The sequence below is a fragment of the Felis catus genome, chromosome B2 (assembly GCF_018350175.1).
Source record: "Felis catus isolate Fca126 chromosome B2, F.catus_Fca126_mat1.0, whole genome shotgun sequence".
Classification (NCBI taxonomy): Eukaryota; Metazoa; Chordata; class Mammalia; order Carnivora; family Felidae; genus Felis; species Felis catus.
The window spans coordinates 99,676,729-99,910,859 of NC_058372.1; the positions used below are offsets into that span (position 1 = coordinate 99,676,729).

General features: G+C 40.4%; 2 protein-coding genes, 1 long non-coding RNA gene and 1 other non-coding gene across 5 annotated transcripts; 2 read left to right on the forward strand and 2 right to left on the reverse strand.

Moving 5' to 3' along the window:
- Positions 1-38,363: 38,363 nt before the first annotated feature.
- Positions 38,364-38,493, reverse strand: LOC111560698. The gene has a single exon (XR_002742693.1). It is a non-coding gene; the product is annotated as a small nucleolar RNA SNORA42/SNORA80 family (small nucleolar RNA).
- A 24,793-nt stretch (positions 38,494-63,286) lies between these two features.
- SLC16A10 (solute carrier family 16 member 10) lies at positions 63,287-177,712 on the forward strand. 2 transcript variants are annotated; one of them, XM_011282525.4, is made up of 6 exons: positions 63,610-64,252; positions 136,626-136,770; positions 138,953-139,418; positions 165,900-166,043; positions 174,041-174,269; positions 177,057-177,712. In XM_011282525.4, the coding sequence occupies exons 1-6, from the start codon at positions 63,916-63,918 to the stop codon at positions 177,287-177,289; spliced, it is 1,554 nt and encodes a 517-aa protein (XP_011280827.2). In that variant the 5' UTR covers positions 63,610-63,915; the 3' UTR covers positions 177,290-177,712. The 2 variants fall into 2 exon arrangements, with proteins under 2 accessions (XP_044913855.1, XP_011280827.2); XM_045057920.1 differs by lacking the exon at positions 165,900-166,043 and having other exon boundaries at positions 63,287-64,252.
- LOC109499837 lies at positions 146,614-206,492 on the reverse strand. The gene is made up of 7 exons (XR_006598168.1): positions 206,323-206,492; positions 183,313-183,472; positions 172,660-172,734; positions 172,304-172,529; positions 165,864-166,017; positions 165,446-165,509; positions 146,614-148,768 (listed from the first exon to the last, which is right to left on the reverse strand). It is a non-coding gene; the product is annotated as an uncharacterized LOC109499837 (long non-coding RNA).
- Positions 206,493-206,645: 153 nt separating this feature from the next.
- MFSD4B (major facilitator superfamily domain containing 4B) lies at positions 206,646-216,093 on the forward strand. The gene is given in 5 exon segments (XM_003986474.6): positions 206,646-206,980; positions 208,594-208,762; positions 210,297-210,413; positions 211,615-212,822; positions 212,824-216,093. Coding segments are annotated over 5 exon segments (1,581 nt in total). The 5' UTR covers positions 206,646-206,929; the 3' UTR covers positions 212,860-216,093.
- Positions 216,094-234,131: the final 18,038 nt, after the last annotated feature.

The window sequence follows — 234,131 nt, forward strand, 5'->3', positions numbered from 1 at the left end:
CGGGAGAAATGGCTGGCACCACAAGCTCCTGCTGAGCAGGGTTGGGGCTTGTATGAAAGATGGCAGATCATGGGGAAACGACAAAGCTTGTAGAACTCAGCAGTTAGCATTTTTGCCAAGCAAAGATGAAAGCCCCTGAACTTTACTGGGGTTGGATTGGTTCTTCAAACTGAAAGCCAGGGTCCTGAGGGCTCGGAGTGGCTGGTGTTGGCTCTGGGAGGCACACCCTCCCACTCAGCTGCAAAGGCACCACGTCTGGGTGCCTGATCAGGGTAAGGGGCTTGAAGCCAGGCCTTGTTCAGGTAACCCCTCTGTCCATCTCAGAATGCTGGAAGTGAGCGCAGGGGTTCTTGGAAGCAAAGTGCAAACTAGTAGGTGCATTTGAAATAGATTGGAAGATTCACGTTCATCAACTTGAGGAATTTACTACCTCAGTCCCTTAGCTAGTTCCCCAGAGTCCTCTGACAGAGCAGATGGCAAGGGGACCTAACAGACCTCACTTTAGATGACGACCTGTGACAGCATGTCTGGTTCAGCCTCTCAGAGGCAGCTTTCAGGTTTATGACCCTGGAGGAAAGAGCATGAGAATTCATTGTCCCCATTAGGCCCCATTTCCATCCATTTAGCTCATCACTTAAAGCTAGTCCAGGTCACAAATGTGTTTTGAGTTTTACCCCCAGCACCTTTCTCCATATAAGGGGACCTTAGGGAAGGATTAGATGGAATCTTGGAAAATCAATAAAGCACAAATGGCAGGGGAGCTCCTTAAAAGAAATTCTGACTGGAATACATGGGAGGGAGGCAGTGCAGTGTGGGGTTTGGGGAAAGTTGTGGCATTAAAAGAAACTGACTCCTGATGCTGAGAGCTCAGCTGAGATTTAAAAGGTCAGGAATCTGGGGTGCCTGGGTGCCTCAGTCAAGCGTCTGACTCTTGATTTCTGTTCACGTCACAACCTCATGGTTTGTGAGTTTGAGCCCTGTGTTGGGAGAGCCTGCTTGGTATTCTCACTCTCCTCTCTCTGCCCCTTCCCTGTTCGTTCTCTCTCTTGCTCCCAAAATAAATAAACTTTAAAAAATGAAAAGGACAAGGATCCAATTAAAGAGAGCATAAAATGATGGGCAGCAACATTTAGTAGTATGGTTTTCTAAGAGTAATGTTGGAGTGGTTAGTTCCCAGCATTTTCCCCAGAAATACAAAGGAAACAAATGAGGTTTTGTTTTGTTGTGGTGGTAGTATGAAAGAATTCTTAAGTGCCTAATAAGGCAGGTGGTATGATACTAGCTGACAGAATTCTTACGTTATTTCCATGCTTGAATATGAGAGGAGTAAAGCCATCATGGTTGAGAGGCAGAGTTCCAGAGAGTAATCCTTGTGACATCAAGGGGGGTTAAGCATGGTATGGAAAGCTCTTGGCTGATTGAAATGATTTGGAATCTCAATCCCAGACAGGGACAATCAGTTAATCTCAGAGGAATTGTGGGGCGTTGTGGTGGTGGGTAGAGGTAGTTATCTTCTAGAACTGGCCTTGGTAACATTTGGGGAAGAATCATGTAGGTGGCTTGTGAGCTCTTATGCAGAAATGGAGATAGTCAATGCTGGGAGCCAGGCTGGGTTCCGTGGGGACTAAGAGTGTCAACCGTTCCCCCCAACCTTTTTAAAAAATGTTTATTTTTGAGAGTGCAAGCAGGGGAGGGGCAGAGAGAGGGAGACAGAGGATCTTGAAGCGGGATCTGCACTGACAGCAACGAGCCCAACGTGGGGCTCAAAGTCACCAAATGCAAGATTATGACCTGAGCTGAAGTCAGAAGCTCAACCGACTGAGCCACCCTGGGGCCCAATCCCCTTTATTTTTGGAAAAGAGTTGACTCTTGAACAACACAGGGGTTAGGGGAATCCCCCTCCTGTGCAGTAAGAAATCCATGTCTAGCATTTGACCTCCCCAAACCTTAGCTACTGATAGCTACTGTTGACCAGAAGGCTTACTGGTAACAGTCAATTAACACATATTTTGTATGTTATATGTATTAAATGCCATGTTCTTATAATAAAGTGGGAAAAAGAAAACATTATTAAGAAAATCATAAGAGAAAATACATTTATAGCACTGTCCTGTGTTTATAAAAAAAAAAATCCATGTGTGGGGCGCCTGGGCGGCTCAGTCGGTTGAGCATCCGACTTTGGCTCAGGTCATGATCTCACAGTTTGTGAGTTTGAGCCCCGCGTCAAGCTCTGTGCTGACAGCTCAGAGCCAGGAGCCTGCTTCAGATTCTGTGTCTCCCTCTCTCTACCCCTTCCCTGCTCATGCTCTGTCTCTCTCTGTCTCTCAAAGATGAATAAACGTTAAAAAAATTTTTAAAAAAATCCATGCATAAGTGGACCCGAGCAGTTCAGAACTGTGATGTTCAAGGGTCAACTGACCTTGCCTGGTAGATAGGGGAGTAATCATTCACTCCACATTTACCAAGTATGATTATTTTGCAGCTGCCTTCATTATATATAGTTAGAATTTAAAAAGCATTTTTCTTAAAATACAGGTTTGATTTTTTTCCCTAATTATAAAAAAGAAAAACCAAGTCATTTTTCTAATTACCAAAGAGAAAGCTGTCTTCTAATTTCTAGTCTAGTGGATCCTCAACAAAACATTTAAATCTCTCCAAGTATTCTTGTGAATCAAATGGTGAAATGTGATATAACTAACACATTTAGGCTGCTTCATAGCAATTTGAAGGGCTACTGCACACAAAAAATATTGATGAATGATGAATAAGTCTGTGGCATCTGCAAAGGAAATCTTTATTGGCAAGCCACAGGGCTCTGTCCTTGGCCTTTGTCTCCTAAACAGTTTTACTTTCCACTTGAATGATGACAAAATGACACACTTACTAAATTTGCGGATGACATAAAGCAAGGAGAATATTAGATGACATAATTGTAACGTATCTTGGGCTAGAAAATATATTGGCTAAAAAATATATTTTGACTGAAGCCAAAAGGAGAAATTTAGTAAGATAAGTGAGAAATTCCATACCAAGGGGGGAAAATATAAATATAGTTAGGATAGGGGTGCCTGCCTGGCTTGGTTGGTAGAGCATGCAACTTTTTTTTTTTAACTTTTAAAAATGTTTTATTTATTTGTTTTTGAGAGAGGGCCTGTGCCAGCAAGGGAGGGGCAAAGAGAGAAAGAATCCTAAGTGCAGAGCCCAACTGATGTGGGGCTAGAACTCATGAACTGCGAGATCATGATCTGAGTGGAAGTTGGACGCTTAACTGACTGAGCCATCCAGGGTCCCCATCAACTCCTGATCTTGGGGTCATGAGTTCCAATCCCATGTTGGGCATAGAGATTACTTAAGTTAAAAAAAAATAAATGAGGGGCACCTGGGTGGCTCAGTCGGTTAAGCGTCCGACTTCGGCTCAGGTCGTGATCTCGCGGCCCGTGAGTTCGAGCCCTGCATCGGGCTCTGTGCTGACCGCTCAGAGCCTGGAGCCTGTTTCAGATTCTGTGTCTCCCTCTCTCTCTGACCCTCCCCCCGTTCATACTCTCTCTCTGTCTCAAAAATAAATAAACGTTAAAAAAAATGAAAAAAAAAATAAATGAGAAAACATAAGGGAGATGTGGTTCTATAGTTGAGAAACAACCCAGGAAACAAACTCCTTGTCAGTCATCAGTGTTAAGTAGACTTCCAGAAAGTTCCACAAAAATGTAAGTTGCATTGACAGAAGTAGAACATTTAGGCTGACTGAAATAGTACACATGAGATAGAAAAGCAAGTCTGAAAATAGCACTGGCTGATATGAATACATAGTAAAAAGGTAGAGGTAACAGAGACCCAGTATCTCTAATTTGCCCAAACCACATCTACAGTATTGGTTCAGTTCTGGGGACCACCTTTGGAGGAACTTGAGCTACCTGGAGTGTGTTCAGAAGATGATGATGAAGGCAATGAGAATCTCCAAACCTTGCCAGATGAGGCCGAAATAATTTCCCAGGGGAAAAAAGCATTCACTGAACAAAATTTGTTTTTATCAGCTTAGGTGGAATATAATTTACATATAAAAGGGTACATCCATTTATTTTTTTAAATTTATTTTGAGGGGCAGAGAGGGAGAGAGAGAGAATTCCAAGCAGGTTCCATGCTGTCAGTACAGGGCCTGATGCAGGACTTGAACCCATGAACCATGAGATCATGACCTGAGCTGAAACCAGGAGTCAGACACTCAACCAACTGAGCCACCCAGGCACCCTGTATAATAAAGTGCATCCACTTAAAGTATATAATTTGGTGAGTTTTGACGTTTGTATATATCCACGAAAGCACTGGCACGTTAAAGACGGGAACATTTTCATTACCCCAGAAAGATTTTTCACTCTTCTTTGTAGTCCATTATCCCTTTATCCCAAGGCCAGGCAATCACTGATCTGCTTCCTGTCACTACAGATTAATGAAGATTTTCTAGAATTGCATATAGTAAATGGAATAGAAAAGGACATCTCCTGTGACTGGCTTCTTTAACTCAGCATGAAGATTTTGAGGTTCACACATCTTGCTGCATCTATCAGTAGTTCATTGTTGAGTAGCATTCCCTTGTATGGATGTACCACCTGATTTGCTTCTCGTTCATCTGTTTGGGAACATGTGGGTTTCCAGTTTGGGGCTATTATGAAAAAAGCTGCTATGAACACAGATGTTACAAGTTTCTGTTGATAGATGTTTTCATTTCTTTTGGTTAAATACCTAGGAGTGGAATGGTTGGGTTATTTTGCACATACAGTTCCATTAGAAACTGAGTGAATGACAGAGAGGCTCCCAGATGCCATGAAGCTCACATTCTAGTTGAGGGAAGGAGGCAGTAAAACACATGAACAAACAGGATAAGTTTAGAAAATGGTAAGTGATAAAAGGACAATAATGCAAAATAGGTAAAGAGTGACTAAGAAGAGTCTACTTTAACTTGAATGACAAGGAAAGATCTCTCTGTAAAGGTGACACAGGAGTTGAACTGAGTTCTGAGTTGAGAAGGAAGCAGTGTATGGAGATTTGGGGGTGCGCATTCCAGGAACTGGGAACTGCTGGTGCAAAGTGTTTGTGAAATGAAAGATGGATGAATTAGGGGTGTAATAGTTATCTCCAGGTACCTGAAAAGTAATCAGGAAGAAAAGGGATTACACTTGTTCTGGGAAATGTCAGAGTCATAAATATGACCTCCGAGTTTGGAAGTTAGATGAAGACAAGTTTTGGTTTAGTCCAACCTTTTAATAGTGGGACATGCAGGGATAGGAAAATGACCAAGTTCTAAGTTCTTTTTTGTTGCTATTGAGGTTTTGCTTTCTCTCTTTTTTCTGTTTTATTTTTTAAAAATTTTTTGAAGTTTATTCATTTTTGAGAGACTGAGAGAGACAGAGCATAAGTGGGGAAGGGGCAGACAGAGAGGGAGACACAGAATCCAAAGCAGGCTCCAGGCTCTGAGCTGTCTGCACAGAGCCCGATGTGGGGCTCAAACTCACTGACCACGAGATCATAACCTGAGCTGAAGTCGGACACTTAACCAACTAAGCCATCCAGGCGCCTCAGTTTTTTTCTTTTTTAAAAACCACATTTCCTACTAATGTGAATAACAACTATGACTAGAAAGACCTGAAACTAAACTTGTGACTTTGGTCCCTCAACGTGAATTATAGAGCAAATAGAAATCTAGCTTATAAACCAACTGCAGTAATTTGCACTACTTCTTAAGGCCACTGATAGAAGAAATATTTCTTTTTCTTACTAAGTCTGTGTTTAACAATAGACCGTTAGAAAACATTCAAGTGTGCCCTGAAAGCCTGGGAAAGGAAGGATGTGTTGTCTTCCTTCAGTCAAATGACATCTTCTGTGGTTGGTGTATAGGAAGTGTGAGCACATGTTAATAATAAACTTGAGGGGGATTCTTTAGCATTTAACTACATCTGTCCATTTATTTTTAACTTTTTTAACGTTGATTTATTTTTGAGAGATGGAGAGAGGCAGAGCACAAGTTGGGGAGGGGCAGAGAGAGAAGGCAACACAGAATCCAAAGCAGGCTCCAGGCTCTGAGCTGTCAGCACAGAGCCCAACATGGGGCCCGAACTCGCAAACCGCAAGTTCATGACCTGAGCCAAAGTCAGACACTTAACCTACTGAGCCACCCAGGTGTCCCTATATCTGTCCATTAAAAGTAATAATATATCTGTCCATTAAAAAGTGTTGTACCTGGGTGGTTCAGTCGGTTGAGCATCCAACTCTTGATTTTGGCTCAGGTCATGATCTCACAGTTCAAAGTTGAACCCTGTGTGGGGCTCTGTGTTGACACTGAGAAGCCTGTTTGGGACTCTCTCTCCCTGTCTCTCTGCCCCTCCCTCACTCTCTCTCATTCTCAAAATAAGTAAATAAACTTTCAAAAAAATAAATAAAAGTAAAAATAATGATTTCTAATGATATCTACCAAGGTTTTAACCCAGACAAAAGATGTAATTATATAATTGGAAAATGTATTAGAGGACAAAGTTATATAATTATTATTGTGCAAACTTAAGAACAATAAAGGAACAGAAGAAGGGAGAGGAGGAGGAGGAAATGGAAGAGGAGGAGAGAGAGAGAAGGAAAAGGGGAAAATAGCCCTGTCAAGAAACCACTGCTTCCATTCTTCCGTGATCTCCTTCAGTCCTTGCCTATATGCTTCTGGAATCGTCAGGAAAGAGTACAGGCATAATTTTAGGACTATATTACTTTGTGAATTTTAATTCAATGAAGTAGATCATTAATTATCAATTTCTTATATAAAAGAACAGTATATTTAGAGTCTTTTGCCAGAGAAACTTATTGGTAGTTTCTCTGGATGGGAGGGGTGCATAATGGATAGTAGTAAGATAAAACTCCCCAAGCGGGGCTCCTCAAGCTATGGTCTGTGGCTCCTTGTCACCTCCAGAGAATGTGATAAGGGCTGCTTTCTAGCCCTAGTCATCCTCAGGGTCCTCAGTTTGTACAGAAAGATCATTTACTAGTGGCAGAGAATGGCTGTTCTCCATGAACTTATCAGGGAGTATAATCTTTATTGAGATGTCATTCATATACCATAAAATTCACCCTTTCAAGGTATACAATTTGATGGTTTTAGTATATTCACAGAGTTGTGAAACTATCACCACCATCTGGTTCCAGAACAATTGAATTACCCAAGAAGAAATCCCGTACTCATCAACAGTCACTGCTCATTCTCTATTTCTTGGACTAATCTACTCCTGTCTCTATGGATTTGCTTATTTGGGAAATTTCACATATGTGGAGTGATACAGTATGTGGTCTTTGGTGTTTGGTCTTTCACTTAGCATAATGTTTTCAAGGTTCATCCGTGTTGTAGCATGTGTCAGTACTTTGCTCCTTTTTTTTTTTTTTTTTTTCCCCAAGTAGGTTTCACAGCCTGCACAGAACGCAGCGTGGAGGGTTGAACTCACCACTGTGAGATCAAGACCTGAGCTGAGGGCTGCTTGGGTGGATCAGTCAGTTAAATGTCTGATTCTTGGTTTTGGCTCAGGTCATGATTTCATGGTTCATGTGCTGACAGCACAGAGCCTGCTTGGCATTTTCTCTAGGCTTCTTTCTCTCTCTCTCTGTCCCTTCCCCACTTCGGCTTTCTCTCTCCCTGAAAATAAATTTAAAAACGTTAGGGTAGCATGGGTGGCTCGATCAGTTAAATGTCTGACTTCAGCTTAGGTCATGATCTTGCGGGTTTGTGAGTTTGAGTCACGCATCGGGCTCTGTGCTAACAGCTCAGAGCCTGGAACCTGCTTCAGATTCGGTGTCTCCCTCTCTCTCTGTGCCCCTCCCCTGCTCATGTTCTGTCTGTCTGTCTGTCTCTCTCTCAAAAATAAATAAACATTAAAAAAAAAACATTAAAAAAAAAAAGACCTGAGCTGAAATCAAGAGTCGGGCACCTAACTGACTGAGCCACCCATGTGCCCCAATACTTTACTCCTCTTTATGGCTGAATAATATTCCATTGTATGGATATACCAGTGAGTGTAATCTTGAACTCACTGTCACTCTGTATTTAGCAAAGATAAGCCAGGCCCTTGGAAAATGGACATAATTCTCAAATATATTTATAAAAACAACATTGTTTATGAAATTGTACTGCAAAGGTCAAACAATGAAATGAAGACTGTCCAACCAGGCTATTAAACAAATATAGTCATAAAGTCACACATTTCTTTTTTTTTTTTTCTTTTTTTTCTTTTTTTTTTTTAAAAGGATTCACTCTTTTTTTTTTTTAATTTTTTTTTTCAACGTTTATTTATTTTTGGGACAGAGAGAGACAGAGCATGAACAGGGGAAGGGCAGAGAGAGAGGGAGACACAGAATCGGAAACAGGCTCCAGGCTCTGAGCCATCAGCCCAGAGCCTGACGCGGGGCTCGAACTCACGGACCGCAAGATCGTGACCTGGCTGAAGTCGGACGCTTAACCGACTGCGCCAGCCAGGCGCCCCGAGTCACACATTTCTTAAAAGTTTGATTCACTCACACTTGCAAAAACAATATAAATTGTGTACATTTTCATAAATTTTAGTTTTATTTTTCCAGGTAGAATCCAAATCAAACCTTCTCCTCCCTACCCCAAACACTATTCACTATGTAATATTGATTCTTGTTTTAAGTGGATTTCCTTTCAACAACTTTTTTCTGTAATTTTTCTTTTAATGTTTATTTATTTTTGAAAGAGACAGAGACAGAGCATGAGCAGGGGAAAGGCAGAGAGAGGGAGATACAGAATCTGAAGCAGGTTCCAGGCTCTGAGCTGTCAGCACAGAGCTGGACGTGGGGCTTGAACTCGTGAACCACAATATCATGGCCTGAGCTGAAGTCGGATGCTTAACCGACTGAGCCACCCAGGCACCCCTCAACAACTTTTTTCCAATACTACTTATCTCCAACTTCAAGGATCAGAATGCTAACAGTGATCATTTCTAGGTGATGAGATTATGAGTGATTTTCATTTCCTTCCCTCAACAAGCATGCTTTATATTTGTAAATAAGAGGAGGAGGAAAGAAAAAGAAATAGGCTGAGAGAAACAGTTACGGAAGTTCTGTAAGATGTGCAGTCTGTCCATTTCCCTAGAGTCCAGAGTGCATTCTTTGGTGAAGCCAGAGGTGGGTTGCATTTACTTTGGTGCCCTAACCTGTGTTAAAGAGTATTCTACGAATATCTTCATTTCAGTTGTTGCTGCATTTATTGAAGGATCTCGATGGGACTGTCTTACTACATTTCACAGGATCCTCTTTATAAACATCTGTAGAAGAAACATCTTTGACCTCAGTACCAGGAATAGTATTAGCGTTTCCCCCAAGGAAGTAGTTTGCTTTGTTGTTGTTTTTTAAGTGTTACTGTTAATTTTTTAAGTAGCTTTATTGAGATCTAACTCATATACCATACAATTCACACATTTAAAATGTATCATTCAATGGCTTTTAGAATATTCACAGAGTTGTGTAACTATAACTACAATCAATTTTATAACGTTTTTATTATCCCAAAAGAAAGCACCTCCCCTGAGCCACCATCCTTCGGTTTCTCCTTCGCCAGTTCAAGACAACTACTAATCAATTTGCTCTCTGTGAATTTGCCTAAGCTGACATTTCATATAACAGAGTGATACAATGTGATCCTTTGTGACTGCCTCTTTCACTTAGCATGTTCGTTTGTTTGTTTTTAATTTAAATTCAAGTTGGTCAACATACAGTGTAGTGTTGGTTCCAGGAGTAACACCCAGTGATTCATCACTTACACACAACACCCAGTGCTCATCCCAACAAGTACCCTTCCTAATACCCACCACTCACCTCACCCATCCCCCCACCCCTCGCCCTTCCAGCAAACTCCAGTCCATTTTCTGTATTTAAGAGTCTCTAATGGTTTGCCTCCTTCTTTGATTTTATCTTATTTTTCCTTCCCTTCCCATATGTTTATCTGTTGTGGTTCTTAAATTCCACATGAGTGAAATAACATATTTGTCTTTCTCTGCCTGACTTATTTCGCTTAGCATAATGCACTCTAGTTCCATTCACGTTGTTACAAATGGCAAGAATTCATACTTTTTTCAAAAAAAAATTTTTTTTTAATGTTTATTTATTTTTGAGAGACAGAGCATGAGGAGGGGAGGGGCAGAGAGAGAGGGGGACACAGAATTCGAAGCAGGCTCGAGGCTCTGCGCTGTCAGCACTGAGCCTGACACAGGGCTCTAACTCATGAGCTGTGAGATCATGACCTGAGCTGAAGTTGGACACTTAAGCAACTGAGCCACCCAGGCACCGCAAGATTTCATACTTTTTGATTGCCGAGTAGTATTCCATCACACACACACACACACACACACACACACACGCCACATTTTCTTTATCCATTCATCAGTCAATGGACATTTGGGCTCTTTCCATAATTTGGCTATTGTTGATAGTGCTGCTATAAACATTGGGGTGCATGTGCCCCTTCAAATCAGCATTTTTGTATCCTTTGGATAAATACCTGGTAGTGCAATTGCTGGATCATAGGGTAGTTCTAGTTTTAATTTTTTGAGGAAACTCCATACTGTTTTCCAGAGTGGCTACACCAGTTGCATTCCCACTGACAGTGCAGTGCGGTTCCCCTTTCTCCGCATCCTTGCCAACATCTGTTGTTTCCTGTGTTGTTAATTTTAGTCATTCTGACAGGTGTGAGGTGGTATCTCATTGTCTTTTGATTTGTATTTCTCTTTTTTTTTTTTTTTTAATTTTTTTTTAACGTTTATTTATTTTTGAGACAGAGAGAGACAGAGCATGAACGGGGGAGGAGCAGAGAGAGAGGGAGACACAGAATCGGAAGCAGGCTCCAGGCTCTGGGCCATCAGCCCAGAGCCTGATGCGGGGCTTGAACTCACGGACCGTGAGATCGTGACCCGAGCTGAAGTCGGACACTCAACCGACTGAGCCACCCAGGCGCCCCTGTATTTCTCTTTTGATGAGTGATGTTGAGCATCTTTTCATGTGTCTGTTAGCCATCTGGATGTCTTCTTTGGAAAAGTGTCTATTCAGGTCTTCTGCCCATTTCATCATTGGATTATTTGTTTTTTGGGTGTTGAGTTTAGTAAGTTCTTTATGGATTTTGGATACTAACCCATTATCTGATATGTCATTTGCAGATGTCTTCTCCCATTCCATCGGTTGCCTTTTAGATTTGTTGTTTCCTTCACTGTGCAGATGATTTTTATCTTGATGAGGTCTCGTAGTTCATTTTTGCTTTTATTTCCTTTGCCTCCTGAGACAAGTCTAGTAAGAAGTTGCTGCGGCTGAGGTCAAAGTGGTTGCTGCCTGTGTTTTCCTTAGGATTTTGATCATTTTCTGTCTTACATTTAGGTCTTCCTTCCATTTTTAACTTAGTTGTTTTTTCTTTAATTTTTTTTTTTAACATTTATTTAGGTTTGAGAGATAGAGACAGAGTGAAAGCAGGGAAGACGCAGAGAGAGAGAGTGAGATAAGAATCCAAAGCAGGCTCCAGGCTCTGAGCTGTCAGCACAGAGCCCACTGAGGGGCTTGAACCCACGAACTGTGAGATCATAACCTAGGCTGAAGTTGGATGTTCAACTGACTGAGTCCCCCAGGCACCCCTTGAACTTAGTTTTGTAAAAATATGGAATGCTTCATGAATTTGTATGCCATCCTTGCACAGGGGCCCTAGCATAATGTTTTTGAAGCTCATCCATTCTGTGCAATGTATCAGCACTTCATTCATGTTTATTGCCAAATAATATTCCATTGTATGGATTTACCCCATTTTATTTATCTATTCATCTGTTGATGAATATTTGAATTGTTTTCACCACTCAGCTATTGGGAACAACGTGGCTATGAATACTCATGTACGTGTATTTGTTTGAATACCTGTTTTTAATTCTTCTGAGTATATAACTAGGAGTGGGACAAATGAATCCTTTATCGTGTGGTTAATTCTGTTTAACTTTTTGAGACATCTCCACACTATTGCCACAGCCATTGTACTATTTTATTTTACATTCTCACCAGCAATGTACCAGGGTTTCAATTTCCCACCTTCTCACCAACACTTGTTGTCTTACTTTTTTGTTATAGCCATCCTAACAGATGTGAAATGCTGTTTCATTGTGTGTTTTCTGGATGCCTTTTATTTCATCTGCCAACTAAAAGGGATACTTCTTTGTCAGTAAATAACAGGTTGTCATATGCTGTTTTCAGGCAGATTTGCTTTTCGTTGTTGTTCCGATTAGCATTTCCCTGATGACCAGTGATGTTAAGCATCTTTTCATGCACATATTGGCTATTTGTATATCTTCCTTAGAGAAATGTCTATTGTGTGGGGTTTTTTTGGATGCTTTTTATTTTATACACTTTAAATTGGGTTATTTGTCTTTTTTTACTGAGTTGTAAAGTTTTTAAAAATATATCCTAGATACACAAGTCCTTTATGAGATATATGACTTGCAAATATTTTCTCATATTCTGTGAGTTGTCTTTTCAGTTTCTTGATGATATCCTTTGAAGTACGAAAAATTTACATTTTGATGAAGTCCAATTTATCAGTTTTTTCTTTTGCTGTGTTTTGGTGTCAAATCTAAGAGACCGTTGCCTATTCCAATGTCACAAAGACCTACTCCTATGTTTTCTTTGAAGACTTGTAGAGTTTTAACTCTTACATTTAGGTCTTTGATCCATTTGAGTTAATTTTTGTATGGTGTGAGGTAGGGGTTCTAACTTCATTATTTTGCATGTGGATATCCAGTATCCCAGCATCATTTGTTGAAAAGATTATTCCTTTCCAATTGAATGGTCTTTCACCCTAGTAAAAAAATCAATTGGCAGTTAGTATGAGGGTTTATCTCTAGAGTCTTGATTCTTTTCCATTGGCCTCTATGTCTTTCCTTATGCCAGTACCACAAATGTCTTGACTACTATAGCTTTGTAGTAAGTTTTGAAATGGAGAAATGTGAGTCTTCCAACCTTGTTCTTCTTCAGGGTTATTTTGGTTATTCTGGGTCTTTTGAATTTTTACATGAATTTTAGTAGCTTGCCAATTTCTGAAAAGAACTCAGCTGTGATTTTGATAGGGTCTGTGCTGAATCTGTAGATGAGTTTGAAGTGTATTTCCATCTTAACAATTTTAAGGTTTTTTTGTCTGCCTGTTTGTTTCTCCAAGATTTGGTTTAAGTTCCAGGTAGTTAACATACAGTGTAATATTAGTTTCAGATGCAGAATTTAGTGATTCAGTACTTACATACAACACCGGACACTTATCACAGTAAGTGCCCTCTTTAATCCTCATCACCTATTTAACACTGCCCTCCCCCCAACCCCACCTTTTGTCTGGTAACCATCACTTTGTTTTCTATAGTTAAGAGTCTGTTTCCTGGGGAATCCTGGGTGGCTCAGTCAGTTAAACATTCAACTCTTGATTTCGGCTCACAGTTGTGAGACTGCATCAGGCTTTGCGCTGGGCATGGAGCCTGCTTAAGATTCTCTCTCCCTCTTTCTCTGCCCCTCCCTGCCTCAAAAAAATAAAAATAAAATAAAGTTAAAAAAAAAGTCTGTTTCTTGGTTTTCCTCTCTTTTTTGTCCCCCTATGTTCATTTATTTTGTTCCTTAAAGTCCACATGAGTGAAATCATATAGTATTTTGTTTTTTTCTGACTGACTTATTTTCCTTAGCAAGATTTCAACAATTTTAAGTTTTAAATTCATGAACATATGATGTCTCTCCATTTATGTAAGTCTTCTTTTTTAAAAATTAAAAAATTTATTTTTATTTTATTTGTTTATTTAATATTTGTTTATTTTTGAGAGAAAGAGAGACAGAATGAGAGCAGGGGAGTGGCAGAGAGAGAGGGAGACACAGAATCTGAAGCAGGCTCTAGGCTCTGAGCCCTCAGCGCAGAGCCTGTCACAGGGCTCGCACCCACGAACCATGAGATCATGACCTGAGCCTAAGTTAGATGCTCAACAGACTGAGCCATCCAGGCACTGCATTATAAGTAGAATTCTTTATTTCATTTTTTTGGTTGTTCACTGTAACTATTGTGTAGAAATACAATTTATATTTGTATATTAATCTTGTATTCTGCAAACTTGCTGAACCTGATTATTAGTTCTAGTAGGTTTTTCGTGGCCTCCTTTTTTTTTTTTTAATGTTTATTTATTTTGAGAGAGAGAGAGAGAGCATGGGTGTGTGAGCAGGGGAGGGGCAGAGAGAGGGAGAGAGAGAAAATCCCAAGCAGGCTCCATGCTGTCAGCACAGAGTCTGATGTGGGGCTTGAAATTGCAAACTGTGATATCATGACCTGAGCCAAAATCAAGAGTTGGAAGTTTAACCAACTAAGCAACCCAGGTGCCCCTTCCTTAGGATTTCTTTTTTTTTTTTTTTCTTTTTTAGGATTTCTTTATGCAAAATCACATCATCAGTTAATAGGATAGTTTTACTTCTTCCTTTTTAATCTGGATGCCTTCTTTTCTTATTCTAGTCTGCTTGCCTTGGCTATAATGTCCTGCACAATGTCGAATAGAAGTGGAGTCTAGTTCCTCATCTTAGGGGAAAGGCAACCAATCTCTCACTTTAAGTATGATGTTAGCTGTGGGTTTTTTGTAGATGCCCTCTATATGGTTGAGTAATTTTCCTTCTATTCCTAGTTTGTTGAGTGTTTTTATCATGAAGGGGTCTTGAATTTTGTCATGTGCTATTCTGCATCTACTAAAGGATCCTGTGGGGTTTTGACCTTTATTCTATTAATGTGATGTATTTTGGATGTTTTGTGTTAAGCCAATCTTGCATTCATGGGATAAATACTATTCCTACAAGACAAATCTGAGCCTCTAGATTCTGCTTTTCAAAGATGGAAGAATTAAAAAGTGAGTATTTTCATTACAAACTTAGTCAATATTAATATTAATATTTCAAGCAAAATTCACTATAAGGATCTCTAAAATAGTTGGCATCTTTAGGTATTACATGATTCTGTTTCCAAAAATATTATTTGCACATAACCTTCCAGGAGCACAATGGTCCTTTCAAATAAGGTACACCTATGGTTATAAAATGAGAAAAATGGGAAAACTAATATTTGGATTTCTTTTAGAGGTAAAACCCTGATCTAATTATTGACGATTGGCCAACTCTGTCCATATTTTATTCATTGCATAAAGATGCAAAAGTAATATTTTTGTTTCCCTCAAACATGTTCCGAGGCCCAGAAACCTTTGGGCCAGAAACTATAAACACCTTTTGAAATAAATTTTATTAATGGAACTCCAGTGACTTTTATTAGATCCTTATTTTTGGTTAGTTAGTCCTTTTGCTTTTTGCACCAAACTGAGGTGTTTTGAAATAATATTGCTTTGTCCCAACAATCTGGCAGGCATGGAGTTTTCAGACAAGAAGATATTTATGGTCAGCTGAGGCAGGGCAATCACTGTTCTAAATCTTGAGGTTTCAAGTTAGATGTAGAGACTATAACAGACTCTTTTTACTCCTGTCTCATTGCTAAAGACTTGGAGCAGATTCCAGTTTCCACTGGTAGTCTTTGTTGAACAGTTCAACCTTTGTAATATGTGATGGTTGGAATAATCTTCCCTTCTACAAAACTTAAAATAGCTTGGGTTTTGTTTTTTGTTGCTAGATTGTTGCAAAGGGAGCACATAAGGGTTTGAATATATATATATATATATATATATATATATATATATATATATATATATATATATATATATATTTGATGTTTATTTATTTTTGAAAGAGAGAGAGAGAGAGAGAGAGAGAGAGCGAGCACAAGTGGGGGAGGGGCAAAGAAAGAGAGGGAGACACAGAATCAGTCTCCAGGCTCTGAGCTGTCAGTCAGCACAGAGCCCGATATGGGGTTTTAACTCATGAACTGCAAGATCATGACCTGAGCTGAAGTCAGATGCTTAACTGACTGAGCCACTCAGGCATCCCAGGGCCTGAATGTATTTGGAAGCATTCATTTAATGAGTTAGGTAGAGTTTAGAGAAGAGTTGGAGGAGAATTTGCTACAGTTCATGAAATTCGGACCAATTTTAAGTCATACAATTACTTCCAAACTTCTTCTTCACCAAGCTGTTACTAGTATCACTAAGCAACGTTTTTGGAAGATCAGCTTCACCCCATGCCAATGAAGTCAGTAAAAAGCATTAAATGGCTCAAAGGAAGCAGGAGGCAGGAGAGTGTTATCCCCCAAACCCCAAGGGCATATCTGTGGGTGGTGATTATATCCAACTGCTACCCATCTTCCATTTAGAAAGGCCAGCCTGGCTCTTCCTCCTCTCATTCAGACATAGTTAAAAATAAATTTAACCAACAGGAAATATCAGATAACATACATCCTGTTCACTCTTTCAGAAATTACTTATTGGAGGTATAGGATGGGCTAGGCCACAGGGACACATCTATGAACTAGACCTGTTCCTGCCCTGATGGAGTTTGAGGTATTTTACTGGAAAAGACAAATAAAAGACACGATGACAAAAGTAAACAAATGAAGTTATTACAAATCACAGTAATCTTTCATAAGATCTATGAAGAAAGAAATATACCATGGTCTGGGATAGAGAATATCAACGAACCACCTTCATTAGACAAGGTGGTCAAGGAGGCATCTCTGAGGAAGTGATATGTTAGCTGAAATCTGTGGGACAAGGAGTTAGTCACTTAAAAAGCAGGGTGAACAGAGTCCTAGAGAAAAGGAATAGTACATGCAAAGGCTCAGAGCCTGGAACAAGTCTCACCTGTTCTGGTAACTAGAGAAGGCTAGCCTGGCTGGAAGGCAGCAAGCAAGGGAGAATGGCATCAGAGGGAGCCCAAGGTTAGTGGGAATCCAGGCTATACTCAGCTCTTTTAAGCAACTGTATTAGTTTGCTAGGGCTATAGGATATATGTTTTGTTCCCCACACACTAAGCAATTAACCCAGTTCTGACACTATTTATCTGGTGGCAGCATCAGATCCTACAGGTTAAGGGCTTGGTCTTAAAAGACTGCCCCATCCCTTCACCCTCCAGATGCCAACGGCCAATTCCAAGTTGTCACCTGTGCTCTGACCAACTTGGCTATAGATTGGAGGTTCCAACAACCCTTTCCTTAGGTTTGATTAACTTCGAGTGGCTCATAGAACTCAGAGAAACATTTTACTTGCTAGATCACTGGTTTACTATAAAAGAATACAACCCAGGAAGAGCCATATGGAAGAGATGCATAGGGAAGTTATGGGGAAAGGGCACGGAGATTCCATGCTGTCTGGATGCACCACTCTTCCCAAATCTCCACGTGTTCAATCACCTGGAAGCTCTCTGAACCTGGTCCCTTTGAGGTTTTATGTAGGCTTCATTACTTTGGCATGATTGATGGAATCCCTGGCCACTGGCATCATTTTCACTTAATGACCTCTTTAAAGGGCCATCTCCAAATACAGTTACATTCTGAAATATTGGGGTCTTAAAACCAAGACACAGGCCCCAAATGGAATTGCTGGTGCTAAGCCTCCCATCACCAAACTAAGACTTAAGACAGTTTCATTTCTCCCAGAAATGGAAACTTACACCAATTGGGAATCGCCTGATCAGTGCTAGTTAGGGGATCTGTCCGATAGGCAACCCCCCCCATCCCCTAAAAGAAAGTAATCTTATAACAAACAACTGCCTTTTTGCTTAGTAGAACTTCCTTGCTCCTGTTCCCTTCTGGCTATGAAAGTCTTTGATTTTGTACAGCTCCTTAGAGTCCCTTTCTGTCTGCTAGATTGGGTGCTGCCCAATTGGAGTTGACTTTTGCTTAAATAAACCCTTAAAATTTTGAATATACCTCAGTTTATCTTTTCACAGGGGGATAGGGCTTCCACATATGAATTTTCAGGGGCATAATTCAGTCCATAACAGCATAATTTTAAGGATTTCAGATTTGCTCTTAAGAGTGGTGGAAAACCATTGAAGAGTTTGAGGAAGGGGTATGAGGAAGAATATGTTGAAGGAGATGTAGCAAATGCTTTTAGATACTAACTTTTTGCCAACCAAACCTTGTTTTTTGCTCAAGGCATTGATGTGTTCAGCCAAAAATGCAAATCGACTGGTTCTTTTGGCACAAGAGGTGGTCATGTGACAGTGTTACAAGTGCCTAATGGATACAATTTGGAGGTCTACTGAGTGGAATTCAGTAGTCTCAGGAAAGGCTTGTTTTACTGATGTAAAGGCATGCATGTCCCTTTGGCCTTCACTGTTCCTTCTTTTTCCTACCTGGGTAAAGCTTACAATGCCTGGAGACACAGCAGCCATCTTGCACCCGTCAAGATGAAGGTTTTATGCCAGGGATATAGAGCTGGCACATAAAAGGAGCTTGGTTTTCAGATGACACCTTCGTGCAGCTATATAAGCTCTGGTTAGCTTACACCCACACTTTGCTCCCTACTTGTTTAAGCCACTGAAGCAGGGATTCCTGTTACAGCTGAACACATTCCTAACTGATACAGAGGTCTGGACCAGAAGAAGGCATGCCAGTTTGGAGGCCTTTGCCAAAGTCCAGACCAGAGGTAATAAGGGCCTGGATTAGAATGGCAGTAATGGAGTTGGAGCAGAGTGGACGAATTCCAGAAACAAGGTACATTGCCTGAGCAGCACCTATGTGAACACCAAGAATTTTCCCTTACTTATCCAGGACCATTGAGCCCAAACTTGCTTTATTTGGCCTTTTCTTAAAGTCTTGTAGCATGTACAGCCTCAATAAACATTTTGGTATACCTACTCTGTGCTAGCTCTTGTAGTTTTGAGGAATTCTTCCCTGGCTACTCAAAGGTACACTGATCATTTCTTCCTGTGAAGTCAGTTGTTTTCACTTTATTCTATAATCCACAGTAATAAATATATTTTGTATCATGGCCAGAACACATGTAACTGAAAAAAAAGATATATACAGATATAGGTAGATAGATAGATAGATAGATAGATAGATAGATAGATAGAGGCAGATATATAGATATATGCACACATATACATACATACAGATATATAGCTGAAAAAGAAGTATTACAAAGCAGTAATCAAAATATGTGCCACTCATTCTATTCTACTCCATTAACTGAAAAGATTCTGGTCACATACACCACCCACTAAATTTGCTTTTATGATCCAGTGAGGAATTAAGAACCATCGTTTGAAAATTTGATCTAAATTATTGTTTTGGGGCACCAGGGTGGCTTAGTTGGTTAAGCGTCCGACTTTGGCTCAGGTCACGATACCCTTACAGGTCATGAGTTCAAGCCCTTCATCAAGCTCTCTGCTGTCAGCTCATAGCCTGCTTCCAATCCTCCATCACCCTCTCTCTCTGTCCCTCCCTGCTCTCACTCACTCGCTGTCTCTCTCTTTCAGAAAAATAAACGTTTTAAAAAATAAGTTATTGGGAATGCAAGCTGGTGCAGCCGCTCTGGAAAACAGTATGGAGGTTCCTCAAAAAACTAAAAATAGAACTACCCTACGACCCATCAATTGCACTACTAGGCATTTATCCAAGGGATACAGGCATGCTGTTTCGAAGGGACACATGCACCCCCGTGTTTATAGGAGTACTATCAACAATAGCCAAAGTATGGAAAGAGGCCAAATGTCCATTGATGGATGAATGGATAAATAAGATGTGGAATACACACACACACACACACACACACACACACACACACACACACACAATGGAGTATTACTCGGCGATCAAAAAGAATGAAATCTTGCCATTTGCAACTATGTGGATGGAACTGGAGGGTATTATGCTAAGTGAAATTAGTCAGTCAGAGAAAGACAAAAATCATATGACTTCACTCATATGAGGACTTTAAGAGACAAAACAGATGAACATAAGGGAAGGGAAACAAAAAATAATATAAAAACAGGGAGGGGGACAAAACAGAAGAGACTCATAAATATGGAGAACAAACTGAGGGTTACTGGAGGGGTTGTGGGAGGGGGGATGGGATAAATGGGTAAGGGGCACTAAGAAATCTAATCCTGAAATCATTGTTGCACCATATGCTAACTGATTTGGATGTAAATTAAACAAAATAAAAAATTAAATAAAAAAAATAAGTAATTGTTTTGACACTTATTTTTACCACCCAGTGGTATCTCTTGCACTGATATTTGACTTTTCATGACTATGTCTTGTCTTACCATCTGGACCATGATCTTCTCCTTACCTTGTTTTTGTATCTGTCCATAATGCCTAGCACAGTGCTTGGCATATAGTGGATTATATACTCTTTGAGATCAAGAGCCATGTAATATGGAATTTGGGGTCTCCTTGTTACTGTAAACATGATAAACCATTCTTTCCATTTGTCTGTGGTTGGGTAGGTCATAGAAGTTCAGGAAAATGGGAACAGCTGCTTCAGGCTGCCGTCCACTTCTCTTAAGTAATGTCTTTCTTTTTAGGACTCGATATTATTATTATTATTATTATTATTATTATTATTATTATTATTATTTTGGTTTTTAGCCTTTTTTAAATTTTCTTAACTTACAACCAAATTAGTTAGCATATAGTGCAACAATGATTTCAGGAGTAGATTCCTTAATTCCCCTTACCCATTCAGCCCATCCTCCCTCCCACAACCCCTCCAGTAACCCTCTGTTTGTTCTCTATATTTAAGATTCTCTTATGTTTTGTACCCCTCTCTGTTTTTATATTATTTTTGCTTCCATTCCCTTATGTTCATCTATTTTGTATCTTAAAGTCCTCATATGAGTGAAGTCATAAGATATTTGTCTTTCTCTGACTAATTTCACTTAACATAATACCCTCTAGTTCCATTCATATCGTTGGAAATGGCAAGATTTCATTCTTTTTGATTGCCGAGTAATACTCCATTGTATATGTATACCACATCTTCTTTATCCATTCATCCATCGATGGACATTTGGGCTCTTTCCATACTTTGGCTATTGTTGATAGTGCTGCTATAAACATTGGGGTGTGTGTATCCCTTCGAAACAGTATACCTATATCCCTTGTATAAATACCTAGTAGTGCAATTATTGGGTCATACGGTAGTTCTATTATTAGTTTTTTGAGGAATCTCCATACTGTTTTCCAGGGTGGCTGCACGAGCTTGCATTCCTGCCAGCAATGCAAAGAGATCCTCTTTTTCCGCAACCTCGCCAACATCTGTTGTTGTATGAGTTGTTAATATTAGCCATTCTGACGGGTGTGAGGTGATATCTCATTGGGGTTTTGATTTGTATTTCCCTGATGATGAATGATGTTGAGCATTTTTTCATGTGTTGGTTGGCCATCTGGATGTCTTCTTCTTTTTTTTAATATGAAATTTATTGTCAAATTGGTTTCCATACAACACTCAGTGCTCATCCCAACAGGTGCCCTCCTCAATGCCCATCACCCACTTCCCCTCCCACCCACTCCCCCATCAACCCTCAGTTTATTCTCAGTTTTTAAGAGTCTCTTCTGGTTTTCCCCCTTCCCTCTCTGTAACGTTTTATCCCCCTTTCCCCTCCCCCATGGTCTTCTGTTAAGTTTCTCAGGATCCACATAAGAGTGAAAACATATGGTATCTGTCTTTTTCTGCCTGAATTATTTCACTTAGCATAATACCCTCCAGTTCCATCCACATTGCTAGAAGAGGCCAGGTTTCATTCTTTCTCATTGCCAAGTAGTATTCCATTATATATATAAACCACAATTTATTTATCCATTCATCAATTGATGGACATTTAGGCTCTTTCCATAATTTGGCTATTGTTGAAAGCGCTGCTACAAACATTAGGGTATAAGTGACCCTATGCATCAGCACTCCTGTATCCCTTGGGTAAATTCCTAGCCTTGCTATTGCTGGGTCATAGGGTAGGTCTATTTTTAATTTTTTGAGGAACCTCCACACTGTTTTCCAGAGTGGCTGCTCCAGTTTGCATTCCCACCAACAGTGCAAGAGGGTTCCCGTTTCTCCACATCCTCTCCAGCATCTATAGTCTCCTGATTTGTTCATTTTGGCCACTCTGGCATGAGGTGATATCACAGTGTGGTTTTGATTTGTATTTCTCTGATGAGGAGTGACGTTGAGCATCTTTTCATGTGCCTGTTGGCCATCTGGATGTCTTCTTTAGAGAAGTGTCTATTCATGTTTTCTGCCCATTTCTTCACTGGATTATTTGTTTTTCGGGTGTGGAGTTTGGTGAGCTCTTTATAGATTTTGGATACTAGCCCTTTGTCTGATATGTCATTTGCAAATATCTTTTCCCATTCCATTGGTTGCCTTTTAGTTTTGTTGATTGTTTCCTTTGCAGTGCAGAAGCTTTTTATCTTCATAAGGTCCCAATAGTTCATTTTTGCTTTTAATTCTCTTGCCTTTGGAGATGTGTCAAGTAAGAAATTGCTGTGGCTGAGGTCAGAGTTTTTTTTCCTGCTTTCTCCTCTAGGGTTTTGATGGTTTCCTGTCTCACATTAAGGTCCTTCATCCATTTTGAGTTTATTTTTATGAGTGGTATAAGAAAGTGGTCTAGTTTCATTCTTTTGCATGGTGCTGTCCAGTTCTCCCAGCACCATTTGTTAAAGAGACTGTCTTTTTTCGATTGGATATTCTTTCCTGCTTTGTCAAAGATTAGTTGGCCATACATTTATGGGTCCAATTCTGGAGTCTGTATTCCATTGGTCTATGTGTCTGTTTTTGTGCCAATACCATGCTGTCTTAATGATTACAGCTTTGTAGTAGAGGCTAAAGTCTGGGATTGTGATGCCTCCAACTTTGGTCTTCTTCTTCAATATTACTTTAGCTATTTGGGGTCTTTTGTGGTTCCATACAAATTTTAGGATTGCTTGTTCTAGCTTTGAGAAGAATGCTAGTGCAATTTTGATTGGGATTGCATTGAATGTGTAGATTGCTTTGGGTAATATTGACATCTTAACAATATGTATTCTTCCAATCCATGAGCACGGAATGTTTTTCCATTTCTTTATATCTTCTTCAATTTCCTTCATAAGCTTTCTATAGTTTTCAGCATACATATCTTTTACACCTTTGGTTAGGTTTATTCCTAGGTATTTTATACTTCTTGGTGCATTGTGAATGGGATCAGTTTCTTTATTTGTCTTTCTGTTGCTTCATTATTAGTGTATAAGAATGCAACTGATTTCTGTACATTGATTTTGTATCCTGCAACTTTGCTGAATTCACGTATCAGTTCTAGCAGACTTTTGGTGGAGTCTATGGGGTTTTCCATATATAGTATCATGTCATCTGCAAAAAGTGAAAGCTTGACTTCATCTTTGCCAATTTTGATGCCTTTGATTTCCTTTTGTTGTCTGATTGCTGACGCTAGAACTTCCAACACTATGTTAAACAACAGCGGTGAGAGTGGGCATCCCTGTGTGTTCCTGATCTCAGGGGGAAAGCTCTCAGTTTTTCCCCACTGAGGATGATATTAGCTGTGGGCTTTTCATAAATGGCTTTTATGATTGGATGTCTTCTTTGGAGAAGTGTTTATTCATGTCTTTTGCCCATTTCTTTACTGGATTATTTTTTTGGGGGGTGTTGAATTTGATAAGTTCTTTATAGATTTTGGATACTAACCCTTTGTCTGATATGTTGTTTGCAAATATCTTCTCCCATTCCGTCACTTGCCTTTTAGTTTTGCTGATTGTTTCCTTCGCTGTGCTGATTGTTTCCTTCGCTTTTTATTTTGATGAGGTCCCAGTAGTTCATTTTTTCTTTTGTTTCCCTTGCCTCTGGAGACGTGTTGAGTAAGAAGTTACTGCAGGCAAGATCAAAGGGGTTTTTGCCTGCTTTCTCCTGGAGGATTTTGATGGCTTCCTGTCTTACATTTAAGTCTTTCACCCATTTTGAGTTTATTTATGTGTATGGTGTAAGAAAGTGGTCCAGGTTCATTTTTCTGCATGTCACTGTCCAGTTTTCCCAGCACCACTTGCTGAAGAGACTGTCTTTATTCCATTGGACATTCTTTCTTGCTTTGTCAAAGATTAGTTGGCCATATGTTTGTGGGTCCATTTCTGGGTTCTCTATTCTGTTCCATTGATCTGAGTGTCTGTTTTTGTGCCATTGATATTATTATTATGATGATGATGATGATGATGATGATGATGATTATAACAAACCTTAGATTTTTGTTGTCTTTCTGAGTATTTAATGCATAGACTAGTTGATTTGGTAAGGTAGTAACACACCCTAAAATGCTAGCAGGATAAAGCTAGGAGAGAAGGCTGTTCCTCTAACTGGGAGATTTCAAGAAAACTAAGAGAAAAGAGCCATGGTAAGGAGATGGGGGGACGTTTGTGGGCCAGATTATCACACCAGTCTTGGAGCAGCCCATCTGTGTTTGAAGCATTGGAGAGGTTGAAGGCTGGGGAGGTCTGGGGAGGTTTCCTGGAACATGTGTACTTGCACAAGCTAGTGAATGAGAGACAGAAAACAACCTTATTTCTTGAGCAAAGTTCACTCTTCCTGTCTTGTTTTCTCTGTATTTGCTGTCTTCATTTATTAACAGGAGACACTACTGTCTCCTTGGCTTCTGAGTGCCACCACTCTGTGGGTGGGAAATGGAAATCTCAGACTTGACATTCCTGGCTCACATGAGCAAACCTGGCAGGCAGGCTCCTGTCACTTGGGCTCAAGGGAGGGTCTGGTGGCTCTTGGGAGAGCCACCATTTGTTGCCGGCTAAGAAAATGCTTTTTGAATGAAAAGAAGAAGGCAGCTTTAATTTGGCAATCTGGAATAGGCTCCAAGATACACTGAGAAGTGAAAAAACTAAGTGTAGACAGTGTGTATGTGAGCTACCCTCAGAGGGAGAAGCTAGAAGGATATTTATTTGTAAATGCATATTTGTATATATGTAGAATATCTCTGGAAGAACACACAACAGAGTAGAACTGTTACTATGTTTGAGGATGGCTGGGTGGCTGGGAGATAGGGATGGGAGAGAGACTTATTTTTCACATGTATCCTTTCTGCATTTTGAATATTTTACCACATACATGTTTTACCCTGTTGAAATAAATTATTATTTCCAATCAAAGCAATCTATGCAGCCCCTAAAAGTGATATTTATGAAATATGTATGAGAACACAGCTTAAAATATTATTTTAAATGAACCATTATAGTATATATAATACAAACAAAAATAACAATAAGCAAAATCCCTGTGTATGTAGAAAAAGACTTTGAAAGTGATACACCATAAGTTTAAAAGGTGGTTTCTGAAAGTAGAGGCATTCTTTTTTTCATTATTTCCAAATTTTCTTTTACTGTATCTTATTTAATCATGGTGAAAAAATAAACAAACCTTATAACCGAGAAGATAAACTGCTTTTCCTTCCCAGGTTGCAGCAACCAAGCTGTCACCGGGCTGACCTGTCCACATGGTCTTGATTCCGCTTGTGGCAAATGGGTTAGATTGCGACTAGAGAGGAGGGTGAGGTGAGAGGCAGCGTCAAACAAAGGAAAAGATAGGAAGATTTCAGCTGCCTTCCACCTGAGGAATTTTCTTCACCTTCACCACGGATGTTTGTCAAATGTGGGAGAGTCAGGTGTTCCGGGCTAGATACATCTACTCATTAAAGCTCTCGCCATCTGCTAGGCTTTCACCCCTTGGATCACTGGTTCTTCTGAGTTCCTTGTTATTTTAAATGTTTATTTATTTTTGAGAGATAAAGCATGAGGGGGGGGGGTGCCGCGAGAGAGGGGGGGACAGAGTGTCTGAAGCAGGCTCCAGGCTCCATGCTGACAGCAGCAGACCCAATGTGGGGGCTCAAACTCATGAACTGTGAGATCATGCCCTGAACCAAAGTTGGATGCTCAACTGACTGAGCCAGCCAGGTGGCCCTCACAGTCTCATATTATTAACTGCCTCCAAGATATCTTCTCCTGGGGAACATCTAGCGCATTCAGTAGGTATGAAGGGCATGTGTGGCTCCCTCTGACAAACCTGCTGCCTGCCATATAATCTCTTTGTCTGTTAATAGCACTCTCATCCCCCCAGGGGTCTCCTGGCTCACCAGCCGTTAAGTCCCCCAGCCTTTAGTCCAAGCCATCATTTAATTATTAATTTTTAAGTAAGCTGTATGCCCAGAATGGGGCTTGAACTCACAACCCCTAGATCAAGAGTTGCATGTTCTACCCACTGAGACAGCCCGGCATCCCACCTAACCTGTCATTTTATTTTTATTTCTTTATTTAAATTGTAGTTAGCCAAAATACAGTGCAAGATTGGTTTTAGGAGGAGAATTCAGTGATTTATCACTTACATACAATACCCAGTGCTCATCACAAGTGCCCTCCTTAATACTCATCACCCATCTAGCTCATCCCTTACCCACCGACCTCCATCAACTCTCAGCTTGTTCTCCACAGTTAAGAGTCTCTTGTCACTTGTTTCCCTCTCTCCTCTCCATTGTCCCTTCCCGTATGTTCATCTGTTTTGTTTCTTAAATTCCACATGAGTGAAATCATACGATATTTGTCTTTCTGTGTTTGACTTACCTTGCTTAGCATAATACACTCTAGCTCCATCCACGTCATTGCAAATAGCAAGATTTCATTCTTTTCGATGGCTGAGTAACATTCCATCGTATATGTGTACCACATCTTCTTTATCCATTCATCAGTTGATGGACATTTGGGTTCTCTCCATAGTTTGGCTATGGTCAATAGTGCTACGATAAACATTGGTATGCATGTACCTCTTCAAATCTGTATTTTTGCATTCTTTGAGGAATCACCTAATAGTGCAGTGGCTGGATTGTCAGGTAGTTCTATTTTTAGTTTTTTGAGAAACCTCCACACTGTTCTCCAGAGTGGCTACACCAGTTTGCATTCCCACCAACAGTGGAAGGGTGTTGCCCTGTCTCCACATCCTTGCCAACACCTGTTGTTTTGGGGTTGTTCATTTTAGCCATTCTGACAGGTGTGGGGTGGCATCTCATTGCAGTTTTGATTTCTCTTTCCCTGATGATGAGTGATGTTGAGCATTTTTTCATGTGTCTGTTAGCCGTCTGGATATCTTCTGTGAAAAAGTGTCTATTCATGTCTTCTGCTCATTTCTTCACTGGGTTATTTGTTTTTTCGGTGTTGAGTTTGGTAAGTTCTTTATAGATTTTGGATATTAGCCCTTTATCGGATATGTCATTTGCAAATATCTTCTACCACTCCGTTGGCTGCCTTTTAGTTTTGTTGATTGTTTGCTTCACTGTGCAGAAGATTTTTTTCTTGATGAGGTCCCAGTAGTTTCTATTTGCTTTTGTTTCCCTTGCCTCTGGAGATGTGTCTAGTAAGAAGTCGCTGCAGCCAAGCTCAGAGAGGTTGCTGCCTGTGTTCTCTTCTAGGATTTTGATGGTTTCCTGTCTCACATTTAGTTCTTTCATACATTTTCATTTTATTTTTGTGTATGGTGTAAGACAGTGGCTCAGTTTCATTCTCCTGCATGTTGCTGCCCAGTTTTCCATTTGTTGAAGAGGTTTTTTTTTCCATTGGATATTCCTTCCTGCTTTGAATGTTAGTTGCCCATGTAGTTGTGGGTCCATTTCTGGGTTTTCTATTCTACTCCACTGACCTATGTGTCTGTTTTTGTGCCAGTACCATTCTGTCTTGATGATTACAGCTTTGCAATATGGCTTGAAATCTGGAGTCGTGATGCCTCCAGTTTTGTTTTACTTTTTCAGGATTGCTTTGGCTATTCGGGGTCTTTTGTGGTTCCATACAAATTTTAGGATTGTTTATTCTAGCTTTGAGAGAAATGCTGGTGGCATTTTGATAGGGATTGCATTAAATGTATAGATTGCTTTGGGTAGTATAGACATTTTACAATGTTTGTTCTTCTGATCCATGAGCATGGGATGCTTTTCCATTTATTTGTGACCTCTTCAATTTCTTTCATAAGTGTTCTGTGGTTTTCAGAATACAGATCTCTTACCTCTTTAGTTAGGTTTATTTTTAGGTATCTCATTGCTTTTGGTCAATCTATCATTTTAAAATGAAATTCTCACCAAGCAGCTTTCCTACTTAAATACTCTCGGCAGAACTCCATTCACATAAAATCCACATTTCTTGTGTAGTAGAATGGGTTCCTCACAGGATGTTCCTAGCTTGCCTCTCTGGCCACATCCCCTACCATTGCCTTCAGCTTCTTCTTCTTCTTCTTTTTTTTTTTTTTTTAATGTTTATTTATTTTTAGACAGAGTGCAAGTCAGGGAGCGGCAGAGGGAGAGGGAGACACAGAATCCGAAATGGGCTCCAGGCTCCCAGCTGTCAGCACAGAGCCCGATGTGGGGCTCAAACCCATGAACCGTGAGATTATGACTTGAGCCGAAGTTGGAAGCTTAACCGCCTGAGCCACCCAGGTGCCCCTGCCTTCAGCTTCTTAATGTTCCTTGAACAAAATATATTCTCCATAACTCTGTACTTTAGTATATGCTGTTTCTAATTTAGCTAATCTCCTACTCATCCTCACAGAATTGCCTGAATTATCACCTTCTCCCTGAAGCCTTCCCAACTTCCCTAAGCGGTATCGGCAACTCCCTTTTTGTGTGTGTTGTCTAGGCCTTAATCCCTAATCCTTGCCACTACACAAGACCAAGGATTGTTATATCCCCTGAGTATTCCCTGCACAATGCCTAGCACACAGTAGGTGCTCAAAACCTTGAATGAACTAATCAAAGGTTTGCATTTCTTCCGTGTTTCTATGATGTTATTCTGGCCCTCAAATATTGTCAAATGTTGTCCTATCACTGGGTCACACAGAGCTGTGGCCTAGAGGAGCCATTCATAAAGAAAACTTTCCTTTACCAATTTCCCTGGCTCTTCCCCTTTAGCCCTTTCCCCCTTATCTCTCAATCAGCAGACTCAGTGTGGGTGGTGGTATGCATAATAAAACACCTATGCCTTTGATTTGATTCTGTTCTTAATTTTCATCCTTCTCAACTCTGTTCTTTGTCAAGTTTTAATAAATAAGTGTGAATTCCCCTTGGCATCGGACTGTAAGTGGAGCAAGAGAACTATATTCCGGTGAAGAATCATCTGAGCAAACAGAGGAAAGGGGTGCACGAAAATTGAAAATTGCACTGGAAGGGAGATGCCTATCAGGCTTTTGGAAGAGAGCTGCCCACCCCCGTCCTCTGGCTTTGATCTCCAGGGCTCCATTAGAACAAGGTATTAGCTTTAACCAGCTCTTTGTTTCTGTGCCAGGAATGGATGCCAAGGGGTCTTACTTAGAAGCAATAAAGAGTAACAACAACAAATTGCTGTCAGAGTCAGACATATAATAACCTTAGGAGATGGGCCCTTATCTAGCAGAAATACAAGCAGAAGATACCTGAGCTGTGATCTAGAAACAGGGGAGGAGGTAATTTCCAAGCTTCCCCTGAGCCACAGCCCCTGCTGACCAGGAGACCCAGGACTTTTTTTTTTTTTTTAATTTACTTATTTTTGAGAGAGAGAGAAAGAGAGGGCGCAAGCATGAGCAATGGAGGTGCATAGAGAGGGAGAGAGAGAATCCCAAGCAGGCTTTGCACCATCAACGCAGAGCCTGATGGGGGGCTCGAACCCATGAACCCTGAGATCATGACCTGAACTGAAATCAAGAGTCATACACTTAACCCACTGAGCTACCCAGGCACCCCTGGCACAGAACTTCTTAAAGGCAGCCACTATCCCCACTCCTCCAGAGGGAGACCACCACGTAGGTAGAGTGGGGACAGTGGGGGTGGGAGCCACCATCTCAGAAGAGAACAACACCAATGTACCAAAGGGCACTGTCTCTCATCACTCCCTGTGTCCTCGATCTCTACCTGCTGACAACACGGTCACTAGCATGCATTCTTTGAGTCTCCTTCTAATTGTGTTTCATCATCTGTGACTGACTCAAGTACAAGGTTGTATAGACTGGGACTATGATGCAGAGATGTGGTCCGGTTTAACATGTATTCTATATCTATGCATATGTATGGGGTGGGAGAGAAAAATGAGAGCAATATTAATTTTTCTTAGCCCAAGATAACCCTTTAGCAGACAAACCACACCGATGTCTGAAGAACATATCTTTTCTAGCCCAGGAAGCTACTTGAGCTTCCTCTTTCATTCCTGAACATCTGCCAACTTCATCCCTTCTAACCACTTCCATTTCCTCGTCACAAACTTCCTCATCCCTTTGTAGTGCGGCCCCCTCCTCCACTTCTTTCCCGAGGTGACACCAAGACTCCTGAATCTTCTCAGACCATATCCTATTTTTCTCTGGGAGAAGAGTAGTGCTATTCACAGAACAAGATCAGGGGAAAGTGGTATCTCATTTATTGGCTGTGAAACCTTGGTCACCTTTGCCCCTTTTGTGCACATCCTGTCCCCCTCCCCTGCCCATCATCTAAGGAGTTGCCAAGGTCACCAAGTTCACCTCTGCAGGATCTCTCTAGCACCTACCAATCCTCTTCATCCTCACTGCCATGACAGAGTGCAAGAGTGGGAGTGGGGATGCTGATATCTGTCAATTCCAACTTTCACACCATGACCTTCTTCCCGTCTGTATTAATGTCCTAGAGTTGCTGTAGCAAATAGCACAGACATTTATTGTCTTAAAACAGAAATTTATTGTCTCATAGTTCGGACGGCTAGAAGTCCAAAATCAAGGTGTGGGCAGGGTAGTTTCCTTCTAGAGTCTCTTCAGGAGGGTCTGTTTCATGTTGTTCTATCTTCTGGGAGTTGCCAGCAATCCTGGGCATTCCTTGGTTTGTGGATGCAACACTCCAGTCTCCGCCTCTGTTTTTCTAGGGCATTCTCCTCTGTGTGTGTGTATAGCTCTGTGTTTCTGTTTTCTCATAAAGACAACAGTTACTGGACTTAGGACCCACCTTTATGTTAACTAATTACATATGCAAAGATTGTATTTCCAAATAAGGTCACGTTCTGAGGTTCTAGTGGACATGGACTTTTGGAAGACGCTGTTCAACCCCGGACACAGTTTTTCCAACTCTCAGAATCTCCCTACACCGACCTTTCTCTTTCTCCTCATAGGGTCCTCCAGTTTCATGGTCTCCCTACTTTGTCCCAGTGTGTCTGTCTTCTGTTGACGTCTGATTTTCTATCCAGATTGGACCACACAGTTAATGACTTGCCCCTTCTTCCAACTTTCTGTTGCTCCCTCTGTAGGCTGCCTACTTGGGGACACACAGGCTTTTCTCATTTGTTAAAGGAAACTGCGCACCTGTGAGGACTATGGTCTCAGGGAAATCTGTCTCCAGCTGCAGCTGGGCCTTCCAGGCCAATTAGCAGTCTTCAGTGACTCTTGCCTCACCTCTCTCCCCAAGCCCCACTTGACCGACCCTGCTTTAGTCTCAGGAATTAACTCTACTTCACTGAGAAAATTGAGCCACGAAGCTTCCAGGACCTAAACAACCTGTCCCTTCTCTGTTTTACCAACATTTACAACTAATCTCCTCTCCTCTCCTCTCCTCATGTCACAAGGTAAGCTGCCCTCTCTGCTCAGGCCAGTCCAAGCCCCTCACAGCCCTCTGGGAGCTTCCTCCTTCAGCCATCCTGGCTCCCTCCCTCAGCCTACACCCACGCTCAAGCCATGTGGGTCTAAGAACACACTCCCTCGGGGCACCTGGTGGCTCAACTGGTTGGGTGTCCTGACTCTTGATTTTGGCTCAGGTCCTGATCTCACAGTTTGTGAGATCCAGCCCATGTCGGGCTCTGTGCTAACGGGCTGAGGCTACTTTGGGATTCTCTCTCCCTCTCTCTGCCCCTCTCTCCCTTGAGCTCTCTCTCTCTCACAAAATAAACATTAAAAAAAAAAGAACACACACCTTTCCTCTCTCTGATCTTCTTTCTTCCTAGTTAATGACTTCTCTCTCTTCTCTGTATACCTTCCCCCATGCCCCAGGGCTTCTCTCTCTCTCTCTCTCTCCTTCTCTCTCTCTCATTAGCTAAGATGCTTGAATAATTGTGTCTGTGATCTACACACACCCTCCCTTTCCATTCCCACAGAAGCCATTTGTTTCATGGAGCATCCCAGGCCCCTCAGTGGGATGTAGTCCCTCCTCCCTCCCTCCTTCCTCTAAACCCCAAAGTTCTGTTTGTGCCTGTCCTGTTTGGTGTCATCCTGTCTTCCAGATTCAGAGCAGGGTGAATGTTACAGGCATCATGTAACTCTATATGGTACATGTAAAGGCTATGAAGGCAGCTGGTTCTGGGCCACATTGTGTTTGTTTTCCTCCTTGTGGCTGGATGAATGGAGTGGGCCTCATGGGCTGAGGGAGACAGAAACTTAACAGAACATGTAAACAGTTTCCGTTTCCCAAGGTCTCTTCCCTGTGGCTGCTGCTGCTGCTGCCTTCCATGAACAGTGGTGACTTGGGCAAGGAAAGAGGGAAGGGGACTGAGAAGGCAGCCCTCCCATTGGTGCCAATACCCTGCTTATCTCTCTTCTGACCTGAGTTTACGTGTGCACAAGGTGGCCTAGGAGGCATGCATTTCCCATCATGTGTGGCTTTGTGGGCCCAGTCCTTGCCAGCCCATCACACGGTACAGCCATGGGACAACCTCTCCTCTCCACATCCAGGTCTCTGCTATATTATCCAAGGCAATATTAGTCACCGATTATTAAACACGCACACGTGAGGCTCTGAGGTAGGTGTTTCCTATACCATTTTACCACTTCCTCTAGTCCTTACAGCAATCCAGTGAGGTAGGTACTATTGTTTCCCATTTTCCAGGTGAGAAATAAAGACGTAAAGAGGTTAAGTAACTTGCATAGAGTCCTGCTATTAGTGGCAGACCACTCCCCAAGCCCTGGCCTGGATGATGCCAGAGTCCATGCTTGTGGCAACTCCACCAGCCTGTCTTCTTTTCTCCAAAGGCCAACCTTGATCTCAATTTTCACCTGATCTCAGGCCTAATGTTTCGGTGGTGCATTTACAAGGTGTGAGCTGCCTGAGGGACACAATTCTCCCTCTTCCCCTGTGGCTTGTCCAGGAGCCCTGTTCTGTTACCCATCATGGAAATGCATGAGGGGTGTAGGTGGACAGGGGAGCAATGAAAAGGAGGGCAACAGACCTGAGCTCTTACTAGATCCTCTCCTTCTTAGGACAGGATCTGGCTTATGTTTTCCCCCTTGCATATCTTTAGTGCCCATAACTATGTGCTGAGTGAGGAAATAAACATTTGCTCCTGATCAAAATCTACAAGCAGATGTATTTGCCCTGGTGGTGAAAGTTACTGCAGAAGCAGATCCTCATCTGGACTCTCTTCCCCTGCCTTATTGGAATATCATGCCAACAAGGCATAGCCCAGTAGGTACTCCAGGATGGGGAAGTCTTAGAAAGCTGTTGTCAAAGAGTGGCGGGTGGTTTTGACATAAAGCAAGTGTTCATGAAGATTTAATGTGATAATTTGGATAAAACCTGGCACAATCTTTATTAAAAAGGGAAGTGTTTTGGGGCGCCTGGGTGGCGCAGTCGGTTAAGCGTCCGGCTTCAGCCAGGTCACGATCTTGCGGTCCGTGAGTTCGAGCCCCGCGTCAGGCTCTGGGCTGATGGCTCGGAGCCTGGAGCCTGTTTCCGATTCTGTGTCTCCCTCTCTCTCTGCCCCTCCCCCGTTCATGCTCTGTCTCTCTCTGTCCCAAAAATAAATAAACGTTGGAAAAAAAAAATTAAAAAAAAAATAAGGGAAGTGTTTTGTAAAGTAACAAAACATATTGACATAGCCAATCCTCTAAAGTGGCATCCAAATAAATGAGGCAAAGGGATAGTCAAAAACTTCTGTGCCCCTTTGGATGGCCATTTTACCTTAAAGGTCTTGCCACTGAATGTGGTACAAATAAAAACACATCACAGCCTGCCACTTCTCTTCTCTTAGGGCTCTCCATCGTACTCAGAATAAAACTGAGCTGCCTCCTCTGACTTCAGGCCCTTCTTCATCTGCCTCCATTATAGATCTTGTCTCGTACCCTCTCCTTTCCTGGTCTCTGGCTGGGGGAACAGGCCAGAACCTTTTGCATGTGCTTCAGGGATGAATTGAAGTGTCATTTCTTTCCCTGACCACCCAGAAGGGTCCTTATTTGTCTGTTGTTTTGTTTTGTTTTGTTTTGTTTTGTTTTAAACACTATGTCCCTAAGAAAATAGATGTTCAATAGATTGTTGTTGAAAAGTGCACAAAGGAACTGGACCGTTGCTACTTTGTTTTTTGATTATTTTTAACTTTTATTTATTTTTAAAATTTCCAGTATAATTAACACAGTGTTATATTAGTGTCCGGTATACCATATAGTGATTCAATAATTCTGTACATCACCCAGTGCTCATTCCCTTAAGTGTACTCTTAATCTCCTTCAAGTATTTCACTCATCCCCCACCCACCTCCCCTCTGGTAACCATCAGTTTGTTCTCTATAGTGGAGAGTCTTTTTCTTCCTCTTTTTTTCTTTATTTGTTTTGGTTTTTAAATTCCACATATGAATGAAATATATATTTGTCTTTGTTTGACTTATTTCACTTAGCATTATATGCTCTAGATCCATCCATGTTGTTGCAAATGCCAAGATATCATTCTTTTTTTATGGCTGATTAATACTCCATTGAATGAATATATATATATATATATATATATATATATATATATATATACAGCTAGGCACTTGGCCTGGCTGCAAGCCTGCCCCCCCCAATATATATGTATATATCACATCTTTATCCAGTCATCTATCGATGAACACTTGGGTTGCTTTCATAACTTGCCTATTGTAAATAATACTGCAATAAACATAGGGGTACACATAAGTTTTCAAATTAGTGTTTTTGTATTCTCTGGGTAAATTCCCAGTAGTGGAATTACTAAGTCATATGGTAATTCTATTTTTAATTTTTTGAGGAACCTCCATATTGTTTTCCATGGTGGCTGCACCAGTTTCCCAACAACAGTTGGAAGTTGCATGAAGGTTCCTTTTTCTCCATATCCTCGTCAACACTTACTGTTTCTTGTGTTGTGGATTTTAGCCATTCTGACAAGTGTGAGGTGGTTATTTCATTATAGTTTTGATTTGCATTTCCCTGATGATGAGTGTGTTGAGCATCTTTTCATGTGTCTGTTAGCCATCTGGATGTCTTCTTTGGAGAAATGCCTATTCATGTATTCTGCCCATTTTTTTCTTAAATGTTTATTCATTTATTTTGAGAGAGAGAGAGAGAACTGGGGAGGGGCAGAGAGAGAGAGGAATAGAGAGAATCCTAAGCTTGCTCTGTGCTGCCAGTGCAGAGCCCGACGTGGGGCTCAATCCCATGAACAGTGAGATAATGACCCCAGCCAAAATCAAGAGTCAGATGTTCAACCGACTAAACCATCCAGGTGCCCCTCTTCTGCTCATTTTTAAAACTGGATTGTTTGTAGCACTGCTAGGAATTTACCCAAGGGATACAGGAGTACTGATGCATAGGGGCACTTGTACCCCAATGTTTATAGCAGCACTCTCAACAATAGCCAAATTGCGGAAAAAGCCTAAATGTCCATCAACTGATGAATGGATAAAGAAATTGTGGTTTATATACACAATGGAGTACTACGTGGCAATGAGAAAGAATGAAATATGGCCCTTTGTAGCAACATGGATGGAACTGGAGAGTGTTATGCTAAGTGAAATAAGCCATACAGAGGAAGACAGATACCATATGTTTTCACTCTTATGTGGATCCTGAGATACTTAACAGAAACCCATGGGAGAGGGGAAGGAAAAAAAAAAAAAAAAAAAAGAGGTTAGAGTGGAAGAGAGCCAAAGCATAAGAGACTCTTAAAAACTGAGAACAAACTGAGGGTTGATGGGGGGTGGGAGGGAGGGGAGGGTGAGTGATGGGTATTGAGGAGGGCACCTTTTGGGATGAGCACTGGGTGTTGTATGGAAACCAATTTGACAATAAACTTCATATATTGAAAAAAAAAAGAAAAATTGGGTTGTTTGGTTTTATTGGTGTTGAGTTGTAAAAGTTCTGCATATATTTTGGATATTAACCCTTTATTAGAAATGTCATTTGCAAATATCTTCTCCCCATTCACTAGGTTTTTTTTTTTTTTCCTGTTATTGTTTTCTTTCCTGTGCATAAACTTTTCTTTTGATGTAGTTCTAATAGTTTATTTTTGCTTTTATTTCCCTTGCCTCAGGAGACATATCTAGAGAAATGTTGCTACAGCTGATGTCAGAGAAATTACTGCCTGGGCTCTCTTCTAAGATTTTTACTGTTTCAGGCCTCACATTTAGATCTTTAATCCATTTTGAGTTTATTTTGTATAAGGTATAAGAAAGTGGTCCAATTTCATTATTTTGTATGTAGCTGTCCGGTTTTCCCAGCACCATTTGTTGAAGAGACTGTCCTTTTCTCATTGCATAGTCTTGCCTCCTTTGCTGAAGATTAATTGACCATATGATCAAGGATTTATTTCTGGGCTCTCTATTCTGTTCTATTGGTCTATATGTCTATTTTTGTGCTAGTACCATATTGTCTTGATTACTATAGCTTTGTAGTATGTCTGGGAAGATGGCATTGTGAGACCTCCAGGTTTTTCTTAAAATCTTTGTTTGTTTTAAGTAAACTCTATGCCCAACATGGGGGCAGAACTCACAACCCCATGATCAAGAGTTGCATGATCTACCGACTGAGCTAGCCAGGTGCCTCTGTGATACCTCCAGTTTTTACCTTCTTTTTCAAGATTGCTTTGGCTATGTGGAGTCTTGTGGTTCCATTCAAATTTTAGGATTATTTGTTCCAGTTCTGTGAAAGAACACTGTTGGTATTTTGATTGGGATTGCATTAAATCTGTAGATTGCTTTGAGTAATATGGGCATTTTAATAATATTTGTTCTTCCAGTCCATGAGCATGGAATATCTTTCCATTTGTTTGTGTCATCTTCAATTTCTTTCATCAGAGTTTTATAGTTTTTCAGAGTGCAGTCTTTCATCTCTTTGATTAAATATATTCCTGGTAACTTATTATTTTTGGTGAAACTGTAAATGGGATTTTTTTTCAATTTCTCTTTCTGCGCTTTAATTATTAGTGTATAGAAATGCAATAGATTTCTGTAAATTGATTTTGTATCCTGCAACTTTACTGAATTCATTTATCAGTTCCAGTAGTTTTTTGGTGGAGTCTTTAGGGTTTTCTATATACAGTATCATATCATCTACATATAATGAAAATTTTACTTCTTTTACCAGTTTGGATGCCTTTTATTTCTTTTTCTTGTCTGATTGCTATAGCTAGGACTTCCAGTAGTATGCTGAATAAAAGTGGTAAGAGTGGATGTCCTTGTCTTATTCCTGATCTTATGGCAAAAGCTCTCAGTTTGTCACCATTGAGTATGATGTTAGCTGTGGGTTTTTCATATGTGGCCTTTATTATGTTGAGATATGTTCTGTCTAAAACTACTATGTTGAGGGAGTTTTAAATTTTTTTTTTTTTCAACGTGTATTTATTTTTGGGACAGAGAGAGACAGAGCATGAACGGGGGAGGGGCAGAGAGAGAGGGAGACACAGAATCGGAAACAGGCTCCAGGCTCCGAGCCATCAGCCCAGAGCCCGACGTGGGGCTCGAACTCACGGACCGCGAGATCGTGACCTGGCTGAAGTTGGACGCTTAACCGACTGCGCCACCCAGGCGCCCCGAGGGAGTTTTATTATGAATAGATGTTGTACTTTGTCAAATGCTTTTCCTGCATCTATTGAATGATCATATGGTTTTTATCCTTTTTCTTGCTAAATTAAGAAAAATTTTTTTAAAGTTTATTTATTGTAGGAGTGACCAAGAGAGTGTAAGCTGGGGAGGGGCACAGAGAGAGGGAGAATCCCAGGCAGGCTCCATGCCATCAGCACAGAGCCCTATGAAGGGCTCAAACCCATGAACTGTGAGACCATGACCTGAGTTGAAATCAAGAATTGGACTTTCAATTGACTGAGCCACTCAAGTGCCCCTGTCCTTTCTCTTTTTGATATGATGTATCATGTTGATCGATTTGTGAATATTGAACCACCCTTGGGTCCCAGGAATAAATATATCTCACTTGATCATAGTGGATTATTTTTAATGTATTGTTGGATTTGGTTTGCTAATACTTCAGTGAGGATTTTTTAATTATGTTCATCAGAGATATTGGCCTGTAGTTGTCTTTTTTTGGTAGTGTCTTTATCTGGTTTCAGTATCAGGGTAATGCTTGTCTCATAGAATGAACTTGGAAGGTTTCTTTCCTCTTCTATTTTTTGGAATAGTTTAAGAAGAATACATATTAATTCTATGTTTTATTTTTGTTGTCATTTTTTCACACTGTACAGCTCCCTTCAGTGCTCACAGCCTACTGGTGAGAAGGCTGGGCAATGGTTTGCATGCATCTCTGGCACCGGCACACAATGAAAGGCCCACAGAGAAGGGCTGTCATCAGTCCATCACCGTGCACTTAATTATTCTGTAAATGTTTGATAGAGTTCACCAAATGGTGAAGCCATCTGATCCCAGACTCTTGTTTGTTGGGAGTTTTTTTGATCACTGCTTCAATTTCATTGCTTATAATTGATATGTTAAAATTTTCTATTTCTTTCTGATTCAGTTTTGGGAGCTTTCATGTTTCTAGGGATTTATCCATTTCTTCTAGGTTGTCCAATTTGTTGGCATATAATTTTTTCATATATTCTCTTTTAATCCTTTGTATTTCTGTGGTGTTGGTTGTTATTTCTCCTCTCTCATTTTTTATTTTGTTTATTTGAGTCCTCTCTCTCTCTTTTTTTATGAGTCTGGCTAAAGGTTTATCAATTTTGTAGATCTTGTCAAAGAACCAGCCCTTGTTTTCATTGATCTGTTCTATTTTTTTTTGTTGATGTTGTTTTTTGATTTCTATTTAATTTATTTCTACTCTAATCTTTATTATTTCCTTCTTTCTACTGTTCTTGGGTTTTGTTTGTTCTTCTTTTTCTAACTCCTTTAGGTGTAAGGTTAGGTTATTTATTTGAGATTTTTCTTGCTTCTTGGGGTAGGCTTGTATTGTCATAAACTTCCCTCTTAGAGCAGCTTTTGCTGCATCCTAATGATTTTGAAACATTGTGTTTTCATTTTCATTTTTCTCCATGTATTTTTTGATTTTCACTTTGATTTCTTGGCTGACCCATCTATTGTTTACTAGCATGTTATTTAACCTCCATATATTTGTGTTATTTCCAGATTTTTTCTTGTGGTTGATTTCTAGTTTCATAGTATTGTGGTTAGACATGATAGATGCTATGAATTCAATCTTTTTGAATATGTTGAAACTTTTTTTGTGGCCTAACATGTGATGTATCCTGGAGAATATTCCATGTGCACTCGAAAGAATGTGTATTCTGCTGTTTTAGGATGGAATGTTCTGAAATACATATTTATTGGATCCAATGTGTCATTATTAGATCCAATGTGTCATTCAAAACCACTGTTTCCTTATTGATTTTCTGTTTGGATGATCTATCCACTGATGTAAGTGGGGTGTTAAAGTCTGCTATTATTGTATTACTATCAGTTACTTTCTTTATGTTTGTCATTAGTTGCTTTAAGTATTTTGGTGCTTTCATGTTGGGTGCATAAATATTTATAATTGTTATATATTCTTGTTAGGTTGTTCCCTTTATGATTATAATAGTGTCTTTATTTGTCTCTTTTTATCAGTGTTTGTTTTAAATTCTATTTTGTCCAAGGGGTGCCTGGGTCTCTCAGTTGGTTGAGTGTCTGACTCTTGATTTTGACCTAGGTCACGATCCCAGGATTGTGGGATTGAGTCCTGTGTTGGGCTCTGTGCTGAGTGTGGAGCCTGTGTAAGATTCTCTCTCTGCCCCTCTCCCCCACTCACTCTCTCTATTTCTCTGAAATTAAAAAAAAATCCTATCTAAATAGAACAAAGTCTATTTTGTCTGATATAAGTATTGTTACCCCATCTTTCTTTTTATTGCCATTTGCATAAATGCCTTTCCATCCCTTCACCTTCAATCTGCATGTGTCTTTAGGTTTGAAATGAGTCTCTTGTAGGCAAAAAATAGATAGGTTTTGTTTTTTATTCATTCCATCCCCCTATGTCTTTTGATTTGAGTGCTTAGTCCATTTACACCCAAAGTAATTACTGACAGGTCTGTACTTATTGCCATTTTGTCATTTGTTTTATGGTTGTTTTTGTAGTTCCTCTATATTCCTATCTTCTCTTGCTCTCTTTTCTCACAGTTTGTTGGCTTTCTTTAATAATATACGTGGATTTCTTTCTCTCTCTCTCTCTCTCTCTCTTTTTGCATGTCTGGTTTTTTTATTTGTGGTTACCATTAGATTTATATATATCATCTTATGCATATATATCATAACAGTGTATCTTAAGTTGATGGTTACTTAAGTGTGAACCCATTCTGAAAGCACTAAATTTTTACTCCTCCCCCACCATGTTTAAGTATATGGTGTCATATTTTATATCTTTCAATTTGTGAATCCCTTGACTGATTTTTATAGATATACTTAATTTTATTGCTTTTGTGCTTCTTGCTTTTCTTACTCTTGCTTTTAGTCTTTCCTTTCTGCTCAAAGAATCCCCTTTAACATTTCTTGTAGATCTGATTTAGTGATGATGAATTCCTTTAACTTTAGTTTGTCTGGGAAACTCTTTATCTCTTTTCTATTCTGAGTGTCAGAGTATTCTTGCTGGATAGAGTATTCTTGGTTGCAGGGATTTTTTCTTTCAGCAGTTTGTATATACCATTCCCCTCCCTTCTGGCCTGCAAAGTTTCTGCTGAAAAATAAGCTGATGACCTTAAGGGGTTTCCCTTGTATGTAACTGTTTTATTCTCTCTTAATGCTTTAAAAATTCTCTTTATTACTACTTTTTGTCATTTCAGTTACTATGTGTCTTGGTGTGGACCTCCTTGGATTGATTTTGTTGGGAACTCTCTGTGCTTCCTGGATCTGGATATCTGTTTTCTTCCCCAGATTCAGGAAGCTTTCAGCTACTATTTCTTCAAATAAATTTGCAGCTCCCCTTTCTTTCTCTTCTCCTTCTGGGATCCTTATATGCAAATATTATCACTCTCTTTTTTTAATGTTTATTTATTTATTTTGAGAGAAAGAGAGTGCAGAGTGGAGGAGGGGGCAGAGAAAGAGAGAGAGAGAGAGAGAGAGGGAGAGAGAGAATCCCAAGCAGGCTTTGCACTGTGAGTGAAGAGCCTGATGTGGGACTCAAACTCACAAACTGTGAGATCATGACTTGAACCAACATCAAGAGTTGGACGCTGAACCAGCTAAGCTACCCAGATGCCTCACAAATGTTATTACTCTAGATGGTGTCACTGAGTTTTCTTTGTCTATTTTCATTTTTTATTATTGTTTTTTCTCTCTCTTAGTCAACCTGATTACTTTCCATTAATGTATCCTCCAGGTTGCTGATCCATTCTTCTACTTCCTCTAGTCTACTATTTATTCCCACTAGTGTATTTTTTTTTTTTTTTTTTGATGGGTAGGGGGAGGAGTGGCAGAGAGAGAGAGAAAGAGAATCCCAAGTAGGCTCCATGCTTAGTGAGGAGCCTGATGTGGGGCTTGATCCCACAAGCCTGGGATCATGACAAAAACTGAAATCAAGAGTTGGAAGTTCAACCAACTGAGCCACCCAGGTGCACCCTCCCTCTAGTGTATTTTTAATTTCAGTTATTGAGTTCTTCCTCTTTGATTGTTTCTTTTTTTATGTTTTCCATCTCTTTGTTCAGAATCTCACTGAGGTCCTCCACTCTTTTCTGAAGTTCCATGACTAAGTTTATGACCATTGGTATCTTACATATCTTCCTTTCCTTTAGCTCTCTTTCTGTGATTTTGCCCTGTTCTTTCATTTGAGACATGTTTCTCTGCCTCCTCATTTTGTTTAACTTTCTGTGTCTGTTTCTCTGTTTTAGGAAAGTCAGCTGTGCCTTCTGCTCTTGAATGTAGTTGCCTATGAAGAAGAGGTCTTATAGTAACCAGAACCTGGTGCTTAAGGAGAGTCTTCTATGTGTGTAGTGTGCATCCTATTATTGTGGCTGAGCTGCATTTGCCTTCAGTCCAGTCACCTGCAATGGCTCTCTTTGCCTATTGTGGGCAGGGTTTGGTCCCTGTGTTGTTAGCGTGCCAGTCTCGGGCCACCTTGTGCTTGAGTTGGGTCAGATAAGGCTTTTGCCAGAACTGTGGCAGCACTGAACCATAGGGTGCTCTCTCTGTTTTGTCTCCTGAGAAGCTATTATTGGTTGCTGAGGTCTGCGGTCAGACCAGTTGTCTGTCCCCAGCCCGCTGCTGGGACCACAGTCAAACTGGTATGTGTGGTTCTCTTCCTCTCTCCCTGGGTAGGAGGAGTCAGTTTGGGGTGATGCTGATCCCTGGTGGGGCTGCTTGCTGACAGCTGTGGTGCAAACTTTGGATGGACTCCTACCAAGGGTGTATTGGAGGGAACAAGTCCACAAGAGAATGCAGGGGCGAGACTGCAGTGTTAGCAAAGTTTGCATGTCTGCTATGTGAGGAGGTTGGCTGGAGGGAGCCAGTCCTCTTCCAGGGGGTGGGACACACTGTTAGGAAGCTAGGTGGAAAGTGTTGGCACTGTGATCTGTTGATTCTCACAGGTGTCCGTGTATCTAAGCTGGATGTGAGGAGGGAAATGATGCCTGCCAACTCTTGTGTTCTTGGAGAAGTCTCCCAAAGATCCCTGCCCCTTCCCCACAGGCCTCTAGATTAGGAAATAAATCTCCCTCCCATACACCCGAGGAATCTTTCAAACTGCTGCTTCTGTGCTGTATCTCAGCAGAGCTGTTTGTTGTCCTGTCTCTTTAAGGGTGGGGACTTGGTTTCCTGTTGCCCTCTGGCTCTCCCAGAGCTGAGCCCACTGATTTTTAAATTTCCAAGTGTTAAGCCCCACTGATTGTAAGAATTCATGAAGTTAGGCCTCTCTGGTTTTCAAAGCCAAATGTTATGGCAATTTCTCTTCCCAGTGTGGGTGCCCCCTACTTGGGATGGGTTCTACTCTCCCCTCTCCATGACCAGTGGATCCCTCCCTCGTGTGGACAGTCCTGTGGGTCTGTTTGGCTCCTGACCATGTCTTCCCCCTTCCTACCCTCTTCAGTGTGACCTTTTCTCTCCATTTAGCTGTGGAGACTGTGTTCTTCCAGTCTGTGAGTCATTTTATGGGTTATTTACATTGATGTGGGTGTTATCTAGGTGAATCCATGGGATGAGGTGAGCCTCGGATCCTCCTACTCTGCCATCTTCCCTGGAAGTTGACCATTGCCACTTTAGATGGGAAAGGTGCACTTGGTTTTCTTGGGGTCTTACCTGTCTTCAGGGCTTTTTTCAAGATGATGCCCTGAGAAGTTTTTAAATGTTGGGGTGATCTGGAAAGTATGTCAAAAACATAGGGAAAAAAAGGCTGTCTATTAGTGAGACTAGTAGATAATTGCTTGAACTCTTTTTAGCAATCCCTGGGCACAATCCACTTCCTGATTCTGTCTGTTGACCTCACCCTGAGCACTAACTGCACATCAGCTTAGCTTGTGGTTTCTACCATTGCTTTCTCTTTCTTTCTTTCTTTCTTTCTTTCTTTCTTTCTTTCTTTCTTTCTTTCTAAGTTTATTTGTTCATTTTGGGAGAGATAGAGGCAGCACAGGTAGGGAAGAGGCAGAGAGAGAGGGAAAGAGAGAATCCCAAGCAGGCTCCACATTGTCAGCACAGAACCCAATGTGGGGCTCGAACTCACAAACCATGAGATCATGACCTGCACCCAAATCAAGAGCCAGGTGCTCAACTGACTGAGCCACCCAGGCACCCCCACCATTGCTTTCTAGGTTTCTTGACTTGTTGCTTTCCAGGTTTCTAAATCTTACAAGGAAAATCTAGTTACACAGGTTTTTATCCCAATTAACATAATTCTACAGTAGGAAGACAAGTGACAAGAATTTGTATTATAATCCAATTGCCAAGCTCTTTATAGAAGTTGGTCAATTTTAAAAACAAACTAGAAGGTGCTTAGGTGGCACAGTCAGTTAAGTGTCTGACTCCTGATTTTGGCTCAGCTCGTGATCTCACGGTTCATGAGTTCGAGCCCCCCATCGGGCTCTGCACTGACAGTGCTGAGCCTGCTTAGGATTCTCTCTCTCTCCCTCTCTCTGCTCCTCCCCTACTCATGCTTTCTCTCTCTCTCAAAATAAATAAAGTTAAAAAAAAAACAGGCTAGAGGGGCATCTGGGTGGCTCAGTTGGTTGAGCTTCCGACTTGGCTCAGGTCATGATCTCGAGGTTTGTGGGTTTGAGCCTCATACTGGGCTCACTGCTGTCAGCACAGAGCCTATTTTGGATCCTCTGTCCCCTTCTCTCTGCCCCTCCCCTGCTTGCTCTCACTCTTAAAAATAAATAAACATTAAAAAATTTTAAAAATAAAAGAAAAATAAATTTATTTTTTATTTTAAATAAAATAAAAACAGACTAGAGTGGGTGTCCTCTCAACCAGAGATTTATAGCAGCTAATGGCAAGGGTCCTGGCCAAGGGACAAAGGTAGGAGTTTTAGGGACTTCTGGGGGCCTGGGGTTTGCCTCTGAGCATGATTAGGAGGTGTTGCTCTACAGGAGAGAAAGAAATGGATAGGAAAGAAAAAGCTTTTCCAAAGGAAGAAAGATTAAGGAGAAAAGTTAATGTTTGCCCATCCTATGAAAACAAAAAATGTTATAGGCCAGAGATATGAGGCCTTCTATATTCAGTCACTCCTTCATGGTCTCCTGCATTTATTCATCTATTCAGTGAATGTTCGGTACATTGTGCAGACAGTGAACTAAGTCCCAGATGATAGAAGGATGAGTGAGTCTTGGTTCTTGACTTTGGATAGGTCAAATTACATGACCAAATGTTATGGTGTTTGTGAAAGTGTCTTGTAAACAGCACAACACTATAATGTGTTGGTTATCCTATCAGTGCTTAATACAGTGACTGGTATGGAGCAGGTGCTCAAAATGGCTGTTGACTGAAGGAATAAGGTGAGGGGCTGAAACAACAAGCTGTGATATGTGAGAACCGGAGACTGTTGTGGTTGGAACCTAAAACGGGAATTGCGTGATTCAATAAAACACGAAACAGGTCTCCTTGATTATTCCGGAGACTGGGAACTCAATGTTCTTTTTTTTTTTTTAAATGTTTATTTATTTTTGAAGGAGAGAGAGACAGAGCATGAGCAGGGGAGGGGCAGAGAGAGAGGGAGACACAGAATCAGAAGCAGGCTCCAGGCTTCGAGCTGTCAGCACACAGCCCGATGTGGGGCTCGAACTCACAAGCTGTGAGATCATGACCTGAGCTGAAGTTGGACACTTAACCAACTGAGCCACCCAGGCGCCCCGGGAACTCAATGTTCTAATCCCTCCTCTTCTCATAACTATGTGACCTTGGGTGACTTAATCTTTCTGGGGTTGAGTCAAGGAGTACAATCAAAGTTCGGACTACCACCTTTGATGTGCTTTATTTGTGAATTGAGCTCCATCCTGAAGTTTGTTGAAGAAAGTAGCTGGAGTTAGAATAATACGTTACTGATTCTCAGTTGTAAATCCCTTCAAATCCCATGGAAGAAAACAGATAAAACTGTTGAACAAACATTTCCTTTTCTGTGTAGGAATGTGGTCATCTCAAACGGGAGCCACTGGTTAAATTATAACCTTACGCTGGTGCTTACGTTAGCTTCTGTCTTTCACCTGTTGACCTTCAGGAAGCTGCAATGAGGATTTAGTATCTAATTTGGAAATTAATTAGCTGGGCAAGTTTTGAGAGATTTATAATTTGTGCCAAATTAATTCCCTCAATTTCTTATATCATTAAATGACCATTAGCACATATAAATATAATAAATAGAAAGCTTTCAAAGGCTGTTTGACCATCAAAGCCTGTATCATTCTTCATTTGTGCCAGGTTAGAGAAGAATGCCCAGAGTGAAATGTGGCCAGAAACCACAGTGCAGAGAAATTTAACAGTTCTCCGAGTTCCAGAATGAGTCAGGGAGAGGAGCCAAAATTTAATCTTACAATCTCATAAGTGCTTTATGACTACAATTATTACTTGAAGCTATCAGGTGGCATAGACACGCACTAACTACTATTGTGGAAATTGAGTAGTACTTCTAAGTTTTCCAACAGAGATCATTTTGACAGTAGGTTTATCATAAGTGGTAAGGATCTATTTTCTATTAAAACATTATGATGTATTTCATTATATGATTAATAAATGTTCACTACTGAAAAGTTAGAAAGTGTGGATAAACAAAACAGGGGGGAAAACCCTCAAATTCCTATCCTGAAGGGAAAAACACACACATACTTTTTTAAAAAAAATGTTTATTTATTTTTAAGAGAGAGGGAGGGAGAGGGAGAGCGCAAGGGGGGAGGGGCAAAGAGAAGGGGAGACAGAGAATCCCAATCAAGCTACCTGCTGTCAGCGCAGAGCATGATGTGGGGCTCAAACCCATGAACTGTGAGATCATGACCTGAGCGGAAACCAAGAGGCAGACGCTCAACCTACTGAGCCAGCCAGGCGCCCTCACACATACTTCTTGAAATAAAAAAAATGGGATTATACTATTTGTAACTGGAAAAATACTCAGAACCTAAGATCAAAAGTCTACACTCATATTTCTGTACTAGGAGAAGCAGCACCTGGAAAGGAGTGAAGGTGGAGGCTGACTTAAAAATAAATTGTAGATACAAAGGAAAATGAAAACTTCGGGGAAAAAACACTAATCTCGAGGCATGTTTAATATATTGCTTCATATTATATTTGTATGGTATTACTTGAGGTCAGAGAACTTGAGTTCCTGATTTCCTGTGCTTTGTCCTCATAAGTGTTTTTTGAATTGTTTGCTGAGTAGTAATGTTCAAGTGTTCCATTTACTCTATTAGGTTATAGTAGTCTTTATTATAATCAAGAACCAAGTTTGTTGGGAGTCAGCCTGGCACAGTGCTTTGCAGTACTCAGCGTGCTCAATGAATATTTGTGGTTTTTTTTTTAATGTTTTTTATTTATTTCTGAGACAGAGACAGAGCATGAGTGGGGGAGGGGCAGAGAGAGAGGGAGACACAGAATTCGAAGCAGGCTCCAGGCTCAGAGCTGTCAGCACAGAGTCCGGTGCGGGGCTCGAACTCACGAACTGCGAGATCATGACCTGAGCCGAAGTCGGATGCTCAACTGACTCAGCCGCCCAGGCGCCCCTCAATGAATATTTGTTAAAGTGAATGTATGTGTTTAAATAATAGTTTCAATCGCTGTTTGAGAGGACAAGTCTAGGATGCTGAATTCACATGGAATTCATAGGTTTCACCTTTTTCTTTTTTAAAACATTTTTTAATGTTTATTTATTTTTGAGAGACAGAGCGCGAGAAGGGGAAGGGCAAAGAGAAAGGGAGACACAGAATCTGAAGCAGGTTCCAGGCTTTCAGCTGTCAGCACAGAACCCAACATGGGGCTCGAACCCATGAACTGGGAGATCATGACCTGAGCTGAAGTTGGACGCTTAACAACTGAGCCACCCAGGTGCCCCTCACAGGTCTTATCTTAACAAACTTCAGAATATTGATTTCTTAAGAGACTTAATTGACACACACAATGTACAAATTGACACTATGGCAGAGACTAAGTGCCACACTTCATAAAGCGTGCTAGAGTTTGTCTAGAATCCCAGACCATTTGGTTACTAAGAGAAAAATTTGCTTTATGGCGACAATGAATGAACTGATAACTTTTAGGAAAGATTTATGTCCTTTTACACAATGAAGAAAAAAAAAATAGGCCAAGAATACTAATTTGACAATTCCCCAGAAGAGAATGATAGTTTATTTCATAGGTAAGGGGAATTCCAGAGAAAAGGGAGTGACTTTTCATAGAGTCACTGAGCTAGCTAATGGTAGAGGTAGGACTAGAACCCGGGACCCCTGAATCCTGATTCATTGCATTTTCCACTACCATGCTCCCTAATAGCATATGTCCTACAAATACTGGATCAGTGACCTTAATTTGGAATACTTTCATATAATATTTTTAACTAAGAAATGCAAATGCTTACCACCCTTATGGTAGACGGAATGATGGCCTTCCATGGAGTCCACATCCTGATCTTAAGAACCTTGGGGATATGTTACCTTACATGGTAGAAAGGTTTTTTTGCAAATGTGATTAAGTATTTTGAGATGGAAGATTAGATTATCCTAAATTATCTGGAAGATCCAAAGTAATCACAAGAGTCCTTACAAGAGGAGTCAGGAATGTCAGTGTTAGAAAAGGAGATATGATCACAGAAGCCAAGGATTGGAGTGATGTCACCATGAGCCAAGGAATGCAGGCATCTTCTAGAAGTTGGAAGAGGAAAGGGACAGATTTTTTCCTGGAGGCTCCAGAAGGAGCCAGCCCTGATACCTTGATTTTAGGTCAGTAAGATTCATTTCCGATTTCTGATCTCCAAAGCTGTGAGAGAATCAATTTGTTTAAATCACTGGTATTTTAAGCCACCAAATTTGCGATAATTTGTTGTAGCAGTAATAGAAAACGAATACAGTCTTCATTTCACAATAGTTGTATTATTATTATTTTTTTCAATATATGAAGTTTATTGTCAAATTGGTTTCCATACAACACCCAGTGCTCATCCCAAAAGGTACCCTCCTCGATACCCATCACCCAGCCTCCCCTCCCTCCCTCCTCCCATCAACCCCCAGTTTGTTCTCAGTTTTTAAGAGTCTCTTATGCATTTTTTTTTATCATATTCTTGAAGAGCTGGAGGGTGGATAGGTAGCAGTGGAAGAAATCCTTTTGGCTCTGTGGGGTGGTTAAGTATTTTCCACTTCAGGGTTTCAAAAGGTAGTGTTTTGTATTATATTTATCTGTTTTTGTCCTTCCCGTTATCATATTCTTTCTACTGCTATCTAAGCAAACTTATTAGGTCACTTACTGAGTCAGGGAGAGTCAAAATTGAAGCTTCTATTTGTGTCTTTTATCACAGACCTCTTACAAATATCTCATTCTTTCACCCCATCCCAATTCTTTCTTTTTCTTTTTCTCACAATCCCCTTTTCCTCATGCACTTTCTTTTCTGTCCCCCTATTCCATTTAATTGAAGTTAAATTGCTTACTCATCCCCCTTCTTCCTCTCGGTTTCTCTGGAGCCTTCTGTCACCGTCATATTCCTTTTTTTTTTTTTTTTTTTTTAAGCCCAATGTGTGTCTCAAACTCATGACCCTGAGATCAAGAGTTGCATGCTCTATTGACTGAGCCAGCCAGGCACCCCTCACTGTATTATATGCTTGAGTTTCTACCTGATTTTGCTCAAAATAGTCTAGACACTCCCTACTTTACCTGGGCTTTCCAGAATTTCTCACCCATAGGCTGAAAACCAATCAGAGGAGTCAGAGATTCTCAGAGTTTAAGGAGGTTTCAAAGATCATCAATTCCAACTACCCACTTATGTTTAAATTCATACCTTCTCCCTGATGTGCATGACAAATAACTTCCTTTCTTCCATCAGTTTTTTTTTTTTTAATATCTGTGTGGCAGGCATATGCTCAACCTTTGCTTGAACACCCCCAGGATGGAGAGCTCACTCCTCTATGAGGCAGTCCATTCTGTCTTTGGGATGGACTGACAGGGAAGCTCTGGCACGGAGGAAGTTTCTCCTTCTGTTGAGCCAGAATCTTTTCTCCTCTAACTCTGACCCATGGGTTTAATTCTATTCCTCAAGTCATGGAACAATATTAATTTTTTTATATAACAGTCCTTCAATATTTAAAGATAATCTTCACATTTACACTGGGTTTTCCTCTTGTCAGACTAAACTTCTCTGTTTCTTTGAATTCCTTGCCAAATGATGTCTTTTAGCTTTGTGGTTATGTTCTGTTTTTTTCTTTTCCCTCTTTGTCTGTGTTTGATTTGAAAAGGAATGCCCAGGACTGACTGAAAGAATCAGAGAGGAACGGTACTATCACCATGCTCATCAGATCAGTGCTGCCCAGCAGAAGTTTCTGTTATGATGGAAAAAATGTTCTATTTCTCTGCTGTCCAATATGGTAGTCACTAGCCACATGTAGTTATTGGGCATCTGAACTGTGATTAATGAGCATGAGGAACTGAATTTTAAATTTTATTTAGCTTTAATTATTTAAAGTTTAAATGGCTCTTAAAATAGAGGAAATTTGTCTCTATACATAAGACAGGAGAAGTAATAGGAAGTTCTGAGGGAGGGCCGTGATGAGAATCACAAGGGCTGGAGTCTTGTCACTATCATGACTTTGATGTATGTGTGTTCATGGAAGAGTCAAAACACAGTCATTTTCCTTTTTCCTAGCATCAGTTTTTCACTTGTAAGGTGAGAGCATTGGATTGGATCAGTGTTTTTCAAACCTCAAATCTGAATTCATTAGTAGGTTTTAAAATCAATTTAGAATTTTCACTGGCAGATTGTGAAAATTAATAAAGGGAAACCTTATTTAAAATGGAATCAGGAGGGGTGCCTGGGTGGCTCAGTTGGTTGAGCGTCTGACTGCGGCTCTGGTCATGGTCTCGCAGTTTGTGAGTTCGAGCCCCATGTCGGGCTCTGTGCTGACAGCTCGGAGCCTGGAACCTGCTTCAGATTCGGTGTCTCCCCCTCTCTCTGCTCCCCCTCCACTCATACTGTCTCCCTCTCTCTCTCTCTCTCTCTCTCTCAAAAACAAATAAACATTAAAAAAAATTTTTAAATAATAAAAATAAATAAATAAAATGGAGTCAGGAGACCAGCAGAAGTTCTCCCACCCTACCACTCCTCCTCAGCTCCTTGGGTCAGCAGACCCAAGAAGAAGAAACCTGTGCTTAACTACCCCAGCAGGTGGGAAGCAGTTTTTCCCTTGCCCAACCAATGAGAGATTGCCTCACCTCAGCCAGTGAAAAGCCACCACGCTTCAAAATCCCAGTTTACTCCAATGGACTCTTTGTTTATAATAGCCCCTCCCAACTCCCCCCTTTCCTCTCTAAAAGTGTCTCTCTTCTTTGTTCCCTGGACTTGCCAATGGTTTTGCCATAGCTTGTATGTCCCAAATTGCAAATTCTCTCCTATCCCTGAGTAAGGCCATTTGCTGGTAAAAATAACTGGCTGTTTTATTTTTAAGATTAGCAAAGCTTTTTAAAAGATGAAATAAAAGAGATCAGAATGTGCTGTTGTACTTTGTAAAGTAAATATTGTTTTGTTAAACTTTTGTTCCAATTTGTGTGTGCGTGTGTGTGTGTGTGTGTGTGTGTGTACTATTACATTAAACGTGTTTCTAACTGGATCACAGTAAAAAATGTTTTAAAAACATAGGAATTCATGACTGCTGAGGTTCCTTTAGCCTGGTATTTTTGGTTTCTCTGTGTCTGCAAAAAGTATTCCTTGGGGCTTTACCTTCATGGTGAGGTCGGAGAATACGTTTCCATGATGTCATCCCACACCCTCAACCCAAGCAAGCAAGTCTCTGTACTGAGACTGTGACAGACACAGGCAACTCAGAAGGTGAGAAGAGGCTGAGGTATAACTGGGAGCCATATTGTTAAACAATGCCGATTCCATGACATCTTGAGGGTTTTAATATACATGGACAGGATTTCTTGCACATTGTAGCCCCTTTGGTTTCACTATAATGCTTAGAAGAGATTCTTTCTTGGGGTGCGTGGATGGTTCAGTCGGTTAGGCTTCCGACTCTTGTTTTTGGCTCAGGTCACGATCTCACAGTTCATGAGTTTGAGCCCCACTTCAGGCTCTGCTCTGACAGAGCAGAGCCTGCTTGGGATTCTCTGTCTCCCTCTCTCTCTCTGCCCCTTCTCTGCTTGCTCTCTCTCTCTCTCTCTCTCTCTCTCTCTCTCTAAATAAATAAATAAATAAATAAATAAAACATTAAAAAAAAGATATTCTTGCTTTAAGCAGGAAGTTGTACAAAATAATAGGATCCCCTCTCTAGAGGATTACCTCTAGATAATCCTCTAGATTATGTATGATTCCATGAATACAAAATTTCAATAAATACTCATAACTAAGGACACTCCTCTAATATCAATAATGACATCAGTCCCTCTGCAATGAGGCATAGGTCACAGAGCTTATTATCCCACTCCATCTCAACAGTCCTGGGGTCTTAGGTTGGCAGCTTTTGAGAGGGCAAGCCTGGGCTTGAGTTCAAATCTCTTTCCTCCAAAACTGTCTAGAATTCTACTGTACCACATGCAGAGGGATTATTGTTATCAAATTTAAGTGATCAAATATGTTTTTTCTTCTCATGTCAGTAAATGTAATTCTACTGAGTACAATTCAACAAACATTAGCAGGGCCTGTGCTAAAGGTGGGATGCTGCACTCAAGAGATTTTTGTTGAGCACCCATACTTTGGGGACACTTGGTATAGATGAACTAGGCATGGGAGAACAGGCCACCACTAGGGCACACTCCTAAATTTAGGAAAGAAGGAAAGAAAGAAAGAAAGAAAGAAAGAAAGAAAGAAAGAAAGAAAGAAAGAAAGAAAGAAAGAAAGAAAAGAAAGAAGAAAGAAAAGAAAGAAAGAAAGAAAAGAAAGAAAGAAAGAAAGAAAGAAAGAAAGAAAGAAAGAAAGAAAGAAAGAAAGAAAGAAAGAAAGAAAGAAAAAGTAAAAGGAAGGAAGGAAGGAAGGAAGGAAGGAAGGAAGGAAAAGGGGGGGAAGAATGGGTTTCCCCAATCATCTTTTATGATACTAAAATATACCTATGATAAGCTGTCGCATGACTGAGGTAATGCTGTCATACTGGAAGGATGGAATATGTTAGGTGAGTGAATCGGGTTAGATGCTGAGGGATTGTATTTGGGTCTCCAGCACTGACCTGCAGGTAAGCTCTTGAAAGCAAATGACCAGAACAAGGTCATTCAGATGGTGAAGTGACAGAAGCTCATTTTCTAATTCCAAGTGTTCTTGCTATGATAGCCTGTGTGTTCTGTAGTGGAGTTAGGGGGCATAAGGGTAGCATAGGCTTGAACATTTTCTCTGAAGATTATTCAACCTTCTTAACCTGGCGTAGGATCTCCTAACAGCCTTTGGGTAGTAATAGGTTTTGTCATGCAGATTTTTCCCTCTGGGAAAACAAGACGCTGTGCAAAACCATTAGAATATCCAAGTTGGCCTGAAAGTATATGAAATTACATTTAAAAACTATATCCTAGGTTCTTAATTAGTTTTACTGTGGATTTAGTTAGACTGACTCACTCTCTAAAAGACAAATGACCCCGGTGAGGGGAAATAATTGAATTCTGGAACACAGAGTTGAAGACCAGACTCTGGACCTACATTGCACCCCCAAGGTACAGGTGTTCAGACTCTAGCCTGAGCAGTGTCCAGTGAACCCCAGGCCAGTCTCTGTCCTGTCCTGTAGAACACCATAGCACAGAGTTTGAGAAGCCTGTTGGAACAGTTAACAGTATAAACATTGATGCAAAATATTTTGCTTTATAAAATATACATAAAACCCAAAAATATCTGGAGACAAATCATGGTGTTAAAAGTTGTTACATTAGGGACACCTGGGTGGCTCAGTCGGTTGAGCAGCCTACTCTTGGTTTTGGCTCAGGTTATCATCTCATGGTTTGTGGGATCGAGCCCCTCGTGGGGCTCCACACTTACAGCATGGAGCCTGCTTGGGATTCTCTTTGTCTCCCTCCCTCTCTCTCTCTGCCCCTCCCCCACTCATACTCACTAACTCTCTCTCAATAAACAAACAAATAAACAAACAAACAAACAGAGTGTCTGGGTGGCTCAGTCGGTTAAGCATTCCACTTCGGCTCAGGTCATGATGTCACAATTTGTGGGTTTGAGCCCCGCATTGGGTTCTGTGCTGACAGCTCAGAGCCTGGAGCCTGCTTTGGATTCTGTGACTCCCTTTCTCTCTGCCCCGCCCCAGCTTGCACTCTGTCTCTCTCTTTCAAAAATAAATAAACATTAAAAACATGTTTTTAAATCTTTAATAAATAAACAAAAAAGATGTATTAGAAAAAAAGGAAATGTTAGTTATTTTCAATTAGAAATGTAAAATGGGTAAATGAAAACCACAGTTAAAACTTATCCACTTTAAGCAAATGGTTCTCTATCAGAAATAAAAAAAAGAAACTTATCCACTTAAGTTGCAGAATTAGGATCACAAGGGCTGGAGTCTTGTCACTATCATGGCTTTGATGTATGTGTGTTCATGGAATAGTCAAAACACAGTCATTTTCCTTTTTCCTAGCATCAGTTTTTCACTTGTAAGGTGAGGGGCCATAGGACGGCAGGCATAGAGCTGTTTATTTTTTTTTTTTAATTTTTTTTCAACGTTTATTTATTTTTGGGACAGAGAGAGACAGAGCATGAACGGGGGAGGGGCAGAGAGAGAGGGAGACACAGAATCGGAAACAGGCTCCAGGCTCTGAGCCATCAGCCCAGAGCCTGACGCGGGGCTCGAACTCACGGACCGCGAGATCGTGACCTGGCTGAAGTCGGACGCTTAATCGACTGCGCCACCCAGGCGCCCCCATAGAGCTGTTTATACCTGTTCTTGAAATACGGAGCAGGTCTTAAGCCTGGAGAGTAGAAATTGGGCAGAGATAGGGTAGAGGATGAATTGGTGGAGGCAGAGATTTTTGGCAACAAGACTAATTAGAAGGTCACTGTGATGGTCCACGTGAAATGAGAAGGAGTCATTAGGGAGCCAGCAGCTAGATGGAAGGCAGGGGGCCAGTCAGAAGACCTTCTGGAGTTGGAATTGGCTGGATTATATTTGAGGGAACTAGGTGTTCTTCCAGCTGGAGTAAGAATCCAATTTACATGAGATTTATTAATAGGGGGAAAAAAAGCTAAGTTTTATTATGTGCACATGGAGGCCCAGTAATGAAAATGAGACCCAAAGAAATGACCGGGTCAGGTAGTTGTTTTTTTGTTTTTTTTTTTTTTTTTGCGAGGAATTTACAGGATAAAGAAAACAGGTGTTTGGGATCTTTAATTAGTAAGGAATTCTAAGTGGAATTTGGGCTGAGGCAGTGGATTAGTAACAAGGTTTGCTTCTCTGGCTTCTGAACTTTAAAGTACCTGTCTCTGGTGATACGGATTTTTTTTGTTGTTGTTTTTTACTTCTTAGTATAGGGAGGGGATTTTTCTTTTTTTAAGTTTTTTTATTAAAAATTTTTTTAATGCTTATTTATTTTTGCGAGAGAGACAGAGCGTGAGTGGGGGAGGGACAAAGAGAACAGGAAATGCAGAATCCAAAGAAGGCTCCAGGCTCTGACCTGCCAGCACAGAGCTTGACGCAGGGCTCGAACCCATGAACTGAGAGATCATGACCTGAGCGGAAGTCGGACGCTTAACCGACTGAGCCACCCAGGTGCCCCAGGGAGAGTATTTTTCATATGGGAGATTTATTTCCTGCTTTCAGAGAGAGAGAGAGAGAGAGAAAGGGATAGGAGGGTCTAAGTGTTCTTACTCCGGCTATTTCCCAAGTAGTTCCAATTCAAAATAATCAATATGTCACAGGGGTACATTTGGGGACAGCCTGCCCTGGGCCCCTACCTAGGGAAAAGGGATATAAAGGAGGAGCCCCAGCTAATTAGCCGGTTTGGAGAAGATTAGGGGGATTCTAGGGGAAGAGCAGATTGAAGGGATTTTTAAAAGAGGTGAGGAAGTGGAAGTCAGAGAGTTAATCCATTGTCACTTATAAAGTGCAGTTTTAAGCATCAAAATCCTCATTTATCACTTGTGCAAGTCAATATTGAAGAATCTCTATGCATATGTTTTTAATCAAAACATTCACAATAAAATGTCTAGGTTGTGTGTGTGTGTGTGTGTGTGTGTGTGTGTGTGTGTGTGGGTGTGTTTAAATTTGATTTTATTGTAGCAGTTCACTAATACTCCATCTTCTCCCAAATAATCACCATGATAGTACTATTCCTATTTTGTGATTTGGAGAATAGACACTTAGAAAGATTAGGCATTAGAATTTGTCCATAGCCACAAAAGCGGTAGAAAGCTACTGTTGGCCACTAGATTTAAAACAGTAATTAAAATGGTATCAAAGCAGGTATTATGTACTGGATTACATAGAACATAGCTGGAAATCCATGACCGCATAACTTAGTAATTTAGTATTTAGTATATTCAGTTCAACTCAGATGTTTAAAGAGTATTTATGCTGAACTGGACTAGATGGAGAACATTTCTTGGAGAGTGGAAAGTGTTAATGTTTAGCTAAAAAATGAGACTCTCCTAAATAGGAAAGAATGGCATCTCAGGATACAGTGAGGAGTCAAGTAAGGATACTTTAATAAGTAGTTTATAAATAATAAGTCTGGGGCGCCTGGGTGGCTCAGCCAGTTGAGCGTCCGACTTCGGCTCAGGTCATGATCTCGTGGTCTGTGAGTTCAAGCCCCGCGTCGGGCTCTGTGCTGACAGCTCGGAGCCTGGAGCCCACTTCGGATTCTGTGTCTCCCTCTCTCTCTGCCCCTCCCCTGCTCATGCTCTGTCTCTCTCTCTGTCTCTGTCAGAAATAAATAAAAATTTAAAAAGTTTTTATAAATAATAGGTTTAATACAAACTACAGGTGAAAAGGCCTTACTGTGAAGTTACTGCTGGCATTTAGAGTTAAAGAACATATTGTTCTTTATATGTTGTTCAAATATATTTTATCGGTTATATATATATATTTTACTGAGAGAGAGAGTGTGAGCAGGGGAGTGAAGCAGGGGGAGAGAGAAAGAATCTTAAGCAGGCTCCACACTCAGCACAGAGCCTGACACGGGGCTCTATGCCATGACTCTGGGATCAAGACATGAGCCAAAATCAACAGTCAGATGTTCAACCAACTGAGCCACCAGGTACCCTGTGTTTTATGTTTTATAAATCCTTCTATCTCATGATCACAAAGTGCTTAATAAATAGGAACCCATTAAGGAATATACCATTATTATGAAGTAGTTATATATAAACAGTTTCATATTTTCAGATGGAGAAGGTGAGGCAAGAAGTCAACGTATACAATGTAAGTTAGTGGCAGGTTTGGATGTAGAAATAGAACATAGTTTCTCTTCACACCCAAAACTTTGCTTCAGTAGGTGGCTTATTGGCATTTATAAGTTAAAAGCTTTCTTGTAAAAAACATTCAAATAAGAAAATCTGATTTAAGTTTCCCCCTTTGATATAGCAAAACAAAATGCTAAACACAAACTTGCCTGATTTAATACGATTTCAGCCCAGAATCCAATTTGGGGTCTAGAATATCTTTTTTTTTTTTTTTTTTTTAATTTTTTTTTTCAACATTTATTTGTTTTTGGGACAGAGAGAGACAGAGCATGAACGGGGGAGCGGCAGAGAGAGAGGGAGACACAGAATCGGAAACAGGCTCCAGGCTCTGAGCCATCAGCCCAGAGCCTGACGCGGGGCTCGAACTCACGGACCGCGAGATCGTGACCTGGCTGAAGTCGGACGCTTAACCGACTGCGCCTGGGGTCTAGAATATCTTTTCCAAAGAGCATGGAAACCTAAAATAACTCTTGATTTTTAATGTTTAAGGCACCTTATTATTTTTAAAGTGTTTTATTTTTTCATTTCACATCATGACATCTTTTCTTTCACCAACTTAGAAATTTGAGAAAGGCAAAGGAAAGCCGTGAAGGTGAAGGCAAAGCCAACTTGTGGCTTAACTAGAATGGAACTTCTGTTTTTATTGGTAAACTTCAGTATACGCCCTTCACTCAGACCATAGTCTAGAAGAATACTTTGCCCTGAGTAAATGAACCAATTGTTCCAAACAGATCTAGTTAGTAATGGGAGAGAGAGATTTTGTATCAGATTATTATTAAAAAAAAATTTTTTTTAATGTTTATTTTTGAAAGGGAGAGAGACAGAGTGTGAGCAGGGAAGGGGCAGAGAGAGAGGGAGACACAATCTGAAGCAGGCTTCAGACTCTGAGCTGTCAGCACAGAACCTGATGTGGGGCTCGAACTCATGAACCATATCCTGACCTGCGCCGAAGTTGCACACTTACCCAACTGAGTCACCCAGGCACCCCGTATCAGATTATTATTATTTTTTTATATTAAAAATTTTTTTAATGTTTTTATTTATTTCTGAGACAGAGAGAGACAGAGCATGAGCAGGGAAGGGGCAGAGAGAGAGGCAGACACAGAATCGGAAGCAGGCTCTAGGCTCTGAGCCATCAGCCCAGAGCCCGACGCGGGGCTTGAACTCACAGACTGCGAGATCATGCCCTGAGCCGAAGTCGGATGCTCAACTGACTGAGCCACCCAGGCGCCCCTTAATTATTTTTTTAATTGAAGTATAATTGACATACTATATCCTATTGGTTCCAGGTGTGCATTATAATGATTCAATATTATTATACATTATGAATGACCTACACCATAAGTCTTGTTACCATCTGTCACCATGCAGTTATTATAACATTACTATCTTCCCTATGCTATACATTACATCATCATGACTTACTTGTATTATAACTGGAAGTTTGTACCTCTTAATTCCCTTCACCTATTTCTGCCATTCTCCAACCCCCAACTGCTCCCCACCCTGATAATAACAATTTGTTTCTCCCATCTACAAGTGTGTTTCTGTTTTGTTTTGTTTGTTCACTTATTTTTAGGTTTCACATATACGTGAAATAATATAGTATTTTTATTTCTCTGTATGGCTTATTTCACCTAGCATAGTACCCTCTAGGTCCATTTATGTTGTTGCAAATGGTAAGATTCATTTTTTTTCGTGGCTGAGTAATATTCCATTACATCGATATATTACAACTTTTTTACCCATTCAGCTATTGATGGACATTTAGGTTGCTTCCATCACATAGGGATGCATATATCTTTTTGAATCGATGTTTTTGTTTTCTTTGGATAAATATTTAGAAGTGGAGTTGCTAGATTGTATGGTAGTTCTATTTTTAATTTTTTGAGGAATCTCCATACTGTTTTCCATAGTGGCTGTACCAATTTACATTCTAACCAACAGTGTATGACGGTTCCCTTTTCTCCACATCGTTGCCAACACTTATTGTCTTTTTGATAATAGACAGTCTGATAGATGTGAGGTGATATCTCATTGTGGTTTTGATTTGCATTTCCTTGATTAGTGATTAGTGATGTTGACCATCTTTTCATGTGTCTGTTGGCCACCTGTGTATCTTCACTGGAAAAATGTATATTCAAGTCCTCTGCCCATTTTTAAATTGGGTTATGTGTTTTTTTGGTATTAACTTGTACAAATTCTTTATATATTTTGGATATTAACTCCTTAGTGGATGTATGATTTACAAATATCTTGTAATAGGGTTCCCTTTTCATTTTGTTGATGGTTTACTTCATTGTGCAAAAGGTTTTCAGTTTGATGTAACAATTTTATCTTTCTTTTTCTTTTTCATTTGAGAGAGAGAGAGAGAAAGAGTGTGGGAGAGGGGGAGAGAGAGAGAGAGAGAGAGAGAGAGAGAGAGAGAGAGAGAGAGAGAGAGAGAGAGAGAGAATCTTAAGCAGGCTCTATGCTCAGTGCAGAGCCCCACATGGGTCTTGATCCCGTGACTCTGGGATCATGACCTGAGCTGAAATCAAGAGTTGGATGCTCAACTGACTGAGCCACACAGTTGCCCCAGTTTGAGGTAATTCTATTTGTTTATTTTAGCTTTCGTTGCCCTGCCTGAGGAGATGGGTCCAAAATATATTGCTAAACTAATGTCAAAGAACATTTTCTTCTAGGACTTTTATGATTTCAGGTCCTATACTTAGATCTTTAATCCACACTGAGCTTATTTTTATATATGGTGTAAGATAGGGTCCAGTTTTTTTCTTTTGTATGTAACTGTTCAGTTTTCCTAACACCATTAATTGAAGAGACTGTTTTTTCCCTATTGTATATTCTTGCCTCATTTATCATAGATTAATTGAACTTTATGTGACCTTTCTGGGCTTTCTATTCTATTCTATTAATCTATGTGTCTGTTTTTGTGCCAGTATCCTACTGTTTTGATTACTATAGCTTTGTAGTATAGTTTGAAATGAGAGAGCTTTGTGCTTCTTTCTCATGATTGCTTTGGCTATTCAGCATGTTTTTAGTTCCATACTAAGTATGGAGTATTTGTTCTAGTTCTATGAAAAATGCCATTGGTATTTTGATGGAGATTGCATTGAATCTGTAGATTGTTTTGGGTAGTATGTACATTTTAACAATATTCTTTCATTCTACGAGCATGGAATATCTTCCCATTTATTTGTGTTGTAGACTTTGTATTGGATTTTGTAAGGGGTGCATTTTGTGAGTTAGGGAAACAGTGAGTGGTGGAAAATAAATTTCTCTTTAAGGAATAGACAACATAATAGTTGAGGACAAGGATGTCTAAGCTCCTAAATTCAAATATTTTCATATTTTAATTTCCTAACCTGATATATTTGTGATTAAATAAAGGTTGTGTTTATAAAAATGTAAACATCCATTTAAATCGCTCGATTCTGAGTCCCTAGACAGAAACAATGATGTCATCAATAGTAATAATAATGGTAGTAACTGCTAACATTTCCTAAGAACTTGCTGTGCACCAGTCACCATGCTAAGTGGTCTGTGGGCATTAACTTTTTAATCCCTTAAGTCAGAGCTATTCCTAAATCAATCTGCATGAAAAATGTCAAACTTTAATCTGAAAATAAAGTACACTATATAATGCTTAGAAATAATGTTATGTATATGGTATGTGTAACAATTATATATAAAGTAAAACTTAAACTGTATCATATTTAATACATTGCTATGTACTCATGTATGTATTTTTACAAGAATGGGTTCATGATACATAAACTTTTAAAAAACTTTAGGGGTGCCTGGCTGGCTCAGCCGGTATAGCATATGACTCTTTTTTTTTTTCTGAATGTTTATTTATTTTTGAGACAGAGAGAGAGAGAGCATGAATGGGGGAGGGTCAGAGAGAGAGGGAGACACAGAATCTGAAGCAGACTCCAGGCTCTGAGCTGTCAGCACAGAGCCCGACATGGGGCTTGAACTCACAGACCGTGAGGTCATGACCTGAGCTGAAGTTGGACGCTTAACCGACTGAGCCACCCAGGCGCCCCTTTCTTTCTTTCTTTCTTTCTTTCTTTCTTTCTTTCTTTCTTTCTTTCTTTCTTTCTTTCTTTCTTTCTCTTTCTTTCTTTCTTTCTTTTTTAGCATATGACTCTTGATCTCAGGGTCATGAAATCAAGCTCCACACTGAGTCTAGAGCTTAAAGATTTTTTTAAAATACATTTTATATTTAGAAGTGTTTTAGAGTTATAGAAAAATTGCAAAGATAGTACAGAGTTCCCATCCCTTTTCACCCTCTTCACCCATTTTCTCCTATTATTAACATCTTAATTCACATTCCACACTCATTACAATTAATAAGCCAATATTAATAATTAACTGAAGTCTGTATTTTATTCAGATTTCCTTATTTATTATTTATTTATTTATTTATTTATTTATTTATTTATTTATTTAGAGGGAGAGAGAACAAGGGCGCCTGAGTGGGGTAGGGGCAGAGGGAGAGGGAGAGAGAGAATCCCAAGCAGACTCTATGTGCAGCATGGAGCCAGATGTGGGGTGCAATCTCATGAATTGTGAGATCATGACCTGAGGTGAAATCAAGAGTCGGACACTCAACCAACTGAGCCATCCTTCCCCTAGATTTCCTTAGTTTTTTCCTAATGTCCTTTTGCTGTTCCAGGATCCCATCTAGGATGCCACATTACATTTAGTTATTCAGCTGCCTTCAGTTCCTCTTGGATGTGACAGTTTCGCAGACTTTCCTTGTTTTTCATGACCTTAACAGTATTGACAAGTACTTGTCAGTTGTTTTATAGAATGTCCCTCAGTTGGGATTTGTTTAGTATTTAAAAAAATTTTTTTTAAAGTTTATTTATTTACTTTGAGAGAGACAGAGAGAGTGAGTGGGGGAGGGACAGAGAGAGGAGGTGGGGCAGAGGATCTGAAGTAGGTTTTGCGCTGACAGCAGAGACCCAGGGTCTCAAATCAGGAATCATGACCTGAGCCACAGTCAGACTCTTCACTGACTGAGCCATCCAGGCACTGCTGTCTGGTTGTTTTTTTTTTTTTTTTTTTTTAATGATTAGACTGGGATTATGGGTCTTGAGAGGAAGACTTAATATACTTAATCATTTGCTTATATCGATATTGACTCATGGATATTTACTTTATATTTTGCATTCTAATCCATGCCTTTTTAAAAATGTACTTTCATGGCTAAGTAAAATGTGGATAGCTTTCGAAGTCAACAGAGGTGAACAACATTTAGAGGTTATGCAGTATGTATTTAATCAACCCGCCACTTTTTCCTTATTTCCAACAATGCTGAAATAACATCCTTGTGCGTTCATTTTTGTGCACTTGTGTGACTATTTTTAGTGTATTATTCTAACCCCATCTCTAAGACACATTCATTATACCTGAGCTATGTTCCCTTTCTTCAACTATACACTGCGTTCTGTAGCTTAGGCGGTTTTCTCTACCGAGAATGCTCTTCTGCTATCTTTGCCCACTCAATTTCCCTATTTGATTCAGGGCTCAGCTCCAAGGCATCTTGCTGTAGAAGCTCTTCTGTAGTGTTTTGAAGAGAATTTTATGGTTCCATCCCACTTCTCTTTGTTGTGTATGTATTATAATACTCACCATCTGAGCCTCCTGTTTTATCCCAGGGCAGTTTATTAATGGGCAGAAGAAGAAGTGAGATAATCACACTCATCTGTGTACTCCATTGCAGTGATGAGCCCATAAAATAACTAGTATATTTTGACTTTGAAGCGAAGAAACTGAGTAACTGACAAATTTAACTGTGCTCAATTTCATGGCTATTCTTCCCTTCTTTCGCATATATTGTTGTTGCTACATGCTTCAGGGAGTTGAATATAGGTGCTAGTTTTTGTTTAAAGTGCAAATAACTGTGCTGTAGTTTAAATGTAATGTTTTCCAGCTGTCTGTCAAAAATGTTACTGGAAGGCTTTGGTATTACAGTGTCTTACAAAATGGGCATTTTAATGTGCCAAGTATTTATAGGAAATCGTATATGAAAGCAGGAGAAATGAAACGATTACATAAGGCCCCTTATACTTCTGACTTTCTTTTAAGTAAGCAGGGGGCGTTATGTACCCTAAATATTACGGTTAGTAATAAGAGGTGCATGTCAAAAAGCAAAACAAAAACAAAGCAAAGAGACAATGTTAGTTTGGTTGTGACGCTGTCAGCTGAGGCTAAAGATCTCATACTGCTTTGTGATGACACACCCAGACTGCACTTAGGAAGATTCGCGCCCCTTCCTTTAATACTTGGAGACGAGGTAACCCACACATCCGTGACCCCCTAACTAGGTTGGAGGAGGCCTTGCCGCAGGCGCGCGCGCACAGACCGCCACCCGCGGACACCTGGCTCCGGGCTCAGCCAGGCGGGGGGCCCCGCCTCCGATCTACCGAAGCCCAATCATCTGGAGAGTCTGGGGTACGTCCCGCGCCGGCCACGCCCCCAGCCTGCGGGGCGGGGGGCGTCTTTAAGAGCCGGCCGGCGGGCCCCCGACGCAGTAGGGGGTGCGGGGCTGTGGGCAGGAGGCCTGAGTGCTGTGCTCTGGGGTGCCGGCTCGCCTCCGCCTTCCTCCTCGCGGCAGCCTCCGTGCCCTGCGCCGCCGTCCCACCGGGGGCTCCACCGCCCTCTCCTCGGCCTCACCAGCCCGCCGGCCGGGCGCTCGGCGGCTCCTCCGTGAGCCCGCCGGGAACTCGCACCCCTCGCGCTCCCCTGGCTCCTGAGGGGGCCGCCTCGGGCCATGGTGCCCTTCCCCGAGGAGCCCGCCGCCGCCGCGCGGGGGACGAGCGAGGCGCAGCCGCCGGGCCCCGCGCCCACTGGGGCAGCTCCGCTGCCGGGCCCGGGACCCTCGGACGGCCCCGAGGCGGTCGTCGAGAAGGTGGAGGTAGAGCTGGCGGGACCGGCGGGCGCTGAGCCCCCTCAGCCTCCCGAGGGCGGCTGGGGCTGGCTGGTGATGCTGGCGGCCATGTGGTGCAACGGGTCGGTGTTCGGCATCCAGAACGCCTGCGGGGTGCTCTTCGTGTCCATGCTGAAGACCTTTGGGTCCACGGACGATGACAAGATGGTCTTCAAGACAGGTGAGGCGCGGAGCCGGCCGGGGCCAGCCCGGGGTAGGGGGAGACCGGGCATGGGGCCCCTGAGCGCATCCCGCGTGCGGAGTGTGCCCGCGCCGGCTTGTGCGCCTCGGTGGGTCCCTGTGTGTGGGAGAGCGTGAGAGAGGTGGGTCTGTCCCATCGCAAATGCAGCCTATCGCTCCAGGGGCCTCGGTGTGCCTGGCTTTGTAGTGAATACAGATTTGGGCACAGTGTGTTTGGAAACAAGCCGCAGAACTTATTTCCCAATAAGCAAGAGTAGGGTTTAAGAGTCTACGTATACTTTCCTCTTAATTGTCGAGAGCAAACAGAACCTTCCAAACCCAACGACACCGCACTGTGATTTTTGCAGTCTCTCATGCGACCGTGACCGTTGGGTTTTCGTTCCTGTGCCTCCGGGGCTGCAGAGGGGCGTGTGTGCTGAGGGGAGGCACGGTTGGCGAGATTAAAGAGATTTATTCCAAGGTCAAGGGGAGTTCCCCAAGGGAGCTCTGCCAAGAGCCCTGGTTTCGTGGTTTGTTTGTTTGTTTGCTTGTTTTGGGGGGGGGGGCACTGTGTGCTAAATATAGAAAGCATAGGAGGCAGCCAGATCAGGGACTGGGAGGAGGAAGGTGAAGGGTTGCCCTTTCCTGCTGTGTTGTCATATTTAACCATATACTAGACTAGATGAAAAAGTGCAGACTCAACATTTTTTTTTTCCCTGTAGAGACTTATAATGTGATCTCTTGACAGGCAAAAAACAAGTCCAAGACCTTTTGTATATAACTCTTTTACATACATTATTGTACTTCAACCTGCAAGGCAGGTGTTATCAGCCTTATTTAGGAGAGAAAACTGAAGCTTGGTAAAATAGTGTCTTCGTGAGTAGCAGAATGGAGATAGAACACACATCTTATGACTTAAAGGGCTAAGGGATTTCCATGACTAAATAAGGCTCCTCCCTGCCATTTGAGGAACTTTATATGATTAATAGTCTTTTTTTAAACCTTAATTTTCTATTTTTAGTGACTGTTCCTTAGGACTTTAGTGTGCATACAAAGAACATGCAAGAGACTGTTGTAACAAATTCTAAGGCAGAGGTAATGTTGGGAGTTTTAAAACCTTTTATAAATACTATTGTACTGTATGTATCATTCTGCAGTGTGCTTTTCTTCTACTCTGCATTGTTTGCAATTTATCCACATAATATCTCAACTTGAACTGGTAGCTTAAATTCTTTACATTTTAGCTCCAGGTTTTCCATTGTATGAATATATTATACTTTACTAATGCATTCTCCCTTTAATAAACGTTTAGATTACTTCCAAACTTAATATAAACAATGCTGCAATGAATATTCTTGTACACTGTCTCTTTGCATATGTGATAATGCACCATATTTAATCTGGAATTTCTGTTCCTTAAACAGTAGCTCTTGAACTACTGTGTTACGCAGGTCACAGGGCTAGTAATAGGCTAATGTAATATCCTATACTTATTTTTATGGAAGGCAACTGTTGAAAGTCTAGCAGGATTGATATGCATGTGCAATATTGAACAAAAAAAATTTTTTTTTTAATTTTTTATTTATTTTTGAGACAGAGAGAGACAGAGCATGAGCATGGAAGGGGCAGAGAGAGAGGGAGACACAGAATCCAAAGCAGGCTCCAGGCTCTGAGCTGTCAGCACAGAGCCTGACGCGGGGCTCGAACTCACGGACCGCGAGATCGTGACCTGGCTGAAGTCGGACGCTTAACCGACTGCGCCACCCAGGCGCCCCCCCAAAACATTTTTTTTATATGAGCATGGGTATCTGGTAGGGAGAAGCTCAAGGAGGCAGATGGAATTGGTAGAGTCAACATTTTAAGACTGGTTCCTTTAGCATTTAGCATATTCTTGACTAGGATTACAGATTTTTAATGCAGTCAAGATAGCAAGACAACAGTCTTTTGTTTACCAGTGTTTCTGCCAACTCAGGTGAGTAGGTCCTTTCTATCTGTGGATTTTTTCTCCTTCCTTTTATGAGAGTGAGAGTGTGTGAGTGAGCAACTATGGGGGAAAAACCATAGGAGGGCCAGAGTTTTACTGTGTCGCAGCCTTGACCTATCTTCCATCCCCAAAGTTCCTGTTGGCTACAATGTTCCAACACAGGCCACCTGAGGGGGGACGGAGGGGACAGGAACCTGCTCTCTTGAGCTTTTTGAAGCTATTTTCAGCTTTGATGAATATCCTTCTCCATTTACTCAGTTGAATCCTTGACGATTTTCAGTCATGTTTGTGTATATGTGGGTGTATATTGTATATATAGTTATACAAATATGCCAGCTAAATACTGAAAATCTTTTTACTTCTGCACATGACTCCCATGTATGGTTGTGCCCTTGCACAAAGGTGCCCAACTCAGGGTAAGTGGTGCCTGAAAACCAGCCTGTGCTCTGGGTGCCCGCATATATACTTGTAATGGCCCCGTATGACATAGCAGCTACGTTGAATCTTTACTTGGATACTATGTGATACCGAGCTGATAACTGATAAAATTTAAGGTCTAAGGAAGAACAAAGATTTAACCTCATCTGTGAAAAAATGGTAACAAGATACTCTTTTAGCCGGTTAATACTGAGACCTACCCACCCCCTGCGCCAGCCCAACACACACACACACACACACACACACACACACACACACACACACACGCAGGTGTTTCATAGTCCATCCTTCACAGCAGGTATTAAAGTATTTGAGAACACCTGAAGTTTGACTGTTCAGGCTTCTTTATTTTGATATTCTAATGCTGAGTCATCTGTGATCAAACAGATGCAAGCTTCAAGTACAATACAAAAAATATCTGAATTGTTTAAGGCTTTTATTTTTCAAACATTTGGTCCATTTTTTATTACTGTTATTCATGATTGATAATCTCAGCATTAGAGAGCATTTAATTCTGTCTCCATGTTTTCATTGGTTTCTTCATAGTGATGAGCCCTAGGGCACATAGGGAGGTAGTGATGGAATGCAAATTGAGGTTTCTAAATGATAGTTCACTTTTCTTGAGAACTATGTGCCAGGCCCAGTGCCTGCATTCCTATTTAAACATTACAACAAGTCCAGGATATTGGCTTAATTAAATATCTTTCTTTTCAGATTTGGAAACTCAGGCTTACAGAGTTTAAGTAAGCAGTGGAGCCAGGATTCAGCCTCAGGCTTATGTCTCTAGAAATGGGGTTTTTAATGATTGATCATATTGCATTGAGTAGATAACTTTTGCTAATTCAGTGTTCTTAAAATTTTTTTAAATATTTATTTATTAAAAATTTTTTTTAAACATTTACTCATTTTTGAGAGTGAGAGAGACAGAGCATGAGGGGGGGGCGCAGAGAGAGGGGAGACACAGAATCTGAAGCAGGCTCCAGGCTTTGAGCCATCAGCACAGGGCCCGATGTGGGCTTGAACTCACAGAGTGCGAGATCGTGACCTGAGTCGAAGTTGGATGCTTAACTTACTGAGCCACCCAGGCACCCCAACGTTTATTTATTTTTGAGAGAGAGAGAGAGAGAGACAGAGAGAGAGAGAGAGAGAGAGAATGCAAGCAAGGGAGGGGCAGAGAGAGAGACAGACAGACAGACAGACAGACACAAGATCTGAATGAAGCAGGCTCTGAGCTGTCAGCACAGAGCCCGATTCAGGGGTCGAACTTGTGAACCATGAGATTATGATCTGAGCAGAAGTCAGACGCTTAACTGACTGAGCCACCCAGGCGCCCCTGCTAATTCAGTATTCTTTATGTTGTATATCAATTCAAGCATTAATTGACTGAGCACTATTCCAGGCATTCTAGGGTTGGAAAAGAAGTCTGAAAGGTCATGATCTCACAGTTTGTGAGTTGGAGCCCCAAGTCGGGCTCCTTGCTGACAGCACAGGGCCTGCTTGGGATTCTGTCTGTCTCTACCCCTCTCCTGTGTGTGCACTGGAGCAATTTCTCACTCTCTGTCTCTTTCAAAATAAAGAAAAGGCTTAAAAAGTCTGAAAGATTAGGGTGCCTGTTTCTTGATCTTACTTTGCTATCAATAAATGATTGCCAATTGTTAATGTCTCATTGAAATAGATTTTTGTAGAGGGACTTCTGTGGAGAAACAAGATAATTTCATATGGCATTTAAGCAAAAATCTGGGGTTTCCTTTGAAGAACCATGTTCCTTTAGATTGATCCACGGTAGGATGATGTTTCCAGACAGAACTGAAAATGAGCCTTTCTCAGGCTTACTTCTTTTCAGGCTATCTTAACTCTTCCTATGCAAAACAAAAACAAAAAAACCCAACAACAACAACAACAAAAAACAACCAAAAAACCTCTTCCTATGCAACTGATGATCCACCCAAAATTTCTCAGGAAAGGCCCTGAAGAAATTCATTCACACGAAGATATAGGTTAGTTTATACGTCTTCATGTTACTCCTTATTCATTCTACAACTGTTTACCAAGTTTCTGACACTCTGTGCTGGGCCCTAGAGATGGTAATTGAGAGAAACAAGGTCAGCTGTTCCCAAGGATTTTTTTGATCTTCTGTGGGATACAAATGACTAAACAGAATACTTCCCTGAGGCATTTGCAATATATCCGTGCTCAATCTTATTTTAAAAAGCTGAAATTCTAAGGAAATTCCAGTGAATGGTGAGGGCTGAGAAAGGCATTTGATGGCCTCTTTCTCTATGGTAATAAATCTTACTTTATTAATTTGAGACTTTGGAAAGGGCAAGCAAGCTGAACTGCAAGTTAGGCAGTAGAACTAATGGAAAGTGTTGAGTGTATCCCGGCCCCACTGTGTTATCCTGGCTGCTGATGACATGGTATTCAGAGGTCTGCCTCACACCTCCTGCTGCATCAGAGGAAACAAGCCGGGCTCGAGTGGTCTCTTTTCAGTTGAACTTTTACCGGTTCACATGTGCCCAGGTAAATCTGATGCTTTTGGGAACACGAAAATAATCACTACCACTAACTGGAACATTATTTTCCCTTAGAAATCACTACTTGGCTGGATATTGGAAAACCCATTTTTGGTTCCTTCATGGAATTGATAAAGAGTCAAGGGCACTTTTCATACGCAGTGCTGTGGACACTCTGGGATCTTACGAGGGTATTAATCTAGTTTACTTCCCTGCTTTCTTCCTGGAGAAAGAAATATTTTAATGGCATATTCACTTTATTTAAAACAAGTATGTTTTCAGAATCAGTATTCAGAGCAGTTAATGATATTCTTTTGGAGATAGGATATCTTTGTGGTCCAGAGGCTTGGTCAAGTAAATTCCGAAGGCTTCTTTGGGAATTCCAGAGGCTTCTTTCAGTAATTCCCAAAATGTGTTCTTTAATAACCTTCTTCAAAGTGGAGGTCTGTGGTTAAAGAAGTTTGGGAAACACGGCGCATTATCCTCCTTTCTTGGATATTTAAAGTAGAAATCAAGGTATTAAAAATTCAGTAGTTTTAAAGAGAAGTAGATTATTAAAAAGGTTCCAAAAGGGAGGCTCTTTGTCTACAATCTTTAATGCAACTCTGCCTTCTCTGTGTGGAGGTAGATCACTTTTTAGACAGTTAAAAATCACAAAGTAGGATTTTCAATAGCACTTAAGGAGCAATACATCTTGTTAGATCTTTCAGTATAATCCTACTAGCACCTCTCAAACTTCAAGTCAGTTCATGTTCCTGAAGGTTTAAAAAAAAAAAAAAGTTTTCCAGGCACCCGGGTGGCTCAGTCGGTTAAGCGACTGACTTCAGCTCAGGTCATGATATCTCAGGGTTTGTGAGTTTGAGCCACCCCCGTCCCCGCCACGCTCACCCCCCCCCCCAACTTGTGTGCACACTCTCTCTTTCTCTCTCAAAATAAGCAAACTTAAAAAAAAATTAACTGCTCAAAGAACAAAATCAATAAAAAATAAATGGATACCAGAATTATGTCAGGAGGGGTTTTGAGATATCTTTTTGAATAAATTATACTCTGTGCTCCTGATGTGATTTGCTATATCTTTTGGATGGGTGCTTGTTGAATCTGTGTTGCAGTTCCTTGAGGCTTCATCCTAGGCCATGTACTTCACTTTTCCTACTTTCCTGTGTGTCTCATACACCCTATGGCTCCAGGCACTGTCTTGGGGTTGTTATTTCCAAATTTCTTTTCTGTGTTCATGACCCGTATTCATTATATTGGGACAGTTCCATGTGGATACACAGGTATATCATACTCAACTAAAATGAACTCATTTTTTAGCCACCCCATAATATATATATATATATATATATATATATATATATATATATATATATATCTCCACCAAAAAGAATAGCCCACTTGCAAATAGACATATCCTTCCTTCTGAATTCTCCGTGCATGACACCTCTGGTTGCTTGAGTCAGAAACCTGGAATTCATCTTAATTTCTTATTTCTGCCTTTTCCTTTCCTATTTTGTTAAATCAGACACAGTCCTTTTGCATTGACCTCCTTAATGCCTCATAAATCAATCCCCTTCTTTTCCTTTAGTACTGTCTTAATTCATGCCTTCATTAATTTTGGCCTCAATTATTGTCATAATGCTTTAACTGGTCCACCTGTCCTCAGTTATACACTTGAGTGACTTCTCTAAAACTTAGGGCCATATCATCTTCCTGTTTAAAAGCCTGCAGTGAAACTCATTACTTCTAGGAAAATGTTGAGCTCCATACACCAAAGGACTCCAAGTTCTGGCCCTTGCCTGACCCGTTAGCCTTGTCTCTCACCTCTCTTCCTTCTTGTTCTTTGTGTTTTGGCCAAGCTGAAAGCCTTGTGCTTTTCCAAATTTATCCTGCTATCTTTTGCCTCTATGTCTTTATGTGTGCCTCTCCTCTCTTCAATGTAGTTGTTAGTCCTTGTAAGATTCTGATGAAATGGTTAGCCATTTTATTCCTTTTGTCACAACCATGGGAGAAAACAATGATTTTATGCGAGTGTTGTTACATTTTTGATGCAATTGGAATGTTTTGGGAGTAACATGAATTCAAATGAGTTAGGAATTAAATTTAAAGTGGAAGACAGAGCGGGTGCCTGGCTGGCTCAGTCAGTAGAGTATGGGAAGGGAAGGGGAGGGGGAGCAGGAGGGGGAGGAGGATCTCTGGGTGGTGAGTTTGAGCCCCATGTTGAGGATAGAGATTATTCTTAAAAAAGACTTAAAGTGGAAGACAGAGAACGTAATTGCAGTCTATTCTAATCTAGCATTCTGTGAATGGTATTTTAAAGAGAATCCATATTTAAGTGATAATTTGCACAGTCCTTTATCATAAATAAAGAGCTTTCATACACATTAACATTATTTTTTTAGAGTAGCCTTGTAGCGTGCTGTTACCTCCATTCACAGATAAGAAAGTTTTAACTTGCACAGTTTCGGGTTGGGGCACATGATATCAGTGTTTATATTTTTCAAGTTGAATTTAAGAGCATCTTTTCAGCTGTGTAAAAATTTGTGCTTATGTTAAAGTTGTCCTGAAATGTAGAACCTTGCCTGTTTTCTTCCTTGAAACTATTTTCTGCTTATTTCCCTATATATTCTCTAGAACTTTAATAGTGTCTTGTACCCAAGATATCAGAAATCCTGGGAAGTTGCTTTTGGAATAGAATTCTATTTAGAGTTATTACAATCCAATTAGAGATCTGATCTCATATTCAGATTAAACAAACAAACCTTGACAAAAACAAACTAAACCCCAAACACTACTTGAAAAGTTGGCTCACCATGGCTCTGAGCATTAGCCTAGCCTGGTGCCACCCATGAACCATGGTGTTTTTATTGGCAGTGATTCAGAATGAGCAACTCCAGCACTCCTGGGAGCTGTACAAACCCACCACACCATAGCCAGTTCCTCTGAGACTGTAGTGATGGAGGAAAGCAGTGCTTTCAGATGTACATGTATATGTACCAAATGTTAAAGTAATGCTAAGGTATCTTCATTAACAGCAGAAATAATTCCCTACCTTGAATATAGGAACCAGAGCTAAAAGAACTGAGACAATGACATGCCTTATTTCCAAGTTGCAAGTATTTTTTCATTTCAATAATTTTTAATTATGGGGATACATATGAAATACAGATGTGAAATAATGTATATGGACCAAAGCAGTGTTTCTGCTTAAGTTAATTCTGGAAAGATATATGAGTCTGAGAAGGCAGCACAGATCCACCCCCCCCCCCCACCACCACAAGGAGCATATCAGAAGTTCCAGAGAAGCACATTTAATTTACAAAAGGATAGTCAAGATTATAATTCTGTATGCGAAAAACAAAAGAATCTAATTATTTCCATAGTACAACCAAAAGTGACAAAATCTTAGCTGGTGGATAAATACAGAAGCATGGCTTTATCTTTTGAATATTATGGCTACTCATTCCAAAGGTAAACTACCCTTAGAGGTGTTCATCAAGGATTATGAGACTTCTGTGTTTATCAAGAGGGAACAAAGTTGGCCAGAAACACTGCTCCCCCATATGGAAGAGAATCACTGACTAGAGTTTATGCATTGGTATGCTGTTCAGCTATTACTTTTTTTTTTCCTTTGCTAAAGTAAATTGCATCAGCAGTGTTCTGTGTGTATTCAGAAAGTCAAAATTTATTCTTGTGACAGACTTAGACTGGATTCAAAACCAATTCTCTGATATGCTTTATAAAAGCAGTAAACCACTATTCATTAAATGGAGGTATTTCTCGACTCTTCTGGGTAGATCGGTATTAATGCCAAGTCAAGTGGGTTAGTCTGGTGGCCTTTTAATAGTAAAAACCTTTTCATCTTGCTTAATTATCCTTTTTATTAGTTTTGACTTCATGTTCCATTTTTTCAAATGGCAGCATCTCAAAGGATTCACATTTGTCAATAGTTGTTTAAACGACATTCCACAAAGTTAATTGATGTTTTAGTGCAGTCGGGGGCAGAAAGTTGCCATTGTTGCTCTATACTAATGCAACACTCAAACTTTGGCAGCAATATCCTTAACTTCATACTTCTTCCTCAGTGCCAGGATTTTGGATTTCTTACTTTCTGTTAGTTTATCTGTGGCCTCTAAGTTTTCCATGTTGAATAAGTATTACTTTTATAATAATAAAAATATTAATATTAAAAATAGTTCACCATTAGCATTAGAAATACTAACTTTCATGACTATAGTAGTAAACTTGCCCTAAGAATAAGATGTTCTATAGGAATAAATGATAGATGTATGAAGGTTTCTTTTTTAATTTTTGATTTTTTAAGATGTTTTTATTTAGTTTTGAGAGAGAGAGAACATGAGCAGGGGAGGGACAGAGAGAGAGAGGGAGACACAGAATCTGAAGCAGGTTCCAGGATCTGAGCTGTCAGCACAGAGCCTGACGTGGGGCTCAAACTCATGAACCACGAAATCATGGCCTTGACCAAAGCTGGACGCTCAACGACCGAGCTACCCAGGTGTCCCTGTTTTTTTTTTTTTTTTTTTAAGCTTATTTATTCATTTTGAGAGTGAGCGAGAGAGTAAGCAGGGGAGGGGCAGAGAGAGAGGGAGTAGAGGGAATCCTAAGCAGGCTCTGTACTGCCAGTGAGGAGCCCCACAAGAGGCTTGAACTCACAAACTGTGAGATCATGACCTGAGCCGAAACCAAGAGCCTGCTGCTTAACCAGCCGAGCCACCCAGGCGCCCCTATATGTGTGGAGTTTCAGTTTTAGGTGTTATGTTTTGTCTCCTACTCAAGAGAAAAATGTTAATTATGGAATAGTCTGGAAATGGAAAGCCAATGAATACTAAACTTTAACTCTTCAAATTTATAATGGACGCATATATACCAGTGTTCTTACATGTGTATAGATGTCATTAGTATGGAGCCACAATCCCTACAGGGCAGTTTGAGGCAGGGCCCCATAGTCAGATACCTTGATAGTTCTGCAGCAAAATCTATGAGTATTCAGAGCAAATGGGACAAATAAAGGCCATAGTTTCATGTCAGTTCAGTTTTTTTTTTTTAAGTTTTCTTTTACTGTTTATTTATTTTTGAGACAGAGAGAGACAGAGCATGAACGGCGGAGGGGCAGAGAGAGAGGGAGACAACAGAATCCAAAGCAGGATCCAGGCTCTGAGCTGTCAGCACAGAACCTGATGTGGGGCTTGAACTCACGAACTGCGAGATCATGACCTAGATGAATCAGACGCTTAACCAACTGAGCCACCCAGGCGCCCTCAGGTTATATTTTGCTTCCAAGTGAGTGTTGATATCATCTTACAAAAAACTTTGGGTTTGGGATTTCAGAATTGCCAATATGGAATTGTAGATTTACATGTAAATATTTACTTTTGTTGGGGCACCTGGGTGGCTCAGTTGGTTGGGTGATCGACTTCTGCTTTGGTCACGATCTCACGGTTCGTGAGTTCAAGTCCCCTGTCCAGCTCTGTGCTGACAGCTCAGAGCCTGGAACCTGCTTTGGATTCTGTGTCTGCCTCTCTCTCTGCCTGTCTCTCTTGCTCATGCTCTGTCTCTCTCTCTCTCTCAAAATTAAATAAACATTAAAAAATATTTACTTCTGTTTTTGGTTTCTCAGTAAACATTCTTTTTAAGGTACATTTTTCTGTATCACATAGTGTACCTACTTAAGGCTTTCAGTAAGCGTGTTCTTCTGCTGTACTGGTCTATCCTAGATTACTAACCAGCCCCTTTGGCTGGATGTTTGAATTGTAGGCAGTGTTATGCAGTGTAAGTATCATATCTATATACATCTTGGAACAAATTGTTTTTTCTCCTGTGGATTGCTTCCTTAGGGTATATGTAAAAGTAAGATTCCTGGTTCAAAGGGTATGAACAACTTTATAACACTTGTTACACATTGCCAGGTTGTACTTTAGAGAACTTGAGCCAGTTTACTGTGTACTAGCAATATATTGGTTACCTGAAAATCCTACCAGTGTTTTATTTTTATTAATATTTGCTAATTTGATAAGTGCCAATGCTATTTTTAAAAAGCAGCTTTAGATTATATTTCATTGCTTTTAGGGCTATGGGTTTTCCCAGTTTTTGAGCTCTTTAGAAGCAGCAACATGGTTTGGCAGCTATATGTAATATCTGGAAATACAAGGGGGCATATAGCAATAAATATCTTAGAGTAAAACTTTGTCACCACGGGTGGGAATGCTAGGAAGGCCTGAGATTATTCTCGTTTTTATTCCCACCTGACACACCTTGGTAGGTGGGGCACACCCTTGTTCCCATTCATCTTTTCTCAGCACAGGTGTTGATCAGGGCCTTCTTTGGGATTAGAAGTGGGGATGGAAACTAACCATCTGGAGACTCAGCCAGAAGTACTTCCTGACTCTTCCAGGTGACACCTAATCCTTCAGAGGATCAAGTCTCCATGAGCAGCCCTGTCTCCTTCTCTGTGCTATCGTCTTGCCTCAACCTTCTCCAGACCCAGCCAGTTTGGTTAAAAATAGCTTTAGTTAATTAATTTGGGTGTATGTGTGTTACAGTTGTTGTCGTTGTCATTTTGCTTTTAGTTTTAAAAAGATCTAGAAATCCTTTATTGAATACAAACCATGTACTAGGGGTCATGCAAGAAACAAACAAATTTGACTTCTTGAAGCAAAATGCCATGTACATAAGTAACTCTAATACAATATGCTACACTTATTTGAGTGCAGTATACATAAGATCTAGGATTTTAAAGGAAGGCAAAATGTTTTCTAACTGAGCTGATCAGGGAAGGCTTCATGGCGATAGCTTTTGAGTTAGGCTTTAAAGTATTGGTAGACTTTTCCTCAGCAGATCTAGCAGAAAAAGGTATTTCAGGTGGAGTGCAAGGCCTAGGCAAGGGCTAGGAGGCAGCCTAATAAGGGATTTTTTTTTGTGCTTTACTCTATATTTTATCTTGTTTTATCTATCCAATATGATATATGATATATATATATATGATATATGATATATATTATATATGATATATGATATACATATATATATGATATATGATATATATATATATGATATATATATATATTATATCATATGATATAACTGCTATTATGATTGTCCTGCTTTAGATGGGCAGCTAAGGCTAGTGAGCAGTGGGGCTGCATTTGAACTTAAGTCTATTGCATTAGGACCCAGGCTCTTTATACCTGAGTACACACTGGACTTATTAAGTGAATGCACAGTGTTTGGTTTGCCTAGGGCCAGGGTATATATGTAAGGAAAGTCGCAGAAGATAAGGCTGGAAAAGAATGAGGGAGCTGGGGAACAGGATGTTTGAATGCCAGGTTAAGAAGTTTGGATAGGGGCGCCTGGGTGGCGCAGTCGGTTAAGTGGCCGACTTTGGCTTGGGTCATGATCTCGCGGTCCGTGAGTTCGAGCCCTGCGTCGGGCTCTGTGCTGACAGCTCAGAGCCTGGAGCCTGTTTCGTATTCTGTGTCTCCCTCTCTCTGACCCTCCCCCGTTCATGCTCTGTCTCTCTCTGTCTCAAAAATAAATAAACGTTAAAAAAAAAAATTAAAGAAAAAAAAGAAGTTTGGATAATAGGCAATGGGGAGATATTGAAGGTGTCTGAAGTGTGCCTTAAAAAGATGTGACTGGGTTGCAGAGGGAAATAGTTAGGAGGAATGCCAATTACAAAATCGTTGGCTGAGAGCTGGGTGAGATTTGAGGCCACAGTTGTTGAAATGGGAAGGAAGGGACCGATGTGAAACATTTTAAAGGATAGACTGAGGGAACTTTAGCAAATGATGGGTGTAGACTGTGACATGGAAGCAGAGATGATGCCTATATCTGGAGTCTATGTCTTAATACTTTACATATATATATATATATATATATATATATATATATATAATATGAATATGCATATATTTTGACAATATAATTTATTGTCAAATTGGTTTCCATACAACACCTAGTGCTCATCACAACAAGTGCCCTCCTCAATGCCCATCACCCACTTTCCCCTCTCTCCCACCCCCCATCATCAACTTTCAGTTTGTTCTCAGTATTTAAGAGTATCTGATGGTTTGCCTCCCTCCCTCTCTGTAACTTTTTTCCCCCCCTTCCCCTCCCCTGTGGTCTTCTGTTAAGTTTCTCAGGATCCACATATGAGTGAAAATATACAGTATCTTTTTCTGCCTAACTTATTTCACTTGGCATAATACCTTTCAATTCCATCCACGTTGCTCCAAGTGGCCAGATTTCATTCTTTCTCATTGCCAAGTAGTACTCCATTGTATATATAAACCACATCTTTATCCATTTGTCAGTTGATGGACATTTAGGCTCTTTCCATAATTTGGCTATTGTTGAAACTGCTGTTATAAACATTGGGGTACATGAGCCCCTAGGCATCAGCACTCCTGTATCCCTTGGGTAGATTCCTAGCAGTGCTGTTGCTGGGTAGTTCTATTTTTAATTTTTTGAGGAACCTCCACACTGTTTTCCAGAGCGGCTGCACCAGTTTGCATTCCCACCAACAGTGCAAGAGGGTTCCCGTTTCTCCACATCCTCTCCAGCATCTATAGTCTCCTGATTTGTTCATTTTAGCCACTCTGACCGGCATGAGGTGGTATCTCAGTGTGGTTTTGATTTGTATTTCCCTGATGAGGAGTGATGTTGAGCATCTTTTCATGTGTCTGTTGGCCACCTGGATGTCTTCTTTAGAGAAGTGTCTGTTCATGTCTTCTGCCCAATTCTTCACTGGATTGTTTGTTTTTTGGGTGTGGAGTTTGGTGAGTTCTTTATAGATTTTGGATACTATCTGATATGTCATTTGCAAATATCTTTTCCCATTCTGTTGGTTGCCTTTTAGTTTTGTTGATTGTTTCCTTTGCAGTGCAGAAGCTTTTTATCTTGATGAGATCCCAGTAGTTCATTTTTGCTTTTAATTCCCTTGCCCTTGGGGATGTGTCAAGTAAGAAACTGCTGCGACTGAGGTCAGAGAGGTTTTTTCCTGCTTTCTCCTCCAGGGTTTTGATGGTTTGCTGTCTCATATTTGGGTCCTTCATCCATTTTGAGTCTATTTTTGTGAATGGTGTAAGAAAGTGGTCTAGTTTCATTCTTTTGCAGGTTGCTGTCCAGTTCTCCCAGCACCATTTGTTAACGAGTATGTCTTAGTACTTTTTAAACTGGGAGCCCCACATTTTCATTCTGTACCAGTGCTACATATTACATAGTTCTGGATGGTGCCATTGTCAGGACTTGAGGAGGAGGAGTTGACAGGGAAAGATTGACTCAGATGTTAGACATTTGAATGTTAAATGCCAGCAGGACATCAGGGGATGGATATCAGATAACTGGAAATGTAAACCTGGAACCTCAGAATAAAGCTGAAGCTAGAGGTAGAGCTTTGGAAAGACAATGCGTCTCTAAGAGGAACATGATGTTGATAATAGAAACCCAGAAATTCTGTCTCAAGCAGACCTGGGGGCTTCTCCGAGGTAGTTTAGTTAGTGTCCCTTGAAATCGTCTTATTTAAAATTAACAAAACTTCATTCCTTAAAGTCTTTCTAGCATTTAGATTTCTCTAATTCAGATCTGCAACTTCCCAAAGGTCAGAATTGTTTTTTGACTATCATTGTCTTAAGTATTTCCAAAACGTAGTCCTGAGAATTATTTTTTCCCTGTAGTTTAGCATAATCTCTAAGGCTATTGACATTTACTCTTTCTTTCAAGCATGATGTAATTAAGCCAGTCTGTAAGTCTTATTTTCAAGATGTTTAGTTTTAATTCATTTATGTATTTCAAATTGAAATGTAAAGTATTGACAGTGGTGGAAAACCCGTTCTACAGGCAAATGTTATCTTGTAGATCAGTTTTCAGGGTGTAGTAACTGAGTCAGCTACTTCATTTACAATTCATAATGAAAATAGCTAACTCTTTAGTGTAGGCTGACTTTTTAAAAAATTATCTAGGAAAACTAGGAAATCAGAATAAATGAATTTAAGTTCTCTGACTAGCACTAGGGTGGAATATTGCACATTTGTTTAAGAAACATGATTGACTTTTCCAAGTTCGTCACACTAGATATCTGAGGTCTGGCAGTGGGAGGAGGAGGTGTCCTCATGTGCTTGCTGACTGGGAATGGAGTTGGTTGTAATTCAGATAATAACTGGACGTCTGGCTATGCTCAGGTATATTTTGCCTTAGTTTCCTGTCACATAGTGTAACAGTGAGACTCAAGCAAGATAATAGAATGTCAAAGTGCTTTTGGATGCGTAAAACAGCACAGATATGTCAAACAATGTTGTTATTGAGCAGCTTGGCATAGTGCCTATATGCGGGGGGTGTGTGTTGACTCACATGCTGTGCGGTAATCTTTTAGAACTCAGGTCCTGAATTGCTCTCTTGTGATCGAAGCCCGGTTGAAGGTGTTGGAAGTGCAGTGACCCTGGAGGAAGAACCTGTAAAAGCAGGGGGTGGATGAAAGGGAATTGACAGTTGTGTAAGAAGAGGGTATCTGTCCTTTTTTTTTTTTTTTTTTTTTTGTAAGATACTCTTACCTTTGCAGTAACTGTTTTATCTTTTCATATCATTTGGCTTCATTTACAAGTTGTGTATTAAAGCACATGTCAGGATTTAAGGCAGTATTTTTTGACCATGCTTGTCTCCTGTTGTGCTTGCTGGGATGAATTGAAGTTCTGGCTTGCTGACAAGTAAATTTGATATCTAACAGTTATGGAGAGAGGAGGAAAAGGGAAGTCCAACTGAAGCATTTTTTCCTCCGAGTTTGATAAACAGAAGCCATGTAATCTTTTAAATCCCATGCCAACATTACAGGCAGAAAAAGACTTGCTAATAGCAAAGGTCAGGAATCACAAAAGAGCACTGTAAGTTTTTGGTATTGACTTCAAAACACACTGTTTTCTATAATTTAATGTTCATTTGTTATATGTATGCTGTTACAGTTTTGTGTGTATGTGGTAGTTGTTTTTTTAACTTTGATTAGGAAACAAATCATGAGCCACTTAAATCAAAAGGCAGACTATTACTCTTTTTGGGAAAAAATCTAGTAAAAGTAATGCTTAATCCAATTAATCTGTCTTCTTCCTCTGATTCATTGTGATGACTTCAGGTGTCTGGGAGCAACTGAGAATGGGTTATGGAAAAATGTCAAGGCAATGTAATCCTCATTATTTATGGTCACTTAAGAGGATAAATTAATCACTGGTCACTAATCTTTGGATAATTACTCTATTTAACTGGAAATATCCTTAGTTTTTTGGAAAGCAAGTCAGTGAGTTAGTAGAACTGTCAAAATCAATCAGCTTTTCTAAGTCTAATAATAAGTGAATAGAAACTAGTTGCCTGCAACCCTTTCTCCCCTGTATTGTAGCGTGATCCTTCTATAACTCCGGACATTGTATATGGACCAACAGGGAGAATATATTAATATACTACCTTGTGGTTTTCAGGTGGGCCTTCAAAGCCTGTTAGTTCAGGATTAACAAAGTTGCCATAACAGGTAAAGGCTTGTGACCTGTGTATATGGTTTTGGTTTTTAGAATTAGGCAAGTTAATTATGTTATAAAATTGGCTTGACTATAGGTTGTTAAGAAGTAAGTCTTTTGGGGGCGCCTGGGTGGCGCAGTCGGTTAAGCGTCCAACTTCAGCCAGGTCACGATCTCGCGGTCCGTGAGTTCGAGCCCCGCGTCAGGCTCTGGGCTGATGGCTCAGAGCCTGGAGCCTGTTTCCGATTCTGTGTCTCCCTCTCTCTCTGCCCCTTCCCCGTTCATGCTCTGTCTCTCTCTGTTCCCCCCTCCCCCCCAAAAAAAAGAAGTCTTTTGGGGACAGCAATTCCATTTACTTGTGCATTAAATAAATATTTTGAAGGAGTCAACATTGTTTAGGTACTGTACTTATTAGATGCTAGGGATGGGGATAGGAATAAAGAAAGGTATACATTTCAATTCCAAAAGAATAAAAAAGGAGGAAGTCCTAGCCTTGTGTTTTCAGCATGGGTACAGTGTCTCAAATGCAGACTAGTATTCACTTTTGGAGTTTGAGGTCCTCATTCATGAGGTTCCCAGTGAATCTTTATATTTAAGAGTAAATGAGATTGTTATGTAGGTGGAATCAGAGATATATTGCTTATTTATCACAATCAAAGTAATGCCATTTTGATAATAAAATTCACTTGTGTATGTTACAAATTATTGCTTTTCTAAGGTTTCTGGAAACAAAGCAGAATTCTGCTAAGTATTGTTTCCAATCAATAGAGAAAGATTTGTGTCATTATGAGAAACCTAATACTGTATATGGGACTGACTTTAGAACTAAATATAAATTTGGACTTTAGAAAACAGTTGAAGGTTTAGAAATCTTAACTAGGACACATTTTAGAAAGCTCAATTTAATTTTTTTTTTTTTAATTTTTTTTTTTTCAACGTTTATTTATTTTTGGGACAGAGAGAGACAGAGCATGAACGGGGGAGGGGCAGAGAGAGAGGGAGACACAGAATCGGAAACAGGCTCCAGGCTCTGAGCCATCAGCCCAGAGCCTGACGCGGGGCTCGAACTCACGGACCGCGAGATCGTGACCTGGCTGAAGTCGGACGCTTAACCGACTGCGCCACCCAGGCACCCCAAATATTTCCTATTTTTAAAAAAAGACTGAAGAGGGTCCATTGGAATGAGTCCGTGAGAAGTCACCTCATTGGTGTGGGTGGAGGTAAGTGGGGCCTGATTAGTTTGTGGAGCAGTGAATGGGGAGTAGAGATGGGGGTGTAGGCTGAGAAGTGAAGAAGTGACAAGAGGAGAAATATGGTGGTAGCTAGAGGAGGATCAGCATCAAGGGAGAGTAATCATTAATTTTCTAAAAGATGGGAGTAGCTTGAGGAGAGGGAGCCTGTAGCGAGGAAGAAGGTGAAGTCAGCAAGTGGCTAATTAATAGATAAGGTTCATGAGCAAGTCAGATAAGGAATCCAGAGCACTGCTGGTGGCAGGGGCGGGGTGAGGGGAGTTTGCCAGGGGTGCCATCTATTCAGCATCTGGAGAGAAGAAAGAACAGGAGCAAGGGGAGGTGGGATTGCTGAGGATCAGGAAGCGGAGGGGGCCTTTGTTTTGTCTGGGAAGGTATTTGTTAAGTGTACGTATTGGGGTGGAGTAGTAGATATGAAGAGAGTGGCAGAGGTTTGGGGGCTGAGTAGTGAGCAGGAGAAGGGTTGATAACAGCTCTGAGAACTCCACCAAGATTGGAAAACGTGAATTTGTGGTGAAATCTGTTTCCAAGATTGTGGCTTCCCCCCCCCCCCCCCCCCCCAACTTACTGTCCTCTGCAGCCTGATAAGTGAACAGGGAAGGTGAACTGAACAATTGATATAAGGTTGGAAGAGAATTGAAGCAAAATGACTTTACATTTTTTGTCTCTTTTCAGCTCTATGCTGTGTGGCTTCCTCTTCTCTTCACCTTTTATATACCTCATCTTTTTGGTAAAGTTGATTAAACATTTGACAACCAAATGCAGTTTTTTACGTTTTTTTAAATTGTGATAAAATCTGTATAATATAAAATTTACCATTTTAACCACTATTAAGTGTACACTTGAGTGGCATTAAGTACATTTACAATGTTGTGCACCCATCACTATCCTACAATTTTAATTTGAGGCATGACTGTCATCTCTTTTCTCCCTTTCTGTTACTCCTGACCTATAAATTCAACATAGTCCTTTACTGGGTACACGATTGGTATTTTTGAAATTGAGATATTAACAACAGTAGGTACTGAGCTTAATTTTGGCAGGTGCTGTGCAAGGCCCAAATTGTGGCATTAACTTTCTTGATATTTAGTTGTAATTATTTGTTAATGTCTATCTGCCTTACTAGGCTTGTAAGGTCTGTGAGTGCAGAGGCTATCTATGTCTGTCTTGTTCACAATGATATCTGTACTGTCTGGCATAGTGCTTGACACATAGTAGGCATTCAGTGAAGTTTTTTTTGTTTTCACTTTTTCAATGTTTGTTTATTTTCGAGAGACAGAGCATGCGTGGGGGAGGGGCAGAGAGAAAGGAAGACACAGAATCTGAAGCGGGCTCCAGACTGAGCTGTCAGCACAGAGCCTGACGTGGGGCTCAAACCCACAAACTGAGAGATCATGACCTGAGCCAAAGTGGGATGCTTAACCGACTGAGCCACCCAGGTGCCCCATCAGTGAAGTTTTTAAACACTTGGAAGTCCTTTGCTAAAGAATTTACTTTAGTTTAATAAGTTCTTTCTACATGCTTCCTATAAAGTAAGTAAAACTTGTATTCACATTAATACAGATTATAGGGCATGCCACATTCCAATGTCTAGTTAATTAGTAGAAATCAAAAAGGGTTTATATTTGCAGTTTCACCTTGGAAGTATTAGAGTAGATTGTGCATTAAACAAATGGTTGTACAGAATTGGCAGCAATAATCCCAAAGCTTGAAGGCTGTAGGTTAATTAGGATAACTTGACAGAAAGTGAGTTAATCAAATTTGAGAGTTGAAAGAATGTTCCAATAATTTATGTTCACACACACTTCAAATATATCAGCAGGTTACAGGAACTTTAGTGGCAGAATACTCCAAAACGGCAAAATACCAGTGTGGATTTTATGGCTTATAGTAATGTTTTGGAGAAAGAAAAACCAATAAAATTGTTTGGGGCTATTTGGTACTATTACTTGGTATTAAATAAAATACACTAGGGTTTAAAATAATTCCCTTTGTTAAAGATAAAAATATATAGTTAATGTATTAATAAATTAGGAATTGTATTTTTTTTACAGTTCCATTTTTTAATGGATTCAGTAAAACTTTAAGAAATATGCGCAAATATAGACATTTCTGTGTTAACTGGTATTAAAGTCTTTTTTTCCAACTGGCTTATGTTTAAGTGTATATAAAGGGGCAAAATACACATATAAGAATTAATTAGCAATATAATGACATCCCTATAAGAATAATCACAGTATGTCCTCTGATTCCAAAAGGTAAGGGCTCTCTGTGTGTGTAGAAAAGCCCACTGAGGCCCTTTTAAAAAAACAAAATCTGCCTCCAGCAAGATATTTTTTGGATCATAATGAAGGAGAATAGAAAAGCTATTAGGAGCTATAGTTCTAGAATTTTTTTACCCTTTTTAAACTCTGAGCTAAACTGGAGTTTGGTTTTAGAGACAATAATGGAAATTTTCTTATATATCATCTGCAAAATCTAGTCCTGAGTGATTACTATGGCTTTTTATTGTGGTATGTGTGCATGCAGATAGACGAGAGACCTAGGTCTTTGAAATGGATTTCCTCCACTGAAGTAATAGAAAGGGCAGGAGTGAGGGAGGGGTGGGCGGGGAAGGAGGAGCAGAATCAGAGGAAACAAAGACTGAGGCTCCAGGTTTGGTTGTGTAAATGTCTTCGTCACTGAGGCCTGCCCCGTCCTATTCTGCTGTTCTGCCCGCTTTGTGGGAGTGAGAGAAGTCTGCTGTGTGAAGGCGGGATCTGGGGTCTTAGTGCCTGCTAGGCTGACATAAGCAGGTTGCATCTCCGGCTGGGCTCTGGGGTAGCAACGGCACAAATTTCCAGGAAACAAACTTTCCTGTCATCATTTTTATTTCTGAATCATCATGTTTAGTTTTTCAGATGTCTAGTATTGCCAGTTACTTAGGAATGAAGCAGGCAGCTTCTTCTGTTGCTCGCCTTTCCTTCCTTTTTTCTTATTTCTATCTTGTCTGCTACTCCTTTAATTTAGTCAAGCACAGGCATTTAAACATAGCGCTTCCCATTTCCACTAGCAAGCATAGGACTTCCTCCTTACCCGATTGACTCCTACTCCTGTGGTGTGCAATGGTGACCTAAGACATTTAAAGATGTTGCATACATGTAGTAACATTGGGAAATCTCCAGAAGATAGTATTGAGTGAAAATATGAAGTTGTAGAGTGTTTAATGTGATACTGTTTACATCTCATTTGAAAACATGTAAAACAATACATTTCCTAGAATCTAAAACGCTATTGATGCTAAGATGCACCATTATTTTACATACACTGAATTTATTGTAAGATGCATCCCAGTCTATAGATTTAAAAAAAAATTTTTTTTACATTTATTTATTTTTTGAGAGAACCTAGAGTATGAGGGGGGGGGGGGGGGGAGGGGGGGAGTGCAAAGAGAGAAAGAGACACAGAATCCGAAGCAGACTCCAGGCTCCAAGCCATCAGCACAGAGCCCGATGCGGGGCTCAAACTCACAAACCACGATATCATGACCTGAGCCGAAGTCGGACGCTTAACTGACCGAAGCCACCCAGGTGCCCCCAGTTTATAGATGGTTTCTTTAAAAAAAAAAATTTTTTTTTAATGTTTATTCATTTCTGAATGACAGAAAGAGACAGAGCGCAAGCAGGAATGGGGCAGAGAGAGAGGGGAGACACAGAATCTGAAGCAGGCTCCACGCTCCAGGCTGTCAGCACAGAGCCCGACGAGGGGCTCAAACTAACGAACCACAAGATCATGACCTGAGCCGAAATCGAACGCTTAACTGACTGAGCCACCCAGGTGCCCTTTTATAGATGTTTTAATATGAAAAAAAAGCATCTTAGAATTGAAGAAGTAAGATAGATACACCTTATTGAAATGTATTTATATAATAAAAATATAAAAACATGCATAGAAATGATATATGTAGCCAATTCAGGATCTCTAGTTTATCTCTATGAAGGGAGGGAGGAATGTAGAGGACAGGGCTACATAAGGGGCTTCAATGCTATAATTTCTTAAAAAATTTTTTAAAAATATTTATTTATTTTTGAGAGAGAGACACACACACACAAAAGACAGAGTGCGAGTGGGGGAGGGGCAGAAAGAGAGGGAGACACAGAATCTGAAGCAGGCTCCAGGCTCTGAGCTGTCAGCACAGAGCCCAACGTGGGGCTCAAACTCACAAACCATGAGTATCGTGACCTGAGCTGAAGTTGGATGCAACCAACTGAGCCACCCAGGTGTCCCAATAATTTATTTTTAAAAATCCAAATAGAATATTGCAAAAAGTTAAGATTAGACAAAGCTGGTTGGTGAATTTCTGTAATTTTCTGTATGCTATAGATATTTCATAATGAAAAATATGTACTTAAAAGCTACAAAAAAGCAAGTTGCAAAATTCTACATATAGTGGATCCTATTTTACCTTCTAGCAGTATTTGATTTTGTGTTTTTTCAGACTTTTTCCTACATCTGTCACACGATAGCAGGTTTTGTTGTTGTTGCTGCTGTTGTGGGAAGGCTGGGCCTTTCTGCATTTTCATTTTTGTGTATGAATTAAAAGACATACCGTGTATTGCCTTAATAATGATAAAAAGGGCAAAATTTTAAAGATGTCACAGAATGAATAGGCTTGGCTGGCATTATTTCTTGGTTTTAATAAGGAGCAAGAAAATGTTTACGTTTTTCATTTCTTTGAAACCATTTTTCTGGTTGCTCCCTTGTTCTTTCTTTGCGGTAAGGTGTCTGTCGAGGTCAGGTCCTAAGAATGAGAATTGTACAAGTTGAACAAAAGTTAGTACTCTCAGGGCATTTGGCTGAGTCAGTCTGTGGAGTGTGCCACTCTTGATCTTGGGGTTGTGAGTTCCAGCCCCACGTTGGATGTAGAGCTTACTTAACAAAAAAATACTATCATGCCTAGAAATCTGATAAAGAGACTTCTAAAACAGGGCCTTGAAGCTCATGAACTCTTTATAATCCTTTTACTGAAACCTAAGAAGTATTTCGGTTTTCCCCTGCTGCCACCAGCTGGAAGGGCTGCAGTAGGGTGTTTGTTTATTTCCCTGGTGGTGAGAAGAGTAGGGCCGAAAGGGGCATTGTGTTGTTATCACACTACCCTTCGGGGTCCTTAACCTTCTACCTCCGTGAAGGACTGTTTTTCATATCCCATAATATTATTTTACTACCACACTTAGGTATTTAGTAGTCCTTACTGTTTGATTAAAATAAAATTTGGCAAAATCTATAAAAAAGTGCCAGATACCCAGAATCTCATTCCCTAAAATCTTGCCTAATGACTCACAAGATAGAAAAAACTACATGCAGAAGCTTTCCACTATACCATGAGTGTAAAAAAGTGAAACTTCAGAGTCCATTTAAATGTCCCCAATTCTAGAAATGGTAAATAAACGATGACAGTCTTGTTTGATGGATTATATTGCAACCGTAAATGATAATGAGTGCTATGTAGCAACATAGAAAATGTTCGATGGTGAAAAGAGCAGATGTACCATGATGTGACTCTAGAAACGTATGTGAATGTGAACAAAGATGAAGGGAATATGGAAAAAGCAACAACGACAAAATAGTTGTATTAAAATGGTAGAATTTTGAGTGGATTTCTTCTCTCACCATTTGTAAAAATATTTGTACTTCTTTTTTGTGTGTGTGTGGGTCAGATCCTTTAAAGAAAAATTTAAATTTCTCTTTAAGAAAACGGCAGATGGTAGGTTTGAGGATACTAGGAAACTAAAAGTAGCAGCCCTTTTGAAGACAAAACTAAAACATTTTAAACCAGGTTTGCTTTCGCAAATATTGATTATTTAATTTTGTCTTTTCGAAGTAAGTTGGCCTAGTACAATTGTGTGGAAATCAGAATATTGCAGAAGATTGGCAAAAAGAAGTGGGAGGATCAAAGCCAATGTGACTGGCTTATTCTTTTGCACTACCAAATAAAGTTTTGGACTGTGTCTGCTTTAGTCAATGTTTGGTTATTTGCTTTGAAGCTATTTGTTTGCAATAATGTCGTTAGCATCCTCACAAGAGCCATAGTCTGACCCTGAGATGGTAGAATCTTTTTTTTTTTTTTTTTAACGTTTATTTATTTTTGAGACAGAGAGAGACAGAGCATGAACGGGGGAGGGGCAGAGAGAGAGGGAGACACAGAATCGGAAGCAGGCTCCAGGCTCTGAGCCATCAGCCCAGAGCCCGACGCGGGGCTCGAACTCACGGACCGCGAGACCGTGACCTGAGCTGAAGTCGGACGCTTAACCGACTGAGCCACCCAGGCGCCCCGAGATGGTAGAATCTTAACTAATTTTATCATTTATGTAGAAACTGAATCTTTTGAGGACACGATGGATCATTTCTTTTCTTTGTACTTCTTGTTTTTGATTTTTACATAACCACAGATTTATAGTTACCAAAAAAAGTCCCATGATTAATGCATGGTTAAACCATCTTGCCATCATAGGTAGATTGGGGCTGTGGGACTGATGAGAGGATAGAATAGTACTAATAGACTGAAACAGTTTTAGACCTTCAGTGCTTTGTTAAGCAATTAATCCAGCATCCTCATTTACAGTTAAGTGAGTACCAGGGAATCGTCAATGAACCTATAGGTCTTAGGACTTCATATCTATCTAGTACCCTTTCTATTATCCAAGGAGGGAAAGGGAGAGCAGAGCCAAATTATTGACATTTTAGGGGCTACTTTTTCAGGAAGGAAAGAACATTGGACTTGATGTCATTATCATTTTAGTTATAGTTTTTACAAAAACACCCCAAAACAAAAATGGGTAAAAGACATGACTAGACAATTCATCAAAGAAGGAGTATAATAAAAATGAAAAAACATGCAGCCATAATTAAAAAGTGCAAATGATAAATGCATATTGCTACCTCAAGGTAAAAAATTTACATACAAAAGTTATTATTAAGATCATTGGCAGGGTGCCTGGATGGCTCAGCGGGTTAGGCATCTGACTCTTGATTTCAGCTTGGGTCATGTCTCACAGTCTTGAGATTGAGCCCTGCATCACATGGACTCTGCATTGAGCATGGAGCCGGCTTGGGATTCTCTCTCTCTCCCTCTCCCTCTGCCCCTGCCCCTGCCCCTGCCCCACTTGCACTCTTGTGCTTTCTCTCTCTCAAATGAAAAAAAAGACCATTGGCCTTACAGGGCTTTTTGTTGACACTCTGCTCTAATTTTAGGAAATAAATGGAAGGAAATGCAGTGCAAGTGGTAAAAGATGAAGACAACCTGGTCAATGAATTTCATGAAAAGTTGTGGTAGCTTTAAATTTCTTTTTACTCATTCATTCGATCCTATCTGGCATCTGTAGATGAATTACTCAGGTGGTGTTTGCAGACCGTGAACCACTAGGAAGAAAGCTGTGAAGGGCTCAAAACAGTTGAGACTAGGTATCCGTACCTAATTTTCCTTTCCTTCCGTGCCCTATACAAATAGAGAAGCTGGCGCATATCTGACTAAATGGATGTCCTCATCCCTCTTCAGAAAATTACTGCAGAGCCCCAGGAAGACAAAGCCAAGGAAAGAGAATCATCAAAATAGGAAAGGGACCAAAGTCTAGTTATTGGAGGATGTCCTACTGAAGACAGGGGTTGGACTGTGTTGTAACTCTGAAGCCGAGTGTGGTTTTCTGAAGCCAAGTAAGGGGGCTGAGTGGGTTATCTGTCCTTGGCAACCATGTGCCACATCTCTGAACAGACCTTATCATCTGGGCTAAACCAGCCCAGGAGTTCTGATAAGAGGATTGAACTTAATATTTTAATATTACTGACACAAAAATAGCTCCCCTCAAATCCCATTTGGAAGTGAGCAGGGTAAAAATAACATTCAATGTTGCTTTTTAACTAAATTATATATTTTAGAGGTGGGCCCAATCAGACCATATAGAAATGCCTCATCCTTTTTCATTCTGTAGCAAGAGTGGGCAAATGATCTCTGTAAAGGACCGTATGGTACATATTTTAGTGTAGGCCAAACCGTCTCTTTCACAGCTACTCAGCTGTGCTCCTGTTGTCGCACAAAAGCATCCATACACAGCATGTAAATGAATGGGTATGACTGTGTTTCGGTAAAGCATTGTTGGATACTGACGTTTGAGTTTTATGTAATAATTTGTTATGACATAGTCTTCTTTTCACTTTTTTCAACCATTTGAATATGTAAAAACCATTTTTAGCTTTGGGGCCGTGTAAAAACAGGCAGCCCGCCAAATCTGGCCGGCAGGCAGTAGTTTGTTTACCGCTGCTCTGTAGCAGCCCTGCCAGTGGAAATAGAACACAAGCCATATATGTAAATCAAGATCTTCTAGTAGCCATATTTTAAAAGGTAGAAACAGGGAAAATTAATATTATATTTTAACATAGCTCAATGCTATTATTTTAATATGTAATCAATGTTAAAATTAGTGAGATATTTAGCATTCTTTTTTTCCATAATAAGCCTTTGAAATCCTTTGTGTTCTTTACATTTATAGCACGTTCCAATTTGGATGCTTGATACTGATTTTGTATTTAGGTTTCTTAAAATGTACAGTTGGGAGAAACAGATTTGCATACATAATTTGTTCCAAACATACTTAAAAGTTTTCCAGTAACTGAATTGAATATTAGGTTTAAGGGCTCAGTGGCTCCTTCTGTATGCTTCTCTGCAACGTTCCATTGTATGGATGTCCCATAATTAACTGATTCCCACTGATGGACCGTAGGTGGTTTTCAGTCTTTTGCTTTTACAAACAATGTTATAATGAATATTTTTATACATACAAAGTATTAACCTATGTTAGTACATTTGTAGGTACATTCCTAAAAGTGAAAGCTCTGGGTCAAAGTATGTGTGCAGTTTTTCACTTTTAAAAACTTTCTATTTAGCAATAAAGTTACAAGAATAAGAATAGTGTCAAAATCCCTGTAAACCCTTTATCACCTCCTAATATTTTATTCCATTTGCTTTATCATTTGTGTATACCTGTACACTTTCTCTTCCTGGTGTTGTGTTTGTGTATATGTACACACATACATCCACATATATTTGAGAAAACATTTTTTTTCTGAACCATCTAAGAATTAGCTGAAAAAAATAAGTCGAATATCTTATGGCCTTTTCCTTCTAAATGCATAAGTGTATATTTCCTCAAAATAAGGATACTCTCTTATATAACTACAATAAGTTATCAACTGCAGTAAGTTGAACATAGATACATTTCTTCAGAATATATAACCTATCTTCTAATTTTGTCATTTGACCCAATAATGTCCTTTTTGGTCTGTACTTCTAATTTTAATAACAATTACCAGATTGTCTCCATATTGCCACTTTTTTCCCTAAAGTAGTACATGAGAATGTGCCATGTACCCTCAACTTCACCAACACAATTATTTTAATGCATTTTGACTGTCTGTTAGGGAAAGAATGGTACTACGTCACAACTTGCATTTCTCTTAGATAATGAGTAAAGTTGAGGATCTTCTCTTGTGTAAAAAGTGTTACTTACTTGTATTTCTTTTTTGTGAACTGCTTATTTTTCTACTGGGATGTTGGCTTTCTTTTATAGCTTAGTAGGAATTCCTGATTTGTTCAGAACCTCAGCCATTTGTCGGTGATATGAGTTGCAAGTACTCTTGCCAGTTTGTCATTTGTTTTTTGTTTTTGCTTATGGTATTCGTTATTGTTCCTGATTGTTTGTATTTGGGGTATTTTGAAAGCGTGATGTACTGGTGGGATGAACTGTGACTATTTTGTATTATATTTAGATTTCATAATCAAATCCACAAGTGTGTTTAGGGTATTGGGAAAGCAGTATAAGAAAGGAAGAGGCAGGTTTTCACCTCAGGATAAGGGGTGAGTAAACCAAATAAAATGGGACACATTTATTTCATACTTAAATAATTGTTACTAACCTCACTGTGCCATGGCTGTTAACTCTGGCTCTCACAAAAACAAAAACAAAAACAAAAACAAAAACCCACAAAAGTCAGTAATGGTGAATATATTTAATGTTGTCTAGAGCTTCATCATATCCAGGCCCTACCTAGGACTTGGAATTTTGGAAACCAACACTGCAGAGGAACACTATAACCCTACTGGTTTGGAAGCTGTGGTATTGGAAGGATTTCTATTCTTTACTTTTATCATTTTGGATGTTTCTTTCAAATATTTTATGTATCCAAATACATAATTTCTATGATAAAGGAATTTCTTTTCAAGCTGGTCAGGTGCAATCTTTAGATATGGAGTTGGTTTAAACAAACATTAAGTAGTAGTAATGGGGACATCCAACACAGATAATAATTTAGGATATTTAGAAATAGGAAAAATGTGGTCATAACTGTAAGGCCTGAATCTATTTCCATAAAACCTGATTTGCACATGTCTTCACATTGCAGAATCACATTGGTATTCAGACTGACATGCTGACGTTGTTCTTCGAGCATCCCTAGTTTGGGTTCCGTGAAGCATTTTTTCCATTTCTCTTTTTTCCTGTGTGTAATACTTTCTCAGATTCTTGGATAAATAATCAAGACATTTTTTTCTGGGTCTACTTATAAATCACAGGCATATGCCCAGTGTGAAAAGTGCTCATCCAATACTGTTTAAAAATAAACATAAACACACAAAAATGGGCCCCTACATCAGAGGTTGAAGCTGATAAATGCCAGTTTTCCTATATGACATTGTTTTAGAGACTTACCTTAGTTTATAGACTAATATAGGGCCAGATAAACCTGGCAGCCTTTGCTTTTTCTAAATCTCTTTTTCTATGGTTTGTACACAATATAAATTTCACACTTTAAATAGAAGTAAAATGCCAGTTGGAATCTGTTATTGTATGCATATCTCCAGTCTAGAATTATTTAAAAAGAAAAAGACAATGATTTTGGATTTGCATTTTATATTAGATTTATCAGACATAAAATAACCCTTTCTGATTGCTGTAGACATTTTTATTTTTTATTAAAAAAACTTTTTAAATGTTTATTTATTTTTGAGAGAGAGAGAGAGACAGAGGGCAAATGGGGGAGGGGCAGAGAGAGGGGGAGACACAGAATCTGAAGCAGGCTCCAGGCTTCAAGCTGTCAGCACAACCCAATGTGGGGCTTGAACCCACGAACTGTGAGATCATGACCTGAGCCGAAGTTAGACGCTTAACCGACTGAGCCACCCAGGTGCCCCAAATTGCTGTAAACATTTTAAAACACTTTGTTACTTTAGTTGTCTTGTTGTGAACTGGTGACTAGTTTATGGACTGGCACCCATCCATGGGCCACTTAAGCATCAGTTTCAGTGACTTACGCTGTGTACCAATAGGTAGTATAGATTATTTGACAGCCTTTGACAAAGAGGATGAACATCATGCTATAGTGCTGATTTTTAGTATTTGAACAAGAGATTAGGTTTGTCTCAGTGACTGCAGAGTGGTTAATGTGATTTTTTTAAAGAATTTATTTGATAGGTGTCTGACAAGTGTCAGAGTTATTTTTACTCTTTAGAACTTCTGGTGTAAACTGAACTACTCTGAAATAAAGCTTGTTTTGTGGGGAATAATTTTTAAAATGTGGTGTGTGGATATGAGGGAGGTAGGAATTTTATTTCTCTGATGAAAAAATATAAAGTGTTCTGTGAAATATTTCTCTTCATCTGTTTTTTTAACTCATACATTCAAAGTATATTTGGAATGTTTATTGCCAAGCGATTTTGGAATATACAATGCAATCAGCTTCTTACATGGTTTAAATGAGTCATGGGTCAAAAAGTGACATGTAAAGGGCGCCTTGGGTGGCTCAGTCAGTTAAGCGTCCGACTTCACCTCAGGTCATGATCTCACAGTTTGTGAGTTCGAGCCCCGCGTCGAGCTCTGTGCGGACAGCTCAGAGACTGCAGCCTGCTTCTGATTCTGTGTCTCCCTCACTCTCTGCCCCTCTCCTGCTCGGGTGCTGTCTCTGTCTCTCTCCCTCTCCCTCTCCCTCTCCCTCTCCCTCTCCCTCTCCCTCTCCCTCTCCCTCTCCCTCTCCCTCTCCCTCTCCCTCTCCCTCTCCCTCTCCCTCTACCTCTACCTCTCTGTCTCAAAAATGAATAAAAACATTAAAAAAATTTTTTTTAATAAAAACAAAAAAAATAACATATAATATAGCACACATGCTTCCCACCCCCTGTTGGAGGATTTGAGGCAGCATGGTTACCCCATAGATCTGGATTAGTTTAGTTCTTTGACACCAGCATTATCAAGATTTCGCCGTATTTGGAAGAACATAGTTTTTAAAGAAATTCCATGTTATTCTACTTCCATTTAAAGCATAATTTCAAGAAGCTTTCCATTTGTAGAAAGCTACAGACTAACCTCCTTTACCTTTGATTTTCATGTTATAGTAGAGAACCAGGCAAGCAAGCCTCAGCTTCCTGGGCATGTAGCATATGCAGTTGTACAGGGCTTTGTGCTCAGAAGGATCCCATGTTTGGTTTAACGCTTTGCTGTCAGCATCTTGTTGTATCTGATCTTGTTTGGTACATGAAGTCCGATGGGACAATGGAGCCTGTGCTGGGGGTTTGGGACCTTGGCTCTACAGTTTTGCCTTTCTACCTCCCCAGACCCTGTTATGCTTCCCCTTCCCAGCCACTGCCCCATGTCTGCCTCCGCTCTTCATCTGGGGTGGTAAGTGGGTCGTGTTAGGGAGGAGGAGGCTGATGTTCTGCTGTTACTCTCCGGCTTCTGCTTGGCCTGGGTGCAGGCTTAGGGATGGTTGGGGTTGGTTACCTATATCTCATAGTGTTGTGGGGAGTGGTGGTGGCCAGCCCTGCCCCTGGCTAGCAGCACACTGGCGCATTTAGTGGGTCAGTGTTTAGCTTACCCCCGGTCTAGGTATCGAGTATGTCCGGGTGCAGAGGTTTAAAAACCCGTGGGCATCACTTGCCATGGATTCTGGTGGCTGGCCAATAGGGGAGATGCCTGGCTCTCCTTCCCCTCAGTCTAGTGGGTGGTCAGAAGAGAAAACCCAACAGCCATCAGGCCTAAGCATATACTTGCAGTCCCCCTCCCCCCTTAAAGGTCTGTACTTTTCCCTTGAATATTTTTATGCTAGAAGGAGTGCTCCTTTGGGTAGCCTGAGGCACCCTTTCTTCCTCCTTCCAACCTTCTTGAGTCTGGCTTGAATTTGTCTCTTCTGCCTGGCTTGAGGTACCCTCTGGGAACAAGCCATGAAATATAAATTTTGGAATTTCAGTGATTCTGCATATGAGCTAAATGCTCTTGTATTTATATTTAAGACTAGCACTGCACGGTATAAAAATGATGATGAAATTCATGCTAATAATGGCACTTTTTTTTTTCTTTACTGTGACTGCACAGCATCAGTGGCCTCTCTTAAAATGTTTCAGATAGAAAGATAAGCCCTCTTCAAGTTGGATTATACAAACATACATGAAATCTGATGTGTGATAAACTGGACCCGTGAGGCTTTTTGGTCAGAAGAGTAATCCTACTCAATTTACTGTATTTTTACTATACATGGTATGTTCTGACAGAACACATCTTTCATTAAGCATGTGGTTTTTATGTGAGCATGTAATGCCAAGGATGATTTCTGCTCTGAACTGAGTTTCTTTCCTGTCCCTGTGTCTGTCAGCTTCCTAGTTTCTGACTTTGGGAGCCCATGGGTTTTTTGTCTATGGCTTGGCCTTATTTTTGCCTGTGAGTCCCCTGGCCTTGAAGATCTGGCCCTTCATTCCTTCCTTCCCCTCACTGACAGCCTCCTGTGTCTTGCTCTTTTGTGTCCTGAACTTGGACCTGACTCTGCCCTTTGACTTTAGTCTAGTTTGCTTCTCAGCATGCCCTAGAAACTCACTTTGGCTGCATACACAAGGAAATGCTTTGGGATTTTATTTTATTTATTTTTTATTTTATTTATTTATTTATTTTTTTAAACGTTTATTTATTTTTGAGAGAGACAGAGAGAGAGACGGAGCATGAACTGGGGAGGGTCAGAGAGAGGGAGACACAGAATCCGAAACGGGCTCCAGGCTCCGAGCTGTCAGCACAGAGCCCGACGCGGGGCTCGAACTCACGGACCGTGAGATCGTGACCTGGGCCGAAGTCGGACGCTTAACCGACTGAGCCACCCAGGTGCCCGAGATTTTAAACACGGAACCCAATATGCTATCACAAAGGAGTTCAGGTTCTGGCAGCACTGGGTCACTGATTTTCCAGGCAAGAGAAGCTTTAATTCTTGAACTGCCTACCATCAAGAACTTCTTCCTCCACAGGGGGCTGGCTAGGGAGGAAGTCTGGTATTTTTCTCACTGTTTTCTTTAAAGTGTCCAGGGCACGATTGAGATCGGTCATTTAGGCGCAGCTTTTCCATGCAGACTTAGCACCTGGTTTAGGCAAGGGCTCTTGTTACCCAGCTTTTATCAAGGTTCTTAGCACACTCAGTACGGCTCCTGCTTCCTGCTTCCCCGGAGAGAACTGGTGGGTTCTGTTTCAGGCTGTTCTGTGTGGCTGGAGTTCACCCTCAGTTGCCAGCTGTCACCCATCTCCTGGGAGAGGGGTGCTGAGTGTGATCACTAGATACTGCTGTTGGTATTTTATTTACTGCCAGTTCATCATTACTGACAATCATTCCACTTGGAAGATAAACGCTGCCTCACCTGTTCATGGCATAATATTTTTACACTTGCTTTTCACTCACATGTTGCATATTAACTTTCCTTCTGAGAAGATCAGCGTGATCTTGGAGCCTGGTGTGATCTGGATCTTATTACTCCTCGTGTATGTTTTTATCATCAGGTGCTTCTTTGGACTCTAGCCCATACCTCTTACTTGTCATCATCCTGTCAGGCTGATTCTGCCTGGTTCCTTAGTAACTTTGCTTTTGGGGTTTTATCTCTTCATCCTACCTACTCTTACCTTCCCTGTCAAATACAATTCTCTCATGAGCGACTGTGCCTGATAATCCTGGTGTAAAGGCCACAGCCCAGGATGTTTTAATGCTTGCAAGGAAGTCTCTTCAGATTACTACAGCGTAAAAGAATCCTTTCCATTTCAGCCTCTCATAGCTCACTGGATCAATTATTTATTTACTTGTGTAATTCATGTCCATGCTCAGGTATGTGTTAGTGTAGCTTCGAGACTGTGACTCCCTCTGGAGAAGGATCAGTGCCTGATATTAGCCTCCTCCTCAGTGTCTAATTTAGTGCCTAAAATAGGGAGACCTGCTGGCTGAGATGCACCCTCAGTTAAATAGGGTTCCCTGTCTGAGCCCTAGAGCCAGGGAGTAATCGTTGTCTGATTCTGTTGTGTTCCAGTAGACTAATTACTAGTAAAAGATCCAGAATATTCTGATATAGGTCTAAGGGGCAAATACAAGTCTGAATTGGAGCCCCTCATCAGAGATAGTTTCCCAGAGGGCCTGGATTTGAGTCTTTGTCCTTCATACTAACTTTCGTGACCCTCACTCAGCTCAAGGGGCCTTTTCTTACCTAAATGCCCTCCTGAAGTAGCACTGATATTCCTCAGTCAAAGGGCAGTAGGGTTTACGTTGTATTACCATTAGGGAGACACTGGCTTAAATCCCACCTTCTCCCCATTTTTTCCCTTTCAAATCTCCAGGAAGTCCCAGAACTGGGGGGTCAGGACTGGATCAGAAGAAGCAGGAAAGTAGGCCACTCAGAGGTGGGAAGAGGCCTCAGGCTCCAGTATCTACTCCAGGGTGTGTTCAGAGGCTGCATTAAGAGCAAACCAAACACTCTGAGGTCCTAGGAGGAAATTGCCCTGAATCCAAGATAATTTCATTCTAAGACATAAGATGGGGGGGTTCTTTTCTTTTTTTATGTTTATTTTTTAGAGAGAGGGAGAGAGAGAGACAGAGCGTGAGGGGGGGGAGGGGCAGAGAGAGAGAGGGAGACGCAGAATCTAAAGCAGGCTCCGGGCTCTGAGCTGTCAGCACAGAGCCCGACGGGGGGCTCGAACTCACCAACCTGAGATCATGACCTGAGCTGAAGTCAGATGCTTAAACGACTGAGCCACCTAGGGGCCCCAAGATGAAGGGGTTCTTGATTAGCAGTGGGCTTTTTAGTTGCCACAAAGTAAGTAAACTCTGGGTGATGAGATTGGCCATAGAATACAAACTACCCTAAGCTTTCAACTCTTCTTAACTTAGGGCCTTTTGTCTGCTCATTCTGAACCTAATTATCTGGGTTTGGTTGATGGCTAAGAAGTGGACTTTTATTTTGTACTTACAGCTTGAAAAATATATTTTTTTAAGTTTATTTATTTATTTTGAGACAGAGACAGAGAGAGAGAGTGAGCAGGGGTAGGGGAGGGACAGAGAGGGAGAGGGAGAATCCCAGGCAGGCTCTGCACTGTCAGCACAGAGCCTGGCGCGGGACTCGATCTCACAGACGGTGAGATCATGACCTGAGCCAAAATCAAGAGGCAGATGCTTAACTGATGGAGCCACCTAGCTGCCCCTGAAAAAATATTTTTAAGTGTTTTGTTTTCTCCAACAGAGTGCTTTTCCTTCACTGAATCCCTAAAATTTAATTCTGGCTTAGGTTATCGAGTGGGAATGCAAGAGTATAATAATTTTTAGTGTGATCTTTAGTATGATGTAAAAATAAATCTCTGGAAACATGAAGTAGAAAATGTTCTTTATAGACTCTCTATGGGAAAAACAAATGTTTATAAACTCTGCTTATCAACTGTTTGTTTTTCCTACCTCTGTAATTTTATCCAGTAATGACTGTCAGAGTTCAAATTCAGTTCATTGCACAGTATATGGAAATTTTCCTCACTGTTAATTAGTAAGACTTTGAATCCTAAGTCCTGATGGCTAACTGGCACAATTCATTAAAGGTAGTCATTCTTTAACCTTAGTACTGTTATACTGGAAGGACAAATACAATTAGAAAAATATTTTATGAAAGTATCTTAAGTTTTGTTAGTAAATCTAATTTTACCCTTGGTTTCATTTGTGTTTCTAAATTCCTCAAGTAGATCGTGAAATCTGCAGACTTATTTTAGTTCAAAGATCTTTTTGCTTCTATAATTAACCACACTAAAGATCACATTATTGGCATTAAAAACAGTGTTATTAAATTAGAGATAATTTATTAGATCATCTTCAGGGCTAATGGGAGCAGTTTGGGGCAAATCTTTCTAGAAATGGTAGTATGTTTTGATAAATATATATGGGCATGGAGTGGTTATCACTTACCTCCCAAGAAATTTCTGGGAAACTGGGACACATTTACAGTAAGATGTTACGATTAAGACTTATTGAAAAACCATCTGACTTGAGTTTTCCAAAAACTACTCTTTCTGTATCTCATCAAACTGTCCTTGAAATCCTTTTGCCTCTGTTAAGTTTTTCTAGACAGTCTGAATAAGAGAATGTAATTTCTTGGATATTTCTGTGGTCAAATTAATATTTCATACAACTCTCTCTAACCTGAATATCAGTACAACTTTATATGTATACTGCATATATTTGCTATTAGAATTGCAGTCAATTGCTGTATAACAAATGTCAATCTGTTTACTGCTTTACACTTCCTATTTTTACAAAAGTAACATCCTTTATCCTAACACGACCAACATGTAGGATGGTGGTATTATTATTATCCTCATGGTTACAGATGAGGAAACTGAGGCTCAGATTAACTGGATCAAACAGGAGGTGTCTGAAACCTGGATCTCTGGACTCCAAACTCTGTGTTCCTTCTACTGTTCTATACTGGATACTGTTGTACACTGATTTACATCATAAATTCTTAGTGAAGACAGTCACGGAAATTAGTAACTTAAATCAATAGTGGCTTTGTTCAGACACAGGCACATGCATATTTTATGGTAGGTGTTTATATGTATGTAATATTTGTCATAAATGTCAGAATTATAATCAATAGTGCCCTATTTTTAGATTTATAGTTGAGAACCACTTACTATTTTAGTGGGAATTATGTGAAATCCTTAGAATAAAAGGTATTAAGATTTTGGAGACTGTTCAAAGCAGTGTTCCAAATTGGGTGTTATCTCTCTCTCTCTCTTTTTTTTTTTTTTCGTGTGATGAATGAGGAGCTGGTGTGTTGGTGTTTGGTTATAAAGATAAGTATTTTCTTGGTATTTGTATGTCCTCTTTCTGATGCCCGTCTTTTGGTTAGCTTCTTCCCGTATTTCATATTTATGCGGTTGCAGCTGAAGGATAAGTAGACAGAACATGAAACGACTTATATTAAAATATATCTAGGGGCACCTGGTGGCTCCGTCTGTTAAGCGTCTGACTCTTAATTTTGGCTCAGGTCATGATCTCAAGGTGTCTCCCTCTCTGTCTGCCCCTCCCCCGCTTGTGTGTACTTTCTCTCTCTCTCTCTCTCTCTCTCGAAATAAATAAATAAACCTTTAAGAAAAGGTTAAAAAATATATCTAGAAGTGTCAGATTCACGCTACTACTGCCAGCTGCACCAGAGATGACGTGTGAGATTAAAGAATTTTATTGCTTACTCATTTTTTTTGACCTAGTTAGATTCATGTTAGGCAGTCTGTGATTATTTTAAGATACTGTAATACATTGCATAGCACTTTATGTACTTTTTTAACCTGTTTTTATATATTTACTCCTCACAATAAATTTGAGTCAAGTGAGATGACATGGTTATTATCATATTACAAATGAAGAAATAGGACTTAAAGATAGTATAGCACCATGGTTAGGAGTATATATTTTTTATATATTCTTTTATGAATCAGACCAGAACCCTGGCTCTGCCAGTTACTACCTGCATGACCTTGTAGCACGTGACTCTTTCTCAGCCTTGGTTTTCTAATCTGTAAAATGGAGGACCTTGTGAGCTTGCTGGAGGGTTTAAAAGAGATAATGGGTAGACACTATTTAGAAACAATAAATATTAGGTAGCATTATCATCTTCAGAGGTTATTATTTATTTAACTCAACAAAAATTGAGAGTCCCTTTTCTGTGCCAATCGCTGGGCTAGGCATCAGTTACATGATGGTGAACTAGACAAATATAGTCCTTACTCCAATAGAATTTATGTTTTAGTAGTAGAATCGGTAAATGAGTCAATGAGAACTTCATGATGTGACACGAACTTTGGGGAAAGTAAAATGGACAATGCTTGAGAGGGCATTCTTAGTTGGACGGTCTTGTTGGAGAAAGTGGCATTTGATCTGAGACCCAAGTGGCCATAGCTGTGTGCAGATCCAGGGAAATAGCTTTCTAGGAGGAGAAAAACAGTGCAAACAGAGGCAGGGTAAGGGCGTTACAGAACAGAGAGACATTGTCCAGTGTGGAGAGGTGGAGGGCTGGATTGTATAGGGTTTGTATGCCAGGGAAAAGAGCTTGGGTTTCTTCCAAGTGTTGGGTTTTTGAGCAGGGGAGGGATATGTTCAATTTTGAGCAAGCAGTAGGGAGGTGCCAAGAAATAGAGGTATAGATGAAACACTGCTATTGTCCTTTAGAGTCTTCTGTGTCATAAAACTAGCACATGGCAGATTAGCAGTTAGAGCAGCATATACCCAGTATTCCTGCTGGTGTACTCCTAATCTGATAATGGATGCTATTTATTATCATGTGTTCTCACAGCAGTCACCTCTCAGGTGACATTATGGTTTGTGTTATCTATCGGTGAATCTGTTTCTCTAAGTCTGAAGGGCATGGGGGGGGGGTTGCGACAAAGTGGGGGAAACGATAAAAAGACTATTTCTGAACAATGGATATGAAATAGAGATTAGGAAGTAGAGGAGTGAAGGAAAAAGCATGGAGGTGAGGGATGCTGTTTAACCTGTGGCTTCCTGAGGTAGCATGTGTGAGTCTGTACGGGCTGGGCCGTGTCTCTCCCAGGTTCATCATGAATCCAGGCAGTGCAGCCCAGATGCTGCTGCTTTGATTCTCTAGCCTGAGATTGTTAGTAGTTTTCCTCATCTCCACTGAGGCCAAAAGGGGCAGTGATACCCTTGTGTTTTCTTCTTACAACAAGGTACTCTTCCCTTGGGAGTTTATTTCTTTGAGTCATTCCATCAGTTTAGCTATGATAATCGATCAATTAACATAATGGTCATATGTAATTATTATATTGGCTAACATTTAGCCACTATGCTTACTAAGTACTTACTAAAAGTTAGTTATAGGCTCTTTTACCTACATTATTCTGCTAATCGTGAAACCCTCTGAGGTAGGTGCTACTAACCTTCCATTGTTACTGATGAGGAAAATGAAGCACCGAGAGGTTAATTATCTACATGTGGTCCCAGAGCAGGTCATTGAAGCCCAGGGTTCAAACCTATGCTTAATTTTAGAGTAGACATGATACTCTTAGTTGCTTCTGCACACTGTTACATATTTAATAGTTACTTATTGATTATTAATGGTCTGAAAAGGGGGGGTGATGTTCTTCTACTGGAAAATGTAGTCTACTTAATGAAGACAATACCAGTTGGTTTTAAGAAATATGGAAGTTAATTCCATAGCACCATACTATAAGCCTTTCTATTCTGAAGAATTTCACCTGTATACCACCCACATGAAATGACATGCATTTAGGAAGGCTGTTTATTGAGGAGAGAACTGGTACCTCTGTTTCTTCAAAAGAGGATGTATTGTCCCTTAAAGAAGGGGCTTACCAGTGACAGATTGTGATTATTACCTCTTTAGTGGCTTTTAATTACACAAACAATATAATAAAAAATAATTTGTAAATGAAGAAAAATCTTTACCTCAACAGATTAACTGTTTTTATCTTTTCACATGCACTTCTAGTTCTTGTTTATTTGTATATAATTTGTACACAGTTCTAGAATACTTTTCATTTAATTTTATATTATAATGTGTTAAGTTAGGCCATAAGTCTCTCCAGTAAAAAGGAAAAGATTGGAACAGGAAAGGCTGCAAGTCATTAATGATCGATTGGGGTCATGCCTACCAAGCCAGCAACGTCAGTTTTGGAGCTGGCCTTGGAAGGAGCAACTGTGTGTTGGACCTTGGAAAGTCTTCATCTTTCCATGTAGTCTGTCAGGCTTCCAAGAAAGCCAGTGGGGGGGGGGGGGGGGGATGGAAAAATACAGTGATTTGGAGCCCATGTGAAACTAACAAGCTGATTGAGTTCCGTGTTGGGAAAGAGGAAAAACAGTCCCTACCTGATACGGTACTTTAAATGACAGCCAAACCTTAGTGGATAGGGAATGCGTCATCGTTTGTCAAAATTATCAATATTTTGCTCTTTGCAGGGGCTTTAATAGTTACTTATTGGTCACAAATCTAGTTTCATCAGAGTGGAAGAACAGAGTTCTTGATAAATGCTATTTTAGTGATAAAGCTGTTATTCTGTAAATTCAGTTTAATTCAAAGTGGCTTTCAACTTTCAAATTTGTGTTAACTGTAGACCAGCTACATGCATTCAGAAGCCTCCATGTTCAAGCTCCAGATGTCCTGAAGGATGAAATCCCATATTCAGGATCTTTCCTGAAAGTTCCCCTATCCAAATTGGCCTTTTTCTCTTGTGCCTCCTGGATGTGACAAGAGGTAACTTGAGTGAAAGACAATGGGACAAAGTAGAAATCCTGTTAAACCTGTTTGGACAAGGCCTGAGACAATTGGTAGAGATACTTGTTTCCACTTTTCTCCTTTATAAAACAAGTAAAATTCGAAGTATCATAATGATTTTTGGGCTTTGGCACATTTCGTTTGATCTGATTGAAGTCACCTCACACAGCAAATCCCTGGGAAAAAAATTTATACAAACGAGAATTCCAAAGTCAGGTTTTGTGTTAAATTCATGCCATTACAATGTAAGGATGCCTGTATTTGAGTTATGAACTGGAATATTTAATTATGGGACACATCATTATATCAGAATATATAGTTGGCTTTGAAACACTTCTTTGTATATTCTCTAAGACATCTCTCCCTTTCTGTCATAACAAGAATTTGAGGGAAGTGTGGGCCCTGGAGCACTATATAGGTTGTGGGGAGGGGGGCGCGGTGAGGAATGCGTTCTAAATAAATGCCACTACAGTGGAGTCAGCACAGTTTAATTTCTGGGGGAGCGGGTCTTTCTGTTAAATTCACATAAAGGCTTTCTTCTCTACTACAGAAACTTATTTATGTGACAGTCTTCAGTGAACCTGTTCACTGGCATATGGCCATTTCCTTTGTGTTTACATTTAAATGGTGTCTAGAAAAAAAGCATCTTTTCATGAGCTGTTCTTTTTTTTGTTGTCTCTACCTGTTTTTGAGTGCTCTAGTTGAATGACCACTATTGTACTCTCAGCACCGGATATCCTGTTGTGTGGTTGTGTGTAGAGCTGCATTTTGGCTTGGTAAACATTACATCTGCCCTCAGGGAGGCTGCAGCCTTCCCCGGGCAGAAAGGTCTCTCACGTTTTGCTGTTGCTGTTTGCCAGGTACCTCTGTGTCTGTGAGTGCACACACTACCCGCTCCCTCCCTGGGCCCCAGACTTGGGTTCCATTTGGCCATCATCCATGCTCCCACCTGCCCATCTCTGCTCTGATGGAATTCATTAAGATAATAAAATAGCTTTTTCCTATACGAATAACCTGCGTTTTTTTTAATAGGCAGAAATGTGTAGTAGTTAAGAGCACGATCCAAACTGTATTTGAATCCTGTCTGGGTTACTTACTAGCTATGTAATCTCAAATAAGTTACTTGGTTTCCTTAGGTAAAAAGGGTATACTAATAATGCTCTGCTCATGGGGTTGTTATGAGGATTAAATGAGTTAATATTTATAAAACAAGACTGTGTCTAGCATATGGTAAACATTATATGAACATAAAGTAAAAGAAATATTTTTTTTTAATGTTTGTTTATTCTTGAGAGAGAGGGAGACAGAGCGAGTGGGGGAGTGTCAGAGAGAGGGAGACACAGAATTCGAAGCAGGCTCCAGGCTCTGAGCTGCCAGCACAGAGCCTGACAAAGGGCTCAAACTCATGAACTGTGAGATCATGACCTGAGCTAAAGTCAGACGCTTAACTGACAGAGCCATCCAGGTGCCCCAATACTTTTTTTTTTTTTTAAGTTTATTTGAGAGAGAGCACATGAGTGTGCAAGGGTTTGGGGAGAGGCGGAGAGAGAGAATCCCAAGCAGTGCAGAGCTGGACTCGGGGCCTGATCTCATGAACTGTGCGATCATGACACGAGCTGAAGTCAAGAGTTGGGAGCCTAACTGACTGAACCACCCAGGCACCCCTATACTGTGTTTTCTAATTGTAAAACTTGGAGAATTTTTTATTACTTACTAAGAGTGGGAATAATAAATAAATGGGATAGTCAGGATGGCAGGAGTGTATTTCAGGCAGGGAAGTGTAGATCTGGTCTTTGAACTCCTAGACCGGTTGTCTTATTCATCATGATGGTGTTCTTGTTTCTCTCATTTCTAGATCTTTCTTCCACCTTTGATGAATTAATAAATTTGGTATATTTGATGAATGAATTTTCAGCAAAATGGCCTTGAGCCCATGCCTTACTAACTAGTTATATGACCTTTGGAAAATTACTTAATCTTTGTAAGCCTCAACTTTCCTATCAGTGAAATGGAGTCAGTACTCCCTGTCTGGCAGAGTTACTGCAAGGATTAAATAACATGAGTATGTAAAGCCCTTGGCCCTATGCCTGGCCTACCAGAGTACCATTTGGATGTTCTTTTCTCTTGATTCCTTCCCAGTTCTTCTGACCATATTGGAGGTGATGCATATTGAAAGTCCCTAGTTGCCTGAGGGAGCAAGGATCCTGGAGAGTTCTGTGGCTTGACTCAGATCCTCCAAAAGCTGAATTCATATAAGAACAAAGTGAGCGAACTGACTCCACCCATGCTTTATACCAAGTTGGTTGGAAGATTCATAGCATCTATCAGAGTCACATATAGTGACCTTCTGGGATGCTTTTTCCTGTTCCTTTTTCTCTTCCTTTCACTGTGAAATATAACCTATATATAGAATGGTGTAAAACATACCTATAAACGATAATTATGAACACCCTTATAAAGAAACAGAATATTACCAGCCTAGCCTGCTTCTAAAGTGCAAATGGAATCCTATATACCTTATGTCTAAAAACTGTTAAAATATTCTCTGTATCTTGAAAAATAAACCTTCCTAGTAAAAGATTTAAGAGACATTTTAAGTTATGGTTTTTTTTTTTTTCAACGTTTATTTATTTTTGGGACAGAGACAGAGCATGAACGGGGGAGGGGCAGAGAGAGAGGGAGACACAGAATCGGAAACAGGCTCCAGGCTCTGAGCCATCAGCCCAGAGCCCGATGCGGGGCTCGAACTCACGGACCGCGAGATCGTGACCTGGCTGAAGTCGGATGCTTAACCGACTGCGCCACCCAGGCGCCCCAAGTTATGGTTTTTTAAAGTTTATTTTTGAGAGAGAGAAAGTGCGCACGTGAGCGGGGGAGACGCGGGGGTGGTGGGCAGAGGCTCTGAGGCAGGCTCTGCACTGAACTCAAAAACCGTGAGATCATGACCTGAGCCGAAATTGGTTGCTTAACCAGCTGAACCACCCAGGTGCTCCTGTAAAGTTATGGTTTTAATTGAATGTTAGCAAAATATCAAAGATGGCTGAATTCCATTATTATTTCATATATTTTGTATACTTTGCTAGGCCTGTAATGTTTGGTTCAGTAATAAAACTAATAAACTAAAATATATTCACAAATTACTATAATTCTATAAAATAACTTACCTTTTATTTCAGTGAAATTGCATGCTAGTATAATCAAGATATTTTGGTGTATTGGCAACAAGATGTAGTCACAGTGATGATTTAAGGATTAAAAAATAAGGTGATTGTATTTGAACCACAATATTTGAATACTTTTCAACAAAGGTGTAAATTAAAGCAAATGTAAAAGTAAGAAACAAAATACATATTGTATTATTCCATTTATGGAAACGTCTGGAAAATGCAAACTAATCTATAGTGACAGAAAATGAATCAGCAGTTGTTTGGGAAGGGGCAGGACTGAGGAATTACACTGGGGAATGAGGAAACTTTTGAAGGAATAGAAATATTCATTGTCTTAATTGTAGCAGTCGTGGGTACAGCTGCCAAAGCTTCCCATTGAGCACTTTATGTGCAGTATATTGCATAACAATTCATCTGTAAAATTATAAAAAAATGAAAATTTTGTTTTGAAAATGTTATTCGTCTTCTCCTGCATAGTAAAAACTATTGAGATAAAAAAGCAAGCCAAGACGGAATAGTCTTTTTGACTAAAGATGTTGGGACAACTAGATAACTACATGAGGAAGAATGAAGTTGCATCTTTATCTCACATCCTATACAAAAATTAATTAAAAATGGATCAAAGACCTAAATGTAAGAGCTAAAATTGTAAAACTGTCAGAAAAAAGCATAGGCATACATCTTCATGACCTCAGATTAGGTAGTGGTTTTTTAGATATGACATCAGAAACACAAACAACAAAAAGAAAAAATAGATACATTGAGTTTCATCAGAATTAAAAACTTCTGTTTTGAAGGACACCATCAAGACAGTAAAAGAAAGAACCCACAAAATGGGAGGAAGTGGTCTGCAAATCATATGTTAAAGGACCAGTGTCCAGAATATATCAAGAACTCTTACAAGTCAACGATGAAAAGGCAAGGAACACAATTTAATTTTTTTTTTTAATGTTTACTATTTTTGAGTGCGAGAGAGAGCAAGCAGGGAAGGGGCAGAGAGAGAGGGAGACACAGAATCGGAAGCAGGCTCCAGGTTCTGAGCTGTCAGCATAGAGCCCGATGCGGGGCTCGAACTCACAGACCACGAGATCATCACCTGAGCCTTAGTTGGCCGCCCAACTGACTGAGCCACCCAGGCACCCCTGAGGAACACTATTTAAAAATGGGCAATGGGGGCACCTGGATAGTTCAGCTGGTTAAATGTCTGACTCTTGATTTTGGCTCAGGTCATGATCTCACGGTTTGTGGGACTGAGCCCTGCATTGGGCTCTGTGCTGACAGTGTGGAGCCTGCTTGGGTTATTCTCTCTCTCTCTCTCTCTCTCTCTCTCTCTCTCTCTCTGTCTTTCTGCCCCTCCCCTGCTCATGTGCGTTCTCTCTCTCTCTCTCTGCCCCTCCCCTGCTCATGTGTGCTCTCTCTCTTTCTCTCTCTGTCTCTCTTTGTCAAAATCAATAAATAAACATTAAAAAAAAATAATAAAAGTGAGCAACAGATTTGAATGGGCATTTCTCCAGAGAAGATCTATAGATGGCCAATGAGCATATGAAAAGACACTCAACATCACTAATAATTAGGGACATGCAAATAGAAATCACAGTGAAATACTATTTCATTCCCATTAGGCTAACTATCATAAAGAAAGATGAATAATAACAAATGTTGGGAAGGATGTGGAAAAATTAGAACCTTCATTTATTACTGGTAAGAATGTAAAATGGTGCAGCCACCTAGGAAAACAGTCTGGCAGTTCCTTAAAAAGTTACTATATGACACAGCCCTTCTACCCAGGAGAATTGAAAAGCTATGTGAATGCAGAACTTTGTGTAGAAGCATTCAGCATAGCTTTATTCATAATAAGCAAAAAGTGGAAACGACCCAAATGTCCATCAGTGAATGAATGGGTAAACAAAATGTGGTTTATCCATAAGTGGAATATTACTTAAACGCGAAAAGGAACAAAGTACTCATGCATGCTACAAGGATGAGCTTTGAAAACATTATACTAAATGAAAGAAGCTGGACACAAAATGGAAGTGTATTTTGTACTTCCATTATACAAAATATCCAGAATAGGCAATTCCATGAAGATGGGCTGAGTAGAAGAAAGAATAGAAGTGACTGCTAATGGGTACAGAGTTTCTTTTTAGGGTGAGGAAAATGTTCTGTAATAAGATAATGATGACTGCACAACTTTTTGAACATACTAAACACCACTGAGTTGTATATTTTAAAAGGTCAAGTTTTATGGTATGTGAATTGTATCTCATTAAAATAGTTACATGAGAAAAATCAAGACAAAATACAGAATATAAATCAAGTTTTCATTTTCTTTTCATATTTGTTTATTTTTGAGAGAGAGCATGAGTGGGAGAAGTGGCAGAGAGAGAGGAAACAGAGGGTCCAAAATGGCTCTGTGCTGACAGCAGAGAGCCTGACATGGGGCTTGAACTCACGAGCTGTGAGATCATGACCTGAGCTGAAGTCAGATGCGTAACCAACTGAGCCACCTTGGCACCCCACGAGTTTTAATTTTAAATACAAAGTATTTATAGTTGAATTTGATTTATTTTTGAAATTTAATAAAGTCTTACTAAATAGTTTTGTAAAATCAAAATTGTTCTAACATTTAGTGTCTATTAATTCCCAATATAAATAATCGGAGTCATGTTTCACTCATATTAGATCCACTAACATATGTATGTATTTAGGAATAATAGGAATTGTTTAATGCTGCAAAATGTTTCTCTCCATGTGTAATAGCTGTGAATTTAGTGCTAATTAGTGAGCACCACCAGAACCATGAATTGGAATAGGAAGAAAAGCCAGAAAATGAGCAACTAGCTCTACTTGGAAGTGAAACTTTATTATGCAAGAATTCATTGCATTCATGTCCTCTTAGAAGATTTGATAAGTTAATTTGTTTTTCTCTTATCTAAGTGCTTTTGCAGTGGCACAGCTTCAACTTCATGGCATTTAGATGAGGTCCCCTTTGTTATATGGGCATAGGACAGACAACAGATACAGAGATGTGCTTCTCTGAGGCCTGGACAAGAGCACATGTTTAGAGTTACAAGTCTCACTGTGTCAGGATTGAGCATCTGTGTATTCTTTAATGAGATTTGTATGCACACAGGAGTGTGTGATCTGCAGGGGTCTAGGGCAGGGGTCCCTCTTGTGGGGCTCTAAGGGACTGCTTCTGATCTTATACCCCTCTTTAGGCCCTACTTGATCATGAGTCTGCTTTTTCACTGTTAATACTTTCAGCAGATGCTTATTATTTAAATTTGATTTTAAGATTAAACAGAATGGCAGAGATAATTTAGACTTGGCTAAGACTAATCTTTCCTTTTATGTTATGGCAAGATCAAGATTTCTAAACATAGTAGAACAGAGCAAAGGCTGAATGGTTTTGGTATCCTTCTAAGCTATTTTTTTTCTCAATCATTTATCAATTCAACGTGTCTTTATAAATCCTTTATGTAAAAGACGATCTAAGTCCTAAATCCAGTCAGGGAGGAATGTGAGAGTCTTGGCTTGCAACCCAGCGTCTATATGCAGTTTGTGGTTTATCTTGGCGGTTTAAGTTCTCTCTTAATTTCCTGCTCTTCAGTAGTAAATAACTCCCTGGCAGGATTACTTGTGGCTAGGAAGGCTCTTATCAGAGCATCTTTGTTTAGTTGGTACTTAGGGCAGGGCAAGGAGGCATTTGATTCACCAAGACAGAAATCTATCTATTAGGTACAAACTTACTTGTGTGGGTTGATGCTTTCTTAGAATATCAAGGCTTGTTTGTACATGACAGTTGTAGGAGGTGCTTCCCTGTGTTTTCAAAAGGTTTGTTATAGCTCTTTTTGGATTCTTAGTGGGTACTGTGGGGTGGCTAAGAACATGGCATCCAGACTGTCTGGGTTCCCTTCCTCCACTCTCTGTCTTTGTGGCCTTGGGCAAGTTTTTTAACCATTCTTTGCCTCAGTTTCCTCCATTATACAGGGATAGTATGACCTCAGTCAGTGTTGTTGTAAGGATAAAGCATGTACAAGTTCTTGGCACAGAGTAAGCACTTAATAAATGTTACTTAGTGCCAAACTCCATAGGAAATGTATACAAAGTTCTGGGCCACTGAAGTGGTGATGATGTGACATTAACTGGAAATTTTATCTTGGAGTTTGTCCTAGACTTACCTAAACTACTTGTACTCAGATAAACCCCTTTGAAAGGAGTAAACAGGTCTTTCTTCCCTCTTGCAGGGAATGGAGATACTGTAGCTGTCTAGAATGACCTTTGTTACTCAGGTCTGTGAGGTATAATATTCCTTTTTACCTTTTAAAACAACACATGCTGCTAGTAAGTATTAAATAGCAAAATAAAGCTTTATGATTTCAAATTCTCCCAAATCTCACAAGGGACTTTTTTTTCTTTTTTTAAATAATTGTCTCTACTATTACCTTCCTTTGAAGAATTGACGTTTCTGGGCAAGGCAGCCTATTCATAGTCAGGACTCTTCTCTGGTTTGCTTTGTGGCAATCATTTTCACCCTCCATTTCCCTTTCACATGACAAATATTCTTGTTGTTAAAGGAAGGATGGTTGACTTTATGCTTTCCAGGATTAGATGTTCTAGCAAGTTAGTGACTGAACTGGGTTTTTAGCTCAGATAAAACTAGTTACAAGCATAAGACAATTTCTTGTTACCCCTTCAACCTCCAATCAGGACAAGCTGTGTTTTGACTGGGCTTAGAGAATCTACCTTTATCTTTGATATCTGACCCACGGATTTCATCTCTCCTTTGGAATTTGTCTTAGAGTTCTCAAATCATGAGCCAGGCCACACCGCCATTATGACCCTCCTATTCCCAGTGGTATCTTCTCAGCTTAGGTTGTTGGCGGGGTAGTTTTGTGAAGTTATTCCATCATAATGGGGTCATATGATTTTTAAAAGCAGGCTAGATATATGCCCTGATTAATTCTAACAAAGTTTGGTATCAGTTTTCTAAAATTAATTTTTATGATCAGGCATATATGTATATAGTATAAAAGACTTCTGTGAGTCTTATAATAGAAGGTATCATTCCCCTGTCCCACTCCCCCTTATCCTGAGTACCCTGTTCCAAAGGCATTGCTTTAAAAAAATTTTTTTTAAATGTTTATTTTTGAGAGAGAGAGAGAGAGAGAGAGAGACAGACAGAGTGTGAGCTGGGGAGGGGCAGAGAGAGAGGGAGACACAGGATCTGAAGCAGGCTCCAGGCTCTGAGCTGTCAGCACAGAGCCCGACGCGGGGCTCGGACCCACAAACTGTGAGATCATGACCTGAGCCGAAGTTGGACACTTAACCGACTGAGCCACCCAGGCGCCCACAAAGGCATTGCTTTTAACTTGCTTAGCAGTGTCTTATGGTTATCTTCATATTTCTAAACAAAATGCCTACATGGCTATATTTTGAATTTTCAAACTTACCTGCAGACTTCTTTCTGTGGAGGCTGAAGATACGACTCTTTTATACTACCCCTTTTTCTTATCCTCTTAATATTATGAATTTTGGTTAAATCATTTCAGAGGCAATATAGCACAGTGACTAAGAGTGAGGGCTTTGGGCTCAAATTCTAGCCTTTCCACCTACTAGATTTATGTGATTTTTAACAAGTTTTTAAATCTCGGTGTCTCAGCTTTCTCAGGAATAACCTACCTCATGGGTTTGCTGTGGATATTAAATGACTTAATATATGTGAAGCATGTAGAGTGTCTGGCACATGGTGAATTTGAAGTAAATTCTAGTTGTCATCCTCGTCAGTATTATTATGATCTATGGCCACCTAATATCTCCCCCTGTATTTAAAGAATAGGGCTGGCATTGTAGTTACAGGTCAGCTGTAAATCTTTCCTACAGGATTTGCCCTGTAAGCTCCGATCATGGATGATCAGAGAATTTGGACCTCTTGAGGACAGGCCAGGACTGAGGACTGAACCCCAGAAGGGGCTGACTGAGCATGCTCAGTTCCTCCCACTAAAGGCACCAAGCAAACAGTCCTCTTCCTCAGGAGAAGTTGCCGAGGAGGTGGAGACAGGCCTTGAGTTGTCTCCACTGGGAAGTCCCTGAATGGAAACAAGAGGCCAGGGAATGCGGAAGGTTTCCTGTGGCAAGTCTCTACTGGAGCTTTATTAGGACAGATGTTTTGTCCCGTGGGTGCATATTTGTGATCTCTACAACATAACTGCTTACTCACTATGTTGCTTTTGGAAATTTGTAACATCCAAACATGCAAGTGTGAAGTATGCTCCCAGGAAAATATATAAATGTGTGTGAATTTTTTTTATTCCTTTTTTTTTTTTAAAGAGAGAGAATGTGAGTGGGGGAGAGGGGCAGAGGAAGAGAGAAAAAGAGAGGGAGAGAGAATCTCAAGCAGGCTCCATGCTTAGTGTGGAGCTCAGTTCAGATCCCACGACCTTGGGATCATGACCTGAGCTGAAATCAAGAGTCAGACGCTCAGCTGAGCCACCCAGGTACCCCTTTTTTATTTTTTAACAAGTTCTGTCCCATCAGGTGACCCGTAGTAGTATCTAAAACCAACAACAGTAGGTAGTTGAGGTAGTTTGAGGCTTATTTGTAATTTCCCTAACAATAATTTGTTCAAAATAGAAATTGAGAAAGTGCCCCATGATACGGAAACTCCTGAAAGAATTTAGTATAAAGCAATTATTGCTTTAACATAAGGTGATTATTTCAGTTATTTCCAAGGAACAATTTTGGAAGAAGAAACTTGCATATTGAGTTAGTTGCTGGCATTTTCAAACAAACTGCTCTTCTCCTGTCCCTGCTCATTTTCCTTATTCTTAGACTCTGCCTCTGTTTCCCCTTCATTTTGTCGCCTAGCCAGATCTCTTAAGAGTAGACCTTACTGCTGCTCCCTTCATTTCTTTATAACTAATGAATCATAAGTTCTGTTGATTCTCCCACTCACATCTCTGATCTGTCCCTGTGGCTACCTTGCCACTTCTGAGTTCAGACCATTGTCATTTGCTACTTGTAGCAGTGTTCAGCTGCCTCCCTCCCAATCTCCCCCATCAATAGTCCACTCTGTTCACAGAGTGGAGTTTCTAAAATATCATGGGATCATGTAATTCCCAGGTTAAAACCTAACAATGACTCCTTAACATCTAATGGATGGAGTCTGCATTTCTTAGAATGGCAGACGAAGCCGTACACTGATTCTGGCTGTACCTTTAGACAACCACTTATAGATACTAATTTTGTATATGCCGTTCCTTCTGCATGGAGTGTTCCTGCCTCTTTTCCCCAATCCTTGTCTGGTTAAGACCTGTTCATCCTGTAAGACACTTCGGGTGTTACCCTGAGGAAAGAGTGCCTGACAGCTCCTTCCCTCCTGGTGTGGGTACCTGTCTTATGTGGTCCCATAATACATGGTTCATACCTTGGTCAGTTATCACACTGCACACTGCTCAATCCTTGTCTGTCTGTCTCTCCTGATTATGAGCTTCTGGAGATTGGGACTTGAGGTCTCCAGGGCCTAGTATAAAGCTGTATATCCTCTTCCCATTCGTATTTGTCCATTTAATTTCCTGGACTCTACATGTAAAGTACTATGTATTTTTTCTCTATTAAACTTGATTTTGTTGCTTTTGGTCTTCTCTTTATATTGATTTCAAGTCCTCGTTTTGCCAACCAGTATATCAACTATTCTCCCTAGCTTTTTGTCCCCCCAGTGGAAGAGTGGCTCTGAGGACAGGGGTTTGTTTTGATCATTGCTCTATCTCCTCAGCACCTAAAACAGCAGCAATATATATATGTTATAGGCATTCAATAAATATTGAATGAATGAATGTGTCACTTAACAAATCTGATTAATGGAACTTATGTTTCCTTTCATGTCTTGGCCCTTACCTCGATTATGTTCTTTTTAACGTTTTTATTAGAGATAACTCAAAAAAAATTCTTTCACTATTATGTAGGACTTAGTTTTGTGAATCTTACAGCAGAACAGACTTTTTCCAGAAAAGTGTTAATGAATCAGGACTGTTTCATCGTGGGAGAAGTAAAGTAGTATAGAAATTGTTGATACTAGGCTGTAAGTAGTTTCAGCTATACTTGTAAGAACTCTTTTCTGACTTCTCAGCATTCTGCTGCAGTAAGGGAGGAACATCTTAACTCTGGACAAAGGAGGTAGATTTGGATCCAGCCCTCTTTGAGATAACTAACATTGCATATCTAGCAATAACTTCCTTCTCAACGATTGAATGTTCCCATTCACTTATTTGATAACTATTTGATTGCCTACTATAATATGGAGAATGGAAGGGGAAAGCATATGTAAGGCATAGTGGTGGCTTTTTTTTAATGTTTATTTTCATTTTTGAGAGAGAGACAGAGGGCAAGCGGGGCAGGGGCAGAGAGGGAGACACAGAATCCGAAGCAAGCTCCAGGCTCTGCGCTGTCAGCACAGAGCCTGATGTGGGGCTCAAACCCATGAACCATGAGATCATGACCTGAGCTGAAATTGGATGCTTAACTGACTAAGCCACCCAGCACCTCTGGTGGTGGCATTTAAGGAATTGAGACTTGGAGAGACTGTGTGTGTGTGTGTGTGTGTGTGTGTGTGTGTGTGTGTGTGTGTGTGTGTAGACAATGCACAGACAAGGTAAATAACCTTGGGTCAGTGACAGTGAGTGGCACCAACTAGAAGCTGCTGCAGAAGAGCAGAGGAGGGAAAGAACACCAAAGGCCAATTGAAAGAGCTAGGTTCTGACCTATTCCTCCACAGAAGCATGCTAAGTAGCTTTTTTGGGTCCTTATCATCCTGTTGAAGGTTTCTCCTAACTTGTTCTCCCACCTTAAAAATGTTCCCTGGCTTAGGTGCAGTGACAAGAGTTTATAAAAGCAGCGTGGTTGTTTATAAGGGGTGAAAGAATGGACAGAGCAGAGCTTTAAACCAGGCAGTATGGGGTATAAATCTAGAGGCTTCCACTTAAAGAGCTGAGCACCCTTAGGCAAATCACTTAATCTCTGTGCTTTGGGCTATTTCAGACACTGTAATACAGGGATATTGTCCAAATCGTGGGGTTGCCTCAAAGATTGAATAAAGTGGTGTATATAAAGTGCCCCACATATTGTCTGCCACATGCTAGTGCTCACTGAATGTTAGTTTTCCTTTCTCCTTACAAAGATAAGACGCTTGTCTTGAGTAATTTTTTAGTGTTCCTACTGACAGTTATTAGGTATGATTATGATTTAATAGCTATGATCTATATGGTTCTTGCAGCTAAAAAAAGAGAAAGGTTCGCCATGGTGGAGAAGAGGAACACAGAAGTGGGTATAGAAAGAATGGATGTTTGAAGGGGCTCTAATTAGAAAATTATTTTTCTTGATGGCCTAGAATTTAAAATTACATCATAGAGTCTTATAAGAAAATGATATTCAGGGAAAGAATAGTTGTTTGTTTTCTTTTGGAGAATATTTTTCAATATCTTCTATAAGAATGTTGTAAAAAATTCTCTTTAACTAAGTTGCCCACTATAGGCCATTAATCCTGTCATTACTGTAGGGTTTAAACAACTATAGTAAAAATAGGATTAAATGTGTATTAACTTATGTTACCTCATTCCACAAAGGATTTGAGGTGGTTTTCAGAAGCATGGAATACTACACAAATAAAATGGTAAGATAGGAGCAGAAAATAAGAAATCAGAACATTGAAGAAATATGGTATGTGGTTAATATTAATAGTATGGGAAAATAGTACCTAATTAATACATAAACCATTAAGGGTCTGTATTGTTATAATACAATAACATAAATGACTCTAAGCTCCTGGAAACCAAAGTGAAAAGGGAGGCCTGATGGAGGTGGTTAAAGAGGAAATTTACTTATTACTCTAGGAAGTAAAGTGTAAAGTGTTTCCTAACCCTTAGCTTCTCGTAGGGAGCACTGAGAAATGAATGAATGAACGAATGAATGTTAGCATTACCCTTATGGTAGATGTAATAATAGATTTCATTAGACAGTTTCTGTAAGTGTCTCTTGATGACAGTTGAGTTTATGACATCAAGAGACAACTCTGAAAGCAGCTCTATCAGGGGCCAGTGTGATCTGACCAAATTTACAGGTTCCAAGTCTAGCCTAATCCAAGGGTAATGTGGAGACTATAATACACAATTTCCCCATCTTTAGATATCATTGCTTTCAACAGGGCGTTTGATAAGGGCTGCCCAGGAGTTTAGCACTTGTATTGTGGATATTTTATTGTAGAATTACACTGGATTTATCTCCCTTAGAGGTCAAACTAGCAGACTGTCAGGTTGGCATCCTCTCATGGAAATTGAGAGGCCTAAGCAGACTCACATTTAGTGTATGAGTAGCACACTGCATTATGGATGTGGGCTGGGGGATTTTATCTTCTACTTTGAACAATGGCAAGATTAGAAAATGTTCATTACTCTTAGTGTGAGTTTCAATAAATTGGGGTGAGGAGCTTTGCATTAGAGACTGGTACTGTGAATCTATGTTTAGGAGTAAAAAAAAAAAAATCACACAAACTCAGAACTACCTATATGCTACTTTGGATTTCTGAGAGCTATAAATTAAAGATGAACCCTGAGGACCCCAGCAATTGGTATGGGTATGATGTATTGTGAATTTTTAAACCTTGGACTTTGTTAATTTTCATATTTTTGGAATAGTATGTGATACATGATTCCAGAAATCTCTGTAGTTGTTAGGCTCCAGAAATCTCTGTAGCTGTTACTTCACTTTAGTGCTTCCCAAGTGAGGTGAATGGTTACAGGTGAGCATAAGTGTTGATCACCTCCTGAGTCCCAAGTTTCTGAGCCATTGCCTGCAGCCATGAGCAACCTTGTCCATTTTACTTTAGTGAGCTGTACAAGTGTTAATATTTTCTATGTATGCCAGGACCTGGAGATACTGGGAAGTGAAGCTTTAGTTCACTTTACATTTGCATGAACTTAGTGTTGCTTTAAAGTTCTTTGTTTACATGGGTGCCTGGGTGGTTTGGTCAGTTAAGCATCTAACTTCAGCTTAGGTCATGATCCTGTGGTTCATGGGTTCAAGCCCCATGTTGGGCTCTGTGCAGATAGCTCAGAGGCTGGAGCCTGCTTCAGATTCTGTGTCTCCTCTCTTTCTCTCTCTGTCCCTCCCCTGCTCACGCTCTGTCTTTCTCTCAAAAATAAGATAACAAATGCATGGTTTATATAACTACCATATAAGTTACTACTATAACTACTATATATAAGTTACTGTATAACTACTACTCAGTACTCAGATTCTAAGATTTTCTTTCTAAAACACGGAATATTAGAGAATGCAGAGAAAGGGGAAGAACTCTTTTGCACTGCTGGTAGGAATGTAAACTGGTGCAGCCACACTGGAAAGCAGCATGGAGGTTCCTCAAAAAATTAAAAATAGAACCACCCTATGATCCAGCAATTGCATTACTAGATATTTATCCAAAGGATACAGGAATTCTGATTCGAAGGGGCACATGCACCCCAATGTTTATAGCAACACTATCAACAATAGCTGAAATGTGGAAAGAGCTCAAATGTCCATCAACTAATGAATGGGTAAAGAAGATGTGGCATATATATATAATGGAATGTTACTCAGCCATGAAAAAGAATGAAATCTTGCCATTTGCAACACTGTGGATGCAACTAGAGTATATTATGTTAAGCAAAATAAGTTAGAGAAAGACATATGACTTCACTCATATGTGGAATTTAAGATACAAAACAGATGATCATAAGGGAATGGAAGCAAAAATAATATAAAAACAGGGAGAAAAACTGTAAGAGACTCTGAAATACAGAGAACAAAATGAGGATTGCTGATAGGGTGTTGGGTGGGTGAGGGGCGTTAAGGAGTGCACTTGTTGGGATGAGCATGGGTGTTATATGTAATTGATGAATCACTAAATTATATTCCTGAAATTATTATTACACTATATGTTAGCTAACTTGAATTTGAATTAAAAATAAATAAATAAATAAATGAAACACAAAACATTAGACTCAGTTGTAGTCACCTGTGTCCCCTTCTTCATCCATGCCTTCCTAGAGGTAATAATTATGCCTTACTGGCTTTTGTTATTCCCATCATGTTTTATTTTATTTTATTATTTTTTATATATAATTTATTGTATGATTGGTTTCCATACAACACCCAGTGTTCATCCCAACAGGTGCCCTCCTCAATGCCCATCACCCTCTTTCCTCTTTCCACCGCCCCCATCAACCCTCAGTTTGTTCTCAGTATTTAAGAGTCTCCTATGGTTTGCCTCCCTCCCTCTCTGTAACTTTTTTCCCCCCTTCGCCTCCCCCATGGCCTCCTGTTAAGTTTCTCAGGATCCACATATGAGTCCCATCATGTTTTATACTATTACTACATATGTGTGAATCCATATTCCATTGGATGTTAATACCAACATTTCTTTTCAAATGCTGATGGATGTTTAGGTTGTTGCTTTTTTTTTTTTTTACCACTATTACAAACAATGCGTCAGTAAACATTCTTATTCATGTGTTCTTTTGCATAAAATTTCTCTGGAGTACATAACTGGGAGTGGAATTGCAAGAATATGGAGTATGCATATCCTTGGCTTTCCTAGATGTTGCCAAATGGCTACTCACAATGGTTATTTCTATTTATGCTGGTATGCGTAGGAATTCCCATTTTCCCATTGTCTCACTAAAACTCAGACTTCTTATTTGTTGCCAAATTATGGTCATTTATTATTCTTTTAATTTGCATTTTTCTACTAATGAGCATCTGAGCCAAATGTCACTTGGCCATTGGGTTTTCTTTTCTGTGTATTTCTTCTGAACTCTTTCGTCCATTTTTCGGTTGGGTTGTCTTCTTTGTCCTGTTGATTTATAGCCTATCTTTACAAATGCAAGATGATAATAATTTACTGTTTATATGTCCTGCAGTGATCTCCCATTCTGTGGCTTGTCTCTTTTTGCTTTGGTTCTAGTGTCTTTTTTTGCCTAGGATTGTAAATTTTATCCATATTTTTCTTCATGGTTTGTGCTTATGTCTGGAAATACTTTTCTATCATGAGTTCAAGATATTCTTTTTTTAAGATGTGTAATTTTTTTTTATATTTTAGGTTTGTATTCTGGGGATAAAAAGTTTTCTCTATTGAATTTTTTAAATCTCAGTGACAATTTTTAATATCCAGGATTTCTAATTAATACTCTTTTTTAAACACACTTGCCCTTGTTTTATTTTTGCTTGTTTCATAGTTTTTTTTTTTTTTAATTTTTTTTTTCAACGTTTATTTATTTTTGGGACAGAGAGAGACAGAGCATGAACGGGGGAGGGGCAGAGAGAGAGAGGGAGACACAGAATCGGAAACAGGCTCCAGGCTCTGAGCCATCAGCCCAGAGCCCGATGCGGGGCTCGAACTCACGGACCGCGAGATCGTGACCTGGCCGAAGTCGGACGCTTAACCGACTGCGCCACCCAGGCGCCCCTCATAGTTGTTTTTAAATGAAAATATTCTTTCATTTTATTTCTTTGAAAGTTCTAAATATACTCATTTTGGAGTGGTAGTTACACTGGTCTACAGAATTAATTTCATCTGGAGTGACTATATTTGCTAACTGGTGATTTGTTAGCTGTCTTTGTTAGCATTGGACTGGCTTCAATTTTTTGGAATTTTGAGTTTACAGAATCATTCTTAGTGGGAGGTATATTGTTTTGTTTTCTCCTTCTTCACCTTCCCTCCCTAACGGGTCTTCTGTTAGGCTCCCTGAATTCCCAGTTTCAGAATAAGGTCTTTTAAGCTTCTTGTTCCACAGTAGCACTAAAAATCTCACAGACCAGCCAGAGAGCCAGTGAGGACCTTATTTCAGGCCTAGTCATGAGGCTGAGTCTGTATTCTCCTTCCCCTAGAAGTTTGTAGAGTTCTAAATCTTTAATCTGGATAGAAATCACTAAAATACCTTAATAACTAGAATTTAAATAAAAACTTAAAAAGGAAACATTACTAAAATCCCATCTAGCTCACTCTTGCCTTCTCCAGTCTCCTTTTGCAGGTGTATGGGGGGAGTTCCAGCTCTGGGCTCAGTCAGTGAGCTTGGCTTTTTTCTGTTTCACAGGGAGTACTTTTAGTCCTCTTAACAATGCCTAGTATCTGCTTACAGACCTGGACTCTATTAGACAGGCCCAACTTAGTCCGTTCCTTTTTGCAGGTAGTCTGTAGCCCATGACCAGGTTTTTTTAGTATCTTTTGAAAAATCTATATGTATATTCTAATTCTACCATTATTTTGTGTTTGGAACAGAGGATGATACATGGAACTTGAATTCACTGTGCACCTTGATTGGGATTTGGATTTTGTCTTAATTTACCTAGATTGTGAGCTTCTCCAGGAAGGGATAACTTTTTAAATTACGTGTTTTTTTCTTTTTCTTTTCTTTCTTTTCTTTTCTTTTCTTTTCTTTTCTTTTCTTTTCTTTTCTTTTCTTTTCTTTTCTTTTCTTTTCTTTCCTTTTCCTTTTCCTTTTCCTTTTCCTTTTCCTTTTCCTTTTTCTTTTCTTTTTTTTTTTAGAGAGAGAGAGTGTGTGAATGCCCAAGCTGGGGAGGGACAGAGGAGGAGAGAGAGAATCCAAAGCAGGCTTCAAGCCCAGTGCAGAGCCCCACGTGGAGCCCAGTCTCACAACTGTGAGATCGTGACCTAAGTTGAAATCATGATGACATCCAACTGACTGAGCCACCCAGGCACCCCAGGAAGGGCAAATTTTTTATCAACAACATCAAACATGGCACCTAGCTGTGGGTGCCCAGTGTCTGTTTTTTAATGAAGGACTCTTGGACATGTCTTCTTATTCCTGTTTCCACCCTGGATATTTAGTTCGAATCCCACCAATGTTGCATAACCTTGGCAAGTTACCTAGGACCTCTAATCTCTTCTTCCCCATCTTTAAAATGAAGATAATTCCTCACAAGATTGCCTGAGGAGCTAATGACAATTCTGTGCAGGTCCTTTCCAAGGATTAGGAGACGTTCCAGAAATGTTCTCTTTCCCGTCTGTCCCCACCCCACCCTCACCAGTGATTAACATTTTTCCTGGCAGAGCAGACAATTCTTTGCAGTCATTGTTGGATATAGTGTTCTGTAATGTCATTAGGTTAAGATGGTTTATAGTGTCATCCAAACTTTTATATTTTAATGCTTTTTTTGGTCTTTTCATTTCTATTAATTACTGAGACAGATGTGCTAAATATACAGCTATGATTGTGGATTTGTCTAGTTTTGTTAGTTTTGTGTATTTGTTTTTTATGACCTCTATTATTTTTTTTGTTGTTGAAATCTTCCATATAAGTTCATGTCTTAATCAGTGTTATTGAGGTGTAATTGACATGTAATTAGCTGCATGTTTAAAGTATGTAATTTGATGAGTTTTGTCAGATGTATATGCCAATGAAGCCACTACTACAGTCAAACTAATGAACATAACCATCACCCTCAAAGGTTTCTTTGTCCCTTGGTAATCCCTCTTTCCAGCTCCTTCCCACCTTCTAGGTAAACACTGATGTGCCTCCTGTCACTATAGATTAATTTGTATTTTTTAAAAAATTTTAAAGCGAGAGTGTGTGACTGGGGTGGCGGCGGGGGGAGAGAAAAAGAGAAAGAGAATATCTTAAGCAGCCTCCACATCAGAACAGAGTCCGATGTCGGGCTCGATCCCTTGACCCTGGGATCATGACCTGAGCCAAAATCAAGAGTCTGATGTTCAACTGACTGAGCCACCCAGGTGCCCCTAATTTGCATTTTTCATAAATGGAATCATGCTTTATGTGCTCTGTTGATCTTCTTTCACTGAGTATAATTATTTTGCTATTCATCCATGATATATTTATCAGGAGTTCACTCCTGTATATATGGCTGGGTTGTATTCCATTATATAAATACACCTTAATTTGTTTATATAGTCACTTATTTCTGGACACTTAGATTCTTTTTAGTTTTTGACTATTAGAAATAAAGCAGCTATAGGGGCACCTGGGTGGCTCAGTCGGTAAAGTGGCCGACTTCAGCTCAGGTCATGATCTTGCGGTCTGTGAGTTCGAGCCCCGCGTCGGTCTCTGTGCTGACAGCTCAGAGCCTGGAGCCTGTTTCGGATTCTGTGTCTCCCTCTCTCTCTGACCCTCCCCTGTTCATACTTTGTCTCTCTCTGTCTCAAAAATAAATAAATGTTTAAAAAAAAATTAAAAAAAAAAAGAAATAAAGCAGCTATAAGTGGCTGTTTACAAGTTTTTGTATGGACATATACTTGTTTCTCTTAGGTAAATACCTAGGAGTGGAATGGCTAGGTCATATGGTAGGGGTATGTTTAACTTAAAAAAAAAAAAATTCCTAAACTGTTTTCCAAAGTAGTTGAACAATTTTATATTCCCTGTAGCAGTGTGTGATGGTTCCAATTGCTCTGTGACCTCATTAGCACTTATATGATTAGTCCTTTTCCTTTTAGCCTTTCTAATAGATGTGTGGTTTTTTAATTATTATTTTAATTTACATTTCCCTTATGACTAATGATGTTGAGCATCTTTTCATATGCATATTTTCCATTTGCGTATCTTTTTTTGTGAAGTGATTTTTCAAATATTTTGCCTGGTTTCTAATTGGGTTGCATGGTTTTCGTGGAGTTTTAAGAATTCTTTATATAATCTGGGTACAGGTTTTTTTATTAGATACATCATTTGCAAATCTTTCTGCCTAGTGCATGACTTTCTTTTTATCCTCTTAACAGTGTCTTTTATTTTTTGTTGTTGTTGTTGTTTTTTAAGTGGGCTCCATACTGGACTTGAACTCATGCCCCTGAGAACAAGACCTGAGCTGAGATCAAGAGTCGGATGCTTATGGGTGGATTTGAAATGTTTGGGTGGGTTAAGTGGGCATTTTAACAACATGGCTTCTCCCTTGGCATGTTTAATTGTGATGTTTAATGGACATTCTTGAAGATGACACTTTCAAAATGAAATTCCCTCCTAATGATGACTACTTCCCTGCCACTCTATGGGACAATCAGCAGAATCTGTAGGTTCTTACTTAGAATGGACATTCTCTTGTAATTTTGTTCCTGTTTATTTTAAAAATTTCCTTTTGTTTCACTAGAAAGGAAAGATGATGCTTAGTTTCAAATGTTAAAAGTGTACAAGTTGCTTTGTTACAATAAAACTAAATGTGTAAAAAACAAAACAAAAACAAAAACTTGGATGCTTAACTCCCTGAGACACCCAGGTGCCCCTTAACAGTGTCTTTCAAGGAGAAATTCTTAGTTTGGTGAGGTTTACTTTATAGATTGCTTTTAGTATTGTATTTGAGAAATCTTTGCCTAATTTAAGGTTGCAAAGATTTCTCCAGTGTTCTCTTCCAGAAGTTTTAAAAGTTTTCAGTTTCACATTTAAGTTTTATGATCCTTTTTGAGGTAATTTTTAAAGATGGTGTAAGTAGGGATCAAATTTTAATGTTTCCTGTATCTGTGAAGCTCTGTTATGAAATGTGTATAAAGTTATCATTGTTATATCTTCCTGATGCATTGATACTTTTATCATTATAAAATATCCCTCTGTGTTTCTAGTAATACTTTTTGTCTTCAGCCTGTTTTGTCTAAACTGAGTAGAGCCACTCCATTCTTCTTAGGGTTATTTATGTGGCATATCTTTTTCCATCTTTTTATTTTCAGCTTGTGTATTTGTATTTAAAGTGCATCTTTTTAAACAGGATATAATTGGTTCTTGATTTTTTAAATCTAGTCAGAAAATCTTTCTCATTTGATTAGAGTCTTTAGTCTACTTTTATTTAATGTAATTACTGATATGGTCATATTCAGGTCTGACATTTTGCTATTTGTTTTCTATTTGTCTCATCCATTTTTTGTTCTTCTGTTCCTCTCTTCTGCCTTCCTTTGCACTAGTCAAAGAATTTGAGCAATCAATTCTAGTTTCTCTGTTGACTTTTAATCTATATCTCTTTGCATTATTTTTTAATGCTTTCTCTAGGGTTTATAATATGCATCTTTACGTTGTCCAAATGCATCTTAAATTAATATAGGATTGCTGCAGGTGAAATATAGGAAACTTGCAATAGTATGTAACATCTATCTCCATTTTTAGTTTTTTTGTTATTATATACTAACTGTTATAATTTGCTTTAAATGGTCATATAAGTTCTTGTAAAGAAATTATAAAGAAAAAGCATGTGTATGTGTATTTCAGTCCTTCCTTTGCACCCATGTTGCCAGCTGGTATCATTTCCCTTTAGCCTGAAACACTTCCTTTAATATTTCTTGTAGTGGTAATCTCCCAGTGACAAATTCTCTGTTTTTATTATCTAAAAATGTTTTTATTTTGCCTTCATTTTTTGAAGGGTAGTTTAGCTGGATATAGAATCCACAGTAGACAGTTTTTTCCTCTTTCAGCCCATTAAATAACACTGGTCCAGTGTTTTCTATCCTTCATTATTTCTTATGAGCAGCCAACTGATAATGATATCATTGTTTTCCTTGTATGTAATAGGTTATCTTTTTCTTTACTTTCAAGTTTTTCTCTTTATCTTTGACATTCTGAAGTTTATGGTGTGTTTAGGAGTGGTTTGCTTAAGGAGGTTCTTTGAGCTTCTTAGATCTGTAAGTTAGTTTTTCACATAATATGTGACTTTGGGGTTTCATTATTTCTTCATATATATTTTCTGCCCCTGTTTTTCCTTTCTAGGACTTCAGTCATACACATGTTGGTCCTTTGGATTTTTGTCTCACAGACCTTTAACACTTTGTACCTTTTTAAAAAATATTTTTCTCTCTGTTCTTGAGGTTGGGTATTTCCTGTCTTCAAATTTCCACATACTTTTTTATCTTTTGTTATCAGTCTAGTGAGCCTATGAATGCATTCTTCAGTTACTGTACTTTTCATCACTATAGAGTTTCCATTTTTTTGTAGTTTGCATTTCACTGTTGAGATTCCCTATCTGCACACTGAATAAGATTATATTTACATTTAATTATTTCAAATGGTATCCTCTAATACGTCTAACATTTATAACAGGTTTTTGAAATCTTTGCTAAATGCAATATCTGAGCACATTCAGAGTCCATTAATATTATTATTTCTTTGAATGTCTGATAATCTTAGGTTGAAACATGGACATTATAGATACTATTTTGAAGTAATTCTGATTCTACTGTATTCTTCCAAGGTTATTGAGTTTTTGTTCCTAGTAGGCAGTTAGCTTGCCTGGCCTCCTGCAAACTGTCACTCTGTGATGTGCAGCAGCTGATAATCTCTGCTCAGTTCTTACAGCCTTCAGCTGCTGCTGTTCTTTTTTCTCTAGCTGTTACTTGTCTTTAGTCTGGCCTCTAACTAGTCTATCCAGCACTTGTATTGTGTCTTGATCCTCAAAAAAGCCCACAGACTTACAGTTTTTAGTTTCAGTTTCAGCTTTTCAAGGGTAAACTCTCCTCCACCTTCTATCTGCTTTAGACATTTTCTAGTGTGTTTAAATACTTTTTTTTTCCAGTGCACACATGCCATAATTGTTCTCTGCGGGAGGGTTTGCTTGACCATTTCACTCTGATGCTATTAACAGAAGTTGATAGCAAGTAATTTAAAAAAACCCTCGTTAGTGGAAGTATAACTCCGAAATAACATTTAGGGTGGCAAGGAAATGGTCAAGTACAGTCTACTCATTCTTGAATTTTTGTGTATTTGCCAGATAGCTCTATGCCCCAAGAGTCATGGGAACTTTGTTGAATGATATTTTGCATTCTAATCTCAGTTTTGTATTATTTCATTTTATTTGAAGCTATTAAAACAATGTTGAGATATTAGAAAGCAAAGATATCTTGAAAAGAGACCAAGATCAAGTGAAAATGAGGGTTGGAACTACCAAAAAAGGGTAAAAGAATATCAACCTTAAACTAACCACAGTAGTTCTCTCTTTGAGTATTTTCATTTGTAAACACTTTGCCCTTGCAATAATTTATGTCTGCATTATTATAACATCTTTATTTTATTTAATATGCAGGAAAATCTTATATATTAAACCTAACCACTTCCTTTCAGTGATTTGCATTCTCCTTTGGCCATATACTGAAAGCTGAGGATTTGTTCTCCATATGGAGGAGGAAACAAAGGATCTGGATGGGGAAATTGGAAAGCTACTTAGTATTTTTTGACAAAGATTCCCCAGCATGGCCTTTCTTGGATGTTTCTTTCTATAATATCACATACACATACATATATTCAAATAAGAGTATACAAACACATTTTAAAGAGTTTCTTTATTATACATTTAAAAAAAATGTTTATTTTTGACAGAGAGAGAGAGAGAGAGAGAGACAGAGACAGAGCATGAGCGGGGGAGGGGCAGAGAGAGGGAGACACAGAATCAGAAACAGGCTCCAGGCTCTGAGCTGTCAGCACAGAGCCTGATGTGGGGCTCGAACTCACAGACCGCGAGATCATGACCTGAGCCAAAGTTGGATGCTCAACCGACTGAGCCACCAAGGTGTCCCTATTATACATTTTTTGACATCTATATCTCTTAAGGCATTTATCACCTTCTATGTGGTGGTCTTGTTGGACCTCTATTTGCATATATGTTACTAGACTGAAAATTATTGAAAGGTAGAGAAGTCTCTTAGTTGTTTTTGTATTCTCAGTAGCCTAGGATAGTGCCTAGAACATATAGGCACTTTTAAGCGGAAGGGAGAAAAATCTCCTTACCTTCCTTGTCCCAGCTTCCCTCTTTCCCATGCCTACTTTAGAGAATATGGCAGCTAGGGAAGTGGAGAAGAGGTCATGGAAAAGAGACAAAGCTGGAGCTGGAGAAAAAGATTTGATAACCAAGTGAAGATTGGTTTGTTACCGAAAGCAAACTTAGGCCTTTCTGTTATTTAACATTGGCTAGAAGAATTATATGGACCTGCTGAAGTGGTCATCCCGTTGCAAGGTAACATTTTTCCCCCACATAAGTTTTAAGAGGATAGTTGGGACAAAAATAAAGTTGTATTTGATTATATCCTGCAGTTAGTGCTTGTTCAATGGACATCAAAATCTAAAATTTTTCATGTTTGGTATAGCATCCAAATCTAAACAATGATGCATTTTTTTTTTAAATGAGTAAAGACTTGTATTTTTTTTAAGTTTATTTATTTATTCTAAGTGAGAGAGTATGAGCAGGGGAGGGGCAGAGAGAGGGGGAGAGAGAATCTCAAGCAGGATCCATGCTGTCAGTGTGGAGCCACAGTGGGGCTCGATCTCATGAACTGTGAGATCATGACCTAAGCCGAAATCAAGACACTTAACTGACTGAGCTACCCAGGTGCTCTAAGACTTGTTTTTATTCTTAAAAACACTTTGATTTATATGAACATTACACACGATGTAAGTGTATGCTTTTGGATTTTTTAAATGTGGGATCCTATTTAGTGTTGATTTCTTAATGTGGGATCCTATTTAGTGTTGACATTTTACTTTGTTGTAAAAGTGCCTTTATCCAAAAATAAATGTCAGGATGTTATTCTTCTATTTTGCCTAGATTGTTTAGATTATTTCATGAAAAAAACACGATAGATGACTGAACTTTTTAAGTTAGATTGAATTATTATTAATCAGTGACATTTTTATATAAGATAGTAGATTAAAAAATTCTTAATTCTCCTGAAGTAGACCCATACTGAACAGCTCTGCCCACCTGGGCTGGGGTTGCACTAACTCTTTTTCCATAATTTTATCTTCTAATTCACCTATTATCTTCTAATCCACCTACAGACCTAACCTGGCCAGTCTCTTCCTTGTACTCTCCACTTCTGAATCCCCCACTTCCAACATCTAAGTCAACATTGCATTATTTGAGATGGAAGCAACCCCAGTGTCCATCCGTAGATGAATGGATAGAGGAGATGTAGGTTATATGTGTAAACATATATACACATACATGTAAAAATACATATACAACATGTATACACACACAATGGAATATTAGCCCTAAAAAAGAATAAGATCTTGCCATTTGCAACAACACAAATGGAACTAGAGGGTATTATGCTAAGTGAAATAAGTCTGATAGAGAAAGACAAATACCATATGATTTCACTAATGTGTGGAATTTAAGAAAAAACCCAACAACAAATGAACAGATAGACCAAAACCCAGACTCTTAAATACAGAAAACAGAGTGGTAGTTGCCAGAAAGGAGGTGGGTGGAGGGATAGGTGAAATAAAGGGCATTAAGAATACACTTAACATCTTTCTGGAGGAAGATGGCAGTGTAGGAGGATGCTGGGCTCACCGTGTCCTGCTGACCACTTAGATTCCACCCATATCTGCCTAAATAACCCAGAAAACCACCAGAAGACTAGCAGAACGGACACTCCGGAGCCAAGCATAGATGAGGGGCCCATGGAAGAGGGTAGGAAAGGCGGAGAGGTGGAGGGTAGGAAAGGCGGAGAGGCGTGCTACACGGATTGGGGGGAGGGAGCCAGGGTGGTGGAGGGGCAGCCTGCCCGTCAAGGCAGAGCCCCCGAGTCTGGCTTGCAAAAGCGGAGGGGCGGGACGGAGTGTGTTCTGACAGTCAGCGGGACTTAACATCTGGAATGTTATAAGTCAACAGCTCTGCTCCAAGAGCGGGAGGGCTAGAGGACAACAGGAGGGAGAGTTGTTGAGCCCCGGAGGACAGAGTTCAGCTTGGTGGGGAACAAAGGCGCTCGCCAGCGCCATCTCCCTCGCCCATCCCCCAGCCAAAATCCCAAAGGGAACCAGTTCCCATCAGGGAACTTGCTTGCACGGCACAAACACCCAACGCTATGCTTCTGCGTATCCATCCCTCCGATGGGTCTACCTCCCAGTGCCACAGGGCCCCTCCCGGAGTGGACCACCAAAGGCAAAGCAAGCTGAGTCTGCCCCTCCCGCCCCTGTGCACCTTGCGGATCCACCCCGGCTAATACACCAGATCCCATCGAAGTAGCACCACAAGCCTGGCAGTGTGCAAGTAGCCCAGACAGGGCCCACACTACTCCACAGTGAGTCCTGTCCCTGGGAGAGGGGACGATAAGGTACACACCAGTCTGACTGTGGCCCCAGAGGTGGGCTGGGGGTAGACATCAGGTCTGACTGCGCCCCGCCCACCAATGCAAGTTACTCCAGACAGCACAGGGGAAGTGCCCTGCAGTTCCGCACCACTCCAGGGACTATCCAAAATGATGAAACAGAAGAATTCTCCTCAAAAGAAACTCCAGGAAGTAGCGACAGCTAACGAACTGATCAAAAACGATTTAAGCAATGTAACAGAAAATGAATTTAAAATAATAGTCATAAGATTAATCATTGGGCTTGAAAAAAGTATAGAGGACAGCAGAGAATCTATTACTACAGAGATCAAGGGACTAAGAAACAGTCAGGAGGAGCTAAAAAATGCTATAAATGAGCTGCAAAATAAAATGGAGGTGACCACAGCTCGGATTGAAGAGGCAGAGAAAATAGGTGAATTAGGAGATAAAATTATGGAAAAAGAGGAAGCTGAGAAAAAGATAAAAAAAATCCAGGAGTATGAGGGGAGAATTAGAGAACTAAGTGACACAATTAAACGTAATAACATATGCATAGTTGGGATCCAGAGGAGGAAGAGAGAGGGAAAGGTGCTGAAGGTGTACATGAAGAAATCATAGCTGAGAACTTCCCTGATCTGGGGAAGGAAAAAGGCATTGAAATCCAAGAGGCACAGAGAACTGCCTTCAGATGTAACTTGAATCGATCTTCTGCACAACATATCATAGTCAAACTGGCAAAATACAAGGATAAAGAGAAAATTCTGAAAGCAGCTAGGGATGAACATGCTCTAACATATAAAGGGAGACTGATAAGACTAGTGATGGATTTATCTACTGAGACTTGGCAGGCTAGAAAGGAATGGCAGGATATCTTCAATGTGGTAAACAGAAAAGAATCCTTTATCCAGCAAGTCTGTCATTTAGAATAGGAGGAGAGATAAAGGTCTTCCCAAACAAACAAAAACTGAAGGAATTCATCACCACTAAACCAGCCCTACAAGAGATCCTGTGAGACAAGGTACTAGAGACATCACTACAAGCATGAAACCTATAAACATCACAATGACTCTAAACCCATATCTTTCTGTAATAACACTGAACATAAATGGACTAAATGCTCCAACCAAAAGACATAGGGTATCAGAATGGATAAAAAAAACAGGACCATCTATTTGCTGTCTACAAGAGACTCATTTTAGACCTGAGGACACCTTCAGATTGAAAGTGAGGGGATGGAGAACTATCCATCATGCTACTGGAAGTCAAAAGAAAGCTGGAGTAGCCATACTTATATCAGACAAACAAGACTTTAAATTAAAATCTGTAACAAGAGATGAAGAAGGACATTGTATAATAATTACAGGGTCTATCCATCAGGAAGAGCTAACAATTATAAATGTCTATGCGCCAAATACGGGAGCCCCCAAATATATAAAACAATTACAAACATAAGCAACCTTATTGATAAGAATGTGGTAATTGCAGGGGACTTTAATACTCCACTTACAACAATGGATAGATTATCTAGACACAGATCAATAAAGAAACGAGGGCCCTGAATGATACACTGGATCAGATGGACTTGACAGATATATTTAGAACTATGCATCCCAAGGCAACAGAATATACTTTCTTCTCCAGTGCACATGGAACATTCTCCAAGATAGGTCACATACTGGGTCACAAAACAGCCCTTCATAAGTATATAAGAATTGAGATCATACCATGCATACTTTCAGACCACAATGCTATGATGCTTGAAATCAACCACAGGAAAAAGTCTGGAAAACCTCCAAACGCATGGAGGTTAAAGAACACCCTACTAAAGAATAATGGGTCAACCAGGCAATTAGAGAAGAAATTAAGAAATATATGGAAACAAATGAAAATGAAAATACAACAATCCAAACACTTTGGGATGCAGCAAAGGCAGTCCTGAGAGGAAAATACATTGCAATCCAGGCCTATCTCAAGAAACAAGAAAAATCCCAAATACAAAATCTAACAGCACACCTAAAGGAAATAGAAGCAGAACAGCAAAGACACCCCAAACCCAGCAGAAGAGAAATAATAAAGATCAGAGCAGAAATAAACAATATAGAATCTAAAAAAAAACTGTAGAGCAGATCAATGAAACCAAGAGTTGGTTTTTTGAAAAAATAAACAAAATTGATAAACCTCTAGCCAGCTTCTCAAAAAGAAAAGGGAGATGACCCAAATAGATAAAATCATGAATGAAAATGGAATTATTACAATTAATCCTTCAGAAATACAAGCAATTATCAGGGAATACTATGAAAAATTATATGCCAACAAACTGGACAACCTGGAAGAAATGGACAAATTCCTAAACACCCACACACTCCCAAAACTCAAACAGGAAGATATTGAAAGCTTGAACAGACCCATAACCAGCGAAGAAATTGAATCAGTTATCAAAAATCTCCCAACAAATAAGAGTCCAGGACCAGATGGCTTCCCAGGAGAATTCTACCAGACATTTAAAGCAGAAATAATCCCTATCCTTCTCAAGCTATTCCAAAAATTAGAAAGGGAAGGAAAACTTCCAGACTCATTCTATGAAGTCAGCATTACTTTGATTCCTAAACCAGACAGAGACCCAGTAAAAAAAGAGAACTACAGGCCAATATCCCTGATGAATATGGATGCAAAAATTCTCAATAAGATACTAGCTAATCGAATTCAGCAGCATATAAAAAGAATTATTCACCATGATCAAGTGGGATTCATTCCTGGGCTTCAGGACTGGTTCAACATTCGCAAATCAATCAATGTGATACATCACGTTAATAAAATAAAAAAGCCACATGATCCTGTTAATCGATGCAGAAAAAGCATTTGACAAAATTCAGCATCCTTTCTTAATAAAAACCCTCGAGAAAGTCGGGATAGAAGGAACATACTTAAACATCATAAAAGCCATTTATGAAAAGCCCACAGCTAATATCATCCTCAATGGGGAAAAACTGAGAGCTTTCTCCTTGAGATCAGGAACATGACAGGGATGCCCACTCTCACTGCTGTTGTTTAGCATAGTGTTGGAAGTTCTAGCGTCAGCAATCAGACAACAAAAGGAAATCAAAAGCATCAAAATTGGCAAAGATGAAGTCAAGCTTTCACTTTTTGCAGATGACATGATATTATACATGGAAAATCCGATAGACTCCACCAAAAGTCTGCTAGGACTGATACATGAATTCAGCAAAGTTGCAGGCTACAAAATCAATGTACAGAAATCAGTTGCATTCTTATACACTAATAATGAAGCAACAGAAAGACAAATAAAGAAACTGATCCCATTCACAATTGCACCAAGAAGCATAAAATACCTAGGAATAAACCTAACCAAAGATGTAAAAGATCTTTATGCTGAAAACTATAGAAATCTTATGAAGGAAATTGAAGAAGATATAAAGAAATGGAAAAACATTCCGTGCTCATGGATTGGAAGAATAAATGTTGTAAAAATGTCAATACCTACCCAAAGCTATCTGCACATTCAATGCAATCCCAATCAAAATTGCACCAGCATTCTTCTCGAAGCTAGAACAAACAATCCTAAAATTCATATGGAACCACAAAAGGCCCCGAATAGCCAAAGTAATTTTGAAGAAGACCAAAGCAGGAGGCATCACAATCCCAGACTTTAGCCTCTACTACAAAGCTGTAATCATCAAGACAGCATGGTATTGGCACAAAAACAGACACAGACCAATGGAATAGAATAGAAACCCCAGAACTAGACCCACAAAAGTATGGCCAACTAATCTTTGACAAAACAGGAAAGAATATCCAATGGAGAAAAGACAGTCTCTTTAACAAATGGTGCTGGGAGAACTGGACAGCAACATGCAGAAGAATGAAACTAGACCACTTTGTTATACCATTCACAAAAACAAACTCAAAATGGATGAAGGACCTTAATGTGAGACAGGAAACCATCAAAACCCTAGAGGAGAAAGCAGGAAAAAACCTCTCTGACCTCCGTTGCAGCAGTTTCTTACTTGACACATCCCCAAGGGCAAGGGAATTAAAAGCAAAAATGAACTATTGGGACCTCATGAAGATAAAAAGCTTCTGCACTGCAAAGGAAACAATCAACAAAACTAAAAGGCAACCAAAGGAATGGGAAAAGATATTTGCAAATGACATATCGGACAAAGGGCTAGTATCCAAAATCTATAAAGAACTCACCAAACTCCACACCCGAAAAACAAATAATCCAGTGAAGAAATGGGCAGAAAACATGAATAGACACTTCTCTAAAGAAGACATCCAGATGGCCAACAGGCACATGAAAAGATGCTCAACGTCACTCCTCATCAGGGAAATACAAATCAAACCACACTCAGATATCACCTCATGCCAGTCAGAGTGGCCAAAATGAACAAATCAGGAGATGCTGGCAAGGATGTGGAGAAACGGGAACCCTCTTGCACTGTTGGTGGGAATGCAAACTGGTGCAGCTGCTCTGGAAAACAGTGTGGAGGTTCCTCAAAAAATTAAAAATAGACCTACCCTATGACCTAGCAGTAGCACTGCTAGGAATTTACCCAAGGGATACAGGAGTACTGATGCATAGGGCCACTTGTACCCCAATGTTTATAGCAGCACTCTCAACAATAGCCAAATTATGGAAAGAGCCTAAATGTCCGTCAGCTGACAAATGGATAAAGAAATTGTGGTTTATATACACATGGAATACTACGTGGCAATGAGAAAGAATGAAATATGGCCCTTTGTAGCAATGTGGATGGAACTGGAGAGTGTTAAGTGAAATAATTCAGGCAGAAAAAGACAGATACCATACGTTTTCACTCTTACGTGGATCCTGAGAAACTTAACAGAAGTCTATGGGGGAGGGGAATTAAAAAAAAAAAAGAGGTTAGAGAGGGAGAGTGCCAAAGCATAAGAGACTCTTAAAATCTGCGAACAAACTGAGGGTTGATGGGGGGTGGGAGCAAGGGGGGGTGGATGGTAGGTATTGAGGAGGGCACCTTTTGGGATGAGCACTGGGTGTTGTATGGAAACCAATTTGACAATAAATTTCATATTAAAAAAAAAGAATACACTTATCAAAAAAAAAAAAGAATACACTTATCTTGATGAATCCTGAGTAATGTATAGAATTATTGAATCATTATGTTGTACACCTGAAATTAATAGAACACTGTATGTTAATTATTCTTAAATTTAAAAAAAATATTGCTTTGTTTGTACAGTCTCTTCATTGTGTTCTAAGAACATAGTCTCCTTTCTGGTAAGGTTAGGAAGAAGATCAAAATATGGCTGATTAAAATACGCATAATTTAAAATGTAAGAAGGCAAAGCATTAAATTGTTAGCCTGATAAAGTCTTCTTTTTGTACCCCATTATGAAGAAGTGATCATTTGCATAGGGTCTGGACTTACTTCCTTTGCTGAGGAAATATACTAACTAGTAAGCTTTCAGTTTAGAGGAGGGAGCTTTAGAGATCATCTGTTCCAATGTATAAGACAGACAGTTTGTTGTTGTTAAAACTCTAAATCATTAAGGTCTTCTGTGCTAGATATTGAGGTTTAGGTACATTTTCCCTAATTCTTAATAATTCTGGAAAGGTATGTGTTAGATCCCCTTTCGAGATAAGAAAACAGACTAAGCAGAAGTGACTTGCCTAAGGATGTATTGTAGTTATAGGGCCAAGGGATTTGGACCCAAATCTGTTTATTAGCCCATGCACTTAGGTCCCATTAGTTTATTATACTTTTTAATTAGAATTTATAGACTTAGTATCTTGTGAGATCACTTGTTTGGCACAAAATTATAATTTATATTCAGTATTTCTCTGTTATTGGTTCCCTTTTGTTTTGGCTTTTACAGAATCAGAACAGGAAATTATGACTTTTGATTCAAAATGTTTTATGTTTATTTATTTTGAGAGAGTGTGCACATGCAAGTGGGAGAAGGACAGAGGGAGAGAGAATCACAAGCAGGTTGCTCACCATCAATGAAGAGCCCTATGCAGGGCTCAAACCCACAAACCACGAGATCACAACCTGAGCCAAACTCAGAAGTCAGACGCCTAACTGACCGAGCCATTCGGGTGCCCCATGACTTCTGATTCTTAAGTTTTGTTTTTATTTTTAATTGTGACAGATAACATACTTCCGGAAAAGAAGATAAAATGTGTGTGTGGTTTCATCAATAAAGGGATACCCAGTAACTATTATCCAGGTCAACAGATAGTCTACCTGTGTATGACTTGATTGCCTTAGCACAAGAACTAAGCCCAGACTCTAGGCAGATGTTCAGTTCTTAACTATTGGTTCCAAATGATTATAATTCTGTTTCCTCCCCCTAAGCGTTAACCACTATCCTGACTTCCAGTGGTCATCATTTCTTCGCAGTTTGACCACCTAAGCATGCATTAGTAAATGTATCTAAATTTTTTTTAATGACTTTCTTTCCATAGACTAGAAGTCTATGGATAGATACCAGGTAGATACTATAGATACTATATCTATAGATACTATATCTATAGATACTATAGAAACCATAGATACCAGGTTAGAGATTAATAGAGTGGGTCATAGAAGAGTGTTTGATTTGATTACGGAAACAAACTAAGAATTCAGTTAAACACAAATAATTGCTGTGCCAGTTATAATTAGTATTGGGCTGTGATTCAGATCCATTTCTAATTTATTCCAATTTCTTCCCATTCCAAAAAAGTAGTAGCTTTTTTTCACTAATGTTATTCTAAATACATATTATATCCTATGGGATAACTACAGATGCAGTTTGCCATAACATAATGTCCCTTTTGTCCCTCTTTTACAGCGTGGGTAAGTTCTCTGTCCATGGGGATGATTTTCTTTTGCTGCCCAATAGCCAGTGTCTTCACAGACATGTTTGGTTGTCAGAAGACAGCTGTCGTGGGTGCTGCTGTTGGATTCATTGGACTCCTGTCCAGTTCTTTTGTAAGGTAAGGACTTGGTTCCTCATGCTGCTTTTCAAGAACTGTTAGATACCATAAAGTTGTGCTTTCAGAAACTTTGCTGTTTACAAGGAAAAAATCCTCTTTTCATTGCGTAAGCTTTAAGCACTATGACTTACACAGTGTTATCCATGGCAGCAAGTCAGAGCTTCATAATTTGAGTGCTTTTGTTTGCACCTCTCTCATATTTTTTATTCAGTTGCATTTTTTTAACCCACTGATCAAAAGCTATCAAGCTTTAAGGGGAGGGAGGGGTCACGTGGTATAAATTCCAGGTGTCGAACAGTGGACTCACTTTCCTATAGTTCAAGTTCAGCTTTCTTAGGAAAGCCTTCTCTAGCAACTCCAGGTCACATCACATCCTTTCTCGGGATCCTCTTTACACACATGGTTGATATTTACTGACGTACACTGCACTTTTCCAGTTGTCAAACTTCAACGATTTGAACCAGCTGTTACTGAGGTGAAAACTTAGAAGTGAAAGATGCTGAGCAGCATTGAAAATGCCATCATTTGTGCTTATGTGCTTTACTCTGTAGGAGACATGCAAAGCTTAATATCACGCAGCACTTAGTATTTAAAATAGTGCCCAAGAGAATGTTTCCAGTTTATATCCATGGCTCTCAGGTTTTCCAACTGACAGATTTACAGTCCTGTGACATATTGTATAGATACAGGTGTCCATGATTGTACCGTGTTGTCAATACTGTTTTTAATATATGCTTTGAAAAAGGCAGAGAAATGTACAGTGGATTTAGATTTTTCCTTTAAAATTGTTAAATAAAAATAGCACCTTAAGTAGTAAGTTGCAGTTATCTTGAAAACTACTTATGTGGAAAAACTGAGGCACTGAGGCAGAATGAATGAAGCATTTTGTTCTATATTGTTTGGGTAGATGTCTTGTTTCACAAAGATTATGAGTAGGGTGTTTTTTACATGTTTAATATTTTTTTCGTCAAGTACCTGGAACCTATGGCTGCTGAATATATGTTTATGGAATAGAGTGGAGATTGAGTAGAGGGTGATCAGAGTGAAGTAAAATTAACCTGGGAAAACCTAGGAGTGACTCTTGAGCCTCATTTGGAGATTGTGCTCGCTGTGGACTAATAATGGGGGAAGGGCATCTCAGAGAAGATTGCCAACATGCCTTGATTTTATCAGATTCTAGAGTTCCTTATGATTACCTTAGCATATTGCTAGACTAGTGTTATTGTTCAAATTTTAATTATTAACCAACTTTATCTGTCTTAGTTTCTAATAAATAATTTGCCTTTGCTACTGAGATACAGCCTTTTGAATTGGGCTTTTCAAAAAGAAAAAAATTAGTATTCTTTTACTCCTTACCTTAATTGTTTTGAAGAATGTAATACTATCCTTGATGTTCCTAAGAGATATGTAATTAAGTTATTTGGTGAAACTATACAATTCTCAATCCTTTATTATTGTTTTGAGGCATACGTGGCCTTAAAACTTACAAGGTGGGATCACTAATAACACACTTCCCTTCGTCTTCCGGCAGTCAGAACATGGCCTCTTGCTGTCTTGCACAATGCTGAGAGCCGTGCAGTACAGGGGCGAAGGTTGGTCCACAGCCGTTAGGCCAGCAGAAATGAGACACAACTGCTTCTCTGTGCAAATGTTTCTGACATAACCTTGGGGAGAAAATATCAAATGCAGCCTTCCCTTGAATAGATTGCTTAGTAAGTGTCTGGGAAGTCTCAATAAAATAATGAGTTTTTATAGTAAAATTATAATTTTCAAAAGCTTTTATTGAGACTAGGTTTTTTTGTTCGTTAGTTTAATCACTGTCATTTTACTGAAGCCCTTCCTGGCACTGTCCTTTCTGAGTTGTGGAGAGCACAACAGTTCTGACTGAGTGCTGCACGGTTCACCTGAAATCCATGAAAAGAGGAAGAGGAACAAAATCACTGATGGCCTTAATGGTCTTTTTTCACATAGTTGAGGCATTTTATTATCCATTCAGATGACGTGAAAATATTTTTAGTGTCGTATTCTTAGCTTATTGAGTTTTTCACCTCTTTCTGTTAAATTTTTATTTGTGTAAAATCGGTTGAAGAGCTAAAACCCACTCTTACTAGAAGGTTTTATTCTACCAAGCACTTGATAAAAATAATGAAAGCTGCTTTCTCTCTGTTTCGTCTCCCCACAGCTCCATCGAGCCTCTGTACCTTACCTATGGAATCATATTTGCTTGTGGCTGCTCCTTTGCATACCAGCCTTCGCTGGTCATTTTGGGACACTATTTCAAGAAGCGCCTTGGACTGGTGAATGGCATTGTCACCGCGGGCAGCAGCATCTTCACAATTTTGCTGCCTTTCCTTTTAAGGGTTCTGACCGACACCGTGGGCCTCTTTCACACACTGAGGGTCCTCTGCATCTTCATGTTTGTTCTCTTTCTGGCTAGCTTTACGTACCGACCTCTTGCTCCAAGTGCCAAAGATAAAGAGGGTGGAACCAAGGGAGGCAACAACAGATTCTCCCTCTTTTCCAGGAGGAAGTTTAGTCCTCCAAAAAAATTTTTCAATTTTGCCCTCTTCAAGGTGACAGCTTATGCGGTTTGGGCAGTTGGAATACCGCTTGCACTTTTCGGATACTTTGTGCCTTATGTTCACTTGGTGAGTATGCTTCTCCGGCTTTGCTGGTAACGGGTATTGTTATTTCATACAGGAAAATTTCTTAGAAGAGCAAGATAGATCACGTGGAGGTTGGTCTTAAACATTATCCTGGTTGTAATTCAGGGACTCTTGAAATTCAAGGTCCCTTAAGACGAGGTCAACACATCCATCAGATCATTAAATAGAGGATAGGTTTCGTGGTGTGCTTTTGGAATTTAAAAAATTGCCAAACCGTAAAAAATGGAAAAAAAACTTTAAAAAAAAAAAAAAAAAGGAAGGCTAAAATACAGGAACAAATGTCATCAATACAAAAAACTTAGTTGGTCACTTTTTCTTTAAGTAGCTTACAAATCATAATCAGGGACAAAGATGGGGCAATGATTTTGCCCACATCAATAAATTATTTTTTGACAGAATGGTACAGAAATTAGGTAGGCTGTAAAAGCCAAATGGTCTTGACACAAAGAAGCATTACACCTACTTGTGGGATACTTCTGGGAAAGTGGGGATTTTATTCAGAGGGTTATTTGAGAAATGTTAGTTAGCAATTTCAAATGAGGGGAGAGCAAGGATTTCATAGGAGATTTAGAATGCAAGTACTCAAGCAATTTATTTTGTTTATTTCTATCACAAAGGCAAATTTAAGCCTCTTTATACTGAAACAAGAATAGGCAGTGTCTAAAGTATCTGCCCCTGGCAAAATTTGCTCTAAAGTGCTTATTACGTCCCTTCCTTTTTTCTTGCTATTGTGGCTAAAAATATATTTATAGTTCAACATAGTTGATAAGTGACAAGCAAAATGATGCAAAGGTACATCCTTCTGTGGTATGTATACTGTGTAAGAACTTGGATCTTTTCTAGCTCTTAGTCTTCTTTTGGATATTTGTGTAACTTTTCATTAAAGTTTCGGTGGAAGTTGGTAACACAGCTCAAGGATTTTTGGGCTCAAGCAGTCAGCTTGTAAACTATGACATCAGTCCTTTGTGGGTTCCTATGCTTAGTCCAGAAAAGAATTAAGTCAAGGAAACAGGAGGAGAAATGGTAAGCAGTCCTGGATCTAAAACTAATTTTGATTTCTCTATTCTCCTAATTCCTGTTTTGCCAGAGGTGTTGAAGAAGCACTGGGGTAACCAATGGGAGGCAGGGAAAAGGACTGGTTTTTAGTACTCTGAGTCACTCGGCATTTTGCAGAGACTGAGGTAGTAGATAAAATGACCTCATATGTGACACGTGTCACATATGTAGTGTGTGACTATATCTTTTTTTTTTTTTTTTTTAGTATGTGGCTACATTCTGACTTCACAGTCCATTTTTACCCTTTTAGGAAGGCATATCTGAACCATCTGAAGCTTTTTTGTTGTTGTTGGAATATAGATCTGTTGTGGGAGGATCTACTTTACCAACTATCTCTTCTATAGCTTCTAGAGTTAAAACATTTGTGGTGTCCTTTTCATAGATGAATAGATTTTTTTAAAGAAATTCTCTTAGGGGGGTGCCTGGGTGGCTCAGTCAGTTAAGCATCCGACTTCAGCTCAGGTCATGACCTCATGGTTCATGAGTTCGAGCCCTGTGTCGGGCTCTGTGCTGACTTCTCAGAGCCTGGAGCCTGCTTTGGATTCTGTGTCTCCTTCTCTCTCTGCCTCTCCCCTGCTCACGCTCTTTCTCTCTCTCTCAAATAAATAAACATTAAAAAAACTTAAAAATTCTCTTAGGTACTACAAAGTGAGCGCACACAGAGAAATCAGTATCTCAGTTTTTTTTTTTTTTAAATAAAGGTTTTCTGCAACTTATGACTGATTTTTTTTTTAATGTTTATTTTTGAGAGAGAGAGGCAGAGCGTGGGCAGGCAAGGGCAGAGAAAGAGGGAGACACAGAGTCTGAAGCAGGTTCCAGGCTCTGAGCTGTCAGCACAGAGCCTGATGCAGGGCTCCAACCCATGAGCTGTGAGATCATGACCTGAGCTGAAGTCAGACGTTTAACCAACTGAGCCACCCAGGCGCCCCCGTTTTGTTAATACCAGGCATTTACCAAAGGACAAGTGGTGGGTGACTGTCTAGTTATTCTTGTAACATTTATAATTTGTAAATTAATTTTACATATGTTATTTCATCTGACCTTTACAAAAAACCTGTGACATAGGCAAAATAATATTAGTCCTTACTGTGTAGGTTGGAAAACAGATCCATCATTAGCAAAGATGTTAAGTGACTTCTTCTTCATATTCAAAGATGTTAAGTGAAGTGAGTATGCCTAAGGAAATTTAATAAATATATTATTGGTCTTTTTCTCTTTTTTTTATGTGAAATTTATTGTCAAATTGGTTTCCATACAACACCCAGTGCTCATCCCAACAGGTGCCCTCCTCAGAAGCCATCACCTACCCTCCTTGCCCTCCCCCCCCCCCCCATCAACCCTCAGTTTGTTCTCAGTTTTTAAGAGTCTCTTATGTTTTAGCTCCCTCCCTCTCTAACCTTAAAGTAAATCAAATTTCATAGTGAGTGATGAGTTAGATGGTATTCTAGATATTATTGTCATCAGGAGGCTGTAAATCAGATAGTACACAAAACAATAGGGTCTCTGTTAACTCCAATAACAAACCAGGTCTTTTTTCTGCTGTCCTTCCTTCCAGGCATGTTTTCTTAGAAAATGTATTGATATTTTTCATTTGTGATTTTTTGCATTGTCGAACAGTTATAACACTAAAAGCTATGTTGGAGACGAAACACCAGACAGTTGCGGGCTGTTGCCATGCGGGCTGTTGAAGTCTCGTGTTTAATGGGTGCACCAAGTTGCTTGCTCGTGTTGTAAATTAAGGTTTGGATTGTGGATGCTTGCTTAATCCAGGCTTCATGGATCCAGCCTTCCCCTTAGAGGAGGAAAAGGTGTCTTACATCTTTCCAAACACAAGTAGATGATTTTCAATTCACATTAAACACTTTGTTGTGTATTGAAGGGAACACACACAAGGTATAAGAACCTGTCGAAGGAGGATAAAATCTAGTAAATATAATAATAAGAGCTGTTGTATAGTTTACAACTTTTACATACATTATCTTATTTCATCTTCACAACAGGGAGTACTTGTGATGCAACATCTTTATTTCACTGATAAAAAGACTGAGGCACCAAGAGATTTAAAAACTTGTCTAGGGTCACAGAAATAGTTACTGGTAATTACTGGTGTGGCATTTCTATTCCAGAGGCAGTAGTGTATATTGGGTCAAGGTAAGGGCTCTGCAGTAAGACAGATCTGGGTTTTGTCCCTAACTAGTTGCATGACCTTGAGTAATTCTTGTGAGCATCAGTTTCTTCATCTATAAAACAGGGATAAACCCAATTGTGTAGAGTTGTAAGGATTAGAAAAAAATGTATGTAAAGCATCTATCCAGTCCTGGTATAAAAATGAGAATTAATTTAAAGACAATGTGATTGCTGATTGAGTGGCTTTAAGTGAGGGCTATAGAAGAGTCAAAGGAGAGAGATGATACCCATTTGGAAAAGGGCTTAGTAAAAGCTTCCCGGGATTGGAGTTGGGCCTTGAGCCTGAGGTTGGTGTTAAATTCAGATCCCCAATCAAGCAGGGAATTAATTTATCTAGGTCTTCTTTGAAGATCCAGAAGTACAATGAAGTGGTTAGGTTAAAAACTCTAAGATTTTTACCTGCTAGGCTGTACATGAGACTTGAGAGAAAATATGCATGCTCTGTGTCAGTCTTGCTCTTGAAGCAGGGTTGGAGGTTTTCTCTTTTAGTAGTTGACTTTTATTTCTTTATTTTTTTAATGTTTATTTTTGACAGAGACAGAGCACAAGCGGGGGAGGGGCAGAGAGAGAGGGAGACACAGAATCTGAAACAGGCTCCAGGCTCCCCCAGCTGTCAACACAGAGCCCGATGCAGGGCTTGAACTCACAGACAGCGAGATCATGACCTGAGCTGAAGTCAGACGCCCAACCGACTGAGCCACCCAGGTGCCCCAGTAGTTGACTTTTAAAGATGAAGAATCCTATTGTTTCCTGAAAGCTGTCAAATGATTTCTCTTTTAGGCCTACCCACTTACAGTCTCCACTGTGAGGGTACAAATCTTCTAGATCAGTTTAAGTGAGGCCTAACTTTCTAAATAAACATTCCTATTGGCAGCTGCTTCAGTTTTTATTATTTGCCCCTTTTGCCTGAGAGTTGTTTTATGTTATTTTCTGGGCTACATATTTATGGTGTCTCCTTATCCAGTTCTTCGTTAGCTTCCAAAAGTATGATACTCTTAGTTTTTGTCCTACTTCTCCATCACTCTTTAGTTTCTTTGCTGGTTCCTTTTCCACCCTGACTCTTCATATCTGTGTGTTCCAGGGCCTGTCCCTGATCTTTTTATCTACTCATTCCATTGGTGGTTTCTTCCAGTCTCCAGAGTCCAAACATCTTATCTATGCCAGGGACTCTAAATTTGTATTTCTCACCCAGACCTCTTTCCTGAATACTCTGCCAGGCTTTGAGAACCAACTGCCTACTTAGTATCTCCACCTGAATGACTGCTACCTGTTTGAGATTTAACATGTCCAACCCTAAAGTCCTGATCTTACCCCCTCACAAAACTTCTCTGCCCCCCAGCAGTCTCCATCTCAGGAGATGGCAATTTCATCTTTCTAAGTGATTGGGCCCCAAACCTTGGAGTCATCCTTGGCTCTTCTTTCTTTCATATTACACTCCTGACCCGGTCTGGAAATGCTGGTGGTTCTCCTTTCAAAATATATCTAGGATCTGGCCACCTTTCATTATCCTCACCACTACACCTTAGACCAGGCCATCATCCCCAGCCTGGATCACTGCGGTTGCCTCACAACTGGTTTCCCTGCTACCTTCCCTGCCTGCTGCAGTCTGTACTCTACACAGAAGCCACCAGGGTTCCTTCAATACATAATTCACTCTGCTCAAAATCCTTCAATGGCTCTCCATTTCTTTGAGAGTAAAAACTAATGTCCTTATAGTGGCCTACAAGGTACTCCATGATCTGACCCCTCCTGCCTCTCTGAACTTATCTTGTATCTTTGCCCCCCTTGCTCACTCTGCTCCTGCCACACTGTCCTTTTCGTTATTTACCCTTTTTTTTTTTAAGATTTTATTTTTAAATAATTTCTATACCCATCGTGGGGCTCGAACCCACAACCCTGAGATCAAGAGCCGCGCGTTCCTCCAACTGAGCCAGCCAGCGTCCCACTCTTCACCTTTTAATGAGACATACCCTGACCACCTGGTTACAACTCCCTCCTTCCTTCTCCCCTCCACAGCATTTCCAAACACCCTCACACTGCTTTTCCTTTTTTCATAGCAGCCAATACCTTCTAACATATTACATAATTTAATTATTATGATTATTTTTGGCTATCTGTATATATGTATCTGCTAGAATATAAACCTCATGAAGCCAAGGGTCTTTTTTTGTTTTGTTCAGCGATAGATCCTAGACACCTAGCACAAAGCACACTGGGTGCTTAAGTATTTGTCCAGTGACTGAATATGTAAGTCTAAAGCGACATTATATAAGCAATTCATTTTCTCACCATTTTGATCTTTAAAATTCCCTATTTGATGCCATAATGATTTTTCACATACGTTTATATATTTTTCTCATTTTATAGGACATGATAATATTCATATTCATTAAACAGTTAATAACTCAAACTCAGCAAACTTCAGAATAATTAACACTCATGCCATCTTTTTTTTAAAGTTTATTTATTTGAGAGAGAAAAAGAGAGAGAAAACAAGTGGGGGGAGGGGCAGAGAAAAGGGGAGAGACAGAATCCCAAGCAGGCTCCGCACTGTCAGTGCAGAGCCGAAAGCGGGGCTTGAACTTACAAACCATGAGATCATGACCTGAGCCAAAATCAAGATTTGGACGCTCAACTGACTGAGCCACTCAGGTACCCCAGTGCCATCTTTTATTTGGTTCAAAAAAATTTTTTTTGTAATGTTTTTTATTTATTTTTGAGAGAGAGACAGAATGCTAGAGGGGGAGGAGCAGAGAGAGAGGGAAGGAGACCCAGAATCGGAGGCAGACTCCAGGCTCTGAATGTCAACACAGGGCCCGACACGGGGCTCCAACTCACGAACCGCGAGATCATGACCTGAGCCGAAATTGGACGTCCAACCGACTGAGCCACCCAGGGACCACTCCAAGTGCCATATTTTATTTTATTTTTTTTAATTTTTTTTGAATGTTTATTTATTTTTGGGACAGAGAGAGACAGAGCATGAACGGGGGAGGGGCAGAGAGAGAGACACACACAGAATCGGAAACAGGCTCCAGGCTCCGAGCCATCAGCCCAGAGCCTGATGCGGGGCTCGAACTCACGGACCGTGAGATCGTGACCTGGCTGAAGTCGGACGCTTAACCGACTGCGCCACCCAGGCGCCCCAAGTGCCATATTTTAACGGAGAAAGTAATTTATGTGTTTTGCCCTGACCCACATCTTTATATGTATTATGTTGAAATTATAACTTGATAAATAGGAGAAATTTCTGTGTCTTTGTCACTACTGTAAGTATGTGGAAGGAGAGAATAGGAACGCTTGGTAGCCATCCCCATTAACTAGGAAAGCTAGACAGTTGGTGTCTGCCCTACTGTGTAGCGACCGAAAATCTTAAAGAGCCGGGTGGTGCGTGTTGGAACAGGGTTGGATGCAGGAGCCATAGTCTGACCACAGGTCTACGTAGCTTTGGCAAGACACAGGGCCACGTCAGTCAGATGACTGATAAATGCCTAAGAATGACAATGATAATGTAACTTTTCTAGGTAACATGAAGTGCTCCATCCTCAATACGAGGATCATGATTTAGTTTTAATTACTTTCACATCTCTCCACCACTACTCATCTTGAAAAGCAGCTATTTAGTGCCTGTGTTCTTTGACTCTAGAACATGGTAGTGGGGTTGAGTTTTAGTGTTTAAGCTTTCGACCCACATAGTTCTCTATCAGGGAGAAGATGACTGACTCATGTCGTAATCTGCAATATATGTGTTGATTAGCCTGTTTTCAAAACTTCATGATAAGATAGGAATGTGTCAGTTTTGTGTCAGGAAGTAATTGTTCTCAAAAGAAACTTTGATCTGTAGAAAGACCCGTGTATCTGATACTGTGATCAAAGACACGGTCACGGTCATTTGCATGCTGACAGGACAATTAAGTGGACACCAAGTCCAGTGGTAATTGGGGACAAACAATTTATATTTTTAAACTAGGAGTGAAATTTTAAGACCAATATGCCAATAAACAGGGCATATAGTACCTCAAGAGACATTTTATAGCTTTGATTAATGCCAGATGTTCTCATGGGCCAATACAGAAATGTCACTGTTAGACCTCACTGGCCAGGGCCCTTCTCTTCATATTGTGAAAGCAGGAATTCTGTAAACCAGACCTCAGGGTGCTGAGCCATGCAAACAAGAACAGCATACATGCTTTCATCAGTTTGAGGCTTCCTCAGAGGGAGATTCAGGGAGAATCCATAATGTATCAGGCATTTTCACAAAATCTCACATAACCATCACAAGGATGAGTGTATCAAGTGTATCAAAGTTAGGGCTAAGGAAATGACTGTGCTGAGTTCAACGTCACTCACTGAGTTATGCTCAGAGCTGGGATTTGAACACAAGTGTTGGAGTCTAAGTCTCATGTTCTTTTTATGAAAGAGTCTGCTGTCCCTTCATCAAGTCACCCCACAGATGGAGTGCTGCCTGTTATCAGGCCAAGTTTCCTTTGCCTTGGAAGTTTCCCTTCCATTCTCAGAACTAAGAACAGAGGCGTTGCTGGGCCAGTGCAGCTCTCAGAGCCTGCTGTGCAGCCATGGACAGGACCGTGGAGGAAACAGGCTTCTGTTCTGATGTGATGTAAAGGAGAGGGTGTCATGTAACCGTATTTCCAGCCGTACGTCAACTCTTCTCATCTCTACTACATTGTCAATATGAGAAAACTGAATCGCTTTTCACAACCTGTGACAAGCAGAATAGGGAATATGCACAGTTTTGCATTAGGTTTTGAGTTCTACAATAAACATTAAGCATGGCAGAAGAAAAAAATGGACAAATGTAAAAATTTACAAGATCCAGCCTCTTTTGGTTAACATAAGTACTATTACAGGAAAATGGAAAAAAAGTAAATTGCTTATATTTTAGAGTTATAAAGTATCCGTCCATCACTGATCATTAGTGTCCTGAGAAGGCCCTAAAGAGTCCTGGTGTTGGAAAGCTGTTCCCTCTCTCTTGTTAATGTCTAGTGTCACCAGGGTTTTTGTTTTGTTTTTAAGTATCTCAGGTTTTATTTGTTAAAATATAATTTTGAATAATTTCAAAATTTAACCATTATGTGGATATTTGCTTATCCCTCAATTGTTTGGATTGGTATCAAATTAAAGTTTGTTGAAGTTTGAAGGACCTAAATTAGCTGGTGAGGGTCCTATTGTGGTTTTTATATCAATTAGAAGATGAATAGAAATAAAAATATTATTTGAAGAATCTTCCCTTTGTGAGGCTATACTTGGACATTGGCTTTACCCCATATTTACTGGGTGATTCTGGCAGGTGGACAGAGTTGTCTGATCCATTGAGAGTACATTTCTGCTAATTTATCCTTATCTCCAAATTCTGGAGCATCTCTTTTGGAGAAGCCATTGTAGACACTAACTCCAGGATTACAGAGCAGAATAGGCCTTAGTTATATATTTGTCCTGAAGGGAAGAGTCTTTAGTGCCCAAAGCCAGTTTGAGGGATGCACATCTCTTATGTATTAGACCCCAGACTGCCCATGCCACTGTCCATTTCCCCTTTGCTTTTCCTGCTTTCTGTCCCCGTTATCTGTATCTAGTTTTTTACAGCTCACTCATAATCAGGAAGTTTATATTCCTTTGTAACAAACTGGAGAAAAGCCCATTTACTGGTAGGCAGTGCCTGCCATGTGGAGGCAGAACTGCAAACATGGACAGCTGGTGTGCAGGTCTGCAGGCCAGCTGTGTCTGCACCCATGTCTAATTGAACAGATTCATTCTTGGAGTAACACGGCAGGAACAGCTGCCGCGTCCAGAGCTCCCGAGCATGTGGTTTAGGATTCAGCGTGTCCAGTCCTCACAGCCATGGAAGGATTTGCTTAAAACCACCAGTTTCTTAAACAAATGCAACATTTACTGATTTCCCACCTTTTTATTGACGTTTGACATACAAGAAGTTCCCACAAACGTTATCTTTCACTGGAGTCTCAGGGCCACACTGTGAGATAGGCAATCATGCAAGGCTGGTAGCTGGTATGGCCAGGGCTTGAGCCTGGCTCCTCTGAAGAGTGTGACTTTTAAATAAGATATTTATGTACCTGCAAAGATATAACAGTCATTTACGAGTTGAAAGGCATCGTATGGCTGATTTAGTTGCACTTTTTTAATGAGTAAAAAAGGAAACTAAAAGGAAAAGGAACTAAAGCACAGAAAGGTTAAGTTGCTTGCCAAAAGTCACATCGTTATAAAGCTGCAGAACCACTGTAATAACATCCAGGAGTATCCATAGAAAATAAGTGGATGCCTATTATAGCCTAAAATATAAATGTGTATATAGTAGAAATAGAATTTTTATTTATTTTTATTTATTAAAAAAAATTTTTTTTAACGTTTATTTATTTTTGAGAGAGGGAGACAGAGTGTAAGCGGCGGGAGAGAGAGAGAGGGAGACACAGAATTGTCACAGGCTCCAGGCTCTGAGCCATCAGCCCAGAGCCCGACGCGGGGCTCGAACTCACAGACCGTGAGATCATGACCTGAGCCAAAGTCAGACGCTTAACCGACTGAGCCACCCAGGCACCCCAGAAACAGAATTTTTAGAGGAATGACATAGTTTTCTCACGAAATGTAACCCTAGTCAACTCATAGGATTCATTTCCTAGTCCAGGGTTCCTTTGCCATTTTGACACATTTCAGTTCTTCAGAGTTGCCAATGGCAGTTATCCTGGTTTTGTTTTATTTTTTCTTTTGCTGATCTATTTGGAGCTCAGGGTCGAGGTTGTTGAGCCCAGAGAGTGCAGAGAATGCAGACTTCACAGTAGGATCCTTATAAACCAAAGGTTATTGTGCTTTGGGCCAGGACTGGGCTGCTGAGCTGATCTCTCCTGCTGCATTGATCACTGATCACGGTAAGGTTCTGACAGGAGAAAAGCCTTGGGGCTCATTACAGCCATGTGGGTGACGGTTGCTGTGCTTTGGAAACATTTTAAAACTGATTTATGATGGAATTGTATAATCTGAAGGGTTTCCCTGTCAGTCTTGCTTGCACTATAATCAGATTGCTGATATGGAGTTAATATTTGAATTCTATTTTTAGTCTAGAGGCTAAAACAATAGAGACTAAATACTAGGGGCTAACATTTTAATTTTCTTCCTTCTTTTATTCTTGGTTTTGGTTTATTCTAATTATCTTTATGTTGATTGTTACTTTGACATTTATTAGCTATGCAGAATGTTTTGGTACTTTGCAGAATAAAAAGTAATCACATTGTTTTTCCACCAAATTTTCCTTTAAAAAAAATTTTTTAATGTTTATTTTTTGTGAGAGAGAGTACACGCATGAGCGTGGGGGTTGGGTGGGGGGAGGTGGCAGACAGAGAGGGAGACACAGAATCAGAAGCAGGCTGCAGGCTCTGAGCTGTCGGCACAGAGCCCGATGTGGGGCTCGAACTCACTGACCACAAGATAATGACCTGAGCCAAAGTTGGACACTTAACTGACTGAGCCACCCAGGCAACCCCAAGTTTTCTAATTTAAGTACAGCTGACACTTGACCAATGCAGGGGTTAGGGGTACTGGACCCCCATGCGGTCAGAAATCTGCAGATAACTTTTGGCTTCTCCAAAACTTTACTACTAATAGCCCACCATTGACAGGAAGCTTTACTGATAATAAGCAGCCAGTTAAGACATATTATATGTTACATGTGTTATATAATGTATCCTTACAATAAAATAAGCTAGAGTAAATATTAAGAAAATTGTAAGAGAAGGGCCACATAACAGACCACGTAACAAAAAAACTCACAAGAAATGTAAAGAGATATTCTTGTGTCAAATTTATAAGCCTGTTTTAAAATGAAAAATAAAATAAAAATTACATCTGACCCTTGAACAACATGAGTTTGAACTGTGTGGGTCCATTTATACACAGATGTTTTTCAATAAATACAGTATAGTACTGTAAATGTATTTTCTCTTAAGAGGCTTTTTAAAAATTTCCATTTATTAAGCAATCTCTACAACCCAACATGGGGCTTGAACTCATGACCCTGAGATCAAGAGTCATAAGCTCTACCAACTGAGCCAGCCAGGTGCCCCACAAACATACGCTTTTTGATTCATTTCTCACAGCAACCTTTTGGGAGGAAAGCAGTACTGATGTTGAATAGATTAAGAACCTTGAGGATCAGAGGTTTTATTTGCTCAAGGTAGCACAGTAGTGGAAGGGGTGTTACTAGAATTAGAATGGGTTATTCCCATTATTCTGCCAGTTTTTTTTTTTTTCCCCTTGCATGTGTGTGGCTTCCTCTAATTACAGCTCAGTTGAACAGATTCAAGCATTCATTCATTTGACAAATACTGGGTACCTGCTGGGTGTGGGGATGCAGTGGTGAGAACAGCTTGATAGATAAGTACACACATAAACACATAAACAAGGTAGTTTTCAAATAGTGATGTTTTCTTTGAGGAAAATAAAAAGAGATGAAAGGTAATGGTGGAAGGTCACTTCAGCGACAACTTTGAGGTGACAGTAAATGCCTTCTATGGATGAGGGACGGTATTAGCTATGTAGAGAATATAAAAGCAAGATTGCTTCCTATCGCCCTTGGTGAAGCCTAGGACATAGAATCCCTCTAGTTTCTATCTTTAAGGCCAGCCAATGATTGATGATTTTTTTAGCCAACTTTTTATCCGGTGTATTATATTGAAATCTGCATGTTGAAAATTTTTAAATCTTGCACAGGGCCCAAGGATTGCCTTTTCTTCAGATACTTTACCCACTATGTATATTTTCTAAAAATACACTACTCTTCCTCAGTCCTTGTGGTTATTACATTAACGATGAGACATCTTCTCTCCTTCACTTTATCTCTTCTTCTTCCAGATTTTTTCCAATGGTGTCTCTGCTTTTCTTGCCCTTCTAACCTTGCACTTATTTCCCTGCAGATCTCAACATCTGCTGCAATTTGACCACTCAGGTTAGTGAAAATTTGCTCACTTATCAGTTTTGTGCCTTAGGCAGTATTCACCAGTATTCTCCTACTGAAGATGAATAAGGATCTTTACTTCAGGCGCTTCTACTTCATTAATGGCAGAAGTTAAAGAACTACAGAACGCTCTCATCAAAACAAGCTAGTTGGGTTTGGTTTGTTTGTCTGCTTTTTAGTTTTTTTTTGTTTTGTGTGTGTGTGTTTTTTTCTCTTCCAAACTGTAATATACTAACATAGGAACTTGACAGGACAGAATACTGATCATTTACAAAGAAGTAAACTAAGGCAGAGCTGCTGCTTTTAGTAAGACAATAAGTTATCATGTATTCCAAATTATATTTAGACAAAGACAAGTGTGTACAGGTAATTCAATTAGTTTTTAGGAGTGATGCATAATTTATATTCAGTACGAAAATTATCCCTAGAATGTAGGTTCCAAACTGCTAAGAGCTTTTGAAATTGTGGGGGAGGAAAAAAAAATCCACAGACATTTTTAAATACCTAACTAAATAACTTTAACTGAAAACCAGCAATAGTGTATTTTTGTCAAGCCCTTATACTATACAACATATTTGATTTTATTGATGAAAACTGAGTTTTTCTACAAAATACACTGGGGAGTTCTGTGTGGGAATTGTCTTGATACCTCAGGAAATGGCAAAGAATAAACGGGTAAAGTAGACTGGATACTTCAAAGGGTAGGGACAGAGCCCCCTCTTTGCCGCTCCATCCCCAGCACCTAGCCTGTGCCTGGCACTCAAAATATTTTTTGACCATTTCCACCCTGAGCTTATAGATTGGTTGAATTGCTAAAGTATGAGTTCTACTAATTTCTCTACTTATGCTTACTTCTTTTTCTAATAGCACTTTATGTTCTTTAAGTTCTTTCTTTCTTTTGGTCTTCACTATATAAACCTTGAAGGTGACAACAGTTTTATCTCCATCTTACATGGAAAGGCATTAGCTGGTTTAGAGACTTTCTCTGATCAAGCACATACAGTGACAGGGTGAGGTTTATATAATAGAAAAGTACCCTTATCTAGTTTCAATGTGGAGTAATGGGAAGATCTGGAAATGAGTGGTAAGAAGTACATAGTTAACCGTGTTGAGGCGAGACGTTACCTCCTATGCCTTGTACCTTCTAGCTGCTTCCAGAAGATTGGGATGACTGAGGGTAACAACAGCCCAGAAAGTAGGCTGACAGATGGCCGTGCCACTCTTGACCCCCCCATACATCTGTGGAGTTTAAAATATCACCATATATTGATTATTGAATTTATGAGGCATTTTAATAGCCTCAACATAAAATCAGGTGTTCCTGTCCCTACTTAACTGTATCTCTACTTACGTGAACACGTGGTTTTTTCTTTTATGCTTCTTACTCAGGAGCTGCCTCAGGGATTTTTCACACTTCTTGCCACGTGTCTCTTGCTCATGCTCTTCAGCTTGCAGGACATTCTCAATCCTGGGATCAGGATTACTCTGTCCCTGTCCCACCTCTTCCTCGTGAGGTGCTTTCTAAGCTCGATATCAAGTTTACCTTCACAACAACCCTGTCACATATCTAGAGTAACATGCCAGACCCAGGACCTCCTTTTCTCTTCTGAAATAAAATATCTAGTTCATAAAAACTACCCATACACATAATTTAAAAAAATAATACCTTACTTTTAACATAAAGAAAAAATAAAGGAAGTAATTTTTTTTAAAAATCATATGTATTTTAAAAGTTAATGTGGGGTGCTCCAATTGGATGGGGGGGCACCAAATGTGGGGCATCCCAATTGGGTGGGGGGGTCAGTGATGCAGGCAGTGAAAGAATTTATCCAAGGCAGAACAAAAAAGATAGGAGTTTACGGAGTACCCCACAAGGGAGCAGCAGGCAGGACAACAAAGGGAGAGACTGTCCGTGATGAGGTGGTGGTGAGGGGCCACAGTTCTAGGGCAGAGTGAGGAAGTATGGGGACTTCTGGATTTTTCTCTTTTTTGGTAATCTTAGGAGCTGTGCCTGGTTATTATTGGTCACTAGGGCCTATGGCTATTTCAGGGTTGGTTGCTTAATGAACCTGTTTGCATTCAGCTTGGTGGTCGCTGTGGGTCTTTTTGCCATTGCTCAAGCCTGTTGCCTACTAGGAGCCTCTATTGTTAATGCTTGGGACACATGCTACAACATGGATGAAACCTGAAGACATTATGCTAAGTGAAATAAGCCATAGAAGGTCAAACACTGTATGATTCCACCTAGATGAGGACCTAAAGTAGTCACATCCATAGAAACAAAGTAGAATGGCGGTTGCCAGGGCTTTAACAAAATGGGGAATTAGTGTTTAATGGGTATAGTGTGTCAGCCTGGGAAAATGAGGAAGTTCTGGAAATGGATGGTGGTGATGGCTGCAGAGAGGGTGAATGTATTTAATGCCACTCAAGTGTATACTTAAAAAATAGTAAAAATGGTACTGTTGTTCAACACAGTCCTGGAAGCCCTAGCCTTAGCAATCAGACAACATAAAGAAATAAAAGGCATACAAATTGGCAAGGAAGAAGTCAAATTTCACATGACATGATGTTCTATGTAGAAAACTCAAAAGACTCCACCAAAAAACTGCTAGAACTGATCCATGAATTCAGCAAAGTCACAGGATATAAAATCAATGTACAGAAATTGGTTGCATTTCTATACACCAATAATGAAGCAACAGAAAGAGAAATCAAGGAATCAGTACCATTTACAACTGCACCAAAAACCATAAGATACTATGAGTAAACCTAACCAAAGAGGTAAAAGATCTGTACGCTGAAAACTATAGAAAGCTTATGAAAGAAATTGAAGAAGACACAAAGAAAAATGGAAAAGCATTCCATGCTTATGGATTGGAAGAACAAATATTGTTAAAATGTCTATACTACCCAAAGCAATCTACATATTCAGTGCAATCCCTACCAAAGTAACACTAGCATTCTTCACAGAGCTACAATAAGCAATTCTAAAATTTGTATGGAACCAGAAAAGACCCCGAGTAGCCAAAGCAATCCTGAAAAAGAAAACCAAAGCTGGAGGCATCACAATTGGACTTCGAGCTGTATTACAAAGCTGTAATCATCATGGCAGGATGGTACTGGCACAAAAACAGACACATAGATCAATGGAACAGAATAGAGAACGCAGAAATGGACCTATAAATGAATGGCCAACTAATCTTTGACAAAGCAGAAAAAAATATCCAATGGAAAAAAAGTCTCTTCAGCAAATGGTGTTGGGAAAACTGGACAGTGACATGCAGTGGAATGAACCTGGGCCACTTTATTACACCATACACAAAAATAAACTCAAAATGGATGCAAGACCTAAATGTGAGACAGGAATCCATCAAAATCCTACAGGAGAAAACAGGCAGCAACCTCTTTGACCTCAGCCTCAGCAACTTCTTACTAAACATGTCTCTGGAGGCAAGGGAAACAAATGCAAAAATGAGCTATTGGGACCTCATCAAGATAAAAAGCCTCTGCACAGCAAAGGAAACAATCAGCAAAACTAAAAGGCAACCGAAGGAATGGGAGAAGATACTTGCAAATAACATATCAGATAAAGGGTTAGTATCCAAAATCTGTAAAGAACTTATCAAACTCAACACCCAAAAAACAAATAATCCAGTGAAGAAATGGGCAGAAGACATGAACAGACAGTTTTCCAAAGAAGACATCCAGATGGCTAACAGACACATGAAAAGATGCTGTGAGCCAATGTGCAGTATTTGTTTCAGATCAGGAAACTGATGCCAAGATCTTAAAATCAGTAAGGAGTAGTGCTCATAATTCAACTCAGCCTTCCAATTCTCAGTCACACAAGTTTTCTCACTGCTATGCTGGCATCCTTAATCCAGACCACTCAGGGCCTCCATTTTGTTTACCTATCCTCCTAAAGGGGTGTGCTTTTTTTCTTCCTGAAACCTTTAAAATCACAAGACAGAACTGAACATGTTTAAAATACTGTTAATCACACACCCCCTCCACCTACCCCAAAACTCTGAAATAGGCTTATTTCTTAAGAAAATTGAAAAAAAAATGGGGGTAGACAATCTCAGAAATATGTATATGGAAATGACAACAGCGGGAAGAAAATTGACCTATGCTCAATCCTAACAATTCAGATACATTTTTTTTTTTTACTTTGATGTGATACTAGGGAGAAGGTTAGCAATTAGATAACTCTTAGAATTGACAGAAGACTCATCCCTGTATGCCTTACAAAGACTGAAGGAGAGGAGACATATCCCCTTTTCTAAAGAAATACAAACATGGAAACATGATGCCCCAAAAAAGAGCATTCATCACAAACAGGATCCACATCTGCAAAGCTTTTGTGGCCACAATGTATTTTCAGAGTGCTCTTTCAAGTATTGGTTATGCATGCAGACTGTGGACAGTGGCTAAGCCCTCTGGAACCATCTTACCAGAAGGGAGGGAGGTGGTAGTCTAACTCCTTCAAAGAGAGATACTGTCTAAATTCACAGTTCATGGTGTTCATCCAAACTAGCCAGGAACCAAGGATCTGAGAGAGTGCTAAATCTATGCCAAGAATGAGACTCCAAGAAGGAAACTGTTCAGAATCAAATTTGGATTTAGGTAGAATGAATAAAAATTAAAATAAACCAACAGATTAAACATCTGTCATTGTTCAGGAAAGACTAGAACAATTTTTGGTAATTTGTGAAATATCTGGCGTAGAAATTGTCAGGGTCACTAAATTTCAAGTTACCGCAAATCCTAGAGATTTTTTTAAACAATTTTTTTTTAAGTTTACTTATTTTTGAGAGAGAGACAGAGACACAGCATGAGTGGGAGAGGGACAGAGAGAGCAGGAGACACAGAATCTGAAGCAGGCTCCAGGGTCCGGGCTGTCAGCATGTAGCCCAACGTGGGGCTTGAACCCATGAACCGCAAGATCATGACCTGAGTTGAAGTCCAACGCTTGACTGACTGAGCCATCCAAGTGCCCTTATTTTCTATTTTAAGTTGAAGTCCATCTTCTAAAATGCAGGATTATTTGAACTGTCATCTAAATCCAAATTGGTTTTGATAATTCCAATAGAACATTTTGCCAAATCTAGATCTGATCTAAATAATGCTATGTCAAGGGCGCCTGGGTGGCTCAGTTGGTTAAGCATCCAACTCTTTTAAAAAAAAATTTATGTTTAGTTTTGAGAGAGACACATGAGTGTGAGCAGGGAAGGGGCAAAGAGAGAGGGAGACACAGAATCGGAAATAGGCTCTAGGATCTGAGCTGTCAGCACAGAGCCCAACACGGGGCTCAAACCCATGAACTGTGAGATCATGACCTGAGCTGAAGTTCAATACCTAACCGACTGAGCCACCCAGGCTCCCCAAGCATTCAACTCTTAATTTCAGCTCAGGTCGTGGTCTCACAGTTCGTGAGATGGAGCCCCGTGTTGAGCTCTGTACCGATAGCTCAGAGCCTGCTTGGGATTCACTCTCTCCCTCTCTCGCTGCCCCTTCCCTGTCTCAAAATAAATAAAATTAAAAAAAAATTTTTTTTTAATTAAAAAAAATAATGCTATGTCAAGAATGGACTTTTGTTTTGCCCTTTTTTTTTTAACCTAAGGGGAAAAAAATTTTTTTTAATGTTTATTTTTGAGAGAGAGAGAGACAGAGTATGAGCAGGAGAGGGGCAGGGAGAGGAGACACAGAATCCTAAGCAGGCTCCAGGCTCTGAGCTGTCAGCACAGAGCCCAACACTGGGCTCAAGAACTATGAGATCTCAAGAACTATGAGATCATGACCTGAGCCAAAGTTGGACGCTCACCTGACTGAACCACCCGGGCACCCCTAATGGAAATTTTTGAAAAAATGTTTATTTTTAAGAGAGAGAGAGCGAGAGAGAGAGAGCGAGAGAGCACATGCACACATCGGGGAGGGGCAGAGGGAGAGGAAACAGAATTCAAAGCAGGCTCCAGGCTTTGAGCTGACAGCAGTGAGCCTGATGTAGAGGCTTGAACTTATTAACTGTGGGATCATGCCCTGAGTCAAAATCAAGAGCCAGAGGATGCTCAACGAACTGAGCCACCCAGGTGCCCCAAGGGAAATCATTAAAAACAAACAAACCAGAAAAAATAACAAATTTTTTAAAGAAATCTTAGAAAATGTTTTTAAAATTAGACCAGGGTTTTTTGAGCCATCAGCCATCTTTCATCCTTCTGAACTTTTCTTTTTCTGTCTCTTAGTGGCCTTTAAGTAATCTTTACTCTGGAAACCCTTCCCTCTTTTTTCTGAGTCCCCACCTTTACGTGTCTTAACAGTGCCATGTGTGATTACCGACAACGTGGAAGCCCATCTTCATGAAATGGAAAGACTGGCCATTTAAGAAACCACGCAGAGCCAGCTCCTTGTACCTCTAATGGCCCTGTTAGGTCAAAGGTCTGCTCTGCTCTCTACCTGGTCAGCTGCTGGAGGCAGGGGGGCACCTGCTCCACAAGTTTAGTCATGATGGAGACATCTTATTAGTAGGTAGACACTGGGCTGCCTTAAGATGTTCTTAAAAATGTTAGTGGGCAAAGAATTTTATGTTTTCATTTCAAGCACATCTTAGAGCTTTATTCTGAAAGCACAGTTGATCAGATTTAACAAGCTAAAATGGCATTTGAGGCTGACCTAATCAAGGAATATCTATCTTAATAGCCATAAAGTCCTATTTCAATATTATATGGTGTAAAGGGCTTAATTTTTATGTACCCAAATCTAGGAGTTTAGTTTTCTTCCACATTTGATCGCCTCACTGGGTTTGCTGGTGTACAATGTACTTGTGAAAAAACTTTCTAAGTGAATGCCCCACTTGTTTTACTTTTTTTTTCTTAGCAAAAACCGAGGTAGAGAAAACATACTTGTTTAAAAAAGACAGGAAAAAAAAAAAGGACCCAGACCAAACCCTCATTCCATTCAGAGTTCTGTTCATCTTACTTTGAAGTCAAAGGGTAGTGTAAAGTTTTGATTTGCAACAAATTCTAAGATTATCCATTAACTACTCTAGCAAGCTTTCTACTTCCTTTCAAATGTACATCTAATTTTTAAAGGGGCCAGGCTCTTTTCTTTGAGTTTATCTTTTAAAAAATGTATTTTAAGCAGAATGATCTTTTAGAGTTGATGGAAAAGCTTTTCAAATGTTGAATGGATGTATCAGAAACCTACTCTAACCTGCAGGTGAATCAGAGGCAACAGGTTGAAGCTGCTAATGATCTTTGGAGTGAATAGCAAGTGAGTAAAACTGCTCTGAACTCCATATCCCTGCTGGAGAGTAGGGAGCTGCAGAAATCATTCTTTATTACAAAATCACTGAAAATACCGTGTCGCATTTGTTACTCCGTTTTTGGATATAGCATGTAAACGTAAAAGTTACAGGTCCCCTGACCTGCCCAGCAGAGTTTATTCTTCTAGCGACAAAATGGGTGCTGATGTTTACCTGGTGTCCAGCTTGACGATGTGTATCTGAAGAGGAAGGGCAGGAGATCAGGAAATCAAAATCTTCACAGGCAAGGACAGTTGATGACTGTATTACGGGAATCTGTTTATCTCTCAGAGGGCACAGTAACTGCAACAGCCGTGGATGGTAACTGTTGTTGATTTTTTCCTGCTCAGTTCTGCAAAGGTAGTTGAAGTTCTACCAGTTCCAGAGCCTGCAATGCTCTGGTGAAGCTGTTTTTGTCTTGCTTTCCTGGCCTCCCGAAGTTACTGCCTTTTTTTTTTTTAAGCACTCCATAGTGGAGTCAGCAGCTGTTACTTCAAGTCCACATCTTTTAGTAGCCTGTAGTCCCTCTTGTTTAATTAATTATTCCCCAAAGATATATAGTTTAACTTCTATGTACAAAAGTTTTATCATATTCTTTTTTTTTTTTTAATGTTTATTTTTGAGACAGAGACAGCATGAACGGGGGAGGGGCAGAGAGAGAGGGAGACACAGAATCCGAAGCAGGCTCCAGGCTCTGAGCCATCAGCCCAGAGCCCGACGCGGGGCTCGAACTCATGGACCACGAGATCGTGACCTGAGCTGAAGTCGGACGCTTAACCGACTGAGCCACCCAGGCGCCCCTATCATATTCTTTATGTAATAAATTATATACATGTTACATAAAAGACACTAAGCTAAAACCACCCATCCCCTTAAAACGCTGGAGGCAAGGGCAGTTGAGGCTGAAGACCATCATAGTAATGGCTAATACCACAATTTTATAAAATACTGTGGATCATTATTGGACCTTTTTTGGCCAGTGACCTCCTTGTTTTGCTGGTGTGTGCCACCACTGGGTTTTAAGGGTTTCTGTAAGTAAAGTGATGTAGGGTTCCCTTCTGTTGGGTATTCTATCGTGCAACTATTTGTCAAGGAGAAACTTGAGTTTCTGCTGCACTTACATCAGTTTTATAGGAGCTGTTTTTATTCTGTGGCCACCCATTTAATTTTCTTCATGGTTGACTAAAAGCCAGAGGACTTGGGCTGGGTTCTCCATGGAAAAACACTGTCTGATGTCTCCCTGTGTCTGGCACTGTCACTCCTCTGAAGAGGAAGAGGTAGAAAGGGAAGAAGCCAACCCAGCAAGATGACTTTTTCTTTTTTTTAATGTTTGTTTTTGAGAGAGAGAGAGAGAGAGAAAGCAGGGAAGGGGCAGAGAGAGAGGGAAAAAGAAAGAATCCCAAGCAGGCTCTGTGCTGTCAGCGCACAGAGTCCACTGTGAGTCTTGAACCCATGAACCATAAGGTCATGACCTGAGCTGGAACCAAGAGTTGGATGCTTAGGACGCTTAACTGACTGAGCCACCCAGGCGTCCCACAAGATGACTTTGTCAGGCTCCTATCTCAACCTCTCAAAAGGGAATCCGCATCTAGGCTCTAGTGAGGGGAGAGGAATCACTCCCTCTGGCTGGTCAGAAACATGTCATCCATAGATGAATGAACAGTTGAACCGCCGTTTACTTGGAAGTGGGGATGGTTGGGAGGAAGGGGAAACTGTGAACTGTTCTTTTTTTTTTTTTCTTTCTTTCATGCATGATGTAGAATGAACAGATATTTTTGGATATGAGTTCTTGGATGACAAAACAATAAAAGGGTTTCACACAACCCACAAATGGCTTCTATGGGTAGCAAATGTTGCTTGAATGATAAAAAATGTTTTAGGAGCAGGCAGCATTCAAGTTGTCAGCAAGGTTTTGGTAATCCCTGACAGGCGTGCAGCCCTGGAGTAAACCAATGTTTGAGGACCTAAATAAAGGACTAATTCCTACCCTGAAAATACATTCAGATAAAGTCAACTTGAAACAACTGCTCTATAAAATGATGTTATTTTTTACATAGATAGTGGCCTCTGTTGTAAGTTCTGTGTTCGTTTATAAAGTTAGGTTAAATAGGGAAACATCTACCCAACATTTTTATGTCCTTATCCATGTAACGCTTTTTGAGAGATACGAATTTGGCCTAATAGTCATGCTTTCCGCTAAATTAAAGTGCATGGCAGTCTCCAGAGGATGAGACATTGGCAGAGATTCATCAAATAGCCTGCAGCAATCATGGGAGACCAGGCTGAAGTAGAACGCACCAGATCTCCAGGGAACTGCTACCTCAATTAAGGAAGGATCTCTAGGACCCAGAGACTAGCATCCCTAGACTCTGTTCTCTGACCCCCCCACCCCCACCCCCTAGATTCCCATACTTACCGACTGTTTTTGAGCTTGCAGATTTGGGCCGAGGGTGAGGAGGTGTATTGGAAGCTGAAGTCCTTGTTTTATTTCAACAGCAACAACAGCAACACATTTCAATGAAATAACACCCCTCATAGTTGAAGAACTAAGTTTCCACTTAAGCATAATTTGGACTTAACAAACTCACCCACTTTCAAAAGGCCCAAAACAATTCACCTTATTATCCATTTTAAGGATCTTAAAGTAGAGCAGGGGGAAAACTAAACTAAACCACTAATGAAAATAGCAGTTTGACAGGCAAGTGTTCTTAGTTTCATCAAAAGAATGACTGGTAAGTTTAGTTTAGTTTTTTTTTTTTTTTTTTTTTTGGTTTTTTGGTTTTTTTTTTTGTTTTTAATACTGAACAATATCTTTTAAAAAGTTAGATCCTTTGGGTACTTACTGAAGTAGATTAATATATTAAGTCTGGATTCAAATTCTAAATAAGTTGATGAATACACATAATTATATTCTACGTGCCTTAAATCAGGTTATTCCTTTTCTTCGGAATTGAGCTGGAATCCATCTTTCCACTTTGTCTAATTTCACTTACCAAGAGTGATAAAGGCCTGGAGGAATAAGCCAGTTTGAGGTCACCTTTATCAACAGCTACCTTATCTTTGCAGCCACAAGTGGATTTCTTAGACCATCACTGTTCAATAGAAATGTAATGTAAGCCATATAATTTATAATGTTCTACTTTCCATAGTTAAAAAAAAATTTTTTTATGTCCATTTATTTTTGAGAGAGACAGAGTGTGAGTGGGGAGAGGGGCAGAGAGAGAGGGAGACACAGTATCCGAAGCAGGGCTTACAGGCTCCGAGCTGTCAGCACAGAGCCCGATGCGGGCCTCAAACCCACCAACCTCGAGGTCATGACCTGAGCTGAAGTCGGACACCCAACCTACTGAGCCATGAAGTAGGTGTCCCTCTACTTCCCATATTTAAAAGAATTAAAAACCGGGGCATCCGGGCAGCTCATTCGGTTAAGCATGGACTTCAGCTCAGGTCATGATCTCACAGCTCGTGAGCTCAAGCCCCTACATCGGACTGTGCTGACAGCTCAGAGCCTGGAGCCTGCTTCAAATTCTGGGTCTCTGCCTCTCTCTGCCCCTACCCTGCTCAGGCTGTTTCTCTCTCTCTCTCTCTCTCAAAACTAAATAAACATTAAAAAAATTAACAACAAATGAAACTAGTTTCATGATATATACAATATATTTTATTTAATGTAGTCAAAATATTATTTCAACATGGAATCAATTTTTAAATTATTGAGATATTTTGCATGTTTTTCCACTAAGTCTTCTAAATTTTCTGTATTTTGCACTTCGAGCACATCTCAATTTGAAGTAGCTACTTTTTAAGTGCTCAGTAGCCTCTGTGTGGCTAGCAGCTACCACATTGAACAGCACAGTGTTAACGGCGTGTGTATAAGGAGGCAGCTGGAAGTGAGGCTGCAGTAGCAAAGCTTTTATCTATTAAAGCAGGAGCGGGAGCTTTATCCTGAAGGCTGTGGGAACCGTCAAAGGATCTCAGAGAAGTGTTTTTCGTTTTGAACTTAATCTGGTGGTCTCAGAGAATTTAAAGATGCAGGAGTGGGGGGCTCAAGCCAGAAGCATGCTAGGAGGCTGTTGTTGTCTAAGTGAGTGATGGGAGCCCGAACTGAAACACAGGGAACACAGACCAAAGGAAGTGTGTCTGAGAGGGGGAGGAGGTAAAATCATCAGAATTTGGCGGTGACTCCTGGATCTGCGATCTAGGATGCTTTTCAGGTTTCTCCCTTGGAGAGTTGGGCCAAAAGTAGTAGTGGAGCGAAGGCAGGTTGTGAGGGGGAGAAGAGTTCAGCATGAGTCATGTTCACTTTGAGGTGTCTTTGGAACAGACGGGTAGATAGGCCTAGGGTGACGTGCAAGAGTTTATACAACAGAATGTGTAGCCTTAGAAGCTAGAAAGGCTGGGTAGGAACATTCAATACTTAAGGTGCCAATGAAAACTTTAGGCAATAACAAGAATGGGATATAAGGTGGAGGTCATCAAGGACAGCTTTATAGAAAAGGTGGGATTTGAGCAGAGTCTTAAAGAATGGGTAGGATTCAGAAAGTCAAAGAAGAGACAGCAGAAATGTAGAGAGGTAAGAAAGTGTGAGATGTGTTTAAGCAACACTATTTGAATAAACCTGTCCTGCTGGGCCAGATGGGATTAGGGCTGAGATCAAAGCCAGCCTAATGCAGTTTGCAGACTGGCATGGGGTTGGATCCTGCTGTGTTGTAAATTTAAGGTAGGTGCCAACATTTCCACAAAAAATTTCTGACTTCCCTTTAAAATAAAAGGGGGCTTGGAGTATGTGTTCCCTCTCTTCAGGAAGTCTCTTTCACTCCTTCATGCTACTTGCCTGAGTCCTGTAGATATTTGAGTTTTCTGCTTTTGAGTCAAGGATCAATAGGTAATAAAGGCACAAAGACGACTGGTGACAGGTTATGAAGGGCTTTTAATACCAAACCGAATATAAATGTCAGTGGTGGGTAACTAATGGATGAGGGATTGATCAGATTAAAGTCCTATTTAGAAGAATTATTCCGAGCAGTGTGGAAATAGAGAAGTTAGGGAGGAGAGTTACCAGTTTGGGAAGGGAAAAGACAGAGTGATGGTGTTGGCATATCCAAGTGGGCCTAAAAATGTGAAATGGAAGTCTCTTAAGAAGACGTCATCCCTACAGGCTACTAGGAACACTTGGGAATCAATGGGCCATTGAGTTTGCTGGGTAATTTGCTTTGCAGGCTTCTAGAATTCAGGCCAAAGTTTGGTATAGGGAACGGCAAGTCTGATTGTTTGAAACAACTGTTGGGGTTAGTTAAAACATCTCTGCGATTGCAGAGAAAACAGTGGGAGTAGAGACATGCTTTTTTTTCCTTGTGAGCACAGATAAATGATCATTGAGAAAAGGGATAAGATAAGATGAGATCCCTAAGATAGGGATGGAACTTGGGGGCTGTGGGAGCAAAGCTTATGTTAGTGGGTGCTGAGTTGCTGTGTATTTTTCTTTCACCCAGTATAACAACTGCCTGGCCACACTTCCTTTTAAAACATAGGTTGTTGTTTTACAGTCATTAAGTACACTGCAAATAGAGGGAAAAGGTCCTTGAAAAAAGATAGGCTAAAATTGGGTGCCTGGTGCCTGGGTGGCTCAGTCATTTAACCAACTGATTCTTTTTTTTTTTTTTTTTTTTTTAATGTTTATTTATTTTTGAGAGAGACAGAGACAGAAAGAGGGAGACACAGAATCCAAAGCAGGCTCCAGGCTCTGAGCTGACAGCACAGAGCCTGATGTGGGGCTTGCACTCACGAAGCGTGAGATCATGACCTGAGCTGAAGTCGGACACTTAACTGAGCCACCCAGGTCAGGTGCCCCAACCAACTGATTCTTGATTTCAGCCCAGGTCATGATCACATGGTCGGTCGGTTGGTCATGACATCAAGCCCTGCGTCGAGTTCTGCATTGAGCATGGAGCCTGCCTGGAATTGTCTCTCTCCCTCCCTCACTGCCCCTCCCCTGCTCGCACGTACACTCTCTCAAAATAAATAAACTTTAAAAGAAGGCTAAAATTAAAATTTTCAGTTATAAATAAGGTCTGAGGATCTAATTACATTGTTGATTATAGTTGGCAACAGGGTATTGTATAATTTAAATTTGCAAGAGAATAGAAAGTGTTCTCACCCCCCTCCCCCCAAAAAGGTAAATACGTTAGGTGATAGATGTGTTAACTAATTTGATGGGCGGGGGATCTTTTTTACAATGGATATGTGTATCAGTGATAGGTTGTATATTTTAAATACTTGAGGTACTGTTGCTATCTCCATTTTACAGACAAGACAACTGAGGACCTAGAGGTTAAGAAATTACTCAAGGTCACAAGGCTGATAAGGGATGGAACCAAGACTTGAACCCATGCAGTCTAAGAGGCTTTTCTCTTAACCGCTGTGTTAAACTGTGTATCTGCCTGTTCTGATGTCGCACAGATAGGCAAATTCACAGGTAGGGAACCTTACTTCTGCTTTATCCTGGAAGCTCCACTCCAGCTGTTTCAGGAGTGTCAGTTTGGTTCAGGTCCTCCTACAAGAGATAAAACTGTCTTAAATAGCCTGTAAGGAGAACAGATAATTGGGTCCTGGGGTGACCTTGAGAGGAGAAGGCCATATGGTGTGTTCAAAGTATGTTCTCTTCCTTTAGCTAATGGCTCAAGGTTAACTTATAAAATGTACATTCGTCATTTTTTTGAAATAGGACCTCTCCTAACAATTCTTCTTTTGTGCAAGCTAAATCATGTTAGCTTTGTCTTCGTATGTTCTGACGAACAATTATCACAGAAGAAATTGTATAAATATTTGGAATTGGAAGGGGGTGAGAATCCATAACATTGTGGAGACACAAAGGCATTTTGTGTCAAAACTTGTCAGTTTTTCCTACCGCATTTAGTGTTGCTTCTTTCTTGATGGTCCACAGATGAAATATGTGAATGAAAGATTTCAAGACGGAAAAAATAAAGAGGTGGTTCTCATGTGCATTGGCATCACTTCAGGAGTCGGACGGCTGCTCTTTGGCCGGATCGCAGATTATATGCCTGGTGTGAAGAAGGTTTATCTTCAGGTACTTTCTTAAGCTGCTTTTCCCCCAGCAGAATTATCTTTGTCACCTCATGTCTCATTACACGTATGTATGTGTTTGCTTAAATTCTTCCGTAAAAATTACAAATGTTTTCTAGAACCTAACTTCTACCAGCAGTTTTTTAAGGCCAAACTCAGTTATGAATTTTGGGTTTTCAACATGAGAAATTGGCGATCACACAACAAGCTTACTTGTTTTGTCACGGCACTCCACCGAATCAAGATGGTTTTTGCCCACTGCTTTTTCTAAGAAGAATGTTTTATTTCTGGCACAGTTCTCATCGTCATGTGCCTTTTGCACCACCTTGTGAAATTCAGGGGCCTGTTTCTTTTGAACTTTTTTACTGCAGATTGCCTCCTGGGTGTTGAGGGCTGTGCACTACGCAAATGCTAATTCCAAGCTCACACGGACACTCACTTGACAAGCACTTAAATGACTCCTCCGTGCCAGACACTGTGCTAAATGCTGCGGATGAAGCATGAAACATGGTCTGTGCCCTCAGTTAGTCGCTAATGGTCTCATGGGGAGACAGTGTTGCAGCAAAGTGGAATAATGGCTATGCTAGATGGGTGCTAGAAACATAGGCACCGACTATCTGAATCACTAGTGAGGCTCTGAGCAGGCTTCCTGGGCTGGTGTGGTATTAAGAGGTGAGTGGCGGTCAGAAAGAGAAGGAAGATAGAGAAGTGTGTTCCAAGCAGAGGAAACCACATGGGCAAAGAGGTGGAGGTGTGACATAGTATATTATGTCTGCGAAACTGAGTGTTTGAATGGAATAAAGGGAGAGCAATAAACTGACTGGCTGGGGGGGGGAGGGGGGTGAGGAGAGGCAGGAGCCGGGTTAGGAGAAGGATGACACTATCCTGAAATCTACCAGGAGCCACTAGAGGGTTTTAACTGAGGGAGTGACATGACAGGAGTTGTATTTTATTAAGCTTAATGCAGTGGCTGTGAAGGGTGGATGACGTGGGAGGGCAGGAGCTCAGGCAGTCACAAAAGGCTACATGTTGTGCAGCTGTGTTTTGGTGGAGTGGCCAGAATAGGCAGTGCCACAGAGACAGAGTGGATTCCTGGTGGCCCGGGGCTGGCAGGGGCGGGCTGTGGGGAGTAACTGCTACAGGCTATGGGGGTTCTTCCTGGGGTGATATATTCCAAGGTTAGGCAGTAGTGATAGTTGTACAACTTTGTAAATTCAGTAAAACGTACTGAATTATTTACTTTAAATGGGTGAATTTTATGGTATGTGAATTTATCTCTATCAAGCTGTTATTAAAAACAACAACAACAACAACAACAACAACAGAGTGGAAGCAGGGGTACTAGCTGGAGACCACTGAAGCAGTCTAGGCAGGAGGAACCAAGGCAGAAACACTGGAATCAAACAGCAGTAAAATAGGGATATGGGAGTAAGAGTTTGATGGAGCCACCAAAGCTGGGTCTGAGATTTGTGGCTCCGGTAACAGAATGGATGGTTGTGCTATTGCGTTTAAGATGAGTCATTTCAGTAAATCGGAGTAAGATGTGGAGTTCACTTTTGCCATGTTAAATTTTTGGTGCTCATGGGAGAGCCATGTTGCATCTGGAGCTCCTGAGAGAGCCCGAGGGACCTGTGGGACTTCGGCATTCGTGGGCCGTATGGGTAAGCGGAGGACGAGGGGTGTGCATGAAGACTGAAGGGAGTGGCCAGCTTAGTGGGAAAGAAGCAGGGCACAGAGTGTTTCAGGGACAGCAGTGGTCAGCAGTGTCGGTAGCTAGTGACAGGGCAAGCACGTTAAAGGCTAAAAGGTTTTCATTGCATTTAGCAACAGAGTTTCAGTGGCATGGCAGGTGCTAAAGACTGATCATGATTAGCTGAAAAAATGGAAACGTAGACTACTTTGCCCAAAAGCTTGGCTGTGGGAGGAGAGTGAAGGGGAGCCCGGGGAAGGGCGCAATTTGGGATTGGGGAATTGAGCGTGCCAGCTCACTGTATAGATGGGAGGCAGTATTTGAGCTGGGCTTTGAAGTAGAGCTGGGATTTAGGTGCAGGAAAATGATTGGAAAAGGCATTCATTACAGATAAAGAAGCTTCCATTAGATGATTTGAAATCACCCAGCCGCCATTTATTGAGTACTTCCATGTGCCAGACAATGAACTAAGTGCCCCACATGCAATCTCCCTTGTTCCTTGCACCAGCCCTAAGAGGAAAGTATCGTTGTTATTTCCACTCAGAGGTACAAACCCTAAGGAACAGAGGCTGACTCACTGTGGGTGTCTGTGTGGAGGTCCCGGCAGCCAGCTGCAGAAAGGAGTCTGGTCACATAGCAGAAGGGAGAGTAGACAGCTGGTAGAGTGCTACTTTTACAAGTATTTACTGTATTATGATCGTTCCCCCTTTTTTTAGGACCTAACTGTGGGTATTCTTGTGGAACATTTGGTTTTGTTCTCAAGTGTCAAGAGAACCCTCTAATGGACATTCGATGCATTACAGACTTAAAAATCCTTATTTTGAGAAAGAGAGCACACAAGCAGGGAGGGGAGGGGCAAAGAGAGAGAGGGAGAGAGAGAGAATCCTAAGTAGGCTCTACGCTGTCAGTGCAGCCACCCAGGCGCCCCTGTATTACAGACTTTCAGCTTCCTTTCATTCATGCAAAGGATTGTGTCTACTGTGCTCCAGCCTAGACCTTGGTGGGGTGATACAAACAAGACACACGTGGTCCCTGAGTTCCTGGAGCAATACTGGAGGCAGGAAAAATGAAGAACTCAGGAAGACAGGGAGAGTGACAAGGGAAGAAGTTGGAAAGCTAGGAGGGGCCAGATTATACAGGGCCTTGAAAGTCAAATTGAAGAGATTTTGCTTTAAGTGTTGTGGGTCTTTGTTGGAGAATGAAGTGGTCTGATTTCACATTTTAAGTCACTGTGGTTGTTCTGTCTCTGGAGGATAGATTACTGGGGTGGAAGCAGTAATCCATTCTCCACAGCAGCATATGCTGAGTCACGAGTGACATGACTGCATTTCAGAGAGCCTGTGAAGGAGAAAAAAGGCCTTCAGTGTGTCCTGTGTGTCCTGTGGCTGCTGGGAGTGCGCTCCTCCTGTGAACACAGTGGCACAGGGGCCAACACAGGCCTTGCCCGTGTGGCTACTGGACTCACTCCTTTGTATTACTCCCCTCCTCTGTCTCTCCTTTTTCCTGGCTTCCCTGCCCACCTGCCAACCATTCGGTGTGGCTTTTGATTCTTGGCTGTTCTCTGCTGTTGCCAGCTCCAGCTCTGTTTGCTTCCTCCTCTTTCTCTTTCCCTCAATGGCTGGCTGCCTTTTGGCCTAGCCTTTAAAAGTTGGAATGCTCCCACTCCTTACCTTGCTGTCGTTGGTGGTGCAGACATGCCCACTGCCTGCTTTTGTCTGTTATAGCCCAACTCCTCCCTGTCTCCTAGCAGCTGGGCACAGATCACACCTCACAGCCTCCCACATGGTCTAATTTCTGGTCACAGGCATCTTGGGTTTGGGAGCTGCGCAGCAGAAAAGCACACAGGCTCGAGTTCAGCCCAGTCCTTGCACCAGCCGTGTTCAGAACTGGCAGAGGGCTGTGGTAAGGATTCATGGTGACAACTTATGCAAAGTGCCAGCCCAGAGTGGAGGATTAATGCATCCTTCCTTTTATTGTGTGGTTGGCGAGGGGCAGACAGGGGGAGAATCCCAAGCAGGCTCCAAGCTGCCAGCACAGAGCCCAATGCAGGGCTCGAACTCACGAAACTGTGAGATCATGACCTGAGCCAAAATCAAGAGTCAGATGCTTAACCAACTAAGCAACCCAGGCGTCCCCTTTTTATTTCATCAAATACTGAAGCAAATCCTGATTTGGAACAGATCTTAAGAAAGGAGACTTTGGTTATCCTGAACTAGAGATCTTTGCTTATAGATCACTTAGCTTATAGATACTCACATTTTGCTTAAGAGTTCTGAATTTAAACTCTATCAAGGTCCTGGTTTCCAGGTATTTTCAGCTAACATTTTGTTTTTTAAGTTTATTATTTCTTTTGAGAGAGAGGGACAGAGAGAGAGCACGAGGCGGGGGGGGGGGGGGGGGGAGGAACAGAGAGAGAGGGAGAGAGAGAGAATCCACACTGTCAGCACAGAGCCCAATGTGGGGCTCAGACTCATGAACTGTGAGGTCATGACCTGAGCTGAAATCAAGAGTCAGACACTTAACTGAGCCACCCAGGCGCCCCCAGCCTAACAGTTTTAAATGCTGAAGAGATGACTGACTTGCATTATATGGAATTATAATGGTGAAAGGCTTTCTGCTCTGGGTTCCTAGCCAGAGGCCCTGAAAGTCTGGAAACTTTATATTGAATAAATTTGTAGGAGCAACACTTGAACCTAACTCTGGCCAGCTTTATGTCTGCCTCTGAAAATGCCTCCTGCTTATTCAGGTGCAGCTCATTTTTCCTCTTGAGCTATGCTTAGATTCCTGAGCAGAACTTAAACTGACATTTCTCCAAGAATGTTCTCTTTGTGATAGAAATAGGGAAGGGTAATATAAAAAAAAAAAACAATTTTTTTTTGTTCTTAAAGTATGTAAACTAACTCAAGCAAGGGGTTATTCTTCTAAAGCCTATAATATTATGACAGAAGGTATTTCCTTGGACGGTTTTAAGAAAACAAAAGCAAGAAATACATCTCAACAGTCAATGCCTTATTAAATTAAATGTCATTGCCAGAGATTAGAGGAGAATTAGGAGCCTCTGAATACCTTATTTAAATCTAACCAGAGTTGCTGTGTTTGAGGAGAGGAAAACAGACTGTAGTAATACTAAATGTATTCATCTTTCAAAATGGGGCATCTACAAATCAGTATTTGATGTATGGATCAATATATTTTTTAACAGGTTTAATTTATTTAGCAATCTCTACACCTAACATGGGGCTCAAACTCACGACCCTGAGATCAAGAGTTGCACGCTCTTCTGACTGGGCCAGGCAGGTACCCCTGGATCAGTACTTATTTGGGGAAGTGATGAAGTACGGAACCTCTCATATGAACAGTTTGCAAGCTATTTTCTGAGAAATGCTAAGGAATAAATGTGTAAATTTCTGTGAACTCCATTCTTAAAGAAAAACCGAGAAATTTTACTTTTAAATAAGAATTTCTATTTAAGTTATTAAAATTTAACAGTTTCAAATAATAACTAACAATTACTGCCAAGTAATTAAAAAAGAAGATAATATAGTTTGGATTGAGGAGAACTTGTAGTCAGGTAAAGTATTAAGAAATGATATGGTTCAAATATATAGTAATAAATTCGAAACTCTTAAGTGAATGATTTTTTACAAAACTAACCAAAGAACAAAAATTGCAAGGGGCCAACGATATATAGAAAAATCAGGATAACCACCGAAAGTAAAGCACCTGGGTCTCATGTTACATAAGTTTGTCCAAGAAAAACATTCATTTACTGAGCACAGTTGACTTTGTGCCAAGTAGTATGCTAGGGTTTCACTAATTCACTCTGGTTCTCTTATCTTGGAAGAGATTTGTACTAAACAAAATAGTAAAAGAATAGGAAACATTCAAAGAAAAGAATATTCTTGAAAGCTAACACATAGCATAGTTACAGTGGCATGGTTGTGAATGTTTGGTCTGTGGCAATGTGGCCCCACAGTGTCCTGAAGTTTTATTGTAGATCCTCTGGAGTTTGTGATAATAGAGATAAGTTTCTAAGATTCAAATGACTTTCCATGTTTATCTCCTTTTATGTTTTGCAGGTAGAGTTAAAAAATGTATATACAATTAAGACTATTTAAAGTATGGTTATTTTATCAATAACTCCTGAAATCTTTACCTACTTATGAATTTCAACCCACTTTCTACATTTTGATTTATTTTTAGATCTGTTTGTATAGATGGGAAGCATCAGGAAGCCTTTTTACTGGCTCAAGGTCACAGAATGCTGGAACCTGGTCTTGTTCCTCTGGGCCTTTAGTTCTTTCCAACCTATCAGGCTGCAAGCCCAATAATATCCATGCAAGAAATTCTGTATGTGGTTTCATTGAAGTTGGGGTAGAGACGAAGATGTTTAAGTAGAAAATAAAAAATCAGGAGAATGGGAGATTGTGTTCTTTGGGAAATGTGAGTGCCAGGCTTATTTTTCAACAACCAACTCGGAGTCTTATACTAATCATTATACCATAAAGCCATGTTTTAACCATGAAGAAAAGTTTTCAGTTGCATGGTGTGATGGTGTGGAAAAGAGATCTAACCTGGAGTTTGAAACTTTTTTCAAGAGCATGTTTCTTATTGTGGGGTCAGTGGACCACTTGTATTAAAGTCATCTGGAGAGCTTGGCCAGACTGCTATTCCTGTATCCCTTCACTCAGTCTGCAGCTTCAGGAACTCCTCAGGTAATCCTGATGTGTACTAGGTTGTGAGGGGCTGCCCTGAGGTGAGCTACCGAGCTTGGTACGCTGTAGGTGTGCCTAGTGGGTCCTAGGAAAAACAGAATAGGCAAAGATGGTGATTCAGATGGCTGCTTCATGGTCTTTCCCTTCCCCCCCACCCCCCTGTCATTGAAGGGTATCCTCTAGGAACAGTAGTTCCTTCTGCTCTCTACTACTACCTGTGTAGACCAAGGGTTCCAGGATGGGCACGTTTGGGCGCATTACTGACCCTCTTCCAGAATCACTATCTGCATCTGTAAAATGGGCACAATATTAGTATCCACTTCATAAAGTGGTTAGGAGATTATTAAAGTGCCTAGAACAGTGCCTGGCATTTAATAAACAATAAATGATAGCTGCTATTATATGCATATTTTTCAAAAGCTTGATGCATTTTGAAACATTTTTTCTGCTGCCTAGTGAATTGTCCAGTTTTAATTCATTCTTTGCCTAAAGAAAGTTATTGAATTGTTTGCTTCTTTTTTTGTATTCACCATACTTGGAGTATGCAACTATGGCAACATCTAGAACACTTGATGTGCACTTGTTTCCCATGTTCATCTCCCCACAGCCCAAGGGTAGGGATCAGGTATTATTCACATAGCACACAGCACAGAGCTACCAAATGGCAGGCAAAATTAAGTGTTCGGTTCTATTAACTACTCTAACGTTAAAATGAAAGTATTCCATGGCTCAAAGTATTTCCAAACCTTAACTCTGGAGGCTTAAATAGGATATACCTATGCTGTATCACCAGAAAACAGTGTTTGAAAGTATCATTGGTTAATCTTATTGATTTACACTATCAAGTAAAATAGGATTAGAAAATTTACTTCTTCAATGTTATAGCAGAATAATTTGTTTTTCATTGCATGTTATACATATTTCTATGACCGTCAGAATTTAATTAGAATTTGAATAATCAAAATTCAGTACATATTTGTATAATACCTATCAAATCATAGTTACTTATTTTAATCTCTCACTTGGTCTGAATATCTGGAATATGTCTGGAATATTGGCAGGCAATGTATTCTAAATTATTTAAATATCTGAACCTTACATCATTGCAATCCCCGAATTGGAAGCTTTGTGATCTGATCTGATCTTGCTGGCATATTTTCCTTTTGCAAAGGACTAACACCAGTAGAGTATATATAATTTCAAAATCAGATGTTTGATGAATGCATTTGAGCCAATACTCAAAGAACAGATATTTATTGAGCGCTGACCAGGTGCAAGATTCTTAAACCTTAGAATATCTAGTCCAAAGAGGACTTGTACAGATTCTGACCTCAAAGAACTTACAGGCTGGAGGGGAACGTAAATATGTAAAAATACTTACTTTATTCTTAATGGAAATTTTAAGAAAGTGCTAGGGGAACTTAGGGGAGATGATTATGGGGATTGATTACATAAAATCAAGGTGAATTGGGCCAGGGAGGCAACTCTTCCAGGGAGGAGTCAGTTAATATTCCTAGGCATGCATGTTGCTCAGTATATTGCAACATATACTTTTCCTGAGAGCAGAGTTGACATTGTGGTGGTGTCTTATTCTAGGTACTCTCCTTTTTCTTCATTGGTCTGATGTCCATGATGATTCCTCTGTGTGGTGTCTTTGGGGCCCTCATTGCTGTCTGTCTCATCATGGGTCTCTTCGATGGATGCTTCATTTCCATTATGGCCCCCATTGCCTTTGAGTTAGTTGGTGCCCAGGATGTTTCTCAAGCAATTGGATTTCTACTTGGATTCATGTCTATACCCATGACTGTGGGCCCACCTATTGCAGGTAAATGTAATGGTTCTCCAGTAATTATATATAAAATATATTATGATTTATTGGTTGGTGGTCTTTTGCTTTTGTATGTGCCTTATTGATAACATTTTTAATAAGACCAGCTGTAAATGGCATGTTGAAAAAGTTTGCTGAGGAGTCTCTCTTATCCTTATTGATAATCTGACACACTCAGTAAAATGTGTAATTGCAATCTTCTGGGCTTTAAGCTTTTACAATTCCTGTATTTCACTTAGTATGTGTTTTGGAGAAATGGGAACATAGTTTCTTTAAAAAAAGAGGTGAAGATTCTAAAAGATTTCTAAATATGTATGCTTTGGGCAAGGGATCGTATCCCCCCTAGAAATAATTAATGAAAAATACCATTTAGTGCAAACAACTCAAATGTCCATCAATGGATGAATGGACAAACAAAATGCGGTGCAGCCATACAATGGGATATTATTCGGCCATAAAAAGGAAGGAAGTATTGTACCAATACATGCTACCAGGTGATGAACCTTGAGAACATTATGCTAAGTGAAAGAAGCACAAATACAAAAGGTCACATACTGTATGATTTTATTGATATGAAATATCCAGAATAGGCAAATCCACAGAGGCAGAGAGCAGATTGGTGGTTTCCAGGGGCTGGAGGGAAGAGGGAGTAGGGAATAACTGCTTAACGGGTATGGCATTTCCTTCTGGTGTGATAAAAATATCTGGGGACTAGATAGAGGTGGCGGTTATACAACACTGTGAATGTGGTAAGTGCCACAGAAATGGTTAATTTATGTTATGATGCATTTCACCTTTAGAAATCTTCTCAATAGCATAAAATTGTCTCATGTTCAATATCACTGGGGTGCCAGTGAATTATTAGAATTTGATAAAATTAGGATAAAATTCAAATGTATTTATTATTGTTGGTGTTTGGCATGTAAGGGGCTCAGAGAAAGTTCATTCTCGTGTCCAGAATCGCACATATCTAGCAACTTTTCCCGCTGGGAACCTAGTCACGAATCAAGCACACAGAGTCACTAAAGGTCAAAGTCTCCCTGTAGGAGGAGAACCCTCCAGCCCTTCTTCCCCTGCCTGCAGGTAATAGACTATTCACACTATTTTTACACCTTACAAACGTAGATTTCTAGGGTTTCCAAGTCAAAAGCAGATAATAAGCAGCACTTTGGTAGGAATGGTGTTTGCAACTAGAAATAACTGATAACAGACCAAGAATAAGGAGATAACTGGAAACTTCCTAAGTTGGCAGAACAGCACCCAGCAACTGGCAGCAGAAAGCTCTTGACTCCTCAGGAGCTTCTGACGGATCATAGTATTACAGTCCAAACATGATGACTGGTGTTCATAAGGAAGGAAAGGGTCAGTATATAAGGAATATTCTGACTCAGAAGATAAGAAAATTGTAGATTTAGATACATTGTATATTTTATGTTTCTATCTAGAATAAATGCACACTTCATGTGTCGGTACTTGACAGATTCTCAGCTGTTTATTTAGAAAAGTCAGATACTTATACGGTTTGTTCCCTGGACATTTCTGATAACTTAGGTCTTATGGTAAAAAGTTACAAAAGTTTAAAAACACTAAGATAGGGGCACCTGGGTGACTCATTTGCTTAAGTGTCCGACTCTTGGTTTTGGCTTGGGTCATGGTCTCGCAGTTTGTGGGTTCAAGCCCCACTGGGTTCTGCACTGACACTGAGGAGCCTGCTTGGGATTCTCTCTCTCTGCTCCTCCCCTGTGCGCGCGTGCGCGCTCTATCTCTCTCGAAAATAAATAAATGTTAAAAAAAAAAAAACACTAGGATAACTTATAAAATCTGGATTTTGTGGGGTGTCTGGCTGGCTCAGTTGGTAGAGTATGTGACTCTTGATCTTGGGGTTATAAGTTCGGGCCCCATGTTGGGTGTAAAGGTTACTTAAAAAATAAAATCTTAAAAAAATTTTTTTTAATGTTTTTATTTATTTTTGAGAGAGAGAGACAGAGCACATGTGGGGGAGGAGTAGAGAGAGAGGGAGGCAGAATCTGAAGCAGGCTCCAGGCTCTAAGCTGTCAGCACAGAGCCCGACGGGGGGCTGGAACTAACGAACTACGAGATCATGACTTGAGCTGAAGTCAGACATTTTACCAACTGAGCCACCAGGCACCCCAAGAATAAAATCTTTTTAAAAAAACCTGGATTTTGTTAGAGAAATTAGAAATAAGGAGTATTCAAAATAACCATTTTTAGAAGCAGAGCCCAAGGATCTATTAAAGTGCAAACATATATTCTTATGTTTTACTCCCACGTGCTGATAAATGTATGTAACAGTCTAACTTTTTCATCCTCTTAGGTCTATAATTTTTGTTACGATTTCGGATCATAATTTTAAATATAGTTTCATGTTATTTCATAAACAAATAGGCCTAAGAAAGATGTGAAATGTAGACGTTGTAAGGACCATTACACCAAAGGTCAGAATACCCCAAATGGCCTTTGAATGGTTTCGAGAAAGCCAAAGCTTGGTTGCAAATATTTTTTTCCATGTAATAACTTGGTATGAAAACCCATAGGCTTGTAGTCTGTGACGAGATTAAAGATCTAAGATCTTTTCCTTCCTCCTATCAGGAAAGGTTTTTACCTCAGACCCATTTCCTAGGCAATGTCTGATATTTGAGATGGTTGAACTAGTCCTGCTGAGATGAAGTTGTTAGCTTGGTAGGAGGCCATCAGTGTGATTGATCCGAGACCCCTAAAAGCCACACTTGGTTCTCTCTTGGTGACAGTTTTTTCCCTTCCCAGGGTTACTTCGTGACAAGCTGGGCTCCTACGATGTGGCATTCTACCTCGCTGGAATTCCTCCCCTTATTGGAGGTGCTGTCCTTTGTTTTATCCCATGGATCCACAGTAAGAAGCAAAGAGAGATTGGTAAAACCACTGGAGGAGAAAAGATGGAGAAAATGTTGGAGAACCAGAACTCTCTGCTGTCAAGCTCACCTGGAATCTTTAAGAAAGAATCTGACTCTGTTATTTAATGTCTTATATACCTCCACCAGACTGGACTTGCTTTCGGAAGTTTAAGCAAGTTTCCCTTTTATATGAATTGCAAATTTCCTATTTTTTTAATTACATCTTAAGAATAGCACAATAATTGGGAAATAGAACCCTTATTACTACAAGAACCATTTCTGCCACAGAATAGCTAGCTGTTTGATATTTCCATGAGTTTGGGGGCAGAGACTATGGTATATGAAAACATGTCTGGAAGTCAAATATTAAGAGAATTGAAGCTATTCCAAAGCAACTTTGGAAACTGTGAATGCTAATAAGCTTACACAAATATTTAAAAATACCTCGGGGCGCCTGGGTGGCTCAGTTGTTTGAGCGTCCGACTTCGTTCGGCTCAGGTCGTGTTCTTGCTGTTCGTGGGTTCAAGCCCCGCATCACGCTCTGTGCTGACAGCTCGGAGCCTGGAGCCTGCTTCGGATTCTGTGTCTCCCTCTCTCTGCCCCTTCCCTGCTTGCTCTCTCTCTCTCTCTCTCTCTCTCACAAAAATAAATAAATGTTTTTAAAAAAAAATTAAAAAAAAATACCTCACGCTACACTGAAAGGGTTGCAATTTGGTTAGGACTGGAAATAACGTTTATCGTCTCACATGGTGTTTTTAGTTCTGGTATCTCCGTTTGAATTTCTTCTGCTATTTGGAAACTTTTTACCTTTAAGCCTGGATTCTAGATAATGTCAGACCTACCTAAACCTCAAGTCTATGTTAAAGTTGCTTGCCTGCTGTTAAGTAAGATATGAAATTAAGTTATCCTGACTTGCTTCAGTGTCAAGGGAACTTCTTGGTGCTGATGGTAACACTGTGTTCAGATTCAGTATATGTGAGATGAAAAGGATCCTGTTCATTAGGGCAGAGCAATTTGGAAATCAGGCGCTTCTTCCACTTACTTTTTGTTCTCTTTTGGTTTGCAGTATGTTTTACTCAGGTAGCCAGAAACACCCCAAATTTCTGAAATTGTTTAAATTTTAACAATAAAGTAAAATAGAATGAATGAAAGAGATTCTGGCAGTTTTAACATAGAATTTTTCTGGCTTCTGACTTTGTTGGCACTAGACTTGACATTTCAGCAGTCTTACCGAGCATGTTATCAAGTTGCAGTTTCAGGTGCAAATGGCGAAAAAAATCTTTTAATCATGCAGAAGGTATTTCTGATGGAAATAATTGCTCAAATTGGTTTATAAAATTAATGGGTCTTGAAAGGTTAAAAGCACTTATAAAGAGAAATAACTTCTGTATTTCTCAAACTTTCTGGCAAAAATTTGCACTCATCAGTATTTATCCTAGCATGCTCCCCATTAACATTCCCAATATTTTTTCTATTTATACAAAAACACTTGTATGAAAGCTATTAAAGTTTTAAGGACCTAAAAATTAAAACCGAGGTCATGCCATGACCTATACTCGTCTACAAAAAACTAAGAACAATTTCCTCATCCTGAAACTATACTTTAGTACTACATGTTTCTCATTTATGTCTTTGAAAATTAATAATATGCAAAGTATACTTAATTCCTAAGTATAAATGTGTATTAGAGCTTCCTCAAACGTAGCTTGTTCACTTGGGAAGAATGCTGTCTTTTTCTAAAGCACCTTCAGGATCCATAGGTTTCTAACTTCTCTGGATGGACAGAAACTTAATCTGTTATCTCCCTGCTTTTCTTTTCAGCTTCTATTGTTTCTTTGCCTCTAGCTGAGGATATAGGTACCTGAAGAGCATATGAATTTGTAGTTGTTGACGAGGGTGGGGCAGGGCGCACAGGGGGCTGGAGGGAAGCGAGACAGTTAATTAAACAGCTAGAAAACCCCAAAAGTTCAAAGTAGGAATGCTGAATGCGGAATTTATTTTTAATAGGACTTTAAGTGATTTTTTTATTGTGAAGACATCACTTAGCCATTTACTACCTACACATGGTTGCAACTTCCAGTACTTCTATATTTCATATTTAGGAAACTTGGGTAATTTGTTTTTTGGAAGGTTCTGTTGCTTAAAAGAACAACTATATTTTGACCATACTGCCCTTTCATATTCTTATTTTAAAGCTTTTAGAAAATGACTTAGAAATGATAATGTAAGATGATTGGATTCATTTATTCACACCCAATTACATAAAACATTATTTCCTGATTATTATCAGTACTTTTGAGAACATACAACTAAGATCAGTCATCAAACTTGCCATTATAAAAAAATTTTTTTGATAGTTTTAGCATAGACTCCTAAGACTGCCTCACCCCCTTTTTACAGAAAGAATTCTAAAAGAGAAAATCTGCTCTGTAAAGACGTCCAAAATGTTTTCCCTTTCAAAATTTGGCTGATTTTAGAAAGAAAAAAAAAGTAACAATCTGACTTGCTCTTGCTTGGTTAGTTTCCATAATAAAAGAGCAAAGTGACTGAAGTATTAATAGTATTTAGTATAGTATTTAGATCTCAGAATATTTTGTGTACAATATTACACATATGCAGCTTTCAGTCTAATGGAATGAATTAAATGGGATCTATGATACTGAAAGAGCTCCACTATACTAGACTGTTATGGGGAGGTCTGTGCTGTAATAATATAAAGTTAAAAAGTATAAACGATGCTGAATTCTATAAAATGCATATTTCATAACATGTTGTTTGGTACAAAAAGTTCTAGAAGTCTGAAGTTTAAAGATAAAATGAAAAATACTAATATTCATAAGGATTTGTGTTTTAGACAAGAAATAGTACCATAATCTTTCAAAGTAAATCCTTTGTAATCTCTGAACAGAGTGTTACTATTGCAATAAAGTGACTCGATGGGCCTAAATTTTTTGGTTCAATCCAGACACTTTTTTGAGAGGAAAAGAATAGAGTCAGAACTCTGCTTTCTGTCTCATCATCCTAATTCTGATAAAACCCAGCAAATTCTCAAATTCAAAGGTTCTGGTATTTGAGGCCAACAACATAAAGGGAGCAACTATTTGCTCCCTTTACAGAGACTCTGGATCAGGTACTATTGCCTATGGATCTTCCAGAAACATTGCAGTCAAATTTTACTGCAGTAGACATTATTAGGATCCATCCATTTCAGTAGTAATAAACCACCCAGATCGATACTTTATTCAAAATTTATAAATTTCTTTGATCCCAGTTAAAATCCTTAGTCTACAGTCCTACGACAAGACTTGTAATATCCACTGGAAATTGCATCATGCTTGCATTAAGCTTCAAATTCTATCCGTAAATAGAAACAAGACTTCATTTGTACTTCCTGATCCATTGTATCTGTTTATACATGTTTGCAGAAGATCCCCTCCCAAGTATGAAGAAAACCTTAACTCTGTTGGCTTCAACTTTCCACACTTTTAAAGTAAATGTACACCTAATTGTAAATAAACATAGGTTTGTCTTTACTTATGGTAATTCTAATCCTTTCAACTGCATTTAAGAATATTTTAATTTGTACCATTGTTATTTACAAACCACTTTATGTCCAAATGACTTTTGTGCTTAAGTGAATAGAAAACTGAATAGAAAATGCAATTAGGGGTAGGCAACCTCCAGCATGGGTAGCATAAGGTAAGTTCCTGGCCATGCACTTTTCGGCCTTTTTTTTTTTTTTTAATATTTATCCATTTTTGAGGTGGGGGAGGGGGGACAGAATCTGAAGTGAGCTCCCTGCTGACAAGCAGAGAGCCTGATGTGGGGGTGGGGCTTGAACCCACAGACCTCAAGATCATGACCTGAGCTGAAGTCAGATGCTTAACCACCTGAGCCACCAAGGCACCCCCCCTACCCTTTCTTAGGCCTCATTTGTTTACTCTTCCTATTATCTTTATCCTTATCATTCTTTTCCCCTTTACTTCCCTCCTTCAAAAACCTGCTCAAGAGTCCATTGACATCCTTGCTTAGTTCCACTGGCTGTTTAGTTGCACTACTTACTGGTCCCTATGGCTTCACAGGATGAAATCACATCCAGCTTCACGTCACCTGTCACCTGGTAGAATAGCTTGCTCCCAGCCTTCAACTTAGAGTTCTATTGGTCTCCATTGAAAAAATTGTTTAATTATGTGGTTAAAATTTGGGGAGGAAGTGATAAGTGTTATATATTTGTCATCTTTTGTGCTAATATATAAAACTTTATTTAAATGCTTTCAGAGAAAAGATCGTCAAGTTCTCAAATATTTTCAGAGAGCATAATTTTTTACTTTGATTTTCATATTCCATTGAGAGCACATCGTGGAGGATGCTGTGGAATGTAGTGGCCTCTCAGAGACGGCTCCTAATGAAATCTGCTGCAGGCTGATACTTTATGGTAAAGGGTGTTAAATTCCCAGAGTCTAGAGGTACAAGTGGAAAGGATAAGTTAATTAGCTCTAATTAAAAAAATAGGTAAAAAGGGATGCCCTGTAAACAGGGTGGTTCAGTCAGTTAATCTGCCTCTTGGTTTCAGCTCAGGTCATGATCTTGCAGTTCATAGGATTGAGCCCAGCATCAGGTTCTGTGCTGACAGTGCAGAGCCTGCTTGGGATTCTCTCTCTCCCTCTGCCTGGCCCCCACCTCTTTCTCAAAATAAATAAAATAAACTTTAAAAAAAATGTAAACAATCAGGGGCGCCTGGGTGGCTCCATTGGTTGAGCGTCCAACTTCAGCTCAGATCACGATCTCACAATTTGTGAGTTCAAGCTCTGTGCTGACAGCTCAGAGCCTGGAGCCTGCTTTGGATTCTGTGTCTCCCTCTCTCTCTGTTCCTCCCCCACTCACAATCTTTCTCTCTCTCTCTCAAAATAAAAACATTAATAATTTTTAAATATGTAAACAATTTAAGTTTTAGACTCCTTAGGAAATTTCTAATTGAAAACTTCATCATTGCTGGCATAAACATTAAGGAGCATTTTTTGCATTAGGCTAAAAATTGTTGCTTTTTCCCATGTGTGAAAAGGAGAAGGAAGTGAAACATTATTTTACATTTTTTTTTTAAGTTTTTATTTGAGAAAGAGACCACAAGCAGGGGAGGGGCCAGAGAGAGGTGAGAGAGAGAGAATCCCAAGCAGGCTCCGCACTGTCAGCACAGAGCCCCCCATGGGGCTCGAACCCATGAACTGTGAGATCATGCATGAACTGAGCCGAAATCAGGAGTTGGACACTTAAACGACTGAGCCACCCAGGCACCCGTACATTTATATTCTTTAATTTGAAAGATAAGTGGTATCTTGGCTAAGAGAAAAATGTATCATCCATCATAATTTAATTAACTCTTAAAAACAAAACTGTGCCTTGTTATTAAAACAGAAGAACAAGTTGGCCATTTGTTAACGGTGATGTGGTAATGTGAAATAAGGACACAGGAGACAAGGAAGGCTGACAATCATTAATTCTGCTCATATTATAGTAACTGAGTTTTGTTGATACTTTGGTGTAAAGGAACTAAAAAGACCATCTAGAGCTGAGTTTGAGACTGGTTCGCGGGGCAAAGAAGAACGAGGAGAGCAACAGAGAGCTCCTGGGCTCACTATAATCTTATAGTCACAGCCATTTTCATCAGCTGATTTGTTGGCAAACACTAACGCTTTGTTTTATAAATACACTATAGAGTGATAGGTTACAGTGTCAAAAATAAAGGGCCAAATGCCCATAGCTAAATGTGAAAAACGCATACAACTTAGAACCACAGTTACTGAACTTACATAAATGTGGACTTGATCAGATGACTTCAGATGACTCCTGAGACAATAAAGACCCAGAAAACAATTTACGTCACATCTCTGAATCACTCAAAGAAACCTTGAAACTTGGGACATAGTTTACTTAGCGTGTCCTTTTTAAAATTGTCAGTTTTGAAAGAGTAAACGTTAATCATCTTGACATCTATACACTCAAGGAAATCCTCATGGTTTCTTGACAGGATACAATATAGGAGGCTACCTCATTTACAAAACAGATGATTTCAAATTTTTGTTAGTATGTTAGAAAGACATTGGGAATGAAATCAAACCTTTCTAAGTACTTGATCCTGATGGTCCACCTACCTCAGCTTTCAGTGTCCAACTAAAAGCCCCGCTTAATCAATTCTTGCTTAATCCGAAGGGAGCTAGTGGTGATTCTGAGATCGAAAGGCAAGGGAGTCCGAGTAGTAAAGGGGGCCACGATAACAGTAAAATTTCTTAAGTGCTTTGTTCTGACAAGTGGCTATAAGAAGAACAAAAAAAGGAATATTAACTAATGTGCCCTGTGGATAATCTGAAACAGAAAAACTGGAGAAATTTATAATTGCTATATTATAACGAACACTTACTAAAATGCTTCACTAGTGGCTTTTCAAATTATAGTGGCAGCTTGACGATGAACTCTTGTTTTCATTTGTGTTTTCTTTGGCAGGAAAATGGATGATCACTGACAACAGATTATATGCTTGTGCCTTACTTAACCTTACAGCTTACATGTTAAACTCCTGTCAGAGGCACCCCTTTCCTAGTGGAACAGGGACCACTGGAGTTTTTAAAAATGCTGTCATGGAGTGTGGCAACAGTGAAGGAGTTAACTCCCAAGTTCCTAATCTAATTAAAGATGTTTCTAGCCTTTCAGTATGCATGTTGTAAGAAAAGTATTTTGGAGTTGAATGTCACTAACCATGCATATTGTAGGAACTATCAAGATAAATTAACATTATAATTAAGTCTGTGATAATATTTTGGAGCCTCTGATGTATAACTTTTATTCTTTACCAGATAATACTTTTCAGTATCTGTCCATATTAGAAGAGTCATTCCGTTAAATATCTTAAATGTGGGTAAGCACAAAAACATTTTCTATTATGATATTCTCTAAATGTAGTCTTCTGTAGTATGTTCTAATATGCTAGAAAGTTAATGGGTCAAAGTATCTTTCATAATTCAGTCTATATTGGAAGAGTATGTCAGGGACTGAGAGTTTCATGAGTGCTGTTTTTGGATCCCGTACAATGAGCACACTATATATTTGGTGCCTTTTTTTCCTACCAAAGAAAGAGAAGGTCAAAACTGGTGCTAAATTTCATGTTCCTTTCAAAATTATTTTTTCTTTTTAAATATAACACAATAGGAGAGGTGTAGATCCAGCAGTATTATGCATGTTGTATTTTGTATATACATCTAAGGAAAAAAACCTCACCTAAAAACCAGTATCTACTTAGAGGTATATGATTTTTGTTAACACATAAGGCTTCCAAGTGTAAAACTGGTGCGAAAATAATCACTAAATGAAAACTTAGTAACGAACATAGCCCCCCAAGGTAATAACTTTAAGGAAGAGGTCCCGTACCATGCTATATGTCAATTATATCTCAGTTAAAAAATACAAAAGTCCCTTATCAATGTTTCTAGCACAAAGCTATTCAAAGTATTCTGTAACTCTGAGAGGGTACAGAGAAAATTTTATGTATGTTTCATCGTGTATCTATATTTACATATGTACAAAATAGCTTTCTAATAAGCTTATTTTAAGTAGATATTTTAAGCTATTTTTCAGGCTAAAATTCGAGTTTGGGGAGTCATCAATCTCAAAACTTGGACAATGAGTTACATTTAAAAAAATTCTCACTGAAAGTATCATTGTTCGTCTTTCAGATTTAACAAAGAATTGAGTGAGTAAGGACCACATCTGGGTGTCAGCAAACCTCAGATCTGTGATTTATTAAGGGTTCTCAGCATTTCATGGTTGTAGCCAATTGTATGACACCCACCTAAAATTCCACATGGATCTCTGAGTTTTAATGTCTCGTAAGTAGGATTCAGATGAAGTGAGGACAACAGGTTTTTATTTAATCCTGCTGACTTTTGTAGACTGCCTTAACTATGAGCATTTTATAAATGTAAATTAGGAAAATGGTGCACTATAGAAAATTAGGAAGACCATACTAGAGTATACTGGATTCTCTGCTAACTAACGATAACTCCTTTCTACTGTTAACATGAGTTACATGTGGAGGGGAGAATGGGGACTTGTTCATCAGAAGTCACTGTACAGTGAGATTTAATATCCCTTTAGTAACTTCTGATGCAACTTAATTTATTGTGATTGGAGAACTGTACGTTTTGCAAAGGCACTGCACAATGCTTGATAAATTTGCATTTTGTCAGTTCGTTCTCCGATCGGTTTATTTTAGCCTGAAAGTTGGAGCCACAACAAACAGAACCCTACAGTTTTAAGAGACAGCTTGGATATTTTAAGTATCTCCTCATATAATGTGACGTTTTTCATGTCAACTTATTTTAATGTTTATCTCAAAAAGCAATTTTTAAATTATTTGCATGTTTTCAAAGTTAGAAAAACATGCTATATCTTAGACCTCAAAACCAAATTATTCCAAGTGCACACTGTGCACCAGAGCGTGGCTCTGCTTCTCTACCTACACAGGATGCCATTTTTGGCACAGTAGTTGTTTTAAGTGTAGATCACTATGTGAAGCGATTATGCTGGATCAGTATGCAGTATTTTAGTATTTGCCTTTAAAAACTGTTTTTTTTCTTTTTAAGGAGTATAATTTATAATTGATTTTTTTTTATAATGTGCAATTTCATATAGATAAGCAAATCCTTTTTAATGAAAAGAGCTTTGTAATCATTTGGAGAAGAAAATCATTTACTGTGGAACAATGTGATATTCTCAGTAAATACAATAAAAAAATTCTAGCAAATTTCTTTAAGGCTTTGTGATTATACTTACAGAGTTCCCCGGGGAGATGAGGGAAGGAAAAATTACTGAGGTGAAGGAAACTGTCTGTGTTGAATAAAAGAAAAACAAGCTGTGTGCTTTTTAAGCTGCATACACGTATTCCAAGTGTGTTTGGGTATTGTTATTTCTCCTTGGTAAGCGACACGGATAGAAATAATCCCAAAGCACTGGCTAGTCCCAAAAGTAGTTCTCTTTGACACTCTCTTTTTGTAGTTTGAATTACATTACTGTTTTACTTAAACTGATGAAACGTATTACATTCAGCTGGTACTTGAGACCTCTGCCTCGCTGCCACTTTCAAGGGATGATCCAGAACAGGCTGGCATTTTGGTGGAGACCCACTTAGAGAAACACCGACTCTGCAGTCAAGGGTTATTTATTATGTGATGTGCCCTAACTACAAAGCCAATCATTATTTACAATAACGGCGCTAAAGAGAATGTATACATTAAACTCGAGAATATGGGATCTGTGATGTATCACTTACTCCAAAATTATTTACATGCCTGCACATAGGTGCCAGAATGTGCAGGCCACCGGAAGCCTTTTGAGAGAACCGTGAGGGACTAGGTATGACAGATTGTTACTGATCTTAAGTAGGATAAAATTCACTCTCCTGGGAAAATAGTTTTTACAGAAAACAATTTCTAATGTCTATAGAAAACTTCATTTTTCTAGAGGCATAGCTCAAATCAAATAATTACTGTATCTGACTTAGGCTAGAAAGTTCTCAAATCTCCTGTTAATGAACCTAAAACTTTAGATTGAAGAGTTCTTTTTTAAACTCTGAGTCACCGGTGTCTTCTTGAACCCTTCCAGGGATAGGAAGCTCACTACCCCCACCCCAAATAGTGGTCTCTTCTGTAGCTGGGCCCTTTGCTTCCCACACTCACCCCATTCAGCTTAACCACCTGTCCTTGTCCCCTCGTCCCAGCTTAACCACCTCCCTCGCCACTCTTGTACTTCTGTCAGTTAGTGATTCCAGCAAACGGCCAGTATTTATGGGGAGCAACTTTATTTCCACTCACACCCAAAAGCAACACTTGAAACCTTGTCATCTCTGGAAGTGGCTTCATCTTTGAAGTCTTTTTTTGTTTGTTTTTAATGTTTATTTATTTTTGAGAGAGAGAGAACAAGCAGGGAAGGGGCAGAGAGAGAGGGAAATACAGAATCCGGAGCAGGCTCCGTGCTGACAGCAGAGAGCCCGACGCGGAGCCTGAACTCACGAAACGTGAGATAGTGACCTGAGTCAGTCAGATGCTTAACCAACTAAGCCACCCAGGTGCCTCAAGTCTTTTTTTTTTTTTTAAGTTTATTTATTTATTTTGGGAGACAGAGACGGAGAGGAGAGAGAGAGAGAGAGAATCCCAATCAGTCTCCATACTGTCAGCACAGAGCCCAGCGTGGGGCTTGAACTCATGAACTTCGAGATCATGACCTGAGCCGAAATCAAGAGTCGGATGCTCAACCAACTGAGCTACCCAGGCGCCCTTCATCTTTGAAATCTCAAATATCAACATCCCTCTCTCTTATCATGACTTAGTGTCACGTTATCCCACCTTTCTCGCTTCCATTTGACCTACTCTTCAACTCTGAGCTCATCTTCCCGTTGACTCCATTCTCTCCCAATCCCCACTCACTCTCAATTTACCAGATCTGTTCTGTCTATTCCCTACCCTTACTCCGGGGATCTAAAAACCGCCAAACAGCTCTCCGAATATTCAGCTCACTAGTTCCCCCGACACCCCTCACTCCTCACATTAAACACTTCTAGCTTCCTCAACTGTCCTGTATCAATTTTTCCCCCTCTACTGAATCATTTCCATCATCATTATATACATGCTATTATTTCTCCCATCTTGAGGGAAAAAAGACTTCTTTTAAACTCGTGTGCCCCCTGCAGCTACTATCTCGTTTCTTTCCATCCATTTAGAAAAGGCCAAAAAAAAAAAAAAAAAAAAAAAAGGCCAAAAAACAAAACTTTGAAAAAATTTCTACTCACCCTCTTCGATTTTATCTCCTATTCTCTTTTAAGTCCTCTTCATTAGGATTTTGCCCCCCACCACTCTGCTGGAACTTCCCTTCTCAAGGTTACCATTGGCCACCACGTCACTAAATGAAATCATCATTTTTCAGTCCTCATTTTATTTGAATGACCAGCAGCACTCAGCACAGGATTCAATCCCTGATCCCTGAATCAGGCTTCCGGTGCCACACACATACCTGGTGTTCCTCCATTCTTTCTAGCCACTCCTTCCCAGTCTCCCTCACTGGCTCAGTCTCCTACCTCTAAACACTGGGAGCACATCATAGCTTCGTTTTGGAACCCCTTCTCTATTCTACCTACATGCTCTCCCTAGGTGACCACCCTGGCTCACAACTCGAGTTGTTACCTAGAGGCTGTTGGAGCACATACCTCATCACCCTTGAACTTCAGACCTTAGATTCAACTGCCAACCTAACACCTCTAACTGGATGACTAAAAAGAATCTCGTAATTTAACATATCCCAAACTAAGCTCCTGATATTCCCTCCAGAATTTGCCTCTTTTGTAGCTCTCCTCATTCGAGTAAATGGCAATTTTATTTTCCTGGTTATACAGACCAAAAACTTTGGAGTTATCCTCACCCCTCATGCTCACACCCACTTCTGGTCTGCCAGCAAGTCCTACTGGCTTTCCTTCCAGAATGCATCCAGAGTCAGCACTTCTGACTGCCACCTGCTGCCATGCTGGGCCAGGCCATCATGATCTCTTCTGTTCTTTGTTGCCATCCCGTGCTTCTCCTCTGTCTCTTCTCTATAGAACAGCCAGCACAACCCAGTCAAAAAGTGTCAGGTGAAGTCAGTCCTCTGTTCAGAAGCCTCCCGTGGCTCCCTCTCTCTCTCAGAAAAAGCCAAAGTCCTTGCCATCCCCGGCAAAGCTCCACGTGTTCGGGCACCTGTTATGTCTCTGACTGCATCTCCTGCTCTCTCCTCCTGAACCACCTGCCTCCTTCCACTTCCGTCCTTACATTGCTGCCCCTTGCCCAGGCTGCTCTTCCTCTGGCTGGACTGTTCCTTCCACCTGCATTGTTCTGTCATGTCCTTTAGGGCTTTACTGAAAAGTCTTCTCCACGAGGCCTTCCCTAACTATTTAAAATTTAATTCCCCCCACCCCCAGGGCACCTGGATGGCTCAGGTCATGATGTTGAGGTTTGTGAGTTCGGCCTGGCCTCAGGCCCTGTGCTGACAGCTTGGAGCCTGTTTCAGATTCTGTGTCTCCCTCTCTGCCCCTCCCCTGCTCGTGCTCTGTGTCTGTCTCTCTCTAAAGTAAATAAACATTAAACAAAAAAAATTTTTTTAAATTTAATTCCCCCTCCCCGACACTTCCTTATCCTGCTTCCCAAGTTAATTTTTTTCTCCTTAGCTAGCAGTTATCACTAGTAATTTATGTTTTATTTATCTTCTTTATTGTCTGGCTTTTACACTAGACTGTAAGTTCCACAAGGGTAAGGTTGTTGTCTATTGTTTTATCTCTAGCACTTAGAAAAATGCCTGGCAGGGGTGACTGGCTCAGTCAGCTGAGTGTCCAACTCTTGATTTTGGCTTAGGTCATGACCCCAGGGTTGTGGGATCAAGCCCCATGTCAGGTTCTGTACTGAGTGTGGAGCCTGCTTGGGATTCTCTCTCTTTCTTCCTCCCTCTGCCCCTCTCCCCTGCTCTAAAATAAAAATAATAAAAAATAAAAATAAGATAAAAATAAAATCTTTAAAAAATTAAGACAACAAAAGAAAAACGCCTGGCATGGAGAAGGTGCTCAATAATTATTTGTTGACTGCATGGTTTCCAAACTTGTCAACACTATAATATTGACTTTCTCCATCTTGGGAACATTCCCCTAGAGAACTCAGCCAGTGCAGCTGGAGTGAGTTGGCAAGATCAGGATCAGGACTGAGGATAGCTTGGCTGGCATGGCTGCCCCAAGGCCAAGGAGAGGGCCTACACAGTCAGGAGATTAATGCCATATATCGGGCTTGAACAGATAAGTGAACAGATTGAGGTTTCCACTGTTGGAGAAGGGAGGCTTCCAACATGGTGCTGTGGTGATGGACTGGAACTGGAAAATGTGGTATGAATATGTGTGTTATGTGTGCACTTGTGCTGGGGGCAGGGATACACATGTGCTCATACGTCTACTTCCTACCTCTGCCCCTCCAGGCCCCTCTAGAGGGCCTAGAAGCAATGATATTCCAGGAGCCATGAGTATACCTCCATATTCGACCTTGTAACAGCAGGGACTCAGATGGTTGATACTCAGCTAAACAGACGTCCTTGTATTTAATGTAAAATGCAATGCTAGCATAATGGAGCTGACCGGGACACTCATGGAAATCTTACAGTACTTCCTAATTTTATAGGAAGAGAAAAGCTTGTTTTCAGACATTAAAGAAGAAGAAAACAAATACCCCAATCCGTCATCCAGAGATAATTAATTGCCTTTATAATTACAGAATGTATCCCTTAAGACTATATCTACGGAAATGTTTTGCAAAAGTGAAGAAATACTAAACATGCAATTTTTTGCAAAATGTTTTTTTCACTTGGTATTTGTAAATATCTTCTCATGTTCTTGTTTTTGGTGGCAAAAAATGAAAACTGCTTCAAGCAAAAGAATGAAAAGTTCAGGTATCATCTGACATCAGATATGGCAGAATCTAGGGTCGAATCATGCCATTGCTGAGTTTGAGTCCCACCTGTGGCATGGAGTTTACTTAAAAAAACAAACAACAAAAACCAGAATGCTGGTGTGACCACTTTAATGTAAATTTTCTTCTACATTCCTGGTAATTTTCTTAAACTGGGTTTCCCAGAATGGGATTACTAAGGTAAGATGAATGAATAGTTACATTTTTTTATGCATATGTGGTTCCTGAGGTTTTCAATCTAAATTTTTTGTTTTAAATGTTTATTTTTGAGAGACAGAGCATGAGCGGGGAAGGGGCAGAGAGAGAGGGAGACACAGAATCCGAAGCAGGCTCCAGGCTCTGCACTGTCGACACAGAGCCTGACGTGGGGCTCCAACCCACGAGCGGGGAGATCATGACCTGAGCTGAAGTTGGATGCTTAACTGACTGAGCCACCCAGGAGCCCCTGAGGTTTTCGATCTAAATAATGGGTACTAAACATGATGCAAATGCATGCATTCTCATCACATGATAAAAAACAAAAAACAAAAAACAAAAAAACTTCAGTGGATTTAAATATTTTTATAATTTAACTTACAGCTTCACTGATAAACCCAAGGGTAGGTGGACACAGAAGGCTTCAGGGGTGGGCTTGCTGGCAGGCTGGTGTGGCCTGGGGGTAGGCGAGGTCTATGTCAGGAGAGCAGCAGAAAACAATCTTCCGGGGACCAAATGAGCCGAGGCTGGCAGGTAGATGTGCAAACAGAGGTCGCAAGCTACTGCTAGCCTGAGGCCTGGGGTCTGCTTCTGGGAAGACCGGGAGAAGGTGGTCACTGGGCCCAGGCCGGGTCTGTGCCACTGCTGTAGCCAAGGGACTATACACAGTGGCGGCAGAGCACCACTTGCGGGGATACCTCCCAGTCACATGCTCACGGCTGTTAGACTGGGCAACAAGGGCTAGAGAAAGCGAAATGCAACAAAGCGGAACCAGGAGAAGACGCCCGCCCCCTTCCTCCTACAATGTCCCTCCAGCGCCCCCTCCAGAGAGGTTTAACAGTGCGCTTCACAGTAAAAGAGAAATGCCTGAGTCTAGTCTGTTAGTGCAGGGCAGGTCCTTGAGGGTGAATGTGGAGCTCAGAGGCAATCAGTTGATAACTAGTTGACATGATGCTAAAAGCTACCAATAACTGCTCATGTCAACCTTTTGACCTACCGGAGAATTAGTTTCCTTTTATGATTAAATATCGAGAAACTCAGATGGTCAGTACCTGCTGTGGGATACCCTTGATCTGACAGCCACAAATGTAACCCATTCTAAGAATTTGTGGACCAAGTCAGGAAATCTCACCCCTAAAGTGGAAGCGTGGGGGGGGGCGGAATTTATATTTTGAAACTAAAAAGAATCGACCTTAAATGGATAGGAGTAGCTATCTGCGGACATCTTCTGTGAAAATAACATACCAGAGTATATGATTTCTAAAGATGCTACTGATAAAAGTAGGGTACAATCTAAATCTCAGACAGGTCTAGGTCATCTCCCTGAAAGGAAAGATAGAAATCTAAAATCCTAACAATCAGGGCTAAACTGATAGGAAGACTCATAACTCAGAAGTCAAGGATATTGTTAAAAAGAGCTTTAGAGCTAAGGTAACAATTTGTTCCTACATCCCCAATACTTCTACGATTCTGATTTTGCTAATACAGCCAAAAAATTAGCCTGACAGTGGAAAAGGGCAATTTATCTGGTTCTAAAGTTCTAAGGACATATAGAAATTCCTTCTCCTCAATCTTTTGCTATAATGGAGAAACTTGAAATATAGCAGTCAGGGGGCACCTGGATGGCTCAGTCAGTTAAGCATCCGACTTTGGCTCAGTTCATGATCTCACACTCCATGGGTTCCAGCCCCGCATTGGGCTCTGTGCTGACAGCTCAGAGCCTGGAGCCTGCTTCAGATTCTGTATCTCCCTCTCTCTGACCCTCCCCCGTTCACACTCTGTCTTTCTCTGTCTCAAAAATAAATAAACATTAAAAAAAAAAAAGAAATATAGCGGTCAGCAAACTTTCTCTGTAAAGGGCCAGATGGTAAATATTTTAGGCTTTTCGGGCCCTGGGGGTCTCTGTCACAACTACTCAGTGTGGTCACTGTAGTGCAAATCCAGACCATACATAATGGGTAAATAAATATATGTGGCTGTGTTCCAGTAAAACTTTATTTACAAAAACAGGATGTGGCCAGATATGGCCTGTGGGCTTCAGTTTGCTGACCTCTTACCTAACCTATCATTGATCTGACCAGACTGGTCCAACTAGTTGGGAAGGGGTGCCTTGGGAATACTAGATGCAGGGCATATCGCTCTGTTTACAGATTAGCATCTTTGGGTGTGGTCATATCAGTCAGTTTTCTGGGAACTGATCCATTCTGCATGAACTAACAGTTTAGTTCTTAACCTGGAAAAGTTGATCTCTGAAGAGACTTGACCTTGGGGTCTGGCCTGAGTAGCTCATCTGTCTCATTCATTTACTATTCTCTCTCTCTCTCTCTCTCTCTCTCTCTCTCTCTCTCTCTCTCTCTCTGTCCCTCTCAATCTCTCTTCCTCTTTTCACCATCTCTAAATGACAGCACCAATATACTAATTTTTATTTTTATTATTAATAACATTTAATATGTACTACTAACCAAACAGGCTTTTCTTTAGGTTTAGTAATCAGTCTATATGTATAGGAGAAAATATTCAGTTTTAACAATTCAGCTATTATCATGAAGAGTTGTTATCTGAGTTAAAAACACAAAGTATTATGAAAGATTATATTTTCGTCATCTTGGGCTGCCATAACTAAATACCACAGACTGGATGTCTTAACAGGTATTTATTCTTCATAGTTCCAAAGGCTGGGAAGCCCAAGATCAAGGTGCTAATTCAATTCCTTGGGAAGGCATTCTTCCAGGATTTCAGAAGGTTGCCTTCTTTGTGTCCTCACAAGAGAGCTCACTGGCTCTGGTCTATCTCTTCTTATAAGGACACTAATCCCATCATGGGGCCCTACCATCATGACCTCATCTAAACCTACTTACCTCCCAAACAGCCTACCTCCCAATACTAGCACAGAGGGGTTAGGTTATCAACATAACTTTGCAGGGAAGGAATACAATTTAGTCCATAGCAGATTATTTTTGTTTCTTTATGAAATTGTCATCAAAGAGGCCCTCAAAGAGTTGAAAACCTAACCGAGGAGCTCCAATAAATTATTACTCAGTAATGGTTTTGAGTGTGTAATTAATGTTCCCTAATTGTCAAGGAAGATAGTAAAATGATAAACTATTGGTGGTAACTGATGTACAAACCAGATGGAAGCTGGGCTTTAGGAATATGCTATTTCTTATTTCATTCTTATGGCTTCACAAGCCCCTTGTCTTGGCTTATCAGTTTAGCTCCTATTCTACACTAGACCCTTTTGCTTAATGACTCAGTTTGACTCATTCTCATGGATTTTGACTATTTTGGCTCCCTTCCCTGGGTTCCCAATAGGTCTAACCCACTGAAATAATAGATAAGAAGCATTTCCGTCTCAAGTTAATGGTCAGAGCCGACCCTGACCCAGCCTGGGTTGGATGAACATTTTCCACTATGCATAATTTCTCTCTTTGAAGAGCCCTCAAAGCTAGACCTAGGGTCTTAGGGCCATATTTTTTACATCATTTGAGCCTTCCCTGTATTACAATTAGTAGCAAAGGGTGGCTTGGAGTGGGACAGGGAGCAGTTTAGCTCACTTAAAATTTCCTTTAGTTCCTTACCTTCAGCCGCTCTAAATAAAGCTACAATTGAGGTGAAAATGTTTTATATGTATATATTTTTAATTTTAGAGTGAGAGAGAGCAAGTGGGGAGAATGGCAGAGGGAGAGAAAGACAGAATGCCAAGCAGGCTTCGCACTCAGCACAGAGCTGAGGCGGGGCTCCATCCCACAATCACAGGACCACCACCTGAGCTGAAGTCAAGGGTCACATGCTCAACCGACTGAGCCACCCAGGGCCCCCAAAATGGTTCATCTTGAATACAAGTCCCCAAACTCTCCCCACCTTCCAATCGGATTGTTACCTTACACCTTCTTTTTTAAAAAAATTTATCTATCTATCTTATCATTTTAGAGAGACAGGGGCACATGAGTGGGGCAGAGGGAGAGAGAGAGAGAATCAGGCAGAGGGAGGGAGGGAGGGAGGGAGAAGGAGGGAGAAGGGGAGAAGGGGAGAGGGGGAGTGAGGGAGTGAGGGAGAGAGAGAGAATGAGAATACATCTTAAGTTCCACACTCAGCGCAGAGCCTGACTCGGAGCTAGATCTTAAGATCCTGGGACCATGACCTGAGCCAAAATCAAGAGTCAGATGCTGAACCGACTGAACCTCTCAGGAGCCCTACCTCACACCTTCTTCTATAGAAATTCTGGAGCCACCACTGAGCATGTATGTGCAGAGGAAAATACACGCTTTCACATGGGCACACACGTGCACACACACACAGACACACACACACACACACACACAAGGTCATGGGAACCGTTGCCCCCATACCCACCTTTCCATCCTCACCAAACCACTCTGGTGCAAATATAATGATCACCTTGCTAATCTATGTAATAAAACCACTAAAGCTATTTCTCTTTCTCTAGATTCTTCCTACTCCAGTTCAACTGGCCAATACTGCCTGCTCATGTTCTTAGTCCTCCGCATTCACGTGATATTCTTACTAAGAAAACTTTTACAGCTTTCTGGAGTCAAACCATGATCAAAAGATTACGTCTTCAGTTGGTTTTCAAAGTTCTTCACAATCTAGCCCCCAAATGCCTTTCCAGACTTACCTATTACTCTCAAAGAACTTTCCACCTAGTAAAGGTGGTCAACTCATTATTTTTAAACTCACTTTAGACGGTCCTCACCTTTGGGCCTCTCTTAATGCTGTTTCCGAGCTCAATCCTGACTCAAATCTCACATGTCTCCTGAACCCCTGCCACACGGCCTGGTGCCCACAATGCTTGCTTTTCTCTTGGCCCTTCAGCTACTCCCCCATGATTCCTCTGTCCAAATTCCCAAGCCTTTTCTGCCTCAACTCTTTACTTTGACATATTTTGAATACTTTGTTTACCTCAGACTTCACTGAATCCTTCCCTCACCGCTGTAGGGTTCACACTCAATTAATTCTTCCTAGATGTCTACGGTGAAAGTTTTCAGTGACTCTCTTTATATTGTAGTTTTGGTTACAACAATTTTGTTAAAGAATTATCAAAACACAGCACCTATGACAATCCCTTTTTATAATTACCTACAGCAAAACTTTGAAGGACAACCCCAGTCTGAAGGTTTGAAGAAGGGAGTGACAATACTACTGGTATACCAGTTTCAAGCTGCTTTCTTACTATTGGGACAAAAATGAGTAAGAAATGGTTTTAAAGGGATTAAATTATTTGCTGCTCTTCTCAAAGTCAGAATTACAAGGGACCTCAGAGATATCTACTTTAACCCATGCATTTGGAAAGGGAGACTGAGGAAAATTACATAATTATCCAACATGACTGTGATTCTTTAAATCCAGTGTATTCTCCACAGGAATTACAGGTGATCACTTGGGTTTTAAAACCACACACTCTCCTAATTTTCCTCTTCGCTTAGTCTCCTTTGTGGGAAGCTCCTCACCTTCCCTACCTTTACACGTGGCGTGGCCTCAGGGATTACTGAGTCCCTGGTCCTCTTTGGTCTATACTCACAACTGAGGCAATCTTACCCAGTTACATAGGATTAAATGCCATCTACGTGCTAACTCCCAGTTTATATCTAGTGTTTCCTCTTTCTATTGAGGGGAATATCTGGCTGCCCACTTGATGCCTTCATTTAATTATACAATATAATCTTAACACATTCAGCCAGAATTCTTGATTTTCTCCCATGTCCCAGGAGAATTTGTGCTCCTTCCACAATCTTCTCCATCTGAATAAAGAGGACTATTATTCACCAGTAGCTTAGTGAACAGTCTCTTGACCAAATTTTAGTCAGGCTCTTCTGAATTCTCTTCCCAGTAAGACCTGGACTTTGGACTTCTGTGTCCATCTTTGAATTGCCCAACTTTAGCCAGAATCCTGTTGGCATCTGATTGGGTCCGTCAACCTCTACTGTTCCCTTGGTGATGTCTGATCACCCTGGCCTGCCTTCAGCAAGAATCCTGTAAGGTTGGTTTAGCCAGAATCCCCCCTTACCCGATGTTTCCTCCTAGTAATTTTCTAACCTCCTCCTGCACCCAGCCCCTTGGCTATAGATTCCCACTTTTCCTTGTATTTAAAATTGAGCCCAGTTCTGGGTGCCTGGGTGGCACAGTTGGTTAAGCATCAGACTTTGGCTCAGGTCATAATCTCATGGTTTGTGAGTTTGAGCCCCGCGTCAGGCTCTGTGCTGACAGCTCAGAGCCTGGATCTTGCTTCGGATTCTGTGTCTCCCTCTCTCTCTGCCCTTCTCTGCCCCCTCACGTTCTGTCTCTCTGTCTCTGTCTCTCTCTCTCAAAGGTAAACATTAAAAATAATAAATAAAATTGAGCCCAGTTCTATACTTTCCCCCTATTGTAACAGTCCCTGAGTAAAATCTGTTTTTATGGCTTCAACTACTATTCAACTCTAGTTTTTCTTTGACATAAGTAAAAATCCTTGCAGTCATTTTTTTATACTTTATATATTCTTTGTCTCACATACCCAGTCCATTAGTGGGAGAAGTAAGGCAGATGATTCATTTTCAGACATACTAAATAAAAGCTGTGCTAATTAACAGTAGGTTTACACCCTATTGGAAATATGTACAAACCCCCACAATGGAGTCCCAAACCCTTAGACACTTCCCTTCCTGGTTCTTCTTCCCCTCTCCATTTTGCAGGCTTATTTTCATGGGCTTTGCAATGAGCATGCTCCAAAGAACAAAGGAGGGACTGAAAGTCTCTGCATCATCTCAGGGAAGGTACACTTGTTCCAGTCAGACTACTTTTTGTCTTATATGGGCATAGGTGACTTCTGGGTAAGGCTGTAACCTCTGTAGTACTCAGCCAATGAGGAACCAGGGGAGGGACTTGCATGCTAGGAGATAAATTGTCTGCTGTGACTGCCCGAGTGCGCCTGTCCATCAGACACCCACTCTTGCAAGAACATTGATTAAAGCCTCGCTTCACTGTGCTCCAAGTCTCCGCATCCCTCCTTTGATGGGTCGATGGGCTTATTTCTAACAATTAGCAAATACTACTGTTTTTAGCTTCAGTAACTTCCCAAATCTGACCACTCTCACAAATACAAGTATCTGCACCTAACCAAATAACCTCTCAATTAGACCTCCATTCTCTCGGCTCTCCATCCTGCTCCTTTCTAGTGTATTCTTTCAACACATCCAGAAAGTCCTTAACATAAGGCTTGGGTGTGTACCCAGGAACCCTGCTTGCTCTGTCCTCATTTTCTACCAACTCTCCCTTCATTCATACGGCTCCAGCCACACCAGACTTTTTACTTCTCAAACACACCAAGCCGGCTCCTGCTCCCGGAGGCTTGTCCCTGCTGTTCTCTCTGGTATACTCTACATGGCTGGTTCTCTCACTTCAGTTAGGGTTCTGTCCAAATGTCACTCCCAGGAGCCTTCTGCAACACTACCTTAGTTAAAAGTACCCCCTTCTCAATCACTCTCTATCCCCTTTATTCTTTGTTCTTCGGTAGGTTACTATCACTATCAACACATTACAAATGCCTTTGTTCATTTTCTACCTTGTCCATGAGGGCGAGAATTTTTGTCTGTTTTTTCACTGTTAGATCAATGGCTGGCATGGACTAGCTATTTAATAACTATTTAATGACTAAATCAATGACGAGGTGGGCTTTTATTTAGTTTGCTTATAAATTAAAAAGAAAAAATACCGTTACTGGTGTTTGTTCCTAGTTTAGCAACACAATAGTCCCTGTCATTGTAGGGATTTCTGCAAAGGAGCTGGACTTTTTCCAAGCAGGTAGTAGCTAGTGTGATATTAGATGGCAGAGATTGAACAAGAATGGCTTTGCTCTGGAGCAGAGTAGTATCCAGCTCTGGATAAGTGGCTGCCTCTGTGTACAGACACAGGGAAGATCATATTTCTTACAGGGCACTTAAAGCCCTAGTTTCCTTTTTTATGCAGACAACTCTAATTGCTCCTGAAACACTTAGTACATTAAGAAATGTTAGTCTGTTTCTATTTAAGCCTATAGTAGGCAAGCTCTCAACTTTGGGTTGCTTTTATTCTCCTGATAAGCGGAGTTTGGCTAATAACAGTACAGTATGCCGAAGATTTTATCTGATCTAAACGGCATAGGAGACCATTATGATGGTAGATCAAAGAGTTCTATAGTCTTGAATGTTACAATGAATCCAACTAAAGGAAATTCTAAGTTTTGATTTTTAAAAAAAAAAAAAGGAAATTTAAAAATCAGTAAGTTTTTATTTTTAATGAGATACAAAATTCCAGACACCGAAGTCAGATCCTTTCAGTATTATTTTAAACTTTTCAAAGTATATAGTACAAACAAAAGTTATTCTGCTGAAATTAAATCTTTCTGAGAGTTGGCTGTAACAGACTTTTTTTTTTAATGTTTGTTTATTTTTAAGAGGGGGGGAGGGGCAGAGAGAGGGGGAGACAGAATCTGAAGCAGGCTCCAGGATCTGAGATGTCAGCACAGAGCCTGACATGGGGCTCAAACTTACGGACTGCAAGATCATGACCTGAGCCAAAGTCAGACACTTAACCAACTGAGCCACCCAGGCACCCCTAGACTGGGTTTTTAATGCTAAAGTTAAAGAATGATCATTTACATAGAGGCTGTTTTTAGGCAACAGGCTTGAGCAATGAATGGAATGTAGAAAGGGCCCACAGTGACCCTGTGGCTAAATACAGACAGGCACGGCAGATGACCCACCTCAAAATATCCATAGGCCACAACTGACCAAGGGGCTACTTACAACCAGGCAGTTACCAAAAAAGGGAGAATTCCATACATCACCATATCTTCTCATCTTCCCCCTTTAGGTACAGCCCCCCACCACACCTCGTTGAAGTCTCTCCTCTGCTGTCCTGCCTGCCGCTCCCTTGCAATGTATTCAATAAACTTCTATCACATTTGTTCTGCCTCAGGTGATGCACCATGAGATCATGACCTGGGCTGAAGTCAAGAGACGCTTAACCGACTGAGCCACCCAGGTGCCCCAGACACCACAATTTAGCATACTGAAATAGTTAATGACACCTCGTTTTTCCATGATGTGCTTTAAGGACTAATTAGATATTATTTGATAAAGTAAAAAAGAATGGTCCCTCCAGAGAATATAGATTGAATAGGTCCTAACAGCAATGTGCAGTCCCCAAGCATGATCTGTCTAACGTCTCACTTTTACTCAAGATAAAATTTCAAGTTAAAAGATGAAAAATCCAGGGCTCCTGGGTGGCTTAGTCAGTTAAACGTCCGACTTCAGCCCAGGTCATGATCTCACGGTTCGTGGGTTTGAGTCCCGTGTCGGGCTCTGTGCTGACAGCTCAGAGCCTGGAGGCTGCTTCAGATTCTGTGTCTCCCTCTCTCTGTGCTTCTCCTCTGCTCATGCTGTCTCTCAAAAATAAATAAGTGTAAAAAAATTGTTTTAAATGAAAAAATCTCCCTCCTTGTTGCCATTTCACAAATATGCCAATATAGTACCATATTAATGACTAAGGTCCAGATATTTTCCTTTTTGATACATTATCATGTAGATTGTAAAATGCCAATTTTTTCAAGGAATCAATGAAGCTATATTTATTTTCAACTGAAAAAAATAGCCCTTCAATATTTTTATTTCTCCTGAATTGTCTCGCACAGAAGTTATTCTCACAAATTGGCCTAAAGAGAAAACTGCATGAAGCGATACTCCGTTTTACACCCTTTTTTTTTTTTTTCTTTTTTTTCTTAAAAGGTGGTGAGTGACCTCTGGAGGCAATTGGAAAAAATATCCTGCTATTTTTAGGAGTGAAGGGGTGGGGTGGGGGTAGAATTAGAAAATAGATCCTTCCATTTAGAGGAGGTTTGTTTTTGAAAGTTTAATCATGATGAATGAAAACATTTAACTTGAGGGGCACCTGGGTGGCTCAGTCGGTTAAGCGTCAGACTTTGGCTCAGGCCGTGATCTCGCAGTTTGTGGGTTTGAGCCCCGCGTCAGGCTCTGTGCTGACAGCTCAGAGCCTAGAGCCCGGAGCCTGTTTCGGATTCTGTGTCTCCTCCTCTCTCTGCCCCTCTCCTGCTCATGCTCTGTCTCTGTCTCTCAATAATAAATAAACGTTAAAAAATTTTTTTAAACACTTTAAATCAGTTCAGTGATTCTCAATTAAGTAATATTTATTGAGTATATAACACATGTTACACGGGAGATAGAGATGCAAAACCTTCTGAGCTTACAATCTACCAGGAAACTAAAGATAAGTGCTAAAATATTTATAACACAAGCTAGAACATGTGAGAAAACTGAGGAGCGGCATGGCTACACAGGAATTCAGATATTTGGTTAGCGCGACCAAAGAAAGTCTACTATGTTCAATATTTACTGAAGACCCACTGTGTGCCGGGCACTGTGCTGAAGGATAAATAAGACACAGTACCGGCCCTTCGAACACTCTGAGTACGGGTAGAGAAGATGATACATAAAGAGGAACATTCCGTAGGTGGTCTCTTGGAAAGTATGCACAAAGGAGGGAAACTAAAACAGCCTCGAGATGGAGAGGAGGGTCAGGAAAGGCTTTCTAGAGGCGGTAACACCTAAGCAGGTTCTTAAAGGTAAGGAAGAGTTCTGGGATGGCTTTGGCATCGTAAGTCTACTCTCGTCCATCTCTCCCACCGATTACAACTAAAAACTCATCACAGGGGTGCCTGGGTGGCGCAGTCGGTTGAGCGTCTGACTTCAGCCAGGTCACGATCTCGCGGTCCGTGAGTTCGAGCCCCACGTCCGGCTCTGGGCTGATGGCTCAGAGCCTGGAGCCTGTTTCCGATTCTGTGTCTCCCTCTCTCTCTGCCCCTCCCCCGTTCATGCTTTGTCTCTCTCTGTCCCAAAAATAAATAAACGTTGAAAAAAAAAAAAAACTCATCACAAAATACAGGCAGCAACTGCCTGAGGATTCTGAAAAGGAAAAGACTGTGAAGGAGAGGCACAACTTGAAAAAGAAACCTGCAAGGCGGATGGGTTTCGTGGCCTTTTTTTTTTCCTTTCTCTTGTGATTTTGTCCTGAGGGGAGGCCCCAGTTCCCCAGGGAACTGTTCGGCTGCTTGAGTAGCTAAAACTCTGATAGAAACACTGTCTTCTATCCAGGGATACTGAGGAAAGGTCCTGGGATCTGAGAAAAGGTTCCCCTGTGAGTTGGAAAGTGAGGAGGGAGGGGGGAGAGGACAGGGTTACAGAAGGTGATTCCTAATTTTGTGTAGGAACCACTTTAAGTCTTAGGTTCGTTCACTGCTGAGTCGCACTTGTTTTTAGTCAAAGCAGCAAAGCAAAGGCTTTGACAACTGAGTCAAATCACAGGGCAAATCTCAGACTAACCCCTGAGTGGTACATGTTCAGGACAGACCCACAGCAACGGAGCAGAGGCTTTGAAAACCGAACTGAGAATGAAATCTTCACCCACAGAAGGTGATACAAAACCTGTAATGTGAACTCAACCAGGTTGAAAGTCTGCTTAAACAAACATACATTCTCCAGAGGAGGATTTTAACAGGATCCAAGGGCAGCACCATGTTACCTCTCACAATGTCCACGATACGATAGAAAACAACCTGTGTAAAAATTAATGGAAGGAAACTTTGTTTAAAATGGAGTCAAGGACAGTCGGTTAAGTGTCTGACCTCGACTCAGGTCATGATCTCACGGTTGGTGAATTCGAGCCCTGCATTGGGCTCTGCACTGAGCGCTCAGCCTGGAGCCTGCTTCAGATTCTGAGTCTCCCTCTCTCTCTCTGCCCCTCCCCAGCTTGTGCTCTCACTCCCTCTCTCTCTCAATAATAAATACATAAACTTAAAATAAAATAAAATAAAATAAAATAAAATAAAATAAAATAAAATAAAATAAAATAAAATAAAATAGAGTCAAGAGGCCAGCAGGGGGAGCTCTTTCACCCCGCCACTCATCCTTAATTGCAGATCCAACAGCAGGAGACATACCTTGCTGCATAGTAAGTTGGGGACTACTTCTAAATACTACCTGACTATCCTAGCAAGAAGGAAGAGAGGTTTTCCTCCTCCTCTGGCAACAGCCCTGCCAATGACAGAATGTCACAAGTCAGCCAACGAAAATCCACCATACTGTGAATTCCCGGTTTACTCCACTGGACATTTTGTTCATAATAATTCTCCCAACTCTCCTCTTTCTTCTATGAGTGTTCCTCCCCTTTGTTCTCTGGACTTGCCAATGGTTTTGTGGTAGCTTCCTGTTCCAGACTGCAATTCTATGCTATTCACAAATAAGTCCTTTTTTTTTTTTTTTTTTTTTTTTTTTTTTTTTGCTGGTAAAATAACTGGCTGTTTTAGTTTTAAGGTTAACACCTGTCACACAAAGAACCAGGAAGCTGTGGCCAAATCCTTGGGGAAAAGACAATCACCATAACAACCCCAAGATAACACAGGTGTTGGAGTTTTCAGACAAAGACTCTAAAGCAGCTATTACATGTTGCAGGAGGTAAAAAACACACACGATACAAATGTAAAGACATTTTCAGCAGAGAAAGTATAAAAAAGAACTGAGTGGAAATTTTGAACTGAAAAGTACAGAATGTGAAAGAAACAAATTCACTAGATGGGTACAATATCAGAATGGAGACGATGGAAGAAAGCAGCAGTGAACTTGAAGATAGATAAGTCAACAGAAATTATCTAAGCTGAAGAGAAGGGGATAAAAAGCCTGGGGAAAAAAAACAGAACACAGGAGCATCAGGGACCTATGCAACAACATCAAAAGGTCTAACGTACAAGTCATTCGAGTCCCAGAAAGACAGGTGAAGGAGGCTGAGAAAAAATCATGTGAAAAAGTAATGGCTAGAAACTTCCCAAATTTGGTAAAGGGCGTATCTACAGATTCCAGAAATTTGGTGGACTCCAACACTTAAATTCAAAGACAATCAGGCCTACGTCTCTCAAAATCAAACTACTGAAAGACAGCGATAAAGAAAAAATCTTGAAAGCAGCCAGAGAAACATGAAACACTACCTAAAGAGCAAAGATCAAATGACTGCAGAGCTCAGGGTAGCCGGAAGACACTGGAACAACACCTCTAGGTGTGGAAAGTAAAGTACAAGAATCAGAAGCCTATATCCAGTGAAAACATTTTCAGTAATGAAGGTGAAATACAGACATTCCTAGATGAAGCTGCTGTCAGTAGACCTGCCCTAAAAAACGCTGTGGATGAAGGGAAAGGATACCCAGAAGGAAACGTGGATGTTTAGGAATGAAGGAGGAGCAGCAGCAAATCTAACTATCTAGGTTAATATAAAAATCCTTATTTTTTTATATTAAATTCTTTTTTTTTTTTTTAAGTAGGTTTCACACCCAGCGTGGAGCCCAATGCCGGGCTGCAAGTCACAGATTGAGAACTGAGCTGAGATCAGGAGTCAGACACTTAACCAACTGAGCCACCCAGGTGCCTCTCTCTTAAATTCTTTAAAATAAGTATGATTATTGAGAAGACAAGCAGGAATAAGGCAGATGCTCTTAGTTACAGGAGACTAAGGTGCTATAACAAAAATTCAGTGATTTTAAAAAACAGGTTTTTTCTCTCATATCACAGAGGGAGGCATTGTCTCTGGCCTTTCTGCTCACATTCTATTGGCATCCTAACTACAAATTCAGCTGGGAGAAGTCGTGGAGCTGGGGGAGTCACACACTGGGTCATAGCTTCGTTACTTAGGAAGAAAAGGCAAATGGATTTTGATGCATAGCTAGCAGCCTCTCCTGCAGCAGGTGAAAGAGGAAGGCATTTTGGACAAGAGGGGACAATACGATCAAAGGTATGGAAGAGAGAAAAAACATGGAAAGAGCTAATAGCAATTTTGATGCTGTTGGAATGTAAATAATGCGATAAAGCTAGAGAGGTGGGTTGCGGCAGAGGAAGATGGATTTTATTCTTGAGGAGTTGAAGGGTTTTATACCACAGATTTTCATTTCACTTAACTACTCAGGGGTGAAAGATGGGAGAACAGAAGACTAGCAGAGAGAAACCTAATTAGGAGCTTAGGGGGATAGTTTTGGTGAGAGGTGATCAAGTTTTAAAAGTAGGCTGTGATTGGGGCGCCTGGGTGGCTCAGTCCGTTGGGCGTCCGACTTCGGCTCAGGTCACGATCTCGCGGTCCGTGGGTTCGAGCCCCGCGTCGGGCTCTGGGCTGATGGCTCAGAGCCTGGAGCCTGCTTCCGATTCTGTGTCTCCCTCTCTCTCTGCCCCTCCCCCATTCATGCTCTCTCTCTGTCTCAAAAATAAATAAAAATGTTAAAAAAAAAATAAAAGTAGGCTGTGATCATAGCATAGTTTTAGAAATATCTGTGGAAATAAAACTGGCAGGACTTGGAGATAAACGGAGGAGAAAGAAGGAAGCAGCAAGGCAGGATCTCACGTTCCTTACAAAGATGGCCAGGCGGCTGGTGGTATCAGCATGGAGTATCCCAGAGCAGGAGCAGATTTCTTTCGGAAAAGGAGGAGTTCGGTTTCAGGTGATAAAGATAAAATACTGTGAAGCTTGAGTTCCTACAGAATATATTAAATCTCAGTGAGTTGAAGCATGGAGCTCAAGACCAAACTCCTCTGGATGGCGTACAAGACCCTCGGTAATGTGCACCTAACCTACCTCTTCTATCATCCTCTATTCTCTTTTGCTTCAACCACATCAAACTCTTCTCAGAGGCCTTCCCGGACTCTGCAATCTAAAACAGGTTCCCTTAAATCACAGCATCTGTACTTTGAGGTAAATTGGGAAGGGCTTAATGACCAAATGGATGGGGCTGGAAGGGAAATGATGAGGAGGCTCAGGTTTGTAGTCTGGGAGCCTAAGTGGGTAAAAGAAACCAGGTGCAAAAGAACATTTCCAATAGACAATAAAGAACAATATTTACGCGTTTTGAGGCTGTGGTCCGGTCAAAGGGCAAAAGGAATCAAAAAGCTGGAATCGGATAAAGACAAGGCCTTTCCTCCTCCGGCGGCATACCTTTTACTCAGGGATCCTGAAAACCCACGTCCTGCTCCGCTTTCTTACAACAACGGTATTCTTCGCAGGGATTGAAGCCAGAATGTGCTTGAAACCTCGGCTTTGGGTCCAGATTTCTCTTGAGCCATTGTTACACTGTGTATGTACAGCCCCTTATTCGCTGACTGACCTTGGGCAAGTTTCTACTTATTCTCTATGACTTAATTCTCTTCTGTGTAAAACGAGGGTAACATGGAATTTGGAGGGTTGTTCTGAGCGTTAATTGAGATGATACCCGTGAACGCTTCCATGAGGTTCAACAAATGCTGTGGAGTGACAGATGGACGACATAGTTCAAAGGCACGAGGGCAGCAATTCTAGGCAGCGAAGACACAGACCTCGGGGCTTCCTTTGCCCAGCGAGGAGACCCAGGGAGCGGTCGCAAAGCCATACCTTGCAAACCTCGGTCCTCATTGCCTCGGGACAGTGTGGCCGCGTCTTTCCTCACGATCGATCGGGTCCCAGGCTGCAGCTTCAGCTCACTCCGCCACGCGGCGCCCGCTCGCGGGGCCTCTGTGGGCTCAGCTGCGTGTGATGCCCGGGCCCTAGGGCGAAGTCCGGTCTCCCAGGCAACCACATAAACTTCCGGTTTGAGGCAGGCTGGGGTTGGCGAGAGGCCACATTTCCGCCACGTGACACCCCCCCCCCCCTCCCCCAGGCACCTTGAGGGCTGAAGGGCGTGCGTCGCGGGCCTGCAACCTCCGGCTAGTTCCGAAGTTGGACTTCCCGGCCCTGAAGGGGGCCAGGAAGGTGGGGAGGTGGCGCCAGCGGGGACGGCCGGGCCTGGAGGGGCGGGGCCTGGCTCAGCTCCCAGTTCCCGAGGCTCGGCTGAGAAGCCGGGCGGCAGCAGGACTGCTTCTCCCGAGCCGCCGAGCTGGAGCTGGAGCTGGAACTCCGCGGGGCCGGGGCCCCGGGTGCCGGGCAGCGGCTCCTCCAGGCCGAGGCCGCGGCGGAGAATGAGGCGGTGGCGGGTTCCCGGCGGAGCCGCCGGGCGGGAAGCATGCTGCGCTGGTTCATCACCGTGATCCTGTGTGCCGCCTTCCTGGGTCTGGTGAGAGCCGGGGGCTGGAATCCTCCCAGGCCGGGGGCGTGAGCAGGCGTCCTGCAGAGAACGCGGTCTTCCGAGTTCGAGTCTCGCCTCTGCCTCTTGCAAACTGTGCGACCTTGGGCGCATTCATCTGCCCCCAGATTTAGTTTCCTAATCCGAAAAATGGGCAGAGTTCTAATCTTGGAGGGTTATTGTCAAGTGATTTTCCTAATATATTTTCCAGCTCCAGCCAACCGTCCTCCCGCTCCTACGTGGGGTGGGGAGCTGCAAGGGGGTTTGCCAGGTTTATAGCCCCTGCCCCTCGCGTCCACGCAGACCCCATATTATTACACAAAGCTGCTTTTCTGGGATTTCTTCTTCCTCGTCTGACAAAATATAGCCACCTCCTTATTTTTGCAGATGGGGAAATAGACCCAGAGAGGGAAAATGCCTTTTCCAGACCACACAGCTGGCTTTAAGTGGTGGAGCCAGGAATAATATGTCTCTTATTCTGCCCACAATCTTATGTAAAACAAACCCGTAGATCCTTCGGTGTTTTTCTTAGAGTAAACTGCAAGGCCAGAAGCGCCTCTTGACCAACCCCTTGACCTTCCAGCCATTACCTTATTTCTGGACCTCTCCGTCTCGTCACTTGTCTGGAATATTGGGATCTTGGGGATTTGGTAGGGTGAGTTCTCTGAGGAGAGTCGTTTCTGGTCCTTTAGCATCTTTCTCTGGAGTCACAACGGATTCTTAGAATGTGTCGATGTGGAAAAAGGAAAAATCATTGCGGATGCTTGGGGAGTCCTCCCCTTGCGCCAGGTCCTGTTTTAAGTGCTTGGCAGGCGGGAAGTAATTTGATTGGAGATGAAGCTCAGCCTTCCCTCCATATACCAGGTGCTCACTCTGCCCTTAGTCTGGGACTGCTCTGGCTGGGGCAAGAGGCACACCCAAGTTTTAGAGCAGAGCAGTCCAAGTAGAATCAATTAATCTTGAAGCCTAGACCGATAGAAACATTTTTTTATGTGTCCAGCAACTGTCCTCTGATGGCTTGGGGTTTTCTTTGAAGAAAAATGTAGACTCAGAAACATTTAAATTGCTTATCTCCTGCGGGTGTTGTATGTGTCAGAGGAAGGACCCCCCAAGTGCATCCAGAAATATTGCTCTGTTTTAACAACATCAAAAAAACAGGAACAATATTACAATATTTTAATAAATTAAATTTTTTAACCTCTAAGTTCCTATTATTTGTATATAATCTAGTATATTGAAATGCCAAGACAAAAATTATTTTAATGTTACATTTTACCGGTGGTACAACAGAGTCTTCTGTGGTATTGTTCGAAAAGGAAACAAAACTGCAGCAAAGAGCCAAAAAAATTAAATATATTTTTTTTTTAACTTGAGAGTTGTCAAAACTAGAAAACCAGTAGGATTTGACACACCAGATACAGGGAGCCTGAAGCTCCAGTATACTAGTACTGTCGTCCTGAAATTTTCCTGGCTTATGTAAGACTTAAAATATTCCCCTACGTTACATTGAAATCCCCTCCTGTCTTTTTAATAGGGAAGAAAGCTACCACGTAGACATTATTTTAATGGCTGCAAGTAAGAGATTTCGTCTTTTTAAATTTTAGGGAATGAGTGTCGCTATACTGGGACCCACATTTCAAGATCTGGCCACAAATGTGAACCGCAACATTAGCAGTCTTTCTCTGATTTTTGTGGGCCGTGCCTTTGGCTATTTGAGTGGCTCTGTGATTGGCGGAGTTCTTCTTGACGCCATGAATCATTTTCTACTCTTGGGTAAGTACAACACCAATTGTAGCTCTTTGCAACTTTTGTGGAATTCACAGTTTGTTTTAAAACATGAAATATACTAGCTTGCAGAGTGGTTGACCACTCAAATGGGTGGTATACAGGCATGCCTGTTTTCATCTTTGCAGTTATAGGGAATCTGTGCTGGGCCCGCTCTGGAAATTTAGATTAGCCCCAAGGTGTGCTACCCGTCCTTCGCCTTCCTGACCATCACTGTAATTTAGGCACCACCCCTGGATCCACCAGCCAGCATACCAGTTGTCCAAAGATCTTGGCTTGTCAGGGCTTAGGGCAGATCTCCTAGGGCCACCATAGGTCAGAATGAATTCCTTGACCCTGCCCAGGCTAGACCCTGGACTGAGCATGAAGGTGGGAGGGAAATGGTGGGTGAAATGACACAGGCTAAATTTTTGTCCCTGCCGCCCCATGTTAATGGTGACTCCAGACCACTCTACCTCACCCTCAGAATAGATGGCAAAGCTTTTAACTTACTCTTTTTGAATAAATAGATATGTTTAAAGTTTATTTTTTTTGAAAGAGAGAAAGAGCACGAGTGGGGGAAGGGCAGAGGGACAGGGGGACAGGATCTCAAGCAGGCTCTGCACTGTCAGCACAGAGCCAGTGCAGGGCTTGAACCCACAAACTGTGAGATCATGACCTGAGCCAAAATCAAGAGTCAGATGCTTATCTGACTGAGCCATCCAGGCGCCCCTGAATAAATAGATATGTTTAAAGAAAATCTGGATTGGGGCACCTTGGCGGCTTAGTCAGTTGGGCATCCAACTTTAGCTCAGGTCATGATCTCATGGTTTGTGGGTTCGAGCCCCGCGTTGGGCTCTGTGCTGACAGCTCAGAGCCGGGAGCCTGCTTCAGATTCTGTGTGTGTGTGTGTGTGTGTGTGTGTGTGTGTGTGTGTGTGTCTCTCTCTCTCTCTCTCTCTGCCCCTCCCCTGCTTGCGTTCTCTCTCTCTCTCTCTCTTTCAAAAATAAATAAAATTAAATTAAAAAATTTGGATTAATGTGATGAAACTGCTTTGGAAGTAAGGAGAATAATTTACTGTTATTGATGAATAAATGAATAACCGCTCAGATTTCCAAAGTGGGTTGAGAACACATATCTGTGTGGCATTTCCCTCCCTATTCCCTACCTAATTATTTAATACACTTCTACAACAAACTATAGTAATTGCATCTTGTTTTTCTCTTTTTAATTTCTTACCTCCTATCTAAAAATCCCTCTAGGTTCTCTTGAGCTGTCTGGTTTGCTATAAAACTTTGCCTTATGGTATCTAATTTGATTATTAGCGTTGCTAGAAATGAACTCCTGTTAGGACAACTTGGATTTCATGGTCCATAAAGATTATGGAAGCTTGTAAAGGAAATAACCATTTGTAGATGCTGAACCTCTCATCCACTTGCTATTACTTAATTGTAATTTCACCTACTTCTGTTTATAGTTTTTATGATGTTGACTTGATTCGCGAATATCGTTCTTGATAGCTGAGTTTTACCTTTCTTCTCAGGGGTGTCAATGTTGGCCACGACAGTTGGTCTCTATCTTGTTCCGTTCTGTAAGACAGCGGGATTGCTGATTGTCATGATGTCCATCTTTGGTGTTTCAATTGGCATTCTGGATACAGGTCAGTGAGCCCTTCAGTGTCCCCTCTGGGAGTGGGGACTTCCTGTTAGAAAAAGTAGAATGGCTGACATCAAATGGTTATTTGCAGTGTAAAATGACACCAGCCTACTGAATTGCTCCTGGGGTCACCCAGTCAGAACCACCCTTTTGGCAACTACTCTTCTTGCCAAGTCGGGTACCTGTTTTTGAGCAGCCAACCATGGGGTGAATTTAAAGAACTTTGTTCAGTGAGGGATTATTGCTTTATGGTATCCAAACAGGAAAGGGTCCGCCACGTGGGTAACTATGGTGCAGGTGAAGGGGCTTTCATTTTGGGATAGAACTTGATCAGTGTAGTATGGGAGGAATTGATGGGTTCCTAGGTTGAACCAGCTGGCTGAGGAATCCTAGAAGCGGCTATCCAGTTTTAAAAAGCACTCTGCCTTTCTGAGCAACCTGTGCTCTGTATTATTCTCCTGCTCTTTTGTTTACTCTCAAAACCTCCTGCCTTCTTGCAGGAGATCCTCTCCATGGGTCTTGGTATCTTTTAAAAACCTACTAAATAATGTGCTTGGCATTTTTGTCCACCCCTAAGAGCAACTCTTATCCCTTGCTCTACTGTTACTTAATAGATCGGGGATGTTTTGTACTTTAGGCTTCGTTTGGTTTAAAAAAAAAAAACAACAGAAAGAAAACCCAAGACTTGATGCTTCTTGCCTTTCACCTTGTAGAGGAGGTATCCTTGTTACCTGTCATGGGCACAGCAGAACTCTATAGTGTTTGGGTTTCTGAACACGTGTTTCGCATCTGTTATATACATGAACCATTTCCCTCAACTGGCTGCTTGGTAATTTGACCAGTATCTGGTGATCATATATACTTAAAATGTGTATAAGTAAATATCCACCCTCGCCCTGCCATCCTGGTATTAGAACTGTGTTATAAAAAGCCTTGGGCTAATGTCCCTAGCTCTAGGAGGGAGTGGTTTACTAGCTTGAGGAATCCATTTGTGAGTATGTGATGTTACACTGCTTCCAGTTCTCTGGTGGTGGGAGGTTAGAGTGCCTTAATCACAGAATTGGGCGAGTTGTAACATCTGATCATTTAGAATGTTATATAATCCTAGTGCCACATAAAGTAGGCTCTTCCTCTTTCTGATAGTAATGAACGGGTGTTTGCCAAGTTTCTGTGATTAAATCATTTTCCTCATCTTTCATTGGTAGGTGGTAACGTCCTAATCTTGGCCATATGGGGGGACAGAGGAGCCCCACATATGCAGGCCTTACACTTCAGTTTTGCCTTGGGTGCCTTCTTGGCTCCACTACTGGCTAAACTGGCATTGGGCACGACGGGGTCTGCTGACAACCACACGGAAGCTGACTCTCACAGTTCCCTCAACCAGTCGTCTGAAGCTGACTCAGAATCTCTACTTGGAGTACCTGACAATCTGAATTTACTGTGGGCTTACGCTGTTATCGGTACCTACATTTTTGTAGTTTCGGTCTTTTTTTTGGCTCTGTTTTTGAAGAAAAGCTCAAGGCAGGAAAAAACCAAAGCATCAGCTCAGAGGTCTCGGAGAGCGAAATATCACAACGCCCTTCTGTGTCTGCTTTTTCTGTTCTTCTTTTTTTATGTGGGGGCCGAGGTAACCTATGGCTCTTACGTTTTCTCGTTCGCGACCACCCACGCCGGCATGAAGGAGAGTGAAGCAGCTGGGTTGAACTCCATCTTCTGGGGGACCTTTGCGGCCTGCAGGGGCCTGGCGATCTTCTTTGCTACGTGTTTACAACCTGGAACCATGATTGTGTTAAGCAACATCGGCAGCCTGGGGTCATCTTTACTGCTGGTGCTTTTCGACAAGAGCCCAGTTTGTCTCTGGATAGCAACGTCGGTGTATGGGGCCTCGATGGCAACCACGTTTCCCAGCGGTGTTTCTTGGATTGAGCAATACACCACCATCCATGGGAAATCCGCAGCTTTTTTTGTAGTTGGTGCTGCCCTGGGAGAAATGGCTATTCCTGCGGTAATTGGAATTCTTCAAGGAGAATACCCTGATTTGCCTGTAGTTTTGTATACCTCTTTGGGGGCATCGATAGCCACTGCTGTTTTATTTCCTGTGCTCTATAAACTCGCCACCTCACCTCTCGATCCACAGCGGAAAGAACACAGAAAAAGCGAGGACCAGAAAGCTTTGCTTTCTAGTTCTGAGCTAAATGACTACGAGGAAGACAATGAAGAAGAAGATGCAGAAAAGTGGAACGAAATGGATTTTGAAGTGATTGAAATGAATGATACAATGAGGAATTCCGTAATAGAGACATCTAGAAATATTCTGACGGAGCCCTTAGCTGAAGTCTCCAGTCACTCCCACTCCAGTGCGGTGGTGTTGGAGTCCTCTCCAGTTAATACTGGCAAGTCCCCTGTGAATCACCTTGCAAGAAACCAGGCTAAAAGGGACTAACACCTAGAGAAGTTGGATTATTTACTGACCTCCTTGAATAGTCTCCAGTTCTAAAGAAGCCAGTCAGAGCAGAGCCTTAACGGATTTTCAACATGCTTTGGGGAATCAAAATTTCTAGCTCAGAGTACGTTTAGCAAATGCTAAAAAAGTTTTGGGAGGTTCTGTAATTCCCGGACTTTTCCATAAAGAACAAATGGTCTCATACAGCAGGATCTTGTTGTGAGGCTAGTGTTGTGAGGCACGTGGCCGAGTCAGTAATGTTTTATGGTCTCCATCCCTCAGAGCGTGCAAAGAAGGTGTTTGTTGTTGAGAGGTTGGGTGCCATTGTAAATAGCGTGTGAAGCCGTCTAGCATTTGAATCGATGAGCCGAACAAATGATCAGTCATCAGTGTTCTGCCAGGGAAGTTGACGAGTGTCGTTTCATAAAAGAGCAACTTTGCAAGTGGACAGGGATTTTTTTCATTGCTTTGCCCTCTCTGTAGTAGCGCGCCAGAAAACGCTAATCCTCATTTGATTTCTGATTTCTATGAAGAGAACACAGAACGGGACCCCGAGAGACCTGGCTTCAAACCTCGACTGCTGCTTCCTGCTTATCTGGTCCTGCACTCAGTCACTTAACTTACGCAGGCCTCATTTATCTTCTCTCCTGACCTGTGATTCCAAAAGTGAAACTGAGGTGGTTTTCAAACTAGGAATCCATAAGTTTTTTTATTTAAAGTATGTGCAAGGGGGAAAAAAAAAGTTTGTGCAAGATGTCTGTTAGAAATTAATATAAGTGCCATCCATTCTTCCTTTCAAATGAGAAATGAAGCAAAGTTGATAGTTTTAAGCATAGTACCAATTGTGAATACGTGTCAGTTTAAGAGACTCCATGTTTAATAATGATTTGCAAAACACATTTTTAGTATTTCATCCATTCTAAGATGCACCTTTTTTTCCACATTTATTTTCACATTTTTAACATCTCTGAAATCAGACTTTGTCTTACATTCAGTAGTCTCTTAACACTGACAAAATTTAACTGATGGTTGTCCATGTACATATATGAAGTAATGTTGCATGTTACAATCAGTGTCTTAAACAGTAATCCATTCAGTTATGGAGATTTTACTATTTTTACAGCTATTTTAAAGAGAAAAGTTATTTTTATATGCTGACTTTCTTGATGTTCAAGCAGGATTTGGAGGCGCGATGTTCCGACTTGAAAAGCTGTTTCTTCAGAGTTACTATGTTAGTACAGCTGTGGACAGTGTCTTCCTTAGCAACAGGCTCTGGGTCTGAGCCTTGCATTTCCAGGACTCGCATTTCCAGTGTCTACCTGAGCCTTGCATTTCCAGGACTTGCTCCTCGTTGAGTCTGGCTGGTAATCACATTGTTAACACTGTAAACTAGGCTGCTAGTTTGATTTACAAAGAGGCACAGTCTTTTCCAGTGTTGGGAATATTTGTATCACCCATCTAGGGCTCTTCCTTTCTGAGTTTGAAACATCTGGGAAACCAAAATAATGAGTAGAAAGTGGCTTGATAGCTTAGGGGTCCAGGGATCACAAAGGGTACTTCATAGGAGCGTGGCAAATGACTAGCACTGATGATAGTTTTTCTTAGTTTTATGGTGAATAACAGTTAATTTCCACTCGATTGCGGTATGTTTGCTTTCTCTTATCTCATTTCTATAATTTTGCCTTTGTTTTTTTCCTAAGCGAAATACGGTATCTTTCTTAACCACTGCCCACTCACCTTCTCTACCTGCTGCGATAATCGTTTATGTTAATAATCTAGCACTTTTGGAGAAGGCTGGTGGGGAAATGTACAGTAAAACGCCTATTCTTGCTCTTTTTATATTGTACTTCTGGCTGGAACTTGGAGACCACCACTGCTGCATTTAGTGCGTTTTCTCAGGTTGGTGGAATTTAGGCAGTTGCTACTGTTTGGCAGCCGGGAGGCTTGCTGGAACAGGGATTCTGCCTGTAGCATCTACGTTTGAGGGGTAGAAGATGCAGCTCGGGGAGAGAAGGATGATAATAAGAACATGGCAGCAAATTTGGAAATCCAAACTGGAAAATCCACTAGGGTTCCACAAACCAAAATGTGAATGGCCATGTGAGATTATAGGCATTGTGAAAGTTTGATGATGTATTTCCATATTGGAAGGATAAGACTTAGTACAATTCCAAGAATTAGCATTCATCCTAAGCAGTTCTTAGGTAAGTGTCTGTTGATCTGTGAGTAACCAAGAGTGAAGCTCTCTCTTGCTGAAGAGCAGATTTAGCAGTTTGGACATTTATTATCTCACAGTTTCTTGGGTCAGGAATTTGGGCATGACTTCCCCGGATCCTCTGCTCAGGGTCTCGTGGGGCTGCGGTCAAGTCGTTGGGTAGGGCTGTGCTCCTTTCTGGAGCATCGGGTTCTCTTCCAGGGTCATGTGTGTGATGGTTGACAATCCTCAGTTCCTTGCTGTGGTAGGCTGAGGTCCCTGTTGTTTTGCTGTCAGCCAGCACCGGTACCAATTCCCAGAACCTCCCATGGGTTTTTTTTTTTTTTTTTTTTTTTGCCAAGCAGGCCTCTGTAGATCCTCTCACAACATGGCAGCCTATTTCTTCAAAGCCAGCAGGAGAATCTCTCACCTGAGTCCACTCTGCTGGAATCTTCTATAACATAATCACAGGAGTGACCTCCCGTCACCTTTTCCATCTGTGCTTGGTGGGAAGCAAGTCATAAATTCTACCCAAACTCCAGGGGAGAGGCTAATACAGAGATGTGACTCATAGGGGGTCGCCTTAGAGTGTGTTTGCTATGCTCTGGTACCTATAGAACCAAGGTTTAAGAGAACTAAAAAGTTTGAGCTGGGGAAAAGAAACCCTCAGAAGTCAATGAAAGTGATATGGGTACCAAACCGAGTGAACTAATGTGGGGATGGAAGGCTCCCCATAGCCCAGGCCAACAAACCTGATAGGGGAGAATCTCTTTGTTTGTGGGGTACTGGATAGGCTAACTCCGAGTTACGCCTTTTTTTCCCTTGACATTTTATGTCCTTTACCACTATGCTTTTAGCCTGTTCAAATGCAGCTTACTATGAGGGAAATAGGTAAATTTCAGTTTAATTGTATTTTCATAGTAAAGTCCAAGAAGATGTTGAGAGCATTTTTCAATTACTCTTCTTTTTTAAAGAAAAATTGTTTTCAAAAATCAGTTTTTATAGATTTTTAAAATATTTATTTATTTTTGAGAGACACAGAATATGAATGGGTTAGGGGCAGAGAGAGAGGGAGGCACAGAATCCGAAGCAGGCTCCAGGCTCCGAGCTGTCAGCACAGAGCCCAACACGGGGCTCGAACTCACTAGCGTGAGATCATGACCTGAGCTGAAGTCAGACGCTCAACTGACTGAGCCACCCAGGTGCCCCTAAAAATCAGTTTTTATTATATAAAAGTAATGAGGGTCAAGTATAAGTAATTTATACAAAGAAAGGTCATGCTGGAAGATTAGGGAAGTACATAAAAATGTAAGGGACAAGTGTAAGTAATTTATATAGTTTTTATTTATTTTTTAAAAGTAATCTCTGTGCCCAACGTGGGGCTGGGACTTAGGACTCTGCGATCAAGAGTCTTATGCTCTACTGACTGCACCAGCCAGGCCTGTATAAGTAATTTATAATTTTAAACACCTAAAAAAAGTTCTTAATTTCTCATCAATGTAATTTCCTGGGTAAAGAGGTAAAAAGAGAATTTCCTCCTACCAGATAAAGTTTCAGAAACAACTTGAATTTTGTGTCCAGAGTACATGGACACTATAGTTGATGGACTGGTTGTTAGTTTGAAGACTTGTAATTTATATTTATAAAAAAAAATAAAATAAAACCATAGCAATGTATCACTCAGTCTTGCCACTTAAAAGTTATCACTAAAATCGAGCTTGAAGTTCTTAATGGAAGAACATCTGTTCTTCTGGGATACCCTGTGTCTGTGTGTGTTAAGGGCCAGTTGTTTTGTTCACAGTGCTGTGAATGTGTGTGTGTTTGCATATGTGAACTCACAGATATCATGTGGGTTTGATATTTTCCTATACTCGGGGGGTGCAGTGGGGGTAGAGGTGGCAGAGAAGGGATACAAAAAAGCTTGAGGTATGATTCTAAGTTTGTTAGAGATGTTCCTTTTTTTTTTTTTTTTTTTTGGAGAGCATGAAGGGGAGAGAATCTTAAGCAGGCTCCATGCTCGGCACAGAGCCTGATCCCACAACCCTGGGATCGTGACCTGAGCCAAAATCAAGAGTCAGACACTCAACTGGCTGAGCCACCCAGGCGCCCAGAAACGTTCCTTTTTTTAACTGAAATTTTTATCGTAATTATTACAGATTTTCATGCAGTTGTACGTAGTGGCTCTTTGTTTTTTGTTTTCAGATTTCCTGAGTGAGGGATCCTTTTCTCAGTCTGCAAGGGTAGAGCACTAGACTAGCGCTTCTCAAACTGTAATGTGCATTTGAGTTGCTTGTTAAAATGCAGATTCGAATTCAGTACTGCCTGGGATAGGGGCTGAGAGTCTACATTTCTAACAAACTCTTAGGAGATAGGGAGCTATTGGCCTGGGGACCGACCACTTTGGGTTGCAAGATTCACTTTTTGGGAATGTCAAATTCTTTACTGCGTTGGGGAATTCAGTTTGTTTTTGTTTTAGCTTCTCTACTGACCTTAAATCTGTAGGAGTCTATAGTCCCCATGTACTCCCTCCTCTTTCTTACACACAAACTCTCTAGGACTCTGTTCTGAATTCTCTCCAGTCCTCTCCGTTTACTGTATTCGCTGTTGAATATTTATTCCTTATGTCTGTTGAATGCCTCCTATTTGGCAGTCTCTGGGGGAGATGCTATGTGTACACGGGTGAGAAGATCAGGAGGTTCCTCCCTCCGTGGAACTTGGCCTCTAAGGCAGTACTGTCCAGTAGAGTTTTCCATAATGATGAAAACGTTTTACATCTGCGCTGCCCAGTAGCCACTGGCTACATTTGGTGAATTGAGCCCTTGAAATATGGCACGTAAGACATAGAAAGTGAATTTTTAATTTAAATATCTACATTAGCTGGTGGCTTCCATATTTGATAACGCAGGTATAGTGGGAGAAACAAGTGGGAGAAACATCACACAAGATGTTTCCAGGAAGACTTTATTTTCTGTTATATTAGAAATTAACAAGTATTTGGGATCAGAAAAGTTGTCATAGATACCTTCTCAAACGGCATAATGTAAATTATCATGGCACTTAGGAAAGGCCTGGTTTTAATGGGTCATAGTGGTAGACAGTGGTGTTCAGTGATCTAAAAGAGGTTTATCTTTCCATGTGTGTTAAGGAAGCAAACCGAGGCTGGGTCATGTTGGTGGCCAGGAGGATTTAAGCTCCTCCCACTGAATGCATTTGAGCTAAGTTGAACTTGACTTGGATTTTTATTTAGCTATAAATAGTTTCATATTTAATAAGTTCTAAAGTTTCATAACATTGAATTTTGGCAGAGATAATTTTTCTATATATTCCAGCATTTTTTGGGTAATTGTCTTAACTATGTGTTCTCATGTCCTCGATTTCTGCCTTGTTTATTTCTTTTAATTCTTGCAGAGAAGATCCCTTAGTTTCTTACACTGTGGCTGTTAATTCTCATATATTGTCTTCCTTTTGGCTTGTATTTTTAATTGCAGAATGCCTTTCATGTCTGGTCTCTAAGTTTATGGCAAATTGCCTTTGATGTGTTTATATATATGAATAAAAAACGTTGAAGTTATCAGATGACATGAGTGACTTAAGGCATTTTAGCCTCTGAACAATTTGTTGAGATTATAGGGTGCTTTTTAAAAGAGTTATTTAGGGGCGCCTGGGTGGCTTGGTCGGTTAAGCGTCCGACTTCGGCTCAGGTCATGATCTCACGGTCCGTGAGTTCGAGTCCCGCGTCGGGCTCTGTGCTGACAGCTCAGAGCCTGGAGCCTGTTTCAGATTCTGTGTCTCCCTCTCTCTCTGCCCCTCCCCTGTTCATGCTCTGTCTCTCTCTGTCTCAAAAATAAACGTTAAAAAAAATTAAAAAAAATAAAAGAGTTATTTATTTTTAGTTAAGTATGTTCACGTTATTGTGCAACCATCACTGCCATCATTCACAAAACTGAAACTCTGTAACCCATTAAATGCTCTAACTCCCTATTCCACCCTCCTCCCAGCCCTGAAAACGATCATTCTATTTTCTATCTCTACAAATTTCACTACTCTATACACCTCATATATGCATCACACAGTATTTGTCTCTAAGTACCTCATATAAATGGCATCATACAGTATTTGTCCTTTTATGGCTTGCGTATTTCACTTAGCATAATGTCTTCAGGTTTCATCCATGTTGTAGCATGTGTGAGAATTTCCTTTGTAAGGCTAAGGGATAGTCTTTTGAGTGCACATTTTGTTTATCCGTGTATCTATTGTATAGACTCTGGGGTTTCCACCTTTTGGCAATTGTGAATAATGCTGCTATGGAAATTGATGTACAAACATCTGTTTGAATTTCTGCTTGTAATTCTTTTGGGTGTCCCCACAAGTATGATTGCTGGATTATATGGTAGTTCTGTTTTTGATTTTTTTGGGTGCTTTCATTATTTGGCTTAGATAATCTGTTTTTTCGGAAGAAACCAACTATAGGAAAGAGGATGGAGAAACCCATGCTTTTGTTAGTACGGTTTCAAACTCTAGGCAGACTTCTAGCCCGTTATAATCAAGTTAGTATCACCCACATCCTGAATAGATGGAAGATTCTATCAGACATCTACCTCAAAGTTTTGTTATCTCTACTTCAGAATTTTTTTTTTTTTTTAATTCAGTCATTGAGTAAGTGTTTGAGAGCTTCTTTGAAATCCTGCCTGAAATGAAACCAAACCTGGACCTTTTGGAGGTTGCCCTTCTAGACAGATTTTCACTAGTTTTGATTTGGGGGGCTTGAAGTGGTAGGGACGACCTTGTAAATTGAGTACCTCTGTATTTAAGACTGCTCACTACTTACATGGCTTTGTACAATGTAAAGCTTATTTGAATAAAATATTGATATAAATAAATGGTAATGTTGGCTTCAGATAAGATTGGTGTTTCATTTCATGGATGCTTAAAAATGAATTTGGATGGGGCACCTGGGTGGCTCAGTCGGTTAAGTGTCCGACTTTGGCTCAGGTCATGATCTCTCAGTCCGTGAGTTGGAGCCCCGCGTCGGGCTCTGTGCCGACAGCTCAGAGCCTGGGGCCTGTTTCAGATTCTGTGTCTCCCTCTCTCTGACCCTCCCCCGTTCATGCTCTGTCTCTCTCTCTCTCAAAACTAAATAAACGTTAAAAAAAAAATTAATTTGGCATTTCCAGAAATTAGTCAAGAATATTGCCAGACTTCAGATTGTGAGTGCTCCAAAACGTATACGGTAGTTGTATTGAGTTCCTAAAATGTGAGTAGTATGTATTTTTTCACTTCTCGTGGATATTTTAGAAATGACACCTAACATCTTTTGATAATGTCTAACATTTCTGGCCCTTCAGTTTCTCTTAGGTTTATGATCCAATTTCTTTTTTTTTCTCTAATTTTTTAACGTTTATTTATTTTTGAGAGAGAGACCGAGTGCATGGGGGGGAGGGGCAGAGAGAGAGGAAGACACAGAATCCGAAGTAGGCTCCAGGCTCTGAGTTGTCAGCACAGAGCCCGACACGGGACTCAAACCCACGAACTGTGAGATCGTGACCCGAGCTGGAGTCCGGCGCTTCCCAACTGAGCCACCCAGGCGCCCCTATGATCCAATTTCTAAATTTCCAAGTCCACCAAAGAAGCTATTGCTAGCTGGATATCTTTGTTAATATTTTTTTTCTTCATAATATTTTATTTGAAGAATAATCCCCTAATTAAGATGATTACAGTTTTATCTCCGTCTCAGAATGGGAAAAAGGTCTTCAGAATTGTGCGTCAAGCAAAGACGGGGGTGCTTCTCCTTGCTTCTCGTTCATACAGGGCCCTGCAGCTGAAAGCCCGCTGTTAGTGACCACAGCCCTTTTTGTCTCGTTTAAAACAACTGTGGTGGTGATCTGGTTAAATGCTTCTCACTTAGAGTGTGATTCAGGTGTATAGCAGCCTCCCCATCCCCTCACACTTTACTGGAGGCTTGGGAAAAGATTGTTTTTAAAGTGGGAGCATTTGAGCTGAGAGAAACTAAATGGCACACTCTCCCTGGTCTTATCTGAGCAGTTAGTAATGACACTGTAGGTGTCCTCATTTGACTCCTGCCATCTCAGCTTTCGGTGATCTAAGTTTACAGCTGTGCACTTTGCCTTGGGCAGGGATCTTGTACCTTTGCATCATGCCAGGGACTCTGGGCAAAGCTTAGCCTTTTCTGACTCCTCCTAAATACAAAACTCTAGAAGCCTTGGCATTGGGCCAGATAGGATAGGATTTCAAGTGAACTGGCGGTGATATCCAGGGTCCCCAATGCTTTCCCTGATGAAGCAGGGGCTTCGTTTATGGTTCCACTCCTTCATCTTCCATGGATTTGGTTGGGCATGAGAACGGATTAAATGGCCACAGCACCTGCTCTTAAGTGTTCCCTGGGCGGGAAGGATAGGGTGAGAGATGTGGTTTACAAGGACACAGACATGGGGCTCTTGGCTACCACCCACTGGAAAAGACAATGGCTTGGGAGATGGAATTTTTCTGTTTGCTCACTATAGCAACTGTTTCATTCTCTGTCCTTTGGGAAACTTGAATGGATCCTATAGGGCACACGACAAAAGCTCATGTGTGGTGTAATGGTTAAGTGTGGAATCTGGAGTCTGTCAGCCTGGATTTGAATTCTGACTGCCACCTACTACCTTTGTCGCATTACTCGATCTCTTGGCCTCTATTTTCTTTCATGGGGTAGGCAGTGAGACTTGAATGCATCTAGTATACTGCATCATACATACATTTACGAGTTGAACTGTGCCTGCGCCCCTCCCGCCCCCCAATCTGTATGTTAAAGTCCTAACCTCCAGTATCCCAGACTGAATATTTGGAAATAGGGTCTTTAAGAAGGCAATTAAGCTAAAATGAGGTTATTAAGCTGGGCCCTAATCCAACGTGATTGGTATCCTTATAAGAGGAGGAAATTTGGACACAGGCACAGAAGGAAGACTATGTCAAGACACAGGGAGAAGACTGCCATCTACAAGCCAAGGAGAGAGGCCACAGAGGAAACCAGCCCTCCAATACCTTGATCTCAGACTCCTAGCCTCCAGAATTGTGGGAACGATTTCTGTTGTTTAAGACACCTACTCTGTGGTACTTTGTTATGGCACCCCCAGTGAACTAATACACATAATAAGTACACAGTGAAGGTTAGTTACTATTACTATTTTTATTTCCAAACCACTAAGCCAAAAGAAAAAATAAAGCAGCCACAAATGGGGAATTTTATTCATAAAGGAATATTCACTAGATTAGTAAAAGAGACCACCAACAAAATGGAAATGATAAGAATTTTTAATAACTGTGGTTGGGAAGGCCAGGTTGGACACCCTAACTAAGCTAACAAGGTATGGGTCACAAGAACATTTATTTAGTTGTCCCGCCACACCAGTAAGAAGACAGGTGGCTGAGAGTTCACACACCTGGCCTTGGGAGCTCTCTGCTTAGGTACTATGCCAAGGATGGACTTCCTTGGACCTGACCAAATAGCTAAGGTAAATGGGGCCCCTGGCAATAAAAGAGTGAGAAACCGCAAAAGCACACAATTATTTTTAATGGAGAATGCACGTGTACAGTAACAGAATCAGTAACAATACAGAGGTAAATTAAAAGTAGATCTTATTCACCCTTGACCCCAACCCTCATTAAGGCAACTGCTCTTACTGTCCTTTTTGTGCATCATCTAGAGATATCTGTGCACATACAAAAAAGTGTTTATATGCACATATATAAAATGAATATAAATAGGGGCGCCTGGGTGGCTCAGTCGGTTGAGCGTCCGACTTTGGCTCAGGTCACGATCTCACGGTCCGCGAGTTCGAGCCCCGCGTCGGGCTCTGGGCTGATGGCTCAGAGCCTGGAGCCTGCTTCCGATTCTGTGTCTCCCTCTCTCTCTGCCCCTCCCCCATTCATGCTGTGTCTCTCTCTGTCTCAAAAAAATAAATAAACGTTAAAATGAATATAAATGTATTCTGCTTTATTGAGAAGTAATTGACATGTAACACTGTATTAGTTTTAGATGTACAACATAATTCGATATATGTATGCATTCTGAAATGACCACCTTCACTCATTTTACACAAGCCCGACCCCTTACCTTTGGCAACCAATAATCTGTTCTCTGAGTTCAGGAGTTTTTTTGGCTTTGTTTTTTCGTTTTTTTTAGATTGCACATATAAGAGATTTATGCAGGATATGTCTTTCCCTATCTGACTTATTTCACTTACCATAATGCCTTCAAGTTTCATTCATGTATGACATGGCAGGATTTCCTTACTTTTATGGCTAATATTCCGTGTGTGTGTGTGTGTGTGTGTCTGTATCACTTTTTCTTTACCCATTTGTCAATGGACACTTTCCATGTCTTGGCTATTGCACACAATACTTAAGTATTGAGAAAGTGATTTCATTTCTTTTGAAGAAATACCCAGAAGTGAAATTGCTGGGTCATATGGTAGTTCTGTTTTTAATTTTGTGAGGAACCTGCATACTGTTTTCCGCACTGACTGTACCAAAGTACATTCCCACCATAAGGATTCCCTTTCCTCCACATCCTTGTCAATACTTGTTATTTCTTGTCTTTTTGATAACAGCCATTTGAGCAGGTATGAGATGATATCTTGTGGTTTTGATTTGCATTTCCCTGATGATTAATGATGTTGAGCATCTTTTCATGTACTGGTTGGCCATTGTGTGTGTTCTTTGGAAAAATGTCGATTCAGATTCTCTGATCTTCTGCCCATTTTTTAAATTAGATTTTTTTTTTTTGCTTTTTTTTATTGAATTGTACAAGTTCTTTATGTATTTTGGATATTAACCCCCTATCAGATATATGATTTGTAAATACTTTATGTCATTGAGAGATGAGTTCTAAACCTATAGATGGCCTTTTCATTTTGCTTATGGTTTCCTTTCTTGTGCATAAGCTTTTATACTTTGATGTAGTCCCACTTGATTATTTTTGCTTTTGGTGTCAAATTTAAAAAATCATCACTAAGACTGACGTTTAGGGGTTTACCACCTATTTTTTCTTTGAGACATTTTATGGTTTCAGGTCTTAGGTTTAAGTCTTTAATATATTTTGAGTTGCTTTTTGTGTATGGTATAAGATAGTGGCACAGTTTCATTCTTTTGCAGGTGGCTGTCCAGTTTTCCCAGCACCATTTATTAAAGAAACTGTCCTTTCCTCACTGTATCTTGTTGGCTCCTTTATTGTATATTACTTGACAATATGAGTGGTATTTTTATTTTTGGGCTCTGTTCTGTTCTATTTATTTAATTAATTTTTAAATTTACATCCAAGTTAGCATATAGTACAACAATAATTTCAGGAGTGCATTCCTTAATGCCCCTTATCCATTTAGCCCATTCCCCCTCCCACAACCCCTACAGCAACCCTCTGTTTGTTCTCCATATTTAAGAGCCTCTTATGTTTTGTTCCCCTCCCTGTTTTTATATTATTTTTGCTTCCTTTCCCTTATGTTCATCTGTTTCATATCTTAAAGTCCTCATATGAGTGAAGTGATATGATTTTTGTCTTTCTCTGACTAATTTCATTTAGCATAATACCCTCTAGTTCCATCCACATAGTTACAAATGGCAAGATTTCATTCTTTTAGATTGCCAAGTAATACTCCATTGAATGTATGTACCACATCTTTATCCATTCATCCATCAGTGGACATTTGGGCTCTTTCCATACTTTGGCTATTGTCAATAATGCTGCTATAAACATTGGAGTGGGGTGCCTGGGTGGTTCAGCTGGTTAAGCATCCAACTTCGGCTCAGGTCATGATCTCATGGTACATGGGTTCGAGCCTCGCACGAGGCTCTGTGCTGACCACTCAGAGCCTGGAGCCGGCTTTGGATTCTGTGTCTCCCTCTCTCTCTCTGCCCCTCCCCTGATCATGCTTGCTTGCTCTCTCAAATATTTAAAACAATTTTTTTAATTAAAAAAGAAACATTGGGGTGCATGTGCCCCTTCAAAACAGCATACCTGTAGCCCTCAGATAAATACCTAGTAGTGCAATTGCCGGGTCATAGGGTAGTTCTATTTTTATTTTTTTTTTTTTGAGGAACCTCCATACTGTTTTCCAGAATGATTGCACCAGTTTGCATTCCCACCAGCAGTGCAGAAGAGAACCTTATTCTCTGCATCCTCACCAACATCTGTTGTTGCCAGAGTTGTTAATGTTAGCCATTCTGGTTGGTGTGAGATGTTATCTCATTGTGGTTTTGATTTATATTTCTCTGATGATGAGTAACATTGAGCATTTCTTCATGTGTCTATTAGTCATTGGAATGTCTTCTTTGGAGAAATGTCTATTCATGTCTTTTGCCCATTTATTCACTGGATTATTTGGTTTTTTGGTGTTGAGTTTGGTAAGTTCTTTATAGATTTTGGATACTAACCCTTTATCTGATATGTCGTTTACAAATATCTTCTCCCATTCTGTTGGTTGCCTTTTAGTTTTGCTGATTGTTTCCTTTGCTGTGCAGAAGATTTTTATCTTGATGAAGTCCCAATAGTTCATTTTTGCTTTGATTTTCCCTTGCCTCTGGAGACATGTTGAGTAAGAAGTTGCCATGGCCGAGGTCAAAGAGGTATTTGGCTGCTTTCTCCTCTAGGGTTTTGATGGTTTCCTGTCTTATGTTTAGGTCTTTCATCCATTTTGAGTTTATTTTTGTGTATGGTGGAAGAAAGTGGTCCAGGTTCATTTTTCTGTGTGTTGCTGTCTAGTTTTCCCAGCACCATTTGCTGAAGAGACTGTCTTTATTCCATTGGATATTCTTTCTTGCTTTGTCAAAGATTAGGTAGCCATACATTTGTAGTCCATTTCTGGGTTCTCTATTCTGTTCCATTGATCTATGTGTCTGTTTTTGTGCCAGCACCATACTGTCTTGATGATTACAGTTTTGTAGTAGAGGCTAAAGTCTGGGATTGCGATGCCTCCAGCTTTGGTTTTCTTTTTCAAGATTGTTTTGGCTATTTGGGACTTTTCTGGTTCCATACAAATTTTAGGATTGTTTGTTCTAGCTCTGTGAAGAATGCTGGTGTTATTTTGATAGGGATTGCATTGAATATGTAGATTGTTTTGGATAGTATTGACATTTTAAGAATATTTGTTCTTCCTATCCAGGAGCATGGAGTATTTTTCCATTGTTTGTGTCTTCTTCAATTTCTTTCATAAGCTTTCTATAGTTTTCAGTATATAGATTTTTTACCTCTTTGGTTTATATTTATTCCTAGATATTTTATGGTTTTTGTGGAATTGTAAGTGGGATTGATTCCTTGATATCTCTATTGCTTCATTATTGGTGTATAGTAACACAACTGATTTCTGTGCATTGATTTTATATCCTGCGACTTTGCTGAATTCATGGGTCAGTTCTAGCAGTTTTTTGGTGGAATCTTTTGGGTTTTCCACACAGAGTATCATGTCATCTGCGAAGAGTGAAAGTTTGACTTCCTCCTGGCTGATTTGGATGCCTTTTATTCCTTTGTGTTGTCTGACTGCTGAGGCTAGGACTTCCAATACTGTGTTGAATAGCAATGGCGAGAGTGGACATCCCTGTCGTGTTCCTGACCTTAGGGGGAAAGGTCTTAGTTTTTCACCATTGAAGATAATACTAGCAGTGGGTCTTTCATATATGGCTTTTATGATCTTGAGGTTTGAGCCTTCTATCCCTACTTTCTTGAGGGTTTTTATCAAGAAAGAATGCTGTATTTTGTCAAATGCTTTCTCTGCATCTGTTGAGAGGATCTTGTGCTTCTTGTCCTTTCTTTTATTGATGTGATGTATCACATTGATTGTTTTGCAGATATTGAACCAGCCCAGCAACCCAGTTATGAATCCCACTTGCTTGTGGTGAATAATTCTTTTAATGTATTGTTGGATCTGGTTGGCTAGCATTTTGTTGAGAATTTTTGCATCCATGTTCATCAGAGAAATTGGCCTTAAGTTCTCCATTTTAGTGTGGTCTTTGTCTGGTTTTGGAATCAAGGTAATGCTGGCTTCATAGAATGAGTTTGGAAGTTTTCCTTCCATTTCTATTTTTTGGAACAGCTTCGAAAGAATAGGTGTTAACTCTTCTTTAAATGTTTGGTAGAATTCCCCTGGAAAGTCATCTGGCCCTGGACCTTGTTTTTTGTAAGATTTTTGATTACTAAATTGATTTCTTTACTGGTTATGAATCTGTTCAAATTTTCTTTTTCTTCCTGTTTCAGTTTTGGTAGTGTATATGTTTCTAGGAGTTTGTCCATTTCTTCCAGATTGCCCATTTTATTGGCATATAATTGCTTATAATATTCTCTTATTATTGTTTGTATTTCTGCTGTGTTGGTTGTGATCTCTCCTCTTTCATTCTTGATTTTATTTATTAGGGCCCTTTCCTTTTTCTTTTTGATCAAACTGGCTAGGGGTTTATCAATTTTGTTAATTCTTTCAAAGAACAAGCTCTTGGTTTCTTTGATCTGTTCTACTGTTTTTTTTTGGTTTCGATAGCATTGATTTCTGCTCTAATCTTTATCATTTCCTATCTTCTGCTGTTTTTGGGTTTTATTTGCTCTTCTTTTTCTACCTCTTTAAGGTGTAAGGTTAGGTTGTATATATGAGGCCTTTCTTCCTTCTTTAGGAAGGCCTGGATTGCTCTGTACTTCTCTCTTATGACCATCTTTGCTGCATCCCAGAGGTTTTGGGCTGTGGTGTTATCATTTTCATTGGCTTCTATGTACTTTTTAATTTTCTCTTTAACTTCTTGTTATCCCATTCATTCTTTAGTAGGATGTTGTTTAGTCTCCAAGTATTTGTTATCTTTCCAAATATTTTTCTTTTGCTTGATTTCAAGTTTCATTGTGTTGTGGTTTGAAAATATGCACGGTATGATCTCGATCTTTTTGTACTTGTTGAGGGCTGATTTGTGACCCAGTATGTGATCTATTCTGGAGAATGTTCCATGTGCACTGGAGAAGAGTGCATATCCTGCTGCTTTAGGATGAAATGTTCTGAATATGTCTGTTAAGTCCATCCAGTCCAGTGTGTCATTCAAAGCCATCGTTTCCTGGTTGGTTTTCTGTTTAGATGATCTGTCCATTGCTGTAAATGGGGTGTTGAAGTCCCCTACTACTATGGTATTATCAATGGATTCTTTATGTTTGTGATTAATTGATTTATATATTTGGATGGTGCCACGTTTGCAGCATAAATGTTTATAATTGTTAGATCTTCTTGGTGGATAGACTGCTAATTATGATATAAGCCCTTCTTTATCTCTTGTTACAGTCTTTATTTTAAAATTTAGATTGTCTGATATAGGTATGGCTACTCTGGCTTTCTTTTGGCGACCATTAGCATGACAGATGGTTCTCCAGCCCCTTACTTTCCATCTAAAGGTGACTTTAGGTCTAAAATGGGTCTCTTGTAAAGAGCATATAGATGGATCTTATTTTCTTATTCATTCTGTTACCTTCTGTCTATTGATTGAAGCATTTAGTCCATTGATGTTTATTTTTTTATTTTTTCAATATATGAAATTTATTGTCAAGTTGGTTTCCATACAACACCCAGTGCTCATCCCAAAAGGTGCCCTCCTCAATACCCATCACCCACCCTCTTCTCTCTCCCACCCCCCATCAACCCTCAGTTTGTTCTCAGTTTTTAAGAGTGTCTTATGCTTTGGCTCTCTCCTACTCTAACCTCTTTTCCTCTTTTTTTTTTTTCCTTCCCCTCCCCCATGGGTTTCTGTTAAGTTTCTCAGGATCCACATAAGAGTGAAAACATATGGTATCTGTCTTTCTCTGTATGGCTTATTTCACTTAGCATCACACTCTCCAGTTCCATCCATGTTGCTACAAAAGGCCATATTTCATTCTTTCTCATTGCCAAGTAGTATTTCATTGTGTATATAAACCACAATTTCTTTATCCATACATCAGTTGATGGACATTTAGGCTCTTTCCGTAATTTGGCTATTGTTGAGAGTGCTGCTATAAACATTGGGGTACAAGTGCCCCTATGCATCAGTACTCCTGTATCCCTTGGGTAAATTCTTAACAGTGCTATTGCTGGGTCATAGGGTAGGTCTATTTTTAATTTTCTGAGGAACCTCCACACTGTTTTCCAGAGCAGCTGCACCAGTTTGCATTCCCACCAACAGTGCAAGAGGGTTCCCGTTTCTCCACATCCTCTCCAGCATCTATAGTCTCCTGATTTGTTCATTTTGGCCACTCTGACTGGCGTGAGGTCATATCTGAGTGTGGTTTTGATTTGTATTTCCCTGATGAGGAGCGACGTTGAGCATCTTTTCATATGCCTGTTGGCCATCCGGATGTCTTCTTTAGAGAAGTGTCTATTCATGTTTTCTGCCCATTACTTCACTGGGCTATTTGTTTTTTGGGTGTGGAGTTTTATGAGCTCTTTATAGATTTTGGATACTAGCCCTTTGTCCGATATGTCATTTGCAAATATCTTTTCCCATTCCGTTGGTTGCCTTTTAGTTTTGTTGGTTGTTTCCTTTGCTGTGCAGAAGCTTTTTATCTTCATAAGGTCCCAGTAATTCATTTTTGCTTTTAATTCCCTTGCCTTTGGGGATGTGTCGAGTAAGAGATTGCTACGGCTGAGGTCAGAGAAGTCTTTTCCTGCTTTCTCCTCTAGGGTTTTGATGGTTTCCTGTCTCACATTCAGGTCCTTTATTCATTTTGAGTTTATTTTTGTGAATGGTGTGAGAAAGTGGTCTAGTTTCAACCTTCTGCATGTTGCTGTCCAGTTCTCCCAGCACCATTTGTTAAAGAGACTGTCTTTTTTTTCCATTGGATGTTCTTTCCTGCTTTGTCAAAGATGAGTTGGCCATACGTTTGTGGGTCTAGTTCTGGGGTTTCTATTCTATTCCATTGGTCTATGTGTCTGTTTTCGTGCCAATACCATGCTGTCTTGATGATGACAGCTTTGTAGTAGAGGCTAAAGTCTGGGATTGTGATGCCTCCTGCTTTGGTCTTCTTCTTCAAAATTCCTTTGGCTATTCGGGGCCTTTTGTGTTTCCATATGAATTTTAGAATTGCTTGTTCTAGCTTCGAGAAGAATGCGGGTGGAATTTTGATTGGGATTGCATTGAATGTGTAGATAGCTTTGGGTAGTATTGACATTTTGACAATATTTATTCTCCCAATCCATGAGCAGGGAATGTCTTTCCATTTCTTTATATCTTCTTCAATTACCTTCATAAGCTTTCTATAGTTTTCAGCATACAGATCTTTTACATCTTTGGTTAGATTTATTCCTAGGTATTTTATGCTTCTTGGTGCAATTGTGAATGGGATCGGTTTCTTTATTTGTCTTTCTGTTGCTTCATTGTTAGTGTATAAGAATGCAACTGATTTCTGTACATTGATTTTGTATCCTGCAACTTTGCTGAATTCCTGTATCAGTTCTAGCAGACTTTTGGTGGAGTCTATCGGATTTTCCATGTATAATATCATGCCATCTGCAAAAAGCGAAAGCTTGACTTCATCTTTGCCAATTTGGATGCCTTTGATTTCCTTTTGTTGTCTGATTGCTGATGCTAGAACTTCCAACACTATGTTAAACAACAGCGGTGAGAGTGGGCATCCCTGTCTTGTTCCTGATCTCAGGGCAAAAGCTCTCAGTTTTCCCCCATTGAGGATGATGTTAGCTGTGGGCTTTTCATAAATGACTTTTATGATGTTTAAGTATGTTCCTTCTATCCCGACTTTCTCAAGCGTTTTTATTAAGAAAGGGTGCTGGATTTTGTCAAAGGCCTTTTCTGCATCAATTGACAGGATCATATGGTTCTTCTCTTTTTTTTTGTTAATGTGATGTATCACGTTGATTGATTTGCGAATGTTGAACCAGCCCTGCATCCCAGGAATGAATTCCACTTGATCATGGTGAATAATTCTTTTTATATGCCGTTGAATTCGATTTGCTAGTATCTTATTGAGAATTTTTGCATCCATATTCATCAGGGATATTGGCCTGTAGTTCTCTTTTTTTACTGGGTCTCTGTCTGGTTTAGGAATCAAAGTAATACTGGCTTCATAGAATGAGTCTGGAAGTTTTCCTTCCCTTTCTGTTTCTTGGAATAGCTTGAGAAGGATAAGGATTATTTCTGCTTTAAACGTCTGGTAGAACTCCCCTGGGAAGCCATCTGGTCCTGGACTCTTATTTGTTGGGAGATTTTTGATATCCGATTCAATTTCTTTGCTGGTTATGGGTCTGTTCAAGCTTTCTATTTCCTCCTGATTGAGTTTTGGAAGAGTGTGGGTGTTTAGGAATTTGTCCATTTCTTCCAGGTTGTCCAATTTGTTGGCATATAATTTTTCATAGTATTCCCTGATAATTGTTTGTATCTCTGAGGGATTGGTTGTAATAATTCCATTTTCATTCGTGATTTTATCTATTTGGGTCATCTCCCTTTTCTTTTTGAGAAGCCTGCCTAGAGGTTTGTCAATTTTGTTTATTTTTTCAAAAAACCAGCTCTTGGTTTCGTTGATCTGCTCTACAGTTTTTTGAGATTCTATATTGTTTATTTCTGCTCTGATCTTTATTATTTCTCTTTTTCTGCTGGGTTTAGGCTGCCTTTGCTGTTCTGCTTCTAGTTCCTTTAGGTGTGCTGTTAGATTTTGTATTTGGGATTTTTCTTGTTTCTTGAGATAGGCCTGGATTGCAATGTATTTTCCTCTCAGGACTGCCTTCGCTGCATCCCAAAGTGTTTGGATTGTTGTATTTTCATTTTCGTTTGTTTCCATATATTTCTTAATTTCTTCTCTAATTGCCTAGTTGACCCACTCATTCTTTAATAGGGTGTTCTTTAACCTCCATGCTTTTGGAGGTTTTCCAGACTTTTTCCTATGGTTGATTTCAAGCTTCATGGCATTGTGGTCTGAAAGTATGTATGGTATGATTTCAATTCTTGTATACTTATGAAGGGCTGCTTTGTGACCCAGTATATGATCTATCTTGGAGAATGTTCCATGTGCACTCGAGAAGAAAGTATATTCTGTTGCTTTGGGATGCATAGTTCTAAATATATCTGTCAAGTCCATCTGATCCAATGTGTCATTCAGGGCCCTTGTTTCTTTATTGACCGTGTGTCTAGATGATCTATCCATTGTTGTAAGTGGAGTATTAAAGTCCCCTGCAATTACCGCATTCTTATCAATAAGGTTGCTTATGTTTGTGAGTAATTGTTTTATATATTTGGGGGCTCCGGTATTTGGCGCATAGACATTTATAATTGTTAGCTCTTCCTGATGGATAGACCCTGTAATTATTATATAATGCCCTTCTTCATCTCTTGTTACAGCCTTTAATTTAAAGTCTAGTTTGTCTGATATAAGTATGGCTACTCCAGCTTTCTTTTTGCTTCCAGTAGCATGATAAATAGTTCTCCATCCCCTCACTCTCAATCTAAAGGTGTCCTCAGATCTAAAATGAGTCTCTTGTAGACAGCAAATAGATGGGTCTTGTTTTTTTATCCATTCTGATACCCTGTGTCTTTTGGTTGGCGCATTTAATCCATTTACATTCAGTGTTATTATAGAAAGATAGGGGTTTAGAGTCATTGTGATGTCTGTATGTTTTATGCTTGTAGCGATGTCTCTGGTACTTTGTCTCAAAGGGTCCCCCTTAGGATCTCTTATAGGGCTGGTTTAGTGGTGACAAATTCCTTCAGTTTTTGTTTGTTTGGGAAGACCTTTATTTCTCCTTCTATTCTAAATGACAGACTTGCTGGATAAAGGATTCTTGGCTGCATATTTTTTCTGTTCAATACATTGAAGATCTCGTGCCAATCCTTTCTGGCCTGCCAAGTTTCAAAAGAGAGATCAGTCACGAGTCTTATAGGTCTCCCTTTATAAGTTAGGGCACGTTTATCCCTTGCTGCTTTCAGAATTTTCTCTTTATCCTTGTATTTTGCCAGTTTGACTATGATATGTCGTGCAGAAGATCGATTCAAGTTACGTCTGAAGGGAGTTCTCTGTGCCTCTTGGGTTTCGTTGCCTTTTTCCTTCACCAGTTCAGGGAAGTTCTCAGCTATGATTTCTTCAAGTACCCCTTCAGCACCTTTCCCTCTCTCTTCCTCCTCTGGGATACCAATTATGCGTATATTATTTCTTTTTAGTGTGTCACTTAGTTCTCTAATTTTCCCCTCATACTCCTGGATTTTTTTATCTCTCTTTTTCTCAGCTTCCTCTTTTTCCATAGCTTTATCTTCTAGTTCACCTATTCTCTCCTCTGCCTCTTCAATCCGAGCCGTCGTTGTTTCCATTTTGTTTTGCATTTCGTTTAAAGCATTTTTCAGCTCCTCGTGACTGTTCCTTAGTCCCTTGATCTCTGTAGCAAGAGATTCTCTGCTGTCCTCTATACTGTTTTCAAGCCCAACGATTAATTTCATGACTATTATTCTAAGTTCACTTTGTGTTATATTATTTAAATCCTTTTTTTTTTTTCAACGTTTATTTATTTTTGGGACAGAGAGAGACAGAGCATGATCGGGGGAGGGGCAGAGAGAGAGGGAGACACAGAATCGGAAACAGGCTCCAGGCTCTGAGACATCAGCCCAGAGCCCGACGTGGGGCTCGAACTCACGGACCGCGAGATCGTGACCTGGCTGAAGTCGGACGCTTAACCGACTGCGCCACCCAGGCGCCCCTATTTAAATCCTTTTTGATCAGTTCATTAGCTGTTGTTATTTCCTGGAGATTCTTCTGAGGGGAATTCTTCCGTTTGGTCATTTTGGATAGTCCCTGGAGTGGTGCGGACCTGCAGGGCACTTCCCCTGTGCTGTGGTGTATAACTGGAGCTTGTGGGTGGAGTCGCAGTCAGACCTGACCTCTGCCCCCGGCCCACCGCTGGGGCCACAGTCAGACTGGTGTGTGCCTTCTCTTCCCCTCTCCTAGGGGCGGCATTCACTGTGGGGTGGCGTGGCCCATCTGGGCTACTTGCACACTGCCAGGCTTGTGGAGCTGGGGATCTGGCATATTAGCTGGGGTGGGTAGGCAAGGTGCACGGGGGCAGGAGGGGCAGGCTTAGCTCGCTTCTCCTTCAGTGATC

What these genes read in the sequence shown, in the direction of transcription:
- SLC16A10 (XM_011282525.4), top strand. Translation starts at nt 63,916, where the DNA reads ATGGTGCCCTTCCCCGAGGAGCCCGCCGCCGCCGCGCGGGGGACGAGC. An exon ending in TGAAGAAGGTTTATCTTCAG is followed by an intron (nt 166,044 to 174,040) that starts GTACTTTCTTAA and finishes GTCTTATTCTAG; the next exon opens with GTACTCTCCTTTTTCTTCAT. An exon ending in TGTGGGCCCACCTATTGCAG is followed by an intron (nt 174,270 to 177,056) that starts GTAAATGTAATG and finishes TTCCCTTCCCAG; the next exon opens with GGTTACTTCGTGACAAGCTG.